At 54.4% G+C, this 284271-nt stretch overlaps 4 protein-coding genes across 7 annotated transcripts in view; 2 read left to right on the forward strand and 2 right to left on the reverse strand.

Annotated features, from left to right (window-relative positions):
- Nucleotides 1-108847: 108847 nt before the first annotated feature.
- Nucleotides 108848-158691, reverse strand: SETD3 (SET domain containing 3, actin N3(tau)-histidine methyltransferase). The gene is made up of 13 exons (XM_075532445.1): nt 158528-158691; nt 145967-146076; nt 143372-143464; nt 141513-141661; nt 140233-140305; nt 139672-139928; nt 120529-120587; nt 119759-119873; nt 114845-114919; nt 114330-114496; nt 113622-113707; nt 110773-110933; nt 108848-109896 (listed from the first exon to the last, which is right to left on the reverse strand). Exons 2-13 carry the CDS (start codon nt 146067-146069, stop codon nt 109459-109461), a joined length of 1776 nt encoding a protein of 591 aa, XP_075388560.1. The 5' UTR covers nt 146070-146076; nt 158528-158691; the 3' UTR covers nt 108848-109458.
- A 529-nt stretch (nt 158692-159220) lies between these two features.
- CCNK (cyclin K) lies at nt 159221-174674 on the forward strand. Its single transcript, XM_075531317.1, has 11 exons — nt 159221-159309; nt 165578-165826; nt 166213-166294; nt 167480-167611; nt 169236-169341; nt 169782-169839; nt 170285-170454; nt 170878-171125; nt 171283-171316; nt 172740-172811; nt 173558-174674. Exons 2-11 carry the CDS (start codon nt 165630-165632, stop codon nt 174172-174174), a joined length of 1716 nt encoding a protein of 571 aa, XP_075387432.1. The 5' UTR covers nt 159221-159309; nt 165578-165629; the 3' UTR covers nt 174175-174674.
- A 163-nt stretch (nt 174675-174837) lies between these two features.
- On the reverse strand, nt 174838-226871 carry CCDC85C (coiled-coil domain containing 85C). Of its 4 annotated transcripts, none has more exons than XM_075531285.1 (7): nt 225867-226871; nt 188197-188273; nt 187186-187258; nt 180257-180361; nt 178137-178226; nt 177516-177614; nt 174838-176931 (listed from the first exon to the last, which is right to left on the reverse strand). In XM_075531285.1, the coding sequence occupies exons 1-7, from the start codon at nt 226639-226641 to the stop codon at nt 176798-176800; spliced, it is 1353 nt and encodes a 450-aa protein (XP_075387400.1). In that variant the 5' UTR covers nt 226642-226871; the 3' UTR covers nt 174838-176797. The 4 variants fall into 4 exon arrangements, with proteins under 4 accessions (XP_075387400.1, XP_075387399.1, XP_075387402.1 ...); XM_075531284.1 differs by having other exon boundaries at nt 180257-180364; XM_075531287.1 differs by lacking the exon at nt 187186-187258 and having other exon boundaries at nt 225867-226870.
- A 34266-nt stretch (nt 226872-261137) lies between these two features.
- The window catches only part of HHIPL1 (HHIP like 1), a 25163-nt gene continuing 2029 nt past the window's right edge, over nt 261138-284271 (forward strand). The window contains exons 1-8 of the mRNA XM_075530842.1: nt 261138-261712; nt 266569-267215; nt 271573-271716; nt 272598-272923; nt 273291-273417; nt 275818-275963; nt 277899-277980; nt 283173-283255. Of these exons, the coding sequence (XP_075386957.1) occupies nt 261434-261712; nt 266569-267215; nt 271573-271716; nt 272598-272923; nt 273291-273417; nt 275818-275963; nt 277899-277980; nt 283173-283255 (1834 nt within the window). The 5' untranslated portion in view covers nt 261138-261433. The remainder of the gene's footprint in view (nt 261713-266568; nt 267216-271572; nt 271717-272597; nt 272924-273290; nt 273418-275817; nt 275964-277898; nt 277981-283172; nt 283256-284271) is intronic.

A 284271-nucleotide genomic window follows, 5' to 3' on the forward strand; every position in this document is an offset into this window, starting at 1 on the left:
GTCAGCTGGAGGGGCAGCGAGAAAGGGGAGGTCCTCAGGGAGCTGGATTGACACGGGGCTGCAATATTGGCGTCAGGTGCAGGGACAATTGTGAGGCTGGTGGAGGGCCGTGCAGTGTTTGCTGTGTTGTGCACGGAGTGGTGAGTCTGAATCAACTCGACAGCACTCAACAACCACCCGCAGGAATAGAGGCGGCTCTCCGCCATCGGTGAAAAGGGACCTGGAAAAACCACTTCACTTAATGATGGAAAACCCAAGGGTGATGTCCCCCAAAGGCTAGAAACCAGGTAAGAAAGCCAAAAACGGAATGAGTGCAAACCCACTCATCCGCTGTGAACAGAGGCATGCCAAACGACACGCTTCAAACCGTCCACGGCCACCAAAACCAAAAAGCAAGCCCACTGCCATCGAGTCAATCCTGACTCAGAGCGACCCAGCAGGACAGGGTGGAACTGCCCTGCGAGTTCCCAGCAGCTGGTGGTTTCAAACTGCTGGCCTTGCAGTTAGCAGTCCTATGTGTGACCCTCTGCACCACCAGGGCTTCGTGCTCAGACATAATATTCATTATAGTCCTAAATGAGACGAATGAAATGTGTGTGGCCAGTGGAATGAATGAATGAACTCTAGTGTGGCCAGACTCTTCAGTAACACTGTAGGTAAGTGAACCGTCGCTCACTCTCTGCAGTCCTCCGGGCAAATCCCACCAAGCCATTGCCACGAAACTCAAAAGCAGACAGAATGATTCAGCCCCGGCCCCGAGAAGTCAGGATCAAAGTAACGATTAAGAGACAGCAACCACTACATTCGTAGGCTGCGTGGTCACACACGGGGATTGCTTTGAATCAGCCCACTCATCACCTCACACCATTATGGTTAGTGATTTCTTTCTATGTAGATTATACTTCAATTTTAAAAATAACTTTTAAAAAAACTATGAATTTCAAAAATTTCTGTACTGTAGGCACAGTACAGAATCCTATAGATTTTTAAAATGAATTAACTATTCTATATGTCCTCTATGTACAAAGCTGAAGACCTCTTCCAATCACTTTAAGGGAAATATCTGCCAAATTCTAAGAGCATTATATCAGTATCTCTTAAAGTGACTTATTAACATTGCATTCGCGAGTACATGTGTATATTCCGTTTAGATAGATGAATGCAGGGACAAATGGATGGATGGATATTTAGATAGATGGATGATGGATAGATAGATGATAGATGCATAGAAAGAAGAGGGGGAGAGAAAGGATTGATAGTTAGATTTACAGTTTGGAAGGAAGTGCCAAGATATGTTGCTGCTGTTGCTAGGTGCCATCAAGTTGGTTCTGACTCATAGCAACCAAGATATAATAAATTTGAAACTCACAAATGAAAACTCCAACCAACATGAAAAATTCTCAAGAAAATGTCTCAGTTGATGATGGGTAGGCTGATGGGAGCAGTTTGTCTTGGGTCTAGGCAAAAGTGTGTATTTATACATATATACAATAGTTTGTAGATAATTTTAAAACAACAATGAAATCATAAATTTGACCAGCTGTTCATTAACATCAGGTGTCAGGAATTTTAAATAATGCCAGTGATAAAGTTCTCATTCTTCAGAGGGAAAAATACTTTATTGGTCTAAATTCTAACCGTTGCTGCAATTACTGTTGAGCTTTAATAATATGCCTGCAGGCTTTAAATTGTATTATAATGTATTAAATATTACATCCTACATAGATGTTAATTCAGAAACTCCCAGTTAAATGATTTGTCCCCAGCACACATGACCTCAATTACATGTACTCATTTGGTTTGGAATTGTTCAAGCTGACAAACTGAGATGCAATATTTTTGTTTGCTAAGTACACATTTTTGTTCATGTATTTTATTGAATGTTAATATCCTTAAAATTTAAGACTCTGAGAAATTGTTAGATGCTTCAGAATGAAAGAACAATCAAAAACATTGTTAGGGCCGATGCTGCCTAGCTATTCCTGAAATGACACCAACTCCCCACTTACCGACTATCTTGTTATCCAACACTGTGTCTTTCCTCTAGTAAGAAAATCCACTCTCTGGCTTTCTGTGCCTTGACAACGCATGTCTGGCCGTAGCAAATGCCAAGGTGTGAGGGGAGAGTAAGTCTGACTGACTGCAGTGAAGGTTAAATGTCAACTTGGAGAAGAGAAGTCATGAGATGACGTGATTTGGCAGTTACGGGACCATGCGATCCGGCAGCTAGTAATGATGCAACGCAGCCACAATGAAGTAGCCGCTCCTCATCTTGCGATCTGATGTGCTCACTCCCCATTTCCCGTAAGGCTAATTTTCACTTACCGGCCGGTCTTTGGAACCATGCGGATAAGTGAGAAATGGTGTCATTGTATGCCACTAGGGAAGGTAGGAGTTAAAAATGATCACCTTTGGGTGTTAAACATGCTAAGCGCCCTGCTGCCGACTTCACAAGGAGATTGTGAGGCCTGAACAGGTCCAGCCCTCGGTGTACAGTTGATGCGTGGTCGTTGTTTGTTGTGGTAACTTTTCACTTTTTTATTGTAGTGAAAATGTACACAAGAAAGCAGCTGACAAGTCAGTGATCTCTACATTCATAAAACTTCTGTTATTAATATTCATGACTTCCCACTCACCTTCTTCAATCACTTGTCCCCTCTATTTGCATGTGCAATGACCTTATCTTAAATGTGGGAAAACAGATCTATGTGCATATATTTATAGGTTTAGTATCAAGGCAGCAGATGGACATTGGGCCTCCACTCAAGCACTTACTCAATGCAAGACACATTGTTCTATTTAATTGGCATTCCAGGATGCACACCTTCCTGACACGATTGCTGAAAAAAAATGTGTGCATAAGCAAACATGGTAAAGACAGTTGACGGTGACCGGCTATCAAAAGATATAGTGTCTGGGGTCCCAAAGGCTTGAAGATAAGCAAGCGACCATCTATCTGAGAAGCATCAAAGCCCACATGGAAGAAGCACGCCAGCCTGTCTGACCACGAGGTGTAGAAGGGAAGAGTTATCAGACATCAAAGAACTAAAAATCATATCAGTGGGTGCCCACCTTCCTGATACAATCAATGAAGACAAATGTGTGCATAAGCAAATGTGGTGAAGAAAGCTGATGGTGCCCAGCTATCAAAAGATACAGCGTCTGGGGTCTTAAAGGCTAGAAGATAAACAAGTGGCCATCTAGCTGAGAAGCAACAAAGCCCACATGGAAGAAACACACCATCCTGTGTGACCATGAGCTGTTGAAGGGATCAGGTATCAAGCATCAAGGAACAAAAAAAATCATATCATTGTAAATGTGGGTGAGTGCAGAGTGGACACTCAAAGCCCATCAGTAGCCAACTGGACACCCCTTACTGAAGGGTTGTGGGGAGGAGATGAGCCAGTCAGGGTGCAGGGTAGCAACGATGAAACATATAACTTTCCTCTAGTTCTTAAATGCTTCCTCCCCCGCCACCTCACTATCATGATCCCAATTCTACCTTGCAAATCTGGCTAGACCAGAGGATGTACATTGGTACAGATAGGAATTAGAAACACAGGGAATCCTGTACAGATGACTCCTTCAGGACTAGTGGTGAGAGTGGCGATGCCTGGGAGGGTAGATGGAATGTGGGATAGAAAGGGGGAACTGATTACAAGAATCTACATAGAGCCTCCTCCCTGGGGGATGGACAGCAGAGAAGAAGGCAGGGGGAGATGTCGGACAGTGTAAAATATGACAAAATAATAATAATTTATGAATTATGAAGGGTTCATGAGGTAGGGGGGAGTGGGGAGGGAGGAGGAAAATGAGCAGTCGATATTAAGGGCTCAAGCAGAAGGCAAAGGTTTTGAGAATGATGATGGCAACAAATGTACATATGTGCTTGACACAATGGATCTATGTATGGATTGTGATAAGAATTGTATGAGCCCCTCAAAAAAATGATTTTTTTAAAAGATTCAAATTGAGATCCAAGTTCCAACGATGTGTCAAGCCCTGCGCTTCATCTTTTATAAGCATTATCAAATTAATCCATTTTCAAAATACCATGAGCATTTTTTCACCCTCACCTAGCTGACTATGAAGGAGCCCTGGTGGTGTAATGGGCTGAGTCTGACTGCTAACCCCAAGGTCAGCAGTTCAAACCCTCCAGCTGCTGTGCTGGAGAATGATGAGGCTTTCTGCTCTTTTAAAGGTTTGCAACCTTGAAAACCCAAGGAGCAGCTCTACCCTGTCCCCGAGGGTCTCTGTGAGTTTGCAGCCACTGTATCAATCTATCTCAGTGAGGGTCTTCCTCTGTTTTGGTGACCCTCCACTGGACCAAGCATGAGATCTTTTTTCCAGGGACTGGAACTGGTTTGGAAGTGATCATGAAGCTCCTGAAAACCCAGAAAGGCCTGGAAATTTGCTTCTAAAAGTCAGCCAAGGAAAATCCTGTGAACACACAATAATCCTATCTGCAACTCATCATGGAGACAGTGCAGGACCAGAAGGCACAGTGACCAGGAGACACGGTGACCAGGAGGCCTGGTGATCAGGCATGGTGACCAGGCATAGTGATCGGGCATGGTGACCAGGAGGCCTGGTGGCCAGGAGACCCAGTGGCCAGGAGGCATGGTGGCCAGGAGGTACAGTGACCAGAAGGCCCAGTGGCTAGGAGGCCTGGTGGCTAGGAGGCCTGGTGGCCAGGAGACCCAGTGGCCAGGAAGCCTGGTGGCCAGGCATGATGACTCCTCTCAAAGGCAGCTATCATCCAGAGCTGTGTCTGGTACTAAGGATCCTAAGACCTATGTTATTTCCATATACCCACCCTGCCACTTGTGTTCACTGTCACCACCCACCTCACCAGCACCGCCGTCATTGTCACCACCCAATGCTGGGAGTACTCACTCGACGTGCGCACGCAGATGCTTCCCGACTTCGGTGGATACAGTCAACGTGTGTCAGAGCCGTGGCCGCTGTGCTGCTGAGTCAGTACTGACTCGTGACACCCCTACGTCACATATACCAGAGTGAAACCCTGCTCAGCCCTGCGCCGTGCTTACAATGACTCTTCCACTTGAACCCACTGTTGCAGCCACTGGACCAATCCATCTCACTGGGGGTCTTCCTCCTATTTTGCTCGCCCTCCGCTGTACCAAGCATCATATCTTTTTCCAGGGACCGGTCTCTCCTGACAATATGCCCCAAGTGTGTGAGCTGAAATCTTGCTATCCCTGCTTCTAAGGAGCCTTCCGGCTGTACTTCTTCCGAGACAGGTGTGGTTGCTCCTCTGGCGGCCCACGGTGCTTTCAATGCTCGTCACCAGCACCAGAGTTCCAATGTATTGGTTCTTCTCCAATCTTCCTTATGCGGTGTCGAACATTCCCACGTGTGGCGGGTGATCAAATACTCTGGCTTGGGTCAAGAACACCTGAGTCTTTGTCCTTTAACGCTGCAACGAGGGCTTGTGCAGCAGACTTGCCAAACGCAATGTGGCCTCTGAGCTCATGCCTGCTGCTTCCATGAGCACCGATGGTGGAGCCAAGCAAGACGACTTCATTCTTTTCTCAGCCTGATGGCGTCACCCATGGGTTCAGTAGCAGGGCTCTTTGTTGCTTTACACTGAGGTGCCATCCGTGCCGAAAGCTGCTCTCCTTGGTCTTCGCCGGCTAGTGCTTCAAGCCCTCCTCCTCACCGTCAGCAACAAGGCTGCGTCGGCTGCACATCCCAGGTTGGTAATAAGCCTCCCTCCAGTCCCGAAGCCACATTCTTCTTCAGAGTCTAGATCCTCCAATCATTTGCCCGGCGTGCAGATTGACTAAGAATAATGAAAGGACACAAAGCTGACACCTACCTTTCCTGATTGTAAGCCATTAGTCCTTTGTTCTGTGAATAATACTGCCTCTTGGTCCATACACCAGTCTGTATGAGCACAATGAAGCTCTGTGGGATTCCCGCTCTTGTCCAGGCTGTCCGTAGTTTGTCGTGATCCACGCCATATCCAGTGTCTTTGCATATGTCAGCGAAACACAAGCAAACATCTTTCTGGTAGGCTCTGCTTTTGGCCCAAATCACCGTGATACCAGTAATGACGTCCCGTGTGTCATGTCTGACATGTGTCTGAATCTGCCTTGAATTTCTGACAGCTCCCTGTCAATGTACTGCTGCGTGGTCTTTAAATTATCTTCAGCAAAATTTCACTCGCGTGTGATGTTAATGATGCTCACTAATTTCCACACTCGCCCATATGTTTGCCGATTTATTTGCTTGCTCTCCATTCCCTTTCTGCACCTCCGATGTTCCATGTGGGATCATTTTCCATTTGTGTGAAGAATATTTTTAGGATTCCTTTGTTAGTGGCTGTCATGCTTGGTCCAGCTCCTGGCAACCCCATGTGCCAGAGAATGAAGCCTTGCCCACTCGCGTGCCATCCTCACCAGAGTTGGTGTAGGTATGCCCATTGCTGCAGCGCACCGTGTCCACCCATCGCGTCGAGGGTGTCGTTCATACTCTGACCCCCTGCTTTATCGAAGATGATGATGCCTTTTTCTGGAGACTGGTCCTTCCTGATGACAGGTCCACAGTAAACAAGACGGAGCCGCGCGCCCCTGGCTTCTAAGGAGCATTCTGGCCGGATTTCCTCCAGGAGGACGCTGCGTGGGCTCCACAGTCCAACTGCTCGGTGGAGTTGCAATGACTTAGAATCAGGAGTCGGAACAACACTGAGTTCTTACACTCCAATCGTTACCTTTTTTCTTTCTTTCTTGGAGTTCATTTTCAAATATATTTCATTTTCCCTCATTTTAAACTTCTTTTTTTATTTTGAAAACCTAATAAACATATTTTCCTTGGAATTCCTTGCCTAGAAATTCCAGCATCTGGAGTTTTCAAAAGCCTGGCTCCACCATCCCTGGCTGTGTTGTCCACCTCATCCCCGCCGCCTCTCGGCTGGGCCCCTCTTTCCTCGTGTGCAGGGTCACCTTGGAAGTACGAGTTACGCATCTCACAAGAAACGGTGACTTTGGAAGGCCCATGATGAGCGTGATCCCCTCCAGAGGCAATCTGTGTTTGCTTGTCAGGGACAGGGGTCGCCATCAAGAGGCGGACACCTCAAGCCAGCGGGTCTCAGCCTTTCTAATGCCCCGACCCTGTCACACAGGTCCTCGTGTGGTGGTGACCCCCAACCATAACATTGTTTTCCTTGCTACTTCATGACTGTCATTTTGCCACTGTTATGAATCAGGTGACCCCTATGAAAGGATCATTCAATTCCCAAAGGGGTCGCCACCCACAGGTTGAGGGCCACTGCCTTAAGCGAAAACCTCTGTTCTCTGAACTTTTGGCAATGTGGATCCCATCGACAAGGCCCTGGGATAAGCAGCCTCCACGAGGAATTCCCAAAGGTTTTCTTGTCCTGGCACCCAGCACCAACACTGGGGGGGTCGACTTTCCTCACGACCTTGGAGGAGGCAAAGAAGAACATTTGGGGGTTGAGAGAATGAGTCAGCGGCTGGACTAATGAAGCCTATCATTTTATCCTCTTTAAGATTGCTGTGACCTTTATCTAAGAGCAATGAGTTCTTGTGACATGACCCCGCCCCATCCCCGCCCTCGTGAAGAGATGACTGAAGATACGGAGGCTCTAGCAAAGTGTGATGAACAACCAGATGGTGCCTGGCTACTGGAAAGAATAGTGTCTTCGGTCTTACAGGTCTTGTGTTCAACCAAGCCGCCTCCTAAGTGAGGTGACTGCTAAGCCCACGAGGAAGAACCTGTGTGTTTCAAGGGTTGTAAATAGTAAAATCCCAGACCAAGGGGGATAGTATAAGCTTAGGTTTTTAAGCACCCAGTTTGCAGAAGACCAGGGATGACAGTGAGTGCCCCCGATCCGTGTGCGGATTCCCATTTGGATTAAGCCCCGTGACCGGGGGCCAGGCAGGTGAAGACCCTTCCTACCCGACAGCGAGCACTGGGAAGCGGACCCAGTGCAGATGCAACTAGGTGAAAATGTAACCCCTTATCGTCTGTGCTCCCTTTTGACCATCTTAAATTCGTCGCAGTTTTGAAAAAATCTCTTAAACTGAGTGTTTCTTTTCAACTGAGGTTTTTCTGTGGTTTATTTCGTTATTGATCTCGGGGCTTTGTTTTTGTGGGTTATTCGCTCTCTGAGATCCAGGATAGGCACGTCTCTAGAGACAGTACCTGGATTAATACTTTCTGGGGGTTGTGTCAGGAGGGGTTGGGTGGAGACGGAGAGCTAATAATATCAAGCACAGAAAGAATAAAATTAAATGTAGTGCTGCTTGCTCACCTCTTTTGAATACGCTTACACTATTGAACTGTAAGGTGTGAGTTATATGTCAACAAAACTATTAAATCATTAAAAAAGAGAAAGACATCCAGATTGTGCCTCTTGCTAGTTTAGTCTGGATTTGTTTGCAGCTGAGTGTTTGGATGGATCACTAAATAGTTTCCATAAAGATTTCTAGCAAGCATTCGGTGGTCCCTGAGTCATTAATGCTCTTGTTGGCTAATCCCCTCCCTGTCTGAGTCCTTGGCAGAGGCCCCCACACACCAGGTGCTATTCCTGGGACCCTGCGCCGCCTCCTTCCCAACAAGGCTCATGTCTTTCTCTGCCCTGCACATCTTTGAGGAAACCGACTGCACACCTTCACCGCAGAACAGCATGTCATCCAGGTTGACCTACCGGTCACAATGATGGACCGAGACTTGGACGTGGGGGGTCAGATGGTCACTGGGATGCTCCTCCAGAATCGCTCCTGGACGGAACTGGGGAAGGGTCTGAACCCAGCACTGCCCTTGACCGTAACCTCCAGCACAGTCTTCTCGCACACGGACAGAGATGCAAGATGAGATGAGAGGGTGAGAAATCCTGACCTTGTCCAAGCGTCTGTGTCTGGAGGAACCTGAGGTCACCCTGACCTTGTCCAAGCGTCTGTGTCTGGAGGAACCTGAGGTCACCTCGGCCCCTGCCCTGAGGATGTCTTTACCTCATGAGCCAGCAAATCAATACTCTTTCTCCTCTTCACTCAGGGGCTACCAGGAGCCTCGCTGCTCCAGAAAAGTCAGAATGGTGAGCGGGCTCCCTTAAAGACATTTGATCACCACTGACATCCAGGAGCCCTGGGGCACAGTGATTAAGAGCTTGGCCTCTAACCAAAAGGTTGGCAGTTCTAACCCACGTGGTGACTTCGCAGGAGGAGAGACCTGGTGACCTGCTTCCTTAAAGATGGGTTGTTATCCTTGCCCATTGCCAGCAAGTCTGTTCCGATCTGCAGTGATCTGGGGCACAGCAGACTGAACCACTGCCCAGTCTTGTGCCATTCCCACAGTTGCTCCTGTGTCCAATGTTGCAGCCACTGGATCAGTCCAAGCCCTGGAGGGTCTTCCTCTTTTTCGCTGACCCTCGACTTTACCAAGCATGATGTCCTCCTTCTGGCTCTGGCCCTTCCTGATGCCTTGACCCAGTGATGTGAGACACAGTCCCCCACCCTGGCTTCTAAGGAACATTCTGGCTGTACTTCTTCCAAGGCAGATGTGTGCATTCTTCGGGAGGCCCGTGGCATACATAACCTTCCTTGCCATTCCCGGAACGCTTCTTTCTCCCTTATTCACCGCCCAGCTTTCTCATCAAAAGAAGTGATTAAAAACATCATCGCTCAGGTCATGGGTTGGGCGCACCTTCCACTGTGAAGGGACATCTTTGCTTTTGGACACCTTTTAAAATTAATCAAAAAATAAGATCGTTTGCTGCAGATTTGCCTAATATGATGACGTCACTTGATTTCCCGACTGCTGTTGACCGGGGTGCCGATTGTGGATCCAATGGCTTCATCCACAAGATCCATCCACTCTCTGTTGTCTGGGGCTTGAGGACGTTTGGTCTTCTCTGCGGTGGCACCATCCACCCTGGACACTGTAGACTTGGATCTTCAGCAAGCCCTCTCCCCGTTCAGCAAGCAGGGTGTGTCATCTGCATGTTGCAGGTTGATAGTGAGTGTTCTTCCGAACCGGGGCCCCGTTCTTCTCCACGCAGTCCAGACCGCGGGTTCTCTGCTCGGTGCGCATTGAATAGGTTTGGTGAAAGGATGTAACCCTGACACCCACCTTTCCTGACACCCACTCTCCACCACCACCCTCCCCACCAATCCTGCTGAAAACTTTGCCCCTTGACCTGTTGACCGGTTCTGGGCGAGCACCGTGGGGTGTTCCAGAACCCCGGCTCTCCTCAATGTGGGCGTGCCTTGTTCTGAGACACACAACCCAACCGAGGGCACCGCCAAGAAAACACAGGGCGGCATCGGTCTGGGACTCTGCTTTCACCCAGGATCCGCCGGACGTCCGCAAGGACATCCCTCTTTCCCCCTCTTTTGGGGATCCGGCGGGATGTCGGCATGTGGCTGCCATCCTTCGGGACTTGTCTTCAGCAAACTTTCAGGAGAGATGAGGGCCTCTTCGCACACGCTCTGAGGCCACCCTCCGCTGCCACGCAGGTCTCTGGGGTGGAAAACGACGCCGGGCATCTGACGGCAACATGCATTTATTCCGTTCACCTTTGACTCGGTGTTACCCGAGCCCCACCAGCCTCCCCCAGACACCTTCTCCAGCTGCCTGGCTTCCAGCCAGTGCTCTGGCCACCACAGGGCAGAGCCTGGTGACGATGGCCCTGGATGCCCCTCCACCTACACAGTGCAGGGAGCTGGCCACACCGAGATGCACAACTCCCTCAAGGTGTGAGGCAGGAGCCACAATCCAGCAGGGGCTGCTGCTGCTTCTCCGCAGTGCACCCACCTTCTTCTCCCGGCCGGCCCAGGCCCCTCGCCTCCACCCTGTAGGTGACGATGCTGGCTGACGCCGAGGTTCACCCCGAACCACATTGCAACTGGGTGGCAGAGCTGTTAACCTGAGCCCGGGCTGCCCAGCTCACATCTGGAGTTATTGCTGCAGGAAACTGTCACCAGGGGACCTGGGTGACCATCTACTGGGTGACTGTAGGTCATTAGCCAGACTCTCAGCCCGATTGCTTGCCTTTTCATGGAAGGAAGCCAGTGTCTGGTATTTGCATGCAGCGAGGCTGGAAGGGGTGGGGGTGGCTTAGGGTGGCACTCTCACCCCCTCCCGGGTGGGGGGCCCAGGCTCAAGGTCCAGCTCCTGTGCAGCCACTGCTGGTCAGTCAACCAAGTTTTGTGCGCTGCTGGATGTGACACTGAATGGGCCATCAGGAACTTTCCAGACTAAGAAGCACCAGGAAGAAAGGCCTGGTGACCTTCTGGCACTCACAGGGTCCCTGAGAGGGGCGCATGGTGGCCCACACATCTGTCTTCTGAATACGTCGTGACAGCTGTGTTTCAATCTCATTCACTGCTATGGTAATGAAATTGATGTGTCAGGTACAAACAGCGTTAGGCTCAGAAGGGGCCCATCACCTCCCCCAGGGGTGCCTACTGCAGCACTGGGCCTGGAGGCCAAGCGGATCCCCAGTTTCCGGATGAGGACGAGGAGGCTCAGGAGCAAGGAGTCCCCTGAGGTCTTGGACACCCTGTGTCACTCCGATGGCAAGCCCCTCCTCTCCGTTGCCAAGGGCACCTCTGGGTGGGTGTTTACTCTGCCAGGTGGAGCGGTCCCAGGTCCACTCTGGGCCGCACGGTAGGTGGCCTGTGAGACAGAGAACAATGCCACATTGTAGCCAGCTCGGGATGAAAGAGAACCTTGGCCTCACTGCCCAGGTGAGACCGAGTGTCCTCTTAATATTAATGCCGCAGGGCGTGCCCCCGGCCCACACCCTCCCACCTTCTGGCGACGGCTGCAGAGGGGGAGCTGGGACCCGCTCCCTCTTAGGGGGTGGTCAAAGGCCAGTGTGGCGGGTACTTTTATTGTCAGATGCCTCAGTAATCTCCAACCTCCACTGGCCAAAGGCTGAAACCCAGAAAGACAAAATAAACATGGGCTGGGCGGGCAGAGGTGGGGCTCAAGTTCCCCGGGCCTGGGAGCCAGGCCCCACTGCCTGCCCTCTTCCCACATGCTCCAGCTGGTGAAGCTGGTCCAAACCCGGGGCAAAAGCTCATGCCTCACCCACCGGGGTGCCACCAGGGCTGAGACCAGGGGGCACAGGGAGCCAGCCAGGGGGCACAGGGAGCCAGCCAGGTTCCTTGGCTGTGGCTGCTCACTGCAAGTCCCACACCATCACCCACCTGAGACCGGGTACAGAGGCTGGACCCTCCAATGGCCACCAGGGAGAAAGGACTGGCAAGACAGTGCAATGGGCAGGTTAGGCACTGGGTAAGCCTGGGGCTGACCGTGCGCCACCTCCTGACCCCGTTGGAGCCTCAGTCCCCTCACCCATGACACGAGGACAGGAACACGGCCTACAGGGTCACTCACTGCCACTCACCGCGCATTTACTGCTGGGCAGCAGGTGCCCCTGGATGGACCCTCGCCACACCCCAACCGTGGGCTGCAAATGTGGAACCAGTGTGAGCTCAGCCCGGTGCCTTTGCCCACTGCAATGTCACCTGCCTGCCTGCCACCACTGCCCCGGGGAAGCCCATCAGCAGGGCTGCAGAAGGAGACTCAGAGGCTCGGGTCGCAGAGAGTGAGGGGCCTTCTGGGGGAGCCTCAACCGGTGAACCGGAATCCCTCAGAGTTCCCAGGGTGTGTGACTTCCTGCCCGTGCTGCACCAGGCCAAGATCGTAACCATGGCGTCAGCACCGACTCATAGCGACCCCCGCAGGACGGGGTAGTGTTCATGCTCACGTATTTACGTTCCACTGAAAAGGGGGGAAATGCTAATGAATTAATCGTTTAAAAAGAGATGGCTCGCAGCCTTAACGCCCTCCGTATTCTTTAGCCACAAGACCCAAACACTGGCCTGAGTGGCCATAAAAGGGGCAAAGTAACACTGAAGTGGGCTTCAGTGCTTCCGTGCCTCGCCAGCTCACACTCGCATGCCAGCTCACACTCGCATGCCCTCTGGTGCTGGACTCACGGGGCCCCCACAGGGCAGGACTCTTCACAGGAGTAGCAAGTCTGGTTTTCTCCTGAGGAAAGGCTGATGGTTTTGAACCGCAGGCCTTACTCTTGGCAGCTCAACGTGTAACCCCTACGCCACCCGGGCTCTCCCCTCCGCACGGGGCTGTGTTCATGAAACCACTGCTGTCAGCGCCCAGCAACACAGCCGGGGCCTGGGTCCATTCTAAGGTATGAAGAGGGACACCCACGTGCCCCAGAGCAGTCCCCAGGGCTGCAGGGGCATCTCTCAGCATAGACAGCCTTCCCTTTGGGGGTGAGCCACCCCGCCCCACCCCCATGGGCCAGCCACAGGACCCACTAGCAGGGCACAAGGAAGTGGAAAGTCTGAAGCTTTCCTCCATAAAGCTGAGTCTCTGCGGGTCCTCCCCTGTCCCTGGCCACCAGGCTGGGGCCCCAGCCAAGCCCTCACCAGCTCTGATAAAGGAGCCTTACGGGCAGAAGGTCAGGAAACACCAGCAGCAGTTCGATGGGGGTCAGGGCCGTGGGGCTCTGTGCCAGGTGGGGCGTGGGGAGGCACAGAGATAAGAGTGGACAATAAAAGTGAGGCTGAAAGAGGCCAGGAGAGGAGCTGGCATGAGGGACTGCACCCCCGTAAAGGCCCAAGGGCCACTGAGGGCCACACAGCCTTATCTCTGCCCTCCCTGTCAATGATCACCCACGCCACCGCTGCCCTGGACAACGGCAGCTGTGTGGGTCCTGAGGTGGGAACGGAGCCAGGGGCGGGCCGGGCATCCGGGACACCTGGGACCCCTGATGGCTCCTGGGTAGGGCAGCCTCCTTCTGGCAGGGGAAGGTTCAGGTGAGGTGGTCAGGCATGCTGGTGGAGCACTGCCAGCCTCGTGTCTGAGTAGAAGCCTTTCCCGGACACTGAGGGTGCCGGTGGCGCCCTGGTGGTGCAGTGGTTACACGCTGCACTGCTCAACCCGCATGGTCAGTAGTTCAAAGCCACTGGCAGATCCAAGGGAGAAAGACTGGGCTTTCTGCTCCCATCAACAGTTGCAGTCTTGATAAGCAATCACCAGAGAAAACAACGGGCCGATGGCTCTGGGGGTCATGGCAAAGGAGGAGAGGGGAGAAAGGCAGGAGGGAAGTCAACAAACCCAGGGACAAAGGATTTAGATCTGAAATCGATGGTGAGGTGGGCGATCAAGTGCAACGCAGCCAAGAGAAAGTGCCGAGCGTTGAATGAAGGTCGAACATGATAGTGCGACAGGAGGAAAGTAAAAAGAAATAGAGGAAAGAACGAGGATGCAAAAGACATTTACAGGGGTATAAACAAGGCATGCATATATGTGAATATATTAATATTTAATGATAGGGCTATACATCTATGTACATCTATTTAAATGTAAGATAAAGCATCTGGGCTCTTAAAGGCTTGGAGTTAAACCAGGGAAGCAGCAAAGCCCACATGGAAGAAGCACACCAGCTTGTGTGATCACGAGGTGTCAGTTGGATAAGGTATCAGGCATCAGAAGACCCAAAACAAACAATTATATGGAAGCTAATGAGGACGGGCGGAGTGGAGCCCCAAAGCCCATCTGTAGACAACTGGACATCCCCTCACAGAAGGGTCACAAGGAAGGGACGAGCCAGCCAGGGTGCAGTGTAGCACCGACGAAACACACAACGTTCCTCTAGTTCTTTAATGCTGCCTCCTCCCCTCCCCCCCCCCCCACTATCATGACCCTAGTTCTACCTTACAAATCTGGCCAGCTCAGAGCATGTGCACTGGTGCAGATAAGAGCTCTCAACACACGGAAGCCAGGACAGATAGACCCCTGAGGCACAGTAATGGGAGTAGTCATATCACGAGGGTAGGGCGAAGGTGGGGGGAGAAGGGGGAGATACAGGAACTACAGTGATCGACATATAACATATAACCCCCCCCACCGCCCTCCCCAAGGAAACAGACAACAGAAACGTGGTCAAAGGGAGGGGCAAAAAAACAAAAGAGTTACAGTCTGAGAAACCACAGAGGATCACTATGAGGCAGCAAGGGTCCTGAGACTGGTGAAGGTGCTTGTGACTCCAAGAGGGTGTGGCCCAGAGAAGCCTCTCCCCAGCAGGGGATGCTACTGTCCCGGAGCACCAGCGCCAGCCGGATACGCAAGGGCCTGGCTGCACCAGCTTAGTATCCGTCATGAACAGGGTCGCCTGGGTTTCCCCACACTGTGACAGAGTAGTAAGTAAGCACAGGGAGGCCCGTGTGTACCGAGCTCACTGGCGACCCACTCCTGCTCCCAGACCCTCTGGGCCTGTCTGAAACCCGTGAGTCTGTGTGGGTATGGGGTGATGAGAATGGTGTAAGGGCTGATGTAAGGTCAGAAGTCTTGGGGTGCAGATCTGGCACCTCGGCTGGCGCCTCTACGTTTTAAACATGTACGGAACACAACTGCAGTCCTAGCACTACAAGGCATTTCTGCATGCACCGTCATCGTGAGCTGCCCGCCAGGCGGCCCTGACCCCTGAGACCTCGCAACCACACAAAACATCACCTGGCCTTGTGCCGTCTCAGTGATCAGTGGCGTGCTGCAGTCCCTCGTGGGGTGACTGTCTGTCCATCAGTGAGGGGTTCCCTCGCTCCCACAGACTCTTTGCCAACGTCCTTTCTCTGCCCACGTTCGGCCTTCACTGCTGGGTTCTCTCATGGTGGCAATGACCACGCAGACTCACGGGCAACATTCGTGGTGACAGGGTTTGTTGTGTGGGTGGAAACTGACAGGTTACAGTGCAGGTGAGACCCACAGCTGCTCAGTCAGGACAAGTTACACAATGCTTTCTGGGCTGCGAATCCATGCCCAAAGGGGTGCCACAACCCGACTCCCAGCTTCAGCAGTGTGGGTCATGTGGTAGTCTGGGTAGATGAGAGAAATAAAGCCAGGGAGACTCATATGTGTATAAGAGAGAGTTTTATATAAAGGGTAAGTGTACTTACCAAGCATCCCAGCCCAGTCCAGTCCAAGCCCATAAGTCCAATATCAGCCCATATGTCTGATATCAATCTATAAAGTCCTCATCAGACTCACCAAACACATGCAATAATCCCGAATGCAGGAAGCTCCCAGGCCAGTGGGAGCAAAGTCAGTGGCAATCTCAGTGCTGGCAGGGTCTCCATGTGGCTCCTCCAGTTTCCAGGGCTCCTTCAGGGTAGGTCCATGTGGCTTCTCCAGCTCCCAGAGGACAGCACCATGTGTCTTTGTCAGCGGAGCATCTCCAAGGGGGTGAGTGGAGAAAAGGAAGGGTCTCCTGCCTCCAAGGTGAGAAAATGAGATTTCCCAAAATCCTCAGGAGAAGGCCATACCCACACAGAGGCCTCATTGGCTATGATCCGATTGACAGACTAGACCCCACCCCTTCACTCTTAATCCTCTCAAGTCCCAAATTGACTCCAGATTATGTTATTGTCACAACTTGCTCTGTGGGCTGGGAAGTCCACCACTCTGTCTCGTACTCTGGCTCCTGATTCTGCCGCTGTGGCTCCTCTGTCACCTGTCAGTTGTCAGAGCTTCCTTCTGCATCAAGAGGGTTCACTGTGATGGGATCTCAGAGTCCAGAGGAAGCACCCCACTCCTGGCTCTTGCTGGTAGTGAGATGCCTTCTCCTGCTTGAAGGAAGGTTCATCTTAGACCCAGCAGGTGGCAATCACGAGAGTCTTGTAACTACTCCAAGTTGGACCGTACAGTGTCTTCTCCCGCCTTCAGACCCAGACCCAGGCAGGAAGGGTGGTTTGGTGGGAGTTCCTAAGACTTTGGCTAGAGCAGTGGTTCTCAGCCTTCCTGATGCCACGGCCCTTTAAGACAATTCCTCATGTGGTGGTGAGCCCCCATCCATCAAATCATTTTCGGTGCTACTTCATCACTGTCATTTTTCACTGTTATGAATCAGGTGACCCTTATGAAAGGGTCGTTTGACCCCCAAAGGGGTGGCAACCCACAGGCTGAGAATCGCTGGGCTAGAGGAATCACGTTAAATAATTCTGCCCTGCACATGGCCTTGGGAAGAGCTTGGTTGCTCTGGATGGTGTGTTGAAAGGCAGCAGGATAACATCTCACCATTTTCGCTTGAAATGAGTTCTGGATGTGCTCCTATTTCTTCAGGCAGATTTGTTCATTCTTCCAGCAGGACCGTGGGGCCCCCAATAGTCTCTGCCAACACCGTACATCAAATGTGCCAATCCTGCTTCCATCTCCCTTTTGGGTCGTCCGATATTCACATGCATATGTAACTATTAAAAAGACCAGAGTTGGGTAACGGGTGCTGTGTTAGGCCAGGGAGACTGGAGAAACAAATCCAGGGACACTCATATATGTATAAGAGAGAGCTTTATATCAAAGAGAAAATGTATATTAAGAAAACACCCTAGACCGGTTCAGGTCAAGTCCGTAAGTCCAAATATTAGCCCTTAAGTCCGATTCTAGTCCAAAATTCCTTGTTCACACTCACACAGCCATATGCAATGATGCAAAATGCAGGAAGAGCAAAGGCTGGTGGGGGCAGTGTCTTGTAGATCCAATGGCAGTGGAAGCATTGGACAGTCTCCACATGGCTCCTCCAGCTCTTTGAGTGTGGCTCTTGCTCTTCAGCAGGAAGGTGGAGCAGACAGAGAGAGAGCTCTTGCAGGTCTCAGGGTGGTTTATCAATGGAAGACCAAGGCAGAGAGAGAGAGACAAAGTCCCCAGAATCCTCATGAGAAGGCCACGCCCACAAGGAGGCATCATCAGGCTGTGACCTGATTGACTCCACCCCTTCACTCTTAATGCCCTCAAGTTGACACAAAATTATGTAACTACCACAGGTACCTTAGTCCTCAAAATGACCCTGTGATAGTTTTTTTGGTATCAACTTGGCTCCCGTAGGAACATGTGGGCAGGGTTTAGCCTGTCAGTCAGGTCACAGCTTGACTGGAGCGCGACTGAGATAAATGGCTCTTCAAGGCCAGCCTCTTCCTCTTTCTCCCTGGTGATCGTAACAAGAGTGCTGCTACCTGAGTCAGCTGCTGCCCGAGTCAGCTGCTCTGCACTACCTGTGGGCCGAGCCAACCCGTGGATCCTGGTGGGTCGAGTTGTCATGCATCCATCCTACACTTTGAGGCTCCATCGCGACCTGCTTCACCAGGCTACTGTGCCACTGGCCTATCTGCCTCCTGAGGGCAGACTGCTCGTCTGGCCTGCGGGCAGATTCTGCACCTCCCGCCAGCCACTTCACTGCCCGCTTCCTTGACCTTGGACCTGCAGCCAGCATGAGTTGGAAGGACCTTCAGTATATGAACTCTCCCAGGAAAGTGAGTTGGACAGAGCCCTCTGTATTGCTGCGTGGACTGATTGGCTGCTGTATTCCTTTTCGCTATATAAACCCATCTATTTATATATGTGTAATCCTAAGTGTCCTGGCTTTGTTTCTCTAGAGAGCCCTGCCTAGCACAGACCCCTGTGCAGGTTGTCTCAGGACAACACACCATTCGATTTCTCCACTCCTGTTGCCATGCATGTCAGTAGTTCAGTAGTTGGTCCCAGTAGAATGAAATCGTTGGCTATCTATCACGTCCCCATTGATCACAATATTGTTATGGGCCCATGGTAAACTTCACACAGAGTTGTCATCCACACTGAAGCCTGTAATCCTTGCTCTCCATCTGGAAGGGCTTCAAGGTCTACTCGTGTTGGGCAGGCAAGGCTGTGTCATCGGCTTACCGCAGGTGGTTCATGAGTCTTCCCCCAGCCCTGCAGCCTGGAGTCTAGTCTCTCCGCTCAGGTGTTCAGCAGACGGAATGAACAGGTACTGCGAAAGGGTGCAACCTGATGTGCAGCATTTCCGATCCTGGAACGCACAGCGTCCCCCAGTCTGCAAGAGCAGGGCTGGGGAACCTCATTTCTGCCGAGGGGCATCGGATATCCAGACCATTGCTCTCAGGCCACACTGGCCAAATTAATCTAACCAACTCCCTTCTAACAGTGTGGACCTGTTTCAAGGAGAGCCCTGTCCGTCTGTGGAGAAGGACAGCATGCCTGGGAAAGTGGAGGGGCAGTGAAGAAGAGCAAGACTCTCAAGGGGATGGGCTGACACCATGGCCGCAACAAGAGGCTCAAACATAAGAACTCCTTTGAGGCCGGCACAGGACCGACCAGGCGGTGCTTCACCTTGTTGCCCGGGGTCTCTGCGGAGTAGCAGCCAACCGGACGGCTCCTAACAGCAGCAGCACACGGAGCCATGAAGTGACTGCCTTATGCAGGGAGGACCCGGAACCAGAGTTCAGCACCCAGAATGCCCCGGAAATGGGGCAGAGCCCCGCCTCCTCTGTCTAGGTGCCCCCAGCTCCACAGATGCAGCCTGGCCGAGGAAGGGCTGGCAGGTGCACGTTGGTGGGAAATGTGAATAAGGACATTCTCTCTCGTCTGTTCTTGACAGCTAATTCATGAGCCCCTGGTTTCTAATAAGAGACCCAAATGGCACGCAGGCCTCTTTCATCGGGAGAGTCTGAGGACAGGGTTCGCGTTGGGTCTGGGCTAATCAACCAGTCCCACCTATTTGGGTTCCTGGGGGTGCTGGGTTGGAGAGGGAGGGGATTAAGGGGAGCTGATATCAAAGAGTTCGAGAAGACAGGTAGTTTCTGAAAATGATGGTGGCAGCAATTGAACAACTATGCTTGATATAATGGAACTATGGATTATCATAATGTCTGTAAGAGCTCCTAATAAAATGATTTAAAAATCAAATAAAATACAGAGAAAGCACAGTGGCAGCACGGCCGGGGCAGAAGGGGCTGTAAGTTGCACTCCGGCCACACGGGGGCACTGCGCCAACTGCTAAACCACGTCCTGAGCCCTGTCCAAAGCCTGGATTCCTGAGAGGTCTGCGGGAGCTGGGCCATGGCCCAAGGTCAGGCCACCCTGTCGGACAGTGGCTGCTGGGGCCAGGACACCCAGGGAGGAGTGAAGGCCCCCGGAGGCTGCTGCTGAGGGGGCCCAGAAGGAACGGGAGCAGTCCCAGGAAGGAAGTGTGGGGGTGGACAGTAGCAGAGTGGCCCCCTCGATGGTCTTCAGAGGCAGGGGACTGCAAAGAGAGGTCTCAGGCGGAGGGGGTGGGTGAGGGTGTAGCACCTGACCTGACCAGCTGGCTCACACACACACACACACACACACACACACACACCCCACCCCCAGCACAAAGGAGACGTTGTAGTGGTGAGCGTGAGAAATACACCCAGAGCTCAGTGGGTTTACACTGCCACCGGACCCCACAGTCTTGCCTCTCTGTCCATGTCCTCCCTGACTGGCCTGCCCTCTGGGCCCTCGATGTCACTTTGTTGGTGTCTCTCGGAGGGGACCCAGTGCGGCGACAAGCTCCAGGTGGCCGGTGGGTGACTCTTGCTGGGGGCATAGAGCACCTCACCGGGCAGACCATCCGGCAGGGCTGTGACGTCCGACTCTGCCTGTCAGGACCCACAGCAGGACCGTCGTCCACGGTGAGGGCGCTGAGCCCTTAGAGGTCAACACCCTGAGTTTCGGCACCTTGAGTATGTCAGCGGAGATGCACCCACCCCTCTCTGAGCCAAACCACATCACTAACGACATCACTCAAAGGCACCAATTCTTCTCCGGCCTTCCTCTGTGGCAGTTACATCATCTCCTATCAACTCAAGATGATTAAGAGTGAAGGGGTGGAGTTTAGCCTGTCAATCAGGTCACAGCTTGATGACCTCATTTGGAGACGCCATGGAGATAAATAGCTCACTGGAAGCCACTCTCTCTGCTTCATCTCCCTGTGAGATATTCCTGCTGACAAGCCACGTGGAGCTACACCAATGGAGCCAGAGAACCTGGAGCTGGAGGAGCCATGTGGAGACCCACACCAGCGCTGAAATGCTTCCACCACCACTGGATCCACAAGGCTTTCCACCCCCTGGCCTGTGATCTCCCTGCATTCAGCGTCATTGCATGTGTTGCATGAGTCTGAAGAGGAATTTACAGACCAGCATTGGACCTATGAGCTGATATCAGACTTAAGGACTTGATCTGGACTAGGTGGGGATGTTTTCTCAATAAATGATTACTCTTTAAGATAAAGCTCTTTCCTATAAACATATGAGTCCCCCATGAAATTGTTTCTGGAGTCACCCGGACTGACTGACTGACACCTCCTGGTCCACCGTCCAGCTTTCGCCTGCGTAGGAGGCAACTGGAAACACCATGGCTGTGGTCAGGCGGACCCCCAAATGAGACCAGGGCTTTTTCTCACTCTCAGGAGGTCTCTTGTAGCCGATTTTCCAGAGACAGCATGGCATGTGACTTGCCCGCTGCTGCCTCCGCGGGCACTGGTTGTGCAATCAGGTCGGAGGCCATCAGGCAGGAAGACATCCTCGACCAGCACATGCTCCTGTCTGTCGTTGCGATGTTGCGGATCGGTCCAGTGGTGAGGGTTTCTGTTCCCGTACATTGTGTCCTTCAGCCTGGCAGTTGTGGTCTTTGAACTTTATCAGCAAATGCTCCAAGGCCTCCTCACTTCCAACACTGGCAGTTGAGTCTTTGGCATATAGCAGGCTGATCCCGAGCCTTCCTGCAGTCCCAATCCTGGGTTCTTCTTCATTGAGTCCTGCTTTTCGATCATTGGCTCAGCATACAGACCGAATACGCGTGATGCCAGGCTACAGCCCCGATGCACACCTTCCTGATTTTAAACCACCCAGCATCCTCTTGCTCTGTGCCGTCAACTGCTTCTTGGACCACGGACGGGCCCCGCATACACATTTTGCAATTTTATCCGTAACTTGTTAGGATTCGCACAGTTTGATGCGTTTGCACACTCACCAAAGCACGTCTTTACATCTCTCTGACACTCTTGCTTTCCGTCAAGATCCAGCTGACACCAGCAGGGCTATCCCTCAACCTGCATCCACTTCTAAAGGAGGGGTGACTGTCCAGCAGCCCCCGTCCCTGGCCTGCTGTGGCCATTGGGGGAAGCTCGCCAGCAAGATTTCACTTCCATGTGATATTAACGACGCGGTTCCATACTTTCCGCACTCTGCTGGAATGGGCACAAAGATGGATCTCCTCAAGTCAGTTGGCCAGGTTTGCCATCTTCAGAATTTCCTGGCTTAGACAAGGGAGTTCTTCCAGTGCTTCATCAGCCTGCTGGGAGCCCATCCATCCCTGGAGCCGGAGAGACAGCATTAAGAACTTCTGCGCCGCTAACTCACCCAAGGGGAGAGCATTGTTTGTGTCTCCACAAGGAAAGAGGGACCAGACTTCAACCCGGGGCTCCGGGATGTGAATGCAGCTGCTGGCATGGAGTTGGGAGCCAGTGGAGCTGGGAGTCCCACCTATGTGGACAGCTGCCCCTCCCCCCAGAAGAATTCACGTTAGAGGACAGCACTGAAGCTGCAGCTTGGGGAGAGGGACATGGCTGGTCAGAGCACACGGGAGAAAATGAAGGGGGAGGAAGAGAGAGTGGAGCACATCCTGGCCCACCAAGTCTGGAGGACGATATCCCCGTTCAGATCAGCCAGTGCACAGAGAGGACCATATGGCTGGCCCCACCATGAGACATGACATCCTTCACTGACCCATAGCCCTACAGGGGACAGCACTGGAGACTCAGTGTCAGGATTGGCCCTGTCTGGCCCCACCACACAGAGGCAAAACACGTAGGGCGTGCAGCAGAGCTGCAGGGGGAGCAGAGCAGGGAGCTACTGAGAGAGTGTCAAGGATAGACTTTGGGACCAGGGCGTAGCACCCCATCAGACTCGAGGGGAGGACACTCCTAGAGTCAATAAACAGACCTTCAACTATTTACAGGCTTTTCCTTTTTTAAAAATAATTAATTGGGGGGGGGTCATTGGTTTTTTGTTGTCATTTTGTTTTCTTTTGTCGCTTTGTTTTGCTCTGTCTTGTGTTTTTGTGCATATTATTATCTCTGCAGGTCTATCTAGATAAGATAGGCTGGATAAATAGTCTGGAGGAGAAAACAATGGGACTGATGGTTCCAGAGAGACAAGGGAGAGGGAGAGGTGGGGGAAAGGAGGTGGTGTTGACCAACAAAGGGACAAGGGAACAACAAGTGATCCAAAATCAGTGCCAAGGAGGGTGTAAGAGGCCTGATAGGGATTGATCAAGGGCAATGTAACCAAGAGGATTACTGAAGGCTGAGCATGATAGTGAGAGAAGAGGAAAGTAAAAGGAAATAGAGGAAAGAACTAGGAGGCAAAGGGCATTTATAGAGGTCTAAATCCAGGCATGAACATATATAAATATAGTTATATATGGTGATTCGGAAATATATCTACGTGCATATATTTATAGGTTTAGTATAAAGGTAGCAGATGGACATTGGGCCTCCACTCAAGTACTCCCTCAATGCAAGAACACTTTGTTCTATTAAATTGGCATTCCATGATGCTCACCTTCCTTACACAATCGCTGAAGACAAATGTGTGCCTAAGCAAATGTAGTGAAGAAAGCTGATGGTGTCCAGCTATCAAAAGATATAGATAGTGTCTTGGGTCTTAAAGACTTGAAGGTAAACAAGCGGCCATCTAGCTCAGAAGCAAGAAAGCCCACATGGAGGAAGCACACCAGCCTGTGTGATCACGAGGAGTCAAAGGAATCACATATCAGGCATCAAAGATTAAAAAAAAATCATCATTGTGAAAGCGGGGAAGTGCAGATTGAGGTCCTAAAGCCCATCTGTAGGCAGCTGGACATGCCCTTACAAAAGGGTTGTGGGGAGGAGACAAGCCAGTCAGGGTGCAGTGTAGCAACAATGAAACATACAACTTTCCTCTAGTTCTTAAATGCTTCCTCCCCCCACTATCATGATCCCAATTATACCTTACAAATCCAGCTAGACCAGAGGATGTACATTGGTACAGATGGGAACCAGAAACACAGGGAATCCAGGACAGATGATCCCTTCAGAACCAGTGCTGAGAGTGGCAATACCGGGAGGGTGAAGGGAGGGTGGGGTAGAAAGGGGAACTGATTACAAGTATCTACATATAACCTCCTCTGTGGGGGATGGACAACAGAAATGAGGATGACGGGAGACATCAGACAGTGTAAGATATGGCAAAATAATAAAGATTTATGAATTATCAAGGGTTCGTGAGGGAGGGCGAAGGGGGAGCGGGGAGGGAGGGGGAATGAGGAGCTGACACCAGGTGCTCAAGTGGAAAGCAAATGTTTTGGGAATAATAAGGGCAACAATGTACAAACATGCTAGACACATGGATGGATGGATGGTGATAAGAGCTGTACGAGCCCCCAGTAAAATGATTTTTAAAAAATAAAATCAAACAAACAAGCAAAAAAGAACAAGGTGCCACTTAGAGTCCTTCCCTCAGAAGGTCTGTCTCCTGAAAGGTGGGTGTCGACTTTGGGGGCATAGGGAAGATGCGTCCCCCCCATCTTCTTTTAACGCTGCCTGACTTATACTAAAGCAAAGCAACAAACACACCCACAGCTATCCAGTGAACGCTGACTCACTGAGACCTGGTGGTTTTGAACTGATGACCTTGAAATTAGCAGCCCATCGTGTAACCACTGGAACACACTTACGTAAAGCCTCCTCCTTCTGCCCCCTCCTGAACTAAGACCTGCCCCTGCTTGGGAAACACTGTGTGCCATCCCCACAGATCTTAGGCAGACAGGCTGTTTGCCCCGAAGTGCCCCAAGAGCCAGGTTATAGCAAGTGGTGGGTGTTTTTGCAGTCAGGTCTGGCCAGGCTGTCTGGCCAGCTCCATCCAGCATCTCCCCTGTCCCTCTTCAACCGCCCCCTCCCTCCCCCCGGTCCTTAGCTGGCCACGGGAAGGAGCTGCAGTTCTGGTAGCTACTATCAGAGAGGCTATTAGCTGGATGCAGGATCAGGCCCCCGGGAGCTGGCCTTTGGCATCTGCCCTGGCCCACAGGGAAGTAAAAATCAATTCTGTTTTAGTAAGTGCGCCCATGATTTCGGTGTAGACAGCCAGAGCTAGTGAAAAAGTCCAGAGGGGACTCGCAAATGGGGCTCCCCAAGGCTCTGCACACAGACCTCCCTGTGGTGGCACTGGTCACTTCCCCAGCTCTACGGTTACGCTCGTCCCGTCCCCTCACTTGCTTCAGATTTGGGGACATGGACTGTGCTATGGCTGTGTCTGGAAACCTTGGGGACGTCATCCTAAGCGCAGAATGTGACTGCTTTGTTGACAGTGCAGTTCAGCGAAGGCATCTTGGAGTGGGGGGTCTCCGCCCTTTCCCTGGCTGAATAGGATCACACAGAAGGCTTGAGGGACACAAACCGCGTCCCTCACAGGGTAGGAAAGGGCAGGACACGAGGGTTCCTCTTTGTGCCAAGAAACATCCGGAGCTGAGACTCTGGAAGAGACCTGGGTGGAAGGAGACTTCCTGGTCTCCCCCAGGGACCACCTACCCTTGCTGGGCAGCAGCTCTGGAGTGAGACTTGGGAGAACTGGTCTGCAGGTGAGGCCACTGTGTGACCTCATCACCCTCCTAGTCAAAGGGCTGGTGGTCAGTCCAGAGCTCGCTCTTCCACCCAGATTGGTGTGGTTTTCCATAAAGGCAGAGCAGATGATCTGGCTGGTGCCCAGCTTAGCGGGAGAAGGAGGCCCAGCTATGGCTCCATCTGCCCCAGAGTAAATAGTCATCCATTTGCCCAGCCAGCAGCGAGGGCTTGCTCGTTGGTGGGTGTCTAATTGGTTGTTGTTCTAACAGAGAAACCACACGTGTGTGACTCTAACAAGCAGACATTTATTCTCTCCTTGTTGTTGTCCTTAGATGCCATCAAGTCAGGGCTGCGACCCAGGCACACCTGTGTCAGCCTCACAGTGGCTCCTGGGCTTGAGCCCATTGTCGCAGACAGGTGTCACACACAGTCCTGCTCCTCGAGGGCCTTCCTCTTCTTCACTAAGCCTCCACTGAATCAAACACGATGTCCTTCTCCACGGACTGGTCTCTCCTGACAACAGGTCCAAAGTAGATAAGACGAGCTCTTGCCCCCCCACCCCTGCCCTTGCCTGTAAGGAGCACTGCAGTCTTATTTCTCCCAAGACAGATCAGTTTGTCCTCCGTATTGCCAATATTCTTCTCCAGCACCACAATCCAGATGCATCTGTTCTTCTTCAGTCCTCCGTATTCCATGCCCAACTTTCACATGCGTGTTAGAGCGTGGGTCGACTAGAGAAACAAATCCAGAGACACCCATATGTGTGTAAGATAGAACTTTATATCAGAGAGCAATTGACATCCCAGCCCAGTCCAGATCAAGTCCTTAAGTCCAGTATTAGCCCATATGTCTGACACTGTTCCATAAATTCCTCTTCAGACTCACACAGCCACGATGATGCTGAATGCAGGAAGATCGCAGGCTGGTGGGTGAAACTCTTGTGGATCCAATGGCAGTGGACACGTCACAGGGCTGTCTCCGCAGGTCTATGCCGCACGGCTCACTCCATCTCAGCGTAGCTCCACGTGGCTTGTCCACAGGAAGAGGAAGGCAGAGAGCGTGTGGCCTGACTCCAGGAAGAAAGAGAGGGAGTTCCCGGAATCCTCCTGAGACAGTCACGCCCACCAGGAGGCATCATCAGGCTGTGACCTGATTGACAGGCTACACTCCACCCCTTCACTCTATTTATCAAGTTGACATGAAATTATGTAACTGCCGCAACATGCATACGAGGTTGTTGACAATACCCTGGCTTGGGTCAGGAGCGCCTTAGTCTTCAAAGGAAAACACAAGTGAGCATCTTTCTGGTCTCCCTGCTTTGCGCCAAGACACCCTCTGACATCAGCAGTGATGTCCCTTGTTACATGTCCTTTTCTGAATCCAGCCTGTATCTCTGGCCGCTCCCTGTCAGTGGACTGCTACAACCGCTGTTGGGTGATCTTCTGATATGATCAGCGAATCGTTTGGGAGGGGATACTGCTTAGATGTAACACTCTTTAGGATCCCTGGTAATGCGGAGGGTTAAGCGGTCAACCCCAAGGTTAAACATCTTAACGCCTCACTTGGAAGGTGTTCTCTCTTTAGGAGGCCCAGAACCTCCCTCTGCATCCTGATAGGTCCCATATGAGACTGACACACAAAGACACAAACCAACACACCCACACACCTTCTCCCAGGTACCTATAATGTATGTGCATGTGCATACACACAAACACATCGGTGCATGCAAACGCATGCAACCACACACCAGCACACAGACACACCCATGTAACCACACACCACGTGCATGCAAACACACACACGCCCATGGAGGGGGGCAGGGTCTGGCCTTTCCCTGAGGGATGGTCCAGAGGGTCTTGGCCGGACTTCAAATGCAAATGGCAGAGATTCAGCAGGGTTAGAAGAGAATTCTAGAAGCCCAGGGGCCTTATCTAAGCCTCCAGACTAAGGAAAGCATCCCCTGGGAACCCCACACCATACAGCACCCCCTCCCCAAGGTTACAGCCGTGTGGGAGGCAGCTCTACTGGAGGGAGTCCCCAGCTGGCTCTTCCTCTCTTAGCTGTGTGGTGCTGGTCCACCGGCTTGCTGAGAGGACCATCTCTGGGCTTCCGTCTCATCTACAACCCAAGAGGATAAATAATAATCAGACAACTCAGAGGGCCCTGTCCATCCGTTGTGTGATGGGAAAAGTCCCTTACCCACTGCCATCGAGTCCAGTCCAACCGTCACAGCCTGGTGGGATAGTCAAACTGCCCTGTGGAATTTCCATGCTGGTGGGACTGTTGACATTGGGCTGCTGACTCCAAGGTCAGTAGGTCTGTCTCCCCCCCCCCCCTACCCCAGGCCATCCTCAGGAGAAAGGTACAGCTGTCTGCTGCCATAGGGATTTAGTCTCAGAAACGCTGTCTCGGGTCACTGTGATCAAGAATCAGGTGGGTGGCAAGAGGTTTGGTCTGGTGAGGTCTAATCTTAACAGCAGCGTCCTTCCTCCAGCCGATACGGGAAGTTGGATCTGAAGCACAGGACCCTTCGATTAGCTGTCGAACTAACCATTGCGAGGGCCCCTGGCGGTGGAAAATGTCACCTGTATATGTGAGGGATTCTCGGTGTAATTGCTCACAAACACGATGGAAAGAAGAACCTGAGCCACCTGGATGGATGCAGCCGAAGGCAACACTTTCATCTGCATTGACTGTGGGGCTGTTCGTTGGCACGACATTGGCTCTGACTCATGGCATCCCCTAGTAAAACCAAATGAAACGCTGCCTCGGCCACTGGCTTACGCCTGGGCCGGCATTGGTCTGCTTGAGTCCATCCGGTGGGCACTGTGTGAGGAGAAGGATGGGTGGTTCATTGGTGAGCCAGGCAGGTCAATGGAGGTGGCTTTCGAAGACCTTGAGGCTCTTTAGCTATACGTGGGAAGGAGTCAGAATTGGGTGGGGGGGGGGGATGCTGCATGCAGACCAGGAGGAAAGGCTAATTGACCCACAGGGCAAACTCTCCAAGAAAGGGGAGCGATGTGATTGAATGAGTAGGTGGAGCGATGGTTTCATGTCAAGGAGGGGACCGACCTCAAAGAGTCGCTGTGAATATTGAATAGTGAAAAACCTGCCACCTGCTTAGTCTTGTGGCCGACCTACCAGGAAAGCTAGTCAATATTAAATGATGTAATTTAGGGATGGAAAGAAATGTTTGTTTGGGTCAAAGCCTTGGGGGCCTCGATGGAGATAATCATGGAATGTGTTTCTATTTTGTAACCTGGGGGTGTCGTTTCTGACATCAGAAGGTTTTTATTAACATTAACCCATGCTCATGTGCTTGGGACAAAGTCTACCGACCTTCGATGAATGATTAACATGCTATTGAATTTGAGTCGCAGGTTGCCTAAGCACCAGAAGTGAGAAGGGTTGATCATTTTGTTTTGATGTTTGTTGTTCTAGAATTTAAGGAGTGAGATTCTTGTACATCTGAAAATTATCTGGGTAGTAGAGTTAAGCCTTTTTTATGCCTTTGGAAGAGTCCCACGACCTAAGAATGGCTGGTCCCTTAAATATTTGTCATAACCAACGTATAAAAATTACTGGACTATAACTTTCTCTCGCCAGTGTGCTCCATTAGTACTGAGGAGTTTCATATTTCTCCAGAATTTTGGCAATTTACATCATCCCAGATAATGAGCTTTCAAAGCATTGCCATAATTATTCACACTATAATTATTATCCATAATCATTCTTTGTAAACCACAGATCTAGAATAATATTCCCCTACACCACTCTTTTTTTTAACACTTTATTATGGTTTCAGTGAAACTTTACAGAGCAGATTACTACTGTTTCACCAATTGAGTCACATCTTGGTTTGTGACCTTAGTCGCAATCCTCTCCATGGAACGGGCACTCCTCCCACGTCCTCCCTGGGTGCCCCATTTCCGCTCACCCTTCCTGCCTTCCCCGCCTGCCTTCTGAAGGTTGCTTTAGAGAAATACTGCTCTGTGGATCTCAGCAGGCCGCGTGTTCCAAGCAGCCCCTTCCTGCCCTGCGTTACTGGTCACTTTGTAGGCCGGTCTGTTGTTGGGCTGAAAAGTGAGCCCCAGGGGTGGGTCTGGGTTTGAAGGGTGAGTGGAGGCCATACCCCAGAGGGTTCCACCAGCCTCTCTGCAGCCAGTAACACTCGTCTTTTTTTTTTTCACACGATTTTGAAGTTTGTATTTCGAGAACATAGGATCAAGATTAGAAGAGCTCATTAAAAACCTGTGACGCATACATTATACACCCTGCTTACAGAAAACAAAGAGGACCTGAAGCACTTACTAAGGAAGATCAACGACTCCAAGCTTCAACATGAATAAAGCACACATCCTAGAAAGTGGAAAAATGGGTGACATGGCGGTAAACAAAGAAATGCACTTGAATTGAGTCCACCAACCAGTGCTCATCGAAGCAGCTGTCGAGATATCAAGTGAAACACTGCACTGGGCAACTCTGCAGCAGAAGATCTCTTTCTAATAGCCAGGCACCATCAGCTTTCTTCACCACATTTGCTGATGCACCCATTTTTTCTTCACCGATCATGTTGGGAAGGTGAGCATCACAGAATGCCAGGTCATTAAAACCAAAGTGTTCTTGCATTGAGAGAGGACTTGAGTAGAGGCCCAATGTCCGTCTGCTACCTTAATACTTAACATATAAATATATGTACATAGACCTATATCCTTATCATTATATGTAAACATATTTCCATATGTATGTGCCCGTATTTGGACGTCTATAAATGACTTTGATATAGTTAGTGTCTTAAAGGCTTGAAAATAAACAAGTGGCCATCTAGCAGGGAAGCAACAAAGCCCACATGGAAGAAGCACACCAGCCTGTGTGATCGCAAGGTGTAGACAGGATCAGGTATCAGGCACCAAAAGACCCAAAATAAACAATCATATCAAAGCGAACAAGGAGGAGCATAGTGGAGACTTAAAGGCCATCTGTAGACAATTGGACAACCCTTCAGAAGGGTCACAAGGAAGGGACGAGACAGCTAGGGCCCAGTATAGGACCGATGAAACACACAATGTTCCTCTAGTTCTTTAATACTTCCTTCCAACCCCCCACCATCATGACTCCAATTCTACCTAATAAATCCAGCTAGACCAGAGCATGTACACTGGTACAGATCAGAGCTCTTGACACATGGAATCCAGGACAGATAAACCCTTCAGGAATAATAAGGGGAGTAGTGATACCACAGGGTGGGGGTAAGGTGGGGGGAGAAAGGGAGAACCAGTTGCAATGACTGTGTATTAACAGCCACCCCCCACAGGGTGACAAGAAAATAAGAATAATAATTTATACTTTACCGAGGGTTTATGGGGGGTGGGTGGAATTAGGAGCTGATACCAAGAGCTCAAATAGAAAGAAAATGTTTTGAAAAGGATGATGGCAACATATGTACTAATGTGCTTGACACAATGGATGTACGGATTGTTATAAGAGCTGGAAGAGCCCCCAATAAAATGATTTCTTTAGCTACCTTTTTTTTTTAAGTGTTGAAAAGAAGCGCTGCCACTGTGAGGATGAGGGTGAGTCTGACCCGAGCCAGGTTTGTCCATCACCTCCTATGCATGTGGGAGCTGGGCAGTGAATACGGAAGAGGAAAATGGACGCCTTTGAGCTATGGTATTTGCAGAGAATATTTAATATACCACACACTACCAAAACACACAAATCTCTCTTGGAAGAAGTATAGCAAGACTCTCGATCTCGTGTGCCTTGGGCATGCTATCAGGAGAGAGCAGTCCTTGGACAAGGACATCTTGCTTAGTAAAGTAGCGCATCAGGAGTTCAAAGGAAGACACACGATGAGATACCAATGGGCTTAAATGTAACGATGATTGTGAGGCTGGCACAGGACCAGGCGATGGGGGGCGGGGGCATACTGTGAATCGGAAGACTCAAGGGCCCTTAAAAACAGCAACATTGTAAATGGTGTGTTTTTCCAGATTTCTTTTTCAGAGTCTTTTTGTTGGTAGAAAGGACCTGAATTTGCATGTTGACCGTGTCCCTTGGCTGAATCTCTCTATCAGTTCCAGGAGCTTTCTAGCTGACTCTGAGGTTCTGTTTGTGTAGCACTGTCTCATTTGAAAGGAGGGGCGGTTTCAGTTCTCTCTCATCCACTGGGATGCCGTTTCTCTCCCTTTCTTGCCTTATTGCTCGGGCTAAGACTGCCAATGGAACGCTGAGTAAGAATGAGGATGAAGGGCACCCTTGTCTGGTTACCATTCTCAAGAATGCTTTCTCTTTCTGTCTAGAACAATGGTGACTGTTGGATTTGAGCATATGCCTTTAATTACCTTGAGGAATTTTCACTTTTCCTATTTTTCTGAGCGTGTTTTAATCAGGAATCAGTGTTGTGTTTTATCACGCACCTTTCTTGTATTAATTGACAAGATCATCAATGGCTCTTTTTATTTGTTTTTATGTGGTAGATTGTATAGATTTATTTTCTATGCTGAGCCATCCTTGCATACTTGATAGGAATCCCAATTGGTCATGGCGCATAATTTTTATATGTGCTATATTCTATTGGCTAGGATTTTGTTGAGAATTTTTGCATCTGTGTTCATAAGGGACATTGGTCTATAGTTTTCCTCATTAGTTGTGCCTTTCCTAGCGTGGCTGTCAGGGTTATGCTTGCCTCATGGAATGAATTCAGGAGGAGTCGATCCTTTTATATGTTCCGGAAGAGTTTGAGTGGAATGGGCATCAGCTCCTCTCGGAATCTTTACAAATTTCTCCAGGGAAGGCTTCTGGGTAAGGACTGTTTTGTTGTTGTTGAGCGGGGTTTTTGTTTGTTTGGTTTGGTCTTAATGACTCCCTTCATTTTTTATTATACATCCATTCAAATGTTCTACCTAATTCTGTATGAGTGCCTGTCGGGGTGTGTTTGCATAATTTCCTCTACATCTTCTAGGCTTTCAAATATTGGAGCACGCTTCCTCACGCTGTCATGGTGAGTGCCATCAACGACGATGCTTCATAGATCCTGTGGTTGTACTTTTGTTTTTGTTGATCCTGTTGTTGTGCTCCTATTTCTTTTATTTGTATTATTGGCATTTTCTCCTTGTCATTTGTTTATTTGGCCAGTGTTTTATAGATTTTATTGATCTTTTGAAAGAAACCGTTTCTAGACGTGTCGGTTATTTGCATTGTCTTCCTGTTCGATTTCCTTCCGCTCGACTCCTCCCTGTCGACTTTCTCCTGGTGGCTGTGGGCGATTCTTGGGATAAGGTGTTGATCTGGGGACACGTTGGATTATTGCTACAGCTTGCCTTCTGAGCACTGCTTCTGCTGTGGCTCATAGGTTTTGGAATGTTGTTTTCATTATTAGTTGATTCTAGGAATTTTGTTTGCATCTGTTCTAATTTCTTTTATGGAGGGTGATAGTAAGTTTCCATGTAACTGATTTTTTTTCCCTGTCCTTCCTGTTACTGATTTCTACTACTATCGTGTTGTGATCTGACAAGATGCTTTTGTTTCAATGTTTTTGTTGTTGTTTTATGTGTTTGTTTGTTTGTTTAGGCTTGCTCTATAACCTAACATGGTTGACTCTGGAGAATCTGTGCTGTGTTGTGGTTGGGTAGAAAGTGCTGTGTCTAGGGGATCAGGTTGGTTAATTGTTGTGTTGGCCTGGTTTAGTAGAGAGACAAATACAGAGACACTCAGACAAGTGAATGAAAGAGCTTTATATCAAGAAGTCATTATATTTCAAGCAAACATCCCAGCCCAGTCCAACTCGAGTCCATATGTCCAATGCTCGTCCACATGTCCAGTACTCTTCAGACTCACTGCCACATGCAATGATGCAGAATGCAGGAACATCACTGGCCAGTGGCTGCAAAGTCCGGTAAATTCGATGGCAGTGGCTCTGACAGCTCTCTGAGTAACTCCATAGCAGGAAGGTGAAGGCAGGTGGGGGAGGGGGAGATTCCCAGAAACCTCCTTATGAGGAGGAGGCCATGCCCACGAGGAGGCGCTATCAGGCTGTGACCTGACTGACAGGTGAGACTCCGCTCCTACACTTCAAATTGACCCTACACTTGACTCCTACACTTCAAATTGAGCTACAGCTGAAGCTGTGCTCAGAAATTGGAAATTATATAACTACCACAATTGGGTTGTTTACGTTTTCTGTAAGTTCTGCCCTTTCTTAAAAGTGGTGTGCTTAAAGCCTCCTACTGTTACGGTAGCGTTGTCGTCTGTTTCTCTGGTCAATTCTGCTCTGTTTTGGAGCTCGCTCTTTGTGTTTATTTATTTCCATTCTTTTAAAAATAGTTTTAGTGGCAAATAATTCACATATTAAAATAAATAGTTCAATCATAATTCAGAATTGTAAAATTATCATAACAATCACTTTTAGAAAATTTCCTTCCTTCTTGAACTCTCTGTTATTAGCTTCTGATTTCTCCCCCACCTCCCCTACCAGACCACAAGAAGCCATCAATCCAGTTAGCGTCTCTATAGATTTACCTCTCCTGGAGTTCATACACAGAAAACAGAACAAAACAAAAAACTAAACCTCAATCAAAGGGAAAGTAGAAAATATTAAAAACCAGAAGAAATTTAAAGTCAGTCAAATGAGAGATCAAATGATGGGTATTTAACGTTAACCCAACTGCACGGGCAGGAATCCACTTTCTAACTTTCTCTTGGATATTGTTGTTGGTAGATGCCAGCGAGTGCTGTCTGACCCATAGAAACCAGCCCTCTGCACAGCCTAACTGAACACTCCAGTCCTGCGTTCAGCCTCGACATTATTCCCAAGCCTGGGCCTATGGTTGCAGCCACTGTGCCAGTCCATCTCCTTGAGTACTGTCCTCTTTTTGACTGGCCCACGATTTCACCAAGCATGATGTCCTTCTCCAGGGATGGGTCCCTCCTGACAGCACGGGCTCGCCATCTTTGCTTCTAAAAAGCACTCTGACCATATGTCTTCCGAGACAGACTGGTCTGTCCTTCTGGCAGTCCGTGGTGCTCTAATATTCTTCACCTGCACCACAATTCAAATGCCATGCTTTTTCGTCAGTCTTCCTTACTCAATGTCCACTTTTCACATGGCTATCACGACATCTCTGACTGTGGCCGTCTCTGACTGTGGCCATCATCTCTGACTGTGGTCATCTCTGACTGTGGCCATCTCTGACTGTGGCGGTCTCTGACTGTGGTCGTTTCTGACTGTGGTCATCTCTGACTGTGGCCATCCCTGACTACAGCCATCCCTGACTACGGTCATCTCTAACAGTGGTCATCATCTCTGACTGTGTTTGTCTCTGACTGTGGCCGTCTCTGACTGTGGCCATCCCTGACTATGGTCATCATCTCTGACTATGGTCATCTCTGACTGTGACCGTCTCTGACTATGGCCATCTCTGACTGTGGTCATCTCTGACTATGACCATCCTTGACTACGGCCATCTCTGACAGTGGTCCTCATCTCTGATTATGGCCATCCCTGACTATGGTCATCATCTCTGACTGTGGCCGTCTCTGACTGTGGCCATCCCTGACTATGGTCATCATCTCTGACTATGGTCATCTCTGACTGTGACCGTCTCTGACTATGGCCATCTCTGACTGTGGTCATCTCTGACTATGACCATCCTTGACTACGGCCATCTCTGACAGTGGTCCTCATCTCTGATTATGGCCATCCCTGACTATGGTCATCATCTCTGACTGTGGTCGTCTCTGACTGTGGCCATCCCTGACTATGGTCATCATCTCTGACTGTGGTCATCTCTGACTGTGGCCGTCTCTGACTATGGCCGTCTCTGACTGTGGTCATCTCTGACTATGACCATCCCTGACTACGGCCATCCCTGACTGTGGTCAGAGAGGACTCATCAGAGGTTCTGTTGAAACTCTTTCATTGGAGCCGTATGTATGATGTCTACTATGTCCTCTTGCTGGATTGATCTGTCAATCATGATAGAATGGCCCTCCTTGCCTCTTAGCTGGTTTTGGCCTTAAGGTCTATTTACCAGAAATGAAGGTGGCCACTCTTGCTCTCTTTTCTGGCTGCTGTTTCTTGATATTTTTTTATAGCTTACTATCTTTTTGAGTCTAAGTTGTGTCTCTTGTAAGTGGCATAGTGATGGTTCTTGTTTTCTGATCCATTCTGCCACTCTCTGTCTCTCAACGGGTGCATTTAACCCATTTGCATTCAGTGTTATAAACAGGTATGAATGTACTGCTGTCATATTGCTGTGGGCTCTTTTATGTGTGGCAGATGATTTCTTGGCACCATATACTTTGCTGTGCTGAGTTTACTTGGTTTAAAAATGTTCTGATTTCTTCCATTGCTGGTGATGCTGTTGTTTACTGGATCTTAATGATTTTATTCTTTGGGTGAGTAGATTTCTTTATTTTCTTTGAGGTCACCTTGAAATTCATCTTCTCTTCCTGGATCCCAACAGTCTCCTCTGTCACATCCCCCTTGGTGCGCTGTTTGCGTTCCGTTCCGTGGCATTTAAGGAGAGTCGCAGGATGATGGAAGTTTCCTCACTTTCCAGACCAGCTTATATTGGTCCTTCTGTCTTCTACTGCATTCAAGTTTGGCTTTGTCTCTTTTCTTTCCTGGGGGTTACTTTTTCCTCCTTTTATGATTTAATGAATTGAGACCATAAGCCATTTACTCTTGTTTTTCTAGGTCCTAAAAAGTGTAAGTGATGCATTCTGGACGGACAATGCATCTGCCTTGGCACTGGTGACAGCGAGCGTCTACCCCAGCCCGTGGCTCTCTCCTGATCCAGAGTAACTCTGCTCCACGGCGCTCACAAGGGCTGCTTTCTTGGGAGTTGATCTTGATCCCTAGGCCTTCCTTCCCAGGTGCTAATGGGTCATCTCGAACCTCCAACCCTCTGGTTAGGAGAAGAGCGCGTTAGACATTTGCACGGGCATTCCACAGATCTGCCTCGGAGGAATAAATACAGAGCTAGAGAGAGTGAGCGCATTATAAACAACTGCTTTCTCATTGCTTGTCAATAATGTACCAGGTTCCCTTCCAATGAATTTCTCCCACTGTCCCCAAATAATGTGTCATTTCACCATCCAGTCTGAACTTGCATGCGGTACCCACACTGCAGATTACGTTTCGATATCAGTCACATATTCTTTTCTTGCCTGGATTTCTGCTTAATCTAGCCACACACCCCCCCAAAAAAAAAACAAACTCACTACCATCAAGTTGGCTCTGACTCAGAGCGACCCTATAGAACAGGACAGGACTGCACCTATGAGTTTTTGAGACCAGACTCTTTGTGGAAGTAGAAACCCCCATCTTTCTCCAGCACACCGATTGGTGGCTTCAAACTGCTGACGTTGCGGTTAGCAGTTTAATCTAGCTACTACTTTATTTGGTTAGATTTTGTTTTCCATTTGGACTGGCCTCACATAGATTTGCATGGATATGTTTGTATGTGTGTGCATACATATGTATGTATACACACCCATGCATCTACATATATACACATATACCACGTGATGTATCTTATACAAGAAACCCTTGGTCTGACTTCTTAATACTCCCAGAGTCACTGTCTTTATCAAAATCATTTCACCTGATTACAGCCTTATTTCTGTTTTCTTGGGCTTTAGACTTGGGGGGAAGGAATCTCATTTGGAGACGTGGTACCAATCTTTGCTTGTTGCTGACGTCAGTAGCCTTGAACTCATGACCATCACCTCCTCCCTCAGCCAGCAATGGTGCCCTTCCATCCACTCTCTCCTAGAGGTCTCTGCAAGCCGCTGCTTCTCTTGCTCCCTGGCTGTCCCTGAGCTAGTGGAGGTCACCTCCCACGTGGGCTACTCCTGTATCCCACGCCTGTATCCCACGCCTGTATCCCACGCCTGTATCCCACGCCTGTATCCCACGCCTCTCACACTCTCACCAGACACCTTGGGAGCCCGAGGCTGCCTGACGGGACTGTGGGGTCTCTAGGTCTTTGCATCTCCCATGAAGACTCCTCTACCCAGAAAGGTCTTCCCCTCTATGAGGACTGTCCGCCGTCATCTTCTCTCCAGAGCCTTAGTGTTCCCAAGAGGATCATTCTATCCACGTCAGCGTTATTTCTAAGCCCTGATCAAAGGCTATTTCCTGCAGAAAGCCTTCCTTTGAACCCCCAATATTTACCCCATCCTCTGAAATTCCTGCATCTTGGAGGATATATTTTTAAGTGTCTTATCTTGGGGTTAGATTTTAGGTAAACTTGATGGTACCTGTGTGGAGGCCCACCTGTCAATCAGGTGTACCCTAGTGGAGCCTTGATGAGGGTGTGATCTTCCATAGAGAGATGCAAGAAAGATAAAGGAGTCTTTATCTCTCTCTTGCCCTTCACCTTCCTCCTATCTTGGATTCTGCATCTCCTTTAGGGGTGGCCCCATGTGGGATCTGTCCCCGGTGTCCCCATGCTCTAACTGACCTTGGTTCTACTGGCCTCTGTACCCACCAGCCTGGGATCCCCCTGCTTCCCGCTTCACCTTTCTGCATCATCAGTCTGAAGCCACCTAGGTCGAAAAGGGGGTTTGGCTGGCATCGGGGTGGCATGCCTCCTTGCTGTAAGATTACTTCTTGTTATAAAGTTCTTATACATAGATGAGTGCTGCTGTTTTCTTTCTCTAGACCACCCAGCCCCACACACTTAGCAATGCCAAATGAACTTTCCACACGAGAATCGACCCTCTGGGATCTGGCCAGCCAGCTTGCTTTGGGAGGAAAACAAAAAACTGAAGGCTGGGCGAGCTTGGAACGTGTCTGGAGAGAGTGGGGCACGCAGCTGCTAGCTGGATCTCCCTTCCTGAGGAGAAAGCATAGCAGACCTGCAGCCATTCCCCCCAGGGACCGACGTACTCCCTGGGCAGGCAACGGCATTTCTTGAGCCTTGAGTTGACTATCTGTAAAATGAGGAGAAAGCCATCGTCGCTGGGAGTTTGGGGCAAGAATAAGAGATGTGAATGCGATTATAATGTATGAAAGGAGGACTTCAAAAATGACCCATGCTAATGGCCAGCACTAGATCATCAATTCCTTGAAAGTAGGTTCCATGGGTGTCTCTTCATGGTGCCCCCTTTACCCCTAGCCCCCCTCTTAGGAAGAGTACAGAAAAACCCCTCTATCTGACCTGTGAATTGCTGCCATGACCACGTCCCATGCCTGCCTCGTGTGGAAGACAGATGGGATTAACAGATTGCACCTATCGTCTCTTGTTCTTGGGCGAGGTGCATGAGCATCTCCGTGTCCCCTTCCAGAAAACAGGCTTGATAGCTGCCACCGGAGGGAACGTGTGAGGTCCACAAATACCTTCCGAGCTCCTCAGTTTCAAAAGCATGCCGAGTCGGGGTTGTGTTCCCCCACACGTGATTGAACACCCAAAATAACCAGAGGCAGCTCCCTCTCCCCCCAGGAACGCGAGGCTAGAGTTGGTGAAGCAGGAGCGGGCTGAAGGATTCAGGGGCTCTTTCTAGCCCACTGCTCCACCATCAATCACTATGGAGAGACCTCATCGCCCAACATGGCTGCTAGGGTTCCAGCCATCGCGTCCCTCTTCCAGACAGCAGAACAGAGGTGGGATCCAAGATGAGCAGCCCCCTCCTTTCAGATGACTTCCTGGAAGTCACACGGGACACTTCTGCTTGTATTTCACTGGCCTGACATTACGCTCATGAGGGCACTTAGCACCAAGGACAACTGCGACCTGCAGGCTGTGGGCTGAAGCACAATGTGCCTGCAAGGACTGGGATGGCCTCTTGTAAGGCAGCTTCACCGGGACGATCCCAGGGATTCCAAAATGGGGAAGCCCAGTAGGAATGCAAGACCCAGTTAGTTGGCCTGGGCCTAGCACCAGGACCTTGGGTGTCTTGGGAAGGGGTGGGGAGTGGGGGTGTCTCTGGTGGCGTCAATGGCTAGCACCCTCAGCTGCTAACCAAAAGGCTAGAGGTAGCTGACAAACTAACCCTTCCTCATGTCATTGTCAACTGTCCTTCAGAAGAAGAAGGTGACCTGAATGAACCAGCTTCAGAAAGAGGCACGGACTCAATTGAGCCCAAGGACTAGTTCAACGCCGCAGCTTCTTTTCTGGGGGGTGGTCTGGGTTTCGTGACCTTGTACTAAAGAGCGGAAAGCTCGTTCTAAAGGATGAGCCCCTTCTCATCTCAGAAACCACCTACAATCAGATTACTAAGCCTCAGACTGCGAGAGAGAAATGGACAGGTGCTTTTGGCACCTCCCTCTGCTGTGGGCAGAGGTGTGCATCTCTCTGTCGAAGTTTGTAGAAGAGAGGAATGGGTTTGAGACCAGCACAACTTGAAATCATTGATGAAGGGCCCAAGAGGATCCTAAGTGAACTGACTTATAAGCACCCCGGTCCAGGTCCACTAAGTGTGCTAAGCAAAATAAACTGTTTCCAGAAAAACAAGGCTGGAGGTCGGAAGGCAGTCTGAGGTGCCTCGGAAGAAGGGCCTGGTGAGCCACTTCCCAGATTCAGGCATCGAAAGAACCCCCTTTGAAGCAGACACACACTCAGACCCACATGGGGTCACCATGATGGGGATCAACTGGACGCAACTCATGGGGTGTCTACAGGGTGTTTTGCTAGAGCTGATTTGGCCACACTGGCCCTGTGGGCCCACCCTGAGGGGAAGTAGCTTCTCACAAGGATCTAAGAAAAGGTAGCTGTGGGGTTCTGGCATATCCTGTGGGGGGATCGTCCTCCTGCCGCATCGGTTAGGGGGCGTCTGAGTGGTGATGCAGGGGCCCTTGCTGGGAGTTCTTGGGCTGTGAGCCGAGAAGACGTTAGGGAGAGAGCGACATTTTCCACTCCGGAGGCTTTCAGTCTGATGAATTTGAACGTTCACAGGATCGTGTGTCGATGGTGTACCTACCCCCAAGGTGCTGAAAGAGGAAGTACCTGCTGGTGGTGGCAATGTGCAATGATCTGCGGATGTCCCTGGGATCTGAGCTTGCTGTTGTTAGATAATACTCAGGTATAAGAGCAGCAGGTGTGACGGGGCAAATCAGACACACGTGCACCTGTGAGCTCTTCCCCACTAACCTAACCCTTTCCTCCCAGATATGGGAAGAGCAGCTAACATCCTGTGTTGATGCTGGAAGACCCCTGAAGAGGTGCTCTCACCATACACACACACACTGTAGAGATGACACAAGACCAGGGAGGGATGGGACTTGGCCAAGGTGACACGGCCGGTGGAATCCATTCTTCAGAGCCCAAGAGAGAGCTACAAGGAGGAGTGAGTCTCAGAGACACCGGCCTGTTGCTGTTGAGCCGACCCTGGCTTGATCCAATCAGCGGTTGGCCACTCCCCACGCCTCGGGCACAGTCATTTCTAGGAGCCCAAGGCCTTGGATTCCAGAGGCTGCTTGAATTTCAATGCCTGCAGCACTCTCTGTCTTGCCGTCTGTCTCTATCTCGCTCCGTCTCTTTCTCTTGCTCTGTGGTAGTACTTGGGGGAGGTAGAAGAGGGTTTGCTTCTACTGCAGTATTGAGGAATTCATGCTGTGCTATTACAGTTAAGTTTTATTTGCCTCAAAGTGCCATAGGGATGAAGGATTATTCTCCGAGGAGGAATTGTTGTTGTTGTCGATGCTGGAAGATGCCACCGAGTCCGTTCTGACTCACATCGACATTCCCCCACCTCACCCCACCCCCGTGTGCAACAGAACAAAGCATTAACCTGCCCTGGCTCACCCTCACAATTGTGGTTCTGTTGGAGCCACTTGTCAAGGGCCAGCTTGTCTCTTTTGTTGCTGCCCTCGCTGTACCACACACGATGGCCTTCTCCAGGGACTGGTCTCTCCTGCCATGTCCAGAGGACGTGAGATGAAGTCTGTCCATGGCTGCGCCTAAGAGGGACTCTTCCGCGACAGACGGCTTTGTTCTTTGGCAGTCCGTGGCACGGCCAGTGGTCTTCGGACCAACGGGTTTGTTCTTTGGCAGTCCGTGGCACGGCCAGTGGTCTTCGGACAGACGGCTTTGCTCTTTGGCAGTCCGGGGCACGGCCAGTGGTCTTCAGCAGAACCATCGTTCAAATGCACTGGTTTTCCTAGGTCTTTCTTTTTTGGTGTCCTGCCTTCACGTGCCTGCGAGGCCTTTGGAAACACCATGGCTTGGGTCAGGCACGCCTTAGTCCTCAAAGCAAACGCCTTGCTTTTCGACACTTTAAAGAAGACTCGTGCAGCAGATTCACCCAATGCAGCCATCGTTTGATCTCCTGACTGCGGTCTCGATGAGCATCGACAGTGGATCCAAGCAAGACGAGATCCTTGACCACTTCAACCTTTGCTCCATGATCATGATGTGGCCCGTTGGTCCAGCTGTGAGGCTTTGGCTCTCCTCGACATTGAGTCGTCATCCACACTGAAGGCTGAAGGCCTTGATCTTCATCAACAGGTGCCTCAAGTCCTCCTCGCGTTCAGCGCGCAAGCTTATCGCAGGTGGCGAGCGAGCCTTCGTCCAGTGTTGATGCCATATTTTTGTCCACACAATCCAGCTTCCCTGATGATTTCCTCAGTAAAAGATGAATGAATGTGCTGAGAGGCTGTGGGCCTGACACCCGCCTTCCCTGATATCAAACCCTAAAGCACCCCTTGTCCTGTTCGCACCACTGCCTCCTGTTCCACGTGCAGGCTCCGCATGCGCACAAGGAAGTGTCCGGGATGCCCACTCTTCTCAATGAGGCATTGGCTTGCGTGTGCCCGTGTTGGCTTGCGTGTGTTACACACCATTCTGACCCGTTGCCTTCTGTGGATTCCAATTGGTGTAGGCCCTTGTGTGTCAGGGTGCAACTGAGCTCGAGGGCTCTCTCCACAGCTGATGTTCCAGAAGCTACCTGTCAAGCTTTTCCTGTAAGGCACCTTTGGGTGGACTCCGACTGGTACAACGATTGAGCATGATGATCCCTGGCACCATCTAAGGACTTAAAACTTTTGGGGAGACGGATGAGAAAGCATGACTCTTAGGCTTTGGGCCCATTTTCCCTCTTGCTCGATTTCAGCTGTGCACCTCTTCACCTGTGAGGACCACCCCCAGGGGCGGAATGGGAAACAAGACTTTGTAGGACAGTGTGGAATTCTGCTCGGGTGACACCACACACCAAGCGTTTGCCTGCTCACCACGAAGTCAGCAGTTGAACTAAGTGCATGGAAACAGGTGAGAACTCCGGAAACTCGGAGAAGAAATGCTTTGTTTTGAGTTTGTTTGCTTGTTTGTTTGTTTGTTTGTTTGTAGGTGGCGTGCCACTGAGTTGGTTGTCATAGCAACTCTACAAACCACAGAAGGACACATGGCCCGGTCCTGTGCCATCCTCACAATGGTCAGTACGTCTGAGCTCCTTGCTGAAGCTTCCGTGTCGGTCCATCTTGTCGAAGGTCTTCCCCTTTTTCACTCTACCAAGCAGGCGTCCTTCTTCCAGAGACCCGTCTCTCCTGATGGCAGGTCTTGAGTACATGACTCCACGTCCCACCTTCCTCATTCTAAGGAGCATCTGGGTGTACTTCAGCCAAGACGGGTTTGTGGGTCCTTCTGGTCGTCTGTGCTCCCTTCAGTACTCTTCCCCGGCCCCCAGAGAGGGTCGTGGTCCCTGGTCACTTGAGTTGGGAACTTCTGAGGCTGCGAGAACCCGTGGAGCGCACCATGGCATTGTGCCCAGGCAGCGACCACACAGCTGGCTGCCCTCGGCCTCCCAGAGAGCAGGCAGAAGTGGTATAGGGCTCCGACCCTGACTGGCGGGCAGGGAGGCCCCTCTGATAGGCTGCCCTCACCGGGTGGGCCATTCGCTCCCCTCCCCCACCCCCTCATCACTCGTGGTTCCCTGATGCTTCGAGGCTTCGTCCCTCCATCTCTGGGGAGTCACTTGCTGCACAGCTGCCACCCCACACTCACCACCGGGCCACTTCTCCAGGAACCCGAGATGACACTGGCATTGCTCGCCTGCCACGTGGGCGGTGTTCCCAAGGCTCCAACACCTCCGTAGTCGGAGGCACATGCTCAGGCCCTCTGCCACGCCACTTTCCCTGCCTCGTTTTCTCTTCCACGTCTCTCCTTCGCTTCCTTCTCTTGTCTCGTGGTATCCCCCTTTCTTCTGTTTCTTTTATTTTTCTTTTGTCTCGTTTGGTGGGAGGTGGCAACCACGTATCCACTAGGGGCCCCATGCACCACCCGCAGTTCCACATGCAAGGTGACCGCCACCACCTACTTCCGCACCACTACATCGCCGAGATGGCAGCCCATGCCCACCCGTCTCGGCTTCAGACGCTCAGCACTCAGTGACCAGAAACAGCCCAACTCACTCTCCCACCAGCTACCACCGCACCCGCCAGGAGATAGTCTCGGTGCTTCCAGAATGGTACAGCCACCCTGTCCTCATGGGTCTATCAGAGCAGAACTGAGCATCCTGATACAATCCACAAAGGAATACACTCAAATCACACAAAGAAACAGGGCAAGATGCCTCAAGTGAGTGACCAAAGTGAAGCGCCAGGGAACTTTCTGAGGGAGAAAGTGTAATCGAACCCCTGATGGGGAATTCAAAAGCTGTGCCGTAGGACTCTCCAGGAGATCAGGAAAAGCACAGACAAAACTCTAGAAGATTTCAGGAAAACACACAAGACCAACGTACAACATGCATAGACCATTGGAAGCCATAAGTAAAGGGCAAGTAGGAATCCAGAAGTCGTTGTTGTTGTTGTTGTTGTTGACCATCGAGTTGGACCCGACCCAATGCATAGCAACCCTACGCACGACAGAACAAAACCCGGCCCCATCCCGCCCCATCCTTGCAACTGTGCCCGTGGCTGAGCCACGGCGTCCATCCATCTCATCAAGGGCCTTCCTCTTCTTCACGGCCCCTCTATTTACCAAGTATGACGTCCTTCTCCAGGGACTGGCCTCTCCTGGCAACGTGCCCAACGTGTGAAAGATGACGTCTTGCCATCCTTGCCTCTACGGAGCCCTCTGACCATACTTCTTCCAAGACAGGCCGGTTTGTCTGATGCTGGTTCGTCTCCACTGCCTCGTGTGCATGCGAACGCCGGACGTTGACTAAGGAAGGGCAGGGAAGATGCAGTGCATGCGGACTGCGGTGCTGCAGGAGAAGGTGGACGGGACCGGGGACTTCTCAGAGGGATCCAGCAGAGTAACGCTCAAATGTCACTGTGGTCAACGACGAGGAAGACACCTGGGGGCATGCACACAAGCGCAAAAGGCGACAATGGTAAGCAATGCCAAACAGCTCTAACAAGAGCCTCTGCGTGGATGTGCACAAGCGAGCTGAACAGGTGGGGGGGGGCATGGGAGTGCGCCCACAAGAATAGACAAGGTTTGGCAGAGAAACTGTCTACCTTGGCACTTGGATGTGCTGGAAATCTATGAGAGGGCTTCCAAAAGTTCGTGGGAAAATGGACTGAAAATATCATAGAAACTTTCCGCTAACCTTTTGAAAGCCCGTTGTAGGGGGTTCGTGCCGAGGACAGCGTTACAAAATGTCTTCCCCCCGAAGAATCAAGCTCACTGCCATCAAGTCAGTGCCAACTCGGTGTTAGTCATAAGCAAAGGTCTTGAGTGGGGGGGACAACTAGGGCTTTGGTCATACCACAGTGCACAAAGACAGTGTCCTCTGTCCCACTCGGCTTGCAAGTGGCTGTCTAAAATGTGCCTACTGGCCTCTGCTCATCAGGAGCGAAGAAGACTGGAGAAAATCAGAGGACCTAGCAAGCAATCGGCCCAGCGGACCTACGGGCCACGCAGACCACGGCCTTGATTACGTGAAAGCAGAAGAAGTAGACGGTGCTCAGCAACCACAAGCAGCAGTTCTGGCTCAGACCATCACAGAAGGTCTTCGAGAGGGAGAGAAAAATGTAGAGCAAAATTCAAACCATAAATGAGGTCAGAGTTGCGGGGGGGACCCCAGAGACTCTGACCTTTAAACACCCTTCAAGCCTGGCTTCATCCCGGGGGAATCACCTTTCAGCCAAACAAGAGGCAGGCCCATGCAGTGACTATGAACATCGGTGAGGAACATCTCGGGACAACCAGCTGTCCGGAGACCAAAAGGGCGGCATTTGCCTAAAAATGCTGCTCAGAAGGCAGGATGGGGACACATGGCAACAGCACCTCAAGAGAAGGATTGCTGTTACCTTGAAGGGACTGCAAGCAATATCGTGACAAAAACCACACGGACCGGAAGACTAATCGGCTCAGTAAGCTTTCACCCAGTAGGGTAGCAGATGGACATTGGGCCTCCTCATGCATAATCCCCCAATACAATAGCACCTCGCCCTGCTAAACAGTCATTGCAGGATACCCATCTTCCAGACATGATCACTGAAGACAGACGTGTGTGTAAGCAAATGTGGTGAAGAAAGCTGATGGTGCCCGGCTATCAAAAAGATATAGCGTCTGGGGTCTTAAAGGCTTGAAGGCAAATAAGCGGCCATCTAGCTCAGAAGCAACAAAGCCCACAGAGAAGAGGCACACGGCCTAAGCGAATACAAGGTTTTGAATGGACCATGTAGCAGATACAAAGGAACAAAAACAATCATTGTGTGATCACCTTCCTCACATAATCGCTGAAGACGAAAGTGTGCATAAGCAAGTGTGGTGAAGAAGGCTGATGGTGCCCGGCTACTGAGAGATATAGCGTCTGGGGACTTAAAGGCTTGAAAGCAAACAAGCGGCCATCTAGCCCAGAAGCAACTGAGCCCACACGGAAGCAGCACACCAACATAGGTGACTGTGAAGGACAGAGGAGACCAGGTCTCCAACAACAAAGGTGGGGTGGTGGTGAGAATCACATCACCGTGAAAGAGGGGGAGTGCGTGATGGGGACCCAATGCCCATCTGTAGAGAGCTGGACACCCCTTCCAGAGGGGTAGTGAGGAGGAGATGGGCCACTCAGGGTTCAGTATAGCAACAATGAAACTCAAAAGCTTCCTCTAGTTCCTGAACGCTTCCTCCCCTCCCAATCATCATGACCCCAATTCTACCTTGCCTTGCGGACCTGGTTATACCAGAGGATGTACAGCGGTGCAGTGGGGACCTGGAGGCACAGGGAATCTAGGACAGACGAACCCCTCAACACCAGCGGTGGGAGTGGCGACACCAGGAGGGAAGGGGGTGTAGAAAGGGAGAACCGATCTCAGAGATCTATGTGTAACCTCCTCTCTGGGAGATGGGCAATGGGGAGGCGGGTGAGGGGAGTCGCCGGGGAGTGTAAGATAAGATATAATAATTATTTATAAACTATCAAGGGACCAGGGGTGGGATCGGGGAGGGAGGGGGGTGGGGGGGAAAAAGAGAAACCGAGCTGATTCCAGGAACCCAAGTGGAAGGTGAATTATGAGAATGATGAGTGCAACGAATGCATAAGGGTGCTTTGCTCAATTGATGTATGTACAGACTGTGATAAGAGCCTTATGAGCCCCAATAAAAATATTTTTTTTAAATGTGATACCTAAAATTGGGGGATAAAGGCATAACGTTACAAACTTTAAAATATTTTTGTTTTGCTCACTTATAAAACATTATGTTTAGATGTATGTATATGTATGGATTATGATAAAAGCTGTATGAGTCCCTAATAAAATGTAAAAAAAAAGAAAGAAAAAAAAAGCTTTCACCCAAACCACCACTGAAGACAAAGGAATCAGATCTACGAAGAGCATCTATGTGTGGGTGACCAGCTCCAGGGGGGCGTGAAGGAGAGGCTCTCCTTCCCGAGGTTCTAGCTGGCAACAGGATGTCTCAGTGGCAGAGACGTGAGGTTGGCCAGGAGTGGCTGGGCTAAAGGTAGTGAGTCATCTCATTGCCTCCCCGGGGAATTGGGGACCACAGATGGAAGCAGCATTTAGCAAATGTACTGTGATCTGCAGAGAAAAACCACATGAAAGGAAAAGATGGCTTATTATATCTCTGAAGCATCCGCTTCCTAATACTGTTCTTAATTGCTCTTCTCAGAGCCCTGCGGTGCAGAGGTAACGTGTGCTTGGCTGCTAACCAAAAGGTTCAAACCCACCTGGGCCTCCCAGGGAGCGAGAGGTGGCCGTCCGCTTTGCACAGAGCCCTGAAACTCAGTGGGGACCGTTCTAGTCTGTCCTGCCTTGTCACCATGAGTTGGCAAGGACTTGGCGACAATGGGTTTATCTTCCTTCTTTCCGTCCCACCCTCATCATGCGGCACAGACCAGTCCCTTCCCCACCTGCTAAGTTCGGCCCCAGGAGATGAGCTCTTAACCCAGAAGTCTACCGGTCAGGCTGGCTCGCCACACTGTGAGGGCTAGGTTTTGTGTCAACTTGACTGGGCCAGGATTCTCAGTGGGTGGGTAGGCAGGATCTAGTAATCCCTTCGTGATGATGGCTGTTGTTGTTGTGAGGTATCATGGAGCTGGTTCCAATTCCTAGCAGCCTTGGCACAACCGAACGAAACACTGCCCGGTCCGGCACCATCCTCACCGTTGCTGCTCTTTTTGAGTCCATTGTCGCAGCCACTGTGTCCGTCCATCTTGTTAAGTGCCTTGCTCTTCTTCGCTGCCAGAGACTGTGCCAACCACGATGTCCAATACGCGTCATAAAACCCCTAGGCCCTTGGATGTAATCCCTCTTGGGAGTAGCGCTTTCATTGCCATGTTAATGGACCATCTCAGTGTAGGGTATGTCTTAATTAAGTCAGTCCATCTTGAGACATAAAAAGTCACATAAATTAGACAGAGAAGCAAGTACAGACAGGAACGATGGATCCATCCCGCAGGAAGATGTCTGAGAAATGAGGGACGGAAGCTGAAAGAGAGGTTGGCCAGAGAGAGAGTGCACTTGTGCCTGGAGCTGGTGCCCGGAATTCAGACGTCCAGCCTTCAAAACTGTGAGAGAAAGAGGAAGAACCTCACCAAGGGGGACTGGCGCAGTGGCTTAAGCAGCAGGCTTGCATACAGCAATGGTTGTGTGGATGTCACAGGACTGAGCAGTGTTGTGTTCTGTTGTGCTTAAGATCGCCATGGGTTGCAACCGATTCAATGGCACCTAACAACAGGAAACAAGCAAACCAAAAAAATACAACCTAACAACAGTAAACAAGCAAACCCCCCCAAAAAAACCTTTGAGGAAATAAATTCCTGTTTCTTAAAGCCCAAACGCCAGCAGCCCCTTCAGGGTAATCGGGGTCCAGGAAATGGTTTCCTGTCTGTGAGCACTGAGTGGACATTTGCTTTCCCCCCATGTTCCACCTCACAGACCAGCTGAGTGGGCACACAGCCCACTCTCAGCAGGCGTCCATCAGCCTGGCTACAGCAGCTGAGACATAAGAAGAGAAGCACCCTCTAGCTATAGCGGGATCTTTGGTTAAAACTCAGAAATGTAAATCAATATCTCAGCTTTTTATTGTCTTGAGCAGACTATTTTCCTCCTCAAACATGGGGTTCCTAGTAGAGGTTCAGGTAGCTTGATCCATGGTCAGACACACACCCCTACTGGACTCTGGGGTGAGAGAATAGTAGTCTCAACACTATCCTGCCACCCAAGATTGGAGGTCGGAAAGACCAGGCTCCAATGGAGAAGGACAGCATGATTGGTAAATTGGAGGGGCAGCGAAGAAGAGGAAGATTCTCAATGAGATGGATTGATGCAGTGGCTGCAAAGATGGACTCGGCACAGGAGGCTGTGAGGCTGGCATGGAACCAGGCAGGGTGCCTTCTGTTGTGCATGAGGCCACAATGGGTTGGAACTGATTCAATGTCAGTAAGATGCCTAGCACATGAACTAATGCTACTGAGAATCCCACTGATACATCCATTTAACGAGTGAAGGTAGGCCCCATAGATTTGGGGAATTCACCTTTGGGGAGGTAGAACAGAGTCATGTGCACAAGAACACTCGGCTATGGGGAAGTCATGAAGTACCCCCCTTCCCTCTCTTCCTCCAGGTCCCTCCACCACACAGAGTCCCATCATGGAAGGGCCAGTGTCCTCCTCTGTTGAAATGTCTGAGCTAGCCATGCTGAATGCATGGCGGCTGTCTTTTTACCAGGATACTTAATCTTCAACAATCTGCCAGCAGTTCACATAACATAGCTCACAGAGGCAGTCACAGAGTGAGCGGGGCCTTCGACGTTCACAAGCAACCATCTAAAGTGCAACCTTTGGTCTCTCCCCATCCAGAGGGAAGAGGAGTGATGTTGATCAAAAGATACAGGGAAACCATTCACCCAGGAGACCAACCAACCATGTCAACATCAGTCTCCAAGACTCTGAGAGCAGAGGAACTGCCCACTGCCCTGAAAGGGATCACATTAAAAGGTCCTGCCTAGAATGGGAGAGAATGTGGAACAAAAATTCAAAATCATTTTTATGAAGACCAGACTTCCTGGTCAAACTGAAACTAGTGGAAGCCATACTATGGTTCTCTCACCCATCAGGTCTGGAGAAGGACTCAACACGACAGCTCGCTCTTCAGCCAAACAATAGACAAGTCTGCACGGCAACACTATTATATTATAAGGTACGCTCACCTTAGCATAATCATCCCCTGAGAAAGGGCAGCATTTTCCCAAAAGCAAAGTCCAGAGAGTTAGAAGAGGAGGAAGCACGGAGAGGGGAAACGCAGAGAGGAAGTAGAGTAAGTGATGTTACGTTATGGGAATTGCAATCAATGACGTGAAACAAAATGTGTATGAACTGATGAAGGGAAAACGGATCTGCTCCGTAAACCTTCATCCGAACCACAAGAGAATGTTTCAACATGCACACAGACAGGCTCCATTCCCCTACACAGCTGAATAATAGTGTGTTGCATTTCATTGTATGGAAATAACACATATTATTTAGCCATTCATGCACTGATGGACACTTGGGCTTAGGCTGTTGTATCATAAATAGTGTGGCATTGAAGATAAAAAGCAGGGAGCAATGGAAAATAAATCTTAGCGATCTCCACCCAGTCAATGAACAAGGAATCTGCACTTCTCCACGCTGGGAGCTTCATGCAGCTGAAGTAGACAGCTTTGAAATGTTCAGAGTTTGATCAGGTTGCAGATTCAGACATTGGGATCAATACTTCAGAAAAGTGTGCTCGTATAACGCAGGGCCGGCAAGCTTTTTCTGTGAACAGCCCGAGTATTGGGAGTCCCTGTGACCTCTGTCACAATCCCTCAGCTCTGGTATAAACGCAGCCTTGCGCTGTCTGTAAATGAGCTGAACTGTGTCCCAATAAAACTTTATTTACAGAATCAGGTGGTGGGCCGGATCGGGCTCCCAGGCTGTGGTTCCCTACAGGGTTATATGATGGCGTGAGGGTGGCTGTTGCTATGAACCAGGGGGGAGGGGGCGGGAACTATTTCTCTGCCAGGCCCATGTGAATATTTACCACTTCATAACATCGTTCGAGGGGCATGCTGGTGGAACATTTGTGAAACATCCCCCACCCCATAACGTGATCTCTAGAACGGCTTGCATGTGATGTTATCTAGTACTGACCATGTTGCGTGTGATGTTAGCTAGTACTGACCATGTTGCAGGCCTTTGACGGAGCCATCCCCACCTCTACTATAAATAAACTCACAGGCATTTATTTTCAATTGAAGTAGCACTGGAGACTGGAGCACTGGTGACACAAGGCTGCTCACCCAGGGTGTGGTGGTTCAAACCCACTCACAGGCTCCTGGGAAAAAGCCCTAGAGATCTGTTTCTGAAAAGATAGTCTGAGAGTTAGGTTTATTGTGCCAACTAGGCTCCCATAGGAATGTGTGGGTGGAGTTTAATCAGGTCACAGCTTGATTGGAGGGCGACAAGACAAATGGCTTTCCAAGGCCGCCCCCCTTCTTTCTTTATCCCTGGTGATCAGACCAGCATGCTGCTGCTTGAGCTAGTTCTTTGCCTAAACCATGTGCTGCACTACCTGTGGGCCGAGCCAACCTGTCTGTAGATCCTGTCGCTCGTGTGAGACCTGCTTCCCCAGGCTGCTGGTGGAGCGTGTAGACTAGAATCCATCGCTGGAGCCCGAGACCCCATGGGACCTGCTTCACTGTACTCCAGAGCTACTGACTGTTGCTGCCCCACCTGCTGTCTGCTGCGGTGGGTCAGCAAATGCTACCTGCCTTGCCTGAGGGCAGACGCCACCATCTGTTTCCTTGACCTTGGACCAGCAGTCTGCATGAGAAATGCTTGTGAGCTCAGTTCAACTCACTTTCATGGAACAGTTAATATACTGGGCAGACTCTGCCTGCATTGCCCGAGGGAAGACTCAGCTATGTGCTTTCTTGACCTTGAACCTGGCAGCCCTCCTAAGTCAAAGAGCTTCCAGTATATTAACTGTTTCAAGAAAAGTGAGTTGAACTGAGCCCTCTGTACTGTTATGTGGCATAATTAGCCATTATATTCCTTCTTGCTATATAAAGATATATATAGCAGAGCTGCGTGCAGAAAAGCCAAGCGCACAGAAAAGCCAGGGGCATCTTAGCTGGGAAGATGGATTCCCAACACGGTGGAGGACAGGAGCCAGAAGGGGGTACACACAGAGGCCTGGACACCCATTCATCAAGCATGCATGCAGATCAGCAAGGCCACATGTCACGATGCAGAGAATGCCAAGAACCCCATCAAATGCCCTGCAGACAGGACCCACCTGTGGAGGATAGGAGTGCCCAGGCACCTGGACACAAAATCCCAGGCTGGGAGGGGCTGAGGGAGTGTTAGGGACAGGAGCTACATCTGGAGCCCAGTTCTCCCAAGGTGAGCTCCTTGCACAGACTCTGCAGACCCCACCCTGAGTGTGTTGGCAACCCAGCCCCACTGTTCACTGCTTCCAGGCAGCCGGCCCACTTCCACTTGGCCCTCCTGCTGCCTCCAACCCAAAGGCAGGGACTGTGGCTCCCAGAGGAGGGAGGGGGCTGGGCTGCTTTGTCAGGCCAGCCCAGGCCCCCTACGGTGCCCCGCGGGATCCATTTCAGACACCAGTTTGGAGGGTAGAACTGGGAGTTAAGTGGTGTGCTGTTTCTACAGTGCTTCCAAGAGTGGGTGCCTAAGCCGTTAAAGCCCAGTTGGATTCCGAAGGAGAGCTGGTTGCCTAGTGGTTATGCACTGGGCTGTGATTCGAAAGACCTGCAGTTCAAAACCACCCGTCACTCCTCCAGAGAAAGACTGGGCTGCCACTCCCTTAAAGAGTTACAGTCTCGGAAACCTATGGGGCAGTTAGTTCTCCGCTGTCCCTCTGGGTCACTAATGACTCAGCATCGACCCGGGGGCAGGGAGTTTGGTTTGGGTTTCTTTGGATTCTACAACCGCCAGGATTTTTCCACTCGCTGGTCACACACCCCCCCCCCAGGGCAGGGGCCGAGTGACCAGAGGGCTGGCCTCAGGAAGAGCCCGAACAGGCTCCTTCTGCCCTGTGTGCACAGCCTCAGACGCTCCTGCTTGTGGGAGCCTGTGACACCCTGAGGGACAGAGGCACGCTAGCTGGGGTCCTCGTTTGCCCAAACTGCCCATCACAACCGCTCAGCCCGAGGGTGATGGGGAAGATGCTCTCGCGAAAGGTGTCTGCCAACCACAGCCCTCTGGTGCCACCCGACACGCACAGTGCCCATGGAGGACTATCCTTGGCCGTGGCCCAGGGAGTCTTCAAAGGAGGCCCTCGGCTCACCAGCAGAGTGGGGCAGGCACGGGGACCCCTTCCTCTACCCGACCCCAGCCTGAGGTTCAGTTATCACTATCAGTTGCCACTGATGTGACCCCCAAATCCTGCCACTGATGTGACCCCAAAATCCTGATTGTGAGAGGCTGAATGTGGAGGAATCGACCACTGGGTTTCTCTTCTGAGTGTGTCGGAGTGGGGCTAGCGGCTCAGTGTCTCAAATGTCGGTACCACTTAACGTCAGAGAAGAGCTGGGCCCCCGGGGCTCAGTGGTATGGGGCTGTGTTCCTGCCGGGCCCAGGGAGAGAGCCAGGAGGCTCTGTCAGAAGTCCACAGGGAAAGTGGGCTGGGTGGGGAAGTGACAGAAGGAGGGGGCTTTCTCCGCCACCCACCACATGCACCCCAATCCCGAGTGGCTGCGCCCAGGGAGAAAGCCAGGCCGGCTCCCAGCCAGCCGACCCGCAGCGTCCTCAGAGCAGTGACTCAGCAGCCATCTGTCCTTTAATGAGAAGATGACAAGCCAATTGGTGTGTGCCCGCCCCCCCTTAAATGGAGAGATAACTTCTCTGATCTGTGTTTCCACGGTGCTGCCGGGCCCCTCTGGGTGCTTCCGTCGAAGCAGTAAAGGAAGCAGCCAAGTGCCCAGGAGTGCCAGTTGGGCGGCTTTGCATTTTGTCCGGGGGTTGGGGGGCTGGGGGAGAGCTGGGGTATTGTTTGGGGCTTTTGGGGAGGTAGGGGCAGGCCTCCTTAGGCTTGCACCTGTCCTGATTCTGCCTCTGGTAGGGGAGGGCCAGCTCCAGCCCAGGTTGTGTTCCTTGGAAGCAAGGCCAGCCCCCTTCAGAGGGGCAGATGCTGGCCCTGCTGGCTGCAGAGCTGCTCACCCTGGGTAGGTCCTGTCTGCGGAAGGTGGTGGCCTGTCTTGGGACTGAAAGGGCCCCTAGCCTGGTTCAGGAACCCAGGCTCCAACTACCTTGACTCAGCCTCCCCTCCTGTGTGGCCTCAGCTGGGCTCACCTGTCATGCCCTTGTGGGGTCAGGTCTGGTCACTGGAAGAGGCAGGACCCACGGAGACTAAGGCCAAGCCAGGTTCCTGGGGAAGGAAGGGTCCCTGAAGGCCAGGTCAGGCCAGCCAGAAGATGCGCGGTCAAAGCATGGGCTGGACTGTAGGAGCCCTCTCCCCTCCCCCACAGGTCTCTGGTCTTAAGAACACAGATATGCAGGGGCCCCTAGCCCCCAAGCAGCCATGTGAGGCCATGGGTGACCCTGAGGCTGGGTTTGAAATGATAAGCTGTCCATCCACGGTGTGACCTGGACCATCTCCCCACCTTCCCTGATGGACCTGGTCCGCAGCATCCCCTCACCTCAGCACGGGCAGCTGACCGGGCTATGTGGCATGGTGCCCAGCCCCTCTCCAGGCCCAGCAAGGGGTACACTGTGACCACCAGGTCACAAGAAGGGGCTCTGGGCTCTCTCAGATACACCAGGCCCCCAGTCCCTCTGCTCCCCACACACCACCCCGCAGGGGGACCTGAAGTGGTGGGGGGTGGGGGTGGGGCCTGGGCTCTGTCCACGTGCTCTGCCTCCTTCCAAAAGGCCTGCTCACGTGACCATGACAGCGGACTGATGAAATTAAGCACAGATGGCTACTTTGTTGTCGTTCTTTGAACTGACAGCTGCTGGTATAAAAATAAATTAAATTAAATTTCACATAAGTCAGACTTTTTTTGTATTTTTTTTAAGTGATCTAAGTTTTGTTGGTTGTTTTGTTGGGTTTTTTAGCACGCTCCCCTCCCCCCTCTGCATGTGTGTTGTTGTCGTGAGGTTGTTTTCTTTCTTTCTAACACACGGAGGCAGCAACTGTGCCCAGGCAGCAGACTCCAGGACAGGGACACGGCTCACTCTGTGGCCCCAGGCCCGGGGCTCCATGCCCATGTGCCTCTCACACCCACCCACCCTGCTCTCTCCAAAGCTTGGGGCTCCAGGTTAGGGTCCTGACTCCCTGCCCCAAGGGCTCCCAGTGGGACACCACCTGGCTTCAGGTTTCAATCCATCAATTAACTGGATGACCTTGGATGGGCCCCCAGCTCTCAGGGCCCTGCCTCCTGACCTGCTCGCCAGAGCTCCTCGTGCTGGGCTCAGGCCTTCGAGGGTCCCTGCTCTCAGGGACAGGGATCCTGGGAAGATGATCTATTCCCGACGCAGGCTCTCAGAAACCGGCCGGCAGCTGGCCTCCCCAAGCAGCCCTGCCTGCCGAGGGTCAGCAGATGAGGAAATGGCCCATGTGCCATCTGCCCCCCAAGGCCTGCTCCTGGGGGTCGCAGGCTGGACACATTGGGCTGCTGACACCAAGGTTAGAGGTTCCTGTCCACCGAGAGGCCCTCACAAGAAAGGCTTGGTGATCTCCTTCCAAACATTAGCCCTTGAAGCCCACGGGGCCATGATGGGTCAGGGTGACTTGGTGGGACCTGGTTCTCCTCAGGGCTGCCCACCAAAGCCATGCCATCTGGGTGCAGAGCATGGTCCAGGGGATCCCTGAGGAGCCAACCAGCCTTGTTCTGAGGGGAACTGAGGGGCGGGTGTCCCTTGGGGTGAGGAGATGCCCTGTGGTCCTCTGAGCTCCCTGCGATCTTCCTTCCTGCCAGGTGGGGAGAGAAGCCATGCGCAGAGCCCAGAGCCAGGGGGAGACCGGGGTCTCAGTGCCCGCTGCCCACTTGCCTTGCACCCCTCTGCACCCTTCCACTAATCTCAGCTGAGCACTTCTCTCTGTGTGCCCCCACCCAAACGCCCACCTGTTCTTCCATGACCACCGAGTAGGCACCAGTGCTGGGCACAGCAGAAGGACCAAAGGAGGGGGAGGCCTGGGACTGGAGCAGGTGAGGGGGAGAGGGCCCCCGGGCTGAGGGGCAGGGTGAGCCGACGAGTGGCGTGGGACAGACAGACCCAGCAGTGGCAGGGGTGGTCTGGGCCAGCTTGGGTTGAGCAAGGGAAGCACAGGCTTCACTGTGTTTACTTACTCATCTAGCATGAGTAACTCCACATGGGGCTCACCTTGCCTTCCACATGCTGGGGGGCAGGTGAGACTGTGCCAGGTGGGTGGGAGAGGCACCACGGGGACCTGGGTATCCTTGGCTGATGGGGTCACTGGACCCTGCCTGGCAGGGGGAGTAGAATCATCAGGAAATACCCCTGCCACATTTGGCATGGAAGGTCCACAGCCCAAACTTCTTTGCCCCCTGTGCACCCCTTCACCTCCTGCCTCCAGACCCCCACATATCCTATTCCCCAGGGCTGTGACGTCAGACTTCTTCTGAAGACCGTTCTCCATGCAGCCACTGCAGCCCAAGGGGCGTGGGCACATGAGTAAGGTCCTGATCTCTGCCCAGGATGGGGCGCTGACTACTCTGCACACGCCCATCCCCTCCCCAGGGGAGAGCCTGGTCGCATGGGAACTTAGCAAGGATTCGCTGACTGCTGGAGGGGGCTGGAGCAGAGGAGGGGACAGTTCAGTGCTATTGAGATGGCAGCTAAGAAAGCAGGTGGGGAGGTTGGATTTGGAAGAAGAGGCAAGGGTGGTGGGGATGGGAAACAGAGCCGCTTAAGGACTGGCCCTGGGTGGATATGAGGGGCAGGAGGGGAAGGAGAAGTTCAGGATGAGCCCTGGGGCCTGGCAGGCAGACTTGGACAGCAGGTAACAGCTTGGCAGCTACTCTGTCAGCCCACCAGAACCCAATTCACCATGGCCCCGCCCACCCCAGCTTGCAGGAAGCCCTGCAGGACCGGCAGAAACCTGCCCCAGGGGCTCCTGAGGCTCAGTCTCCCCCCCCCTCAGGAGCAGCAGGGGGCATGTTGGATGGTCAGGTTAGCAGTCAAGCACGTAACCCATTGTGGCCCCAGGGCTCTTTATCAGCATACCACACCTCTTCAGAGGTATCTCAGACACCTGTGCTGTCAGTGGGGACCAGGGTAACCCAGTGGACCCTACGCATGAAGCCTGGAAAGGAGGGCAGTTCTGGGGAGAGAGCCGGGAAGCCTCAGAGGGGGACCCGGGGCATGGTGTTGATGGAGGAGATGGGAGCCATCGCTTTACGACCTGCGGAGATGTCTGCACCCCTGGTAGCTAGAGTCCTCACTAGTTCTCTATGCAACCGGACACTGAATTGGCACTGGATGAGGAAAGAGGGCATTCTGAGTAGGGTACCCCGGCAGGGTAGTCCTCCCTCGGGACGCCCCAGGTCCAGCGAGCTTCTTCTTGATTCTCTCAACACAGCACTCCAAATTCCACTTTGTGTTGGGGGGTGGGGTGGGGAGGGGGGTGCACAAGAAATCCGAAGAATGCCCCTTCTGCCCCGACTCTGCTGCCAATGAGCAGGGGTGTCGCCGCACATGGGTGCCACCAGTGCTGTCTGACTTGGTGCTCTCTGAAAGGCTGGGGCTCGCCTACATTCCACAGTCCAATATGGCAGCCACCAGCCGCAGGCGAAGCGACCGGGACTCCCTTTCTTCTCAAGGCGGTGCGCAGTGGCTTACGGTCCACGCAGTCGAGTACCTCTGCAGAATGGATAAACCACATGTAAATGCGTGCCTGGAGTTCCCCACTCTGAGCCAAGATGCAGCTGGCATCAGCAGCGCCATCCCGGTTCTGCTTGAATTCCTGGCGGTTCTTTGTCAGTGCACTGCCGCGATGATTGCCCAGCAACCTGCGGTAGAAATTAACTTACATGTGATTGTCATGATATTGTTTGATGATGTCCGAATTCGTCTGTGGAGTCACCTTTCTTTGCAATGGGTACAGACGTGGATCCCTTCCAGGCAGTTGGCCAAGTAGCTGTCTTCCAAATTTCTCGACATAGACTAACGAGTGCTTCCGGTGCTTCATCTGCTTGTTGGAACACTTTAGTTGGTGTTCCGTCCGTTCCTGGAGCTGTGTTTTTGACAAATGCCTTTCAGTGCAGCTTGGACTTCCTTCCACGCCATCGGTTCTTGAAATCGTTGAATGTCAATTAGTTCTTTTGACTATAGTGATTCTGTGCATTCCTTCCGTTTTCTTTTTGCACTTCCTGCCCCGTCCAGTATTTTGCCTGTAGAATCTTTCAGTAGTGAAACTCTAGGCTTGATTTGTTTTTTCTTTAGTACTTTCAGCTTGACATAAGCTGAATGTGTCCTTCCTTTTTGGTTTTCTCACCCCAGGTCTTTTCACATTTCATTCTTATATTTTGTCTCCTCAAGCTGCCCTTTCAAAGTTTCTGCTCAGCTCTTTTATTTCGCCGTTTCTTCCATTTGCTTTAGCTACTGGAAGCACTTATTGGTCCATGTCAAGAAAGTTGGAGGACAACTTTGGCTACTCTATGTTCAAGAGCAAGTGTCAGGGCTTCTTCGGACATACTTTTTGATCTTTCCTCTGCTCTTAATTGACCTTTTGCCTTCTTCATGTATGGTGTTCTTGATGTCATCTTCAGGTCTTCTGTCATTAGTGTTCATTGAGTCGAATCTATTCTTGAGATGTTTTCAAAATTCAGGTGGGATACACTCAAGGTGGGATTTTGGCTCTTGGAGACTTGTTTTCACTTCCTTCAACTTCAACTTACACATGCATCATGGATGATTTGTTTCACCGTCAGCCCCTGGTCTCGTTTTGAATGATGACATTGTTTCCATGTCTCTTCCTTGTCACAAGTATAATCAGTTTGATTTCTGTACAATCCATCTGGAGAAGGCCATGTGTATCATCATGTGTCTTTGTGTTGCTGATAAAAAGACAAGCATTTGCGATGAGGACGTCTGTCATGTTGGTGCCCTGCTATCAGAGAGAATAATGTCTGGGGTCTTAAAGGCGTCTTTTAAAATAAGCAGTCATCTAAGTGAGGCATCAGCTAAGTCCACACAGAAGAAGCAACCAGCCTGTGTGATCCAAGGGTTGTAAATAATACAATCCAAGACCGGAGGAGGGAACTGTATGAGAGCTTAAATTCTGAGCACTCCATTGGCAGAAGACTGTGGATGACATGGAGAAGGCTACGGAGTCCAGTCCCTGGAGAAGAGCATCATGGATCGTAAAGTAAAGGGACAACAACAAAAGAGGAAGACTCTCAACAAGATGGATTGACATAGTGGTTGCAACAATGGACTCAAACCGAAGAATATGAAAATGGTGCAGAACTGGGCAGTGTTTGGTTCTGATGGGCTAAGGTTATTGCGAGTCAGAACCAGCTCAAGGGCACAACAAGGAGCATGGCTGACAGTGAAGGCCCAATTTCCATTTTCAAGGGCCCCATGTGGATCCAACCTCTGGAGAATCTCCTCTGACCATTCATAAGGGATGCGACTGGCCTTACCATCAAGCACAGTGCACTGAAAAGTGTATTCATGCAGACGCAGATGCCGTATCACTTGTCCTCCTTTTGGACCCATTTTTAATTGATTATCATTTTTAGTATTTTCCACTTTCTTTGGGATTGAGGTTTGGGGTATTTTGTTTTGTCATTGCTGTTGGGGTGAGGGATTTAGGTATGTTCTTTCTATGAGATCCAGGATAGGTAAATCCATAGATACAGTAACTGGATTAATACTTTCTCATGATCATGGCAGAGGAGGCTTTGGAAAAGAGGGAGCTGATAATATCGAGTACAAGGTTTAAGAAGATGTTGTAAAATGGTTATGATGATGATGGTCCAACCCTTTTATTATGTTTAAACCATTTAACTGCATGGAGTGTGAATTACATGTCCATAAGATTGTTTTAACTTTTTAACTATTTGATCATTTAATTAATAATGAGAACTCCAGGTTTGTTCCTGTCACCAAGGCCAAGATTTTCCAACTATTGTTCCTTTTTATTTCCAACTTTCACATTCTATTTACCAATAATTATCAATGTATCTTGATTGCATGTTTGATCAGTTTCAGACTGAAGAATTCAGTATTGTTCTTCAATATCTTGGCTTTAGTGGTCAGTGCATAAATTTGAATAATAGTTGTTTTCACTGGATTTCCTTGATGCAGATCGATATTCTATGACAGACAGCATTGTACTTCAAGACAGACCTTGAAATGTCCTTTTCAGTGATAAATACAATATCATTCCCCTTGACTGTGTCACTTCCAGCATAGTAAGCCATCTGATGACCTGATTCAAATTGCCAGGGCTGTGCACGTATTGCCTAGGAAATGGATCTGTATGAGGTCCATTTCATTTTTGTGATTTCTAATTTCCTAGCTTCGTACTTTGTACTTTCCAAGTTCCCAGTATTAGGAGATGGTTACTGCTGTTTCTTCTGTTTTGAGCATGCCTCGTCAGCGGATGAAGGCCCAGAAAGTTTGGGTCCATTCTGCTCATTATGGTTGACATGACCATACTGGAGACTCTGGAGCAGCTCTGCCCTGTCTGACTGGGATCTAGGAATTAGAACTAACTAGACACATTTGTACATATGATGCCATCCTCATTTTTCAAAACATTCTCTTTCTACTTGAACCCTTGGTATCAGCTCATTTCTCCGTCTGCACTCCCCCTCCCTCATGAACCCTTGATAACTTATAAATTATTATTTTTTTCAAGCAGGTCTTACACCAACTGCTATCTCCTTTCATTCACTGTTCTGTTGTTTGTCCCCCTGGGAGGGGGTTATATGACAGTCATTGTGATCAGTTGTCATCGTCGTTTTGTGTTTTAATTTGCCTTATTTGGGGTTTTTGGTTTACTCTCTAATCAACGAAGGTAATGCAGTGGTTAAGTGTTCAGCTGCTAACCCAAAGGTGGGAAGTTTGAACCCACCGCCCTCTCCCATGAAGGAAGAGCAACCGTCTACTTCCATAAAGATATACATCACTAGACACCTATAGGGCACAGGTCCGCTCTGCTCCACGGGGCTGCTGTCAGGCACAACTGCCCAGCAGTGCATCCGCATTTAGCATTTTCTTTTTTTTTATGATATTGTTTATATTTATTAACATGTTAATGGTTTTTTTTTTATTTTAACAATTTATTGGGGCTGATACAATTCTTTTCACAGTTCATACATATACATACATCAATTGTATAAAGCACATCTGTACAGTCTTTGCCCTAATCATTTTTTTCTCTTTTCTTCTTTTACATTTTATTAGGGACTCAAACAACTCTTACCACAATCCATACATATACATACATCAATTGTATAAAGCACATCCATACATTCCCTGCCCCAATCATTCTCAAGGCATTTGCTCTCCACTTAAGCCCCTTGCATCAGGTCCTCTTCCCCCCCCCCCCCCGCATTTTCTAATCTATAAAATCTCACAGCAGCCCCGTGGGTTTCTGAAACTGAAGTTTTGCCAAAGTAGAAAGTCTCATCTTTCTCCCGTAGGGTGGCTGGTGGTTTTGAACTGCAGACCTTGTGGTTAGTCAACCACTACATAACCACTATGCCACCAGGTTTCTGGGCCCCTCAGCAGGCAGGACAGGCCCCTGTCCTCAGGCAGGCTCTGGAGACACAGTGATGCCAAGAAATGCCACCCTCCTGGAGGAGGACAGTCTGGCCAAGGAAGTGGCCCTGGTGGGAGCTTGTGGTCCTTGGTCATTTGCTTTGCAGCAGCCAGTATCCTACTTAGGCACCTGGGGCAGGCCCTTGGCTTACCACGGGCCATTAGCCCAACCCCAACGTTGCCTGATGTGGGCAAATGGGGCCTAAGTTCAGAGACCTCTGCTGCCCCACCTTTTGGTGCCCCTGCCAAAGAATCCACGTGGGCGCCTCCTTGATGCCGATCAATCACACACCAAAGCCACTGCCATCAAGTGGGTTCTGACTCACAAGACAGAGTGGCATTGTTCTCTGGAGTTTCTGAGGTTGTGATCTTTACAGAAGCAGACAGCCCATCTTTCTCCCATAGAGCGACTGGTGGGTTTGAACCACCAAACTTTTGGTTGGCCACCAAGGGCTTTACCCACTGTGTCAGCAACGCCCTCCCCAATCCAGATGACAATATCATATTGAGCAGGAAGGCCACCTGACAGTCTTTCTGTGGACATGACAAATGAGGACAGTCATTTCCAGATGCAGCAGCTCTACTCTACTCCTAGTGGAGGGGAGGGACAAAATGAGAGAGCTCAGGTCCCAGGCGCCATGGAGCCCCGCTGATGCTCTGCAGCACCAGCGCGAGGCCAACCTTTCCCGTCTCTAGGACTCCCCGTCTGTGGGGAGGAGCAGAGGGACAGTTGCCGTCTCTGATCTTTAAGAGCTATGACGTTCTCCAGCTCTGGAGAACGCTGGACAAAATCAAGGACAACAAGAAAGATGATGATGATTGTGGCAGTTACATAATCTGTCGACTTGAGAAGGGGTGGAGTCTAGCCTGTTAATCAGGTCACAGCCGAGGAAGCCTCTGTGTGGGCATGGCCTTCTCCCGAGGATTCTGGGAACTCCTTTGTGATAGGTAGGCTTGTTGTGCCAACATGGCCAATGACCATATGTGAGATTAATTGAAGGGCAGAGAGATAAATGGTTTGACTAGCCTCCCCTCTCTCTCTCTTGCTCTTTGATCATCGGACCAGTGTACGGCTGCCTTGCTTGTTCTGGGCCTCCTGTGGGACACCTAACCTGTGGACTGTGTCTCTGTAACTTGAGGTTCCCTCAAGACCTGCTTCGCCACGGTACTGGAATGTACATTTCTGAGCTGAGGACTGTTGGACCCTGTCATCTGGCTGACTGTTGGTGAGCTGCCTTGCTGTATCCTGCCTGTAGCTGGATAGCCTGAATTGCTCTACGGAGGACTACCCAGAGGCCCTCAAGACTTGAAGGAGTGCCAGTGTATTAGCTGTCTCATGGAAGTGAGTTGCACTGAGCCACTTGTACTGCTTTACAGATTAATTGTTTATTTCATATGTTATCTATCTATCTATTTAAATATATATATAATTATTAGTGTCCTGGCCCTGTTTCTCTAGGGAACCCTGTCTAACATATCCTGTCTTCCTCCCTAGAGGCAGGAGATACTCTCTCTGCTTTGTCTTCCTGTTGACAAGCCACATGGAGCTGTGCTAATAGAACCAGAGCCCTGGAGCTGGAGGAACCACGTGGAGACCCCTGCCAGTGCTGAGATGCTTCCACCGCCACTGGATCCATAAGACTTCCCACCCACTTCCTGCACTTTCCACTGATCTTCCTGCATTCGGCATCCTTGTATGTGTTCCCTGCGTCTGAAGATGAGTTTATAGACTAGTCTCAGACATGTGGGCTAATGTCGGACTTTTGAACTTGATTTAGACTGGTCTGGGATGTTTCTTCAATATCCAATAACTCTCTGATATAAAGTTCTCGCATGCACACAGGTGGTGTCTCTGGATTCACTTCTCCAGGCTACCCGGACTAACCCAGTGATGATGACGATGATGACGTGGGCTACAACAATGAGGACGAGGATGACGATGGTGAAGAAGATGACAATTAGTCGATGATGCCACAGGATGGAGACTACAATGATGGCTGTGATGATGAGGGCAACGGCGGTCAAGATGGGATGGCAACAACGATGGCGGTGTTGGTGAAGACGAGGATGTAACAACAATTCAGATGACACTGACCATGGCAACACCCATGACGCGGATAATGGCGCTACTGACAATAACCAGGATCATAAAGAGGAAGGCAGCAAGGATCAGGGCGCGGACGACAAGGACGAGGACGACAAAGACGATGACAAGGGCCATCACAACAATGACAATAACCATGGCGACTAGCAGCAGCAGCACCCACCAGCTTGGGTCTTGTTTCCAGGGGCCCTGGTAGCACTCTGTGTTCCATTTGGGCTGCTAGCCACAAGGTTGTCCGTTCAAACCCAGCAGCCACTCTGAGGGGAAAGATGACGCAGTCTGTTCCCATAAAGATTTACCGTCTCAGGAACTGAATGGAACATTTCTGCTCTATTTACTGGGCTGCTGTGTACTGGAATCAACTCCATGGCAGTGGGGTTTATTTGTTGCCTACAGAGCCTTGGTGGTACAGTGGGTAAGCATCCGGCTGATAAACGCAAGGTCAGTGGTTCAAGTCCACCAGATACTCCGAAAGAAAGATGAGGCTGTCTGCTCTGGTAAAGATCTACAGTCTTAGAAACCCTGTGAGCTAGTCTACAAGGTCACCAAGAGTCAGAATCAACGGATGACAGCAGGTTGGGTTGGGTTGGGTTGGGTTGAGTTGGGTTGGGTTGGGCTGGGCTGGGCTGGGCTGGATTTGGCTGGGCTTCTCTCTGGGTCTTGATTTTATTTGTGGCTATCCATTTGGGCTCTAGCTTCCCCCTGAGCCTTGATCCACACCGATGAGATGGGGATCACCGGCTTCCTCTCACAGGTGGTGGCTCAAAGGTAAGCAGAGTCGGCAAGAGCACGCCATGCCCCTCTGTGAGGTGAACTCCTAAGTCCAGGACCAGTCCGACTCCACCTATGGCATGACTGGGATCAAAAGTCCCCCCCCCTCCCTGCCTTGTGGGGCTGGCCAATCCTGGCAAGACTAGCAGGACCATAGGCCCTTCAGCCCACAGGTGGGACCAAGGCCGGGAGGAGAAAAGACACTACAAGAACTCGGGGCCAGTGAGAGATGTGACGCCAACCCCGGCCCTGCTCAGAGAGGGCATTAAGAGAGTCCTGTCTCTGGGGAAGGACACTTCATCACTGGCTGGGCCCCTGGTGTGGAAGGAACCCCTGGACAGAGAGCTGGTGTCAGGGAAATTCTAGCACTGCCTCTGGTGCCTAAACAACCTGGGACGAGTCTCCCCGGTTTTCTGAACATGCGCCCCATCTTAAATGAGGGTGATACTGCTCCCTCCACCAAGAAGACATGGCTCTGCTGTGTCTCCCAACAGTGACCGAGCAGCCTGTCCATCAGCCAGAGGGACACCACTGCCGCTTCTCTCAGCGTGCCCACGCCCAGCTGCTTTTGAGACTCAAACCTCAGGTCCGAGCCTCAGGAAGGACATGTAGCCGTGAACCCCAACCCCGCCACCCCTTCTCCCCACGGCTGGCCCTCAAGGTGAGTCCCTGACCACGTGACCAGAAGAAGCTGGCAGCTCTCCGTCCAGTAGCACCAAGAGAAGACGATTTCAAGTAAAACGAAAAACAAGCATGTGTGTTTCTCCTTTGCCCATCTGCGGCCGCTTCTCGAAGCACCAGCTCTTACGCGGGCAGAGCGAGGCGGGAGTAGAAGGGCTCTTGGAGAAGCTGGGGAAAATTGGCAATTAGAAAGGGAAATTGTAATGAGAAAATGAGCCTTAATAAGGCAAACACAGGACTGCTGCGGCTTTTTTCTTGCTCTCGCGCCGAAAACAAGCGGTGACTTCATGTCTGGGTTTCTGTGCTTTCCTGTCGCCGAGCCAACTGGGAAAGAGCTGGAGGAAAATGTCTTCCTTGTCCCCCCAGCACTGTCCCTGCCTCATGACAGGAGAAGGCCCACCTGGGATGAGCGGGCGAGTGCTACCAGCCACCTCTGTGACCCCCTTATCTGCTCCTGGTGACGCACCCCATGCACAGGGGCTTCGGTGGTCAGGATGGGCAAGGATCTGCAGCAGTAACAACCGCAGCCCTGTATGCCCTAACATGACGCACAATTGCTTCTCCCTCACACAGAGGCTGGCAGAGGTCCTGCCCACCACGGGCCCTCAGGGGCCGAGAGCAGGCAGCATCGATCCCGACACGTCCATCGTCCCTGTCCGCAAGGGAGGAACCACCTGGCTCTCCATGCCACAGGAGTTCGTTACACCTTATCTGCTGATCCCACAAACACCGGCCCGCATAGGTGCACCCAGAAAGAGCTCCAGAAATTGTGCGGGCAGCTTGCATACCTTCCAAAGGTGTGCTGGTCATGTCGTGGTCATCAGTGGCCATTGAGTTGGCCCCAGCGCATGGTGCCTCCATGCTTGATGGAACAAGACGTTGCCCCTGTCCTGTGTCATCGTCGAGATGGGTCATGGACAGACCAACCTGGTCCACAGGTTGGGTTGTCACTCGTGCTACCCCTCTCCCCGTTTCACTCTCCTAAAGACACCTCCTACCGCCCAAAGTCTACCATCTTCCCTTCTGAGGGGCACTCTAGCTGCACATCTTTCGAGAGAGGTTCACCAACATCATAAGGCAGACGCATCCGTTCTCCTCCCATCTCCCTTTGTCACTGTTCGGTCTTCTGGAATCTGCAAGTCCCCTGAAAGCACCGTGGCTTGAGTCAGGCCCACCGTCGTCCTCAGAGAGACGTGTTTGCTCCTCCGTGCCTGAAAGGGGTCTCATGCAGCACCTGGCCCAGAGCAGTATCTCTTTGGAGGAGTTCCCAGCCACGTCCGTGAGTGTTGACTGCAGATCCCACTGAAACATCGTCTTGAGGACCCCACCTTCTCCCTGTTCCTCGTGTGGCTCAGCGGTGGGGTGGTGAGGATTTGGGTTTTGGCTAGGTGGAGTTGCCGTCCATTCTGAAGGCAGCCATCTGTGACCTTCAGCGGTAAGTACTTGCTTAACACAAAGCCTCTTCCCCTCCGGTCAGCAAGGTTGGGAAGGAGGCTTCCTCTGATCCTGATGCCTGCTAGCCAGCCTCTCAGGTTGCTGGCAGATGAGGAAGGGGGTTGAGGGTGCAATGCTGCCAGAGGAATGGCAGCCCAGCAGGCCAGCCAGTGCGCCTCGCCATGCCTGCTTCCTCTGGCTCGTCCCTTCAAGCATCCGGCCAGCTAGCTGAGCACCAGCCCCCTCCCTGCTGCAGACGGAAGGCTGCTCTCTACCAAAGAGAGCAAGCCAGTCAGAAGCTGAATGCTCCCTGCTCTTCCGCGGCCAGAGTGAGGACCCCGGGGCCCATGTCGGTCTGTGGGATCTGCTGTTCTTCCAGGGTGGCCATCAGGAGGTGGCAGTGGTATGCCTCACCCACAGCCAGGGGGCACCTGCTCCCAGAGGGGAGAGAGTGGCTAAGCCCCTGGAGCTGCTGCCCTGGCCCTCCAGCTGCTGTCCGTGGGACACGTGCGAAGCTCCAGCTTCCTGGGCAGCAGGACCATGGTGATTGGGGGTGAGTGGAATAACTCTGAGGCCCCGCTGAGATGGGGTGTGTGAGTGGCCATGGGGCCCGAGGTTGAGCTGGGTGTTCATTTGCTTATTGTCTGACACCTCACACACACACCCCAATCTACGGGGACAGGGGCAGGGGTTGCGATCTATGTACTTGATGCTGTTTCCTCCGTGTCTCCCACTGGGCTGGCCCATCATGGGCGCTCCTGGAAGGTTGTGAATGGCTAGGGGAGATCCCAGGAGCTCAGCAGGAAGGAAGGATGGGGCGTGGTCGCGCTGGGTGTGAGCCTGACCCTAGTTGACTTGCCGTGGGGCTTTCAGTGGGAAACTGAATTCTCCCCTGGAGGCCCCCAAAAGGGGGTGCCACCAAGTTGAGAAGTGGGGCCAGCCAGGCGGCCAGTAGAGGCGTAGCAGGGGAGTCTCAAGGTCCAGCTCAGAAATCAACACACGGCTGTTGGGTCTCATTTCGGGTACCGGTAAGGAGCCCACCTGGGGTGCCTGGGCAGTGTCAGCTTTTCCCCGAGGAGGAGTACCACTGGCATCTAGTGGGCAGAGGCCAGGGATGCGGTCAGCGTCCTTCAGTGTACAGGACAACTCCTGTAACAAAGGAGGGTTGCTGTTTCTGTGACCACTAGGTGCTGTCAAGTGGGCTCCAACTCAGAGACACCCTCCCACCCCACCCCCGATGCAGCAGAGCAAAACGCTGCCTGGCCCTGCGCCCTCCTGGCAGCCGCTGCCTGTCAGAGGCCATGGTTGCAGGCACTGTGTCCATCGTCTCACGGAGGGCCGTCCTCTTTTTTGCTGACCTCCAAACCCTGGTCTTGACCAAGTACACCCAGCATCTTGCAGTCTCCCATCTCCCAGGTTACAAGACAGTGGCAGCCTGGAAGGACTTCCACTCCAGCCCAAGCCCCGGCCCTCTCTCCCGCTCCCACAGCACTGAGGACAGCTGGAGGAAGAGGGACCCAGGAGCAAGGGCCGGCTCCCTGGGCGCAGTGCTCGCCAGTTCCTGAGGGATGGAGCAGGAGAGCAAGCAGGGGACCACAGTGGGGGTGGGGGGTGGGGTGGAGACTTTGGGAGTCCCTGCTCCCATGTAAACCAGCATGGGAGGACAGGCCGAATGGGAACCCCAATGATGGCTAAGCCTGTGTCTCAATTCAAAGGAGGTCCCAGTAGTTCCTCTTTAATGGTACCTATCAGAGCAAGCACGACCCTGCTGTCACTCCCACCAGGCGCTTCACAAACCACCGTGTCCCGGATGGACATGGCCCCAGACGGCTTACATGGAGAGGCAGGAGAGCAAGACCCTCAGGCTTCCAGACTGGGGTGCGCTAGCATCTACAGCCACCAATCAGGTTGTAGAAGCACTGGCCCCAAGGGTCAGAAAATTCCATCGAAGGCTCCAGAACCCTGCGGATACTGAGCAGCACCCCATGGTGTTTATGAACTCCAGAACAGCACCCAAGGGTTCTAGAGGGCGAGGGTTGAGAACGGTGTGCTCCCTTGTTCTGCAGCTGTGGGCCCCGGTGGCTTGCACCAGGCTAAGGACCCCATTGGCATAGATCTCGCGGGTGGTGCGCCGTCCACACAGACCATCAGGGCTTTCCACCTGAGGCCTCTGGCATGTCTCTTATCACATGACAGGCACTCATCCTGAAGCCCAGATTCCCCTTCTGGAGGTGGGCACCCCACAGGAACTGAAAGAAGAGGGGCCAGCACCCCCACAGGTCCTGAAAGACCCCCATATGGGCCCAAGTCTCCTTGGTTCTCCTGTCCATGAGGATACAGCTGAGCTGACTCAGCCAGGCTTCTGGTTGGATAGAGCTGGTGCTCAATAATGCATTGCTCCAAAATGAGGATGTCCATCAGGTAGCAAAGGCAACCCAGCCCCTCCTGGTCGGGCAGCCCCACAGCCTGCCCAGCCCCAGGGAGCCTTTGATGACAGAGGGTTCATCCAGCGCCCCCCATCAGGATGACTTCCTCTGGTCACCAGCCTGAATATTCCCAGGCTTGAATAATGCAGGCTGCCCACCTGGCAACCAGCCCTCCGGGGCTGTTGGGAAATTGCAGAGAGAAAGGTGGAGAGGCCTAGCATTGTTTTCCCAGCAAGACAGCTTTGAACTACAGAAGGTCCCTCCAGGCCAAGGAGCGCTAGGAGGGCCCCCACCAGGCCTCTCCCCACCTCTGGGATGTTTGAACGATCTGGGGGACAGGAAGGACAGCAGGGAGGGAAATGGAGGCAAGCTCACCCAGGTTGGAATCCTGACTCCACAACTGACTAGCTGGGGGTACCAGAGGAGCTTAAGTGGCACAGTGGTTATAAGTTGGGCTGCTAACAGAAAGGTCCGCAGTTTGAAACCACCAGGCGCTCTGTGAGAGAAAAACAAGGCTCTCTTCTCCCGTGAAGAGCTACAGTCTTAGAAACCCATAGGGGAAGTTCTACCCTGTCTTAGAGGGTTGCTATGAGTTGTCATCAACTCAACGACAGTGAACTTGGTTTGGATTTTTTTTGGAGGGGGTGGGGGGGTGGCGTGTGGTAGGAGTCACTTAACCTGGCTTCCCACAGGGTCTAAACAGAAGATATTATGGATGCCAGGTGTTTCAGCTCAGTGACCCGTGAGGAGGGTGGGGGAGGACATGTTTTACAACCTGGAGTGGAAACACATTTGTTCTCCACCGACTCTTCTTCCACCCCCCGAGCTATCACACACACACCCCTCTTCACCCCTTCTGCAACCTCATCAGGGCACTCCTCACTGCCCAGGCCAGAAGAACAATGGGCCACCACTCTAGACTCTACCCATGGTCGGCCCAATTCCCCTCACTCACTGCTAAGGTGATTCGCCAACTCATCTGGGGGCTCCAACCTTTGACAAAGACAGTTGAAATATTTGACCCTGGAAGCAAAAAGAAAGAGATGAAGTTGAGTCCCCCAAGCCCTGCTGTCTCTGAAAAAACCCTTGGTTTTTCACAGGCACAAACACTACAGCTTGTGACTGTCACACACACAATAAAACCTCAAACTCACTGCCATCGAGTCACCCGCTGCCGACTCATTGTGACCCTAGAGGACCGAGTGGAACCGTCCCCGTGGGTTTCCCAGATGGTGAATCTCTAGAAAGCCTCATCTTTCTCCCTTGGGGCATCTGGTGGCCTCAAACTGATGACCTTGTGGGCAAAACCAATGTGTAACCCAGGGCTCTTTATCAAATAATAAAAGCATATCTGAAAACCCAAAGGCTTTTGCTGGTCAGAGAGAGGCTGATGGGGCCCCTGAGACAGTGGAGACGGGGAGCCCTTCAGGTCTGGAATTGAGCTCAATCCTGTGGGTCAATTATGCATCAAACAGCACACAGGCTGGCAAGGGACACAATAGTGTTAGTGCAGTCCACACGCCTGGAGACAGTCGGCCACCTGAGCTCCAAAGGGCAGCGCTGAGCCAAGGTAAGGAAAGATGGAGGAATGAAGACAGGGAAGAGAGATATGAGACAAGTGTGGCAGGTACATCGTCTCCTGTCAGTGAAGGGGTGGAGTCTGTCTGTCAACCAGGTTGCAGCTCGATGACCTCATTTGGAGGCGCTAGGGAGCTAAATAGCTCACTGGAGGTCAGACCAACTCTCTCACTGCTTTGTCTTCCAGCTGACAAGCTACATGGAGCTACTCTGATGGAGCCAGTGCCCTGGAGCTGGAGGAGCCACATGGAGACCCACGCCAGCACCAGCACTGAGATGCTTACACCGCCACTGAATCCACAAGACTTTCCACCCAGTGGCCTGTGATCTTCCTGCATTTGGCGTCATTGCATGTATCGCGTGGGTATGAACAGGAATTTATAGACTGGTATGGGACACATGGGGTAATGTTGGACTTGTGGACTTGATCTGGACTGGGCTGGAATGTTTTCTCAACATACAATTGCTGTTTGATAGAAAGCTCTCTCTTACACACATATGACTATCCCTGGATTTGTTTCTCTAGTCCACGAGGACTATCACACGTGACAGGCCATGGAGGAGATGGCAATGAACAAGACGGCAGAAGATATGTAGAAGGCTTGGATGTGAAACTCTTGATTCACTCTGGAAACCTGTACCCAGTCACAGTAAAAGGTTAAAAAACAAACACCTGAGAGCCTCTGCCGGTCCAATACCCCCGGAAAACCAACATGAACAATGTGAAGAGGGAGGTCTTACCTGTCATTTCCGGAAGCACATAAATGGATACACGAAATGTTTCTATTTCCATGTGACTCTGAAATTCCTTTTTCCCAATGAAAACATTTATTCTAAACACTTCCCTGGCTCAATATCTTGTTCCAAAGCATTCATTCTTTAACGGCTCTGTTGACCTATAAATCATATGCCAGGCACTTTGCCCATTTTAAGTATTCCATTAAAGCAGTTGTTAGTGTACTGACGGAAATGCCCAATCATCACCCTGGTCAATTTTAGAACACTTGCATCTGTTCTGAAGGAAGCCTCCGGGAGAAACACGGGGCTTTCTACTCCCGTTGATTTACCATCTCGGAAACCCACAGGGCCAGTTCTGCCGGCTTCCTCTAGGGTCGCTGTGAGTCCGAATCAGTTCAATGGCAGTGAGTGAATGAGTGAGTGAGGGAGTGAGGGAGTAAAAGATACCTCATACCCTTTAGCTATTTCCCTCTACCCCAACCCTTAAACAAACTCACTGCGATGGAGTTGATTCCAATTCATAACAACCTTACGTACAACAAAGGGAAATACCACCCAGTCCTGTACCATCTTCACCATCGTTGTTTAAACCCATTGCTGCGGCCATTGTGTCAATCCCTCTCGTCAAAGGTCTTCCTCCTTCTCACTGCCCCTCCACTTCAGCAAGCATGAAGTCCTCCAGGGACTGGCCTCTCCTGATAACATGGCCAAAGTACTTGAGACAAAGTCTCACCATCCATACTGGCCATGCTTCTCCAAGATACATCTGGTTGTCTTTGGGCAGTCCAGGGACTCTCCGTCTTCTTATCTGATCCACAGTTGAAATGCAAGAAATCTTCCTCTTTCGCCGGCAGAGACACTGGCGGTTTTGAACTACTGACCTTGGGGTTAGCAGCCCAATTGTAACCCACTCTGCCACCAGACTCCTCACACTTGGACACCATCGAATCTGCTCTGTGTCTCTGTAGATCACAGATTCACTGGCCCTGGACATTGCAGATAATGGAATCATGTAAACAATGGCCTGTTTGTGGCCAACTTCTTTCACTTAGCATAATGGGTCCACAGCTCATCCGTGTGATGGCTGGGTAACCCACTGCATGGCTGCATCATAGTTTATTGATCAACTCATCAGTTGATGGACACTTGGGTTGCTCCCGCCTTTTGGCTATTATGAATGATTCAACGGTAGATACTAGTGTACGAGTTTTTGTACGGACAAATGTTTCCACACTATTATATGCCTAGGAGAGAAATCACTGGGTCATTTGAGGTAACTCTGAGGTGAGAGCATTCCAGCACTGCCGCTGTTTTCTAAAGCCGTTGCACCATCCACCCTCCCTTCCACGGGCCATGAAGGTTCCAATTTCTCTCTATCCAACCCACGTTTCTTATTGCCTGGCTTTGTCATTCTACCCGTCCTGCTGGGTGTGACTTGACATCTCATTGGCTTTGATTTGCACTTCACGATGCCTGATGACACCTAGACTGTGCTATGTGCTTGTTGGCTATATAGGAAACCTCAAGCTAAATGCCGTTGAATGGATTCCGACTCATAGTGACCACATAGGACAGAGGAGAACTGCCCCTGAGAGTTTCTGAGACTGTCAATCGTTACAGGAGTAGAAAGCTTTATCAGAGGACCACATGGCCAGCCCCACTAGGAGACACTACATCCCTCACTGACCCATAGCCCTACAGGGGACAACACTGTAGACACAGTGTGGGAATTGTGCCTGCCCAGACCCCACCACACCGAGGCAAAACACTAAGGATGTGCAACAGAACAGCAAGGGGAGCAGAGCACGGAAGTCCCGAAGGAATACCAAAATAGACTTTGGGATCAGGGTGTGGCACCCCATCAGACTCGACTGGAAAACACTCCTAAGGGTCGACAAACAGACCTTAACGTATTTTCAGACTTTTCCTTTTTTTGTCCTTGGTTTGTAGTTTGTTTGTTTTGTTTCTGCTGCGGTGGTGGTTGCTTGGTTTTCTTCTGTTGCTTTGTTTTGCTGTATCTTGTATTTTGTGCATTTTGTCATCTCTGCGGGTCTATCTAGATAAGACAGGCGGGATAAACAATCTGGAGGAGAAAACAACGGGACTGACGGATGGGTGGGGAGACATGGGAGAGGAGGAGGCTGGGGAAAGGAAGTGGGTGTTAACAAACCCAGGGACAAGGGAATAAGTGATCCAAAACCAATGGCAAGGAGGGTGTAGGAGATCTGGTAGGGCTTTATCAAGGGCAATGTAACCGAGAGGAATTACTGAAACCCAAATGAAGGCTAAGCATGACAGTGGGACAAGATAAATTAAAAGGAAATAGAGGAAAGAACTAGGAGGCAAGGGTCAGTTATAGAGGTCTAAATATAGGCATGTACATATGCATATATATTTATATATAACAATGGGGAAATATATCTATGTGCATACATTTATAGGTTTAGTATTAAGATAGCAGATGGACATTGGGCCTCTACTCAATTATTCCCTCAATGCAAGAGCACTTTGTCCTATTAAACAGGCATTCCATGATGCTCACCTTCCCAACATGATCACTGAAGACAAAGTGAGTGCATAAGCAAATGTGGTGAAGAACGCTGATGGTGCACGGCTATCAAAAGATATAGCATCTGGGGTCTTAAAGGCTTGAGGGTAAACAAGTGGCCATCTCGCTGAGAAGCAACAAAGCCCACATGGAAGAAGCATACCAGCCTGTGTGATCACGAGATGTCTGTGGGATCAGGTATTAGGCATCAAAGAACCAAAAAAAATCATATCATTGTGAATGGGGGGGGGGTTTGGAGTGGAGACCCAAAGCCCATCTTGCAGGCAACTGGACATCCCCTTACAGAAGAGTCATGGGGAGGAGTCGAGCTAGTCAGGGTGCAGTGTAGCAACAATGAAATATACAACTTTCCTCTAGTTTTTTAATGCTTCCTTCTCCCCACTGTCATGATCCCAATTCTACCTTACAAATATGGCTAGACCAGAGATGTACACTGGTACATGTATAAACTGGAAACACAGGGAATCCAGGACAGATAAACCCCTCAGGACCAGTAATGAGAGTAGCAATCCCAGGAGAGTAAGGGGAATGTGGGGGAGAAAGGAGAACTGATCAGAAGGATCTACATATAGCCCCCTCCATAGGGGATGGACAACAGAAAAGCGGGTCACAGGAGGCATTGGACCATGGCAGACATCACAAAATAATAATTATTTATAAATTATCAAGGGTTCATGAGGGAGGGGGCAGGGAGGGAGGGGGGATGTGAGGACCTGATACCAAGGGCTCAAGTAGAAAGAAAATGTTTTGAGAATGATGATGGCAACAAATGTACAAATATGCTTGACACAATGGATGTATTATGTATGGATTGCAATAAGAGTTGTATGAGCCCCCAATAAAAAAAAATTTTTAAACATCATCATGAAGGAAGCACAATATTGTTTTAAAATATCAGAAAGAAAGTAGAGTAACTAAAGCAAATGGACGAAATTATGCAGTAGAAGAGCTGAACAGAACATTTCAGAAGACATCCAAGAAAATATAACAAAGTATTATAATGAAATTATAATTCAGACCTAGAAGCTTTTGCGGTGTAGTGGTTAAGCATTAGGCTGAGACTTGCATGGGCAGCAGTTCAAAACCACCAGTAGTACCTCAGGAGAAAGACTAGGCTTTCTACTCCCATAAAGAGCTACAGTCTCGGAAACTCACAGGGGGTCGCTATGAGTCTGCATGGACTTGATGGCAGTGAATTAGGTTTTGGGATAATGCAGACCTAGCATTAAAAAGGAAGCACATATTTAATATCTCTTTGGCTGAAAGAGCTGAAGAAAACATTGAAGCTTTGATAGCAATGTTGAAGGATTCTATGGGGAAAGTACTGCATGGTACAGAAAGTATCAGACGGTGGATGAATATACAAAGTCACTGTACCAATAGAACTGATTGCCATTCGAACATTTCGAGAGAAGCATATGATCAAGAACCAATAGTATTAAAGGAACAAGTCCAAGTTATACTGAAGAAGCTGGTGAAAAAACAAGACTCCCAAAACTGAGAGAAAAAAAAACACTTGAAATGATTCAACAGAGACAACACTGGAAGCACTCACCCATCTATGCCAAGAAACTTTGGAGAGACCTATTGGGCCAACTCGAATGAAGATCAGAGATTGCGATCTTCCTTATGGAAGGCAACTTAATGTCAAGAAAACAAACACCCCTACCACTGACCCAGAAGGTAACAAACATCACAACAAGTCGGGAAAAGATTGACGTCATCAAGGATTTGTCTTCCTTGGATCCGTAATCAATGCTCGTGCAAGCAGCAGTCAAGAGATCAAACAACATCATGCACTGGGTGAATCTGCTGCACAAGATCTCTTTCAGGCTTTGAAAAGCAAGGATGTTACTTTGAGGAGTAGGGTGTGCCTGACCCAAGCCACGGTATCTTCAATCACCTCAGATGCATGTGAAAGCTGAACTTGCATAAACAAGACCAAAGAAGAATCCATGCATTTGAATGCTGGTCCTAGAAAAGAGTATTGAGAGTCCTACAGACAGTTCAAAGAACAAACGAATCGGTCTTAGAAAAAGTACAGCCGGAACACTCCTTAGAAGCGAGGATAAGCAAGACTTCGTCTCACGTACTTCAAACGTATTGTCAGGAGGGACCAATCCCTGGAAAAGGATATTATGTTTGGTAAAGCAGGAAGGCAATGAAAAAGAAGAAGATCTGAGACAAGATGGATTCACACAGTGACGGTGCAGGACCAGACGTTTTGTTCTGCTATACATAGGGTTGGAACCAACTTGGTGGCACCTGTGTTAGACAGGGTTCTCCAGAGAGATAAAACTAGGTTGCTGATAATTTAGATAGATAGATAGATAGATAGATAGATAGATAGATAGATAGATAGATAGATAGATAGATAGAAATATAACACAAGAAATGAACAGTTAAGTTATAAAGAGATAGATATATAATACAAGAAATGAACAGTTAAATTATAAAGCAGTACAAATGGCTCAGTGCAACCCACTCCCGGGAGAGTTGTGAGACACTAGCAGTCCTTCAAGTCTTGAAGGCCGTCCGGTAGTCTTCTGTAGAGAGAGAGAGCTAAGCTATCCCAGCACAGGCAGCAAACAGCAAGGCAGGTCACCAACCGTCAGTCCTCAGCTCTGGAGATGTAAATTTTATTCGTGTGGTCTTCAAGGGACCTCAACTTACAGCTACACAGTCCACAGGCTAGGTGTCCCACAGGTAGTGTGCCCTTTAAATTGAGGCACAGAACAAGCAAGGCTGCTGTACACTGGTCTGATGATTAAAGAGCGAGAGACAAGAAAGGTGAGGCTCACCGAGCCATGTATCTCACCGCCCTTCAATTAATCCCACTTGTGTTTATCAGCCAGGCTGGCACAATAAACTAACTCAGCACCTAACAACAAGTTGTTGCCAACTGACTAGAAGAGATTCTTATTTTTGGCCATTCAAAAGTTTTAAAGGCAGGGGCGGGGGGCAATAGAATGGAGAAATCATTTAACAATATCATCATTATCACATGCAAAAAAAAAATGGTTGCAGCAATACATGGACAGGGAGCTGCCAGAAATTCAAGCCAGATTCTGAAGAGAGCATGGGATGAGGACTATCATTGCTGAAGGCAGATAGATGTTGCCTGAAAGCAGAGAAAACCAGAGAAATGTTTATTTGTGTTTTATTGACATTGCAAAGGCATTCAACTGGGTGGATGTGACGCCTAAAGTTTTCCCTCAACTTGACTGGGCCAATATTCTCTGTGTTTCAGCACTTAAAATCGCATAATCCACCATTATGTGACTTAATATAATCTTACTCAGATTGCAGTCTTTTTTTCAATCAATTGAAAGCAATTTTCCTCGGGGGACAGCCTGCTTCCAATATAAGTGGATGCTATGGAAAAGCTTGCTGACTTTTATTGGATATGGATCCTGCTCTGGACTTGAGCCATGTCTGCCATGTAGCCTGCTGATCCTGGGAGCTGTCAGTGGCCTGCCATCCGGCCTACTGATCTTAGATTCCATTGCCTCTAATAGCACAAACCTTCCACCTTCCTGCTGACCTTGGGTTCATCATCCCCAACTGCTACTCAAGTCAAGAGAAGCCTTCAGACTAACATCTAACCCACAAACTTAGAACTACTGGTCCTGACTTGGAACTTACCTGCTTCTACAACTGTGCGAGCCATCTTGCTTGATAGAAACGTCTTTCTAAATACGCATCTATACACTTCACTGGCCTTGCTTCTCTAGAGGACCCAGCCTGAAACAGCGGATCATAAAAAGCTATAGGTAATGTTGAGAAGATAGGAATTCCAGAACACCTAATAATGCTCACAGGCAACCTGTCCCTAGACCAAGAGGCACTCATCCGAATTGTTAACTCCTTTGAATAAAATAAGGAGATGGGTTAAACCACACAATTTCAATCAGGAAAGATGGACATCCGGGCTGCATCTTTTCATCATACTTATTCAATCTGTAGGGCCAACAAATCATCTGAGAAGCTGGATTATATGAAGAATGTGATGGACTCATTAATGTGGAGGACTCTAGAATGTGGACGAAGACTCATTAACAACCTGCCACCTGCAGATGAAGGAGCCCTGGTAGCAGAGAGGTTATAAGTTGGGCTGCTAACTGCAAGGTCCCCAGTTCGAAACCACCAGTAACTCCACAGGAGAAAGAAGAGGCTTCCTAGTCTCATAAAGAATTGTAGTCTTGGAAAGTTACAGGGAGATTTCTACCCTGTCCTGTAGGGTCACTGTGAGTCAGCATCAACTTGATGGCAGTGAGTTCAGTTTGGTTTTTTTTTTTTTTTTAGATGCAGATGACACGACTTTGCTTGCTGAAAGTGAAGAAGACTTCAAGCACTGCGGTCTTCAATATAGATTAAATGTCCTCTACTTTACCAAGCGTGATGTCCTTTCCAAGGACTGGTCTCTCCTGATGACACGCCCAGAGTACATGAGATGAAGTCTCGCCATCCTTGCTTCTAAGGAGCATAAGATGCTCAGATACAGAACCAGCAACATCAAGAAAGCCCTTCAGTGGGTGCATTGGTGCAGTGGCTGAAACAGAGGGCTGAAGCATAACAAGTGTGACGAAGGCGCAGCACCCGGCAGTGGCAGCTTCTATTGCATGTGTGGGTCATGAGTCAGAATGGACTCAGGGGCTCCTAACAATCATAGCATGTTTGGGGCTGTCAAGGCAACAGAGGAGAAGCCTGATTTCAGTCTAGAGTCTTCCTAGTACGTTAACTTGTTTACTCTGTCTGGAATTTCGAAAGCAAAGTTTTCCTGTAATTTAGGAATTCCTCCAGGATTGGTAGTTCTGAGGTGGAATATTTTCCTTCCATTCAGGAGATTTGGGTTTGATTTCCATCAAAATTACATCATGTGCAGCTACCACCTGTCAGTTGCTATGGTGCTGAGCAAGGTTTATGAGGCACAGTGGTCCACTTCAGCTCCCATCGTGGAGATGGCGCAGAACCAGGCAGCGCTTCATGTTTTGTTGTGAACGAGTTTGCATTGAGTCGGGGCCAATTTGACAGCAGCTAACAGCGATCCTGCAACTTTGTGTCCCTCTTTGTGATACCTGGGATTTGTGTCAACTTGGCTGGGCCAAAATTCTCAGTAGCATAATCAACTCCATAATGGGATTTAGTGTGAGCAGCCACGCAGTTGTAGGAAGACTGAGGCCATGGCCCTGATACAATTGGAAGGAAGTTTCCTTGGTATGTGGCTGACTTTCTATAAAACTTGCTGCCGTGGGAAAGCTAGCCCGCTTCTTGCTAGTGCGGATCCAGCATGAAGATCATCAATCTCCAGCTCTTTGGAGATGGATCAATGGCCCACCATATTGCTTGCCAGCCATGGGAGCCAACACAGCTTGCCATCTGACCTGCCAACCGTGGATCATTACACTCTGCAGCAACAAACTTGACCTGATGACCTTGAGCTCATCTACCTCTGCAGCCACCAGACTGTGGTCTTCCTCCGTCATCTATCTTACAACTTACTAGTAGGTCTTCTTGCTTCATCATCCTCTGCAGCTGCACAAGAAGCTTCCAGCTCAGTATCTGACCCACAGACTTGAACGGGACCAGACTTAAACCATTTCTACAAAAGAACAAGACCTTTTCTTAATATAAATGCATGTGTGTGTGTGTGTGTGTGTGTGTCAGAGTATGATAGAATCCTGCACCTTCTCATGATGCCATTCATATATGAAGGTCAAAAATTTTTTCCAATTTTCAGACAATAGCAATTCTAATTATCAGACAGGATGCATCAGTCTATGTTCTAAACAATTGCTGAGGCTAGTGCTGGGTTTTAATGGCACGCATGTCAGCTTCAAGCCAGCACATTGTGATTGTCTTGTGACTCTTGGAACACAATTCCAGTCTGATGCTTGTGGTGGGGTCGTGACTTGGAACTGACTCAATGACCACTTTTCCTAGTTTTTAATAAACCTTGATGTCTATGCAGAAGTAAATTCCACTGGCCCATGGAGCACTCCGATTCAGCTACACTTGGGCTGACGAACTGGTCTCTCCTGCCTGAGCCTCAGGCTTGCACTGCAGGCTCTCTGTGTCCAGGCCATGGCCTCCCGTCACACCGCCCTCCTTACCGCCCCTACACGGCTCACCGGCGCAGAAGAACCTCAGTATCACTCAGCTGGCTCACATAGCTGCACTCTCCCCACACCCGCTCGCCAGGCCGCCACCCTCTCCCCTTCCACACAGCATGGGGCATCCATGTGCCCCATTCTCAGCCATGTCTAGAGCACCCACCCACCCTGCAAGCCCAGCCAAGTGGGTCCTTCTCTGAGAAGCCTGGCCAGACACCCTCAGCCAATCAGCGGCTCCTTCTCAGGGTCCCCACACTGTGCTGTGCACTCGCCTGTGGTGGCTGAGGTTGAGACCTTCAGAGAGACAGGCGTGTCTTACTCAGTGCTCAGGTCACCTCTGCACCTGGCACACCATCTGTCGCTGTTGAGGACTTTGAACCTCAAGGAGAACCCCCTCTGCCCTGTAGGGAAGGCCCTAGTGGCCCTGGGTGACTCAACAGAAACAGGTAGTGGCCTTCGCTCAAGCACCAGTAGCACACTGGATGCCATGGCCCTCAGGGCCAGACCCAGCTTCCGTCCGTCCTCCGGGGAGTGAGGGTGGCCACAGTTTCCATGCTCCACCCATGATGGAACCATAGTCGCTGCCCACGGAGCCTGCTGCTCGGAATCCATATTCTGCTCCAATTTGATCCTGCGACACCCCCCACCCAATACATCTATAACTTCAACACAATCCCAATCAGACTCGGACGGGGATCTTAATGGGACCTGACAAGATGATTCTAATATTCCGATGGAGGAGTGCATGCTCAAGACTAGCCAAGACAGCTTGAAAAAGGGAAAAAACAAAGAGGGGGATTTTGCCCGACAAGATGTCAAAGCATATTATCAAGTAATTGTAATAAATATAATGTGATATTAGCACATGAATAGATAAATAGATCCCTGGAACAAAATAGAGGATCAAAAAAAAAAAGCAACCCAGAATCCTGCCTATAGTGGAATTTCGGATTTGAATAGGGGGGATTTCAAAAGGGCGGGGGAGGGGGAAGGAGAGGAGATTATTCAGTAAATGTTAGAAACATTGACTACATGAGGGGAAAAAGCGAATTAGATTCCCCTTCACACCATGAAAACTACATAAATTCCAGATGGAACAAATACCTAAGATCTAAATAGGAAATTAATAAATATCTAAATGTAAAAAGAAGAAGACAACATAAGGAAATAGATTTATGACCTCAAGGAAGAGACAGCCTATGAACCAATGTTTGGAGGACAGCAAAGTTAAAAAAGAAGTGACAGATAAGCAGGAAATATTTACCGCATATTGAATAAACTAAACATGGGTAGCCAAGATACACAAGGAATTCTTTCAAAGCAGGATGAAATCAGGAGAGGACATGAGAGAAAGAGAAATCCTGAAGAATGAAGGCATATTAAACGAAGCTCACCTCATTAGTGCAAAAGGGAAATGCAAATTAGTTTGACATATTTTTCCCCCCGTCAGATTGACAAGAATTGAGATGTGGCAACATCAAGTGTTAACGAGCTGTAGAGCAATGGGTTGGTTCTCTCGCGCAAAGCTGGTGAGATTCGAAATTGGTAAGTCACTTTGGAGAGGCGTTTGGCGGCGTGCATGAAAATCTACTATGCTGCCTGCCTGCCTCCTTTCTTTAGAATATTCCCGACTAGATGAGTCCAGGAAAGATGGGTGCCCAGCAGAGGGTAGGGAGATTGAATGAGGCAAGGAGGGGGATCCGAGTCGGATGGGGAGATTTTCCATGTGGAGGGATAATGATGTAGGGTACCAAAGAGCAAGGCGGGTGAGGGCACATGGACAGAGCCCAGCAGGGGATGTCAGAGCTGTGGCTGGGGGGGATGGGTGAGGAGGGTGCCCCATACAAAATGATGGTGGTGAGATGTTGGGACCTGAGCAGAGTGACAGGTGTCTACCTGCCCCGTCCCCCCCAAAAGATAGCAGTGGCCCTTGGGAGCCCAGAGAATCCATCACTGTCAGAGAAGAGAGTTATGACGACGGAAGGCAGACAAGGCGAATGGAACTATGTTGTTGGGAAGAGATTGGAGAATCTGGATTTATGGCTTTCGATTGACAGATGATCAAGCGATAGATATTATTGTTGTTCCAACTCATAGCTCCCTCTGTACAGCAGAACACGCCCTGCCCGGCTCTGTGCCGGCCTCCCCATCATGCTCGAGCCCACTGTTGGAGCTGCAATGTCACTGAGGGCCCTCCTTCGGTTCTGCTTGACCTCCTCCTCTCATAAGCAGGATGCGCTTCTCCAGGGTCTGGTCCCTTCTTATGACGATGTGCCCACGGCCCTCAACACCAAACTCACTGGACAGGCTAGAACTGCCCCCTGTGCGTTTCCAAGACTGTAACACTCCACCAGAATAGAGAGACCCGTCTTTCTCCCAAGCAGGGGCTGGTGGTTTCGAACGGCTGGCCTTCTGGTCAGCAGCCCGAGTAGCCACACCACCACCACCAGGGCTCCTTATGTCCAAGGTACGTGGATGAAATCTCACCGCTCTCACTTCTAAGTGGCATTCAGACTGTACTTCTTCCAAAGCAGATTTGTGTGCTCTTCCGGCGGTCCGTGGTGTAGTCGGCGTTCTTCACCAGCACGGATTCATGCAAAGGCATCGATTCTTCTTCGATCTTCCGCATTCATTGTCCAGTTTTCGCATGCCCATGAAGTGACCAAAGGACCAAGGGCCCGGCCTTCGTCCCAAAAACGGCGTTGTTGCTCGTCACCGCTTTAACGAGGTCTTGTGCAGCAGATTTGCCCAGTGCAGCATGTCCTTTGATTGCTTGACAGTGCTTCCATGAGGTTGGATGCTGGATCCAACACCGTGAGAACCTCGGCAGCTTCCGTCGGTTCCCCATTGGCTCTTGGTTCAGTCGAGAGGACCGCTGTTGTCTTCATGTCGTCTTCAATCTCCTTCAGAAACTGTTTCAACTCCGCCTTACGTTCAGCAAGCCAGCGTGTGCGATGGAGGCATTGCAAGGTTGTGGAAGAGTCATCCTCCGATCTCCATGCCACGTGCTTCCCCCTAGAGTCCAGCTTCTCGTGGCCTTTGCTCGTGATGAAAGGGTACAACCCTGATCCACACCCCACCGGATTGTACTTACTTTTTGACAGTTTTGTTGGCATGTCATTCACATAGCATACAGTTCAATATGTTAAACTCATTGAAAAGCGTCATGTGATGATCACTACAATCAATTTTAGAACCCTTTCCCCACTTTAACCACACAGTTTACTTGTACAAACAACTGCTTCTTGGTCTCCGGAGAGGTTCTGCACCAGCACAATGAAGTTTTCTGGAATTCCCATTTTTAGCAATGTGTTTCCATAATTTGCTATGATCCACACCATTGAATGCCTTTGCGTAGTCAATGAAACTCAGGGGAACATCTTTCTGATAGGCTTTGCTTTCAACCAAGATTCACCCGATATCAGGGGTGATAGTCTTCATTCAATATCTTCTTCTTTTTTCTTTTTAATCGTTTTATTAGTGGTTCATATAACTCTTATCACAATCCATACATACATCCATTGTGTAAAGCACATTTGTACATTCATTGCCCTCATCATTCTCAAAGCATTTGCTCTCCACCTAAGCCTCTGGGATCAGCTCCTCATTTTCTCCCCTCCCTACCCGCTGCCCCCTCCCTCATGAACCCTTGATAATTTATAAATTTTTATTTTGTCATATCGTGCCCTGTCCGACGTCTCCCTTCACCCATTTTTCTGTTGTCTGTCCCCCAGGGAGGAGGTCACATGTAGATCCTTGTAATCGGTTCCCCCTTTTCAACCCACCCTCCCTCCATCCTTCTAGTATCGTCACTCTCACCACTAGTCCTGAAGGGATCATCCGCCCTGGATTCCCTGTGCTTTCAGTTCCTATCTGTACCGGTGTACATCCTCTGGTCTAGCCAGATTTGTAAGGTAGAATTGGGATCATGATAGTGGGGGAGGAGGAAGCATTTAGGAACTAGAGGAGAGTTGTATATTTCGTCGTTGCTACACTGCACCCTGACTGGCTCATCTCCTCCCCAAGACCTTTTTGTAAGGGGATGTCCAGTGTCCTACAAACGGGCTTAGGGTCTCCACTCCACACTCCACCCCTCATTCACTATATGATTTTTTATTTCCGTATCTTCTTTTGAACCCAGTTTGAATTTCTGGATGGTTTGTATAGATGTCCTGTTGTAACTAGTTTTGCACATCTTCTGCAAAATGATATTTGGGGATTTTTTTTGCATGTGATATTAACCATATTATTCAACAATTTCCGGATTCTGTTGGATCAACTTTCTTTAGAATGGACACAAACCTGGACCTCTCCCTGGTGGCCAGGTAGTGTCCTCCCAGTCCCTTGGGACAGACCCAGGAACACCTTCCAGAATTGCACCGTTTGGTGAAGGATCCCCATTAGCATTTGGTCAGTTCCTGGAGCCTTGCTTTGGCCAGTGCCTTCCGTGCAATGCAGGCTTCTTCACTTAATACCATTGGTGCTTAATCATAGTCTACCTCCTGAGACCACTGAACACTGACCAGTTCCTTTGGGTACAATGACTCTGGGCATGCCGCCCATCTTCTTTTGATGCATCCCGTGTCAGTCAGGGCCAGGCAGCATGCCACCTTCACAGGCCATAATCACACAATCCAAGCTAACATCTCTGACTACGGGGCAGATTGAAATTGTAGCCCACCTGGTAGGATGCAGAAAGGACATGGCATCGATTGTGCAATCCACAGACATGTCAGGTTACGAGAGTCAAGGGATGGCCACGGAACTGCTCTTGGTTTCACGCTGAAGAGGCATGATAGCCACGAGCAAGGCATGTTCCTGAACTGGGGCCTCTTGCTCTAACAAACAGCATTGGGACAGAGGGGCTCCGAGGATCAGACAGACGGCAAAGAGTCTTGGTGGCACAATTGTGAAGCTCATGACAGGTAGCCCAAAGGCTGTCAGTTCCAGCCCACCCAGGAGCCCCAGTGCCGCCACAGGAGAAGCATGGCCATCTGCGTCAGTAAGGACTGCAGCCTAGGAAACCCTGCGGGGCAGTGTGGCTCTGTCCTGCCCGGTGGCTCTGGGTTGGAAGAGGCTTGATGGCAACCCAATTTTGATGCACTGGTGTTCAATTTCCTGCTTTGGCTGGTTGGCTGCCGATGGATTTGGGAAACCCTCCTGGGCCATGGGGAGCTGGCAAGGCATGGGCCCAGCACCCCACGTCATTAGTCCGGGGAAAGAGTGTTCTCTGTGCTCTTCGTTCACAGTCTGAACTCTTGGATGCCAGGCTGCTGTGAGCTGGAACTGGCTTGATGGCACCTAACAAAGACAACATCTTCTTCTGGTTCCTTTATTCATGTCTGGCTTTCACTTGCCTATGAGGTGACTGAAAACGCCATGGCTCGGGCCAGGCCCACCCTGGTCCTCAAAGTCGCAGCTTTGCTTCTCAGCCCTTTGAAGAGGTCTCGTGCAGATCCCCCAAATGTCCTGGGTTGTTTGCTCTCTTGACTGCTGCTGCTATGAGCCCTGAGGGTGGATCCACGTAAGACAGAAGCCTTGACACGTCGACCTTTTCTCGATTTCTCACGATGTTCCCTATCGATCCAGCTGTGTGGATTTTGATCTTCATGATACTGCAGGCTGCGATCCTTGATCTTCATCAGCAAGTGCTTCAAGTCTCCTCGCTCATGCAAGCAAGTTTGAGTCATTTGTACATCACGATCTTCTGCAAATTATTAGCAACCTGCATTGCAGGCTGTTAATACGCCTTCCTCCCGTCCTGATGCTACGTTCGTTCTCAGACAATCCATCTTCCCTGGTGATTTTCTCGGTATGCAGACTGAAAAGTTGGTGAGAGCACACGACCCCGATGCACACCTTCCTTTCTTTTCAACCATGCAGTGTTCCCTCGTTCTGTTCAAGAGGTGGCCTCTTGATCCACGCGCAGGTTCCGCGTGAGCACAATGAAGTGTCCTGGAAGTCCCCTTCTTCTCAAGGCTGTCCATGCCTTTGCGTGGTAAAGGCGAGGGTCTGATGACATGGACTGGCACCGTGGCGGCAACAATGGGCTCCGACATGGCGGTGATGGTGAGGAGAGTGCAGGACTGGTATTTGGTTCCGCCGGTAATGGACCCAACAGCATAGCACCACCCACAACAACCCTTGCAGACCCGCCCTCACTCTCAGTGCAGAGCAGAAGCTCTGATGACATCAGCGATGGCGGTCTGCCCCTAGGTGCCCGGAACTGTGCTAGGGCCAGGAATGAACTTGATATTTGGTCCCTGGCCTCACTGTCACAGTCAAGTTCAGCAATTTGACTTAAATCCTGGGAGCTGTCTATCTCCCCTTCCCCTCGCTGGGGTCCCCATGTCCCATGTCCCACTGGGAGGTAGGTAATTTATATATATATATATATCCTGCCCCCCCCCCGCTACTTCCGCCTGAGTGAAGGTGGGACCACGTCTTAGCCATCCTTGTTCCCTGGCATCTGGCTCCAGGTGGACATGCCAGGGGCTCTTGATAGGAAAGCATCCTGAGATGCAGGAAGGGTGTGGTCTAAGGGCCCAAGGGGGGCAGGGGCGGGGATGAGACCCTGCGACAGACTAGAGCCATGGTTCTCAATCTTCCTGATGCCGCGACCCTTTCATACAACTCATCCTGTGGTGACCCCCCCCAACCATAAAATTATTTTTGTTGCTACTTCATCACTGTAATTTTGCTACTGTTATGAATCGGGCAACCCCTGTGAAAGGCTCCTTTGGCCCCTAAAGGGGTCATGACCCACAGGTTGAGAACTACTGGACTAGAGCTTCTGCTTCACTCCCAATGGCTGCATAGACTCTCACACCCAATCTCATCACTGCGGTCTCCAGGCTTCCAGTGGAGCTGAGGTGGATGCAGGCTTCTGCCCGACGTCGCAGAGCTTCTGCCAAAAGCCGCCTGTTTGTTCCTCAAGGGCTCCGGGGAGGGACATGCTACTGGGGCCACCCCATCTCAGATCACCAAGCCAGCGATGCGATTCAGAAAATTCCTTTCTCAAGATGAGGTCTAAAATGCCCACCGTGTGCCGGCACCTCAATGTGTTTCTTCCCAGAGCCCTGGTGGCATTGCGGTTACACATTGGGCTGCTGACCTCAAGGTTGGCGGTTCGAAAAAACCCTCGGAGAGAAAGATGAGGCGGCTGCTCCCGTAAGGAGTGACAGTCTCAGAAACCCACGGGAGCAGCTCCACCCTGTCCCACAGGGTCACTGTGGGTTGGAATCGACTCGATGGAAGTGAGAGTTGAAGATTACAGTGTTTGAATTATGAGGCTGACAAAGTACCGATCCCAAGCAACTACCTGTAAGCCCCTCCCAGGGGATGGACAACAGAAAAGTGGGTGAAGGGAGGCATCAGTCAATGTAGACATGAAAAATAATAACAATTTATAAATCATCAAGGGTTCGTGAGGGAGGGAGGGGAAAATTGAGGAGCTGGTTGATACCAAGGGCTCAAGCAGAAAGAAAAGGTTTTGAGAATGATGATGGCAACAAATGCACAAATGTGCTTGACACAATTGGTGGCTGGATGGAGTGTGATACGAGCTGTCTGAGCCCCCAAGGAAATTAGTTAAAGAAAGTATCATGGACTGCCAGGAAAAATAAACAAAGCCGTATCTGTCTCAGAAGACGTCCAGGCAGAACGCTCCTTAGAAGCAAGGATGGCAAGACTTCGCCTCACCTGTTGCCTTGAAGACCAGTCCTTGGAAGAGGACCTCAGCCTTGGTAAAGTAGAGGGGCAGCGAAGAAGAGGAAGGGCCCTCGGCATGATGGGTGGACCCAGGGGCTGCAGCTCTGGGCTCCAACACAACATCCGCAGGGAGGGATGGCACAGGATGACATTGGGTCACCGCGGGTGGGTCGGAACCAGCCAGAAGGCCCCTCACACCCGCCACACTCCCGCCAAGAACGCTGCGCTCTCTGATTTCTCTGAAGGACTCCACTCTTCCTTTTCAATGTTGAGGGGTTTGGGTTGTTGTACTTTGTTGTTGGTTTTTTTAGTTTGGGGGAGCAAACGAAATCTGAGGGTGCTGGAAGACGAATGGGTTAGGGTTTCCCAAAGAAATCCCCCTAGGACAGCCCTTGGTAGGAAAAGGGGCGTGGCACGAGCAGATGTAACCCGCAGCTCACGTGACGAGTGATGGATCGTGGCCGTGACCGTACAACTCTTCTCGGTGTGATCGAACTGTTGCATTGTATGCTGTGTGGATTAAGAGCCAATAAAAGCGGGGTTTTGTTTGTTTGTTTTGGAAAGGTGCATAGTTGCAATGGAAAAAACTCCTCCACCCAGGTTCCCTGGCCTTTGGCTCACCAAGGCAGCTTTCAACATCCCTGAAACTTCTTCCTCAGAAGGCCCCTTGGTCACCCTGTGTCCTCTGAGGAAGTCCATCAGGACGGCCACCGGGGTATCCCAGAAGAGCTGTCACCATCACCTTCGGAGCCGCTGGCCTCTGCCCTGAACTGAGCTGCCCAGGAAGCTCTGCCTGTCAGTTGCTGCCTGACCACCTCAGAAACCCACAGGGGCGGTTCCACTGTGTCCTGCAGGCTCGCCCGCTGGGCCTGGGAAGGGGCTGGAGGGCAGAGAGCTGAGATCATGAGACTAAGACATGTGGCTACTGAGAGAACATGTCTGCAGCTGCTCCACTAATCACAGAGACACGCGGAAACACATCTGGACCGTGCCCCCCGCCCGGCTACCGGCTGGGGCCAGCATCCTGTCCACCACACTGGCTCCCAGCCACGCAGAGAGGCCCACACTCTGCTGATGGCCATGCATCTCCAAGCTGTCCACACAGACTGCATGCATCCCTGCCATGCTGATGGACCAGCCAGTGGGACCCCTGTCCAGGCGTGCTCATCCCTCACCCCCTCCCCACACACACACACACTCTTCTGGCTACTTCTCTGCTGGGCCCTGATAAGCCAGAAGAGTGGATGGGGGTACGATGTCTCCCCGCCTCCTCGAGACCCCTCCCCTGGCAGCCTGGCCATGTGCCCAGGATGTACATGGAGACAGATGGACACCATGGTCCTCACTCAGCTTCAGCCTTATCTGCTGCCTGCAACTCTGCCCACCTGGGCCCCCACCTGTCCACCTGGTGCACCCCACCCCTCTAAACTCTGAATGTACCCTATCACCTTCTCCATCCCACACTCACCAGGCAGAGAACACCCCACTTTTCCCTGCCCCTCTGCTCCATCCCTGGAACCACCTGGGGGTGTTTACTGGTTTAGTCTGGCTCTCCCAGGGGATAGGACACCCACAGAAGCACAGACTGCAGCTCCCCCTTCTCCCTGAGGTCCACCATGGGAGACAATATCCCAGGTCCCAGGCAGGAGTCCTGAGCCCAGCTCTTCCCTCTGAGCCGGGTCCCTTACCTGCGAAATGGACAGCACCCACACCCTCTACCCCAGGGCCTGGCAGTCTGTGTGGCCATCAGGGAAGTGTGGGCCCCTCTCTGTCCCCTGCCAGATGCTCAGGGTCAGGCAGAAGAGGCCCTGCTCACTGGGTTTGGGGTTTAAAGGCAAATGGACAGGGCTCGCAGGGGCCTGGGGCACTCTGGGCAGGCAGGAGCTGGGAGCGGAGATGGGGAGGAGAGAGGGATAGATCTGTGAGACCCCAGACCTGTGGGGTCAGGCTGGAGCCAGAGGTTAGGAATGTAGCCACAGAGGCTGGTGGGGTGTGGAGGCCAGGCTGGGCTGTGGCCATGGGCATGGCCTGAGAGGCAGCGGAGGACCTGAGGTGTCAAGTGCCTGAGAAGCTGAGTGGCAGAAGCAGGAGTGAGGGGGGGGTGGGCAGAACTAGGAAGGGCTGACCAGCAGACAAGAGGGTGCTGAACTCATCCTGTCAGGGGCCTCAGGGTGGATGTTGGGGGAGCTGTGTTCCCAGCAGGGTGCCTCCAGAAAGTCCCTCCGATGGGGCTCGAACTCTCAAAGGCAGCTTGCCAGAGTGACTGGGTAAAGCCAGGACGAGGCTCCCAGGTGCCAGCCAGGCCGGCCAGCCCAGCCCAGCTGCACTGAAACCACTCTGTCGTTTCTGGTAATGACCACCTCGGACTGACGAACAAGCTCTCCCGAAAGGTCACCTGTCCGAGCGGAGATGACGACGGCGCCTCTCGCTGGGGCATCGTGTTGGCTTTAATTAATATCAGGCGTGTCTGCTCCTGGCAGGGGCTTCCACGTGGGAGCGGACCTCCTGTGACATTTTAAATTAAAAGGATGGAAATCCACGGTGGCTGCTGCCAGGCTCAGAACGTTCATTAGCCAGGCTGGGGGGCAGCTGGACCACGCCCAAGGCCAGTGGGTGTGAGGCTGAGAGTCTCCGCTCTGTGCCGCTACCCCTGCCGGGCTAGCAACTTGGAACCTCTGTGGGCAGCCCGGTGTAGGGGGCCTGTCTGAGAAGACGTCTGTGGTCGCCCAGTTTGGCGGCGAGCTGTCTGAATCCAGGTGTGTGCAGGGCCAGTCTCCCTCCGACGTCTAAGGGGAGGCGGTCTCTTGCCTCTCCAGATTCCCATGGCCCTGAGCAGCCCTGGTTCAGAACCACACATAACCCTGTCGCCATAGGATACCTCTGTCCTCTGTCTCTTTGCCGCTTCACTCCTGTCAGACACGCCCCAGTGGAATTCGGGCCAGCCCACTCTGCCGCAGAGCGGGGAGGCACTGTGAGCTGCCTGAATAACACGGACCCCGGAGTGAGGGCAACGAGGTGGCCATGTCGTCAGGAGAGACCGGTCCCTGGAGAAGGACATCGTGTCTGGAGAAGGGGAAAGACAGTGGAAAAGAGGAAGGCGCTCAAAGAGATGGATGGACACAGCGGCTGCAACGATGGCGCTCGCTCCGTCTGACCTCGTCGCCACAGTTGTGTTCCTCTGTTAACAGGGTCGCTGCGAGTCAGAGGCCGTTCCACGGCACCTTCCCAGCACTCAGGCGTGCCCACATGGCAACTATCACACCTGCAAAGACCCGAGTTAGACCGGGTTGACCAGAAAAACCAATCTAGGGACACCTGTGTTATGTAAGAGAGAGCTTTATAGCCAAGAGCAATTGTCTACTGAGGAAACATCCCAACCCAGTCCAGATCAAGTCCAATATTAGCCCATCTGTTCGATAGTGGCCATGAATTCCTCTTCAGACTCACACAGCACGTGCAATGGTGCCGAGTGCAGGAAGATCACAGGCCGGTGGGTGGGAGGTCCTGTGGATCCAGTGGCAGTGGAAGCATCTCCAGGGCTCTGGCTGCCATCGACGTGGCTCCATGTGGTTTGTCAACAGGAAGGTGAAGCTGAGAGAGAGTGGATGCCACCTCCAGTGAGCACCTTTGTCTTCATCGCACCTTCACATGAGCTCATCAAGCTGCGACCGGATTGACAGGCTAACCGCCAATTCACCTTGATACCTGTGGTAACTACATAATCTGGTGTCAATTTGAGGATTCAGAGTGAAGGGGTGGAGTCTAACCTGTCAATCAGGTAGTAGCTTGATGACCTCATTTGGAGTTGCTAAGGAGATAAATAGCTCGCTGGAGGCGGGACACATGCTCACTCCCTGCGAGACATCCCTATGTAGAAGACACACGGAGAGAGGCTGATGGAGCCAGACCCCTGGAGCCGGAGAAGCCACACGGAGACCCCTGCCAGCACTGAGATGCCCACACACTACTGGATCCACAAGACTTCCTCCCCAATGGCCTGTGATCTCCCTGCATTCCACATCATTGCATGTGTTTTAGGAGTCTGAAGAGCACTTTAAAGATTGGTATCAGACATATGGACTAATATTAGACTTATGGACTTGATCTGGACTGGGCTGAGATATTTTATCAATATTCAACTGCTCTTGTATATAAAGCTCTTTCTTATACACATATGAGTTTGTCCACCAATTTGTTTCTCTAATCAACCCAAACTGACACAATACCCTCACAATACCCAGACTGTCCTAGCTACCCCTCAGGATTTTCCTTTTAGCTTGTGTTTTTTGTTTGGTTTTTTTACCTGTTTGCTTGTTGTTTTCTCTTTTGCTTGTTTTTTTTTTTAACTTACAGAAAGGTGTGTTTTTTCCTTAACTTCAGCAAGCTTAACACATGTCCCTCACAAATTAACCCAAATTAACGCATGTCCCTACTGCCGGCAAGTGGAGTCTGCCCCGAGCAGCGCTGCTCACGGACAGAGTATCCACGGCCGCCAGCTTCACAGACGTGGACGGCGCAGGCTGCATGCCAATGTCACGGGAGGCCTTGGCAGCCACGTGGGTTCTAACCGCTGGGCTTCCAATTAGCAGCGGGGCGCTTAACTCCTGCACGCCCAGGGCTCGCTATCCCTCCCCATGTTCCCCTGTTTCCTGCCAAGGGCCTTTGAACACCTTATGACATCATTCCAGGGTCACACAAAATCATTGACTTTACAATCGGCCTGCCGTATTTGGTCAAACTGTCACTGACCCATCCCTCACGTGGCGGCTGGAACGGCTCCTCTTGGGCGAGGAGGTGTGTGATGCCTGCTGGCACCGATGAGCGACTGCGGCCTTGCGGGAGCAGCATTGGGTAAACCTGAGAGGATGCTACTTTGAGGACTAAGGTGTGCTGGATCCAAGCCACGCGTCCTCAGTCCTGGCATCTGCATGTGAAAGTTGGGCACTGACTAAGGGAGGCTGAGGAAGAGTCGATGCATCTGAATCACAAGGCCGGCAAAGACTACTGGAAGTGCCACGGACTGCCAAACAGACAGACACATCTCTTTTGGAAGAAGTAGCCAGGAAGCTCCTTAGAGACAAAGATGGTGGTGCAAAATTTTCTCTTAGGGTACTGGGCTTCGATCCTCAAGGTCGGTGGTTCTAAACCACCAGCCTACCTCAGGAGGAAGCTGAGGTTTTTTCTAATCCCATCAAGAGTGACAGTCTTGGAACCCCACAGGGACAGAGCTACCCTGTTCTTATAGGGGCGTTGTGAGTGGCAATCGACTCTATGGCAGGGAGTTTAGGGTTTGGGGGTTGGGTTTGGTTTATTTGTTGTGGTTTCATGGTCAGACGCAGCCATCTGCTCCTTCCTCTGGGCTAGGAAGGATTGTGAGAAAGCCTTTGCCTGCAGCTGGACCTGAAAGGGCAGGTGAGGCCGAGGATTCTGCTGGGTGAGCTTACACCGCCCACCCCACCCCCTCTGTCTCACTGCTGGACAGGCTGGACGGAGGGGCTGGGGAGCTGGAGGGGCCAGTGTAGCACACTGCAGAGCTTCAAAGGGTCACCAAGGATACATGCTTGGGGAGGGGGCTCCCCAAGTATCTTAAACTTGGAGAGATTTGCCCAATCCCGCTGTGCCTAGGCGGGAGTGTGTGTCTATTCTTCAGTGAGGTGGGCCCACCACTAAATGTCCCCCTTCCGGCTGCGAGTCCGACAGGAGTGGGCTGCGGACAGGGAGGGGGGCCATGGTTGAGTGTCCGGGCAGATGGGAGGCTCAAGGTCTCTGTAAATGGAATCCCATCACTGTCACTATGGGTCCTTGGCAAAGCGACGGTGCCTGAAAGTTAGTAACCCCCGCCCCGTGGGGAGTACCTCTCCATGGAGGCCTCTGTCCACGCTTGTCACTTGGACCTAACACACTCAGGTCAAGCCACAATTCTTACCGTCTTCCAAATTCTGGTGATTTTTTTAAAAAGCGTTTTTGGTTCACATCATCCCAAGCCCTCTTGATGAACGAAATGGTTTGGCCTTTTATTTGGGGTGTTTTCTGGGCATCTACCATGAGCCAGAGCCTTAGTGGAGCGGTGGTTCCACGCCGGCCACTAAGGACGAGGCCAGCAGCTTGAAACCACCAGTTACCCGCAGAAGAGAGGCTCTCTGCTCCCATCAAGAGTTACGGTCCCGGAAACCCATGGACAGGTCTCTCTGTCCTGTAGGGTCGCTCTGAGGTGGAACAGGTTTGATGGCAGTGGGTTTGGGACCATGGACATGGAATGGCGGGGACCACCCACAGTGGATGAGATGCACCCTGGGCTGGGTCCTGACTGCGGCACAAACCTGGAGCTGAGTGGTCCCTGCCATGAGCAATGGGGGCTGGGCCTTGGTGGCAGGGCTGGGCTGGGGAGGCTCGGCATCAGGGGAGGCATCCAGGCCGAGAGGGCATGGACATGGGAGGTCAGGTGCTGGCTGTGTGCCCATGGTGGGTATATGCGGCGTACTGGGGTTTTTAACCCACCAAGCTGCTCCATGTTCAGCTGTCTACACTGAGAACCTCTGGTACAACCGCAGCCAAGCCACAAACTCCAACATCCTGTGTAAACAGAAAGCCGGGCTTTCTAGGGCTGGGGGCTCTGCCTGCCTGCCCTCTACTGTAGAGGGGGCGGGGGGAATGTGACCCGGCCCTGCTGGATACTCGCCCTCATGAAGGAAGATCCGGGGCTGTGGCAAAGTGTGGTGAAGAAACTAGAGGGTGCCCGGCTATGGGCTAGGCTAGCACCTGGTCTTCCAGGCTTGTTTCAAACACACGGCCATCTCAGTGAGGTGCTCAATAAGTCCACATGGAAGAAGCACCCCAACATCCGGCATCCGACGAGCACGAATTATATAATCCAAAGCCGAAGGAGGGAATAATAATATCAGAGCTTACATCGTGAGATTCTGGTGTGCAGAAGGCTGTGGGTGACCGTGGAAGCCCACAATGCACCTGCAGGAGCTGCACGGGGAATGAGCCTCCGGTGAGTCCCTCTGACCACAACCGAGGGGTGGGAGAAGCGGTGCTCAGACTGTCTTGCAGAGAGGCTGCAGTAAATGAAGTGACGACCCCGACTTGAGTGGTTAGAACTTTGTCACTTGATCTCCCCCCTGACGCCCCTTGTACTTGACCTGATTTTTAATAGTTTCTCTATGTGGTTCCCCCCCGCATATTGCATTTTGTTATTGTTGGCAACCTTCTTAACTCTCTGTCACATATTTGTCTATGTTTCCCAGTACGTGAGGCTCAGGATGGACGAATCTATAGAGACAGTAACTAGGATAAGGGCTCCTGGGGGTACGGCAGGGGAGGGGGGGCTGTGGGGGGGCTAAGAGGAAGCTGATCTCAAGAGGTACAAGAAGGAGGAAGATGTTCTGAAACTGAGTGTGGTAGCGATTATACAACAGTGCTTGATATGAGTGAGCTATAGTAGTTCTGTGTAGGGCCGAGATACACGGTCAGCGGTTCAAAACCACCAACAGCTCCTCAGGCGAAAGACTGGGCTTTCTATTCCCATAAAGCATTCCCGTGTCGGAAACTCACAGGGACTGCTGTGAGTTTTTAAGTTACATAATGGTGTGAGGTCTGGATTAGGTTGTCAGGTGGTGACTCCTGGTGCGTCTGAGGAGAATGGGGCTCCTGGGAGCTCTTAGTGGCTGGGTTTTAGGAAGCAGGCAGGCAGGCCTTTCTTCTGAGGCCCCTCTGGGTGGACAAGAACCTTCAGTCTTGGTTGGCAGACAAGCGTGGTAATCTCCTGGACGCCCCTGCAACCCCCACCCCAGGCACTCCTGGACACCTGCTGCCAAACCCACTGCCCTTGAGCCGGTTCCAACTCACCTGGCTCTGTGTACGGCTCCTGGGGCTGTGAAGGGAGCTCCATTGCCGTGTTGGATTACATGCTGGGCTGCCAACAGCAAGGCCAACAGTTCAAAGCCACCGGCCGCTCTGTAGGAGAAAGATGAGGCTCTCGGCTCCTGGAAAGAGTTACAGTCTCGGAATCCCATAAGGGACCTATAGGGTCGCCACGAGTCGGCACTGCCTGGACGGCAGTGGGGCTGTTGGTTTTGGGTTTTTGGTTTACTGGTTGGAGGTGGAGGACAGCAGAGAACTCCTGAAAGCCCCCCCTCAACCCTGCCTGCCCCCCAAGGAAGGCAGGAAGGGTTTCATTGCCTGCTAATCCCTGGGGCTTCATGTGGGGCACCACCTGGCGGGTGTCACCTTGCTTCTTAACCTCTGTCGCCCTGGGTTATGAGCTTGTGAAATTACTTCTTTTAAAATGTGCGGGTTTCGGGGCTGAAGGTTGAAACCCACATGATGGAAAGACGCGCATCCAAAGCTGGTTTTCGCAGCAAAGCCTCACCGAGTTGCCCTGCGCAGGGCGCCCCTGAGCCAGCCTTCCGTTTCCTATTTCCTCGCTGTAATCGACTTTCCCCCTATCAGACGCACAGCCGTCCCCGTCTTCCTGCAGTCGCTGGTTTATCATTGCCGCCCGACAGCAGCCAGGTCCCGTCTTCATTTAATAACTATTTATCATTCGCTATCTTCCCATCCGCAAAAAAAAAGGAATATGTTAAATGCTCCAGAAATTGGAGGGGAAAAAATTGAAATTTGACCTTTATTAACTGGGTTAATTGTCAAAATCTTGGCTTGTAAAAAAAATTAATGACCAAGAAGTGTAACTTTTCGAATTTCAAAGATTAGGTTAATGTCCAAGGAAGTGTAAACTTTGCCCCTTCTGACACGTGTCTCCCAGTAACATCCACCCTCATAAATTGCTACCTGAGAGCAATTATAAAGTCTCCCCTGGACCCAATCGTGCTGCTTAATTGCTGCTGGAAATCCGGCTTCCAGGGAGATGGCCGGACACCTATTTGTCTCAGGGACGTATATTAACTCACTGGGAATTCTGGGAAGTGGGAGGCTGGTTGACAGAGTCCCGGGCCTCTTTGGCCGCAGGCAGTTGAGGGGTCGTCACCAGAATCAAGGGGAAACAAGTCATGACTCTTGGCCGGGACGTGGCCCTCGCTGACCAGGAGGGTCCTCTCCTATTCTGCTTCGTCGTTCATTTCGCGACACAGAAGCAGCTGTGGCGAGCGGCATCCTGCCCATTACAGGGAGGCGGTCAGCAGCCCCAATGGGGTTGAGAATTGGTGGTGTGAGCGCCGTCCATCCCAGGGAAGGGCACCATGAGCTTTCACTCAACTGCTGGTGCCAGGTGCTATTGAGTTGCCTCTGACCCACAGCCACCCTGTGCACGGGAACACGTCCAGTCCTGCGGCCTCCTCCCACCTGCTCTGGGCCTGCGCCATTGTTGCAGCCACTGTGTCCACCCATCCTGTGGAGGGCCTTCCTGGTTGTCGCTGACCTCAAATGTACAGCGCACGATGTCCTTCGCCAGAGAAGGGGCTCTCCTGACATGTCCAAAGTACATAAGACGGAGTCTAGCCATCCTTGCCTGTCAGGAGCATCAGAGGCCCCAGACAGATTGGTTTGTATTTTTTAAAATCATTTTATTAGGGGTCTATACAACTCTTATCACAATCCATACATACATCAATTGTGCAAAGCACATTTGTACATTCATTGCCCTCATCATTCTCAAAACATGTGCTCTCCACCTAAGCCCCTGGGATCAGTTCCTTTTCCCCTCCCTCCCCGCTCCCCCCTCCCTCATGAACCCTTGATAATTTACAAATTATTATTTTGTCATATCCTGCCCTGTCCAATGTCTCCCTTCACCCACTTCTCTGCCGTCCGTCCCCCAGGGAGGAGGTCACATACAGATCCCCCTTTCCAACCCACTCTCTCCACCCTCCCAGTATCGCCGCTCACACCACTGGTCCTGAAGGGATCATCCGCCCTGGATTCCCTGTGTTTCCAGTTCCTATCTGTACCAGTGTACATCCTCTGGTCCAACCATATTTGTAAGGTAGAATTGGGATCATGGTAGTGGGGGCCAGGAAGAAGCATTTAGAAACTAGAGGAAAGTTGTATATTTCATCGTTGCTACATTGCACCCTGACTGGCTAGTCTCTTCCCTGAGACTCTTCTGTAAAGGAATGTCCAGTGGCCTACAAATGGGTTTGGGGTCTCCACCCTGCACTCCCACCCTCATTCACAATGATATGATTTTTTGTTCTGATGATGCCTGGTACCTGATTCTTTCGACGCCTCGTGATCGCGCAGGCTGCTGTGCTTCCTCCATGTGGGCTTTGCTGCTTCTGAGCTCGATGGCCGATGGGTTTGTCTTTTTAGCAGTTGTGGTACTTTGATTCTTCTCCAGCACCGTTACTCAAATGTATCAATTCGTCTCTGGTCTTCCTTATTCAATGTCCAACTTTCACCTGCATATGAGGCCACTGAAGATACCATGGCTTGGGCCAGGGGCACCTTAGTTCTCCAAGTAATCTCCTTGCTTTTCGACACTTTATAGAGGTCTATGAAGCAGATGGACCTAATGCAACCTGTCTGTTATCTCTTGACTGCTGCTTCCATGAGCATTGATTGTGGATCCAAGTAGTAAGACAGACAAAATCCTTGACAATTTCTACCTCAACTAAGTACTGCTTACCAGTTGGCTGCTAACTGCAAGGTCAGCAGTTCAAAACTACTGGCCGTTCCGTGGGAGAAAGATGAGGCTTTCTACTCCCATAAGTGTTACAATCTTGGAAACTCACAGGGGCGGTTTTACCCCATCCTCTAGGCCTGAGATGAGTTGGATTCGACTTGACGGCAGTGAATTTGGTTTGGGACCCACCTAGAGGTTGGCACGATGGGGATCCCCCTCTATGAAGATTAAACCCAAAACCAAACTCACTGCCATGGAGTCACCACAGATTCACAGCGACTCCCCATGGGCTTCCGAGACTGTAACGGTTGATGGGAGTAGAAAACCCAGTCTTTTTCCAGTGGTGGTGCTGGTGGCTTTGAACCGCTGACCATGCAGATCGCAGTCCAATGCTCAAACACAACACTATGCCACCAAGGCTCCTTGGCCCGTGAAGATCACAGATGGCAAAGCTGACTGGTGTGACTCAACATTATACACACAGGGCTGTTGTTGCTGGAATCGACATGACAGCTGTGTGTTTGGTTTGTGGTTTTGTCCTCAGGGGGTGGACAGGTATCGCCCAGTGCTCAGCCCCACACCAAGCCCACTGCCCATGCTCTGCTCAGTCGCTGGCAGCCTCCCTTTCAGCAAAGACAAGAGGGGCTTTGCTCCTGAGTCACCTCAAAGCTAGGAGACCCCTCTTACATTCCATCATGCATCTGAAAGGCTCCCAAACCCAAAGCCACTGCCCATCGAGTCCATTCTGACTCATAGTGACCCTCTCACAACCCTGTGGGACAGAGCAGAGATGTCACTTTGGTGGTCCACAGCCCTAGCTCTTTACTAGAACAGACAGCCTCCTCTTTCTCCCAGGCATCAGCCGGTGGAGTTGAACGGCTGACCTTGCAGCTGGCGCCCTGCCCCTAGTGACCCAGCACGGCAGCCCCCAGTGCATCAGAAAACCAGCAGCTGCAGCATCTAGCCCCACGGAGAGGCTGCAGCCTGCCAGAGGCATGTTTCCAAAGCCCTTGGGTGGAGATGTGGGAAAAGGAGCCAATGAAGGAAATTCTGTTGTTGGTAATAGAAGCGAGCCATTGCGGGGAAAGCTCGTGTCAGCTTCTGAGAGGGAACTTACGAGGGAACTCAAGCCCCGTGTATGACCAGAGGTGGCTGTGCGGAAGCTCCACACGGTCTCTTTCCTGGTACCCAAACCCCAGCCTCGACTGGTTGCCTCGGCTCATCAAGGCTGTGAATTCTGACAGGAACGGCCAGCCCCCTCTCCGTCCAGCCCCCTCTTCCTCCAGCACCTCTTCCTCCAGCACCTCTTCCTCTAGCCTCCTTCCTCCAGCCTCCTCTTCGCCAAGCCCCCTCTTCCTCCAAGTGCATTGGAACCACCCACAATTTAGTCAGCAAAGCAATGCTTACCACAGAGCACCACTGGGAGCCCTGGTGCTGCAGTGGGTTAAGCATTGGGCTGCTCACAACCAGGTCAGCTATTGGCACCCACCAGTTGCTTTGTGGGAGAAAGAGGAGGCTTTCGGTTCCCATAAAAGATTGTACAGCCTCAGGCACAGCTGCCTCTGGGGAAGGGTTGGGTGGCAGGTCTGCTGCCTGCAGGCTGCTTGGGGTCAGCCCCAGTCTTTCAACCCGGAATCCTCCGACTGTGTCTGACGGGAACTGGACCCTCTGTCTCAGCCACCTCTGGTCTGTCGGTAGAGACATGTATGTCCCTGCGATGCTGAACAGATTTCAACAGGGCTGCCAGACAGAGAGAGATGCGTAAGAAAGGCCTGCGGGTCTCCGTTGCCTGATCCACGGGCCACCTGGAGCTGGAGGCATCCACGGCTGTCAACAGAAACACCACCACAAGCCCCGTAGGGCCACTAATTCAAGTATGAAAGAACAGCTGGAGATGGGGCCCGATGGGCAGCTGTCTCCTGTTCCCCCAAAACAAAGCCCAACTCACTGCGACCCTATGGGACAGCATAGAACTGCCTCTGACGGTTTCCCAGACAGTACGTCTTGACGGGAGCAGAAAGCCTCATCTTTCTCCCTTGAAGCGGTTGGTGGTTTTGAACGGCTGACTTTGTGGCTAGCAGCTCATGTGTAACCCACTCTGCCACCAGGGCTCGCCCAGGCTGCAGGAGGTCTTGATTGTGTCCACTGTGAAGCAGGACTTTCACCACCCGCCACCCATGCGAGGAGAGGCAGCAGGCCGAACTCTTGGTGGCTTCTTGGGGTGAAGAAGCCATACTGGGGAAAGGGGGGCGGTCTTAAACAGCTAGCTGGAGCCCTGGTGGTGCAGTGGGCGACGTTCGCAAAGGGCAGCTGGCCACAGAGTCAGCAGTTCTACTCCACCAGCCGCTCCTCGGGAGCAAGGTGCCGCCATCGAAGCTCTGCCCCTCAGGGGCGCGCTGGGTCTGAACGCCTCGCCCGCAGTGGTTCCGGTGTCCAGTGCGCTGAGACTCAGAACAGCCATCTTGAAGGCCTCACAGGCACCATCGCAGTTGCTGAGAAATCGGTCCTTCCGGATGTCTTTTACCCTCACCCCCGTCCCCATCTCCACAGCCCGTGGGGACGGGGACAGTCTCTTCTGTCACCTCCAAGTGCACGCAGAAAGGCAGGTGCTCCTTGGCTCGGGCTGCTTTGAGGACCCGGGCTGGTACACTTTTGCAAATTCATCCAGGCGCCCCGAGCCCTTGCCTTTGGTTCATTCCGTTGGGCCATGAGTCACCACCGGGTCCCACGGCAACCCACCTTGTGGCAGAGTCGGCCTGCCCAGCGTCCCCTCAGAGCCCCAGCCTGGCAAAAATAACCCTGCTCAGGCTGGGGCGTCAGGCAGCAGGAGGCGCGGGCTCGCTGTCACAGTGTCTCTATTCTAAGCCCTGCTCTCTGGGAGGGGCGGGCTGGTGGGCGGGTGCTGTTCACTTGCCCTCCAGTTGATCCCGCCAGGGAGAAAATGTAAAACTCCACTCCCCTCTTATCCTGATATAGCTTTTCAAGAGCACCCCGTGGGTGCTTTTGCAAACGCCACGGGTCCTGGCGCTCTCTGAAAGGGCCTGCACCTAAATCACTGGCTACCGCGAGCCCCAGCGAGCTCTTTGCATGATTGCCAATGACCAGGATAAAACAGAACGTGTCCCTTTGCGCACGTGTGTGTGTGTGTGTGTGTGTGTGTGTGTGTGTGTGTGTGTGCTGGTGGGGGGAGCTGGTTCTCTAGCTGCAGTTCAGGGTTCGTGTGTGTGTGTGTGTGTGTGTGTTGGTGGGGGGAGCTGGTTCTCTAGCTGCAGTTTGGGGTTTGATTGCCAGCGCGTTCAGGAAGGACCCTGGCTACATGCCTCTTGCTTTTCCTTCTATTGCCCTTTGCATCTACACTGGGGGGTTGGGGGTGGAGTGGGGGTGTTGAGCTTTGGGGCTTTGTTTTGAGTGGTCGGCAAGGTTTACATGAGAATGGGAAGCCCAGAAATTCCGAGGCGCCCAACTACATTGTTCTAGGGTTACAAAATAAATGGAAAACAGATCTCCAGCCGGGAGGGCCACGAAGACCGGCCTGTGTGTGCACTGTGTGTGTTACACTGGGGGCCACACACTGAGAGGGCGGGGCTCACGGGGACAGGCCAGCCTTGCCCTCAGTCCCACTGTGAGTTTTGTTCTGGGGCTCCCTGTTGTCACTCCGTGATACAGGGAGCCCCTGAATCAGACAGGGAGGCCCCGCTGTCTGAGTGCCAGGCTGTGGGCTCAGGGGCTTGTGTACAGGCCGTCCCCGGGTTATGGACGTCAACTACTTACAACTCACAGTTACGGACCACATCCCAGACTAGATCGCAGATTCAGGGGACATACAGTGGTTCTTAGCGGAACCCTGGTGGCGCAGTGGCTGTAGGTCGAGCTGCTACACTGGAGGTCGGCAGTTCAAAATCACCAGCCACTGCGAGGGAGGAAGAGGAGGCTGTGTACTCCCATAAAGAGCGGCAGCCTCAGAAACCCAGAGGCAGTTCTACCCGTGCTGCTGGGTTGCTGTGAGTGAGGACAGATTGGGGTTTTGTCTACAGTGGTGCTTAACAGCTGACAGGAACTAGTCAGGGCACTACAACAAAGCACTGCCGTTACCACGGCAGCACCGAGGTTTTCCCGGAAGTGAGTCTTTCCTGTGTGGGAAGATGCACTGTGGAGGCTGATAAACCTGGGACAAGCCGGCGGGAGATACGAACTGTTCCCAACTGTTATGCGAGTAAACTTGACCTCAGGATGGACAGAGGAAAGGAGCTTACTCGTGATCTGGGGAATGCCTGCCTGTTGCTGCAGCTGGTCCTCCCAGCAGACAGGGAAACCGAGGCCTGCTCCCCAGGCCTTGTTGGATCACAGAGTATGCTAGGTTGGGGGTTATTCCTTGGCGGAGCAGATTCGCCTCGGGTGAAATGTGAATTCTGGGTGGGAGGAGGCCGAGTGTCAACAGCTCCTTTTCTGGAGGAGAGCCCTGTGTGGAAGCGAGGGTGGGACTGCTCAGGAGAGGCAGAATGGAAGGAAAGGCTGGCGGGTCGGAGCGCCCAGGAATCCTGCTGGCCTTCTCAGTGTGCTCGCTGGCTGTGTGTGGGGATGGTCAGCAGGTTCAGTGGTCCCCAAGCCCAGGGCTTAAAAAGTCTGCGGATGCCTCCTGGCCTGGCCGGCAGTGAAGTCAGGCCATCACACAAAGAGAGCATGCTGCGAGCGAAGAGGTTTCCATACCAAAAGAAACAGACTTTGATTATGGGGCGGGTTGGGGGGGGGGGGGGTGGAGGGGGTGGGGGTGGAAGGAGGAGGAAGCAAAGGGGGAAGTGGAATGAAAAGAGAAAGGAACTTCTCCTGGTAGGGCACTGGTCAGAAAGAAGCATTGCACTGCGATTTCAGTCCACCAAAACCATCAAACAATTGATGGATACTTTTGTGAAATCAGAGTTTACACATTGGGCTGCTAACCCCAAGGTTGGTGGTGCTAAATCACCAGGCACTCCTCGGGAAAACAACAGAGCATTCTACTCCCATAGAGAGTTATGGTGTCAGAAACCCACAGGGGCCGTCCTGTCCTGTCCTACAGACACTATGTGTTGGAATCTAACTCGACGCGACGGGGAGTTTGTTTTTGTGGAAACAGAACAAAAGACGCCAGCCAGCTACAGCCCGCTGAACTCCAAGTTAGGGCACCCCTATTTGTTACAGAATTGAACTGAGCTCCACGAGCTGTTCTGGCCCAGTGCTGATGACCTTTGGGCCAGTAGTGGGGTGCCGACCCTGTGCATGAGTCTTCCTGAAATATTAATGAGAACGTTAAGAACGCAGCACGCGCCTAGTCTGGAAAAGGCAGGCAAGGTGCCATCAGGGAGACCGGCCCAGTCCCTCACCTGAAGTCTGAGCCTCGCTTCAGACTGGGCACCAGTCAGTCCCTGGGCTGCATGAAAGAAACGTCCCTGCTCTCCGTGCCCTGGGAGTGGCACCCAGGTCTGCCCATGCTCAGCACGAGGGGGTTCCCACTTGCAGGTGGAGGGGGAAGGTTTTTGAAAATTTTGATTCCCTTGCCATACCAAGGTCCACTCATGTTTTGCAGGCCTTTCGTATGTGTTTTATCAGGTATATGTGGAGCCTAACTCAAAACCAGACCCAGCCACGGAGCCTATGCGGACTCCTGGCGGCCATGCAGGACAGGGTGGAACTGTTCCTGTGAGTTTTGGTATAAAAAGCCTCCTTTTTCTCCTGGGAAGTGGTTTCAAACCCTGGACCTTATGGTTAGCAGCCAGCGGGCAACCGCTCTGCCACTGGGTCCCTCACCACCAGGGGGGCGGCTGGAGAGATGGAAACACTTCTTTTCCGAAGTGTGCAGACCCAGATGGAGGCGACGTCGGGAAACACAGCTTCACATTTTGATACTTTTAATAAAGTGCTCCCTTATTTTTTTTTTGTAGCAATACTTTTTGACTCGCCCGCTTATACACATTCACATGTATGCCAATCCAAGTTTGGGATATGAAGCAGAGGAAGGGGAAGAGGGAAGAGCAGGGGGGAAAGAAGGAGGGGAAGAAGAAGGGGGAAGGAGAGGGGGGAGAGGCCGCTGAACTGTCTGCCTGAAGATGCGGATTTCTCCTGAGATGCAAAGCTAGCTCTCCTCCCACGTCCCAGGCTGTAGCTCAGCCTCCAGGAAGTGGTGAGGGGGGTGGGCGAGGAGGGTGCAGAGAGCACGCACAGGGACAGCAGGATCATCCCCCTGGAGGCCTGTACTGCTTGGGCCCTGGACACACTGACCCACCCCTCTTGGGCACATGCCCACCTCCATGTGCCCAAGGCCAGACCTCAGAGCCCAGCCAGTGGCCCTTCCTCCTGGGCTGCCTCCCTGGGGTCCAGAGCACCCAGGCCCCTCCTTTCTAGGAAGTGGTCCACCTGACAGGCTATGGATACCTGTCCCCATGCCCTTCTCCCACCTCAAGGGCAGGGAGGGCTTCCCACCAGAGCAAGGTGGCTGAGGCCAGTGCCTGACCTGTGACAGGTGCCGGCACTCTCACTGGGCAGGGACAAGGAGGGCACCCATTCCCCCCAGTGCAGCAACCCCTTGCCTCCCTGGAAGGGCTCAGGTTAAGAAAACAGTCGTCACAATTATTGGGGAAGGGCAGAGGTTCTGTGATAGAATTCTCCCTTCCATATGGGAGATCTGAGTTCAAATCCCAGCCAAGGCAGTTTGGGAAGCTTCTAGACCAAGAGGGACTAGGAAGCAAGGCCTGGCCACCTACTTAAGAAGATCAGCCAATGAAAGCCCCTGCCTACGGAGCACAGGCTCTGAGCCTCCCTGTCCACAGAGCACATGGGGACAGGTAGCCAGGGGCAGCTTCTCCTCTGGTCGTGCACACGGTCCCTGGGACCTGGGACCAACTCTACAACTCGCAGTGACACCCAAAGGCCACTGCAGAGAGCTGAGCTGACCGCAGACACCCACTGCTCCTCCCTGGGTCCTCTCAGGATTGGACAGAGCAAGAGACGTGGCTGCAGACACTCCCTGCGCCTTAAGGGGGCCTCCCAGGGCCTGGCCAGAGGCAAGGGACCCTCCTCATATACTCAGACCCGCAGATGCCGCATCAATTCTGACAACAGCGACAAGGTTGCAGACTGCCTCTGGCGTCTCCTGCTGCATGGCTGGTTCAATCGGCCGATGTCTCCGTTAACCGCTGAAAGATTTCATCGCTGAGCCACCTGAGCTCCTGCTCCACAGGGCATCACCAGCACATGGAGCGCCTGGCCAAGGTCCCTCACCAGGTGGACAGCTGACGGTGGTGGAGGCTCAGATGCGTGCCTCTCGCCCGCCACAACCACCTCCCTCCCGGCCCCCTCCCCGCCAGGCTCTGTCAGAAGAGGGGTCAGCTCAGAGGGAGCCAGCTGTCACCATGCCCTCACCTGCTCAGGGACCCTAGAGACCACTGGCCAGTCTGTGCTCACAGCTTCCAGTTCCCATCCCTCCAGCCATCCCGCCTGGACTGCCTCCGGTCCCCCACTGGCCCTGCTGCCTTCCTGGGACAGTTCTTCTCCCCAAAGGGGATCAGGTCCCTGCTGGGGCTGCCTGCTTCCCTCCCGACAATCTGGCCGGCCCAGCCTCTCCAATTCAGGGACCGGTTCTCTGGTGTGCTTACAATACCCTCCCAGCCCCTGCACGCTCGATTCGAGCTGTACAGCAGAGATTCAAGATGTGCCAGGGGAGCCCAGGGCTCGGGTGGTCAGTTTTCAGCCATCCCCTCCTGGGGCACCCACCCTGCCAGATCAGTGACGCCACGGGCACAGCTCCGCCCTCATGGGCAAAACTGCTTTCTGGCCCAGGCCGGACCCCGCGCCCCCTGCACCAACTGGCCGCATGGCTGGGTGCTGTTTCTGAAGCCACGGAGCTCTGGGGTCCAGTCACTGGCTCGTCATTCTATCCTCTCAGCATGTGCAGTTATCACCAAAACAGAGAGTAAATGGGTTTTTAAAAAATTGATTTCCCTCTATTTAAGTGAAGGTTTAATTTAGCACAACTCTGCAATTCTGTATTGGAAATGTGGGGTTATTTTTAATATCTTTATCCCCTCGCCCCCCCCCACCCCATACAATCAATCCATCATCCAAGGAATCTTTCTGGAAATGGCGGGGGGAGGGGGGCGGGGAAATCACCTATCACTTGCCAGCCTGCATGAAAAACTGGGTGCTTTTTGTTTTTTTCTTGAGACGGCTGCAATCTAATTGCTGTTTACACAAATAACACATAAATCGAACGAAACAGAAGCGGTAACTGGCGCATTTCCAACAACTAGCCTCGACAGCCTCTTATCCCAAGGCGGGAGGAAGAAAGTAAACTTCAAAATGACTTGAGGGAAAGGTCTGTTTTCATGACAGATGGCAGCAAGGGCTCTTCAATGCCAATTGAATCACTTTCCCTGGGTTTTCAGATGCTGCGTGGCTCCGGCACACAGCCTGCCGCACCGGAACGAGGCAGAGGATGAGGGTGACTTGGTGCTGCGGGCTCACCAGCGGGTAGGAATCGTCTCGGGGCACTTCTGCCCCAGCTAGCAAAGAAAAGGACTCTTTTGTCTCGCGTGTTGCGGGCAAGTTACCGTTCTGGAGAACGGTGTCGTGCGGGGTGATGTAGAAGGCCGGGGAGACACGGGGAGACCTTGCCGAGGTGGACTGGCACCGTGGTCTGGACAAGGGGCTCCAACATCGCAGTCATCAGGAAGATGCCACTGGACCGGGCAGCGTTCCATTCTGTTTCCTGTGCTGCTGAGGGACCCAGGACTTGTGTCTGACACAGCGACTCCCAGGTTCACAGGACATGGCCCGGGATGATGTGCGCAGCCACCGTGTCCATCTCCGTGACTCTATGGAGGGCCTTCCTGTTTTCTCTGCCCTGGTACTTTACCTAGCAGGATGTCCTTCTCCAGGGACCGGTTTCTCCTGATGACATGCCCCAAGTCTCGCCATCCCTGCTTCTAAAGAGCATTCTGACGGCAGCTCGTCCAGGACAGACCTGTTTGTTCTGACGGTCCACAGAGCTCTCTGTACTCTGTCCAGCGTCATCCCTCAAAGGCATCAGCCCTAGTCCCGTGATGCCCTCTTCACCGGATGGGTGGTGTTCTGACTCCATCTTCAATACCCGGTTTGAGAACTTTCAATCCGATCAGAAAACAAGAGGAGCTCATCATGAACGCCCTCGCCAAGGGGCCTTTCTGTCCCTCTGCCAGAGCCCACCCTCTGGGGCTCCTTCCCTTGGGGAGGTAATGGGGGAGCCTTCCTCTCTGATCTTGTGAGTAAAGCAGACCCGGTGTCACAGTGGGTTAAGTGCTGGGCTGGGAACTGCAAGTCTGGCAGTTTGAAGCCAGCAGCTGCTCCTCCGGGGAATGAGGCTTTCTCCTCTCACGGATTCATCGAGCCACAGAAACTCACAGGGGCGGTTTGACCCTGTCCGATAGGGTCCTTCAGAACTGGCACCAACCTGCTGGCTCCTCGCTGGCTCACAGGGACCCCAGCCTTTCCCCCTCGGCGGAGCTGCTGGTGGCTTTGAACTGCCAGCTGTGGCGATGGCAGCCACGTGTAGGGTTGCCCCGCCGTTGGCAGGGTTGGGGTTCTGGTGTTTTGTGGGTGAGGCACCTCAGGGAGGAGGCCAACAGGGGACATCTGGCCGAGGAACTCTAACCGTTTCAGTGCCGTGTGAGCAACACAGGCGGCCCTGCGCTGGTGACCTCAGCTCCTGTCGCACTCAGGACCACGACCTCGCTCTCCAGATCATCTTAAGCCCCTGCCCTGATGCCTGTGGCGCGGAGCAGAGCCGCCCCGCAGGGCTTCCAAGACCGTGGCTTTGACGGCCGCAGGCTGCTACGTCTTTCTCCAGGGGAACTGCTGGTGGGTTTGAACCACTGACCGTTTATTTGGCTAGCAGTCAAGTGCTTCGTAACTGTGCCCCAGAGGCCCTGGGCAGCGTCTTGTTGCTGGTCCTAAGCCCAAGGCAAGGTCAGGAGGGCCCCCAACAGAGCTAGGTCTTCTCCAAACAAGAAGCCCTGCTGTGCAGGAAACAGCGTGGCGCACCTAGAACACAAGAGCCCCAACCCTCTGGTGGAGCCGCTGCCCCACACCAGGGCACTGTCCCAAGCCTTTTCCTCTCCTAAACCCCTAGGCAGCAGCCCTCCTGGCGTAGTGGTTCTACGTTGGGCCGCTCACTGCCAGGTTAGCAGTTAAAAACCACTAGTTGCTCCGTGGAGGTAAGATGAGGCTTTCCACTGGCACAGCTCTGCCCTGCCTTACAGGGCGTCATCAATTGGCGGGGCCTCCAGTGAGGTTTTGGTTGGCGCCCCAGGAGCCTCTCTCCCTGTGCCTCCGGCCCTCTGACCCACAGGAGTAGCCCCCTTCGTGGGGGGTCAGCAAGCAGCCTGACCCCAAGGCCTCGCCGAGGGTAGGTCTCCCAGCAGGGATATCACTACCTTGAGGCCCACAGGCCCTTTGGGGAACCCAAGACGGCTGCTAGACGTCACCCCGCACGTGTATCCGTCATAAAACAGGCGCAGACCAAGGCATTAACCACGGCTTCCGTTTAATAAGGGTGTTAGTCAAAAGTGTGGCTTTGAAAATCTCTAGCTGGCTGTGAGAAGCGAGGGGCCGGGGACCCTCGGCTGCAGGCAGGAGCTGTGCTCGGCCCTCACTGCTGTGGTCCCACCGCAGTCCACCACCAACAGGAAGCCCACCTCTAGAAATCACTAGACGGATGCATGTGAGCGGATCGACTTCTTTATAGAATCAGGGTTAGCATCAACGTTTAAAACTATCAAAAATAAGGGTGCCACCTCACGGTCATCTTCTTTGGGTTGGGGGGAGGCTGCTATTTTCTAAGGGGACGAAAAAGGAAAGGCCAGGTTCCCCACAGTGCGAGCCCACCGGTGCAGAGGGGAGCCACCCACGGGGGTGGGGGCTGCAGGCTCCTGCACGACAGCCCTCCCCTTCGCTCTCAGAAGCAAGATGGCAACCTCATTCGAAAAGGGAAGCTAGATATTTTAAATAACTTAAAAAAATCATTTTTATATAAAGCAGCAAAAACATATTCCTCTCTCTCTCTCTCTCTCTCTTGGCAGAAAAACGTCCACAGGAGCACAGGGTGAGGGGAGTGGCCTGCCCACGAGAGCGGGCCCCCTCAGAGCTGGGCGCCCTCGCCCTCAGCGGCAGTGGAAGGGGCTTCTTTGGCATCTTGGCGCCCTCTTGGACTCTCCTCTGGGCTCGAGCGCCCGGCTTCCGCTCGGGCCCCGTGGGGGACAGAGTCCTGGCCGTTAACAAGCCCATTCTCAGCGGCCTTGGCCCGGCCTGCAGCCCCCTGTGCGCTGCCCTCCTCCTGCAGGCTCCGGAGCACGAGCGGCAGCCGGGCGTCGGCCACGCTGCCCTCCAGCAGCCCCAGGGCGCTCTCCTCATAGCGGGGCAGTGGCGCCTGCTCCTGCAGCTGCTGGCTGCACAGCGCCCGCTTCGCGGCCGCTCCCTGCAGCACCTTCTCCAGGAGCTCCTTCTCGCCCAGGCGCAGCTTGACGGCCATGGTGGCGCGGGCTGAGAGCTGGGCACCTTGCAGGAAGGACTTGTCTTCCTGGAAAACAAGGCGGGGCGGGGCTGTCAGCGGAACCAGGGGGTGGGTGGGTGACGGAGGGCGGACACACACACACACACACACACACACACACACACACACACACACGGCCACTGGGGGGTGATGGGACCTGGTGTGCCAACTAGGTCCATGCTCTCCATGTCTCCACGCCCACATCAGACTGGGCCATTAAAGCGGTGGGCTTTCGTGTACAAAGGACACCTCAAGGGGGCAGCGATAAGACAAGGCCAATGAGAAAAAGGCGCCCAAGGCCCCTGGGGCTCCAGCCTGTCTGGGCCGGCTCACCCATGCTCACCAGCACCTTCCTGGGCACTGAGGTAACAGGGCTGCCCTGGCAGGCCATCTGCCCGGCAGAAGGGCAGGTGGATACGTGGGTGGGTGGGTGGGTGGCTAAGAAGAAAGTATGTGAAGCCAGGGGCTCAATGGTCCCTTGGGAAGCAGCCATGTTTCTGACGTGGTGAACACAGGCTTGGTGCTGGGTAAGCGGACGCCCTGGTGACCCACCAGCCATGCTGCTGGCCCTGCTTCTGGAAGGGGCTGCAGCCTGGGCACCCGTGGCTGCTCTACTCCAGCCCACAGGGTTGCTCCCATGCAGGACTAACTGCAGGGCAGTGGGTTCCAAGGTTTTGACTTAAGAGAATAAAGAGAGCTTCACAAGGCTCACGACAATGTCCACATCTTTACATCCATTTCTCCACAGCCTTCTGCAGCCTCCCTCCCTCCTACGGCCACGCTGAATGACAAAGACCAAACGCCCCGATGATTTGGCCCAAGGCTCCCCGTGCGTTCTACTTAGGAAGGGCCCCATGCCAACCATCTTTCAGGGCAGCAGCGCCCCACCCCTCCCCGAGGTACCTCAATGGTGGTTTTGTAGGTTTTTAAAAGCAGCGAGGCCCTATCTTCCAGGAAGGCCCACAGCTTGAGCTCGTTGTCCCAGCTCACAGGGAATTCCGAGTTGCCCAAGGTGAAGATTCTGTCGATGGCACTGTCCCCCAGCAAGTGTTCCTTCAATTCCTCTACAAGAAACAAAGTGCGATCTATTAGTGGGAAGGAGACGCCTTTCCAGCAATGCCGTTTCCCAGGTCAAAGCTCTCCCGGCTCCATGAGCCCGGCGAGGCTTCTGGGGAGGTCAGGCAGCACCGCCTGTCTGGGATCCAGAACCCGGCTGGGCATAGCACCACTTTCTAGTTTACAGGGAACCCTAGTAGGCGTAGCGCTAGACTACTAACCGCAAGGTCAGCAGTGTGGAGCCAGCAGCTGCTCCTCAGGAGAGCGCTGAGGCTCTCTGCGCCTAGAGACATAGTTTCAGACACCCACGGGGACGTCTCTGCTGTCCTGTGGGAATCAACATGACGGCAGTAGGATTTGGGGGACGGGGGTGAGGAGCCTGTTTCCCCCAACCAGGGTGGCACACTCCTGTGACAACATGCTCACCAGCCACACCACCGGGTGTCCATGCCCACCACCTGACCAGGCGAGCGGCTGCTTTCTGACACGGAGATGGGCAGAAACTGATGACACAAATCTTACCCAGGCTCCATCTGCCTCTACTTGTCAGGGCCCTGGGGGCGTAACACAGTGCATAAGCACGGGCTGCTGACCTCAAGGCCAGCACCTCGAAACCACCAGCTGTTCTGAGGAAGAAAGACGGCTTTCCACTCCTGTGCAGAGTTAGTCTCAGAAACAAACCCACAGGGGCAGCTGTGAGTCAGCATGGACTCAATGGCAGGGAGTTTCTCAGGTGTCAGGGATGTACAGTGAAACTAAGGTAGCATCTCAATTACCTGCCAACAGGTTTCAGAAATGGGGCGCCTTCGGCAAGGGCCCCAACACGCAGTCCCACTCGGGGGCCTGGCCATCTGCAGTCCTTATGAAACCGAACTAAGGCCCACTGTCAATGAATCCCGCTCTAAGGGACAGCCCGCTGCTGCCCAAAACCCCAGCGTTCCTCTCGTCAGTGACGTCCTTTGAGGGCATGCTGCTCACTGTGCCTACAGAGAATCACCAGCCCTGAGGAGAGTCTGGGCCGGTCGCGGCTTTGTTTGAGAAAGCAAATATCAGCTGGTCTCACTGAGAGGAAAGAATGAAGGTGGGCTTGCTAGCAGAGGGCAGCTGGAGGAAGCAGCTGGCACGTGGGATCCTGACCCTCCGTTCCTGCACCGTGGCTGCTGGCGGCCTGTCTCTGGAGGAGCCCACCTTGGCTTCCCCCGCAGCCTTCTCTCCGTGACGGACAGCCAGGAGTCCGTCATCCTTCGTTGGATGGCACATGATTTGTTGACGCTGGTCCGGAGTGAACCCTCTCACACCTGGGAGAAGATGGGTGGCCCCAAGGCACTGGGGAAGGACACAGACCTCGAGTCGGCCTCCTTGCGGGCCCCTGTGTCCTCGAGTCCTTCCTCAGTGGCCTCGGCCCCCTGCTCCACATGTGTGTGTGACACCAGAGCAGCAGACCTGCTCCGTGCCCTCTGCTGGGCCTGCCCTTGTCCTCACAACGGGCCTCCTCAGCGCCACAGGGGCTCTGGGAGCAGGTCAGCTCCAAGCTCTGATCAGGGGGCTGCTCTGTGGATGGAGGGACGGCAACCCTGCAAGGTGGACTGCCAGGGTCCTCAGGCCTGGGTCCTCGGGCCTGGCCAGTGGCTGCCCTCTGAGATGGAGCTTCCCTGCAGGCCACGGGAACCCCAGTCTCACCGGCTGTGAGGGGTCAGAGGGACAATGGGACACATTCCCCATCGTGCCTGGCATGGAGAGCTATTGGCTCTGACTCCGAGTGACCGTCCATACAAAGACCGCCCTGTCCGGGGCCCTGCTCCCCACTGTGGCCATGCCGGAGCCCAGTGCTGAGGCCGCTGTGCCAGTCCAAGTCCTTGAGGTCCTTCCCCTTGTGGCTGACCGCCTACTAAGCAGATGTGCTTTATCAAAGAGTCCGTGAGCCAAACTCTCCCCAGCCTTGCTTCTTGGGAGCGTCCTGACATCCGTCTGTCTGTCCTTGTGGCCGTCCATCCAGGGGCATTGGCGAGCAAAGCTCCATGCAATCAGGGAGCATTCCAACATCATCTCACCTCGCAGTCAATCCCTCCAGGGCAAGAACACGAACATTTAAGGCTACCTGGCGTTTGAGCCTAAGTAGAAGACTAAGTACAGCCTGACTGGGCTGCTCCCAGGGGCACAGCCACCCTGTGTCCAGGGACAGTGCCCGGTCTCCTGCATCCAATTCCAGAGTGGGGGGCACAGGAAGACCGCTCTCAGGAGTCCCTGGTGCCGTCTGTCTGTCCCACCCATGGATCACACACTCGCTCTTTCCCACCCCGTTGGTTCTGTCAGGATTTAGCAGGTTTCGGGCAGTGCCCATGAGTGGAGCTCCAAGGGACCCCTCAGGATGTCAGGGTGACAGAGGAGCCAGCACCGGGGCAGCCCAGTCTCACCGCAGGACCCCTGGAACGTGCCCTTGGTGACTAGTTGCTGAGGGAGGCCGACTCCATGGTGGTGAGGTGGTGGTGCCCATACCCCATGCTGCGGACCCCAACAAGTTGCCTGGCATGAAGCCGCTGGACATTTCCAGTGGCCAATGAGGTCGGTCGTGTGGCCCAGGCACCCAGCACTGACCAAGGGGACAGCAGCAGCAGATGATCTGCCCTGCTCACTCTGTGCCATTTCCTCTCCTCCGGCCCGGCGGCCGCCTGACCTCCGCCCTGGATGTGGCTTACCTTCCGTCATGCAGAAGACACGGAGGAAGGCCAGGAGCTGGGCGGAGATGGGCGGCTCCGTGGAGTGCAGTGCAAAGACGCTGGAGCTGCAGGTGCAGTAAGTGAGACCAGTCACCCACATGCACCCCTCCTCTGCAGAGTGCCCATCCCATCACCCCTGCAGGCCCGGGACAGCAGAGCGCGGTTGGTGCAGCAGCAGCCCCCTCGGGAGGCCTTCCCTCTCACCTATGGGTGCTCATCTTGGGCTGCAGAGTCTAAATGCACCCATGGCTGAGCAGGCGGTAACAGCACCCCTCCCCCCTGTAATCTCAGATCAAATGCTAGTGAGCCTAATGTAAAGAGCTGGCTTACCCAGCTCCCTAGGAAGGGGCCCTCGAGCCCTGGGCCCAGAGATGCCTCCCGTGCAGCAGAGCTACACAGGGCGGGGCAGGGGCAGGTCTCTGGATCAATCACTGCAGAGCTCAGAGGTGCTAGAGAAACCCGCATGGCCAAGAAATGGCAGTGCCAGCCACTACCCTCCCAACGACGGCGGCCCCCGGCATACTCCCAGGAAGAGCGAGCATGCCCCTGGGGACACATCAGTGTCTGAGAAGGCTCTCACTACCAAGGCCTCCATGGCTTCCCCCCTCAGCTAAAAGGAGGAAGATCGGAACCCCCGCCCCCGCCCCACCGGTGGCAGCTAGTGGAAGCCCAGTGAGTGCTACATACGTTGGGATGCCTGCACGGGCCAGGACCTCAGCCTTCATGGCGTACAGCCTGTCGCCCTTGCTCACGCCAAGCTTGATTTTCACCCTGTCATGTGCGTTGTGGTCAAAGAAGAAGCCGCTGTGGATCACGAACTCAGCGTTGGATCGCGTGCCGTAGAAGATGTAGATCTGCTGGCGGAGGGGGGTGTCAGGCCAAGGGACGGCACAGACAACACCAGAGCAACTGCACCCATCTGCCCTCCTGTCACCCACAGGCAGGGGGACACACATCACACAGTGCCCGAGGCAGGCTGCAGAGGGCCCTGGGAAGGCCCTGGGTGAGGGATGAAGGCCATAGAAGTCACTTCTCAGGAAACCCCATCTGCAGGACAGCATGACATCACCCCCCGCCGGCCACCTTGGAACAAGCAGGCCAACCACACAAGAACCTTTGTAACCCTTCCCTTCTGTTTGGTGGACCCAGGGGTCCAAGACACAGCCCTGAGACACTCGCCCCGTGGGCCCTGGCCTCCAGACCTGCTCGCCGGCCCGGAAGTCCTGCAGCGCCACACACTCACAGCGGTCATCTTCCAGGTTGTAGCCGGTTGTGATCTGGGTGGGGAAAGAGTCCTCGTCACAATCACAGGCTAAGGAGGTCCGTTGCTTCACCAACGGGCCATAAGGCTCGAAGGCCTCTGCTCTGCTCTATGGGGTAGACGCAGCAGGAGCGAGAGCCTTCGAAGCGTGGGCCCTAGGAGCCTTCTGGGAAGGCTGCCCTGGGGCGGTGAGGCGTCCAGGGTCTATTTGTGGAATCAGGGAGTTGAGATAACACAGGGATGGGCAGCTGGTACCTGGCAGATGGGGGCCTTCGAGTCTAGGAATTGGCATTTAGAGGCTTATGGGTCACATCAGGCTTTTGTGTCTTTCACATCCTTCCGTGGCCAAAGCATTTCTAGAACTGGACCAGCAGTTAGTTAGCCAGAACTAACCCAGACAGGTATCAATGGGTTCTGGTTCAGATGGGCCCCACAGTGCTACTACCCAATGTCTGTCTGACATGCTTTCCTAACCTCCAACAGCACCCTTACCTTCAAGGTGGGGACAACATGAGCCCTCAGGCTGACAGGGCAAGGGCAGGATTCCCCCCATGACCTGAGGGGGCACGGGGAGTGTGACAGGAAGTGAGGGGCCCTCTGCTGTTTCCTGGGAGCCCCATCTATGTCCCCAAGCTTTGTGCACAACACAGACAGCAGGCAGGTCCAAGCCGGGGCCCTGAGATGGACAGACGGACGGATACACACAACCAGAGATGATGCTGTCCTCCTTCATGCTTCTCCTTGAGTAGGACCGTGACACAATCTGCCACCACTGGGATGCGGGCGGGCAGGAGACAAAACAATGCCCGTTCATCACACAAGGCAGGCAGGGGATACCCAGGAGGAATGGCCACAGTCCCATCCATGTTTTGGGTGAGTTTCCTGTTGAGTCCTTTCCCTAGGTGGGGTAATGCTTGCTGCAGCCAGATCTACTCACCACGCAGGTGCAATGCAGACGGCAGGCACTGGGAACTCAGCAGGGGGTGGACACAGACCTCAGAGGGAAGTGAGTCGGGGACGGAGGGCAGGTGAGATTAGGCATGTGGGGCAGTGTAGGCTTAAGTCACGATAGGCAAGCACGGGCTGACTGGCTTGTGTTCACTCTCTGCAGTGGTTTCATGTGAAGCTGTCCCCACAGGACAGGAAGCAAGCCCAGGTGGGCTGTGCTGCCCTTGACGGGTTGTCCACCCAGCAGGGCTCAGGGTAGCTCCCGAGCTGCAGCACATGCCTGCAGGGGTCGCAGACCCTTCTGTAAAGAAGGCAATGCTGCGTCCAGTGACTGGTGGGGACTCAGTCTGAGTGGGGCTCCATTCCTGCTCGCCTGGCCATGCAGGGTAAGCGGCTCACACACCCTCAGGGCTGCACCAACACTCCCCGAGGTGCCACCGCCTCCTTGTGGCTGCAGAGTTGCCCCAGGGCCCTCAGCTGCCCCTGCCAGCCTTCCAGTCACACCTGCTTCACCATCACAGCAGCCACAGCACGACACAGTCCAGCGGCTCCCCCACAAGCCACACCACCCAGCAGTCGTGCCCCTGACACTCGGCCCAGTCAGCGGGTAACAAGTTCAGCACGCTCCCTGGGAGAGCAGGCAGGTGGCTCTGTCCCATGTGCTGGGGCAGGAAGGAGGGGCAATCAGGCCTGTGCAGTCTGTGGTTCTGCAGAGAAGAGACCCTGCAGGACACGGACTGCCAAGTCTCTCTCCCAAGGAGAGGCTGAGGGGGGCAGCTGAGTGCTTCAGCTACCGAGCTACCCGGGGCCCAGACTTGCAGTTCCACCCATGCACGTGGGTGCCCACCTACGGAAGCCGCTCAAGCCTGTGTGGGATCTACTTCAACGGCAAAGATCATCCTGTTTCCTGAAACCTGGGTGCCGTGTGAAGCGTGTCTGGGGCCAGTACTCACCAGCTCTGAGGGGGCAGCGACCAAGAGTTCACAGACACACATAGGCAGGATTCACCTACGGGACACCCCCCTCCAGGAAGTCCTCTGAGCCCCTCCCTCTGCCCCTCTGGTGACGCGATGGGATGAGCTGGCTTGGGGAGTATGCCGGCAAGGTGCCCCCTTGTGTCTATGCAGCCGGGGCAGCCGCCTCACACACCCACTCTCCCTGCCAGTACGCAGTCGCATGGTCACAGGCAGCGCATCAAGCCCACCCGTCCTAATCCACCACGGAGGTGTCCACTCAGCCCACGGCCTAGTTCGTGCCCAGAAGTAGCTCAGCAGGCCTTCCCTCCAGCTGCCTCTGAGGGGTCTGAACTGCTGACTTCTCACCAGCCCCGACTCTGGACCTACAACCAAAACTGGCTACCCCCTGGCCTCGGTGTGAAGGGGCAAGCTGCCCTGGGGTCATTCCTTACAGCAGCAGACTGGCTCAAACAACTGACCTTCTGACCTCTCCCTTGGCAGCTAGCACCTAACCCCTGGGCCCCCAGGCACTGGCCCGGGCCTCTCTAGACACAGAGCCACTCAGCAAAGGAAGCCTGTACACACATGCTGGAGACCTCACGGACACGCAGACGGCCCGCTTCTCACAGCCTGCCGGGGCCCCTGAGCTGCCAGGCCCTCGCTGCTCCTGCTTTGGGCTCACTGTGACTGGCTGGATCCTTTGCCCTTCTCCCTCCAGACCCAAGTTTGGGGACATGGTGAGAGGCAGACAGTACTGCTGGGTTACAAATGTCTGCCGATGTGCTCAGTGACAGCCAGGTCGACACACAATCAGAGGATGCTCATCGGAGACACCCAGGCAGGAAGACAAGCGCTTGTCTGCGAAGCTGAGCCTGCGTCTGCAGCATTGCGCCTTTGTACAAAAGCGATGAACAGTGAATAGGACTAAGATACAACGTTCGAGTACGAGAGCAGAAAGCCTCCCAGCCCACCAGACATCATTTCCCATCATCGAGCGCCCTCATTGCAAAGGGGGAGGGCCGTCTGGGGGAAGCACCTTAGGGAGGGAAGATTGGTGCCCGGCTGGCCGGGGTCGGTCCCAGAGCCTGCAAGGGAGCTGGGAGGATGCTGCCATCAGTCCGCAGGGTCTAGTGAAATACACACTGATGTTTTGTATTTGAAAAGGGGAAAAGAAAACCATTCCATCTTCATTTACACGGAAGCAACACAAAACCAGTGGGGGGAGGCGCAGGGGGGTGGTGAGCAGCTCACAGGGGAAGGGTCAGAACATCTGCTCTGACTCCCCAGCGGTGGCTCAGGGAAGGCGGGCAGCGTGGTGGGAAAGGCCTGTCCCAGGCCCGCAGACGCGTTACTTTCTGTGTGCTTACGAGAAAGAGTCTTGTTCTTTTTAATGTTTTAAGTTCTAATGGGAACCAGTGACCTAAGTGAAAGTCAGAGTCTGCAGGCACGGTGAGAACAGAAAGCCCGGCGCAGGGGCCTCAGCGTGTGAGTGCGTCCAAGTACAAATACGTGGGTGCAGGCACCGGTGTTCCTCAACAGCACAGACCCTTAGATGTGGGCACACACACGCGCGCAGATGTGGGCTTCAAAAACCCCGTGGAAAATGGCATTTAAAAGTAAATAATTTTTCCACCAATTTTATGAAGCACTTATATACACACACATTGGGGGAGGGCCTTCAAAAATTTCATGGGAAAATTCCACAATCTTTCGATCCCATTTTCCACAAGCTCTGTGGAGCCCCCCGCCCCGTGTGTGTCTGTGGACGTATAAGGGGCTTCAAAGACTGTGGAAAATGAAACCAAAGGATCGGGAGTTTTCATAGGAATGTTTAAAGTCCCTGGTGTTAAGAGAAGAAATGGCAGACGGGCACATACAGAGAATGGCACCCATCAGGGTCCGTGCCTACTGAAAGCACTTCGGGGTGAACCCCCAGGGCCCAGAGAGACTCAGAAGCACCAAGAAAGACCAGGGGCAAAGAGGGCGGGTGAGCCAGGTGTGTGCAAGGGGCAGATGGGGAGTTGGCTGGGAGTGTAAGCTTTTCACCAAAAGTCAATTTAAAAAAATTTTTTTAAGGAAGAGAACAATCAGATATGAAAACTATTTGAAAGAAATTGTTAACTGTCCTCTTATGACTTATTTACATTATCTCTAAAAGAACAAAAGAGATGAATATAAATCTTACTCATTCAGGGAAACAACTCCCAACCATGTTCCTGGGTGCTGCCAACAATCGAAGCAGCTTGAAATGAAGCCATTCCTCCTTCTACCACTTACTTACAGCCGAGGGACCTGACCTGGGCTAGACGTGCCCCACCGTGCCGCCCACCTGCACTGCTCACGCATGTACTGGCCGGCGCTCCGTCGAATTCAGTGAGTAAGATGCAGTGAGAACGAAGCTCAGTGCAAAAATGGAGAGCCCATCCAGGGCCTGGAGCAGCAGTCTGACCCTCTGACATGCAGCCCTAAGTGCACTGGGTAAGCTCAGGGTTTCTCCAGGGCAGCTTAGGTCTGGAATCCCAAGAATTCTGAGCACCAGGACCCCCCACCCCCCAACTGCAGTGAACAGGAGAAGGGGCATCACCATCCCCATGCCCTAGGCTTCCCACACTTGCCTGCCCCTCCTCACCCCCTGGAGAAAAGCAAAGCCAGACACAGGGCAAGGTTTGTGGGCACACCAGAGGATGGCCAGAGAGCAGGACAGAAAGCCAGCCCCCCAGAGAAGGGAACCTCAAAAGAAGGATGTGCCCATCCATCAGTGGGGGCACAGCCGGTGAAGCCAGGTCGTGGCTCAGTGGCTGAAAGGGGTCTGGTCTTCAAGCTCTAGGTGCTGAGAGAGAAACACCATCTTCACCACCGGATGGAGGGGAGGGGAGGGGGCGCTCTCTCTTCAGAAACGACTGACACTGGCCTGATGGAGTGCCCAGCTCCCATCCCTCAGCCCCCCTTACCAGGCCGTTGGTGTGGTTGCACATGTCCCACAGCGGGATCAGCGCCAGCGTCACCCGCGAGCCGTCCTCCGTGGGGATCTGGTTTTGTCTTGTCATCACAGAGGACACAGCCCACCTATGAGAAGGGGAGGGGGTTGTAAACGTCAGAACATGTGAAGTCTCCCTGTGAGAAGTGGCCAGGCATGACCCAGACTACCAAACCCTCTTCCTTGGGGACCAGGGTCATGTGCGTGTCCTCGAGGTCATTTCAAACCAGTCAAAGGCTCGGGGGCCATTCATTGGTGGGGGCTAGGAGAAGGGGCGAGCCCTAAGAGCGCAGGGACTGGGGACCTCAAGTGATTCCGAGGGCCTGGTCCCCCAACCCGGAACTCCTGATGGGCCTTTCTTTCCCTGCAGACCAGATGGCACGCCCTGTCCTCCTGTGGCCATGCTGACTGTGGCCACAAAGGAAAGGGGTTCTCCCATCGAGCAGCAGTGAGCTCAAGCGTCCCTATGCGACACTGGCAGAGGCCACTTAGGAGGAAAAGCGAAAACCGTGGTGTCCACCTCACTCCCAGTCTGGCCCCACAGCCTCACTGGACCCCAAGGGACGGCCGGCCAGCCCAACCACCACTGGCTCTGACTTCAGAAAGACGGGCTATGTCCACACTCCCCACGGCCTCCCACTGCAGGCCACCCCTGCAGAGATCCCATCTTCACGAAGGAACCCCATCACGTGACCACCTGTGTGGCAGCCCTGCTCGGCCCGCACCTCGCGCCAGCATACCCACCTGTAGTCGTCATAAGTGAACGAGTCCTTCAAGGGCAACTTGCTGGCGTGAGGATGGGTCTGGGAATTCCACGTCGGAGAGAGCCAAGGTGGAAACAGAGAAGCGGGAAAACCAATCAGTCAGCAGAATTGCATTATTCCACTGCTAACAGATCCTAACAAGAGCCAAATGAAGCAGGAGGCGTCCGGGCCGCTCCGAGGGATCATCACGCGATTACGCTCTCATACATCACTGTCAGCTTAATTTGTGGTGCCCAGCAGCCGCCGCGAATCTGCTGCTTCGTATTCGGCACCAGAACCCACAGACACTGCAAAAACAAGCGGAAGGTGGGCTGACTTGACAACAGGAAGGCAGGCCCAGGCCTGTGGGTGTCTCCGGCCAGCAGGAACACGGGGCCTGGGTGCCCAGGGCCAGTCTGGTGGCGTCTCCGTCCCTTTGTGCCTGATGTTGTGGCAGAAAGGGCTCTGGGACCAGGGCGCGCATTCTCGAATCTGCCTGCCCTTCAACCATCTGGATGGGAGCCAGCTTGTTAGGTGCAAACGCATCCCACTCACACACCGGGCGGTGGCACCACACAGAACCCCAGGAAACACAGCAGCGTGAAACCACAGAAAATATTTCCAAGGAAATCAGAATCTGTTAATCGAGGATCACAATCTTTAAATCTTAATCCCCTCACACAGACGCACGCACACTAGACAAAAGCAGAGAACGCTGGATGAGAACACCCCAAACTGCACACTGAACAGACACGCTCCTCGTTTCTGCTCTCTTCACGACGCCCCCACCTTAGATCTTGGAAGCACTTAAAAAACTTTGTCTCAATTAAGAAATTAAAAGCTGCAACCGTGTCATTTTAATCTTCAGTTTCAATTACAGGCTGATAGACAGATTGCAGTAAGCGATCAAACGAACAAATTGCGTTCGTCGTCTGCAACGCGGAGGCCGGCTGGAGCTGTCCCCGCACCCCGCAGCCCGCCAGGCCGCTGATCTGTCATCCCTCCCGTAATGCACTCTCTGGCACCGCACGGGCAGTCAGGACAAGGTAAAAGTGGCATGAGCCGTAAATCAATTAGGGAACAAAAGCTTGTGCTGGAGCGTAATTTTCGGCAAATTACAGATGACAAACGGCTGCCAAGTGGGCCTCTGGGTGCCTGCCTCTCTCCCTAATCTGCAGCGGGGCTTCCCACTGGGGAAGGGAAGTGGGAGCCAGGAAGGGTGTGCTCGCCAAGATACAAAGGAAGGGAGAGCACTTCTCAGTGAGCACACTGAGACAATGCAGAAGAAGACTCTAAAATCCATCAGCACAATGGCCAAACCAGGGCCCAGGAGGGTCTCCTCCCTCAAGAGGGGATGGTGGGGCTTGGGGAACTAACGCCCCTTTCAAGTGTTAATGACTGACCTGGGGTCACAGGGCCACTCCTTAATAATTAAGCTCACCACAACCAGAGACCAACATTTCACCATAAGCAGCATGGGATTGAACAAGTAAGACCCATTTGTCCCCTCAAAACGGATTTTGTAATTCAAAGGCCCACAGAAAAACCCAAGGGATTTAAGGACAAGCGATGGTCCTGCTAAAATGTCCTGTCACAACGGCCACTGGAAAGGGCTTGGTGCAAACACCGGGAGGGAGGAAAGTCAGTTGGCTGGGCTCTGTGGTGTGCACGTCAACTGCAGGGCTCACTATGCAATTTGGGAAGCTGGTAAAACCAACATCAAATCCCCAAGGCACTGACAATTTAACACCCTAGCGCCTCCCCCACCATTTTTAAAATTAAATACAGGGAAAGTCGGTAACATTTAAAACTGGACTGCTAACCACCAAGATGACTTGGGAAAGAAACCTTCCGACACTCACTAGCTTTGACACGCTCTCACAAGTCGTGGCCTCCGCAAAACACAGTCACTCCCAGGCACCGGCCCTCGGGCTTCCCGAGAAGCACCTGTGGCCTGTGTTTTCGCTCGAGCTCACAGTCTGATGAAGTCAGACAAACTCCAGGACAACCTGGAGACGTGCTTTCAGGCTGTGTGGTTATGTAACCTTGCAGAGCCTGAGAACAGTCGTCCTCCGACACGTTAAGAAAAAACAGGGTGTGCGTGCTCTACTTAATACCGATATAAAAAGCCATTCTGCCACAGAAACATGCACTTAACAGTGACGCCGGAGCACAATTGGACATCAGGAGAAAGCAGGGAACTTCTGCGGCTACTGCTCTCGCCTGTGACACCACCGCCACCTACTGGTCTGTGGCGGAGTGGCTGACGACTTCTGCTGCACTGCCTCCGAAATGGTTGTCAGTCCTCCCTCTCAACATGACCGACCAAGTGATGGTGTCCCGGGACCCTGCAATGCCCAAATCTCATAAAAGAAAACACAGACTTGTGAACATAAATGTCCTCACAGCCTGGAAAAAACTAACAAGAACACAACTTTTTCCCTCTTTACACATCGTCCTGTTTCTTCCCTGCTGAGGACTGGGTTAAGGACAAAGCACACATCTTCCAACAACAGGGGCATTAATATGAAATATCCCGAAACCCCTGGAACGGGCTTGCCTGGCTGGCTGTCTTGGGGCTCTCAGGGGTGCAGAGCCAGAAGCAGGACTGACTGAGGCGCCTCCTTCCTTGGGGCCAAACCCTGGCCTGTCTACTCACCTCCGGAACCCTTCCCAAAGAAAGCACTTCCGACCTCTATTTAACCGAGAAGGCTCCTAATGCTGACCCTCCATTTTGCTTCCTGCACACGGGAACATATGGGGTTGAGAGTGCAGACAGGGGTCCTCATAGACCACCGTCAGCCAGACCACCGACATGGCCCCCCACAAAGCAGGCCCAGAGTGGCCGGGGGCTACCCAGCACTGAGAGCACTAGCCCAGCCACAGGCTGCCTTTTGTGTTAGTGGCCAGTCTCGGCTCACTTCCCTCAACAGAATTCCCATGGAAGTTGGAGAAGCAGGCCGCGGTCTCCAGTGGCAAGTCCTGCAGCCGGCTCGGCTGGAGACCCTCCACCTGCGCCTGGGACGAAACAGTCGCCACGTTTGCACAAGATTCCTATCTCAAATTGTTTGTTTGGCTTCAATAAAAAGGAGTAATATTGCTAAATACGTGAGCATGACATTTTGAAGAATTTACCATACTGCACGGGCCCGGTGGCGACGCTTAAGGAAATTAAAAAGCACTCCAGTCAGCAGACTTGATCCTTATTAAAGTTCTGCCTTGAACTATCACTCACGTAAAACAAAAATAAACCAAGAAGAAATTTAAATAAAACCTACGGATTACAAAGAGCTGGGAGCTAGGGTGGTGGGTTGGGGGAGGGAGGGAGGGAGGGAGGGAGGGAGGGAGGAGGGATGATGAGCAATCTTCCGGCTTAAAAAAAAAAATTGATTTCGCATGCAGCTTCTCTTCATAGTCCCCTGATAAAAATGAAATCTCCCTAACAAACGCTTAATAAAACCTGTCAATATCTCTGGAAAGAAAAATGACACAAATGCATTAAGTATTAAATACCCTTGGAAAAAGCCACATATTCCATGAATTTTTGATGCACTATCTTGACATTAATGTAAAACCTTGATATTTGTAATTGACAGAGATTTAATAAAGTATAGAGGAAGATGGCCGCCGCGCGGCATGCCAATGCTCCAGGTTGATGGGAAGCACCAGATACGGCGTGGGCTTACACTCCGTCAACAGTCCGTGTGTGTGGTCCACGAGTCAGCTGCAGACTTACTTTAAGCTCAGACAACAAACCTTTGTGGAGAACCAAAATGAGCAGAAGGCGCTCTTCTGTGCACTCCTGATTCAGGGGCATCTCCCTGCGCAACCGCTGGGAAGCACCGACAGCTCGGCACAGCAACAAAATGCATTCCGGTTCGTTGGATTTTGTTTTCTTGTGTGTGTGTGAGTGCGTGCGATTCTTTTGTTGATTTAAAAAAAAACAACAAAAAACATTTCATGATAAACGTTTTTAAAAATAAAAGGTACACACTTGGAAACTTAAAAGCCCCGAGTGCTTCCTGAGGTAATTCTCAAAGGGAACCTATCCCGCTAAGAGACTGGGGCTCTGCAGGAGGGAGCGTGTGAAAGTCAAGGACAGCCCCTCGCGCCTCCAACCACAACTTCCTGTTTCCAGAACACTCGCCTCTCTTAGACCAACTACATATACATATATAAAGAAAGGAGTTCAATTCCTGAAATAATCACCTTCAACCTGGCATTCAAATAGACAAAAAGTCCCTTGGCTTATAAAAATGACTATATTCTGGATTTTCAAGAATTTTTCTCAGGCTATATAATTCATCCTTGATGGTTAATTTTGCAAACTATCGAAGGTCGTTCCATGACTTATTGGTGGGACACAGGATTGGAAATAACAAAATACAAGGCAGTGCCACAAAGTCTGTGGGAGACTCCATGATCGTATTTCCCCCAGCTTGTTCAGAATAAAGACAGCCAACTCAGCCCTGTGCAATGCCAGTCATCAGACTAGACTACCGGACGGCGGATGCACACATGAGAACGACCCCAGGTGGTGTGCTCATCACACTGAACGGAAGGCGGACGCTCTACTCCTGCAAACAGGTACAGTGTGGGACACTCACAAGGGCACTCCTGGCCTATCCTACAGGGTCTCGAGGAGTGGGAGTCAACTCAATGGCTGTGAGGGTTTTGTTTGGGGGTTGGTTTGGGTTTTTGTTTTTTTTTTTAGTTTCTTAAGCACATATTGAATGAGAAGGCAGAGCTGAGGGTACTTATCTCGGACACGGACCCCTAGCTCCTCAACATCCTCGGTTCCTCGGTTCTGACTCCTAAGGGACTCCTCCCTCCAGGCAGGGCGGCTGGCGGCTTTGAACAGACAACTTTGCCGTCAGCACTGGGTGCTCAAGTACTACAAGGGCATCAAGTACTACAAGGGCATCGTCAGCAGCCAAACCCCAGATGGGACCTTTGTCAGGCGAGTGCCATTACCAGTTTCAGAAATGTCCCCACCGCAAAACAAGGTGGTCTCTGGTCCCTGCAAGCCTAGTGCCCGTGCCACTGGGACCCCAGTGCCCACCGCTCATGAGGGCTTGTTTCTTTGCTCCCTGGAGAGAGAAGAGCAGCAACAGGGGCCATTGCAGAGCAAAAGGAGGGGCACGTGGCGGGAAGAGGGGTTCCCCTGAAGGAGAAGGGGGAGGAGGGCAGGTGGGGATGTGGGGATGTGGGAGGCGGCAGGTTCCTCAAGGTCAGCCAGCTCTCAGCTCTGCTTAGGGTCATTCTGTGAGTGGCTAGCAGGAGCCCCAGGGGTGTGGTATCGTGGTTATGTGAGTTGGGCTGTGATCCACATGGTCGGCAGTTCAAAACCAGCAGCAGCTCCTCGGGAGAAAGAATGGGCTTTCTACTCCTGTCAACAGTTATGGACTCAGAAACCCACAGGGGCCGCGATGAGTCAGCATCGACTCGAGGGCAGTGAGTCTGGTTTGGGGCACAGATGCGGCTGGGGAAGAGCACCCAGGGGAGAGGCAGGCCCGAAGAGACAACACATCTGTCATGGAAGAAGTGAGGGCGGCGAGACACCGTCTCACGTTCTGTGGACGCGTGATCAAGAGACCAGACACTGGAGAAGGCCATCGTGCCTGGTCAAGTACGGGGGGACAGCAAAAAAGAGGACAGCCCTTCACCAGCTGGACGGACACCTTGGCTGTACGCAGGGCTCCCAGCCCAAGAACGACTGACGACAGTGCAGGTCCTTCTGTGGTGCACAGCGTCACGGTAGTTGGAGCCCACTGGCTGGTACCCACCAACAGCTAACCCAACAGCACCCTGCCCGGTCTGGACTACACCCACCCACATCAAAGCCTGCCTCGGGTCTACAGCCCTTGCCCGGCGGGTAGGGCATCAATTTCTAAGACTTTTCTCTTTGAACGCAGAGATTTCATCATTACGTGTTGTGACGCATTTGATATGGTCAAACAAAAAATCAAAGTACATCAAATATCCATTTCTGCCTACGCGTGTGTATATACGCTAATTTTTCTATAACAAATGTGTTATTGCCTTGTAATCGAAATTTTTAAATTAAGAAAATGAGATTGGTGGCGAAGCAGCAACAATATCCAATAAATACATAGAATTCCCTTCAGATGGAAGAACTGGGTCTTTTGTCGGGAGACACTGAAATCTATACCTAACTCTGGTTTAAATTCAACTGAGATTGTTTCCAACTCTACAACAGAACAGCCTCCCCAGGAACCTTTTCGGGGCCTCCGTTCCTACTCCCTAAGACAGACAATCAGCTGTGAGCCTGTCAGGCAGAATCCAGCCACAGGCAGGACCGCACCAGCCACAGGCACACCCGGCAGATACTCACTGGCTCAGGAGAAAACGTGGACGGCGTGCCAGCTCACACTGGACATTCAACTGTCCAGAAGGGTGTCCTAGCTACTGGATGACAGGGAGCTGGAGAAGCCTTTAACCCCTGGGGGCCTGAGCAAAGTCAGATGAGACTTAAAAAAGAGATGGCGCTGGACATTAATGAAAACATTTCAGCCCCCTCTTCCATGGACACCTTCTCTAACCACCACCCACAACTTTTCTTTCTCCCTTCTTCCTCATCACCTCTGAACCGCACATCTGACTAGCTGATTGACACTGCTTTCCCCCACGGCCCCCTGAACAGCTTGCCTCGCTCCCGGCCCAGGACAGCCGGAGGCAGCCGCACCCTGTCACAGGGCTCTCAGACTGTTGGAATTATCTGGATGGTCACAAGCCAATGAGAAAAATGGGGCGCTAGCCTGTGTAAGGACCACAAAGCCACCACTGCCCACTCGCTCCGAGCACACAGTGGGCCCTGCCCTGAAAGGTCAGCGGTGACTTCTAGATCATGCCCAAGGGAGGAGGAGGAGGGCTGAGCTCTTACAACCTGTCATGTTCTTGCTTCGAGCTGCCATGGGTTCAGACCTGATTCCTGGAGGCCCACGTGGACCGACCGCTGCCTGGGCCTGGACCCTCCCCACATGGTTGCTTGATTGGGCATCGGCTGTCATCACGTGCAAGGCTTCGTCGCAAGTTTCTGGGAGCGGATGGCCAGCTCTTTATCCCTAGTCCCTCTTCATCTCCAAGTCCTGCTGACACCATGGGGCACCACAGTAACACACTCTGCTAGCCCAACGGTGGCAGCTGGTGTGAGCTGCCCAGTCCCGCAAGTGACCACGGGAGCTCTGTTCTGAGGGCAAGAATTCTCCCACGGACTCTCCTTTCAAACCACGAATTCTTTCCACACTCCTATGCAAATCTCAACCTGCTGACTGACTTAGGGACACTCAGCCGTGAGCAGGGGCCAGCAGGTGATCAATGGGTAGTCACAAGGCACGGCTGCTTGCAGCTCTTCTATCTGCCATGAAAACGGCAATGGCAGTCACTGTTGTGTAACCACACCTGCACCTGAATAGCAGGTCACAACACCGAATGCCTAGGTCTGGACTCAGGGTACTGACCAGTACAGTCACCCATGGCCCTTTCGAAACTACCTTCTTTGGCTGGCTGGCTGACATTCAGAGCAGGTATGCAGGCCCGTCCAGTGGGAGGAGCTGGAGGCTCCGTGCACTGTGGGGGTGGGACAGAGGGGAAGGAGGGGAAGGAGGAGGAGGAGGAGGAGGGAGATACTGACAGGCACCATTTGCCAAGGGCTTGCTCTCTTTCAACAACCTGACCTGTATTTTAGACCATCATCATGGTAACTCCTACGACACAGGTCCTCTGCTCTTAGGAGCCCATGCAGCTGACAGGAACCAAGGGCAGAGCGACTATAGTGGTAAGTGGCTGCTGCTGCAGCTGGTAAGACCTGGGGGCGGCAGGGCCACTTTGTGTGCCTCCAGCCAGGGGTGGTCAGCAAACGTCCGGAGGCTTCACTTCTCAAGAATGGCGACCTAAGTTCTAATGTGCTAACCTCACGTTTATGGACGTGCTAAATATATTGTCCCTGGTGAAATTCTAGAGACATGCTGGACACATCTGAATGAAATCGCTCGCAAATGTCTCACATTCAAAATGCAGTCTGTTCCCCAAACCACCAGGCAGGCTGCCAGGTCCCGGTTTACAGACACATCACTGGCAACACTCACACCACCGCCTGGCTGGTGACGGGACGGAGACATGGGCCACATGCCTGCACTCTGGGCCTGAAGGGCCCTGTCCCATAAAGCATCTGAGTCACTATCCTGGTTCTTCTGCCCTGCCACTCTTTGAAAGTGGAGGCTACACATGGAATCCACTGTGGTCACGCTGGCTGAGAGCCCTGTCAACTCCTCCCACACTGCCTTCCCAGCACCTCAGTGTTCCCAACCTGGAACTCCCACTTCCCAGGTGCAGTGTCCAAGGTACGAACCAGAGAAAGCCCCACCCCTCCCCCAGGTGACTCTAGAGGTATCGAGATGACAGTGTTCAAAAGCCAGACCCTGGACCCAAACTCAGTCCCACTATGGCTCGACTTCAGCCAAACAGGAGACAGGGCTACAAGGCGGATGACGACACCAGGGGTGCTGAGTACGCGCCTCCAAACCACCTGCCGTACTCGGGGAGCAAGCTCAAAGGCGGGAAGGATGACGTCTTCCCGCAGAGCGAGAGAGGCTGGCTCTTTATGTGACAAGCTACAGTCTGCGTAACCTCGGCTGCACAGGAAGTGGCTCAAAGACTGCCCTGGGGCTTCACGATAAAACCAAGGTTTTACCATCACTGCCACCACGCCCTGTGAAAACTGCACGGACTGTGAGAGGGATCTCCTTCCTGACAGTCAAAATACGATGGTGCTAGTCAGTGGAATACGCAAACGTAATTTGAAATGTCCACGCCTTGAGGTGGAGTAACTCAGGGTTTTCTTTTTGAGGAAGCAAGATTATTTTATATCCATCTCCAGTGGATAGAGGGGGGAAACCCAAATCCCCTTGTTTTCATTAAGTCTAAAATAACACCCAGAACCCACTGAAGCCTTGTTCTAGAAGAAGACCCTAGAACAAATACAGTAGGCCCTGTGCACCTATTTAACATGCTTGACTCGCTCACTGATAGTGGGCAGTTCAAATCCACCCAGAGTACCTCAGCAAAAAGGTCTGGAAACTTGCTTCCAAAGAACCAGCCACTGGGAACCTGTTCCCACACCCATGAGCTCGTCAAGGGTGGGATGTTATCAGCGGCCCATTACCCACTGGCATCATTGAGACTCTCTAGGAGAAAGCAGGCCTGCCCTGGGGGTCTCCGCAACTCCAACTCTTTATAGGGCCAGGCAGCCTCCTCTTTCTCCCGTGGAGTAGCTGAGCGGTCTCAGCTGCTGACCTTGGGGTTAACTCCTACACCACCAGCTATTTCCACATCATCATGACCTGTACTGCATAGAATACCAAAAGCGGCAGCAGGGCAGACTCATCTGTCTGGGAAGGAGGATAGCCAGAACGCTCCTAAGAGGTACGGGCGGACATGCTGTCAGGAGAGACTAGAGAAGAGTCTCTCTGGAGAAGGGCGTCAGGTGGACATCAGTGGAGGGGCAGTGGAAAAGAGGAAGATGAACCGTGGGCTCAGATAGAAGAACAATGGTAAGGAGGTGCGGGAGCAGGTAGGGTCTCGTTCGGTTGTACACTGGGTCGCTATGGGTGGGAACTGACTCGAAGGCACCTCACAACCACAGGGAGAGCAGGAAGAAAAGTCATCAGGAACTCTGTGAAGGAGTGGTAAAGTTGGACTGACCCTTAAAACGGAAAACCCCAAAATAACCAAATTCAGTGCCCATTCACAGTGACCCTAGTAGGTTCATGAGGAAAGTAAGTCTTTACAAGAGTAGACAGCCTCATCTGTCTGCCACCGAGCAGCTGGTAGGTTTGAACTGCTCACCTTGTGGTAAGAGTAGCATACCACCAGTCCTAGATCCAGACAAGGCCAGGACCCTCAACCCCCTCTCTCCTCAAACTACAGCTAAAGGGACACCCAGGTGGCACACAGGGTAAAGCTGGGAGGAAGGGGGCTGCAGCCTCCCCCTACCCTGGGAGACTGGAGGGCCAAACCAAGTAGGGGCAAAAGGGCTGAGGCTGGTCTCCCTCCAGGGGTCTGTTACCTCTTTTCCATGTAAATGCGCCAATAGAAGGAACCTGGTATGTAGGTCACTTCCAGGCAGGCTGGCTGGCTAAGGGCGGTACCCCCACAGGCAGGACACAGCAAACAAGGCCTACTCTCTAGACAAAACAGAAGGGCGGGAGGGCAGCCCTTCACCCTGGAGGCCACCAATTGGTGCGGCTGTCTGGCCAAGGCCGGTGTGGGGTTCTCAGGAGACTCAAGCACTCGGGCAGCAGGGCCACAGCCACCCCTTCTCTGCTCGGCACACTAGCTCTGAGAGGGTGAGGGCGAGGGCTGCCTGCCTCCTAGCACCCAACAGCAGCAGTAATGTCGGCTACCCTGCAGACACCCTGCCTGGGCCTGGGGTGGACACTGGCCCCACTCCGAGGCACGCAACACAAGGCTTGGGCTTCCTGGGCTGTGGGAGATGGTGTCGGCAAGAACGTCTTCCTGAGCACTTAATGAACCTGCTGCAAAAAGAAAAAAATCTGTCTTCCCATCTGCACCTCCAGACACATATACCAAAGTGACATTTTCCAACATAGGTTTTTCCAGATCATTAACTCTGTCAATTAAGACACTCTGCTCAACAAAATGACCATTATTTTTTCCATTCATCCTGTAATTTCTCCAAAGAAAAGGTGCAAAATCTGGAAGTAATCTTAAATTATGTATCCCTAGGAGGAAAAAAAAACAACCTAGAAAAACAACTTGACATAGAATTTTCCCCGATTTCCAAAACTAATGCGTGAGATGCCTTTCCTGGATCGGAATCATTGATCCCTCTGCCACCCAAACGCAGAGCTACTGAGCCAAGTCCTGAGATACTCCCCACCGCCCACACACACAAAATGGTCTGCACCCTGCAGGGGGTCCCGGAACCCCCAAGCAGGAGCAGCGTCAGTCCTGGTGTTCACAGCAGCCATTCAGGACAGAGAGAGGAAAGAGAGGGCAGGTATGATTTCTACCCCGGGAGCTTCCTGCCTGGGAGGCAGGCATGAGACAGCAGCCTCACCAAGAAGCAGTGTAGCAGGGGCTGAAGCCAGGGGTAGGGGCAGAGAAGGGTTGCCCCTCCCTGAACCACCCCGACACCAGCAGGTGCTGACACACAGAGGTGAGCTCCAGGGTCACTGCTGAGTTCTCTTCCGGTCCCCGCCAGGAGAAAGTGAGCACGGTCAGTACTCAGGTCTCTTCCTCTAAATTAGTCCCTTGTGTTTTTTAAAAAAGGAATCCCAGGTGAAAGGATCACATTAGAAGGTGTTACATAAGATGGGAGGAAAATGTGGAGAACTCCCAATCACGAAAGAGACCTGGCTTACCATTCAGAAAGAGGCAGATGGGGCCCAAAGACTACCACCCTTGGTCACCGTCACCCTCAGGTTGGGAGCCAAACTCCCCCATTAGAATAATCAGCCACTGAAGAGGCAACATTTCCCAGGACAAAGGCCAGAGGTTAGGCTGCAGGCAGGATGAAGGGGAAGGGACTGGGGGGAGTGAAAGTACAATGCAGTGAATTATTCAATATAGCCTAATTACTTAATACAGCTCTTCTAGCTTTTGTTAGGAGTCCTGGTGATGCAGAGGTCAGAGCTGAGCTGCTAACTGCACCAGCTGCTCGTCAGGAGAAAGACGAGGCTTTCTACTCCCATAGAGTTACCCAGAACAGTTCCACCTTGTCTCCCACAGGGTGCTATCAACTCAACGACAGTGAGCTGTGGGCGTGTACCGGGTGGGTCTGGGTCAGCAGGCAGAGGGGACATGCTGACTGGGTCACAGGATTCAACTGTGAGTGACTGTTAACGAGGTTCCCTGGGGTTGCCATTGGGCTGGGTATGAAATGAGCCACCTCAAGCACAGTAGGGGTCTAGCCGCAAGAGAAAAGAGCTGGGAGCGGCCCCAAGGTCCCTGCACACCGAGCTCCTTGGGCTAGGACACAGCTGTGACATCAGAAGTGACAGGAGCAGGGGAAGCACGAGCCAGCAATGAGACCAAGAGGTGACTTCCCGCCCAGAGGAAGCTGAGCGGGGTGCTTCTGACCACCTACACCTGGGGAGCTGGGTGCCTTGGGGCTGAGGCGTACAGTAGAGTAGCATGCATTCTGGGCACCTACACCCGGGAGCTGGGTGCCTTGGAGATGAGGCGTACAGTAGAGTAGCATGCATTCTGGGCACCTACACCCGGGGAGCTAGCTGGGTGCCTTGGGGCTGAGGCGTACAGCAGAGTAGCATGCGTTCTGGGCACCTACACCCGGGAGCTGGGTGCCTTCGGGCTGAGGCGTACAGTAGAGTAGCATGCGTTCTGGGCATTTACCGGCAGCCCTTAAAGAGCTCTGGAACATGGCTGGCCAAGCGGCCGAGAGCCACAGAGGCACAGCAGAGAAGGAACTGTCCTAACTGAACAAATCCCCCAAGCATTTCTCCCGAGCTACAGCCTGCTGGCTTCCCTACAGGCCCCATAGCCACGGTCTGTGGGTTCTATGTGGGTACTGCAGTGGACTATTAAAGTCAGTCACAGAGGTGAGTGCCAGGGGAGGGATGGTCCCGATCAGAATAGGGTTAACAAGGTAGGGGAGAGGGGCCGCATGTCATTTCTTCCATCGGCATTAGATGTGGGGTGCATTGCATGGCTCTATTCTCACGGAAGCCGGTGGGGGGGGGGGGGTTGACCCATGAAGTCTGAGTCTAGTGCCTTTGGATGGGGCTTACAGTGGAGAGGCGTGCCCTTTGGGTATTTCTTGGCAGCCTTAAAAAGAGCTTTGCAATATTGCCCAAGCAGGGCAGAAGCTAGGCCACTCCAAGGCCGGAGAGGCCATCCTGAGGGCACAGCACAAAACAAATGGTGCTTCCTAGCTGAATCTTAGTTATTTCTCATCTGAGTTGTAGCCTGTGACCCTCCCTAGTAAACCTGTCACCATTAGTATCACCTGCATTCAGTGGCAGGTTGGCCCGGAGAAGCCGAGCAGCTGGGAGGGAGGATGGGGGCACGGTTGACCTCTACCTTAAGGCATTCAGTCTGGGGAGCTGGAAGAAGTCATATTTGGACCCCATGCCATTTGCTCAGGGAGTGCAGGGGTCAGGCTGGAGACAGCAGGCGTGGCAAGGGTCAAGGGTGATGACAGAGCCCCACTGCAAGAAGATAAAACCCACCAGAAGAAGGAATGATAATGAGAAGGCCCTGAGTCTGGGTGACGTGAAGCAGTTGAAGTTGCTCTTGATGGCTTGCAGGCAGTTCTGGAAGAAGCCATCACAGGGAAGATCTGGGAAGGACAGGAGTGTTTGCAGGACACCATGGCCTGAGCTCAGCCTCTTGTCCACAGGTCTTCCTGCCGGCACCAGCTGACCTTCTGGCACCAGCCACGGCCTCTACAGCTCTGCTGGCTTGGACCATCTATTGCAATGGCCACACTGACAGAGATGGGGCGCTAACAAGACCAGGACGCACATGGGCAAGCTCTGGAAGGCTCCCCTGACGCAGAGGCATGTCCCCCTGCCTGCTCTCTCGGTTTGGCCTCTGACTTACCTGCAGCTTTCCAGCTCGCTCTTCAGGGTGTCCACCTCCCTCATCTTCTCAGGACAACCTCTGGGGGAGTGGCCACTTAAACAGCACACTCCTGTCACCTTCAAAGCACAGCCCTCTGAGCAGGACCATAAAGCAGCCTGTCCCTGAGAGGGCAGGTCCCTCAGCTCAGTCCCAGTGGGGGTGGGGGTCTCACGTGCCACTGTTTGCAGAGCAGATGACCAACCCCTCCCTGCCTGGTGAGCAACACAGACTGAACAGAGCCCCGTCAGAGCACCACACCACGGAGTCACTCACAGGACACCCAGAGGACAGCAGAAAGACTCCCCCAATTCTCCTCCAAAGAGCGAGGGCAAAAGGAACCCTTCTGGGCCAGGGGGCCTCTCACACGCTTGGTCCCAGGAACCAAGAGCACCTCCATGAGGGCCTTTTCACTGCGGCTGTCACACGTGCTGCTGCTGCTCCAACTCCGCCTCCACTGCAGGGGGAGGACATGCAGGAAGGTAAGTACAGGCAGACCTGTGCTTGCTTCCTCTCTGAAATGAACAGCTTCTCAGGGGCTTACCACCTCAGAGACTGCTTCTGGGCTGGCCAGAGCCCTCCTCTCCCCAGCGACGCTGCAGCCCTTGCCTACAGACCCCAAAACTCTTCATGTTTCCTGTCCCTGACAGGCCCCAGGCCCGTCAGCAAGGCCAGGACAGGCTTACATGTGTTTACATACTAATCTGAGGTGAACAGTCCACAGGTAAGAACAGGCCTGCTTGTGCCTATTTCACTCATCTGTATGAACAGTTTCACATTTCTCACCCCATCACATTCCCCCACCCGCACCCTTCCCCTCCCCAGCGCCAGCACTGCTAACTGAGCTTCCTGAAGCCCTCCGCGGTGCCACTGTGAGCCTGATTACGGACAGCGTCTGATAAGCCTGTGACAAGGCTCTCAGAGGAAGAGCTGTCCCTGCTGGAAACAAGACGGACAACCACTGGGTCAAGGCGATGGGGTGCGTTCGCTCCCTGGACAAGGAGTGGCTTTCTCCCCCACAGCTCCTGACACTGAGCAATCATCGGAGCTGGGTCTGAGCCAGAGCAAGGTTAACCCGAGCGGATGTCCCCATCCTGGGGGCATCTCCGTCCCAGCAAGCGCCAGCTCTGTTCGCAGCTCTGAGCAGAGGCTCGGGCCTACTTCCATCTAGGAAGCAGGATCCTTGGTTTTTCTTTCATTCGGGCTGTCAGTCTAAGCCGGTGTCTCCCAAAGTGGCAACACCGCCCCCTGGGGGGCACCGCTGGAACGCCCCAGGAGCTGCAAAGCAAGCACCAGCCTGTAGGACCCATGAATCTTCACTGCCACAGAATGCCAAGTGATCCTTTCATGTTTTTCTGAACAGGGTCCAGTACATTAGAGAACCTAGTGGCTCCCCGGTCTTTACTGGCTGACTGTGCTACTGGACCAAGCCGCTGGCCCCCACACACACACGGATGAGCGTCCACAATCCGTCCCTGAGACCTCAGTGCACTGGCCTCATGGGGGCCGCCTCTCCAGCACTCATCATTCTGAGGAGGAATCCTGGCACTTTTCTCCAGACAGCACTAACACCACCAGCTTTGTATCACATAACCAACAGTCATGGGTTGCGAGCCAAGTCAGTAAGTAGCCTCAAGTCCGGTGGACACAAACAGCTGGAAAGCAGAATTCCATACACACGTGCTGGAGGAGGAAGTACAGGCCCCAGCTAGCAGGACACGGCAGCCACCACCACAGAAGAGCCCTGTGGACCACTCTACATGGAGACACGGGGGAGGAGAAATGTGGCGTTGCTGTGTGTGTGTGTCCCGCCCCTTGGGGCACTAATTAAGTACAAACGCAATAGGGGTCACTTTCAGTGGACACACTAACGCACTAACATCACATTGCACAAGGCCGTACACACCCCCAGCTCTGCAAGACTCCTGCCCATACCCCCCACTCGGGAGAAAACAGCAGCGAGCCCAAAGAGGGAAGCACCCAAGAGTGATTGGCCAGGGCTCTGTCAAAAGTGCTGTCTGCGTGGGTCACAAAGACGGAGCCTGGGGCAGAGCGGACCAGAAGTGGTTACAATGTTGTCTTCCTCAGACTGGGCTGAGGGAGGACAGTGACTTTCAATGAGTTGAGCAGAGTGTGGCTAGAACCCTCTGCACTATTTCTGCAACTTTGTTTAAAGTCTGAGGATTTCCAAATGAACCAGATCCTAGGGCTAGTTTCCCCAATCAGGAGCCCCTCGCCCTAGACAACAGTAACTTAGCAGCTCACTCAGCAGCAGCAGCCGAGGACTAACTGCCAGTCACAGAGCCCCAAGGTCAGAACCTGGTGCGCGAGAACGGAGATGAGGGAAAGGAGTCAGCAGATGGGGGCGGTGCAGTGTGGCCAAGTGGACCCCACTACCAGTGTGCGCCTCTACAGGCTCTTGGCGGGAGAACAGCTCACGCCGTCAGCTGCAACCACAAGCAGTTGGCTTTAGAGGTCCACGGGAAGGCAGGCATAGCCATCACCCGAGCAGTGTGCACTGACACCCACTGGGGCTCTGGCCCAGTGTGAGCTCGTGGCTGTCGGTGTTTACTCAAAGCTGGCACGTTCCTGGGAGTCCAAGCTGCCAGCTGCCTTCACGTGGACGGAGAGCTGCCCAGGGGCCAAACCTTTCCCCTGGCAGCTTGACTCCTGTGCTCTTCCTGTGTGGCTCGGTCAATAACCGAGACCTGAGTATGGCAGGAAACGGAGGAGCCACATTGCCCGGGATGCCCCGGGCCGGTGAGCCCTGCCTCCGACCTCAAGGCAGGTTATGCTAACAGCAGGTGGCAAGTATGTCTGCACAGGCCTTCCCCAAGACAGCCCTGCTGGCCAGGGGACGGTGGACCTACTCCGTGTGGAAGCAGCAGGGAAGGGGCCTAGAATGCACCTGAAACCATCCCTGCGCACAGTGAGCTCCCTGCCCCTTCCAAACTGGGTGGTCGCTGCTATGGGTGAAATCTATGACAGGCGAGATGACAAGTCGCTGACATGGTACGAGCCAGTCTGTTTTATCATCAGACTTCTCGCCTGTGACAGCTGCTCCTCCAACACTGCTGGGAAGTAAGCATGTCCCTGCTTCACCTGCAGACAAGCTGGCAGACCCCCCATCCCAGAGCTGCCCCACTAGACCGCTTCTCTCACAGCTCGACAGTAACTGTCTTCTCCATGACAGGGCTCCAGAGAAAACACCTGCACTACCATCCAATTGTGGTTACAAGTCCAGTCAGGGAAGGAGCCCTGCCTTCTCTCACACTCCAGCTGGCCCTCCACAGCCCAGTCAGCCAGGCACCAGTCAAAACTGCTTACGGGGTGGGGCAGCTGCTACCAAGCAGGCAGGGGTCTCAGCAATGGCCCCCAGGCTGTGAGGCGAGCTAGGGCTTCCAGCCAACAGAGGATGTGTGGGCTATGTGGGGACACGATGACACTTTCCACCGAGCATTGTGGGTCTGCATATCCATGGGGTCTAGGAGGCCATCTCCCTCGATTCCAGGGGACAACTGCTCCAAGATGGGTTGGCCTCACATCCTCCTATTCCACATTCTCAGTGTCAAACTAGCCATTTCCACAGGCAAAGCCTCTGGTCCGAGTTGGACTTTTTGGTGAATCCTGATGTTCTGGCCAGTTGACAATAGCCAGTTCCATGTTAAGCCAGTGTCCCTCTCTTGTCCTCAGGGCCTATCTTCCTTCAAGTGACCAGAACCACATGGGGCCCTCGGCCACCCCTCCTGTGAGCTGAGCCACACCGACACTCCACTGCCTACCTTTGGGTTGTGGGCCTCCCTACAATGGGTGCTGCCGCGTCACATCCCCGAGTGGGACTGTATTTTCATCAGCTCTCCATATCCTGTGAGCCCTCTGAAGGGTGCACACTGGAGAACGCCTTGACATGTCACTAACCAGAGGTGGTCCGGAGAGTCGCTGTTTCAAACATGCTACACACACACACACACACACACACACACACACACACACACACACACAGAGAGCGCCTTGACATGTCACTAAACAGAAGTGGTCCAGAGAGTCGCTGTTTCAAACATGCTACACACACACACACACACACACACACACACACACAAGAGCGCCTTGACATGTCACTAACCAGAGGTGGTCCGGAGAGTCGCTGTTTCAAACATGCTACACACACACACACACACAGAGAGAGATAGAGAGAGAGAGAGAGAGAGAGAGAGAGAGAGAGAGAGAGAGAGAGAGAGAGAGAGCGCTAATGGAACCAAGAGGCACCCCACTTCCGGCGCCTTTGATCCTGGAAACTGGCTTACTCCTCTCTGTGGGGGCCGACTTCCTCGGGGTGGCTACCCCACTGGCCAGCGAGCAGCAGCTCAGCTGCCAGGCCCTCGGACCCCGAGAGGGTTGCTCTCCAGTTTGCTGTCCACTGAGAGAAAATGGCAAGGGCCGAGTTAACCCGTGAGACACAGACAAAGAGCAAAGCCTTCAGGACACTGGGCCAAGGCAGAGGGAGGGGAACAGAGAGAGAACGGGACGTCCAAGTGTGATGTGGCTCCACCATAACTTTCTCACACCAACTAAAAAACCACATACATTTTTATAAATCTAGTTCCTAAGACTTCCTATAAAACCTATGCATCTCTATAATTCCTAAAGACTTGCTGAAGAGTGAGGTTGGAAAAATGAAGGGATTTACGTTCCAGGACAGGGGAAGTTCATCTCTCATTCAGTCTGCCCGCCCAGACCATTGAGTGGTACCCAGCAGTGCAGTGAAATCAGGAAGACAAAGCAGCCTGGCCTGGGGGCCTGAGTGAGATGAGATGATCCCTGCCACCAGACACAGCTGAGCTGGGCCCCACCATTTACCCAAGCTGCCTGCAGACAGGGCTCTCCCACCCGCAGTAGCCCAGGAACTAAGGCTTAAGGTGGGGGGAAGAGAACAGTGGGGGCATGGCAAGATGGCTTCTGAAGGGAGCCTGACACTGGCCTGGCCCCTGATGTCCAGCTGGGAATGAGCGGCACCAGGGGTACCTGATGGGCACTTTCAGACGGACTCTTCCACTGACAGCTACTGAAAACACTGCAGAGCCTGAGAAACGAATGGTATTTTACACTAGTGCACGCATACACATACACACACACACACACACCCGATATAAACAGAGTTCCAGAAACTTTTTAAAAAGCATTCCTTCGTTCTGAACATCTATTAAAGATGTGAAAATGGACACTCCTCCTGGGAATTCTACACACAAGAGCACCCTTCAGCACCCGGATCCATCTCACAGCTTTTAGAATTTGATGGGATGATCTTTGGGCTCCAGAGAATCCTAGCGACCCCATGTTAGCTGGAGAATCACGGCGGCTGGTGCCACCATCAGTCCAAGTGGTGGTCAGATCAGCATCACCGTGGGTGTTGCCATGACAATGGGCAGAAACAAACGTCTCAGAATTGAGTAAGATGTGCCACCCCTGCGCCCCCCTCTAGCCGGCTGGGATCTGCAGAGGGGGACAGGACCGTGGAACTCACCTGGATCACTTTGTAGAAGTAGGCGTACTGCCGGGCGGTGTTTTTATACTGGCTGAAGACGTCATGGATGGCTTGAGTGGACTGAAGGTACCGAACTTCCTCCTCCTCAAAGTAGAGAGGGGTATCATACTCGCTGGGCAGGGTCTGGATGTAGGGCTGCCAGAAAGAGTCAGGGTTGGTCCTCTCACACAGCAGATGGAAGGCCAGGGTGATATTCCCCATGGCTTGAAGAATTCGGTCTTGAGAATATAAGGGCCCTGAATCAACCCAGAAGTTAACATTGTTAAGCTCCGCACACTTCTTTACAAAGCAGGCATTCAAAACATCTATCACCGTTAGAGACACGGGAAAACGCTCTTGTAACATGTAAAGCAAACAAGAAACCACTTCTACTATGTCATTGGGAGCACAGGACGAGGGTGGGGGGTAGGGGAGGAGCAGCTCACCCGCACAGAGCAACACTCAAATTACCAGACTGAGCCCCACAAAATACAATGCCACGCTTGTTTTGTTCTGCCACTTGCACTTTGCCTTGAACGAACAGTCAGAAATTATCCTCACCCAACACTGAACTTTTAGCAGATTCAACAGTCATAAGTAATTTTCGTGGGACCCATAAAAATAATTCTTCTGCCTAGGGAAAAAGACAAGAAAACAGTGGTATCATCAAAGGCTATTAAACCTCAACCCCAGTATGTCTACAGTCAAACTCCAATCAGACAGCAAATGCAGCAAATGCAGAGCAGGCACTTCGGGGCAGTGAGTAGCAAAGCACTATCTTCTGTACTTAAGTTTCTAGAAACAAATAGAAAACCCTGCCCCCCCCCCCAACAAAAAGCTGAAACTCATGTGAATTCCTTCTCCGCCCTAGTTTTTCAAGGGAGGTGAAACGTCCTCCCAGCTTCCTTTAAAGCCCAAGACTCCCTGCCCTCCAACCGATTTGGGTCCCCATCAAGTCCACGTGGGGTTTCCAAGACTCAATCTTCACAGGGGTGGGCAACCTCATCTTCCTCCCTCAGAGGGAGCAGCTGGTGGGTTTGAACCACCAACCTTGTGGTAGGCAGGGCAACAGAGCACACGATAATGACCCACAAAAGCATAAGGTTTATGGATTCCACTTTTGGTCAAAACAACATCCCATTCTGGGGTGTTGATGGGAATGACCTTTGAACCTTTGATCTGCATGCGCCTCTATACTGCTCCCAACATGCACACAGGGAGCCGGGTCGACGTCCTGTGGAAGGATGGTCTGCTGCTCACTTGCTCAGTACTGTCTGGTTCATGAGGGCCAGCCACCTGAAGAGTGTGTGTGTGTGTGGGGCGGGGGGGGTGTCCCTCCCCAGTGGATGAGCAGCACAGAGGATGTGACTGACTGTCTGGGGTGTGATTGGTTTTGGATGTTTCATCGAATGAATATCAGGCAAAGGCATTTGATTACCGAGATGGGAGTCACAAACCAGTGTGTAGTTTATCAATGAGAGGTTCGTTACAACGTGACCAAAAACATCACTGAAGGTGGAGGTGGGGGGTTTTGCAGCTAAGTCCCACCCTCTCCCTCTACCCAAACTCTGAACTCAGACATGAGGCTACAGCAGATGGCCACCCAAAATATCACCTACCACCCCCAGAATTAGAAACACATCCCTCCAACCCAGTTATAGACAGAGCCAGGAGTCCTGCTTTCCCCAGAGGCTGGCCCTGGGAGGGCTATGGATTGTAAGGGTTAAGAGGGGAACCAGAGGTCAAGCTAGAGGCAGGGGGTTGCCCCGATCCAAGGTGAGCCAGTCCCCAGGAGGCCACCCTGTGCACAGGGTGCACACAGACTGCACCAGCCAGCTCACCTTGATGTCTCGCGTGGCTCTCAAACCAAAGCCCTCTTCCTCAAAGCGGGCCATCTCAAAGCCGTCAGCAGATGCACCGTTTTCAGAGGCCCATCTCATGAGCTCAGGGAAATAATCTTCTCGGCTTCCATCAAAGGTAACGGACAGACCTACACCCGTCAGGTTCAGGAAAATGACACTCTTTTCAGGACACAGGACACGCAGCCCGTACCCTTGCTCCCAACGAAACAAAAAGCAGTCTGTCCTGACTGCTTGGGTGAAAGCAGACATGTTGGTGCCAACTCAGAGAGACCCATATAGGGAGGGCTTCTCAGACGGTCAGTCCTTAGGAGAGCAGACAGCCTCACCTTCCTCAGAGTGGCTGGTGAACTTGAACCACCAGTGTTGTGGTGGGCAGCCCAAAGGCTAACCCACAGTGCCACCAGGGCTCCATAATATGTCCTGCAAAAGGGGCAATGAAGACACAAAGATGGCGCTCCACTGGGGAATTCTGCAGAGCAATGAAGGGACGCAGGTCTACACGCGTCGACACAGATCACACGCCAAGTGCACTGTGGTTTTTAAAGCATCAGGCACGATACCAACTATATGACTTTTAGAAATACAGACTTCTGCCAATATTTCCACAGGACCACCAAGGAAGTTAAAAAGACCCTCGAGGGAGAGGGCAGGGACAGAGCAGGGTCTGCGTGATATGGCCAGCTCTCCGTCCCTAAACACACATGCAGACGTGGATCAAGGGCAGAAGGTGGAGCTGAGGGCTGGTTCCGTAAGCCTCCTTGGCCACAGGGGGGGTCCGACTTCACAAAGGCCCTGGCAGGTGGGCATGGCAAAGTCTACAGAGACTGGATGCCGCAGATAGTGGACGCTGGGTGGGGCAGGCTGGCAGAAGCTGGGGAGCTGGGCCTGTGGTCAGCACCTGTGTTCTAACAGGGCCAGCCAGGCTAGAGGTCAGTCTTGTCACGGAGAAGGAAGGACTGGCCCAGCGGGATGCACAGGGTCAGCCTGTGGCTAGATGGCGATCCTGGGCCTGAGATCAGACCTAAGTCTACGTGTTTCAAGTCACGCATGGTGGCCTGAGAAAGGCTGGCCATCACAAGAACGAGTCCGCCTGGCACTCACTGTGGATCGGCTGTGGGAGGTGGACAGCCAGGCAGGCTGGTGAGCGCTGCGGCCTAGGAAGCAGCTGCTCCTCTCCCCAGTGCGACCTGCTCCCACGCTGGCTAGTCTGTGCCTTCAGAGCGAACAAAACAGGCACTGCCCTGAGGGTGGACCTCAGTCAGCCCTGTGGCCGGCCTGAGTATCAGCCACCCTCAGTGGAGCAAAACACAAGCTCCCAAACGAAAACAAGCTCGTCCTGAATCCTGGTGCCTGCCTTCCAGAGCAGAACTGTTCTGTCGGATTTCCCTAGGGTGGTGTGTCACCAGGCTTCTCTACCATGGCACCACTGGGTGGTCTCAAAACACTGCCTTTCAGTGCGTGGGTTCCACACCCACGGAGCACGCCCCCCCCCGGAAACACGGCCTCAGAAGGCTTGACTAGCACACTCTGAGACACACACGCGCACGTGCTACAACACACCAATCAGTGTGCTGACCACTTACAGGCTGGCCTCAAGCCCTAGAGGAGATGGTCTGGAACAGACTTCCACTGATCTATATTTCATAGAGTCAGAGCAAGCACTGAAAAGCTGCTTCATTTCAGTTCCAAGAGACAAGCGTCCTGCCTACCGTTTCTCCTCCTTAAGAGCAGATGCCGGCCCGCCTCTTGCCCCTCAGACGCCGAGGAGCCCCCAGCACTACCGCCACCCACTCCAGCAACATCTCAAGCTGAGGGCGAGCCGAGTCTAGAAAACGCACCTTTTTGCTTTTTGCGTATTTTCTCCACAAGAGCCCGGATCTGCACGTACTCCTCCCACTCCTTGCCCGGGCCGGGGCTCGAACTGCTGCATTCTGAAACAGAAAGGTCAGGCAGCTGAGCACTGCTTCCTCTCCGAGCCGAGCCCCCAGCTTATCCCAAGAGGCTCGTGTATCACCGCCCGACCAGACACGGAAGGGTCCCGTGTTCTCCAAGTCTGCTTCACGCGGTCACCACCTTCTCCTTGAACCTCTGACCAAACTGTCAACAGGGCCACCTGAGGAGCCGAGCTCGAAAGCAAACATGGCCCAGAACTGCTGCAGGTCACGCCAGAGAAGGCAATGCTAATGCCCTTACATCTTTTTGGTTCCCTCAGCCCTGTGGCAATGGCTCTCTGAGGGAACCAGTCACACTGGACAGAAGGCCAGTCAGTCAGCAGGTACTTGGTGTCCATTGGGAGACACTGTCGGGAGGCCTTGGGGAGTTACAGAGAGCTGGTGCCATTTTAGCAGAGCTCCCCGTGAGGTCCATGGGCACCCATGTGTCAGCAGCTCGTTCCTTAAACAACTCCTTCTATTTAGAGTCCCCTCCCCGAGCTCCTGGTGAACACGTGCTGTCACAGGGATAGGGTGCACGTGGCCAACAATTATGAGCCACCAGTTAGGCACGTTTGCAGCAGGTAATCAATTCAAGCCGGATTCCCAAGATGACATGGAACAAAGGCTGAGGGACCTTGGCTGAAAGAAGAGGGAAGCAGATAAGATGCTGCCCTGTGTTTCACTGACCATTCATCTGAGTGGATCCTAACCGACTCCAGACCCCATTGAGCAGAGAGGTAACTGCAGAACAGCCCATAATAGGCATGAATTTGACCAAGAGGCAGCTGCTCAGGCAGTGGTGGTTTAAACTCAGGAAGGGTGTGCGTCGGGTCAGAGCTGTACCTGTTCACCCTTGAGCCAATCCGTATGTGAGCAAATGAGTCTGAGAAGACAATGACAAATGTAGAAGAGGAAGAGGGGCCATCAGGATGGAGGAAGGCTCACTGCCAACCTGAAAAGGGCATGACACAACGTTGCTAAAAGTGAGGAAGACTTGAGGCACTTGCCGATGAAGACCGACGACTAGTCTTCAGAACAAAATCCTCACAACTGTACCGATAAGGAACATCATGATCAATGGAGAAAAGGTTGATGCTGTCAAGGATCTTATTTTTCTTAGACCCATGATCAACACTCACAGAAGCAAGAGATCAAAAGGCCCAGTGCATTGGGTGAATCTGCTGTACAAGACAACAATAAAGTGTTGAAAAGCAAGGAGATTACTTTGAGGACTAAGGTGAACTGACCCAAGTCATGGTATCTTCAATTGCCTCGTAGGCACGTAAAAGCTAGACAATGGAGAGAGGCAATCAGAAGAATCATGTGCGTTCCTTATGGTGGTGGCGAAGGATTTTGAAAGTGCCATGGACTGCCAGAAGAACCAACGAGCAAGAACGCTTCTGAGAAGCAAGGACGGTCCAACTCGTCTCCTCTATTTTGGACATGTGACCAGGAGGGAGCAGTCCCTGGAGATGGATACCATAGATGGACACAGAGGCTGCAACAATGGGCCCAAACAGGACGGTCTGGTTCTCCTGTACACAGGGTCACTGTGGGCTGATGCCACCTCACAAAAAACAGGAAGTGGTGTGACTCTTGCCTATTGGGGACAACCAGTCTTAGGTCTTCCTGCTTCAACAAACACTTAAAGTCCTGGAGCACAACCGGGGATGACGGAAGCCTGCCCTCAGGCTGCTTACAGGGGAGCTAAGGGTTCTTTGTGTCCAGGTGAGAGAGCTAAGTGGATTTTTGTGTCCAGGGGAGAGCGAGCGAAGTTCTATACTTGTGGTTTAGCCCACCACATAGGGGACAAGTACAGCTGATGGAGTAATAGGGGACAAGTACAGCTGATGGAGTGACCACAGCTAAATCTGAGATATACACATCCACCAAATCACCTCCACAACTAAGATGCCAACAACAGCCCTCACTTGGGAAAGCAACAGTCTGGCCCTTCACACATACTCATGTCCCTGATCTCCAACCTCAGCACGTAGACACAGGGAGCAACTCGGCACTTTGGGGAAGGCCGTCATTTCGGTGCAGTCCCATAGACTGCTGGCTTGCTGGGAGGCATGCCGCACAGGCCCCTCACTGCCCTGCGGCACTGCTGGCAGGCAGGTACTCTGCGGCCTCAGAGGAGGTCAGAAATGTGCCTCACGCCTGGCCACTGGCCTCCAGGAAGCCCGAATTCCAGGCGGTGACGCGTGGAATTTCTGGCTTCCTGCAGGCCGCCCGAAAATTCCACAGCGCCAGTAGTTAAGTTCCCTGCCTTCACCGTCACAGGTGGGGGACACGCTCCCTCCTGGTCCAGGCCACATAGCACATGCTGAAGTGGAAGGCAGCCGTGTGATTGCACACTTCACAAAGGAGAAGAAATACCACACTCCACCCCAGTGAGCCCCCCAAAAAAGGAACAGCGATTCCCCCTACATACACTCCCAAACCCACACCCACAAGTGAGTGCAGACACACCCGAGTGGAGGCCCAGTGACTTACTCTGCAGCAGCTCGCTGGTGAGGTTCAGGATCTCCTTCGGGGACACGGCTGCTGCAGCTCCAGTGCCTGATTTCTGAGTTTTCACACGACTCTTCTTACCCATTTTCTGACTGCAGAGAACAGAAAGAGAGAGAATGTCTGTAATAAAGGACAGGGTCTCATGGCACCCCTGCGGCGCAGCAGGGTCCAAAGACTGAGGAGCCAGTGCTCAAGGCCTGAAGCTCCTGTCTAGGGAAGAAAAGGGTGACCACCAACATTCGTTTGTGAAGTCTTCCAACAAAAACAAAACCTGCCCTGCAGGTCCTCACAGCCAACGAGCAGGTTCTGACCCACGGCCACCTGTGGGACAGGGCAGAACTGCCCTTGGGGATCCCCAAGACAGCAACTCTCTCCAACAGAGGCTGGTGGTTTTGAACTATGGTTAGTGGCCCAAGGCGTCCCCACTCCCATGAGCCAGCCAGGTCTCCCAGGCCCGTGGGAAGGAACCGCAGGCCCCTGCAAGGTCAGGACAGCGGGTGGAGCCCTGCACCAGAGGAAAGGGTCCTACGGATGAGTCCCAACCTGTGTCCTGAAGGAAGTCGGAGCGATTCTAAAGGAGGGAAAGGCAGGAGGGGCAGAAGAGGGCTATATGACTGGAGACTGAGAAGGGAGCAACAGAAATCCAACCACCCAGCCAAAGAGACCACCTTGGAGAGAGGTCGGTATGGCCGCCTGAAGGGTCTGGACAGACCAGGAGAACGTGTCCCGTCCAGTTGATCCACCTGAGAGAGCATGGAACACTGGCGCCCTGAGGGGAAGGGGCAGGCTAGGGACAGGCTAGGGGCAGGGACAGGCTAGGGACAGGGATAGGCTAGGGGCAGGGACAAGCTAGGACAGCACACCCTGTCCCCAAGACTCCATCTTCCCTGAGCCAGAGCCCTGCGGCCACTAGATCCAAGTAACCGTCACTGTGGACTGCACCTGGGTTGGCAGGAGTCTTCAGGTTTGAGGACTTTGATGCCAGTTCGAGGCAGCAGGTGGGGGTCGCTCAGAGACACACATGCAGACCCAGGTCAGACAGGCCTCCAAGCTGTATCATAGACTCCACTTCCACGCTGGGTCCCAGAATCTGTCGCAGTGACCACACAGAGCTCACCGAGGGCACTCACAGTGAAGGGTGCTTATGTGGGAAGCTAACAGGGAACATACAAATCAGCGTCAGGATGCAATCTTTGGTCCACGGCAGGACCATTCTTCAGCCAGCAGCCACAGCTCTTGGGTCCTGGGCCTCAGTCGAGTGGTCCCTTGGCCTCGGCGTCTGTGTGGGCCAGAAAGCCCGCCTGTCACTCTGCCTCTTGGTCCCAGAGCCTGGGCGCTGCTACTCTGGCTCTCCCATGGTCTCCGTGCCAGTCTCCATTGCCTGTGGTCTCGGCCACTTCAGAGCTCTGGATGTGCTCTTCCCATGGTCCTGGACCTGCTGTGTCCGGAAGGCTCTTAGACACTGAGGAACAGCTTTGAGGGAGGTGTGGTTTTTGTCTTTTAGCAGACCACAGTCCCAAGAAAAAGCCACACCCTCTCTACAGTAGTCTTAAATAAGAGACAGGCCCACCTTAATCCTGTATCGGGGAATGCCCTCCAGATGGGGTTACAGCACACAGGTAGACCAGACTCATAAGGAATTGGGGCTCCTCACCTCCCTGCCCTCCAGTCCATGCTGTCTCTGTTTATAAGAGTAAAAAGCCTCATCTTTCTCCCACAGAGCAGCTCATGGCTTCAAACTTCTGACCTTGTGATGAGCAGCCCACTGCATACCCACTCTGCCACCGGGGTACTTCTGGCTCCTGTTCTCCGCCTTTTCTGGAAGGCAGCCCACCCTTTTCCTTCACACATTTAAAGCTCAGGTTTTTGTCCCCCAGGCCCTGAGGGGAGATCCTCGACTCCGAGTAGCCCACACCACACTCCTACGAGACCCAGGTCTGTCACTGAAGGGCAGGGCTCCGGCTCTGGAGACCATGTCCCTCTCGCAGCAGGCATGGGCCCTTAGGGGGAACACCTGACAGCAGTAAGGCAGGGGACTCAGATGGCCACTTAGTCACTACACACCATCAGATCGGAGGGTGCCTGCCCCAGTATAGTGTACTTCTAAGTGGTTCCCCCAAAACAAGGCTTCCAGACACTCCCGAATTGCTGGGCTGCCTCTGCCTTGGGGCTCCTGCCACACAGAGCCGGAGTCCATAGGTGCTTCCTCCTTGCTCTGGGCAGGCTGCCTCTCCGTGCGGAGATCTGACGCCTGTTCTGCATGGGACGTGGTCACGTGACCCTAACTACAGGTGGTCTGCCAGCAGACCCTGCCCACCCGATCTCCACCCTGTCTGGACTCCCTGAGCCCTCAGAGACCCTATCTGACTCCTCTGCTGGAAGCCTACTATCAACCATCCTAGGAAGAATGAAGACCACTCTAAAAAGTAGCATATAGGTGTGTGTACCCACAGGTGTGTACAAAAAACAGAATGTGGATCTACCGTCAGGGACTGCCTGCTATTCCCAGTCTTCCAGGGTCTCCACCCTGGGACACGGTGCAACCTGGCCATTTTCCATCACTTGTTCTTGTGGGAAGACACCCAGTCTTCCGCCCTCCTCTCAAAAGGTTTGCGTAGGTTTGACTGTGTAAAGGTTCACATGAAGACGGGTTCTCTGAGGGAGCCACGACGGGTAACAGGCAGACGGTTTTCGGGATGTTAATTTAATACAACTCTCCAACAAGCATCCATCTGATTTCTGAAAAAGCTTTCTTTGGCCTGTCATGTGTTGTGCCGTGCTATTCCCCACTACAATGGCTACCCAGAACCCACAGACACTACTCCCGATGAGAGGCCTTCTCTCCAGGAAGGAAACGGGCCAGAGAGAAATGCTCGGGACACAGTTTTTCATCAGGACATGTTGGAGCTCTTTCAGGGCTAGTAAGTGACCATAACGCACACTTCCTGCTTGTAAGCAGGCCTCAACCCGAAGGCATTCAGTGCAAGCTCTGTGGGTCAGCAAACCCAGATCCCAGGGGTACCCCACTCCAGTGAGCTTCAGCTGAAGGCACTCAGCTCCATTCCTGGGGGTCAGCAAGCCCAGCTTCCCAATCAAGTGCCCAGAGGCACCCCACTCAGCAAGCTAATCTCCTGCACAAAACTCGCTCCATGGGTTGGGCAGTCCACCCCTCGGTCCCAGGCTCTGGGCTTCTGGTGCTGCGGCGGCCATCTGGACCCCAGAGATTTACTGTGCAGGGAGCTCAGGTCCAAAGGATTTGTTCAACTGCTTCTCAGAAGCCTCCTTTTATACATGGCAGGAAGGCACACGTCTGTTGGCAATTACGCACAGGTGAATCCCATCAGTGTTTTCCCCCGCCTTCTTACCAAACTCACATAGGGAAAGGTCTTCTGGTGGGAGGTACAGACTGGCTACAAGAGCCATACTGCATAACGCTCGACCCCTGCAGCTAACTCACAGCCACCTCCTGTGACCAAGCAGCATGGCCTCATGGTTTGCTACAGGAGCAGGCAACAGGCCCTTTCTCTCGTAGAGCTTCAGGCCAGTTAGAACTGCCCACCTCGCCAAGGTCAGCAGCCAAGGGCTTAGCTGTGGGTTCACCAGCTATCGACAAGCAGCAGAGTTGGAGTAGTCTGAAACCAGGCCAAGGGGCCACAGCCAAGCCCTGCTAGTGGTATTCTGGGGCTCACTGCTCTAGCTCACCCACAGTCTGGTGTCCATTGGAACTTGGCCGCAAGCCCACAGATGCTGAGCTGGGTGGTGGGCCTAGCCTTTGCTAGCACACCCGCCCACCCGACAGACTTCCCAGTGCCCACAGAAGACAGCCAAGCCGGAAAGCCCTACCTTGGCCAGAACAAGGCTGGGGAGCTGGGACGCATACCCTGGTAAGTCGCCTAGGTGTGAAGGCCAAGGGCAATGAACAGCTGACCACCTGTGAAGATGCCTCCTGAGACGGCCCCTGTTCCTCACCCCCCACCAGGCATGCAATCCCCATCTGCCTTCTGTGGCTTAGGAACAAAATCCAACTCCCCGGGTGGGGGGAACACCCAAGATTCCAGGACACCAAATCACTGCCCGCCCTCTCCATGAGACCTCAGCTGAATCCACGTTTCAACAAATGCAACAGGAAGGGGGCCATCCCCAACACTCTGACAGAAACGACCCCACAAAAAGACATCTCCAAATGCCTCCAGCCCCCTGCCCACCCCACCCCCAACCAAACAGAACAACGCAGACATTTGTAATTCAGGATTTACTTCAAATGTTTAAGTTGGAAAAACAGAAACGTGTTAAATTACAAAAACACTCAAAAGTTCAATCCAGAGATTAGCTAGGTTTATGTAGAAGACAAGACTTTCCTCCAAAGTTTGACAGAAGTCAAGCATCATTTGCAAATAGTTTACTGAGTTATTTTAGGAGAAATAATAGTGTCCCAAAAGGAAAGGGGAGCAATTTAAATAAGATTTACCAAAACCTCAAGTCAAACTCTCTACTATGGAGTCAATACCATCACAACCCTATAGGACAGGGTCGAACTGCCCCATAGTTTCGGAGACTGCAACTCTTTATGGGAGAAGGCCTGTCTCTCTTGCAGAGTGGTGGTGGTTTCAAACGCTGGACCTTGCAGATGACAGCCCTACACCTAACACGAGAGCAGACATGCAGAAAGGCAGTACAAGTACGACACAAAGACACTGAACCAACAAGCCCCACAACAACACTCAAAACGGAGCCGGTGAAAACAGTGAGCTACGAGTTCCGCACACACCTGTATCGCTTCCCCTCCAAAAGGTGCTTTTAAAACTGACACAAAGTCCTCAAAACCGTAACCTATGAACACGGTCTTCAGAGCCTGCAAGCGGTTGGTCATCTGAGACGCACTGTAACGCTGGCCCTGGCCAGAGCCGAGAAGAGCAAAGACAGTCAGAGAGAAGCAAGGGTACACCTGGTCCAGAGGCTGACTGAGCAGCACATCCCACAGGGTGCCCGGCACCCACCACTGCAACCAGGGGACCGCCACCAGTGTCCTCAAGACAGTGTGAAGCAGTCAGCTCCAACACAACCACACAAAACGTTCACCAAGTGTGGGCTCCCCTGTCCCTGTGAATATTTCTCAAGTTCCATAACAAGCCCCCCACACACACACACCTAACAGCCCAGACGGGTTTGGAAGGCACGCTCACCAGCCTGCCAGCCTGCTACATATGGGGAGATAGGGGGTAATTAAAAGCACGCAGACATGGGGTATGAGAGCAGGTTCAGTGGGTTGTATGTGAGCAGGTACCCACTGAGGAATATGTGGGAGAACACATACACACATGTGAGAACAGGTTCACAGTGAGTGTGCTGCGAGAAAAGGACACTAGGGGACACTAGAGGTGTGTGTGTGTGTGTGTGTGTGTGTGTGTACAGGTACCCACTGGGCAAGAGTGTGTGAGCACACAGTATGTGTGTCTGTGAGAGTGCACACTCGCGGAGACCCATTGGGCGCAAGTGTGTACACGTGTATGAGAGAGAGAGAACGCACGCAGGTACAGGCTGTGTTCTTCTGGGTGTCCCAGGAGCCTGCCTCCTCACCTGGGCCCTGTGGGCGCGTGTGCCCCATCTTCCCCTCACCCAGGCCCGCTCACCAGAGGTCCCCTAGGTAGTACAAGGCGTCTGGGTCAGGCTGTCTCCTTGCCTAGCTGTGGGGAGGTGCCTGCATTAGCATACCCACTCAGCGACTGGCTAGTACCCATCACCCCAGCTCCCACCACTGGTAGTACTGATCTGCCAGCCCTCAGAAGCACCAGCATGGCAAGCCCACCCCTGGGGCCTCCACCCACAGTTCTCACTGGCTCACTCACCACCTTCGTGTGGGTGCCAGCTCACAGTGAGCCTACGTGACAAGGCAGAACCGCCCCAGTGAATTTCCCAGACGGTAAACTCTTTATGGGAGTGGAACACCTCGACTTTCTCCCTCAGCGTGCTTGGTGGTTTCAAACTGCTGACCTTTGGGTAGCAAACTCTTCATCACCACAGCCCCAGGACTCCTCTTCCTTAGAAAGGAGGGGGCTTCAAACATTCCATGAGGAAGTAGACTGGAAAGTGAGCTTGTTCGGGAAAGCCCTTTGCATGGGAATGTACGGAGTCGATTCACAGAACCCCTGGGAGCGGTCTGGGAGAACCCACCTCAAGAGCACTGCAGAGGAGAGGCCTGCTCGTCGCTTTGATGTTAGAGGCCATTCTCCCACCAGTTACATAAGCACCTTCTAGAGATGCTCACCCCATTTCTGACTGACTTTTCCACACAATAGTTTTTTTAGTTTTCAACTGCTGTGGCGTTAGAATTGTAAATCACTTAAAATAACAAGGCTCAACTTAAAACAATAAAAAAGGCCTTTCATAAAGCAGCAGTCTCATTTGGTTTCATGAATAATCATGCCCTATTCTATCTTTGTAAAATCAAAGACAATGGAAAAGGTAAGAGAGCAGCCAGAGTCTGTCAGGAAGTTACCTCCAAGTCACCCGGTCCTAGCCCCAGCCTCGGGGCTCTAAATCCCCAGACCTGGGCACCACCAACCGGAAGGTGGGCCCTGTGGCTGCTCCCCTCAAGTCCACAGTTCAAACCCACTAGGGGCTCCACAGGAGAAAGGCAAGGCTGTCTGCTCCAGTCAACAGTGGCAATCTCGGAAACCCACAGGGGCAGCTCTATCAGGTCACAGTGAGTCGGGATGGCAGGGAATGTGGGAAGCCCAGAGAGCGGGGGCAGGGGGGGGGCTGGCAGGGTCTCTGGGTGGTCTAAGCCACAATGCTCCATGGAAGACAGATGTGACATCTGCTGCCTGGAGATTCACAACCTTGGAAACCCTCCAGGGCTCCAGGAACCAGAGTCCATGGGAAGGTGGGTGTGGTTTCCAGAGGGCGTGGCTCCTGCTTGCTGGCTCTGGGAGGACCAGCCTGGGAAGGAGGGAGGGGGGCAGGAAGGCAGGCTGCTGACAGAGCACAGTAGCCCTGAGCCTGGGCAGGGCTGAGGCCCCCTCTAATGGCCAGCCATCCTCTTTGACCTGTCCAAGTCCTGCCTCAGAATGAGAAGTCCTCATATCCTCCCCCAAAGTCTCCCTAGTTCCAGCTTAGCACATCCCTAGAAGGACCCCAAACATGGGGACTATGGGAGTCCAGTAAGCTTCCTGGTTTGAACAGCTTTTAAACAGTGAGAACATGTGCTGAGGGGGTGAGGCATGAGGGGCTACATGAGGAGCCACCCAGATCTCTGAGAGTCGAGGTAGCCTGTCTGCTCCGCAGAGCTCCATTTTGGGGTCCTCAGTCTGAGATGCCCTGAAGGTAAGTAGGTAACCTACCAAGGCCTCACTACATAAACTGATCTTAAGCTGCAAGAGGTGATGAGCTGCCACAGGGTCAGGATCCCAAGGGTCCGTGAGGGAACAAAGCTGATGCCTGACTGGAATGTTGTGGCTTCCAGGGTCATGACGGGGCTGATTTTTGCCAGGTTCTTCCTCGTCAGGCTCCGTCTGGACATGGCACTGAAAACCGTCCAGCATCTGAGCAACACTCAACCTCCACTGGCCGGTGATGCGTGCCCACCAGGTAGCAAATCCCAGACTCCTCTGGGGCTGAGAGGCCGAGTTCAACCACTGCATTGAGCACATTGACTCAGTGCACCTGCCCTGTGGCAGTTCTGGGGCATCATGTAACCACCTTCATCCTACCAGCACACCTAATGGGTGCGCGTACTGACCACACACCAGGAGGGAAGGAAGCAGGGGTCTCTCAGGCAACGGTGGGGCTCGGTGAGGTGAAATGGGTTATGGAGGACTAGGTGGGTGGGAAAGCCTTGCCAGTGCCCTGCGGTGACAAATGGCACCGACACACCAAAATGTTCCCCTCCAGTTCAGCTCAGAACTGCCCATGTCATAAGCCGCCTGCCACTGCCGTGGCCCTGGTGCTCAAGACGAGGATCCAGGACCAGAGCGCAACACGCAGCTGCAGCGTCTTATCTCTTCCGTCTCTTAATGTCAGAGAGCACGTTCACTGGCTGCAGTGGCCCCAGGAGTGGCCCCGGGCTAAATTTAAGACACGTCTTCCCTAAACCTCCAAATGAAGGACTGGCCATACCCCTACTCCCGCCTGCCTCCCCCCCACCCCCTCCAACACACACACAAAGGTCCAGGCAAAGCTGCCTGGCAGGTTTGAAAAACTGCCTGAGTCACTTTTAGGTGTGGGCGCCATGACTTTTAGCGCTGGACTGCTGGGACCTGCTGATGCCCAGCTCCACTGGGGACCAGGGCCACACTCTCACAAGGGCATCTTCTGGTTAACAGTCTCAGCTAATGTTTACCTTCTTTAACTGAGCTTCAGAAAACACAAATGCTACTAAAATGCCATGCCCACCTCCTGAGACAGAAACCTTGCAACCACGCAGTCATAAGAGCGGGTTCACACTGAGTTACCCACAAAACAAATGAAGAAGGATAAAAGTCTGCGTGCCAATAACCAACTTTTCTATTTGCCCTGCAAAGTCTGTGTGTCAAACTCACCAGTCACTGAGAGGGAGAGAAACATGAGGCGGCCTGGTCCCTGAGACCTACATACTCCAGCAAGTTTTAAGTCTTTATAAAAATAGGAACCACCATTTATTGGTCAGTTTGCCATGCTGTGGGGGCTTGTGTGTTGCAACAAGCTATGTCACTGGCATGTCAGCCATCAGCAGGGTCGTCCCATGGTGAGCGGGTTTCAGCTGAGCTTCCAGGCTAAAAGGGGCTATGAAGAAGCAGTGGGCTGTCCACTTCAGAGGGCTGACCCCTTGAAAACCTTCTAAACAGCAGCAGAAGTGGGGCTGATAAACGGCCCTAAGAGGAGTCCCGCTGGGGGAGAGGTACTCAGAGCACGCCTGGAGAAGAGCTGCCCCCTCAAAGCAGAGACAACCTGCACGACAGGATGGGGTTCAGCTCCGGCCCTTCATTTGCTGATGAGGCCGGACTCAAAATGGTAAGATACAGCTGCAAATGCCCATGACATGCGTGGTAAAGGAGGCGGTCAGCACAAAGGAGGAAGGCCTCTAAGGAGGTGGACTGCGGCACAGGCCGGGCAGCATTCCACTCTGTCCCTGTGAGTCAGAGTGGGCTTGGTGGCCCCTGACCACAGCCAGAAGACACACTTTCCCTCCCGCTCTGCTCCTCAGGCTGCCCAGTCCCCCCACTAGGGGGGCAGGAGGGGGGAGGAGGGTTAAAATGAGCTCCGTATCAATCACTAGGTATCAATCTTCAAAAGTTCTTGAGAAAAACAAAGTCTCAACTTGGGGGGTGTGAATGATAACCTCATTTTAGAGCCACTTTCCTTGATTCTTCGTTTCCATTGGAATGATGAGCACCTCCACTTGGACTTCTGCTTCGTGTATACTTGCAAACCCAAACAGTGAGGAAACCTACAACACCTACCCTGAGCTACCGGATGAATTTAACAAGCAGGGTTTCTAATCTGGCAGAGAGAGAGAGAGAGAGAGAGAGAGAGAGAGAGAGAGAGAGAGAGAGAGAGAGAGAGAGAGAGAGGGAGAGCGAGCGCAAAAGTCTCAACTTCTTCATAATGGAAACTGACATTGGAGGCAGGCACTGAGAGGCTGGCAGTGGCGTCATGTGCTACATGTTGGGCTACAAACCACAAAGCCTGCACTTTGAAACACCAGCTGGGCCACAGGAGAAAAATAAGGCTTTCTACTCCGTAAAAGTTAGTCTGGGAAACCCATAGGGGCAGTTCTATCCTATCCTATAGCGTCCCTTTGCTTTGAAAGTAAACAGGTCAATTACATTTGGGGAACAAAATGTTAAACATCTCCAACTGTAAGAGAATGATGAAATGAGGGCGGGAAGTCTGTGCAGTTTCAGAACCATGCTTGACAGTCCGCTCCTGCTCGTGCAAGCAGTCTCTGCGCACCTCCGTGGAAGATCTGTGAGCAGGGGTCCAGTCTGTCTCAGAGTCCTCACTGCTTCCCTCGGGCCCAAAATGGCCTGACCTCCCAGATCAATGCTTCTCTGACTGCAGCAAGACAGGAGAAAAAAGAACATCCTTCCGGTTTTTGAAAAAAAGAGGGCTCAACCAGAATGCTAGCTAACTGAGAAAACAAATGACAGGCCACAACCAAGCTCCTGAGTTGCATAAACGCACACTCACTGGTCTCTCAAAAATATTTAGCACCAGAAATCTGAAAAACCAATCCTGTTGCCATCAATTCTGACCCCTGGCAACCCCATGCCCGATGCCTGCCGGGCTTTCAAAAGCCAGGGCCTGGTGGGAGTGGGTCCTTAAGCCATTCTTTCCCCAGGGGCACAGAGTGCACGCCAACCACCACCTGCTAGTTGGCGGCCCAGAGCAAACCTGGGGAACAGCGCTGGCATTACCAGGACTTAGAGCCAAGGGCAGGAAGCCCAGGTCAAAGGAGACTGCCGTCAGGGAGCAGGCAAGCCATGGACTAGAGATGAAACTACTCCCAATGGGAGATTCTCAGCAAAGTCCGCACAAGACATAAGGCGCATCACCAAAGACTCCAAGTTAATAAGCAGAGACCGGAGTGTGTGCAAGCGGGGCATCCAGAGCTGTGGAAAGACTCCAACTGCACTGGGGTCTCTTGAAAAAAGAAGGCAGATCGTAGATTTGTTGTTGTTATTATTGTGTGTTGAGTTGGCTGCAACTCAAAGCAACCCTACCATGGAATAAAACTGCCCCAAGGGTTTCGAGCCAGCACCAGGCCTCTCCTCCCTCCACAGGCGTGGGGCCTGGTGCGCACACACTGCCAAGCATGGAGCAACTGCACTACAGGGGCGGCGCTATTTTCATACCCTCACCAGTGTGGCTCAACAAACCCGCTGACACACACGCTGAGCCTGCTTTCACGGAATGCTGTGGAGTCTAGCCCTCAGGCCTTGGCCACCCTCTTTGCAGGTGGAGAGCCTGCTCTAACCGAGGTTTCTAGACCCAGACCTTTCTCCATCGGTTCAATCGCAGGAAGGAAAAAGGCAGGTAGCCGGTGGCTTCTAAGGGCACGGTGTGATCATGGGTTGAGATGCCCAGCTTCTGCTGTACAGCAGGGTTGCACTGTCCCCAGAGGGGAAAGGGCTCCCCACCAGCTGGGTTCTCCCCACCCCCAACTCCTCCAGAGGTGCTTGGAGCCCTCAGCACAGGGTACTTTCCAGCTCAGACCAGCTTCATAACAGATAGTAACTGACATCCTAGAATACATATAGGGTGAAAGCAACGGCAGGGAGCTGCAAGCAGCCTGCCTGGGGTCCCAATAATCAGACCCCACAGGGTTCTCTGAGGAGCCCCGGTGGCACAGTGGGTTCCAAGTTGCACTGTAAGACACAATGTCAGCAGTTCAAAACTACCAGTGGCTGAGAGGGAGAAGAAAGATGAGGCTTTCTACTCCTTCCTGTCTAGAGTTATTACCGTCGCAGAAACCCACCAGGGCAGTTCTAGTCTGTCTTACAGGGCCACTAGATGAGTCAGAATAGATTCAATGGCTGTGAGGTTAGTTGGGGCTCTTTCAGGGAGCCCTGGGAAGCAATGGGCAGCACTCCATAAGCAGACAGCCTCAGGGTCGCTGTGAGCTCGTTGGGGTAGCTGAGAAAGTTTGCAAACTTTCTGGGGCCAGGGACTTTTACCAAAATACTAGCCATGGGGCATGCGTGCGTGTGCTGTAATAAAAAAAGGTCCCTTTATTTGGTTCTGTTCTTGGATTCAGCATATTCAGCTCCAATAAAGAGCTGCAGGAAATCGCTCCAAGGTTGCCCACCGGCTCGCAAACACCCGTGGGAAGAGGACTGGGGGCGTAGAAGGCATGATGGGCACAAGTTGCTACGGGCAGTGCCGAGGACTGGGGCCCCCCCACGTGCGGCCCGGCGCCCACCACCCGGCTGTGCACCGGGTGGGCCTCCACCCAAGGACGAGGGCGGTCGGGGCCCCGACGGCAAAGGCAGCCTGTGAACCTAGCTGAGAAGTCGCTCTGCTTTGGAGACCCGCCCTCCTGCATCTAGAACCTGGGGGCAGCCCGCTCCACACGGCTGGGCAGTCCACTGCGCGCAGTCGGGGAGCACGAGCCCAGAGGAAAGTGGGGGCAGGACGGGTGGCGGACGACCAGCGCCCCGGACCCCAGTCCTCCGCGCAGGTCGATGCGTGGGGGGAGCGGTGACCTACTTCCTCCGGCTGTTAAGATAACTGCAAAGTGAGGCGGAGGCGCGGGGCCGGGCCGCGGGGCCCCGGGCCGAAGGGGAGGAGCGGGCGGCGCCCAGAAGGAAGGAAACAAGCACCGCGCGGGAGGCGGCGAGGCCCGGCCCGCTGCGCGCCGGACGGGGGCGCCCGCTGCACCTGCCGCCAGTCGACAGGGGCCCGGGCCCGGGCCGGGGCCGCGCCCACGCCGGGCTGGCGGCGGGGCAGGCCGGAGCGGCCGGCGGACACGGGCCAAAGCCGCGAGGGGCGCGGGCGGGCAGGGTGCAGCGGCGCGAGTGTCAGGAGTCGGTGGGTCGCAAGCGCTGGGTCACCGCCGGCACTCACCTGCCTGCCTCCCCTTCGCGCAGCAGCGGCGCCACACTCCGGTCCGGACTCCACCGTCACCTCAACCAAGCCCCAGGCGGCGGTGGCGGCGGCCGGACGGGAGGGCGGGACGGCGGCCTGAGACGGCCCCGCCGCCGCGGCCCAACCCCGCTCCGCCCGCCCCCGGGACCCCGCCCCCCGGGCCGCCGCCGCCGCCTTTCATTGGCTCAAATTTCCGACGCATGGCGCGTCCCGCCTTAGGCCCCGCCCCCTACCAGCCGTCCTTCCGCCCCCTACTCAGCCGTCCTTCCGCCCGCGTTCCTCCTCAATCATTGGCTTGGCAGGCTCTCGGAGGCGAGAGCGGCCGCCTGAGCCCCCGCCAGCTTCCGCACCGCCATTGGCCGTGCTGCGCCCACGCTCGTGTTTTGATTAGACAACAGGCGCGCCGGGGCCCGCCTCTCGCTCCCGAGTTCCGTTAGCAGGTTCGGTTGCTTCCTAATACCTTTCACCCGGGGGCGGGGCCAGTAGGAAAACCCTTTTCCTGGCTCCTCCCCCTGCACGCAGCAGTTGGAGGGGCGGGGAGGACAGCGCGGTAGCTCCCCCTCCCCTTCCTCTTTTTTTTTTTTTTTGGAGAGCTCTACTTTCTTATGATTGGTTGACAGACTATACTCTCCCCGCCCCACGGGTTGCTGGTTTTCCGTTGCGAGACGCAGCGTGATGACGCAGGCACCTCGACATTCGGTGTTCAAGATGGCCGCAGTCGGGAAGGAGAGACGTCGCTAAGGGCTTACCTGAGGCAAAGGGTAAGTGAGGGACGTCGGGCAAAGCACGCCGCCTGCCTCCCCCGGATTCCGAGGTCGGAGTAGGGTCTGTCCACCCGTGTCCACTCTCTGGCCAAGTTTCATCCGAGATATCCTGCCTCCCGTCGCTACCGCCAGGGGTATAGGTTGAAGCTAGCGGGCGACCGGGGAGTTTGGAGCGGGCACCGAGAGGTGAGCTTCGCGCAGGCAATCTAGGCGGACTTAGGGGTAAGGCACCCCCACCAGCCAAGAGGGGCATCGGGGCTCGGGACCCTCTAGCCAGGGACAGGGAGCGGCAGGGGACTTGGGCGCGCGCTTTGGCCGCCCGGCGCCGACTGCCTTCATCCCGGTTTCCTTCGAAGGGGGGTCGCTCCCTGTTGGGCCCGAGACTCGGATTGCCTCGTTGTCTGGGGGCACTCTGGCTGTGGAGTCTCTCGGGTCGTGTAACAAAGGGGAGCTAGGTTGGAGCACCCCGTGTCCGTGGTTAGATGCCGTCCTTACCGCGCAGTTCCGCCGTTGGGGTGTTTGGGGAGGTTCGATTGGACTGGGCTTCGTTTGAGACGAGCGGAACCCTCCCTTGAAAGTCGGGGTGAAAGTCTAAGGTCGATCCGGGTGCGCTCGAACTGTTAGCTCCCCCAAAGCGGGGATGGAAACGGCGCTTCCTAAATTTGGATTGCCGTTAATGAGCTCTCGCCAAGCCGCCGTGCGTTCGGTTCGAAACGACTTCTTAGAGGGTGGCCTTTTGCGGTTTTCAGGCAAAGTTGGTCGTGTGTGTGCGTGCGCGCGCGCCCTTCTGGCCACATCGCTCTTTAGAGGAGCCTGTCTCAGAGCCTGCCCGTTGTAGGTACCCGTTAGAGGTTTGTGTGAAAGATATTGGAGTGAAGACTCTGTAAGGGGGAGGTACTTTTTCTTTATTTTGTCTCTTTTCAACACCCCCCCCCTGCACCTGAAACAATGCCGAATTTAGGTGGGTGGACGGTGGCAATAGTGGTGGTACTGATACACATTTTGCGTTAAAATGTTCGTGTATTGGGGATGCTTGCCTGTCCAATAACCAAATATTAATGTAATAATTGTCCCAGATTGTTTTCTTCTCTACTTTTAGTGTCTAATTTTAGGGTTTTGGCATTAGTTTGTTTTTACCTTTTTGCCTAGTTTGGGTTATATGGTGATGTGTAAGTGAAAGGGGCGGGAAAAAAAGGCTTTCCACCCCCCATAAAACAAGTCTTGGAAACCCACAGGGGCAGTTCTATGTCTGTTAGCATCTCTGTGAATTGATTCAGACATACTGCTTGATTCTTGCATTCACGATGTTTACTATCTGTTCCACTTTGAAAATGCAGCTTACACCAGTGAGTTAAAAATGAAAAGACATACATTTTCATGGGTGGTCAAATTTCTAAAACTCACTGGTGTGGGTCAGAGTTGAAGACCCAACTTGACAAAAAATGGCTCTGGGTCCTCTTAAGCAATGTACAGGGTGTCCAGATTGATGGGCTGTGTGGCTCACTTTTCATCTCTGCTCAGTGGTGAGTTCTGAGGATAAGAATGCTTAACTTTCAGGGACCCACAATGAGTGTTGCTGAGTGTTGGAGGTTTCTTCTCTTCCCTGGTACCAATCCTAACGCACTGCCACCAGGTTGATTTTGCCTCACATGACTCTCTAGAAAAGGATAGAATTGCCCCTGTGAGTTTGAGCCTAACTTTTTCCAGGAGTAGAAAGCCCTGTCTTTCTCTCATGGAACAAGCATCTGGTGGTTTCAAACTATTGACCTTGCAGCTAGCAGTCCAATGTGTAACCACTACACCATCAGGGCTCCTTGTTTCCATGTATGGAGAGGATCATACCAAGAGTACTGTTTCCATTTTGACTGCTGTTTAAGATGGGCCTGAAATACTAAAAATCATGTTTAAGAAAGGGGTGCTGTTTACCTTAGACTATAGGAGATACCATGAAAGAGAGTATAAAAGGTATCAGCTCTTATTTGTAGGGCAATCAGTAGGTAAGCAGTGTATTTTTGCAGCATCTAGACTCCCGAGAATTGCAGAGTTGTGAGAAGGTAGACTTCACTCATTGTTCAGTGTATGTACCAGCTCTGGGCCCCAAGCAGAGCACATGACAGCTGAACTGAACAAGTGCTAGCAGTATAATACTAATACGAGAATTCATATCAACACCCCTATTAATGCCTTAGGCTACTTTGTCGACTGATAATGCCCCACTAATGGAAGTAGAAAAGCCCTGCTACTCAGTGGTTCAGCATTGACAGCTAACCTAAAGGCCATGGGTTAGAGCCCACCAACTGGTCCACAGGAAAACGCTGTGACAGTCGGTTTAGGGATCCCAGCCTTAGTCCATCCCTACCCCCACTCCCTGTGGGACAGTTCTCCTCTGTCCTCTAGGGTCCCTGAGTTCTGGGTGATTAAGGAGAGTGAGTGCATGGCCTTGTTGTTGAGAAGGAGACTGGACACAGCTCCCTAAGAGGCCGCTCGTCTTTCCCACAGTGTGGCTTGGTCGTCTTAAATGCTGAAACCCGTTGACTCGTCTTCGTGTAAAATGCTGTATCTAAAACCTCTTTGTGAAAGGCCTCATTAGTATGCCTTGGTGTGCTGCTGGTTTGGAGAGGGCTTGTCGTCGTGCACAGCTCCAAGTCTCCGTCATCTCCACAGTCCTCACGAGCTGTTGGTGAGAAGCTGTGTCACTCGGGGTCTTGTGGAAAAAAATAAAGAAGTATGAGGGAACAGGATGGTAGAGCTGAGCTGAGAAATTTCTCAGAGAGTTAGTGAGGACTGTTTCTTTTTATGAATGTTCACTTATCTTTACTGCCTGCCATGTATGGTTCATTCTGCCCCCAAGGCTGAACACATTGGATTGGCCAGTGCCAGCCAGGTAAAGCAGGCATGACTTGGACTGTGCGGACTCTTCCTACTTCATTGCTTCTGAGCTGTTTCTAATCCTTTTCCCACTTGCAGCTGAGAAAGTGGAGGTGCTTGTTCTCGAGTTACTGTCGCTCTCTTAGGCTTCTGTCTGCTTGTCTTCCTTCAGCTTCTCCTTCCCAGGGCTCTGTCTCAGCCCCCCTCCCTCCCATGGTTAATCTTTTTGCCCGGCTGCCCCTCTAAACATGTGCTTCCATGTACTCGGGAGTGAGGTATTTATAATTTACATATTGTGCCAGCCACCTGCTTAAAGTGTGCTCTTCCTACAGGTGGTTCGTGGTCCTGTCCCCTACCCGTCCCTCCATCTGTGACTCAGATTCCGTTATCATCTCTGTGGTCAAGTCAGTTTCTACTTAGAGTGACTTAGGAAACACTGTCCAATCCTGCCCCGTTCTCAAATTTATTGCTGTTTGCCCACATCGTTGTAGCCACTATGTCATTCCATGTCGTTGAGAGTCTTTTGTACTGAGTCTCTACTTTTCCAGGCCTGATGTCCTTTTCCAGGGGCTGGTCCCTCCTGATGTGTCCAAGTGTCCTCGCCGTCACTTCTAAGGAGTATTTGAGCTATACTTCTTACAAGATGGGTTTGTTCCTCTGTTGGCAGTCCACGATCCTTTCCATAGTCTCCCAGATGCATACGTTTTCCTCCCTCTGCAGATTTTATGTTACCGGCCAGTGAATTCCTCTGCAAGTGTCTCCCCAGTCCTCCAAGCCTTCACCCAGTTCTTCTTGCCCTCACCCATGGAAACAGGCATTTTCTTGTCTTGCCCATCTTTCCTTTCAGTCTCTCGCTTTTCTGCCCTTCAAACGTGAAATCACCTTTCTCACTCCACCTCCCTGCCAGCTGTAACACCCCTTTCCCCACAACCATCGCCCTGGCCCTGGCCCTGTGTGGCCTGAGCAGTTGCTCCAGCTTTCTTCCTAGCTGTTCTTGCATCAGCAGAATGTCCTCTGCGGCCCTCTCTGCCCTGCCTGAGCTTCATGGTTGACCAGGCACTTGGGAGTTTCTGGCACTGTCTTTTACCGTAGGAAGGTGTGGGGACCTGGTGTGTCGCACGTACCCCCCCCAGCTATGTCCTTGAGGCCTGCCTCCTAGTGTATGCTCAATAAATATTTGTATAGGTAGTTTCGTGGAAAAGAGGTAGGTTGACACATCTTGGGCATTCCAACTGGTATACCATGAGTAAGTCACAGACGTGCTCGGCCGGCTGGCCTGTCGTCTGCTCTGCAGAAATGCACAGGAGTATGTATTGTTCTGATTAATCACCAAAGCCAGAAACCTCTCCAGTGCCCATCCACAGTGGGGGTGCGGTGGGGCGTTGCTGTTAGATGGTTCTGGTTCTGACTCGTGGTGACCCTTTGTGTATCACGATGGAACACTGGCCAGGCCTATGTCGGCCTCGCAGCTTGATGTCGGAGGCCACTGCTACAGCCACCGTGCCCATCCATCTCCTTGAGGACCTTCCTCTTTCGCTTTACCAAGCACGAGCTTTCTCCTGATAACACCTTCAAAGTACATGACCAAGTTCTTTGAGACCAAGTCTTACCCTCCTGGTTTTCAGGGTGCGCTCAGGCGCTACTGCTCCCGAGGCACGTCTGTTTGCTCTCCTGGCTATCTGTGAATAGACTGCTCTCCACCGAGGTGGGTCACCTTCCTCACTGCTGACATTTGATGTGGACAGTGCTTTGTTGTGGGGGCCTGTCTCTACACTGGGGAGCCCTAGCCGTGCCCTGGAGCCGTCGTCGTACCACAGGATCCGAATTGGGCTGCTAACCTCAAGGCCAGCTGTTAGAACCCACTCAGCTGCCCCTCAGAAGGAAGATGAGGCTTTGTGCTCCCATGAAGATTTGCCGTCTCAGAAACCCTGTACAGGTCTGGGAGCCACGTGGACTTGATGGCAGAGGGAGGGGCACACTGGTTAAGCACTCTCTCTGCAAAGGAGACTCAGTGCCATTGATAGCCATCTGATAGAGTGTTCCTCCTTTTGGCTAGCACCCCTGCGCATAGCCTTAAACCCGCTGCCGCACCACCCGTGCTCCTTTAGGACCTTAGAATCCATCCCTGCTACCTTGACCCCTGCTGATAGTGCCCCCCCCCCCTCCAGACATGAGCAGAAGCTGCATCTCCATACCCTGAATCAGAATCACAGTGTAACAGGATCGAGTGTGTTTCCAGAAGGATCACCTGGGGTGTGAGAGCTGTTGGTTCTGGTTCAGTGGGTCTCGGTGGAAGGATAAACCCTGTGCTTGGGACTAGGCTGGGGGCCATCCTGCTGTGACCTGGGGATTGTTCAGGAGCAGTTTAGCAGCTTTGGACCATGGCTGGACAGTTCCTGTACATTGTAGACTGTTTACCAGCATTCCTTACCCCTACCACTACATATAGTCACAGTTCAGACTACAAAACATGTCTCCATGCATTGCCAGATGTCATCTGGGTCACGTGATTGCCCCGTCCTCCCTCCTCCACCACCACCCATTGGAGGCTGCTGCTAGAAACCCCTCCCAGGGGGACGAACAACAGAAAAGTGGATGAAGGGAGACAGGCGGTGTAAGACGTGAAAAAAAAATTTTTATAAATTATCAAGGGTTCATGATGGGGGTGAGGGAGCGAGCAGATACCAAGGACTCAAGTAGAAAGAAAATGTTTTGAAAATGGTGATGGCAACATATGTACAAATGTACTTGACATGATGGATGGATGGATGGATGGATGGATGGTGTTATGAGCTGTGAGAGCCCCTAATAAAAATGATTTAATAAAAACATTTGGCACTATAATGTTTTACAACCTTTAAAAACAGGACAACAGATTGATGGCATTGGAGGTCACCCTGTGGTCAGGAGAGGCACAGGGAACGCTGGGGCAGGTGACAGGATTCCCTATCTCTCGGTGGTGGCCCACAGAGTGATTCCTCTGCAGGACAGTCCAGTCAGTCCTGGATCTCTCCCCAAAAGACAGAACCCTGGAAACGCCACAGGGTGACTTCCTCTCCTCTCTTCTCTCTGCACAGTGTGGGTCAAGGCAGAGAAAACTTTGAAAACCACGGCCCTCGCATGAGAGAAGTAGACACTCCTTGGCCATTAAGGAGCCCTCACCTAAATGTGCTCAGGAAATAGGTCATCCAATCTACCGCATGGCCAGAAGAAAACTAACAGTGTCCTGCTTCAAAGACCCTGGAAGGGACGGGGATGCCCTTGGCACAAGGTGCTAGGGTGTAGGGCTTGGGCAGTGATGTGAGGCGGGTGCTGCTGCCCTGGACAGCATTGGGCCAGAATTGGCTCCCAGCTGGCCACCTTGTTTTAGCTTGGTCTCTATTTTTCTCACTCTCAGGAGTCTCGCATTTGCAGAGCGCTGTTTGGAAAGGACACGTCTACCTCAACAAATGAAGGAGAATAAAGAAAATTCAAGTCCTTCAGTGACCTCAGCCAACCTGGACCACACCAAGCCATGCTGGTACTGGGATAAGAAAGACTTGGCTCACACGCCTTCACAGCTTGAAGGACTGGACCCAGCCACCGAGGCCCGGTACCGCCGGGAAGGCGCGCGGTTCATCTTTGATGTGGGCACACGCCTGGGACTGTATCCTCACTCTCATGGAATCTCTGCTGGCCGAGCAAATGTAGCCTCTCTAGGCAGTGCCCGCCCTCACACCAGAGTGCAGTGCCGTTTCCGCGTGGCTGGCCGCCTTGGGGGTTGCCCATTATCTGGTTACTGTCAGAACAGGGAGACTTGGCCATGAGGACATGGCCCACCCCAGAGGAGAACCAGCGCCCTCTTCCACCTGGGAGGGGGTTGGGGGACTGTGGAAGGCTGGGCAGCCTTTTCCCAATGTCTAGCACAGCAGCCTGCAGGTCCCGGGCCCCTGGCAGTTGGGTGGCTCTCATTGGTCTGTGATGGGCATCCATATTTGATTGAGAACATGGCCCACAAAGCATCTTGGCTGAAGTCCTTAACCAGCACCACAGGCACTATGATACCCTGGCCACTGGAATCATTTATTTCCACCGCTTCTACATGTTTCATTCCTTCAAGCAGTTCCCGAGATACGTGAGTGTTGCGCAGGCGCGATCATTCTCTTGCACTGTGTTTGCGTCCACACACTCTGTCCCAGGGGGTACGCTGCTGTGTCTGCAAATCTGGGGGGACAGCAGGGAGTCTCTGTCGATATCCCCTCCGGAGGGTGTTTTTATAGTGATGAGTAGCATATAGAAATAAGATCGAGTCCATGCTTCGTTTTTGGTTTTGGTTTTCATTTTGGCTGAGACAGACCAGGGCAGTAAAAAGGACTTCCTCGCGGCCTTTCCTAGGACAAACTTGGGCTCAGGCCCAAGGCGGGAGAAAGGAGAAGGCGGCAGGTTAGCAAGGCATGCCCCCAGCCGGGCACTGCAGTGATCTCGGGAGTGAGCACTGGCAGCCACCTGCTGTCCTGCCCTGTGGCAGGTCTTTCTTTGCTCCCAGAAGATCCAGGGGAGCCTTTCCTTGTGTCTGATGGGTATTGAACCCAGAGTCGAAAGGGAGGCCCTGGTAGCAGTGTGGTTGGAGGAGGGGGGCATTCCATGTCTCAGAGGAACCCAGGGAAGCTCTAGGAATGAGGGCCTCGGCCTTGAAAAGGGGGGTGGGAGGGCTGGCAGAGCTGCTATGGGGCTGGCAGGGTACCAGTTCGGCAGGGGGGCATGCTGGCCCCAGGTCAGAGCAGAGGGTGCACAGGGAGGTGTTGGATCAGGAAGAAACAGAATGAACTGAACAGGAAGGTGCTCCTCCTTTTCCTTTCCTGAGACTTTCGTTGCAGGGTGAGATGCTGACTTGCCAGCTCGTGAGGACCTCGGGGGGAGAGGGGGCACATCAGAAGTGGTCATGACACATCGTTGGGCAGAGGGCAGGGTGCACAGCTGTGCGGGGGCAGGAGTAGCATGAAAGCCCAGGGCCAAATGGACTGCACTGTGAGGAGCTGAGTGCCCGTGACCCCAGGCTTTAGTTTGGACTCTCCAGTGGCAGGGCCGTGACCTTTAGCACTAGCGAAGACTCTTGCTTTTCATGACTTAACACTTTTGTTTTCTGATATTTCCTTGAAAAAGTCAAATTTATTAAATGGGTGAGGGGTGGCATTTATGTGTCAGCTTTCCTTCGAGCTTCTAGAGCATTCCCTTCCTTGTTGGGAGTATGTGAGGATGGAGACCCCGACGCAAGGGAGTGTGCGGACTGAGGCCCGCTGACAGTGCTTCTCTCTTCTAGGTCACGGGGGCCTGCTGTCTCTTTCTGGCGGGGAAAGTCGAAGAAACTCCCAAAAAATGTAAAGATATCATCAAAACAGCTCGTAGCTTGTTAAATGATGTCCAGTTCGGCCAGTTTGGAGATGACCCAAAGGTAAGAAAGCACACCCTCAGCATCCAGCCGTGGGGCGGGCACTGCCGCTCAAGGACTGGTGGTGATGGTGGCTGCCAGCCTCTGTCTCCCATGTGGGGCTGCTAAGCACAAGGTCAGTGGTTCAGTGCCACCAGCTGCTCCAAGGGAGAAAAATGAGGCCTTCTGTTCCCATGAAGAGTTACAGCCTCAGGAACCCAAGGGAGCAGCACTGCTTTGTTCTGGAGGCGGAGAGGGGGGTCGTCTCTCTGAGTTGGAGTGGATATGATGGCTGGAGTGGGGCTGCAGTGCTGTGGCCGGGCAGAGATGGAGCAAGCAGGAGACATGACCGGCTGGGGGAAAGGCTGGAGCCCAGTTCAGACAGTGCTGGCAGAGGCAGGCAAGCTCAGCAGTGTTGAAGAGCACATTCCTCTGTCTGACTTGGGCTGCCGCCCCCAGGTTGCCCTTCTCTGCCCTGCCGCAGGCCATGAATATCTATGTTCACTAGGAGGCCTGAGCAGGGCCCTGGCGTGTCTGCATGTGAGTAGGTTGTATTCATGCTGACACTTCTGTGTTGTCCCTCTGAGCAAGCCCAGCCCTAGACTGGATCATAAGCCATGATGTCCCCGCCCCCTGCTTAGAAAACCCTCCTAGCAGTTCATACTAGGAAAGATCAGGTGCACAGCCTTCAGAGTGCTGCTGGTGGGTCTGCAGAGCAGCCTGGGAGGTCTCCTTGAAGAGCCCAGACCTGGGCGAAGCAGGGTGCTGACTCCTTGTACTTAGATGTCGTCAGCTCAGAGCCAGGACCACCCCACATCCTCTGCCTGTGCCCCTAGATCCTGGGGTGGGGGACCCTGGACTGGGTGCCATGGAGATGTCATAAAGCCATGCCTCTGACTGCAGAGGGAAGGACAGCGTCAGAGCTGCAAGTGTGGGGCCCAGGCCCGTTAGTCCCCCCACCCAGCCGGGGATGCTGTGGTGGTTATTTTCATTACCCCAGTGGTAGTCGGTCACACATGCATTTCAAGACACTTATTCCCACCATGGTGTTGGCACTTGGCCTGCTCTTGGCTGTCAGGATGCGGGGGCGGGGACAGGAAAAATGTTGAGACTGATTCCAAAGGGCTGAGTCCCTCGGTGTGCCCTCAGGTGCCCATGCCTTCCTTGTGCTTCCCCCTCTGTCCTCCCTCCTTTCCATACTCAGCTCTGCCCCTAGTCAGTGCTGCCCCCTCAGTAGCAATGGTTGATGCCCTCACAGGGGAGCGAGTTCTCCAAACCTGAAGGGTGCCAGGGCCCCCTGTTCTCGGGTTCCACCAGTCTAGCCAGTAGGTCTCATCAGATTGGATTTGTTTAATGGAGGCCCAAGCAGAGCTGCCATTTAGTTGACATGACCATTGATTCCGTTTAAGGGACAAATGCCCGGCACGTCCACACACAAGGGTTTGTGTCCGTATTTGACAGGACGGCTGGCTTTGCCAGCTTCATTCTCTTCTGTTCTGCTCAAGAGCAGGCTGGGCTCAAGAGAGGGAGGATCACCTGGAGGGAGCCCGGTAGGCAGAGCTGGCAGCTAGATGCAGAGAGCCTGGGCAGACAGGCTGCGTGAGGCCTGTGGCAGGCACTGGGGCCCACTCCATGGACTTGTTTGCAGGAGGAGGTCATGGTCCTGGAGAGGATCCTGCTGCAGACCATCAAGTTTGACCTGCAGGTGGAGCACCCCTACCAGTTCCTGCTCAAGTACGCCAAGCAGCTCAAAGGTGAGGCTCTAGGTGGTGACTTGCCCTGACCGTGGGGGGAGGGGGTGAGAGTCCTTGCAGGAGGGAAGCAGAGGCTTGGGCACAGCACTGCACATCCCCCGCCCTGCCTGCTGCTGCCTTTGTGCGCAGACAATCCCAGCCCTCTGCTGCTGGGGGACAAGAGGCGGGGCGGGGGGGATGAGTCAGGACTTTTAAATAGTCTAATAAAATTAGCCTGGGAGCCTGGTTTCCTGGGAGCTGTGGCTCAGTGGGATCAGCTGGAGAGGGAGGACCAAGGGAGGGTATGGGGGACCCCAGGCCTGTGGGCCACTGCCCCCCCCCACACACACAGCTGGATAGTGAACTGGTGACAGGGCACCTGGTGCCTCAGAATGAAAGCTCAGCTCCTCAGTTCCTCTCAGCTTGTGTCACTCCTAACTTACTTTTTTACCCATTTGTAGGTGACAAAAACAAAATTCAAAAGCTGGTTCAAATGGCGTGGACATTTGTGAATGACAGGTACACTTGCCAAAGTGTTTTCAGTGGGACCAAGGCTTTATTGGTTGCATGTGTGAACCCCTTAGCTTGCAGGCGAGGAGATGGGTGTTGGGGTGGCATGCTTCAACAGTGTCAACAGATGGGGGGGCGGACGCTGAGAGGCTGGTGTGGAATTGTCCTTGGAACATTCAGAGCCTGGTCAGCCTGGAACCTCACCTGCTTGTGTGGGCAGAGAGCTCAGGGGCCGGGAGTGGCTGGGAAGGATTCCTCCTGGCTCTCAGGACAGTATTGAATGACTGCAGGGCCGCCTCCTAGTCACTAGAAAGCAGGCCCGCCGTGCCAGCTACCGAGGCGCTCAGGATGCTGAGTTGGCACTTGCTCGGCTCTTGCTCAGAGACTAGGAAGCAGGTCCCGAGGGCAGGTGCCGGCTCCCTGCCCCTCAGTGACCTGTCTCTCTCCTGGGCAGCCTGTGCACCACCTTGTCGCTGCAGTGGGAGCCGGAGATCATCGCGGTGGCAGTGATGTACTTGGCAGGCCGCTTGTGCAAATTTGAGATACAGGAGTGGACCTCCAGACCCGTGTACAGGAGGTGGTGGGAACAGTTCGTTCACGATGTACCCGTGGACGTTTTGGAAGGTACGGTGGCACTGTGGGTTAGACGTCAGTCAGGTCGGCAGGTTAGTCTCCCTAGCCTCTGAGCACCAGCTCAGGCTGCTCCCTTCGCAAAGACCCCGTGGCTCACCAGGAGCTGAGTCAGCATGAAGGCAGAGGGTTTGGGGTTGGGCTAGCTGGGTCCTGCACACTTTGGGTGCAGAAGGGGTCCCCCAGGCGCTGTGCCCTAGTGCTTGCCATCTTGAACATGCCAGCATTGGTGCCTGTACTCACAGTTGGGGGGGGGGGTGTTTCCAGTTGTGCAGAAGGGGCTGTGCAGCTGGTACTCGGAGCCTCTGCCTACTGGTCCCTGGAATAGTGGCCTCAAATTCAGTGGGTGGTTTTCTGGGAGCTGTTTCATTTAGTGTCTGGCGGGAGTGATTGTCCTCTTCACTGCCCTCCCTGCAGACATCTGCCACCAGATCCTGGACCTGTACTCCCAAGGGAAGCAGCAGATGCCTCATCACACCCCCCACCAGCTGCAGCAGCCCCCCTCCCTACAGCCTGCCCCACAAGTGCCCCAAGTGCAGCCACCCCCGCCGCCTCAAGGCCCTGACCCACCCCAGCCCCCGCCAAAGGACTGCCAACCGGCCATCCAGCAGCCCAGGAAACCGTCTCCACAACCCAGCCCGCCCAGACAGGTCAAGCGCGCTGTGGTGAGTGGACAGGCTCCTGGGACCAGGGGCTTTGGCTGCTACATCATGTCTGAGTACTGGGCCCACGGGGCAAAGTGGTCCCTCAGAACCTGGGGGCTGACCACCGGAGCACTCCTTTGGAGTCTCGGTTAACAGCCCTCCTTTGTCTTTGTGACAGGTGGTCTCCCCCAAAGAAGAGAGCAAAGCAGCAGGTAAGTCCATGTCCCGGGGCAGTGTTTCCCTGACATCTGTCTGTGTGTCCCAAAGAGACTAGTGGCCCTGTGTGGTGGCTGCTCACCACAAGGTCAGAGGTTCAAGCCCACCAGCCGCTCTTCAGGAGAAAGATGAGGCCATCTGCTTCATAAGTTAGTCTCAGAAACCCACAGGGCAGTTCTACCCTGTCATCCACTCAAGGCTGTGAGTGTGGTGTTTGGTTTTTATGTATATCAAACCAGAGCCCTCCTTCTCCAAGTGAAAAATGTTTCTTTTGAGCAGCTGTAGCATTTAAATGTGGAATCCATCGGTTACTAACTTCTGGTCTAGCACAGAGACAAACTCACAGGGTTCCTCTCTTCCAGCTAGCGTGAATTACCTTCTTCTCCCCGCCCCCTCTACCCCCCAAGTGTGTGTGTGGGGTATCAACTCAGCAGGCATCAGGGACACAATGTGCTCTGAGGTAGTCAGCCAGAAAGTACTGTTGATGCTTCTGTTCTGATGGGGCCGTCCAAAAAAACAGGACTTCGAGGGGCCCTGCCGGGCTAGTGAAACCCAAGGCAGGGAGAGGTTAGCTCAGAAGCTTGTGGTGACTGTTGGGGGTGGGGGGGTGTCATCCTTCCTGCTGGGCTCTCAGAGGACACAGGGGGCCAGTGGGATCTTGTGTAAGGGCAGTAGGACGTGGGTGGCTGTGCTGCTCAGGCATGCAGAGCCATGAATGGTTTCCTGCCCCGCAAGCGAGCCCCAGCCTTCCTGTGAGGGTGTCATGGGGAAGACTCACCCAGGTTTGGGAGCAGGATGTGCCCCTCTGAGGGCGGAGAGCTGGGCAGCAGCTTACAGTGTGGGACTCAGTTCACTAACCCTACAGATCAGCCTGTGCTTGGGGCGAGGATGGTGAGAAGCCAGGAACTGACTGTGCCCTTTCTTGGCCACCTTGAACAGAAGGTTCTGGGCTTCACAGAGCCCACCCTGCTCACTGAGCACTGTTAATGTGCATGCTGGTTCCCCGAGAGAGCTGCTCAGCCTTCGGAGGGGGTGTTTCTTGGGACCATCTCCTTCATCCCAAGTTCGCCCCCGCTCTCTGAGCCTGCAGCCCATGTGGTGGGAGACGAGAGGCCATAGTGGCGCTGAGCCACAGGAGTGGGGATGAGGGCGAGGGCTGCACCTCTGGGACCCTGGGTGCTGGGCCCTCACCAGGATGCCATGGAAATGACACTTGGTGACCATGCTATTGTCCCTTCCAGAAGAGCTGGTCGGCAGCAGGTAGACGGGGGTCAGTGTTGCTGTCAGAAGCCCACCTGCAGCCCTCTGGGCCCACAACATGGGGCTGCTGAGAACGCCATCCTGAACTCCTCTGTCTCTCACACTGTCCTCCTTATAAGGAGGTCTGAGTGGTGTTTCATCATCTTTCTTTCTTCCTAGAACCACCACCACCCAAAATCCCCAAATTGGAGGCTGCCCACCCACCATTGCCTCCAGCCCATCCACCTCCAGGTGAGTGTCTGCCGAGCCAGACCCCAAGTGGGGGGAACCTGCCTCTGGGGTCCAAGGGCTGCCGGGCCCCTCTTAATGAGGAGACTGCGTCAACGTAGGTAGAACGGACTCTAGTGACTGAGAACACCTCTCAGAGTGGCTTCCATGTTACACACAGATGGATACCACGCCAGGTGGGCATGCCAGGTCCCACAACCATATACGCTTCCTGAGCCCTCCCCTTGCGGGCACTGAGCCAGCCCCGCTGCTGGCTAGCTTGCTGTCAGACTCCAGATGCCTGGGGTCAAGCAGCCACCGTGCCCGAGCTGGTGGAGACAAGTAACACACAGGACGGTCCCCTGGGAGTGTGGGTTCCAGGGTTAAGTTCCAGACCAGGCGTAGTGTTGGGGGCCAGGGGCAGTTAGTCACAAGCCTGCCCTCCCTGGGTAACAGCAGCCAGCCCTGTGTGGTGGGCCCAAGGCCCCTCTGGCTCTGCCTGTTCTGAGCTTGGTAGCCCGCTGGGCCAGCCCGGCTAGAGAAAGCTCCAGAAAAGGGTGGGGAATGCCCAGGCAGGGCTGGCAGCCTCCCCTCTGAAAGTACTGCCCAGATGCAGAGAAGGTGTTGGGGGCTGGGCAGTGCAGGGTGACAATCATGCTTGGAAGGAGAGAGCTCCATGATACATGGCCTCCTTGAGGCGTGGTGACCCTGGTGGCAGGGAGGAGTGTGGTCTGGGATGCTGACTGATGGATAAACTTTTTCCTCTGCAGACCGGAAGCCCCCCTTGGCCGCTGCCCTGGGGGAGGCCGAGCCACCTGGCCCCGTGGATACCAGCGAACTCCCCAAAGTCCAGCTCCCCCCACCGGCCCACCCAGCGCCTGTGCATCAGCCACCTCCGCTCCCACCCCGGCCCCCGCCGCCGCCCCCCTCCAGCTACATGACTGGCATGTCGACCACTAGCTCCTACATGTCCGGTGAGGGCTACCAGAGCCTGCAGTCCATCATGAAGACCGAGGGTCCAGCCTACGGCGCCCTACCTCCTGCATATGGCCCGCCTACTCACCTGCCCTACCACCATGTCTACCCCCCTAACCCACCCCCTCCCCCTGTTCCCCCACCGCCCACCTCCTTCCCCCCACCCACCATCCCACCGCCTACGCCGGGCTATCCCCCTCCACCACCCACTTACAACCCCAACTTCCCACCCCCCCGCCTGCCGCCCACCCACGCTGTCCCGCCTCACCCTCCACCAGGCCTGGGCCTTCCTCCTGCTAGCTACCCACCCCCAGCTGTGCCTCCAGGGGGACAGCCCCCTGTGCCCCCACCCATCCCCCCACCAGGCATGCCCCCCGTGGGGGGACTTGGACGGGCAGCCTGGATGAGATAGTCTAGAACCTTTCCTCCTTTCTTTGTTAAAACTAAGTTTTCTAAACAAACTAGTTGAAATGGGGAGAGCAGGGTACTCTGTTTGATGCTGGTCTGTGGGGTGCTGGCTGAGGCGCTGGAAGCCACCCTGGGGCTGAGTGTGAATGCTAGCCAGCCTCCTGACACGAGGAGCGGCCCAGCCCGGCCCCCTACTAGCAATCAGTGCCTAGATTCCCCAGAAGCCCCTGTCCCCGCTCCATGGTGTTCCCCCTGAGGCTGGCCTCACCTCTTAAGTCCTCACAACCTTTGTATGAAAGTTCTCGGGTGGGGTGGGTGCGCCCACCGTGTTGGCACAGCTTGCTTCCTCCTCGGGCAGAGGGCGGCCGTGGTGATCCGCCTCGTCCACAGAGCTCTATTTTTTCAGTGTGAATGTGACAGTGTCCTGTGAGTTCCACCTGTCGTTACAGCGGAGAAGCCTTCAGGCAGGTCTCCAAATAAATCCAGTTTTGAAACTGCCCCTGTGCCTGTGGTCTCGGCGTCTGAAAGTACGGGGCCGCCACCCTCTGCCTGCCCTGGTGGGGGGGAGGCGGGGGTTGGGTCGACAGCATGCATACCCACCTCACCCCATTGCCTGGCCACCCCCGAGTAACAAGTGCACACAGGAAGAGGCTTGCTAAGAGGCCTTTATTTATCTAGCTCAAATAGACACTATCACAACCATAGTTACTCCGTTTACTAAAATAGTTCAAATCAATGTCTGTACCACACTATCAAAAAGGGCCATTTCTTTCCCAATCAAAGTGGTTCAGTAGAAGGTGGGCGCAGACACTGGAGCCGGCAGGCGGGTAGCCAGACTCAGCCACTTCCAAAGAGTGGCCCAGACCCCCGAGGTACGAAAATAGACAGCCCTGCGCCTCATCTCTTACAAAACACAGAATCAGTAGTATTTGCTTCAAGAAACGGGAAAGGTCACTTCCTCTCTGAACACTGGTGCGTGGCTAAACCCGTCTGGAGCGGGGGCACCGCCGCAAGGGGGGCTGGCATCTCAGAGGGCAGCTTGAGGGTGCAAGACCAGAGAAGGTGAAGGGACAGGCCCTTACAGCGGGACACCAAGGCTGGCAACAGCCCACTGCTGTCACCCACCAGACACTGGCCCTTGGCCACCTCCCAGCCCCACCCATACCTCAGCAGTGGGCCCTGTGCACCTGGGCCGGGCAGACTCACTGCTGGCTCGGGAGCAGCTCTGTAAGACAGACACGTTAGTCGGTCCCAAGAGGCCCAAAGATGCGCTAACTTGGGTGGCAGCAACAGGACGGGCAGGCCTGCCCCTCCTCCCTCGCTGTACGGCAAGAGCAGGAGGGTCTCAAAAGCACTCGACATCTGGGTGCTGCCTCTTGGGTGCGGTGCGTCTATGGGGTGGCCAGTACCAGGAACCCTAACTTATTGCTTACTGTTGGTGGCAGCCGAGCCAAACAGGACCCAGGTGGACTGACTCCCCAGGCCTCGGGGGCCACTCTGGTTCTTTCCACTTCCCCCAGCAGCCCGTGTGGGCAGGAACCTTCTACAATATGACCAGAGCTTCCTGGTGCCTCCAGGCCCCTGGGTGCCCTCGCAGGGTCCCACTTAGCACCTGCCTGGACACAGGCTGAGGGCCCCCACCCCGGATGTGGAAGGGCCCCAGCCAGGTAACAGCCGAGGACATGCCTCCTGGACATAACATGGGGTACTGACCCGCCTCTTGGGCTCTTCCCACCTGAGACTGAGAGCGGGGGAAGAACAGAGACCACGTGGTGGAAGTGACGGGGAGTAGATCCCAATGGGGCTGAGGGGATGCCCTTCAGGGTCTGGTTTCCACAGGGCCCTGAGCCCCATCTTCCCTGGCCTCCCATGATCAAACATGACATCCAGCCCTTCACAGTTTGTGCACGGTCATGGACGTCGCACCCCCTGGGCTGAATCCTGCCAGGAGGGGCTCCAGCGTCCTTGGGTGCTAAGGACACGGAGGCAGAGGGGGGAGGGTGGCACCTGATGCTGGAGGCAGGGAACAAGCTAGCCTTGGCCCCCACCCCCACCCCCCAGTAAGGACTCAGGCATGCACAGCTGAACGGCCTCCAGGCCACGGCTGAGATCGGGCTACCGGGGAGGCTGGGGGTGAAGCCACCTGCAGAGGGTCACGCAGCTCCTCCTCAGGTTCCCTGTAGGCAGGGCCCCCTCTTGCCTGCTCACGCGGGTCATGAACGAGTGCTGGAGAGCGGACACCAGGCTGGCTAAAGCACCGTCCCTGGGGGTGGGGGGAGGACTTTCTGAGTCCGGCCCCTTGAATGAACTGCTGGGGGTGGAGATGGGGTCAGACACCCTGGGGCTGGACCATGACCAAGCAGGGGCAGGTAGGGTGAGGGTTGGCTAAGAGAAGATTGGGGAGGTGCTAAGGGCTGGAAGAAGGTTGGACATTTCTTTGACCACCAAGCCCCAGGGTTGCCACAGGTGGGCAGCCACTGTCCCACGGGGTGAGGTTGCTACCCCTCGGTAGCTGCCCATGGACACACATGAGCTGCCCATGTGTGTCCAGGCTGCTGGGCTGCAGCAGGCCTGGGCGTCCACTGTGGGGTGGGTGGAGAGGGCAGCAGGTGGCGCGGGCCAGCGTCCTATGTACAATTCCAGGGCCTGAGCACTTCCAAGGAGGAGCCGTCTACAAGGGGCCCTTGAACTGGTTTCCAGACAGGTGCTGCCGGATGGAGGGCTTGGTACTGGCTGCGTCCCCTAGTTTTCTCCAGACCACCTGTGGGGGTGGAAGGCGAGAGGGTCAGTTGTGGGGGGTGGCCCCAGCTCTGCAAAGCACCAGACCTGTGCTCCAGCGCTGGAGAGGAAACTGAGGCAGCAGCACATGACCACTGGGTGCAGCTCGGCCCATGGCTGCCAAAGGTACCCGAGGTCCCCAGAGGCCCTATCAACCCCAATCTTACACCCTACCCCCACCTAAGCCCAGGACCCCACTGGACAGCCTAGGGGACCCCAACCTGGGACCCTGCTATCAGGCTGCACCTGATTGCCAACAACCCAAGGGGCCAGGGTAGAACTGCCCGCACAGGGAGCAGACAGGCTGCCACGCCTCCCTCCCAGGGCTGTGAGCCTTAGCAGCCAAGCACTGACCACTACGCCATCTGTGGGGCCAGAGACAGAGGTGGGCCTCTATGGGTAGCACCAATCCTTGGGGAGGGGTCTGCTGAGCCCAGGGACCTGTCCCTCTGAGACCAGAGGCCAGGCCCAGGCTGGGAGAGGGCGGTTGGCCAGGTGTGCCCGCCCGCTGGAGGAGGCGTGTGTGTGTGCGTGTATGTGCGTGTGCACGCGCGTGCGTATTCTCACGTTGCACATCTCTCGGACGATGGCCTTCTCCTTCTCGCTCAGGTCCTCCTCGCAGCTGTCCTGGGGCTGGCGGCCCAGGTTCTCGTGCACCTCCAGCACCTGCAGGCACCGCGTGGGTCATCAGGGCCTCCCTCACCCCTGCTGACCCCCACACGGAGGGAGCCCCTGCCTCAACCCCTGGGACCACAGCTGCACACTGTGCCCCACTCAGACCCCTTTGGGGGAGAGGACAGGCATGCCACCCAGGCTCTGGGCCCTGGCCTTGTGCATGTGACAGTGGGAGTGCCCCAGGAGGAGGTGTAGTAGTATGTACACGTGTGGCCGGGGCTTCCAGGGGCAGTCTACCTGTCCAGCTGACAGAGGTACGGGCTGGGGGCTGCCCCTACCCTGCTGTACCTGTGAACCAGAGGCCCAGCCTGGAGACCTGAGCCTCTCTGCCCCTCTCCTGCCCCACCTAGGCCTCAGTTTCCCTAGCTGCAGGATCTTCTAATCCCACCCCCACATTGCTCCCCAGTCCCCTAGACAGAGATGACCCCACACCCCAGTCATTGGGGGCCAGTCAGGGTGGGCAGTCCCCCACCCCCCGGGGAGCTGGGCTGGGGGCCCCAGGCCTGGCCTCACCTTCATGGCCTGCATGACAGCCTCCGGCTTCTGTCCAGTGGAGCTGTAGTTGCCCAGCGGTGGGGAGGGCAGCTCGGGGCAGGTTGGGCCCTGGGGGATGAGGATGTGTGACCAGAGTGCACTCCCAAAGCACAGCCAGATCTAGGCAGGGAGGTAGGCCGGGGGGGGGGGGGCTTGGGGGAGGAGGGGGAGAGCCCCTAGGTCTGGCAGCCCCATCTCCCCCAAATAAAATGGCTCCTTGGCCCTCAGGCATCTCTGGCACTGCCCACAGAAGCGGCTACCCCAAGCCAGGGCAGGAGGCCTGCAGAGTCACACAGCAAGACCTGGGCGGCTGTGCTCAAATCCAAGGCCACAGTGCCGGAACCCCCACCCCCCACCCCTGGGAAACCAGTCTCTGGCTGACCCCCAGGCCTCAGCCCATATCAGGACTCAGGACAGGACCACACATAGTGAGGAGGGGGCCTGCCGTGTCTGCTTCCACCCCAGTCCTGGCCCCCACCTATAAGGGTACCAGGGAGGCCTGCACTAATGGGGGCCCAAGTCCAGGTCCAGGCCCACGTATCAGGAAATCAGGTGGGGATCTCTTTTTCAGAGGACTTGGTGATGCTAGCTGAGCAGTGATCTGAAAGGTCAGCAGTTCAAAACCACCGGCTGCTCCCCAGGAGAAAGGTGAGGCTTTCTACTCCCATGTATAGTCACAGTCTCATGGGGCTGTTCTGCTCTGTCCTACCAGGTACAAGCAGTCAAAATGGACTGGACAGCAGCAGGAGCCTGGAGATGGCTAGTGACCAGAGGTTGAAGGCCTGACTTCCCCTGCCATCCAGCAGGGGGTGCCAGCCACACATGACAGGAAGAGCCACCTTCCTCTGGAAGCTTCCACAGGGCCCACACCTTGTCCTGGAGGAAGCCCCACCCCACCCCCAAGAGAGCTGGGCCCTGATGCATCTGGCCTCAGTCTGGGGCTCAGAACAAGGGGCTGTGGGTCCTGGGGGAACCCAGTCCAGATCCTTCCCAGGCCCACAAAGTTGCACTAAATAAAGCCCCTGCAAGGAAGGAGTGCCCCAGGAAACCTTCCAGAACTTTCTGAAGTCTGCTAAGGCCTATCGGGCCCTAGCCTGGCGAACACTCTCAGGAGGCCCAAGTCCAGGTCCAGGCCCATGTAAAGATTGACAGCCTCGGAAACCCACAGGGGCACTTCTACCCTGGCCTGGAGGGTCACTGAGTGGGCATCGACTTGGCAGCGAGTTTTATTTATTTTTTTCAGGGAGTGGGGTGGGGGGGCAGTCCTGGTGCCCCCCCTGGGATTTGTCACTTTCATTAACATGCCATGGGCACATCGGGAGGAGCAGGAGAGCAGGGGACTCCTGGCAGGCAGAACACACCCGTAGCCTCGTCTGTGCCCTATGGGCTGTGGCAGCCTCATTCCTGAAGGGGGTGGAGCCTGGGCAGCCGCCAGCCACACCCCATCCTCCTCCACGGCACTGTAGACCCTCCCACTGTCCCCAGCAGTGTCCATGAGAGTCTGCGAGGCACCCACCAGGTGCTGGCCTCACAACCACTCAGAGGCAGCAGGGCCTCCTGACCCCCAAGACATGGGGACCTGTTTGCCCTGGGAGCCTGGGAGTCCCTGCCCTGGAGCTGAGTCTATGCCCTGCTCCCACTCCCCAGGGAAGGCCAGGCCCCGGGGGGTGGGGGGGGGGATATGGCGACCCCAGAATGACCTTGAGGCCCTGTGTGGATGTGACCTTAAGCGCATGTTCACAGACACTGGATCGCACGCACCCTCCCTTACAGTCTGGGCAACTCCCCACCAGATGCACTTAGCCCCCAGCTCCCACAAGCTCTAAGGCTCTCAGTCAGTTGGCCCCATTGACCCCCAGGAGAAGCACAGGCCACTCAGGGCCACAGGGATGCTGTTGGGGAAATCACCCTGACCTCGGCCTCAGCTTCACTGCCACGCTGGGCCTGTACCGTCCACACTAGGCTGTGAGGGTGAGGAGGGGTCTCTGAATTGGCAGCAGCATGGCCTAGGCCATGGGGGGGATGAGGAGGGCCGGGCCTGCCTCGGACCTGGCTGCTGGGGGGAGAGCTTCGTAGAAGGCGTCCCGGGCGGCACTCACATTCTCCAGAGTGTCCTGGTAGGCGGGCGGCAGGGCTGTGAGCTGGGACTCTGAGTGGTACAGGGAGAAGCCTTTCCTCAGCGTCCGGAACTCTCCGGGGCCCGCCTGCTGGGAAGGATGGGAGGGGAGACAGGTGAGGAGGGCGGGCTCAGGACAGAGGTCTGGCATCAGGGCCTGGGCACCAAGGGTCTACTCCCTGGCAGACACTTCCTCGGTGGCCTGCCTGGAACAGGTCTCCAAAGCCCCTGTGTCATCAGTGCTCATTGGCCTGCCACCACCTCCCCTGACTGTCCCTGGTGTCTGTCCCTGCAGGCCTGATGGCCTCCCTGCCTCCACGAAAGAGTACCTTCTGAACCCCAAACCCAAGTGCCAGTGCCCAAGGAGCCCAATGACGTACAGTGCCCCCCCCACACACACAAAACGCACAGTCCACTAGGGGAACGCCCCCCACACAGCCTGGCAGAGGGGGGCAGTGGAGGCTCAGCAGACCCAGACCCCAGACCTCCCTTCCCAGTGGGAGACCCGGATTCCATCCCAGTGACTGCACCTAACGCACAGCCCCTTCCCTCCCCGCCTCGCGTGCTGCTGGGATGCTGGCTGATGCGGTTTCAGAGGTTCTTCCAGATGGAGACAGAAAGGCCTGGTGATCTGCTGCTGAGAACCAGCCAATGAAAGCCCTGTGGGTCAGCACAGCATGACCTACGGCTGACCCTGAACACGGCACATGACAGACGGATGGGGCAACATTGTGCCCGGCTGGGCTTGGCAGCAACTCACAGCTCACACGGACAGGCTTCAGTGGGGAGTCTGGGTGGCTGATGGCTGCTGTCACCGGCCGGGCAGCTGGAGGGACATACTGTATTGGACACTGCGCTCCCCCCCACCAGCCCCGACCAAGGATGTCCCTTTGCTGACCCCACAGCACCCTGGTTCGGTTTGGGGCTGTGTGTCCCTTGTCCCTTTCACAGCATCTCTGGCCAGGGTCCAACGTACGTGCTGTCCTGTAAACACTGGCTGGGGGGGGGGGGGGGAGGAAGCGCATCACCTCCCCACCCCACCCCACCAGGTAACGCCCTGCAGGAAGGAGCGCATGTGGGGGCCTGGGAGGGTTTTTTAATTAGCTTTACGCACGCTTTCCCCAGCACATCTATAAATACTGCCACGCCGAGAAACTTTATGAGCACAGCGGGCGGGGAGCACGCCCCAGCTCTCATTAACTGGTGCCGTGGCTAATGACGCGTCAAAATGAGTCACCGCGTGTGCACTTAGAAACAAATTAAGAATCCTAGTGTCTGCCGTGGGTCTCCTGGCGGTATGAGATCCAGGATCTTATCTCTGGGGGGAAGCGGGAGCTGAACAGGCGGTGGGGGCCTAGGCAGTGGGGAGAGGTTGTGGACAAACCCACCGCCACGGAGTCAGTCGACTCACAGCAACCTTATTACAGAGTAGAACTGCCCCGGTGGGTGCCCGTGGCTGTGACTCTTTACAGCAGCAGAGTCTCGTCTTTCTCCAGCATAGCCGCTCTTGGTTTTGAACTGCTGACCTTGAGGTTAGCAGCCCAACTCGGAACCCGCTAAGTCACCAGGGCTCTTGTACGCCATGGAAGGTGCTGGAAACAAGGGCCATTAGGGGTTCACTGTCAGAAGACAACGCTGTCTGCAGCGCTCCCTCGCCCGGGTCCTCGGAACTACTTAAGGAGAGCCTAGCACACTGACAGGGCAGGCTCTGGGCACGGATGCTCCCTGAGCTTCCTGGCTGGTGGTACGCATGGACGCTGGCAGACGCTGGTCTCCTGAGGAAACCCTGGATTTGTAGCCAGCAGGTCAAAAGTGAGGGGAATGCCAGAGGTCCCCAAGTTTGCAGCTGACACCTTGAAGGGGCTGTGGGAAGTAGAGGGTATTGTGGAGAACCCCAAGTGTGTGGCTGGCATCTTGGGCAGACTTGGTGGTCTGGATGGCCATGCCTTTTACCCTGTGGCCTCCAGAGAGGCAAGATGTGGGCTATAGGCAGGGCTCACAGGCGACACCACAGCCCCAGAGGACACAGAAATGCTAACACGTGTAGCAGTGTACCGCTCTCTGCAGAGGGGACTGCACCAAGCAGAGGGCAGCCTCGACGACCAGGTTTCCTTATCAGGCCTCTGGGGAGCTGACGGCAAGATGCGCTTGGGGGAGCCTGTTTGCACAGGGCCTGGGTATCACTGCGACCATTATCAGTCACTGTGTGCAGGGAACAACCCGGCCCAGGACCAGAGACACACCCTGCACGTGCACTAGGTTCAGAGGCAGGTGACAGGAACTGGAGGGGGAAGACAAGACTGGTCCTCCTGACTGGTACAGGGAGACGGCTCAGGAAGAGCTGGAGGAGCGGGGGTGGGGGTGGGGGTGGAGCACAGCGAGACCTGGAAGACGTTCTCATGGACCACAGAGGGGGTGGCAGTGCAGCCACCAAGGGGCCAGCATAGGGCAGGCACCCAGGTCTGCAGGGCCCCGCTCCCCAGCATCTCGGGCTCCAAGGGGCCCTGGCCTAGTAGAATCCACTCCCACTCTAGGTCTGGCCAGCTCAGCAGCCTCAAGGACCTCACCCCAGAAGCTGTTCCCCCTGCCCCAGGCCTGGAGTCTAGTGGGCTCTAAGCCTCATCGCCACGGGGGCCCCTTTCCCACAACTGGCCCTGGGGACCCCACAAGGTGAGGGACTGGGCCAGCAGGGGCAGGGGTGGGGAAGGGAGCCACTTCCTATGTCCATTCTGCAGATTCTTACCAGATCAGGAAGAGCAGGGAAAGACAGGGAGGGTGGCTGAGGGGGCGGTGGGTAAGGTGCTTGCTGGGGAAGACTGACAGGTGCTGGGGGTGGGAGAGGACAGGAGAGAAGAGCTGAACACGGCACTCGGGAGCCCCTACCCACACGTGTGCACACACCCCAGCTCTGGAGGTGCCCGTCGGAGCGCTGGGACAGCTAGAACCAGAGAAGACGGATCCCAGTGACCCCAGACTTCAGCTGGACCAGGACCAGGCAGAGGGATCCCCAAGGCTAGCACCTCCAGATTCCAGCCTTAGCCCACGGTTCCCAAGGGACTGCAGGGAGTCGGGAGTGGACTTGGGTGTGATGGGCTCTCTCTGTCTGCCCACCCTGGGCACAGCCAGTAAGCACAGCCCATCCTGTTCCCTCCTTCCTCTCATTGGAAGGACTCATGTTTGCAAGCTGTTATGCATGGGGGGTGGGGGCGCTCAGCTAGGGGACCCCGAGGATTCATCTTAATGAGTGCTCAAACCCAGCAGCAGGGACAAAGGAGCCGTTAGTAAGGCCGATGACTGTGCCGTGCCCGGCTCCCCTGCTCCCCACGCAATCTCCATGCCGAAAATCACCTTCACCAAGCGTGCTCCTGACCGAGCAGCCACCTGTGGCCCCCAGGCCAGTGGCTGGCGGGCTGTGTACAAAGAGCTCACCACTGCCTGCCCGGGTCCCGCTACGGGTAGTAAGGCCAGGGGACCCCCTTGGCAGCAGGCATGGGGAGGGGGCTGAAGAATGGCTGACTCACCAAGTGCAGGAATGACCTGTACTGGGCTGACGCTCACACCTCAGTTTGCTGGCTTGTAAATGGGGGGTAGCACAGGGAACTCCCCCCCTACCCGCCCCCCCCACACACACAGGTCACTCTATCCCCGCAGCAGACACCTCTGCCCTCAGCTACAGGCACGGCGATCCAGAGCCCTGGAAACCCCATGTCTGCCCATCCACAGGGTTGCCAGCGGCTACTTCTCAGAAATAGACAGCCAGGCCTTTCTTCTGAGGTGCCTGATGGGCTCACACCTCTAAGCTTTGGGCTAAGCAGCATGCTCACCAACTGCATCAGCAGGGCCTCCCGGCTCCGCCAGGGTCCCACTTCACATGTGTGGACACCGAGGCACAGGGAGGCCGTGCACCTCACAGCAGCAGGTGGGCTGCTTGTCCCTCCCAGACACACTGCCACATGGCCCATGGCCCCTGCACTCAGGACCAAGAAGGGCAGGATCCTCACCGGGAATCCGCTCTGAGACTCTGCCAATTAAGCTGCCAGAGACCGGGATGGAGGGGCAGTCCCAGGTGCCACATGGTTCAGCTGGACTGTACAGACGGCCACTGGGATAGGGCCAGTGGTGGCCCTGTGGTGAGCCTGCAGCAGGGAGCAGGCGGGACGAGGCTCCCACCTCTGGCACACGGGACACGTGGTCATGGGACCACCTTGCCACCTGGAGGAGATAGGTGACTGCTCCCTCCCCTCCTCCCCTGGCCAAAGGGGCTCAGAGATCAGGCAAGGACAAACTGCAGGGGTCATGCAGGGACGGGCCAGCAGGGGCCACCAGCCCAGGGGCACGGTCAGCTGGCCTCACAAACGCCCTGGCAGAAGGCTGGCAGGAAGGGCAAGCCCGGCCAGGGGTGCTTCCAGGTGCTGCCTTTTGTGGGCATGTCACCAGTACCTGTCTTACAGGTGAGGCAGCGGAAAATCTGCTTGAAGCTCCCAGGTACCCAAGGCCCACCCACACCCACCCCTGCCCGGTTGCCTTGCTCACTGTACTCATCTGTGCCTGAGGCTACTCGAGGGTCACCTGAGGGTCTCAGGGTGGTGTGGTGGGTGGTGGGACATGGATGGGAAGTAAGGACGAGGGAGGGGGCCAGTCAGAGAAGACAGCTGAGGACTTCGGGGTGAGGGTGGAGGCCAGTGCGAGGTAAGGTGGGGAGCCAGCCAGGGGTAGGAAGTCTGCCAGCCACAAGTACACAGAGTGAGGAGAAGACTAGCTTGCCCCATGGGCGAGGGGGTGCTCCAGCCTGGCCCCCACACGCTCAGTCCAGCCTCCAGCCTCCCCCAGGAGATGTGGGCTTTGCTTCTCTGTGGGGCTGGCTGCTTCCTTGGTAGCGGGGAGGGAGAGGGACCCCTGGGCCAGGGTCAATTACTGTCCCCACCCCCCACCCCCCAGAGCCCAGATAATAGTGTCCTGGGAGATGGGGGGGAAGGGGGGCACTGAATCATCATGGAACTGCAGGGGTGCAGGGAAGAAGAAACTGCGGGGGGGGGGGGCAGACGGAGGACTTGGCCCTGCAGCCTCTTAGCCAAGCGTAGCCACCATGATCCCAAGGAGAGCTAGGGGTGGGGTCAGGAGGGGACCTTTCCCCCATCCACATGTAGCAATGCCCATTTAGGGTGGTCTGAAACTGAGAGTATTCCCCCTTCCCTCATAGTCTCTCTCTCTCGCTCTCTCTCTCTCTCTCTCTCTCTCTCTCTCTCTCTCTCTCTCTCTCTCTCTCTCTCTGTCTCTCTCTCTCTCTCTCACACACACACACACACACCGTGGAAATACTTGCCTTGATTACCCCTACATATGGTAGACTTACTACCTATTGAAGCAGAATCCCCTGTTGGCTTAGGAAACTGGGGGTGGGGGGCACGAAGTGGGGGAAAGGGGGCAGTCATAGCCTCCACATGATTGCCACCCAGTTCGCCTGCACTGAACTCTGCAGACCCATAGTGACACCCACCCCCAAAGGTGACCCCTCGTGATTGTAGGTCACCAAGAGGTAGCAGGCTTGGCTGCCCCATCTTCCTCATAACCATCCCAGAATCAGTTCAGACCTCAGCCAGGCCTGCCCCACCCCCACCCGCCTCCCCTCCATGGCCCACTGCTCTGTAATGGGCAGGGAGGGGTGGGCCCCTGCTGGTCACCCTGCCTCCCCCAGGGGCCACCGCAGGGCAGAAACCAATGGGTGGTGAGGGAGTGGGGGTGTGAGTGCCAGTTTTACAGCAAATGGAGGTCAGGGACAGGGGTGGCTTGAGAATCCCCAAAGCCGGGTGCTATCCGAGCCACCCCCACGGGCCCCCAGGTGGCATGATGTCAACAGACCCCCGGGCTCCCTGCGAGGGCCGAGAGCCAGGTTCTCCTCTCCCCCTCCCCCTACTTGTCCCCAACTCAGCTCAGACCCCAGACCCTCCCACCTGGCCCACATGTAGGCTCCTGGGGCCTCTGCCAGGAGGCTCCTGGCTGGCATCCCCTACAGCCAGTGACCACAGGCAGGTGGTGTCCAGTGTCCCAGCTCCCCGGTTCCTCTCCCCCTCCTCAGAGTGCTGGGTCCAGCCCTCTGCTAGTTCACTGGGGGGAGCCACATGTGAGCCCCTGCCTGGAAGAAACCTGGAGGGAGACCCAGTGCCCCCCCCCACAAGGTGCAAGCAGTCCCTCGGCCACAGGAGGAGGCTGGACTCGTCTGCCCAGGTGGTGCTGGCGGCCACAGCACGTCTAAGTTGTCTCTGTCCTTGCGCATAGGTGCCACCGAGTCGGATCACTTCTGGACATACAGCACAGAACGGGTCCTGGGCCGTGCCCACAATCATCTCGATGGTGGCGTCTACTGCTTCAGCCACTGGGCCAGTCCATCTGGTCGAGGGTCTTTCTTTTCTGCTGCCCTCTGCTTCCCCATGCACGGTGTCCTTCTCCTGAAAACACGTCCAAAGTACAGGAGGCAAAGACCTTGCTTCTAAGGAGCATCCTGCCTGTGCCAGATTTCTTCCTGGTTGCCTGTGTTCCTCACCAACAGTGCTCCTCAGTGGAGAGAGACTCCTCACCATCCAGCCCATTGTCCAGCGTGCCCTGTGGGCCCAGCCCGAGGCTCCCTGATGGGACTCTGTGCCCACACCCCTGGCCAGCCTGGACACCACCCAGGTGGGCAAGATGAGGGCGGCTGTACCCACCCCAGGGCCTTGGTCCTGTCCCATCAAGGGACTCGGGGACCGGCCACAGCCACTCCAGGAGGAAACAGGGCCCCAGCCCTGGAAAGAGGGTGCCTTGTGAGACCAGGGGTACTCACAGAATCGCAGGATATAGGGCAAATGATCCTGCAAGGTAAGCCTGGCTTGTGTGTGCCCCACATGAGTTAAGTAAGCACAGTTGGCCCTTGCTTACCTTGCTGACTGGGTGCTCTGTCCTGGCCAGGGGGTGTTGATGTGAAGGGCAGCTTTGACTCTGTAGGGAGGGGCTGTGGGGTTGTGAGAGAGGGGCTGCCAGCCCCGCCTGCAGCAGACACTCTGGGGTAGTGAGACCCCTCGTCGGTAGAGAAGCACAAGCCAGGCTGAGCGTGCCGCCTGAGAACCAGCACTGGGTGGCAGCCACACCCCCACTGGAGTGTGGGAATCACCGAATTAGAGACACTCCTGACTCCGCACTCTGCCATGTGGGGTGTGAGGAGGGGGCCGAGCCACAGCCCAAGGTGAGGTGTGCGCGGAAGGCTACACAGAAGGAGGTGGGAGGTGTGGATACTCGGGCCCCATGGGGGAGCAGGGAGAGGCCAATGGGAGGTGGGCACATGGAAGAGGGTTCCCTTCATGCCCGGTGGGGAGGAGGGAGCCTCCCAGAAGGCAGCAGACGCTTCAGTGCAAAAGCAGGAAGGATGGCCGGCCAGCCACAATGGGAGGGGCCTCAGAAGAAGCCAGGACCTACCCGGTATCAGGCTCCTTCATGGCCCTTCAACCTCACAGCCAGCCCTCCTCATCGCCCCCACCCCACAACATCACAGCCACACCCACAAGGCACAAACACTGTCCACTTAGCCTAGCTCCGCCCCCACAATGCCCCAATTAACCCCTCCTGGCCATCTCTTCTCTAACTTGCCAGGAGGATGGTCAGAGGGTGCTGGGCCAGGTCCCGAAACAACTCCAGCACCCAGCAGCAGGGGGGTTTCCATAAGTCCTTCTCCCCACTTGCCTATCAAGCACCCACCCAAACACAGGTCTCACCTGTCCGCTCAGCCAGGGCAGCTGGCATGGACAGACAGTGACATTTGGCAGCTCAGAGGCCATGCAGTAACAGCCCAGTCTGTGGCCTGGCAGGTCCCAGGGTGAAACACTCAGCCAGGCGGCAGCAGGACAGGTGGAGACAGGTGGGGCGTGGGGCGTGCGGAGCAGTGGCTGTGCCTACCTGTGCCACGAGTTTGGTGTCACCCTCCAGCAGCTTCGCCTTGCCCTCCAGCTGTCGGGTATAGGTGGCCGAGGGATCTGAAATGAGGGAGGGGTGAACAGATTAACCACCCGCAGAACCCATCCTCCACAGTCCCTCCCCTCATTAAAAGAGGGCCCATCCTGTCTGTCTCAGGGCCCCTCCTTCAGGGGCCTTGCCACCCCCAGCGGGGAAACTGAGGCTCCCTGTCCTGCTCCATCCAAAGGGCTGCAGGCCCTTCTATTCACCCTCGGGCTGCTGGTGACTCAAAAGCCCCTTACAAACAATTGGCCTGGTGGTCAACAGCACATGTCCTTCATGCTTACCAGTCACTGGGGGAGCCCCCAGAGCAGACAAGCCCACGGAAAGCCCTTCCCCAAGCCGACCGAGGGTGGAGGGAGCTTGCCTCAAGGCATGGGGCAGAGGTCCCCAGCCCTCCAGCTCCCTAACCCCAACACACCAGGGCAGAAGTGCAGCCGGCAGAGGAGACTGCAGGGCCCCTCTGCAGCGCCCACCCACCAGGGATCTCTGGTCTCAGTCTCCCCTGGTCTCAGTCCCCACCCTGGGTAGGGGCTGGGGTGGACTACTCACAGAGGACTGCCTTACTCACTAGCACCCCTCCCTCACCACAGGGGACCCAGGGACCTAGGGGAGCCAGACTGCTTGGTTCTTTATACCATCAGGGTGAGGACAATGGGCCAGGACAGCAAACCCCACCCTGCTCACCCCTGGCTCTGGACACCTGTTGATTACGGTGGGCACTGCTTCCCTGCACACACACGGGGACACCAATGCCCTTCTCACCCCTCTGTGGTCCCGCCTGCCACACACTTTGGGCATGTTACCAGGAGAAGGGCATCCTGCTCGATAAGATGTGACACAGTGACTGCTACAATGGGCTCAGACACAGCAACGACTGTGAGACCAGCGCAGTCCTGGGGTGTTTGGGTCTGTGCTACCTCGGGGCAATGTGCGCCGGGACTGACACGGTTCTATATCCTCCCGAGGGTGGCACTTCATTACGGCCGCCCCAGGAGAATGGTCCTGGTACGCCCTGTCCCCAGCACACCAAGGTGGGCTGGGTAAGATGCTGGCGCGGACAAGCCCTGGATGCTGAGCTCAACATGGGAACCTGCTGCTGCTGCTGCATTTTTAAAAAGCCAGGTCTCCACTCGCATCCTCAGAGCCCTGTTGGCACAGTGGGTTGCACATGGGGTTGCTAAGCACCAAGGTCAGAAGTTCCACTACACCAGCTGCTCCAAGGGAGGAAGATGAGGCTTTCTGCTTCTTGAAGTTACATCCTCCGAAACCCATGGGGGCAGCTGTCCTGCAGGGGCTCTGAGTTGGATTAGAGTCAATGGCAAGGAGTTTATTTTGGCTTTCCTGTGCATTCAGAAAAAACCAAACTCACTGCCACCAAGTCGATTCTGACTCATAGCGACCTTCTAAGACAGGGCAGAAGTGGCCCATGGGTTTCCCAGACTAGAATCCTGCACAGGAGTAGAGAGCCTCATCTGTATCCCAAGGAACAGCTAGCTAGCTGGTGGTTTCAAACTGCAGACCTTGTGGTTAGCAGCCCAGTATGTTTAGGAAGGACACATGTAAAAAGACCGACCTACTGTCCCCGCCACCCTACCCCCAGTGAAGGGCTGCTGACTCCGACGGCGTTTGTTCATTTTTAAATGCTCGCCTGATTCTAGAGCGAGGGGCAAGCTTGCTTTAAGGAGAATAGAGCCAGATGTACTGATGGCCCACCCCATCCCATGGCCACCCCCTGAAGTCATTGCTTTAAGCCAGAGGAAGGCAGAGGTCTCATCATGCCCTCTGCCCAGACCCAGCATGTGCCTGAAGAAGCCAGCAGAGCTCCTTGGGATTCAAGCCTGCCTCCAGTCCCGGGTGGGTCCACATGGGTGAACAGCCTGACCCGTGCCCCAGCCACGCAGCCTGCTCTTGGCACGGCTGACTGGGTTGGAGGGAGAAGACCCAGGGGCCTGGGTCCCTGAGCTAGCGGCTCCTCCCACAACCTCGGGCAAGCCTGGGACCGCCCAAGCCTCCGGAGACAGGCATGTAATTAAATTAATGCCGGGGTTTGGAATCATGAGGCAGAGCCATGAGGGACTGCAGAGGAAATGCCCAGCTTGGCTGCTTGTTGGCAAAAGGAGGGGATGACCCCTTAGTCCAATGCTGGGGATTCACAATGCCACTTTAGAGGGGGGCTCCTTTGGCCAAGACAGCTGTCTAATGCTGGCTCCTCTCCACCCCTCTTCCCATGGAGGGCCTGGCCATGGCTGACTGCTGGGCTTGGGCAAGAGGAGGAGCCTGTGCAATTGAAGGGGAGTGTCAGAACCCAGAGAGTCTCCCCAGCCCCCCATGGCTGTCCCCACCTGGACTGGATTAAGCCCCCGCTCCCTGGCCATCTCATCACCACCCTCTCAGCTCTCCCCCTTAGCCTCTGCCACCCGGCTTCTAGCTTCCCCGTGAGTCAAACATTAAGCGTGAGGGGCAGGGGCACTCACCCCACAGTACCCCAGCCCCACCCCAAGCCCAGCAGGAGGCAAAGAGTGGCCCAGGCGACACCTGGATACCTAGCATGGACTCTGGGGTGGGGGTGAGGAGGCGGCTTTCCCAGACTGCCTCACATGGTCTCCCCGGCCCTCAAGCCTGTCAAATCCTGGGCCATGACCCTCGTCCTAGGCCTAAGACAGTCCGCTTGTCCCCAGCGAGAGGCATTTGAGGAGGGCAGGTTGGGAGCTTAGGCTTCCATGCCCAAGTACTGAAGGGCACGGAACAGAGGGAGAGGGAGGAACCTGGGCCTGTTTCCCGGAGATGCAGTGGGCAGAGCACTGCAGAAGAGGCAGGCGGAGCAGGTAGGCCTTTGAGGCAGAGGCCCGTTTGGGCAGCTCTGTGCCAACTTCTGTTCCCTGGTACATCACAGAGCCAAGAGGCAGTGCCAGGAGGCAGGGTGGGGTGCGGCTGGGGCATGATTCGTGGATGCAGCCAGAAGGCTACATAGGAGCATGGTGTTTCAGGGGCTCCCATCTAAGGAAAGGGGCAGTCCTGCAGGGGCCTGGCCTGAATGATGACTGTGACCTCAGATGCTGGCCTGAGCCCGGACACCCACATGAGAGAGCACCTCCATCCCCTTCAGCCACACGCTGTGATTGAACACCTACTGCGTGCCCAATGTCCGCTGCCAAATGAGAACCTACTGCTTGCATGATGTCCACCACCGCCAACTGAGCACCTACTATGTGCCCAATGTCTACCACCAAATGAGCACCTACTGTGTGTATGATTTCTACCCCCAAGCAAGAGCCAGTATGTCCAATGTCCGCCACTAACCACCTGCTCTGTGCCCAATGTCCATCACCAAGTGAGAGCCTACTGTGTGCTCAACACCTACTACAAACAGAGCACCTACTGTGTGTCCAGGGCCTACTACTAACTGAGCCCTGCTGTGCCCAGCACTGTGGGGCTGGGATGCCTGGCAGACCATGGAGTCCAGGGGGTGGATGGGCAGGAGCAGTTGGGGCCAGTCCAGCGAGGGTGACTGGGACATAGTATGAGGTTCTTCTTGGGGTGATGAAAATTTTCCAGAATTCAATTGTAAAGATTCTACAGCTCCATGAGTATAACACCACTAACTGCAACGCACAGGTTAAAGGCAGGAACTTAATGGAATGTGGATTACATCTCAATAAAGCTGTTGTTTTTAAAAGGTAGAAGGTGGGAGAAGAGGCACTTTACACAAGCAAAAATGTCAAGAGTCAAGAGACTAGAGGAAGAAAGCACAAGGAGGTGCCCAGGCAGTGAGTGGGGACAGGTGCCATCTTGGAGAAACTCAATGCCAATCTCATCCTGGCACTGACAGCAGATCCTCGGGGTCACATTCAGAACCCCACAAACCCACAGGGCCATGGGTGACAATGGGCCGAGGCTACAGGAAGAGGTGAGTCACGAGAGTGAGACAACAGGGAGCAGGCTCCTGACCCAGGGCAGGACATTGGGGCTGGGAGATGCTGCTTCCAGGGCGGGGCGGACACACAGGAAAAGCAGACACCAGGAGACAGCACGAAGGAACAGGAAACGCTGACAACTCCGGCACCTGGTTGCTGATGGGGGAGGGGGCAAGATTCTATTGAGCAAGAGGCACATGCTGAGAACATCTACAAAGGTGTGCATGGACAGGTGTGCACGGGACAGGTGGACCACAAACAGATTGCAGGAAGCAGGTGTGCAAGGTCAGGTATACAAAGAAAGTGTGCAGGAACAGGTGTGCATGGGGCAGGTATGTACAGAGAAAGTGTGCAATGACATATATGCATGGGACAGCTGTGCAGTGATAAGTGTGCAAGGGCAGGGGTGCACAGAGCAAATATGCTGGGACAGGAGTGTATGAGACAGTTGTGCACATAAAATGCATACATGGACAGGTATGCACGAGACAGGTAAAGCGTTGTGCCGCCATTGGCACACACTGCCAAAGGACACACCCTGCAGGAAGTGGCAAAAACCTGAGCACCACCTTCTCTCTGGGGAAGGGCGGGATGGTGGGAAGTTCTCTGGGGACCTCGAATCTACTCAAAACGCTTTGTTTCTCCTTCAGAAAGTGCTGAAGCCAAAGGGCCACACGTTTGGCCACATGGGCAGTGAGGTCAAACTCACAGCCCTTGGCACATGGACTTGTGAAGGGCAGCCGTTCCGGACACAGACACAGACAGCCTCGGTGAGCTTCACCCACTGTGCCCCACCCCCGGGGCTCCTGCAGGGTTCCCTGCTATCGCCCATTTTCTGAGGCTTGCCTGGCACGAGGCAGGGGTCCGAAGGTGGTTGGAGGGTGCATGAAAAGAAAGGGGATTTCCCCAGGCACGATTTGGAGCCCCGCCTATTCCTCACGGAAGACGCAGCGTTTGTTCAGGAACAGGAAGCACATCCAGGAACATGACCGACTTGTCGGGCAGGAAACTGGAGTCTCTGGACCCCGACATGGCCCTCCTGGGGTCCAGACTCGGGGGTCCTACAGAAAACTCCCAGCATGCTGGGGCAAGGGGCTCCGAGGACGGCAGGCAGGAGGGGCCAGAGAGAGCGAGGCAGGACACCCCAGGGAAAGGAGGGTGGGATTCCAGGTGACCCAGCAGGCAAGAGAGGGATGCCGCTCTGAGAGTCCCCAGCACCAAGCAGCCCTCCAACCAGGCAGGGTGACGGGTGACCAAGCTGGAAGGACAGCAGGCTTGGCATGGGTGGCCCCAGGCTGCTCGCCCCACAAAACCAACCACAGACTTGATTCAGTCAGAGCTGCTGACCAGAGGGGGCACACAGGCCGCGTCGGGAGGTCGCGGGGAGGGCACCCGGCGCTGACGACATGAACACCACAGGCTGTGTGCACGTCAGCGTAGCAGCTTCCTCAGAAGAGGGGCAGCGGGGTGAAGAGGGGAGCCAGGCAGGCTCCCAGCACCCCCATGTCCCCATCAGGCCTCAGTTTCTCCCCTCTGACAACAGCAGGGGCTTGTTCCGGGGAACGCTCTCAACTTGGGCTTGGGGGCTGTGGTCGGTAGGGCAATGTCCCCAGTGGTGTCCCTGCCCAATGCCTGGAGTCAGTGATGGGGCCACCTGACAGAGGACGGGGTCTTTGTAGTTACAGTTAAGGAAATAGTGGGGAGTCTTCTTGATGACCTGTGTGGGCTCAGCCAAACCTCCCGAGTCCTTAAGCCCTGAGAGATTGCCCCAGTTGTGGTCAGCGGGGGCCTGCAGGCACAAGCAGTGTCATCCAGGGGCAGTGGCGCTGGCTTTGAGGATGGAGGAAGCACTGCCACCACAGAGCTGGGGGAGGAAGCAGCTGTCCCAGCCCAGCCCCTGTGAGAGAGCCAGGGACACATAGGGGTGGGCCCTAGTGAGGTGGGCACCCATTCCCTGTGGCTGGCAGGAGCAAGGTAGAAGAGGCTGCCACAGCAAATATGGACTGGGCCAGAGTGTCCCACCTGGTCTCAATGTCCCTGGCACAGAGGGGACCGGCCAGGCTCAGGGCTGCCCAAAGGGAGGGCCAGCACTCCCATGGTGCCATCTCAACCAGGAGCGGTGGACAAGTGTGCAGGTTGGTACTGACCAGGCTTGTGGCCTTTGGGGGAGCAGCAGAGCCTCCAGCCCAGCTCTGCCCCCAAGCCCCCCTGCCCGGCCACCTCAATGCAGCTGAAGCTGTCCTCTGACCCAAGGCCCCACCCACAACACTCAAGGGCACCTGCTGACCTTGCCAGAGCTTGGGACGTCCTCTCTTCCTAATGACTCTGGCACCATGACACCCATGAGGCCCTCAACAGGAGCAGCAGGCCAGACCAGATCACCCCAGGCTCCCAGGTCGGGGCAGCTGAGAGCCAGCGGGTTGGGCCGGCTCTGCCCAAGCTGCCCAGCAGGGTGAGCCCCGGAATCTCAGGGTGCAAACAGAGCGCTCTCCCCACACCACCAGCCTAGCAGCTGTATGACCCCCCCCCACCCCACCCTCGCCCAACTACTAGTGACCAGCTGCCTCGGAGCCTCCGTCTCCTCCCCTGTAACTAGAAACGATGATGTCCCACCCCACAGGCAGAGGTGAGGGTGTTGGGGCACCAGGCAGGCCCCCGGCAAAGAGGACAGAGTGGTGAGCAGCCTTCAGGGACCCTGTAGGGGTGGTGGGCACTCACAAAAGGGACAAGTTGGCTTGAGGCTGTAGCTGGCCACGCTGCCCACCACACAGCACCAGCCACGTAGCGGGCTTCTCTAAGAAGATGTGAAGGCTGGGCACAGCAGTCCCGGGATGAGGTCAGTGTTTGGTTGCCAACGAGAACAAACAGACCTCACTCTGACACGGGGTTGGCACCGCGCCACGGGGAAGTGGGGCAGGGCACTAAGGAGTCTCCCTGTTTCATCATGGGTACAGGTGACAGCCAGGCCACCAGGACCTGCCCCACCACAGGGGCCCTTGGACCTCAAGAGCCAAGGGCACCCTGCCCCGACCTCGCTTTCTACTTGTTGGTTAGTGGGCGCCCAAGGTGCCCACCAGCCTGCCCCAGGGAGCAGCACTGCTAGTGAAGAGTAGGTGCCCTGGGCTCTGCCCACAGCGACCCCACAAGGAAGCACATCTACACCTTGAAAGCCAAAGTCCTCTCTCCCCCAGGGCACACCCAGCCAGCATCTGTCCCCAGCAAGGGACAATGGCAACAACATTAGTGACATCTCAAAAAACCCACTGCCACTGAGTCACCTGACAGGACAGGGTGGAACGTCCATCCCCTGTGAGTTTCCAGAAGTAGAAAGTATTATCTTTCTCTCAATGAGGGGCTGGTGGTTTTGAACTGCCGACCATGCAGATCACAGCCCCACTCATAACCACAACACTATCAGGGCCCGGGGGCCATGGGAAGCCACAAAAGCATCAATACCAGCGGATGTCACAGGCCTCACCAAAGAGCAGCAGTGCGCCAGCCACCGTATCAGGGGTGAGTTCATGAAACCTCTGAACCTATAGTGCTCAGATGACATTATAAATATCCAAATGGCCCTTGGCAGAAAAACAAACAAACAACATTTCTCAGCCCAGGGTAGCTACACGCAAGGTCAGCACTTCAAACCCACCAGCTGCTCCTTGGAAGACAGGCGGCAGGGGCTGCTCCTCCCATAAAGAGCAGCAGCCATGGACGCTCCCACGGCAGTGCCACCACCCTGGCCTAAGAGGTTGCTGGTTTCCGAGTCCTGCCTTAGAATTCACGAACGGATCCACAAGGGCACATTTGCACTGAGACAGCCCTGAAGGCTGGAAGGGACAAGAGAGGACGGACATGGGGCTGGGTGGGGTCAGTGCAGTGACATGGTCTTCCCATAGCGTTCCGGCTCTCGCAGGTTTCCTGCTGGTCGTGTCCCAACAGGGAGGTGAGCCCCTCATCTGGGCTGCATGGGTTCCACACGAGGAGGGAAGAGGCCACATCATTTCCGGGCCATCCCTGCCCCAGCCCCAGAGACATCACACAAAGCCGCAATGATGAGCCATCTACCAGTCTGGCCTCTTCCAAAATGTCAACAGAATGTCAACACAGGAGTGGGCACTGTCCCAGGTGACCAGCCACCGCCAGGGAGAGGAGGCCCAGAGTGTGGTCTGGGCTCCCCCTAAAGCCCACGCTGGGACAGGTTGGGGTGGGGAGTCAACCGATGTGACATTTCCTGGTGTCCATCCGTGTGTTGCCTTGGGGTCCAGGAGCGGAATGCCTTGGCCTTAAGGACCCACGCTAAATTAACTAGGGTGACAGTCAGGAGAGCTCCGAGTTCTCTCAAGAACAAGACAAGAAAGCATGAGGAAGATAGTCGTCCTGTGGGGTCCAGGTGAGAGCTAAAGGGAGCAGGGGTGGGGAGGGGGGGCTTTGCATTATTCTCCCACATCAGAACCCGGTTCAAAGCTGAAAGTACACACACCGGTGCGCCCCCGCCCAAACCCACCAACCCCAGGAGGGCGATGAACTTCGTTGTTAGATGCCACCAAGGCAGCCCCAACTCATGGTGACCGGGTCCGGTCCTGCATCCACCATCCCGTCAATACACCAGGGCCCACTGTTGCAGCCACGGCATCCGTCCATCTCACCGAGAGCCTTCCTCTTTGTCCCTGCCCTGCACTTTACCAAGCCTGATGTTCTCCTGGGACTGGGCTCTCCTGACCACATGTACAAGTACACCAGACAGCATCTCACCCTCTTTGCCTCTGGGAAGCACACTGGCTGTATTCCCACGACGGACCGCGTGTTCTTCGGGTGGCCCATGTATATGTAATGTTCTTTGCCAGCACTGTCATTTACAACCCAAGTAGCTTATCAGTACTCATTCATCACTGTCAAAAACTACCGCAAGAGTCTACGAGGTGAGTCAGGGGAGACGTTGGACAGAGGAGATGGGTGCTCCTGGGTCCCCTCTGCGCTTTCTGTACAATTTCTCCAGAAATCCCAAACTAGCTCTTAAAAAATCATCTCATTTGCTGAAGACAAAATGGGTGCATAAGCAAATGTGGTGAAGAGATCTCATGGTGGCCAGCTATCAAAAGATATAGTGTCTGGATCTTAAAGGCTTGAAGTTAAACAAGCAGCCATCTATGAGGGAAGCAAATAAGCCCACATGGAAGAAGCACACCAACCTGTGTGATCATGAGACGGGATCAGGTATCAGGTTTCAAGAGATGCAAAACAAACAACCATATCAATGCGAACGAGGGGGTTTAGAGTGGAGACCCAAAGCCCATCTGTAGACAACTGGATATTCCCCCACAGAAGGGTTATAAGGAAGGGATGATTCAACCAAGCTGCAGTATATATATAACTCTGACAAAACACACATCATTCCTCTAGTTCTTGAATGCTTCTCCTCCCCCCCCCCCACCCCTCTCCATGACCCAGCTCTAACTTACAATTCTGGTAGACTGGAGAACACATATTGGTACAGATAAGAGCTCTCAACACATGGAATTCAGGACAGATAAACCCCTCAGGAACAGTAGTGGGAGTAGCGATATCATGAGGGTAGGGGGATGGTCAGAGAGGGGGAAGGGTGAGAAAGGGGGAACCCATGAATAACAAAAATGTGGGTGAGGGGAGACAATGGACAGTGCAAGATATGAAATAACAATAGCAATATATAATTGATCAGGGATGCACGAGGGTGGGAAGGTGTGGGAGGGAGGGGGAAAAGAGCTGATTCCAACGGCTTAAGTAGAAAATGTTTTGGAAATGATGATGGCAACATATGTACAAATATGCTTGATACAACCGACATATGGAATGTTATAAGAGCTGGAAGAGCCAAGCCCTCAATAAAATGATTTTTTAATTGTCTCGAGAATTTCCATCCCCCCAAAATAATAATTTTTAAAATCCAACTTCCATGTCCACTTGGGACATCTAGAATCCAGTTGTGGAACACTCTGGGTGAAGGGTGTGGCTTCGAAGGGTCCCCCTCACTCACGCACGCACACACTGTGAGCTTCCCAATGCTGCTGGAGGGTAGGTCTCGTGGCAGGGTGACGGCGCCACAACCCAGTGCCCGCACCTGCTTATCCCACAGCCGCATTACCCAGCACCGTGCCAACAGTCAGCCGACATCTCCTTCCTCACAGCTGAAGAGGTGAGACGTGATTCAGGGCGCCAGCTCTCCCGCCCTGAGGGAAGGTCCTTGTCTCCTCGGCTTCTTTGCCTCCTGATTGCCATGTGCAGGCACAGATCTCCGCCCTGATCTTTCCTCTCCTCTCCGCTGAGCCTGGTTTCTGTCACACCCAACACCACAGCATCTCGTGACCCTAAGGGAGGAAGCCCAAAGGGCCTGGAGCATGTCTCCCTCGGGGTACAGCCGAGTTCACGGTGCAGCTGAGAGCGGGGTGTGCAGTACAGCAATGCGCCCCACCCGCCCCACTTCTGTTGTGGGCCCTCCAAATTCATGCCCAACCCAGAAACTTCAGAGAGCGGGCTCATCTGAAATAGGGTCCCCTTGAGATGAGGATAGGGGAGCGCTGGGGGCGCATTGAGTTAAGAATTGGGCCGCTAACCACACAGCTGTTCCGGATCACCAGCCGCTCTGCAGGAGAAAGACCAGGCTTTCTACCATTGTCAAGAGTTAGTGTCTCAGAGACCCAGGGGCAATTCCACCCTGTCCAAGAGAGGTGGCCCTGTGAGTCACAGCATCTACTCGATGGCCGGGTTTAAAGGATTCTCAGGAGAGGGCCTCCAGGGGACAGAGGCAGAGACTGGAGTGTTGCAGGGACAAGCCTTCCAGCGACCGCACAGGACAGAGGAGACCTGCCCTAGGGGGTCCCCCAGGCTGGGAACCTGCACAGAAGTGGATGGTCAGCTCTTCTCTGGCAGGTCTGGAGCTCTGGCTTCTCCATCGGCCACTGAGCCCTCACCACTGCGCCACCGGGCTCCTGTATCCTGTTTGGATTGGGATCCTCGGCAGCCACCCGAGGGGAGGCTCGGACCAATGTCCCCAGAAGGACCCCTAGAAGAGCTGGCCCTGAAGACACTCTGCACCCCTGGCTCCCAGACCTGGGAGGAAATACAGTTCAGCAGTCACCCTCAGAAACAACGGTTCCCTCTCTGATGGATTCGCTAGCAGCGAGGAGGGGATGGGGGAGTTGCTTTGTATGGATCTGATCCATTAACCCATGGTGGCTCTGACAAAGAAAAAGCCTGCTTTTCGGGGGCTGTTTGTTTTGTTTGTTTCTCGTGGGATAACAAACTGCCATCGAGTGGGTTCTGACTGACAGTGACCCTACAGGACACACTAGCACTGCCCCTGTGGGCACTTCCCAGGCTGCAACTCAACACGGGAGTTAAAAGTCTCGTCTTGCCCCCACAGAGCAGCTGGTGGTTTCAAACGGCTGACCCTGCGGTTTGCAGTCCAATGTGTAGCCACCGGGCTCCCTTTCATGGCCCCGGGGACAGGAAAATGGTAAGCAGATTTCAGCCACCCTCCGCTCATCATCCTTGAGTCCCCAGCACACCTCCCCATCCACTTGGGGGGCTCGGAGCTCCTCCCTCCACACTGCTCCAAGCCTGTGGCGACAACTGAGCCAAAACACTGCCATGAACAAAAATCAAGAGAGGGACACGGCAGTCCAGTCCACGTGAGTTTCTGAGACTGCGTGTCTTCATAAGGGCAGGCAGCCTCCCCTTCCTCCTGAGGAGCGGTCAGCGGGTTTGAACCTGTGACCTACATCCGGGGTACTTCAGACGTGTTGTCCAGAGGGGTGGGTCCCAGGAAGAAGACATCATGGTTAGTCAAGACGAGGGGCAGAGAAAGAGCGGACCCTCAGCAGGATGAACTGGTTCAGGGGCTGCAATCGTGGGCCCAAACAGAACAGCAGTCAGGTGGGCATGGGACCGGGCGGTGATGCGTGCTGCTGTGTGTGGGGGTCGCTATGGGTCAGGTTGACAACACTGACATCAGACGGACGCTGGGAGGGAAAAGGGAAGTGTCGCAGCCACTGGCTAGGTGTACATGACCACTTCGGGGGGTGGGGGGGCGCAGGGGGAGCAGGTGACCCAGCACTCAGAACTACGTCAGCCAGGCCTCCAGCCGCGAGGAGCGCCCAACTCTCAGCAGAGTTTCCTTCTACCTTTCAACAGTTCCTCCTGATTTCTTGCTCATGAGCTTGAATTCTTTTGCAACATTACAGAAAGGTTAAAAAGCCAAACCCGGGGCCCGGCCTCGCTCAGCTTCACATGGTGGTGGGAGGCCAGAGGGACCCTGAACAGGCAGGTGTCTAAAGACCCCAGACCCAATGCACGCAATGGTGGCAGCCAGCCCGCAGAGAACGTGGGGAGGCAGTCCTGACCAAAAGGGGTGGATGGATGGGCAGAAGGGAGGATGGATGGGAAGAGGGGTGGGTGGACAGGCAGAGGGGTGAACAGGCAGAGGGGTAGGTGGGTGGGCAGCAGGGTACGTGGATGGGCAGAGGGGTGGGCATGCAGACGTGTGGGTGGGCAGCAAAAAGGTGGGTGAGAGGGCAGAAGGGTGGGTGGGCGTGGAGGTGAGGAGAAGGGTCTCCACCTGGCCTCCCTGTAACTGTGGCAAGTGAGCATCCAGGTGTCACTTCCCCCTGTGACAGAGCCTGCGGGCTGCAGTGGCGGGGGGGGGGGGGGGCGCGGTATGACTGCCCCCTCTACTGCGGCCACCACCAACCCTGGAGAAGGCCAGCTCCAGGCTCACAGCACTGTTCCGTCCAGGAGCACCTTTGGGGGAGGCCGCCTTGCACAGAACCCAAGACAATCTGAGGCACGAGGGAATGGCACCCTAGGACCCTCTCCAGCGCTGCCCTGTGGGCCCTGTCCTGCTCCCAGGCAGCAGCAGATGGACATGGTCACACTTCCCATCCCAGGCTCTGGGGCCTGTTCCACATTGGGGTCTCTGCTGCCCATGTCCATGGCCCAGAAGCCCCGCTGGAAACTCGGGCCCTAGAGGCAGTGTCAGAAAGGGACACAACACAGAGGGGGCCAGTAACCACAGCCAGCAATGAGGAGCCCCTCTGCCGGCCGTCTCCAGGACCGAGAAGCAGGGTGGGCATGAGTGCACCATGGCCCCTGGTCAGAACTGCGGCTGGAGCAAGCTCTATGATGCCAAAAGCCTGCCAGGGTGGGCCTGGCCTCCAGGAAGAACTGTGTGCCCAGAACAGGGTACTGCCTATCCGCGCACGTGCACACGCACTCAGGAACAGAGAAACTTCAGAAGCCACAGGCTCCTCCCTGGCACACCATCCATACACACATGCATACACATGCACCCACCTGTGTGAAACCCCCACTCACACATACACTCAGATACATGCACACATCACTCACACATACAAACATGTGTGTGCAACCCCCTTACACATGCACACATGTAGCACACATGCATGCATGAATTCACATGTGCATACCACCCATCATACACACTGATGCACATGCATGAATGTGCACAGCTCAACTCAGATATGCACATGCTCGCACATGCATGCACACATACCCCAGGCATGTCTGTAAATGCACGTGCACACGCACACACTTGCCCATGTGCACACGCAGACTTGCATGCACACAGAGATTCACACACGACACGGCTTTGCGCCGCCCCCACCCTCCCCCAGCCCCTGGGAGCTGGGCATGACGGCGAACAGTGTGCTAGGGCATCCAGTCATGGGTCATTCATTTTCATTATTAAACCAGCCGCCACTTAGTTGCCAAGCTTCTATAATGCTGTTTAATGACCTCGGATGACAACCTGCCTTGGCCATCGGTCAGCCGGAAGCAGGGCAGTGAAAGTGTACCCCAAGATCCCGGGGAGGCGGCTCCCACTGCCTGCCCCTCCAGGGAGCCACCACAGCAGGGAGCGGCTCCCACCAGCAATGAATGCTGGGTGGACACGGCCTCCCCCTGTCCTCCAGCCAGCCTCGGCCGGCCCTGCCCGCCTCATCCTTTGTGTGGAGGATAACAGCCTGGCCAGATGGCGGCCTGTGCACCCGCCTGGCAAGCCATCCCTCATCCTGCCAGGGCCCTGCCTTCTAGGTTGGGGACAGCAGCTTGGAAAATGGTCCATCCTGTCCCGGGCTGTCCTGGTCCTTGGCATATAGGCTTGGACTGCTCTGGGCACTGCTGGGCCCACAGGACCATACGGCCACAATCCAGGCAGGTGCATCCTCCTGAGGGAGGCTCAATGGTCACTCTGCAAGACACCCAGGGGACAGGAGGGCAGCAGGAAGAGGCGGGTGTATACCACCTCAGGTCTGGAGAAGGCAGTGACCAGCAGTGCCCTGCAGTACCACGCCCCCAGGCCAGGGACATGGCCCAGGGTATAGCAGGTGGGCTGGGAAATGAGTCCTTTCTCCTGAGGGCAGCTGGCAGCAGCAGTGTGTCCTGCATCTGAGTACATACCACTCTCCAGCAGGAACACCGCTGAGTACATACCACTTCCCAGCCTGGCTATCACCAGCATGGCTGCAGCAAACAACCTGGGCACCCTGGTCCACGCAGGAGCCATTTGTCAGGGTACAGGTATGCATGCATTCACATGCTTCAGAACCGCCCCCCAGGACGGCCAGCCTCAGCCAAGCATGGCAGGGTCTGCCTCCCTCACAGAGAGCTCCTGGCTTGTGCTGAAGCATCAGTCATTCATTCTGAATGAATGTCTGCCTCCCTGTTGGCCCTAGAGACCCCATCTCTGTCCCAAGTCATCCCAACACCCACCTGATGGCAAACAGGGCTGGAAGGGGGCTGGAGAACCCCAGCCAAGCCCAGGACAAGCCCACACCCAGGTCCACCCTTTGGCCAGGCTCAGCCAGCACTTGTCTGTGGCCCTATCTTCCAGGGAGCCTCTGGTATTGGCTGGCCAGCTGCATGCCCTCCGGGGCCCCCAGTAGTCTCACTGTGTGAGCTTACACTGCCTCTGAGCCCCCTGAAGGCAGGGACCGGTCTCTGCATGCCCCAGGGCTGGGGACCCTGAAGTGGCACATGGGCGGGGCAAGGGACTATTCCCCCAGGCCCGTCTCAGGGCCAGGCACAGTGACCACCCACATACAGTGCCCTTACAGAAGCCAGATGTCTCATTCAGCTGGAGCAGGGGACTGACCAGGTTAGGGGGAGACATGTGTCTGACCTTGTACTGCTCACAGAACAGACAGGAACCACAGGTGACAGCTGCCACCTTCAAAGGAGGGGACCCTCCGGGTAGCCACTGGCCCTGAGGATGCCACCAAGCATCTGTACCGGTTCATCATGGTCCCAGTCCCCCAGCTAATGGGCAGTGAGGACTGCACAGTACTGCCCACCCCCATCCTGCTTCAGCCCAGCCTGTATGGGACACAGAGTCCTCAAGGGGCTGCCCGCCGTCGGCTGAATGAGGCTGGGCAAGGCGTGGGCTCCCCGGTCATGCCAGCTCCCTAACCAAGTGGTGAGGGCAGCATGCAAAGGGCCTTTGGTGGGTGAGAGGGAGCCTGGTGGCAGCAGGCAACTAACAGACTAATTAAGGGAACTTGGGCCTGAGAAACAGTGGGCCACTGCCTTAGCCCTGACCCCCTGAGGTAGTTTATTGTGCCAACCTGGCCGATAAACGCACGTGGGGTTAATTGAAAGGTGGAGGGACAAATGGCTCTGTGAGCCTTGCCTTTCTAGTTCTCAGGCCCCTTGCTTTCTGATGGTCAGACCAGGGTGCAGCTGCCTTAGCCAGTTCCCTGCTTTAGCTGACAAGACTCACTTCCTGCAAGACATACCTAAGGAAAAGCCACATGGACTTACCCCATGCAGCCTTGGGTGCTGGAGCAGCCGTGTGGAGACCCCTGCCAGCGTCCGATGTTTACACATTCACTGACTCGGCTTTCTTCCTGCAGTCAGCATCATTGCGTGTGTTTTGTGAGATGGAGGAGGACTTTGTGGATTGGTGTTGGGCAGATGGGTTCATGGGCTAATGTTGGACTTGTGGGCTTGGGCAGCACTAGGTTGGGATGTTTTCTTGATGTGCACTTAACCTTTATATAAAACTCTCTTATACATGAGTTTCTGTGGATTTGTTTCTCTCAAGTACCCAGACAAGCACATACCCCCACCCCACCCCCCTCACACAACTCGACAGGGGTCTGGAGGGGCTGGCATACATGGTCTGTCCTCGGCAGCTCCCTGCACTAGAGAAGTGGACCCATAGGTATCATGAGGACCTAGTGGTGGAACCCCAGCCCTCGGCCCTGGCCACCGGTCAGGACTGGAAATGAACTCACCCCCAGGGTTCAATGTTCAGCAAACCAGACAGGTCTGTGTTAGCAGAGACAAGGCCCAAGGGCAGGTGCCTGCCTGAGAATCACCGTCATGAGGTCAGAGGGTTAGGATAGGAGGAGGTAGGGAAACAGGACTTGTGGGGGGGAAGGGTGGTGAAGGGTGGCCCACTGAGGGGCTGTCTAAAGTGCTGAGTGGAAACCGCTCTGCCCAGTAAGCCCTCCCCCAGTTCACAATGAAGAGCCACAAACACAGCGCCGGAGCCCCTCCCGCCCCGGGCAGCTGGAGGCCGACTTGTGGGCACAAAGTCCATTCCTGGGAGGAATGGTGGCCTCCCCAAACTGTCCACGCCCCAGCCCAGAGCCTGTGGGGTGCTACTGTGGATAAGGGGGCTGCGATGTGGAGGGGCATGCCCAAGTCAGAAGGGACAGATGTCTTAGTCAGAGAAGATGCAGCGCAGGTGCTGGGTGGAGGCAGACACCAGAGTGACTGCTGGGGCCACCAGGCTAGTATTAGGGTGAGGAAACACGTGGCTCTCTCCCCCAGTCTCAGGAGTGCAGACGGCACAGCCCTCCAGACTGAAGGTGTCTGAAGCTGCCCGGTTTGGGGTCCTTTGTTACGGCAGTTGCCCATCACCCGTTGCCACAGTCCCCCACCCTCCAACTAAGCCTCTCCCGTCTTTCAGAGGAGGAAGTTGAGGTCTGGTGAGCAAGGCCACGGGCAGCTCACGTCACTAGCTCGATGGAAGGGGGGTCCATGGGAGCCCGGCAGCTCCTCACACTGTGCAGAGACAGGGGTGGGGAGGGGCTTGGCTCCAGTACCCCTGCATGTGGGGGTGGGCCAGGACCAGGCCCAGTGGGTGGGCCAGGCCAACTCCCTGGAGGCAAGCCACCGTGGGAGGTTTGAAAGGTCGGGAAGAGCCGTGCCAGGCACCAGGGCCCCGGGAATTGGGGGAGCAGGCATGAGCAAGCCACACCCACACACACACCACCACCACCCCAGCTGTCCATTTGCCCTCACATAACGCTTCACCTCCTCACCGTCACCACGGCAGGACCTGGTCACTAAGCAGGATTTCCTGGGGTCTTGGCGAAGGTGGCAAGTGGTGGGGAACCCAATGGGAGGGACCCCAGCCTAGCTCAAGACATCCACACGTTGCTGAGTGGGTGACACCAGAAAGGGCCTCACTCCTGCCCCATGCCCCGTTAGTGGTCCGAAAACCCAGAACCCTCTAAGGGAGGTCACACAGACCTGAGCATCCAGCCGGAGACAAACTCAAACCCCACACTCCAAGAGTAAGCAGTCTCCCCTTGGGGCCTTTGGTGGTACAAAAAGCTAAGCGCTCACTGCTACCCAAGACTGGCCCACTGAACCCACCCGATTAGCATCGCAAGAAAGGCCTGGCAGCTGGCTCACACTGGCCATGGACAGCCCTCAGGAGACAGTTCTGTTCTGCGCCCATGGGAGGCCTGGAGGCCAGGTCGCTGCTATGGCCACTGGTTTGGGGGTTTGGATTCTGTTGACTTCAGACGTAGACTGGTTACGTGCCCTGCTGTGCATCAGCCCTGGGCCGCGAGTTGCAGCCGGCCTGCTGATGGAGCAGACACACCTGACACACAGTCCCTGTCCTCTCCTCCCCACTCCCTGTGGCAGGAGGGGGGCCGAGCCAAACACCAGCTCCCACTGTCATAGTCCGGTGTCTGGGGCTCCCTCTGGGAGAGGCCTCCATGGAGTGTCCCAGGTTGTCCCCCCAGGCATGGGGACAACCACAAGCACAAGCAGGTGTCCAGCAGGCTGGAGAAGAGGACCCAGTAAGAGGCGCAGAGAGGGCTGTGGTGCCAGCCGTGTCCCCTGAATCACTGTGTCTCTCTCCACCCCCAAGGTTTCCACACATAGAGACGCTCTGAAGCAGCCAATGCTGACAGCACAGGTACACCATGGGCTGCTAAACTCAAGGTCTGCAGTTCAAGTCCATCAGTCACTCCTTGAGAGGACAATGAGGCTGCCTACTCCCATACAGAATTAGTCCCAGATATAATCTGAGTCAGAATTAACTTGATGGCAGGGGGTGGAGGATTTGTCATTGTTTTTTGGGTGGTAGCCCAAAGGTTGAGCATTCACGTCCACCCAGGGGTGGCTCAAAAGAAAGGACTGGTGACTGGCTGGCTGTCAGACACCCTCAGGAGCCAGTCCCATCCTTCCCAAGGGAAGTCCGTTCAAGGGAGGAGAGCGAGAGGAAGGGGTGTGGGCTTGGCTCTCCTGCTACCCCTTTTAGACATGCACCAAGGGCCACATCCACATAAGCTAGTCTTTTCTAAGCACCTGCCACACCACTCTTGGCCCTCCCCTTGGGAAATCCATGCTCTTGGACTCCCAGGTGCCAGGCCAACCCCTGGCAGCAGCATCTCAGAACCACCAGCTGGGCAGTGCTGGAACCCATGTCCAGAGGGGGAAACTGAGGCCCTGCCAAACTACCTCCAGCTTCCTGGAGGTGCATTCCACCCCCTCTTCCCACCTGAGAAGGCCCTGGCCCCCTGCAGACACAGCCTCCTGGCTGGACTGCGTGCCGGCCTCCAGAGGCGTGAAGACACTGTCTAAGAGAGAAGGATGGTGGGGCCCTGTACTGATGCCACAGTCTCCGGGAGCTGTGTCCTCACAGGCCAGACCCAACTCTGAGGACGGAGCAGACCCAGTGTGCCCTCAGGCAGGCTGCCCACACAGGGAAGCCACTGTGTCACAGGAGTAGGAAAATGAGGCGACAGTCCCCCATGCTCATTCCATGGCCACCTCTCCTGGGGACAGGGCATTCCTGGACATGATGTTCTGGCCTCAGAGCTGCAGGGGGCTGCTGACAGATGAGGGCTGGCTAGAGACAGAGCAGACAGCAAGGCCTGGGGGGCACTCAGCATGCCCCCAGGGCCCAGCCCCTACACCGTCACCAGCTAAGTCACCACCACTGCCTGCTGGGTCCAAGCAGGAAGGTCCATGGCCTGCAGTCCCCAGGAGGCCCCGCCAGCAAGCAAGGGGGCTGAACATCAGCTGCCTTAAAGCACACAGTGTCTACCAACCAAAGGACCTCAGAGCAAGCCCCCAAGATGCTGCAGCTATTGCCTGCCCCTCCCAGTGGACCCCAGCTGCCTGGGGTCACCAGGCACATGCTGCCCAGCCACTGGGGCAAAGCTAACTAAGGCCACCCACCTGGAGAGGTTTCAGAAGGTCTAGGTCTGGCCACCCAGGCCTTAACATGTCTGACTCCAGCCCACGGGTCCGGCCCCGCCCCTCTTCTTCAGTGGCACCCTAACACAGCAGCGCATGACCCCACATGGACACAAGGGCCAGCTACTAATCACTGTACCTGCTGATGCTGGGGGCGCAAAGGCCCTGGGGCCACCTCACCCCAGCAGGCCTGCCCTGAGCAGCTCCCAAGGGGAACAGGGAGGACCTCACAAGCAGAACTTTCTCAGGCGGTTGGAGAGTTACCCTCCAGGACCAAAGGGCGCCCGCACCAGGCCAACTGTGGCCTGCCAGGTCAGGCCAGAGCAGTCTTCTCGACGGTTCTCCGGCCCTCTCAGCCACGGCCATGCAGCAGGGATTCCTAGCCTTCCCCTGCTTAATCAGTGAGGAGAGGGTGGTACAGAGAACCTGGCCCACCAGCCCAAGGTCACGCAGTACCAGTGGACTGACACAAACGCAGGCCCTCAGGAGAGGCAGGATGGGCCAGGGCCTGGCCTGTTGCTGCATGCAGTCCAATACTGGCCCCACTGGACAGTGGGGAGAGAGCAGCAGGTCCCCAGAACCAGTAAGGGTGAGAGGAGGGCCCAGGGCATCCAGCAGCTGGACCAGGCCAGAGAAAATGAAGGTGCAGTGCCTGCTGAAGCCAGAAGCCACAACACCCCAAGTTCTGTCCAGCAGGCCCAGGAACAAGGGTTCCTCCCCAAGCCTGGTGGGCACCTGAACCCTCTATTCTGTTGGCAGCCTTCTCAGCCAAGGACCAGAAAAGGAAACAACGGCTAATGGGTTGGGGGAGAGGGGCAAGGATCCAGGCTATGAGGCCCAATGGGGACAAACAGGCTAAACAGATGGAGGGGGGTAGCAGAGACCCAACTGGGGGGGCACTAGGACACTGTTTGGGTAGCATTTGGACCAGGTGGTCCCAAGAGATGAGAAAGATTCCCAGTCTCATCCTTGCCTCTGGGAAGTTCCCCCCACCAGCCCCCATGTCGCAGGCCCCATGTGGCCTCCACTCCTGGAGGCTTCCGCAGCACTTGGCAGGAGGCCAGCCCCCAGCAGGGTCCCCACCCCCACCTGCGTCTCTCAGCCTCTGCTGTCCCTGCTTCTGCCCAGGCTATCCATCTGCCAGGGGCATCCCTCCAGCCAAGCTGCCCCCAAGCTGGGCCATGTGTGGGGTGGGGGTGGTGAGGGGGAGAGGCTAAAACAAAGGAGGCGAGCCACAGGGCCAGCAGGCCTTCTGGCCACAGGGGCCAACCAAGGACAAGGACGCGGCCTCGGGAGGGCCAGCAGCTCATCTGTGCCGCTAAGTCCCTTCCCCAGGCTGCCAGTGCCACTGGGGCTGCCACAACCCAATGGAACACAGTAGGGCCTCCCATTGATGCTGGGTCCCGGGAATGCAAACGGTCAAGAGGCCGGCTGCTAACCAAAAGGCTGCTATCACCCTGTCTCAGAGCATCCAGTGGGTCTGAACCGCCAACACTGCAGTTAGCAGTCCAATGCTGACCCAGCTGCGCCAAGCCCATCCTTCTGGGTGAGAACCTGCTGGGCAGGTCCAGACGCTGGGCAGGGTGGATGAGAGCGGGGACACCTGGGAGGCTCACTCAGTCAGGGTGGCTGCAGTCAGGGAGGTGGTGGCTGGAGAGGTGGTGGTAGGGAAGTTGCCCAGTGGGGCTTTAGAAAAATCAAGGAGATACAGGCACCCCAAGCAGTGCAAAGGGTCCTGAGCTCAGCTGCTAGCTGAAAGGTCCACCCATAGGCGTCTCAGAAGAAAGGCCTGGTGATCCCCACAGAGCAGAGTTCAGCTGGGCAGGCAGGGGGCTTGGGGAGTGAGGACTGATTCCATGGCAGAGGGTCTGGGTTCAGTTCTGGCACTGGTTCTAATCCTGGTACTGCTTCTGGTACTGATACTTAGAGATGGGGGGGGGGGGCTGGCCAGCAGGTCCATTGGCCTTCTACTGCTAGGGGGACACCAGCAGGGGTCCACTCACCACTCTGCCAATCACACTGGGGGACCTCTGCCCATTCCTGTAGCTGCCTCCTCTGAGACCAGCTGAGCACACAAATGAGCTCACACATACTCAGACTCATGTCTGCACATACACACTCACATACCAGCTCACACACATACACCCACATGCTCACACACACTCATACATCCATGTTCATATGCACACATACCTGCTCACATACATGTGCATGTACACTCATACTTACTCACCTACATACACACACGTGCTCACACATGTGTTCACACTCACACATACGCCCCAGGCAGCGAGCACTTGGGGAGTCTGTCTGCTTCTGCTGGCTCCAAGGGCCACAGTGCTTCCGAGACACTGTTGACAGCCAGGCTCAGTGGCACCAAGCCACGCCCAGTCCCCGGCATGGACACTGGCCATCAGAGCTCAGCAGATCAGACAAAGGACAGGCACTTCCAGGACCAGGGCCCTGTCTGCGATGATCAGGGCGGTTCTACAGGGTGGCCTCCCAGAACTGCTGTCCAGGGAAAGACAGGCATCAGGAATCTGAGAGCACCCTTAGCACACCTGCAGACCCCACAAGCACACCTGCAGAGGGCAATCTGGATCAGCTGATGACCCCCGCCCCCACCTTCCTTTGCCCCAAGAGAGAAGTCACACTGTCTCCCACACAGGGGCCTGAGGGCAGATCCTGTGCGACCAGACCTCAGGAAGCCTCTCCTGCAGAGGAGCCCACCTCGCCCTCAGAGGCCTGGAGTTGGCAATGTCCATTCCTGCAGGGGTGCTGGGACAGAGGGAAAGAGCTCCTGCTCACCACAGCCCCAGGACCACGCAGCCTCGGGATAGAGCAGAACCCTGGGCCACTGACCCTCACAGCTGGGGACCTGGACGCCTACAGTGTGCCCAACAGAAGGGGGCCAGAGATGGGCCACCCTTTCACCACCTCACCTGCCTCATCTGAGGCCAAGGATGCCCTGGGAGTGTGTGCCTCAGTTTCCTCACCTGTAAAAAGGTTGTATAGGCAGGGCAGCGTGTGGGTAAGGCAGCAGGAGTATCCAGGGGTGTGAGTCTGTGACAGAGACTGCATGTTGTCACCAAAGGCATCCAGTGGGGATAGTCGCCATCCCCACGGACTCCAGGCACGGCTGGATCGGCCCCAGGAGGGCCGGGCCGGCACTCGTATCTGAAGAGGAGAGTCGTCCTCTCTGCCCAGACACACGTGATGCGACCCCCATTGCATCGGGCCTGCAGCGCGAGCTCTGACGAAAGGGCAGGAGCAAAAATAGCAGCTGTAGGGAGAGCCGCTGAGCCAGGCAGAGGGGCTGCCTGCACGGGTGTTTGGAGACGCACCATCACCCCCACACACACACCGAGGGGGTGCCTGCAGGCTGGGTACACAGGCATAGAGACCCACACAGTTTGCACACACACACACAGTCACACAGTGACCAAGGGGGCCCTATGGGATGAGTGTGCGGGTGTGTAGAATCACACAGGCACACACACATACACACAAAGTCACAGTGACCAAGGGGTGTGTGTATGGGCTGTGTGCACGGGCACAGAGACCCACACAGGCATACACACACACAGTCACACACTGACCGAGAGGGGTACGTGCAGGCTGTGTGCACAGGTGTCGAGACTCACACACTCATACACACACAGAGTCACATAGTGACTGAGGGGTGTGTGTTCACAAGCTGGGGGCATGGGCGTGAGAACTTACACACACACATTCACAAACACACATTCATACACTCACATCCACACAGTGACTGAGGGATACGTGGATGCATGGGTGGGCGTGGAAACACACACATACTCAAACACACAATCTCACATACTCACACTCACACATTGACACACACACACAGTGACCAAGGGAGCATGTGTGCATCAGCTGCATGGGCAAGCATAGACACGCACACACACACTCACACCACCTCACCCCTCCCCACAACTGTCCAGGGTCAAACTCCTCCGCTCCCCTCACAGACACAGCCCACTAAGGGGCCTGGAGAGCTACCCAGGGACCTGCTCTGGGGGCTCCTTTGGAATGGAGGGGACACTGACCCATGGGCACCTGCTGGTCCCCACCTCCCCATTGGCTGCCCTCACAGCTCATGGTGCCCCCACAGATGGCCCCCAGAGACAAGCACCAAGTCCCGTTCCCCCCAGAGGATGCAGGATGGGGCTGGGGACACCAACTCCCACTGCTGGTGGAAGAAATCCAAGTATACGGCACAAATAGACCTGCCTCGCCAGTCCGGCGGCCACTGGTCATTACCCAGGGACACCTGGACAACAGCCTTTTGTTTCCTGGTCCCCATTGCCATTGTCCACAGTTGTCATGCCCGCCTGAGCGCACCGTGAAGAAGATCCTGGTGGGGCTGGTCTCTGGCCTTTCCTGGCCTCCCTCGGCTGCCTGTGAGGTGCCTGGTGGGGCCAGATCCCCCAAAAGAAGCAGAGTTCAAGTTCACGGCGCCAAGCCCTAAGCCCACCTGAGGACCCCACTCACACTTAGTCTCCTAGCCAGGTAGTCCCCACTCAGGTCCAGGGAGGTGAGTCCAGGGCCAGCAGCGAGGCTGGGTGCTCAGAGCAAGCCGCCTCCCTCCATGGGGCGGGTGTCAGAAATGCCCCCAGTGCAGGGCCAGCCTGACCAGAGAAGCCCAAGGTGAGCACAGACCCCACCCACCAGCACAGACCCGTCCAGAAGGGCGGGGTCCAGGCCTGAGGCCCCTGGGTGAGAGCGGCTCAATGTGCTCCTTTAAACACCACCAAAGCCCGGTGTGCCGGGCAGTGCTGCACTGCACGTAGTTGGCCACAGCTGGTCGGCCCTGGACCCCGGCCCTTTCCTCCCAGACAACTCTGCATGGACCATCTGGCCCACCCAAGGACACAGGGTTAGAAACGGCAGATGAACCCACAGACAGGAAATACACAGTAAGAACAGTTAACGGTGGTGCCAAAGGGCAGGTGGGAGGGGACAGGGCCACTGGGCTTCCCTTGAGGGCCAAGAGAATATTTGGGGAACGTGAGGCTTGCAGGATAGGGTGCCTGTGATTAATGTCACTGGCTGTCACCCTTCTAACCAAAACCAAACTCACTGCCACCGAGCTGGTGCCAACTCCTGGCAACCCTCTAGGGCAGGCAGAACTGCCCCTGTGGGTTTCTGAGCTGGTCACTCTTCACAGGAGTAGAAAGCCTCGTCTTTCCCCCGAGGGGCAGCTGGTGGGTTTGAACTGCCAGCTTTGCGGACTGCAGCCCAACACGCAAACCTAGCCTCCAGGGCTCCTTGACTTTCACCCTTTGGAGTGGTTAAAATGGGAAAACATCTGTTATTGTTATACCACAGGAAAGCTCCTCCTAACGGAAATGGAATAAGACTTCCTGGCAAAAACTGTCTTTTCGAGAGGGTGCCTGGTCAGCTGGGGAGCACTGGTGGTCTCCCCCCACCCGTAGCTCCGAAGGGCAAAGCGATTGCAAGGTGCAGGGAAGCAACTAGGCCTGGGGAGGAATGCACCGTGGGGGCTTCCATCCACCGGAGACCAGAAGAACAGGATGGTGCCCAGCAAGTGCTGCTGACTGCCCTGTCATAGCAGAAAGCCCAGGATACGACTGGAGGGGAGGGAGGGGTATAAACTCAAAATCATAAAATAAAAAAAAAAATCAGACCAGGTATACTAGTCTGATCAGATCAGGGACACCTGAGACTATGGCCCATAGACATCCTTCAGGTTTAGCAGTGAACCCCCTGTGTCCCTGGGCTCAACTTTCAGCCCAACAGCAGACAGGCCTCTTCAAAGAGTAACAGCACCCCAGGGAGGCCCACCCACCTTAAGCCAAGCAACCACACGGGCTCCACAGGGCAGCGTGAGCCCCTCGGGAAAAACTCTGGAGTTGGGAGGGGATAGGAAACAGGACGAAAGGATAGCGGAGCCAGGTAGAGGGTGTCGATACAATGTGGGGCTCACCATCATGCTGCAAAATGTGGGTGAATTGCTGAGCGGAAAACACCATAAGCTTTGACTCAAGTCGTAAAGAACAAGGTAAAACAAACCATTAAGCAACAACAAAGTGCTTTCCGGACAGGGTTCTGACCGGAAAACAGACATTCTAAACAGAGCTGAGGAAGCGAACCAAAGCATGGACTTTGGGGGTCACGTTGCCTCAGAGTTAGGGCGTTCTTGGTGACAAACATCTCCACCCTTAGGAAAAATTCCTAAGAGGGAGGCTAGGTTGCACGGCTTTGGTCCCTCTGCTGCCCAAGGCCTCTTTAGAGGATGAAGAGCAAGGAGGTTACTTTGAGGACCGGTGTGTGCCTGGCCCAAGACAGGACACGTTTATTTGCCTCCTTCGCACGTGGAAGTTGGACACTGAATAAGGAAGACTGAAGAAGAAGCATATGGAAAGCAGCATGGACCGCTGAAAGGACAGAGAAGTCTGCCTTAGAAGAAGGACGGCCAGAGTGCTCCTGAGAGGCCAGGATGGCGAGACTTCGTCTGACATTCTTTGGCCATGTTGTCAGGAGGGACCAGTCCCTGGAGAAGCACATCATGTTGACAAAGTGGAGGGAGGCCCTCAAGGAGATGGGTGGACACTGGGCTGCAGCAGTGGGAGCATCGGAACCATGGTGAGGGCAGCCCAGGGCCGGGCAGTGCTTTGTTCTGCTGTGCATGGGGTCCCGATGGGTCGGAACCGACTCGATGGCACACATGTGCATGCATGGCACAAAGGGCCGGGCTATAAGTATGCTGATTTCTTCTGAACATCTGAAGTTCTGCTAAAAGATAACACTATTGATTTTTTAAAATCTATACAAGGTCACTTCCTAGAACATGGTACACACACAGAGACATACACACACAGATATACCACACAGAGATATACACACACCACATACATACCACATAGATACACACCCCACACATACCCAGGCACACCATACACACACATACACAGGCATACACACATACATACCACATATACACAGGCACACAGACACAGATACACACCACATACACGCACACACACGTAAAGACTGGTGAAATCCACTGCCAGGTCTGACGGCGATGAGCCAAAGCCACCGTCCTGCTTGTGACCATGGGTTATGTCACCATCAGTGGGGGCAGGTGGGTGCTGGGCACACAGGCGCCCTTTGTGCTATTTTTGCAACTTTGTGTGAGTCTGTAATTATTTCCACATGAAAAGTACAGACATACCTTCCGACTGGACTAAGCCTTTTCTCCAGAGTGACGTAGCAACGGCCATCCTCCCGGGGCTTGAGGGGCTGCAGGTTGCAGTGAGTCCCCGCCCCCAACCTCAGAGGGTGGCCTTATTTGGAAATGCCGCTTGCTGATGTTATTAACTCGCTCACATGAGGTCACTGGCTGGCCCCTAGCCCTGCTGGCCAGGGCCCTTAGAAGACAGAGGAAAGACACTGGACACACAGGGTCAGTGGCCCTCTGAAGATGCAGGCAGAGACTAGCAAGCACTGCCAGAGGTGGAGCTGGGATGGAGGTGGGTTATGTGTGGGTTTCTAAACCACAGTCAGAGGTTCAAAACCTCCAGCCTCCCCTCAGGGAAAAGGTGAGGCTTCCTACTCCTGCAGAGGGTGACCAGTTCAGAAACCCTCAAGGGCAAGTCTACCCTGTCCTCTATCAGCCAGAATCACCTCAAGGGCAGTGAATTTGGTGAGAATCCCACTCGGAGCCACCCTTGTGCAAACACCGGCCCGGCCCGGAGCCCCCATAACCTCCCCCTTCCAACACCCCTCTCCGCCCCCTCCCCCCCCCCCCCCCCCCCCCGGCATCAGCCCGGAACATCTGCCCGACTTGCCACCTTATTTGTTCTCAGAGTCTGCTTGCTAACCCTGCAAAAGCGGCAGTTACCTCTGTGGGGCCATGGATACATACCCTGGGCCCCATCCAAGGGGAAAAAAAATCCCGAGTGCAGGGCGGGGGCTGCTGGGAGTCTCCAGACTCGACCATGCGGACCAGTCACCTTCGAAGCAGCCGTCACATCTCCAAAGGGCTCCCAGAGGCTCTCTTCTGACCCCCAAACACAGTCGAGGACGAGGAAGCCCCTCTGCGGGGATGAAACCAGGGCCCACATCTGACTGGCTGCAACCCCCTACCAGCTCGGCGGGCAGGGGCAGGGTGGCAGTGAGCAGGCCACCCAGGTGTGCTGGGTAATGGCCTCATTCTCTCTGCCAGCGCCTCGCCTGCCTGAGCAGTTGGAGTGGGAGCCCCTCCCTCATTAACGCCAGGGCAGCGAAGGAGGTGGTGTAAAAAGTCAGGTATGGCCGAGGTCAGGAGGGCCCTGCTCGGCCAGTGCAGAAATGCCATCTCGCCATCCGCTCCCACCCAGGAGAGAATCGGGTGCCTGCTGGCCCCTGGCTGGTCCATCATCCCACCATCCACCCATCTCTTCAAAAACCACCATCTCTGTTTTCAGACTTGCTGGCTTCAAGGGCCAGGCAGCAGGAGCTGGACACCAGGGCGCTGGCCTCAGTCAGGGAGGTCCTGGGCCCCTCTGCCTGCCTGGGCTTGGCCTCTGCACACCCATACAAGTCCCCACCACTCAAGTCCCAGCACCTCCCACCTGCAGGCAGGCAAGGTCCACATGCAGGCCTGAGGGTCATAGGTCACACTTCCAAGGGCTGGCCTCCCCCTCAGAGTTGGATATGCAGGGTTCAGTTAAAGAGACTGTGGGCCTCCAGGGCAGGCAGCTTCCAGGGTGGACCTGGAGGCCAGGGAGGGCCGTGACCCAGGCTGCTGGGAGGTGGCGGGATCCTAGGCTTTCGTCAGTATAGATTCATTCTTCTGTGGACAAGGGAGAGTCTCCCTGCCTCCTGGGCCAGGGAGGAAGCGTCCAGCTGGTGGTTGTCCGAGAGCCTTCCACAAAGATGGGGAGGTTTGGTCCCCACTGGCCACGGGGCACCAGGGAGGTGGCTGCTGTGCTGAGAAGCTAAAATCTTTCACATGAATTAATTTCAAATTACTTCGCTTCAGACTCAGCCAGGGCAGGCGTCACATGGCCCCTGGCAGCCAGGAGGGCCCCATTCAGTGACCTGGTGACAGAGGAGCTTGGTGCACTGGACAGAAACGGCGCTGGTTGCTGGCGCTGTGGAATCGGCTCCGGCTTGCAATGTGTGCCTCTCTCCTCACCCATGAACGAAACCCCGCTAGTCCTGCGCCGTCCTCACAATCGTCCTGTGTCTGAGCCCCTGGTTGCAGCCACTTTGTCCGTGAGCCTCCTGGAGGCTCCTGCTCTTTGCTGCCCGCCCTCCGCCATTTTAGCGACATGGGAAATCAGGACCAGCAGAGGGGCCTGGGCTGTCAGCCCGGCCAGGGCAGGGGATGGACAGAGAGTGAGCGGCAAGTTGCTCTGAGGGACAGGGTGGCTCGGCCAGTACCCCAACCTATGCTAGCAGACAGGCCCAGGGTGGACATCAAGACAAGGAGGGCTGCCTTGTCGGAGAGCTCGTGGCCCAGGAGTGAGGTGGACACGGTCTAGAGCGTTCCTTAGAGAAACACAGGAGGGCGGGGGAGTGGGAGGTGGTAAGAATCTGAGAGGCAGTGAGGAGAAGGGGGTGGGGGGACACCTGAAAGAGGAGACAATTTGGGGGGGCGAGGGGGACACCTGAGAGAGGAGGCAATGGGGGGGCGAGGGGGCAGAGGCAGAACACGCCTTTCCCTTGCGATCCAGGGCCTGCATCAGAAACACAGAAACATAGAGAGGAGCCAGGCCAGGGAGGGCGGGTCCCATTGTCACACGGCTCCCGAGAGGCCGGCTGGCCGGGCACTGGCTGCTCCAGCGCCTTGGCCAGGGCAGCGAGGCCGGAACCTGCACAAAAGGCGGCTCCCAGACCGGCTCATTAGGGAGAGCGCCGTGTGCTGGGGACCAGGCAGTGCACAATGAGGCCTTGTGGCTGGGCGGGAGCAGGGGCTGTGGGCCCATAGGGGAAGGAGCGGGTGGCAGCAAGCCGGCTTTGGGGACAAAAGGACGCTCCCCGGACAGAGGCTGTCTATTTCTGGAAGTGGGTCGGCTGTCTCCTTGTGGCCGTCATCATTGCGGCCAGTCTGCATCTGTCCCCTGCCAACAGCAAGAGCCCCCAGCCCATCTGGGCGGTGGGAACAAGGGCCTCCTCAGAGGGTGGAAGGAGGTGGGGGTAGCCGGTGTACCCTGCACAATAGCCCCTGCTTCCCCCTGCCGCCTGGCAGCTCCCCACTCCCTGGCATCCCCATGACAGAGGTCAGCAACGGGGCAAACATGGTCTTTTCCCCCTCACTGCTAACAAGACCTGACACCCAGCCCTGCCTCCTGCCAGCTCTGTGATGTCCAATGGGCACCGTGGTCCGGCCTGGGGCTGGCCTGCTGACCCCTTTCTCCCTTGTGAGGGTCCCCTCTCTCTGAGCCACGCAGTAGGACTCCAGAGAACTCTGACACCACAGAGCCAGCCGGGACTGAAGAGCATCTACAGGGCAGTAGGTACCGGGCATCCAAAGTTCGCCAGGCGAACAGCCTGAGGGCCGACGCGGTGAGGGACAGACAGGCTTTAATGTGGCTTCAAGACTCAGGTGGCTCAGGAGGAAAGGGCTGGCTATCTTCACAAAATCGACAAAGAAACCCCCACAGTGGGGCCATGATGGTCACACTCAGGGCTGACACAGGACCTGGCAGCACGGCGGGCCACTGTACAGCTAAGGGTCACAAATGAGGGGGTGGAGGAGCATCAAGTCCTAGGCTCGGGGGAGGTGGGACTGGTCTGGAAGTAGCTGAAGCCACGTAACACCAAGCTATGGGGTGAAAATGGAGAGGTGAAGGGTCAACCCAGTTGGTTTAAAAAAAAAAGAAGGAACACCACCAGTTCTCATCCCGACATAGACTGAGAGCTCCTACTGGGTGCTGAAAGCTCCTACTGGGTGCTGGGGGGCCAGGGCCCCGGCCTCAGAGGAGTCGCAGGCAGTGGTGAGACAGGCCCTGGCACAGAGGCCCCAGATCAGCCTGTAGCCTTTTCCCAGCAATTCCACCCTAGGGAACCAGAGCCTAGCACCCCACCCTCCTCTCAAGCCAAGCCTGTCACCCTAACACGTCGCCAGAGTCCCGGCCATCAGATAGGGTGGCTGGTAATTCCACCAGGGCTGTAAGAGGAGAGACTGGCTGGGGAGGGGCATCTCGGCCGCAGCCAGTGTTCAGCGGGAACATCATTAAAGGGCTGCGGGTCCCTGGAAGCTGCCCATTTACCACCTTAGTAAGTCACCCCAAGTCATTGCATGCCCACTGCCCACCAGCTATCAGGCAGACAGGAGACAAGTCAAGGGCTGCCGGGGTGGTGGAGTAACCTGGTGGTGTAGTGGCTATGCGCTGGGCTGTGATCCACATGGTCAGTAGTTCAAAACCACCAGCAGCTCCAAGGGAGAAAGATGGGGCTTTCTACTCCTGTCAACAGTCGCAGTCTCCAACACCTACAGGGGTTGCTGTGAGTCGGCATGGGCTCAATGGCAGTGTGTTTGGTTGGTGCACAGGAATACAAAGCCAACTAGCAGGGCCGCAGAAGTAGTTGAGGACAGGTAGGAGGGGGAGGTGCCCCTTTCTCTGCTGCCCGGCCCATTACCAAACCCATGTTCCCAAACCCAAACTCATTGCCATAGCATTGATGCTGACTCATGGTGACCCTATAGGACAGGACAGAATTGCTCCTGTGGGTCTCTGAGACTTTACATCTTTGCGGGAGAAGACAGCCTCACCTTGCTCCTGTGGAGCAGCTGGTGGGTTTGAACCACTGACCTTTTAGTTAGCAGCTCAGTGCATACCTCATCATGACACCAGGGCTCAAACCCATCTCACAGGTGGGAAAAAGAAGGCCCAGAGAGAGTGGGAGGGATTTGCACCCGGTCCCATCTCTGGTGGGCTGAGGCTGGGGTTCTATGTGTACTGCTGGCTTCCACAAAGCCACCCAGGGTGAGGTCCAAATGTGCCCGAGATGAAGGGACCCCCCCAGCTGACGGGCCACTCTCAAACCCAGAGGAGATGTTACCACTAGTAGGGAGTAGGAAGAGGGAGGCTCCAGACCACGAGGTGGGGGTTCGAAATGGACCCCTCTCACACGTGCGAACTCTGGACCTACCTCCTCGAGAAAGTATATCAGAAAATGTCAGGGTGCAGCCTGACCACCATAACCCCAAGCCCCAAGCTATCGAGTGGATCCCAGCTCACAGGTCGGTGAAAAGTTCACCACGGGTTTCCAGGACCACACACCTGTTCCGGGAACAGAGAGCCTCATCCTCCTCCTGCCTGCTGGGTTTGAACTGCTGACCTTGTGGTTACTGATTGTACACCCAGGATCCTTGCCCTCAGCCTTCAGGAAAGCCCAACTCAGGAGGCTGACTCGGGAGAGGCAGGTGTGAAGGTTCAGACCCCCGACCTATACAGCCCCACCTGTACAGATGAATACCAAGAAGCTCTGCTCCAGAGGGTCTTCCTGTGGCTTCTCCACCTGCCCTTCCTGCCTCTGAGACCCCACCCACCTCGGGCCCTGCTCTGAGCTCCCACTGACCTGAGGAAACACTGCTGAGCACAAGGGACCACACACAGCCACAGAGGGGGCAGGGTGACTGGGCCTGGACAGGCCACACAGTCTGGTCTTCCAGGGCCTGTTCTCAGCCCAAGTGGAAACCCTGTGGTATCAGGGAACACAAGGAAATGGGAGACAGCAGCCCTGACAGGCCCACCCTGAATTTCACCCCGAAACAGGACCTAGCTTCTTATGCAGGCAGAGGGTGAAGATGGGCAGGATTGGCACCCTTCCTGTCCAGGCCTCCTGTGGACAATCTCGAGCCCCACGGGGGCCCCCATTCTCAGAAGCCCAGGGAGAGGGAACCCCACAAGAACACAGACACAGATCCTGACATACCCCTGGTTTAAGAGTCATCGCAGTGGGGAAGCAAAGCCCACCCTAAATGGAAGACTCCATCTAACAGCATAAGACCCGCCAGGAGTACTCCCGACATTGGGACCAGAAGGGACCCACCAGGTGGAGGACTTCTGCCTCGAGAACCCAAGGAATAAATGCCTGTCCTGTATGACACCCCCACCTGTGGAGTTTTCTGGGAAACTGGAACAAGCAAGCTCCTTGTCCCCAAGCCACTGGGGTCCTTTTGTGGCCACACACCCCAAATCCCATGGCCAACGAGTTAATTAACTCAAAATGACCCGATCACTCACTCACTGCCATCAAGTTGATGCACTGGGACCCTGTAGGCCAGGGCAGATTTCTGAGGCTGTAAATCTTTAAGAGAGCAGAAAGCCTCCTCTTTCTCCTGCAGAGCAGCTGGTGGTTTTGAACTGCTGACCTTGCTGGTTAGCAACCCAATGAGTCATCTACCTACCATCAAAAACCCAAACTCAGTGCCATGGAGTCAACCAAATCCTACTCACAGTGACGCCAGCGGACAGGGGAGACCTGCCCCTGGGGGTTTCCGACACTATGACTCTATAGGAGGAGAAAGCCTCATCTTTCTCCAGGGAACCAGCTGGGAGTTTCCAACTGCTGACCTGGCAGTTAGCAGCCTAACATGTAACCACGATACCACCGGGGCTGCCCTGCCTCCACCCTTCCCCTAGCCACCCCAATCAAAGACTCCAGAGTCCGGGTCTGTACCCTCAGCTCCAGCCCCAGCCCACCTCCATGGGCTCACCAGGTGTCAGACAATGTTTGCACCCCTTCTAACCCCAACTAGTCCTGAGGTCTGAATATGGGGGATATGGGAAACCCCCTCCCCAGGCTGACAGCTGACCCCTGGCTGAACAGTGGTTCCCAGCATACCTCCTACTTCCCCTGGGCTGACAGCCCTCCCCTCGTCTAGGCCACCTCTGGGACCACCATGCCAGTTCTCTTTCTGCTGGCTCCAGCAGGGGCTTTCCAGTAGCATTCCTAGCAGCCTCCTGGGAGCCTGTGAGGCTGTGGTGGGTGCTCTTGGTCCTAGTGCCCTAAGCATGGTGAAAAGGCCTTGCCTACCATCCTGGGCTCACAGTCAACACCCCTGGTCCAGCTTCTCCTCTGGCCCTTAGTCCCCTGCTGCCACCTGGAAGTGGCTGCCTCTCATTCAAATGAACAGCCCAGGGGAGGGCTTCATGTCCCTTCCCAGGGGGGTGGTGGTGGAGGGGTCACAGAGGACAGTCACCACCCAGCTCTAGGGCAGGGGGTCATCACCCTCAAGACACTGATGAGGAAACTGAGGCTCAGAGGCATTAAGCTACCATGGCCGGGGGAGGAGGTTGGCGGTGCTCCAGGCTCAGTCATGAGGGGGCTGCTTAGCAGGTCTGTGCCAGCTTGAGAGATGCACACAGTTTGTCACACATATCACAGTCCCGCCCCTTTTCCCACCCTGCAGATGAGAAGCTGGAGGCCTCTGGGGCCCAGCTGCTTCTGCTCTGTCCCGGAACCTCAAGGGGAGTGGCACCTAGTCTCCTGGTCACACTGAATGCCACCTGGTGAGGGGGTCTTCGGGGCACCTGGGGGAGGAGCCAGCCTGGCACGGAAGTGAGAGGTGGCCAAGGTGGACAGGAGAGAGCCCAAGTCAAGAGCTGCTGCCCCCAAGGCAGACAGGCAGGCTTCGCAGGGTAAGAGCCTGGGAGAGATGTCACACCTGGCCACACAAGGAGCTGGCACTACCTCACCACCTCCGTGTCCTCCACTTGGTCCAACTGCAGGACCTAGTGCTGGGGAACTGCCCCTGGCTGGGGACCCCACCCTGCTCTTCACCTGAAAGTCCTCTGGGTCAGAGAAGGGCGGCAACCATGGGGGGATAGGCTCCAACCTCTGACACTGGAGCCCCAAAACTAATCCCAAGCCCCTGGAATGTGTCCCTGCAGTACTCCAAGCCTCAGCTCCCCTATCTACAAAAGGAGTTGGCAAGGCCTCACTTGAAGAGCTGTCCAGAACCACAAAATAGAACTGGGTTGGGATGGGAGCACTCCCTGTGGTGAACTATTTACGCACTCTGTGAGGTGTGTAAATGATGGGGGTTGGACACCCTGTAAAGTGGGGGAACTGTGGGTGCTGAGCACTGTGAGATGGGTGAACTGTGGGTGCTGGGCACACTCAGGCTTCCAGGACTGCTCTTGGATCCGGCCCGTGGGGCACGGCTGTGGGGTCAGGGCGGAGAGCAGGGAAGGCTTATCTGGCCCGCCCTGTCATTCCCCCTGACCTTTGCTCAGGCTGAGTGGGTTTGGAATAGCAGCCCTGTTAGTGGGTCCCGCCTGAGGCCTGAGCACCTACTGCAGATAAAAGACCTATTCAGGGACTACCCCTGCTCTGCCCTCCCTTTTAAACCAACACGCATACTAGCAGGGGACAAGGCTGGATTAGAGAAGCTCAAAATCTTAATCTGGGCTGGCTGAGGGCAGGTCTCACGAGGACAGGCCACAGTGTATGTGTGTGTGTGGGGGGGGGGGGGACAGAGACGAGAGGAAGGTAGAAGAGGAAGGGACTAGGTGGCAGGTGGCGGGGGCGGGGGGTGGGGGAGGGACAGCTGAAAATTATTTGGCTTGGCCAAGGGGGTTAGAGTTGGTCATCCAACCCCCCAGCATAGCCGGGCAACTTGGTCATTTGCATATGCATGCACAGGCCCACCAGCCAGCCTTGTCTGCCTGGAATATTGATGGGGTCCTGCCCAGCCAGGTCACCTTCTGTTCCGGGGCACTGGCTGGCTGGAGCCCCATGATCCCCTCCAAGGAGGCCCTTAGGCCATTCCCCTCCCCAGCAGGCCCAGCCACACACTTGGGTGGAGGAGACCAGGTGAGCCATTTTCTAGGTGCCCGGAATGGCTCACTGGAAGTCGAGGGAAAGCTGCCATACAAGAGATCCTGACAGCGTGAGACAGGGCAGGGGTGATTCTCAAACTTGGCTCTGCGGTGGCCAGAACTTGGAACTTGAGGCCACCATGCTGGGAGCAACAGCTGGTCCATGGTTAGTGGGGCAGCCGAGATTCAAACTGACCCCTGTGGGTCCTGAGGTTATCAAACTATCTGCTACCTGGACTCAGATAAGGGAATGACACCCACAGGGACAGGAGCAGGGAGGGGGCAAAGCTGGGTCAGGCGTCACCAGCGCCTACTGCTGATGAAAGGCTACAACAAAATATCCACAGGCCCAGGCTGCAAGTCAATGTGGGGCCTGAGCCCCAGGATGACCCTGGCTGGAAGTGACCTCACCCAGGTCAGACATTTCCTTTCCTACTGGCATCCCAGGCACCTTTCTGAAGCACCCAGCACCTCCACCTACCTGCTTGTAAAATGGGGGGGGTTGGTACCTTGGGGGACAGGGGGGCTTCTAGGACGATGAGCTGAGACCACATCCATTAGGTACCAGTTCAGGGCCAACCTCTGTTCTGGCCAACACCCAGAGGGTGGCTGCCCAGCTTATCACAGGACAGGTCTTCAGGAAGCCTAAGTTACGGGTCCTGGAAAGGGAAAGCCCAGCTTCTCGGCAAAGGGCTTTTGACTTTTCACTTGTTAGCACAAAACCCCCAAGTCACACATGACCTTCCCAGACAAGACTTGAACACAGGCAAGCCCAGCTCAACACTTGGCGAGAGCTCTCTGCCTTTTCCTCTCGCCACCAAGGCGAGCACTGCTGCCAAAGCTCTCCGTAGACATGGGCCTGGGGGTGCCAGGGGTGTGTGCACGGATTCTTAGGGAAACTCTACACCTCCACCCCCATGGGCCAGCCTGCCCACCCTGTATCCCGCTTTCATTATTCATTGCTGCAACTAGAACCCAGAGCCAGACTCTCAAACTTGGGTGACACTGGCCCTGCAGGTGCGCCAGGACACACGGCACTTCCCTGCCCCTGCAGAGCATCGTCCTGGCCAAGTGTCAGCACTGCGGCAGCTCCAAGCTCCACACACAGCATTTCCTCACTTTGCCTCCAGGCCGGGGCAATCCCTGCCTTGGAATCTTGCACCTGGGTAAACTGAGGCCCAGGGTATGGAGCCTCCAGGAACCTCCCGGAGAGGAGGCTGGGGGCTGGGACAATAAGCAGTAAGGTGCAATCCCCCCATAGATGGAGAAACCATCCAACTTTGAGCACCTCCCCGCTGGCCTCAAGGAGCCAGTGGGGGGCGGGGGAAGGGCGGGTGTTACAGAGTTACAATGAGAAACCAGAGTTGTAGATTGGGAATCAGTAACAAAATATCCCTCTAAACCCAGTCCTGCCCTGAACTCGTTTGCCCAGGGTAGCAAATAAAGGAAAAACTACTATCCCCACCCACCCTACCCCCATGGGTCCAAACCTCAGCCCAACAGGCCTGCACAGATTGACCACCACAAAAGAGGAAGCACCTCTCTTGGGCCCAGGTTGTCACTCTGAGAAAGAAAAACAGGCCAGGCCCAGCTCCATTCCTTCTGGGCTGGGAACGCCTTGACAGAGAACCAGAAAGAGCTGCTTAATCTCCACCTTCCGGCAAATAGTTTAGGCACCACCAAGGGGCACCACCAGAGCTGGGAGCAGAGCCACAAAACGTGTGGACTGACAGGGCAGCCATGCACACTCACACTGGCAGGAGAGAGGGACAGGTGGACAGAGCCCAACTGCGCCACTGTCCAGACGTAAGCTAGCACGGGGCACCTGAGCAAGGGAGGGCAGCATCTGAGCATCCCACAGGCCACAGGTCCTTCCCACCCACACATGGGTAACATGATGGTGGCTCTTCCTGAATGCTGATCCCCCATCCCCACCCCCCTACCCCAGGTTTCCAAAGCCACTGTGAGCCCTGGAGCCCAGTAAGGCACTAGGAAGGAAGCAGCTCAAGTGGGGGACTGGGTGCAGATCCGTGCCAAGGGCACAGCACCCAGACCCTGGAACTTGGAACCTGAAAGTGCAGGGCTAGCTAGCAGTGGTCCAGGTAGGCGCTCAGAGTCGGTTCTGGGATGCTGCTGGGGTGCTTGGGTGTTTGGGAGTGCCTGGGCTGTGGGGTGTACCTCTACATCCAGCCATGAGAGGGAGTCCACTCACACCCAAGTGGAGAGGTGTGTCCCCGGCCTCCCTCCTAGGTCTAGCACTGCTGGACGGTAACCGAACTAAACTCACACCGGCACCAAACTTTTCTGGGGTCTGGAGGGCCCCGGCTTCGGATTCTGGGCCTGTTGGCGGACCACTCCCCTGGTCGCAACCCTCCAGCCCTGGCCTCCTTACCGTGTAGGCCGTTGGGTATGCTCCGGTGGTGCAGCGGCGGTGGCGCCGTCAGGTCGTCCAGGGACCGGTGCGTGGCCTGGCCGTCGGGGGCCTTGTGCGGCCCGGGGGGCAGCAGCGGCGGAGGTGGCGCGTGGTGGTGGTGGTCGGGACTGCCGCCGCTGCCCGCGCTCGACGTGCTGCTGCCGTCGCCCACATCGCGGGCCCCAGCGCCCGCCGCGCCGCCCGCCAGCGGCCCGCTCAGGCTGGCCTGGCTGTCGATGGAGCTGCGGGAGCCGGCGCCGCCGCCGCCCGCACTGGCCGCCAGCGCCGCGCGTTCCTCGTCCAGCAGCAGCAGCAGCTCCTTGAGCTCCAGGTTCTCGCGCAGCAGGGCCTCCTGGCGCGCCTCGAGCTCGCGCAGCTTCTGCTGCGAGCGGGCCACCTCGTGCCACACGGCGCCGGCCGCGTGGCGCCCGAAGCGCTGCCACTCGCGCGCCAGCTTGCGCCCCTTCTGCCGGTCGTCGTCCAGGAAGCAGCAGAGCGCACGCAGCTCCTGGTTGTCGTCCTGCAGCCGCTGGTTGACGTCCTTGAGGCCGCGGATCTCCAGCAGGTGCTGTTGCAGCCGCCGGTTCACGTCGCGCATCAGGCCGCCGTGCTCCAGCATAAGGCCCACCTTCTCGCCCTCGGCACGCCGCAGCCGCCGCGCCAGCTCCTCCTTGCTCCAGCGCAGCAGTTCCTCGTCCGACACCTGGCTCAGCTCCTCGGCCGCCGCCGCCACCGCCGCTGGGGGCTTGGCCATGGCGCGGCCGTCACCGCGGCATCGCCCGCCCGCCCGCGGCCGCGCCGGGGCTGCGCTGGGCCGGGCCGCGCGGACGGAGGGCGGAGGGCGGGCGAGGGGCGCGTGCGGTCCGCCCCGCGCCGCCTCGCGCCCTCACGCAGCGCCGCCCCGATTGCCGGAGCCCGTGCGCCTGCGGCGGGTGCTCGCCGAGCGCGATCTGGGGAGCGTCGGCCGCCGTGCACGGCGCTCTCCGGGATCGGACGAAGCGGCGGCGGCCCGCCCCCGGCCCACAGCCCTGAGCCCTAGTGCCCCGCCCATTCCGGGCGGGGAGGGGCGGGGCGCCGATGCCGGCTCCGCCCCCGAAGGGGGGGAGGGACAGTCAGGGGCGGGCCGAGAGCGGCCCCCGCTGTCCCCTACGCAGTGCTCCCGGCCGGCCGGCGCCCAGCCAGAGGCTCAAGTGCCCCCTGGTCCCGCCCTCCGGCACGTCCGATTGGGCCACTCTGGGGGGTGTGTGGGAGGGGCGGGGCACGCGCGGGGGAAGCCGCGGAGATGGTACGGTCCTTCCCCGGGCTTCCAACCCCACCCCCGGCGGTTCAAGTTTCTGCGCCCCGAGGACGCAACCGTGGCCAATCCCCGCGCTACAGGGCGCTTTTAAAATGCAGGTAGGGCTGCGGGGAGGGGGCGGTGGGCAAGGTGGGGCAGGGCTGTGTTTAAAGGGGACGCGTGGCCTGAGCCCAAGCCCCGTCTCCGCCGAGCCCCCGCCCTCCTGCTCCTGCTCCTGTAAACCGTCGCCGAGAGTCACGGCGACGCGTCCCCTGTCCCCTCCCCAGGGCTCGGAAGTTCAGTGTGGTCTACGTCTCCACAAACAATGGGCTCCCGTACGGGGTTGTCTTCCTGGGGCTGGGCAGCGCCTTGTCCCCTGCCCTGCTCTGCCCCGGGTTCACTGCATGGTGCCCTGCTCTGCTCCGGGTCCACTGCACTGGGTCCACTGCGGCGGTGTCCCTGGCGTGGTGGAGGAGCCTTGGAATGCGCCCCACATCCACACCAGTCACTCGTGCCCAAGACTGGGGTGGGGGTGGGGGACACTCGGAGACTAGATGAGGTTCGCTCCCGGGGAGCGTGAAACTGATTGCCGCAGCCTCTCCAGCCCAGGCAAGTGTCCCTCCCTGGGGACCCGGAACGAGATCCAAGCCGCACGCGCGGCCCACAGCTGTCTGAGGCCCACGCAGCCTCGGGACCCCACTCGCAGCTTAGCCGTTCATTCCATCACCGCGCACGCAGCGCGGGCGATCCAGCGGAGCACGAGACCCGGGAGCTTGAGTCTGGGGGAATGGGGGCTGCATTCTGCTGAGAGGAGGGAAGGCAGATAATGAAGGAGACTCCTGGGGCAGTCCTCTAAGACCTGTGGGGATGGGGGTCCTGGAAGGACAGCCAGGCCAGAGGCACAGCTACACAAGATAAGGCGGAGGTCGGGCATTCCACAGCCTGCCAGAGGGAGGGAGGCCAAAGGGAGGGAGGGTGGGCCTGCAAAGACTGGGAGACGTGGTCAGAGGCACCTAGCGGAAGATCTGGCCTGATGCGGAGGGCTCAGGCGGGCTTAAGCAGGGAGGGGCATACCCAGTAGGAGACCCAATGGTCAGTCTGGGACTTGAGCTGGGAGAGGCCTCGGGGTCCAGATTCACCACCCCTCCCCCAACCCAGTCTCTAATACTCTGCTTGGCGGGAAGAGGCTGGTGGGGCCAGGCAGAGCCTGCCAGCGTCAGGCCCCAGGGGTTCTGAGAGGTCACCACGCCCCGAAGAGGCACTCCAGGATGTGGGGGTCGTCTTCAGGGTGGGATCTGGACAGGAAGGGCGTGGTTTCAGCTCAGCCTTAGGATCCTGCAAGTCTGTCTTTACTCTGGGAAGCGCAAGACACCCAATCGCTCCCTGTGGGCGAGGACAGAGGGGACAGCCGGGCAACCCACAACTCCCCTGGCAGGGCGCACAAGCTGCCACGGGTCTACATTTGGCACTGGAGAACCACTGCCTCCCCCATGTTGCCCCAGTCGATTCTGGTGACCTGAATTCTGCCCTCCAGAGCTCTCTGCTTCCACCCACCTCCAACCAGAGGGGTTGGCCTGTATCTTCCTCAGACTGGGCACCCCAAGGCCCCGCATGGTCCTGCAGACCAGAATCAAAGGAAGGAGGGGAAGGCAAAATAAGAATAAATCTGGGGGGTGGTAGGATCAGATCACAAAAGCTTTTACTTTCCCCTCCCAGAGGGTCTCCAGCCCCCCAGACCACAGTGGAACTGAAACAGGGACCTTGCAGACTGGAGCCCCCACCCCCACAAAAGGTACCCCTAAGTCATTGATCCCAACATGGCTGTTCTCCACCCTACCTGACCAGTGTGTGGGTTCTCTTCAGAAGTCAAGTCACCCCCTCCCTTACCAATTTACCCTCTCCAACCCCACCCCGAATCTTTCAGAGTGGATGTCTCCACTGAGAGTCATGTGGGTACTTTCAGAGGCACCCATGGCATAGTGGGATAAGCGTTAAGCTGTTAACCAGTTCTGATGCACCGGGTGGAAGGGTGGACCTGGAAAGACCGGAGAGGTCATCAAAGGGGCCTAGTGGCCAATCTGCCTTGAGATCCCAGGAGAAAGGTGGTGTCAGTCTCAGAAACCCCGTGAAGCTTTTCTGTGTCCTAGAGAGTTGATAGGAGTCAGGAGCGACTCCAGGGCAGCTGGTTGGGTGGAGCCACCATGCTAACACACGGTACACAAAATAGTCCCAAAACAATGGGTAGGGGTGGTGAGAGTGTGCTGGTGGTGAACAGAAAGCCCACCCGATGGTCTGCCTCAGTGTCTCACAGTCTCAGCCCTGCTCCTCTGCTCTGTCTCTTTCTTGGTCTCCTTGCCTCAGCATCTGTCTGCTCTGACACAGCATGGCTTCTGCTGCCTCAGGCAGGGGAATTGAAACAATTGCTCTTCTTCCTGGATGGTTCCCAGAGTCTCTGCCCCTGCTTCTGAGATGGCTCTCTTACACACAGTGGAGGGGCCACTAAAGCTAACCAACCCCCTCTATTAGTATCTTACACACCCGATTTGCATGTTGTTATCAGGTGCCAACCGGTCAGTTCCAACCCATAGCAAACCCATGCAGAACAGAACAAAGCACAGCCTGCCCAGTCCTGCTCCATCCTCACAATCCTGCTGTGCTCGAGCCCCCTGGTTGCAGCCACTGTGTAAATCAGTCCCCTTGAGAGCCCTCTCTTGGGCCGCCCTCCACTTTACCAAGTATGGTGTCCTTCTCCAGGGACAGGTCTCTCCTGACAACATGTCCAAGTCTCTCCATCCTTGCCTCTGAGGAGCACTCTGGCTGAACTTCTTCCAAGACAGATCTGTGTGTCCTTTTGGCAGTCCATGGGACTTGCAATGTTCTTCCAATTTGCATGGTCCCAGCCAGTCATTTCATGGGCATTGCAGAGAAGTGGCTCTCTCTCTCTCTCTCTCTCTCTCTCTCTCTCTCTCTCTCTCTCTCTCTCTCTCTCTCTCGCTCGCTCTCGCTCTCGCTCTCGCTCTCGCTCTCCATCTCACTGCCATTGAGTCCATTCTGATTTCAGGGTGCCCCTGTGTAGAGCTGCCCCCGTGGGCCTCGTGACTAACTATTTGTAGGAGCAGAAAGCTTTGTCTTTCTCCCCGGGGATCAGCTGGTAGTTAAGAACTGCTGGCCTTCAGTTAGCAGCCCAATGCCTAACTACCTGCATAGCGACCTTGCCAGCGGGGCTCCAGAGACATGAAGAGAAAAGCTATATTATAAGAAAGTCCACTTCTACTCCCGTCAGCAGTTAGTCTCCAAAACCCACATGGGGGGGTCACTGTGAGTCAGCACTGACTCGATGGCAGTTTGGCTATGGGTGCCAACCACAGAGCAGGAGAACTGAGGATATGCAGGCAGGAGTCTTCCTGGCTACACGGGGTCCCTGGCCCTCCAACACTCATCAGCAGAGGTAAGGAGCTTTGTAAGCCTTGCCCCAGCAGAGCAGGACCAGGTCGCCCTGGAGCCCTGAGGGGCAGAGGACTAGAGAGACTTCCCTGCAGGCACAGCTCAGCAGCTGTCCTGACCAAATAACTGTATCCTGAGTTGTTCCTGATCATGAATTGTAGCCTGCTGCTTCTCTAGTGAATCCTCCATCTCTGAGTGTGGTCTGGGAGTTCTGAGTAGCCATTACAAGGAAGAATTGACCCCAGTGGAGTGGGAGCAAGTGTCCTGAGAGGGATCGCTGGTGTCAGAATTGGTTGCAGAGAAGATAATTCATTTTCCAACCTCTGCCTCATCGGTGTCCCCTCCCACCCTCACAAAAAGAAAACTGCCGTAGAGTTAGAGTCAATGTTAACTCATAGTGACCCCTGTGGGTTTCCAAGGCTATGACTATAGACAGGAGTAGAAAGCACAGTCTTTCTCCCACATTGCTGGCAGTGGTTTCAAACTGTCGACCATGCAGATTGCAGCCCAACTCATAACCGCTACACCACCAGGGCTCATAAGTATAACAAAGTGAAATTTCTTAATATGGCTCATCTACCCAAGTCCCTGTAACTCCTGCCAAACGATCGTGTGGGACCATGCAAATAGGGCGTGTGGAATGATCATAGAGGGGGTTGCTCAGTTTTGTTACTAGGCCCCTGTTTATAAGGGTATGCCTTTTTTTTTTTTTTTAAGAAAATCACTGCCATGGAGTCGATGCTGGCTCACAGCTACCCTCTAGGACAGGGTAGAACCGCCCCTGTGAGCTTCTGAGGCTGTAGAAGAAGGAAACCCTTGGACGAGCTCATTCAAGATGACTGCCTGAGGTGACAGAGGACGCCGAACCAGCTACATCAGCGCAGCAGCGCCCTCCTGAGAGCATGGGGGTCCCTTCTCCTCCTCTGACCCAAGGCCGTGGAAGTGTGGGCGGGATGATGGGGCTGGCTTCCTGGCACATGGAGGCAAAGGCCAAGAGACCAAGTAGTCAAGAGGTTAAAAATCAGAGACAGACTTGGCTGCTGGCTGAGGCGACCCATGACTGTGTCCTTACTGTGTGCTGATCCTGGCTTGTGGTCACTTCCCTAATAAACCCCCTTCACTGTGAGTATGGTCAGTGAGGTCTGTGTGGCCACTGCAACAAAGCATTGAACGCAGGCAGCAGAGATGTCGAGTGGCCTGGGAGCAACCGCTGGTGTCAGAAGAGGTGATGATGGATGGAGCCTGGAGGCCTATCTGACCCCTGCCCCGTGGCAATGGGGAAGCCAGAGGAGGTCAGCTTTGTGCCCACCCCCACCCCCCACCCCCGAAACACACACACACACACACACACACACCATTGCAATTGGAACCAGCTCTGGGCCTATAGTGATTCTCCCAAAGTTAGAGGAGGCCACGCCCTTTGCACACCAGGCCAAGCCACCTGCCCAGGTTCACACAGCCAGCAAATGGCTGAGTTAGGATTCAAAGTCAGGACTCTTTGGGCCCGAGTGAATTCTTAGCCCACAGGCTGGACCCTGCTGCTACCCTCCCCGCTGTGGCCTGCACTGTGTTCACACCCATCTGGCTCCTGCCTCATCTTACCCATGGCAGCCAAGCCAGAGAGACTCCGGGTCTCTGGAGGGTGGTAGCCCTAGGTCCCAGCTCTTCCAGCTGATTTCTCAGCGCCTGGGCCAGCTCTGCCTTCTAACTCCTCCAGCCCTGACTACTAGGTGACCGTGGACCCTTGCTGATCCCCCTCATTCAGCCCTTTCTCCCTGCCAGGCCCAGGCCCACCTGGCTTTACTCTTAGGGATCCCTGGGGGGATAACCCCCCTCTACTCCCCCATCCTCACCCCTCCCCATACAAAAGAAGCAAGCAAAAGTCAAAGGTCATTGCTAAGGCCCAGGATAGCAGTCCAGTCGTGACATGCTGGGAATATTTATCAGATGAGTGTTTTTTCACACACATAAGCAATGGGACCAGCTACGGGTTCCTCCCCAGAGAGTGACAGGGTTTATTCTCCAGGGCAACTTCCAGGCACAAAGTCTGGGAGCCCAGCTGTGTGTCTCTGCAGGAGCTCTGCTGGACTGTTAGGCTAAACATTGGCTGGGTTGCAACCCAAAAGGTTGACAGTTCAAACCCATCAGCTGCTCTTCGGGAGACAAGTGAGAGTCTGCTTCCTTGGGAACCTTCTGGATTCCAAGGCAGAATCCCCTTGAGAGCATTGGTGTATGGGTATACCACAAGCCCTGCCGTGATGGGGTCCCCTTTTTCCAAAAGATGGGCTTGGCTCTGCCTTCTGCCCCCAGTTGAGGGCAACTGGTCAGGGCCTAATCTAGCTGGTGACACCTGGCTAGCTGCAGTGGGTCCCAGGAGAGTGACCCCCTAGGGCCTTGGCACTGTCCTGGAGAGACATCTGCAGTCAGGAGAGCCCCACCCCCTGCAGAGATCTGAGACCGTCTCAGAACTGCTTGAATATTTCATGTTGGCAGGTGGAATGAAAGTTGGTAGCCTTAATTGTTAATGGAGCCACAAGCCCTCCCCAGCAGCACCCACAGTGACACCCCCTCCCCCCATGCACCCAGCACTGGTCGACAACAGCTTTGGGTAAATAGAGGGTGTGCACAATGCAGTGGTCCCCCATCCCTAGTCAAGCCAGCAAGGCAGACAGTTGTGACATAAGGGACATGAATGAGGGAGGATGTTGGGTAAGATGCATTGTCTTTCCAAAAGATACAGTTGGAGTCCTGGCCTCTGCCCCCTGGTGGTGTTGTGGTTACCCATTGGGTTGCTAGCTACAAGGTCGGCAGTTCAAAACCACCAGCTTCCCATCAGGAGAAAGACAGGGTTTTCTACTACCTTAAGGACTTGCAGGCTCTGAAACCCACAGGGATAACTCTACCCTGTTCTGCAGGGCGGCTCTGAATCAGCACTGACTCCATGACACTGAGTTTGGTTTGGGTTGGCCCCTGTTGGGAAATAGATGTGTTACTGTTGTTATGGTAACAAGGTCACCAAGAAGAAGTGAGTCCTAACCCTAATCCCTAACCAGGGGAAGTTTTTTGTTTTCTATTTTTAGCTCCTAGCCATCTCACTCCAAAGCCTCATCTTTCTCCCGAGGAGTGACGGGTGGGTTCGAAATGCTGACCTGGATGTTAGCAGCCCAACCCCAGAACCCAATCGGTCCCATAGCTGTGAGAGCCCCTCGTCACAGCCACTCTGGGCATCCTCAGCAGCAGCCCCAGAGGCTGGAGGGTCACAGGGCAAGGTCTTCCACAGTCCAGAGCATGTCAGCATTGTGCAATCAGACGGGAGTGAGGCATCGTCAGACGTGCCTGAATCTATGAAAAAACAGACTCATAAAAAATACCACTGCTCTCTAGTGAGCCCGCCAGTTGGTTCTGACTCACTGTGAGCCTAGAGGACAGGGGAGACCTGACCCCAGCGGGTTTCCAAGGCTGTGAATCTTTCTTTTCTTTATTTTTCAGCTTGTTGTTGCGATAGCTTGCCCTCCCCCTCTCCTTCCCCCCATCTCTTGGGGGGTATGATCTTCTCTTGCACCTCCTGTCTGCCCTCTGCCCCAGGAGCCCCGGTAGTGCTGTGGGTTAAGAGATGGGCTGCTAACCACAAGGCCAGCGGTTCAAAATTATCAGCCGCTCCGTAGGAGAAAGAGGAGGCTTTCTACTCCCATGAAGAGTTACAGCCTTGGGAACCCACAGGGGCAGTGTGCCCTGTCCGACAGGGCCACGATGAGTCCGTATTAGCTGGATGCCAGTGGGTCTGCGAGACTCTCGCCCCTGTTACTTCTTCTCCCTTTCTCTCCCGCCTCCAGTAATCAAAAGATTCTGTTTCTTTGGGAGTGAAAACGTGTCTTCTTTTTTTCCCCAAAACAACAAAACGATCAGACCGTGTTTTTCTTTTTGTGACTGATAACTTCACTCTGCACCACGTCTTCCAAATCCACTCCCACCCTGATGTGCTTCACAGTTTCATCATCGGTCTTTAGCAATACGTAGCATCCCATGGCAGGTATGTACCAACAAGGTGACACAGGAGTTACGAGTCGGACCGAGAAGCCACCAGCTGCCCCTCGGGAGGAGGAGGAGCCTTTTTATCCATAACCATCCTCCGTTCCCAATGTTCGCTGAAATGTAGTGCAGAGAATCAAGTACACCGGGACCTTTGCTCAGGGTGTGTCAATTGAAAACAGCTTCATTCTGTGCAGCTTGTACACACGCCATCGTGTAAAATTCTTCTGAGACAGCAGCACACTTTCCAGTTTTAGTTAGTTTTGTTTTGTTTTCAAAAGGGGGGTTTTGCTTTCCCTGCTTGGGAAGGAACATTAGAGTTATTAGATGTTGTAGTCCTAGCGATAAAGTGGACATTGGCTGTAAGATGTCGTATAGGAAACAAGTAGTGTATTTGATTTTGTTATTTTATACGCCGATCTGCTTTATCATGGAAAGATTAAAGGCTTCAGTCGGGACTTGTGAATACCTGTGGTGAAATACCTTAAGCTGTTAACGGTAAGATGTGGGCTAGGAGTCGCTCCGTGGATTGGTTGTGTGTTATGAGCTCCTTAAGCCTGCATTTGTTCCTGTGGGAAAAAGACGGGGCTTTGTACTCCGGGAGAAAGAGTTCTGCCCTGTCCTGTGGGATCGGAATGGACTCAGTGGCAGTGAGTTTGGTTCGAGGTTTCATAGAGACCACACTTTCTGTAGGCGTGCTTCCACCGGTGGGCAGGTAGGTCGTTTCCAATGCCCTGCTAGTGCGAACAGTGCAGTGACGAACGTAGAACAGCTCCCAGGCTCCCTGCCATCAAGTCGACCCCGAACTCACAGGACAGGGTAGACCTGCCCCCGTGCATTTCCAAGACTGAAGCCCTCTGCCCATGCTGTGTTCCTTGTTTCTTAAAGGCTGCCCATCTTCATGGAAACAGACTCCCTGGTCTTTCTCCCGAGGAGCAGCTAGCTGGTGGGTTCCAACTGCCGATTTTGCCATGCGCAGCCCCGCTGGTGGCTTTGAACCTCCGACCCCTTCTGTTAGCAGCCAAGTGACCAGCACCCCAGGGTGAGAAAGACATGGGCCAGACCCAGAAGGAGAGGTACCTGCTGGTGGCTGGCACCGTGAGCAAGGAACCGGCAACCATTTCCCATCTTTTATATCTTCGCATGATTTGATTTTTTAACCTAAGGAATGCATTGCTTTGTCTACACCAGGAACCTAACTTCTTTCAACGATAATAGCAAGGCAGTTCCAGGCCGAGGCAGGGGGAGCCGGGGGAGGAGCAGGAACGCTCCCTGGAGGACCTGACCTCCCTCTGCAGCCCCCCATGCTGCCCCTGCCCTTGGGTCCTGTCTCCCCCTCCCAGGCCTCCTCCGCTCATGACCAGCAGTGACCAGCCTGGCACGCTCCCGCCAGAGGAGAGGGGGTGGCCCAGAGCCAGAAGGCAGAGGTGCCCTGACGTCCACAGCCTCACTGAGGGGCAGAGCCCATAGTCCAGATACAGCCACCAAGGCTTCAGTAAACACATGGCTGGTGCTGACACTTCATCCTTTAGAAGCAACCAGGGCCAGACGTCGGCTCACCTCCCGTGGTTGGACATGAGTGCTGGGTAAAATGGAGGGTCAGTGACCCTGCACCAGATGGATCGGCTTCCAAGTAGCAGTCCTTGTCCGGCCGGCCAGGACCCGGCAGTGCTTCGCTTTGGGGTACACAGGGTCACCGTGAGGCAGAACTGGGCCGGTAGCTCCAAACTGCAGCGGGGTTTCCCGCTGACAGAATCTCCCAGGCCCCCTCCTGAGCATTCTGACTTCCCCCCCACCCTCTGGCGGCACCTAGGATCCAGCTATATAGCCAGTGTCTGGCCAGGGGTGGGAAGCGGGGAACAGCAACTATGATAGGGACCAGTCAGACCCCATCCCCCATCCTCCTCATGTTCAGTATTTCACCACGTGGGGTGCTTGGCTGCTGCTCACTGCCGCCCCAAGCTGATCTAGCCTTCCAAGTAGAAATGAAGCCAGGCCATGTTTGTCCCCACAGACCAGTGTTTCCCCAAGTCGGCGATACTGCCCTGTGTGCCCCCTGGGGGGAGCTGGAACCATGGGGTGGGGGGAGTGGCAGGAGGGGCCTGGAAAAGCTGAACTCTACACTTGATCCTGAGTTATGAGCTCTAACATAAATGGTTTCGGTTTCCAGGGGGGTGTGGAGTCATTTTTAATTTTTATTTTCTGGAAAGGGGAGTAGGGCAAACAAGTCTGGGAGCCAGGGTGGTCTGAGGCCTTCCTGTGCTTGGGCGTCCCCAGGAGGAGGAGTCCCACCACTGGTTCCCAGCAGGCACGGCATCCCCTCCTGGTGGCCACTGGCTGGCCCAGGATAGGGACCCGGCCTTTCTCAGCTTCCAGGAGTACTTCGGAAGGAAACGGGGGCCAGGCCCTTTCCGGACCAGAAGCAGCCTTCCCTAGGCTCCTGGGCAGGCTGGCCAATTGAGGCCAGAAAGGAGGCAGTGGGCAGCCAGTCAGTCCCTCCATCCAGTTAGACAGCAGAGGGCTGACCCATGGGGAGGAGGTGCCCATGGTGGTGAGGGAGTGGGGGGCATGCCCTTCACCGTCCCAGGGTACCCACACCTACCCCCCCTGGAAAATGGAGCCTCTCCCCCCCGTCAGGACAAGGTGCTGTCAGCTCCTCTTTCACCCAACAGTCAGGGCAGGGAGAGCTCCTCAGAGGCCTGTCTCCTGATGGAGCAGCCAGGGTGGGGGAGTCAGGGGCTCCTAAAGAGCAGGCGTCTCGGCACTGGAGGCTCCCTCCTTCCTGCAGGAGGAAGAGGTGGCTGGGAAACTCCAAGGCCCATTTAGAAAGCACCCCCGGGGGAGGGGGGGCTCTTCCCTGGCTGCCCACCCTCTGACAGGGCAGCAGGGGGTCAGACCTGTGTCCCAGGAAGCCTGGCAGCCGTGTGCCCTGGGTCCCTTCAAAGCCCTCCCTCCGGCTGCAAGTAGTGAGCTCTCTGTCCCGGGAGGTGAGCAAGCCAAGGCAAGGTACCCCCTTCTCAGAGATACAGAAGGAACACTTGCTATGAGTGGGGGCTCTGGGGCTGCACGCAGTGGAGGAAACTGAGGCATGGGCTCACATGTCCTGGAGCACTGGTGACAGCTGACTTGATCATGAGTGATGGCCTGGCCTCCTGTGTCCTGGGTCTTCCTTCCACAGTCAATCAGCCACGGGTCACTGTGGGCACAGAGGACAACCCCCCAGCCCATTCCCATAGGATACCCAGAGGCTATCTATCGTCCACTCCTCCAAACCCTCTCTGGTCAGGAGGCAGCAGATAACACAGGCCTGGCGCTCCAAAGGTCTGCCCCAGGTCAGGACTCAAAGATCCAGGACATCCATCCAAAGCCCTGTGACCACAGACGCTGATCTAGAACCTGCTGTGACCAGGCCTAGGGCCCAGAGGGTCCCCATCTCAGTCATGGGAAATGTACCTTTTTTCTTCCCCTTCTTTTTTTAACTTCAATAGTTTCCCATGAGCAAGGTGAAGTTTGCAGAGCCAGTGGGATCTCTGCGGAACAATCCATGCCCATGCTCTTCCATCACGTTGGTTGCATCTCACTTCCTCCCTCGATTGCCTGGTTCCATCCCTCCCTCCTCCCCACCCTCTGAACCTGGTCCCCAACAAATGCCGCCCTTCCTATCTCACATGATTCCAAGGTGGCCAAGCTTTGCTGGGGTTGCGGCTCTTCCCCTTTTTGATGTGGTCGTATCTGGCTGGAGTCCGAGTAGTTATGAATTGGGCTGCTCACTGTAAGGTCAGAGGTTCAAAACCACCAGTCGCTCAGCAGAAGAACAATGAGGCTTCCTGCTTCTGTAAAGATTCACAGCCTTGGAAAGCCACCTGGGGCAGTTCTACTCCATCCAGTAGGGTCGCTGTGAGTCAAGACCGACTCCATGGCTATCAGTTTGAGTAATTTTGTTGTTTGGCTAAAAAGTGTGCCTTGGGATGAGTTCAGTTCAGGTCTGAAGGGTCACAAAGGGCCAGAGTCTCGGCGGTCCCACCTGTCTCTCTCCAACCAGTAAGCCTGGTCTTTTTAATGACTTTGAGTTTTGCTCCACATTTTCCCCCACTCCATCTAGGATCGTCCAATGTGACCCCTTCCAGAGCGGTTGGTTGCAGTGGCCGGGCACTGGCTGGTTCTTAGGGTCTCACGTTGTGGAGGCTGAGGTGTGCATGGCCCAGTCGTCCATTGGACTAGCAGTTTCCACGCACCTTTACAGGGTTCGCCACCAATTTTGGGCTGCTAACCACAAGGGCAGAGGTTTGAAACCACCAGCTGCTCCGTGGCAGAAAGATGTGGAGGTTCAGAAACGCAAAGGGGGCAGTTCTACTCTGCCCAGTAGGACTGCTGTGAATTGGAATCGTTTGATGGCAGTGCGTTTAGGTTGTAGGGTTTCTGGTCCACAGGCATACTGGCTAGATCTCATCTCAGTTCAGACGCTAAGCAGGGGAAATTCTAGTTACTACATGGACGGGTGGCCCCCTTGTTCCCAGAGGGTTTGATCTTCAGAGTGCAGACTCTAGATCACTGTGTGCAGGGAGCTTGGCCTTCCCGGGACAACAGAGAACAGGACAAAGACCATGCTCCCCACACACACAGGTCAGTATCAGTCTCACCTCGGGGCTTCCACCCGTGTCCCCTGGTCTGAGACACCCATTCCCAATCCTCACCTGTGTGACTCCACGCAAGACCAGGTTCATGAAGCCTCCCCATGCCGCTCAGGTTTCTCCAGGCATGGCCAAGTGCCCAATCCTCCGTGCCTCAGTTTCCCTGTGTGCCAAGTGGGGACATGTGGACAGGTTTGGGTGAGGACCACAGACCGAGGTACGAAGTGCTGGTGGGGGCTCCAGGTGGAGTGAGTATGTGGTGTCACTGTCCTCAAGGAGGGGACAGCAGGGTGGGCAGGGCAGAGAGAAGTGCTGTCAATGAGACCCGGGTGCTTCTGAACCTCTGGACAGGCGGCGGGGAGGTGGGTGGCACTGAGAGGAAGGGAGCAATTTAGTAGGCAGCTAAGTTTTCTACAACCCTGCTGGCCCTGGCTTCTCCATTTTATTTCTTTTTTAATCTGTTCATTTTTGGTGGCCAATTCAACAGGGGGGGGGGTTTGATGTGGAGGGGCCCTCTTCACTGCAGTGTGAACCCACCCACCCCCAGCTGCTCTGGGGGAGAAACCTGGATCTGTCTGCTTCCACAAAGATTGACAGGCAGGGGAGTCCCCCACAGCAGTCCCCCAGGGAAGTTCTCTTCTGTCCCTCAAGTCGGATTAACCCTGCAGCAATGGCTTCCGGTTTCTGTGGAGTGAGTCTCAGTCAGCAGAGTTATGAGCTCAGCAGCTAATCGAAAGGTCAGAGGTTCAAACCCACTTGCTGTCTTTCCAGAGGAAGATGAGGCTGTGTGCTGCTGTAAAGATTTACAGCTCTGGGAACCCTGCATGTTTACATTCCTCCAGAGGCCTTATCTCTGGGCCGAGGCCAGGAGGCAGGGCAGCTTGCTCAGTTGGAATCTGCTCCACTGTAGTCGGTTTTAACAGGAAGTAGAAGCAGCCATGGGGGCGCAGCAGTGAAGTGCTCAGCATCTCACCGCCAGGTCGGCGGTTCGAATCCACGAGACGGAAGACGTGGCTATCAGCTCCTGTAGAGATTGGCAGTCTGGGAAGCCTCGCAGGGCCAGGCCGTTCTGCACTGTCCAGGTGGCTAGGAATCAGCCTGGACCAGACAGCAGGCAATGCCTTGGTCCCCGGGGGGCACTTCCCTTGCTGATTCTCCTCAGAAAGCCAGCTCTGGATCCACAAGTAAGTTCTGGCAGTCTGAGCCCTGGGAAACCCTCCTCCGCTGGCCAGAGACCAGCATGAGCTCAGCTCCGGAGAATGTGGGGGACTTCGGGGAAGTGATGTTCTGGAGAAGGCCCGGCCCGGTGGGGGAGGCGGCCCAGGCACCCACCTCCCTGCTGCTCCTCAGCTGAGCTGAGGGCACCCAGGCTCTTGCCAGCATCCCGGACTCAGCCCAGAGACAAGAGCCTCTGGAGGAATGTAAGCATGTTGTCTGGAGCACCGAGCACACTGCTTTCTCCGGAAGGAAAGGGGGGTGAAGTGCAATGGGATGGTGGGCCTGTGAGGTACAGAGGAGCCTGAAACAGTCCCCGAGAGGCCTGGGGATCCAGGAGGTGGCCTGGCCGAGGTGAGGGACCCCTCCCACACCTGCAAAGAGAGAATGAGGACTGGAGGGGCCAGGTGGATGTCCAGTGCTTGACGCGCCCCCCCCCACCCCCCCATGGCCCTGGGATGTTTCTCCTCTTTAAACCAGAGACAGCAGGGGGCAGGGCTAGGACCCAGGATTGAGTGCAGCTGGGCCTCCACTGCTATGTGATCAGAACTGCATGCAAGGGTGGGGTGGGGGTGGGGTGTTTCAAAAGTCCATGGGAAAAATGGAGCAGAGTTTTCCCACCAACTTGCCTTTTTCTTTCAATTCATATATTTCAACTATTCGTGCTTCTGAGTTTTTAATTAGTTATGGGTAAACCATTTTCTTTTTTGTTGGCATATAATTCGCAAATCCCACAATTCAATAGTTCGAGCATATTAAGAAGAGTCGTAGAGTCATCACCCCAATCCATTTTAGAGCATGTTCCCCCTCTGGTAGTCATTGTCCTTAGCTGTCCCTCACACCCCACCTCACCCCGACCTCCCCTGCCATCCCCCCAAGAAACCTTCATCCAGTTATGCCTCTCTAGATCAGCGCTTCTCAACTTGTGGGTCGAAGGACCCTTTCACAGGGGTTGCCTAAGACCATGGGAAAATACATATTTCCGATGGTCTTAGGAACCGAGACACCGCTCCTCTATCCGTCTCCAGGAGATACACCCATATATGCGGCTCTGGTGTGAAGACTGTTACCCATGCTACACCATGCTTCAAGACAAAATTTCATTTATTTGTAATTAGAAATAAATATTTCAAAAAGAAATAAACATTTCACACTATATAATTACATATTGTTTTGTGACTAATTACTATGCTTTAATTATGTTCAATTTGTAATCATGAAAATACATCCTGCATATCAGATATTTACATGACGATTCATAACAGTAGCAAAATGACAGTGATGAAGTAGCAACGAAAATAATTTTATGGGTAGGGCGTCACCACCACATGAGGACCTGTATGAAAAGGTCGTGGCATGAGGAAGGTGGAGAACCACTGCTCTAGATTGACCTATCCTGGACTTCATGTACAGAAAAACATTTTTTAAAACTGACAATGATAACAAAGTAAAACAGATAAAAACTTCTATTGAAAATAAAGCAGAAATTACTTAAAAAAACAAGAAGAAATTTAAAATGGTCAAAGGGAGATCAAATGATAAAGTGTTAATTTTTAGCTTAACTGTGTCTGCAATAATTCACTCTCCGTTGCATCCTGTGGGACAGTAAGGCTATTCCCATGCTGGGTCTGGGGCCAGAGAGGACTTACCAGAGGCTCAATCCACCTGCATTTCCCCATCACTGTTGTTTTTTTTAACGGAAGCCACTTTAAAATGGATCAAAGGGGAGATCATACGATGAGGTATTACATTGTAACCTAACGACATCTGCCGTAACTCACGTTACAATGTTCTCAGTCTGATCACAATCACAGTCTCTTCACATCCTCAACTATGGTCAGAGGGGATTCACCGGAGGCTTCATCCATGTGGAGACAGTGAAAATGGATTTTGGACTTCCACTGGTGTCCACAGCCTTCTGCAATTGAAGCTCTGATACCATTCCCTTCTTTGAATCTGGATTTTATTATTTGCAATCCTTGAATCACACAGGTCGGTCCCACCAACTTTCCCAAGCCCCTTCATATCAGTTCACCTCTATGGGTGCCCATTTCTCCTTATCTGAGGATGGGTATATAGTGGGGTTAGGTTCTGTCTCCCCCACCCCTAATACATGTCCACATCAGAACCTGATACCAATGGATGTGGCTTGATGCGGAAAGAGCTTCTTTATTGATGTGGCCAGGTTAAGACACTTGGGATGAGGCCACACAGGTTTGGGATGGGCTTCCTTCCAGTGGCTGGATCCGAGAGGAGAAGGATGAGTGGAAGCCCTGAGACATGAGAGATGAGTAGGGGATCATGTGGAACCAAGGCAGAGACTGGCCAGGGGGGCATATCCCAGAGCCCGGGGGATGACACACTTGCATCCCAGTCAGAGGCTGTCATTCCAATTCATGGGCGTCTCCGAGTGCCGCCCCCCTCCTCGGGAGCTCTAATTGTAGGTTCCCTGGGGAGCTGGTGTGGTCTCACTTGAAAAGCATGCCGTTCAGCTGCAGGTATGACTCTGTCCAGGGCTGCGCTGGCCAGGTCCCTGCTCTAGACAACCCTACCGCAGACCACTGAGCACCAGGAGAGAGGGCCAGGGGTCAGCCAAGGCCTGGTGGGTCTGACTCTCCTCTACCAGATCCCCCCACTGTACAGAGGAACAGCCAGTCTCTGAGAAGTTAAGTCAGGGACCTGTGGTCCCACAGCCAGGAGTTGGACCCCTGGGACCTGAAGCCCCCACGGGACACGAAGCTAAGTCCCTGATCACTGGGTGACCTGTCTAGCACAGTCACTATCATATAGATGGCAGCCACGGGCCACTTAGTGCCCACAACACCTCGGTTGAAGTGGACATCTGGTCAACAGCATGGCCTGAAGCTGTGGCCCGCCATGAGGGACAGAAGAGCTCCTTACCCACGTCTGTCTCTGCAGCGATTGTACCCTGCCACAGTTAGGTGTGGTTCACGTCTTTGTAACCCCAGTGAGTCACGTGGTCATCCGGTGTTCCAGGAGGCTTCAAAAGGTCCGTGGACAAATGGAATGAAAAGATAACTCAGTTTTTCCAAGACTTTCCTGACTCCTCCCCCACCCCTGGAATAGTACACCACATAGACAGTTCTACGTATCAGCAAACGTATTCTATGTATCAGGAAATGTTAGAGAGGCACTTCTGCATACACCAAGAGAGCGTTCACATACTGATACAGTCATCACAGTAATGATGATGGTTTAGGCGAGTTGTTACAAGCTATGGTGTGCATCTCGGATGTTTCATGTGATAGGCCATGCCGGGGTTGGGACCATGGACGTCTAGGCTGTTCGACCCTGCCCTGCACATTATGCGACCCATGACTGTAATGACTCTGATAATTAATTATTATTATCATCTAGGGCAGTGCCCAAGGCAGGCAGGTCTGGTGACTGTGTCATGGCAAACAGGTGTCTGACTGGTGCCCAGAACCAGACAGGGTCATGTCCTTGCACAGGTTTCTGTAGAGCTTCCAGATGAAGGCAGACTAGGAAGAAAGGCCTGGTGAGCCACAAACTCCCTATGGAGCAGAGAAGACCGCCAGCTGGTTTGCCAACGTGGGCCCAGCAGCAGCAGGGACCCATGGGAGGAGGAGTGACTGTGAGGGCTGGCCAGGGCGAGCCTCAGTGAGATGGGCCCGCCGGCGACCCGGGGGCAGGGGGGTGACACCACGTCACAGGGCCAGGCAGTGACTCCTTCCGTTGTGTGCCAGCCTCTGTCTGTCTCTCTCGGTAGGCCTGATGGTCCATCTGGTTCAGAAAACCCCCAGGGCTGGAGACTTGGCACCCCTGACCTCACCCTGTGTGACCTGGGAGGTGATATTTCATTTCTCCCTCTGTAGCAGACTCAAGGGTACGAGGAGGTGGGATTGACCCTGGCTGGACCTGGCTCCTGGCCTTGATGGTACCTGCCATCATTAGCCCTCGAGGTGGGGTGGGGTTGGGGGGAGAGCAGCCACAGAGCTGGACCCGAGCAAGCAGACTCAGAGATGGGCTGCCTGAGTGATTCTCACCCTGTGGGGTGGGGGGCAGGATGGGCCCAGTGGCCTCAGCAGACATCCGGACATCTGCTCTGGGCCAGGGTGTTGAAGGCCAGGGGCTTCCTGGTTCCCGGGAGGCCCTGCCGAGCCTGCCAAACAGGTTCCCTGCTCCGGCTCCAGTGTAGGGTTCCAGGAAGCTCTAGTTCCTGTCTGTCCTGCCAGCTGGGACCCACAGCGAGGGTGGAAGCTGCTCGGAACCCTTCCCAGCCTCCTTGGTGCCTGGGAGCTGATCCAGCTCTGGGCTGTGAGGCCCGGCAGTGGCTTTGGCACCAGAGATGGGCCCGCAGGCTCCTGGGGAGGGCGCCCGGTGGGCAGGTCGCCTGTGTCGTCTCTCAGGAGGGATGGCATGATAGGGAAGGGTGGAGTGAGCGTCCTGTTTTCCTTTGTTTAGTAAGTATTAAATTGGGTTTTGGGTGCAAGATTACAGAGCAAATTGGTTTTCAAGCTTCCTGCTTTGGAGGCAGGGTTCTGGCCATGGGTCCGGGAGGCTCGGCCAGGATTCCTTCCTCCTCGCCCTTTGCCTGCCATGTCTGGGAGCCTGGGGACACTGCACAGGAGCCTCCATATGGGAATGCCTCCTTGTCCAAGCTCCAGGACCCAGAGTGGTAGAGCTGAGCTTCAGACCCAGCAGAGCTGGCCTCCGCTCCCTGGGGACAGGGAGCTGCTCCCCTAACCCTCAGGGCACCCTGGAGAGCCTTCAGTAGAGCTGACCCCTAGGGGCGGGGGGGCCAGTGGGATGCTACCTGCTGGTCACCAGGTGGGTCAGGAGGTGGAGACCACTGAGGACTGAGCTGGCCACAGGTGGTCACCAGGGTTCAGGATTCTGGGTCTGTTGGAACCCACAGCTAGAGATCTCACTCACGATACCATAGGGCCTAACTTCATTTATTCACCTGTCCATCCACTCATCCACGTTCCCATCCACCCCTCTACCCACAGGCCCATGTTCCCATCCACCCACCTATCTCCCAATCTACCCACCCACTCATATTCCCATCCACCCCTTTATCCATCCATCCCTCCACCCACTCATATTCCTGTCCACCCCTTTACCCATCCATCCCTCTACCCACCCATCTATCTACCCACCTCTGTACCCCTCCAGCCATTCCCCATCCACCCACTCACCCATTCATCCTTTAACCCACTTGCCATTCAGACAGACAGCCTCCCTCTATCCATCATTCACACATCCATCCACCCACATATCAAATCTCCTATCCATCTGTCCACCCACCAACCCACCAAACTATCCAGTCATCTTATACCCACCTATCCATTCATCCATCATCCATCCATCCATTCATCCTCCCTTTCATCCATCCACCCACCCTCCCTCTCATCCATCCGTTTTTGTGGTTTGTGTCATCAGGTTGGTTCTGCCTCAGAATGACGGAACACATGACAGAACGAAACACTGCTCGGCTCTGCACACTCCCCAATCCTGGGCATGTTCCGGCCCGCTGTTGCAGTCAATATGTCAACCCATCGTGTCCAGGGGCTTCCTCTTTGTCACCGCCCCTCCACTTTCCTTCCTTCTCCAGGGACTGTTCTCCCCGACAACGTGTCCAAAGTATGTGAAGTGAAGTCCTTGCTTTCCATCCTTGCTTCCAAAGAGCATTCTGACCGTGCTCTTCCCAGACAGATCTGTTTGTTTTTCATAGTCTTCACCCGCACCCTGACACGAATACAGCAATTCTTGTTCCGTCTTCTGTATTCAACGTCCAACTTTCACCTGCTGCTCCATGGCTTGAGTCCGGCGCACGTTAGTCCTCAGAGAACCATTCTTGCTTTGCAACACTTGAAAGAGGCCTTGTGCAGCAGACTTGCCCAACGCAACGTGTCACTTGACCCCTTGCCTGCTGCTTCCAGGAGCTTTGCTTGTGGATCCAGGCAACATGGCATCCTGGACAACTTCAACCTTCTCTCCACTTAGCGTGATGTGACTTGTTGGCCAAGTTGTGTGGATCTTTGTTTTCTTAACATCCCACCTTCCCTCCATTAATCTACTCACCTATATAACCACCCGTCCTTCTAGCCATCTGGTCACCCACCCACCATCCACTTTTCCACCCACCCCGGCACTCATGCATCCATCAACCTACCCACCTGTTTATTGATCCAGACATACTGCCGATGATCACTGAGCCAGGAGCCCCATCCAGGCGCCACCGTTTCCAGCTAACTGAGTGATGGGAGGGCAGCCACTTCCTGTCTCAGCTTCCACTCCTGGGCTGGAAAACGCCTCCGATGCCCTCCTCTCAGGCCTGCAGTGTGAGTGAAGCCTGCACAGAGCGAGGGCTCCTTCCACACACGTCTGCCAAGCCCCAGGACGATAGCAGGTCCTGCCCAATCCCAGGGTGACCAGGCTCCAGGAGCGGGCTTCCAGACACGCACTGAGCAGGAGGAACATGTTGGGAGCTTCTGTTCAGCAGGGGGAGAGACAGAGGGTGCTGGGAAAGCGTGGCTCCACCTCCCTGGCCCCCAGCTGATGCTGCACCTCAAACACATGCCCCTGGTGGGAAAATGAGGCCGAAGGTCCCACAGGGGGAGTTGCCAGGTTGGGCTGCAGTCCGGGGCTGGGTGATGAGGGAGGGAAGGGCCTGGCAGGCCCAGGCTGTTTTTGTAGGACAGCCTTTTTCTCTTCTCTGAGGGAAAACATCAAACAGCTTCTTAAACATTTCTTTTTCGCCTTTTTTCAACAAAGGCAAGCTGTGTCCTCCACTTCCTGTTCCCAAACACCTTGGCTCCCCTCCCCCACCCTTCACGGTCCCTTTTCCCTCAAGCCCTGGGGGCAGAGTGGGCTATGTACTGGGCTGTTAACCACAAGGTCAGCTGTTTGAAGGACCAGACACTCTGCAGGAGAAAGACGAGGCTTTCTACTCCCGTAAGGAGTGACATGCTCAGAAACCCACAGGGACGGTTCTACCCTGTCCTGTAGGGTCACTGACTCAGCATCGACCTGGTGGCTGTGAGGTCTCCCCCCAAGACTGCACTGTCCCCCAGGCCCTGGACCACTACCTCCAATAACTGGCTCCCTCTCTTTGGCTGGGTCTCAGGTATGGCTACTTAAGCAGACAGTTGATTTGGGGGTTTGGCACAACGGTAGATTGACTTGTGGCCCCCGATACATGTTATTAAACCTGACCCCTACCCCTTTGGGGCTCATTTTCTTTGTGATGACCACACCTTCTCTGCTCACCAGCATAGGTGGTGGGAATGGGGAGGACAAGGAGGCGGCAGAGTGGAGGTACGGACAATGCTGAGACCAGTCCCAGGTGCCCCCCTCCCTCCTTCTGTTGCCCTGGTCACCACCAGGCCTCGCAGGGTCGCCAACAGGACTGGACAACACCAAGGGGCCCCCTGGTGGCCCAAAGAGCTGCTGCAGCTGGTCGGGTAGAGGCACCCTCCCCCTGACAGCAGACCTTTCCCGGGGACCCAAGTGGCACCCCAGGTGCTGCCCTTGGACGCCAAGGGACGAAGCATCTCTCGCAACAGCCCCAGGTGCTCACCCCATCAACAGATGCAGCGATCTGGGCAGAGTCTCCCCCAAACCACCCGGGCATGGACCGCAACTGGACTCCATGCCTCGGTGATGCTGTCAACAGCAGGACAGAGCTTAAAGAAAAGAGTGCAAATGGGAACAAGGGAATCAGTGCACACTCAGAGAAGCCAGCTCCTCAGAAGGAGAACGTGGCATCAGGATTGGTGGGAGCCTGACTAGCAGCCTGCCGTCTGCAGATGACTCAACCTTGCGTGCCGACAGTGAGGAACACTTGAAACCCTGGCTGATGAAGATCCAGGATCGCAGTCTTCAGTCTGAATGATGACTCAGTGTCAAGAAGACCTACATCCTGGACCAATAGGGGGCATCGTGGTAAATGGAGGGAAGGTTGAAGCTGTCCAGGATTTTGTCTTGCCTGGATCCATAAGCGATGCTCAAGGAGATCCAAAGATGAGCTGCAGGGGGCAAATCTGCTGCACAGACCTCTTTAGGGTTTAGCTTAGTAGCTGTGTCAGTCAAGGTAGACCAGAGAAACAAATTCATGGACACTCATATTTGATAGGAAACAGCTTTATATACAACAACAATTGAATATTGAGAAAACATCCCAGCCCAGTCCAGATCAAGTCTGATAGTAGCTCGTATGTACAATAGCAATCTATAAAGCCCTTTTCAGACTCACGAAACATACCAGGACACCGAATGCAGGAAGATCACAGGCCAGTGGATGGGAAGTCTTGTGGATCCAGTGGCGTTGTAAGGTTCTCAGTGCCGGCAGGGGTCCCCACGTGGCTGCTCCAGCTCAGGCCACTAGCATAGTTCCATGTGTCTTGTCAGCTACAATGTCTTCCAGGGAGTCAGCAGAGAGAGAATGCCTCCCACCTCCAAGGAGGAATTACAGGAGTTCCCAGAATCCTCAGGAGAAGGACATGTCCACACAGAAGCCTCACTGGCTATGACCCGATTGACAGACTAGACTCCACTCCTGCCTTCTTCATTCTCTCAAGTCCCAAATTGCCATGAGATTATGTAACCACCACAGTAACTGAGTGCACCCACCTTGGCAAGGTCCCTGTGCACACCGACCTCCAGGAGAAGGTTCCAGAAAGTGCCATGAGGCAAAAGAAGGGCAAGATGGTGAGGGAGCGAGTCCGACAGTGGCTATCATAGCTCCCTTTCCACCAGCCTCACTGTTCCGGGCCATTTAACAGATGAATAAATCAGAGAACAGAGAGATTGAGTGACCAAGTGCACAGCTGGAGGCCGGGCTTGTGAGGACCGGGCCAGGCTGCCTCTCGTGCTGACTCGCAGTACCAGACACTGTCACGGCTGGAAGATAAATTGCTGCACAAGACTTCGTTAGGGTATTGAAAACCAAGGAGGTTACTTTGAGGGGTAAGGCGCGCCTGACCCGGACCATGGCATTCTCTATGGCCTCAGAGGCATGTGAAAGTTGGACACTGAATAGGGAAGGCGCAAGCAGAATCGATGCATTTGAAGTGTGGTGCTGGAGGAGAATGTGGAAAGTACGATGGTTGGCTAAAAAGACGAACAAATAGATTTTCCAAGACCTCTGGCCAGAGTGCTCCCTGGAGGCCAGCATGACTCGACTTCATCTCACCTACTTTGGACATGTCGTCAGGAGACACCAGCCCCTAGAGAAGGACATCATCTTGGTGAATTGCTGTTGCTCCTTCTTACTGGAGCATGGTCGTGTTCACGGCAGACATTTTTACTGGTTAGGTTACACAATCGTTGGTTTTAAGAAGACTACGAGTGATTTTTGTTTGTTTGTTTACGGTGTAAAGATGATCTCAGGGCAAAAGTTTTGAGGAATTCATCCATCCAGCATGTTTCCAGAAAGTCTGGAGTCCACGATCATTTCCCCACTTTTGATCAAGAATTGCTTCAATTTCTTGCTTTCTTTCTCTATTCCTTTTTTATCCTTGCTTTAGGCTTACATTGTTCTTATTTCTCTACTTTCTAAGGTGGACAGGTAGATGATTGATTTTAGCTCTTTCTTCTCTACTAAATGTATGCATTTAATGTGATAAAATTCTCTTCTAAACACTGATTGCATTGTATCCCAAGGATACAATGTCATTTAGCTAAAAATGTTTTTGAATACCTCTTGATGGCTTTTTTTTGAACCCATTTGTTGTTTATAAGTACATTATTTAATCTTCAACTATTTGGGGACTTTCTAGCTATTCTTATTTATTGACTCCTAGTTTAATTCCACTGTAGCCTGGCAGCATGTGCCGTATGATTTCTAGTCATTAAATGTGCCGAGAGTATGTTTTATGGCCTGCAATGTGGCCTGGGTGGTGAATGTTCCAGGTGAGTGTGAGAGAACAGGAATTTTCTGCTCTTGTTGGGCAGACTGTTTTATAAATGTCAATTATATCAAGTTGACTGATAGGGCTATTCAGGTACACTATCATCTCCACTGATTTCCTGACAATGGGCACTGGAGTCTCTGGCTCTAACGATGGACATGTCTTCTTCTCCTCCCATCTCCGTCAGTTTTGCCTCATGCCTTAAGATGTTGGGGCATGTACCACGCTAGGGACCATTATGTCCCCGTCTTCATTGTGTAACTCCCCGCTTTACCCCTGATGAATTTGCTTGCTTTCAAATTCAATTCGCCCAACGTTAAAATAGCTACCCAGGCTTTCTGTTTGTTAGCATTAGCATAGTCTCTCTTCCCTTTTAAACTTTTGCTCTGATTCTTCCTGTTCACAGCAACTTTCTTTCTTTTGTGTGTGTGTATGTGTATAAGGAAGAGGTTTATATAAAAGAGCAATTGAACATTGAGAAAACATCCCAGCCCAGTCCAGATCAAGTCCATAAGTCCAATATTAGCCCATATGTCTGACAGCAATCTATAGACTCCTCTTCAGACTCACGAAACACATGCAATTATGCTGAATGTAGAGGATCACAGGCCAGTGAGTGGGAATTCTTGTAAATCCAGTGGCATTGTAAGCATCTCAGCGCAGACAGGGTTCTGGATGCATCAGAGTTGGTCCATGTAGCTTCTCCTCAGGGATGTCTCAAAGGGAGTGAGCAAAGAGAGAAAGTGACTCCCACCTCCGAGAAGGAAAATCAGGATTTCCCAGAATTCTCAGGAGTAGGCCAAACCCACACAGAAGCCTCATTGGCTGTGATCTGATTAACAGGCTAGACTCCATCCCTACACTCTTAATCCTTAAATTGACAATTATATAACTACCACAGACCACCCCTTGTCAATTTGACACTTTTACATAACTCGGTAACCACATGTAATTTTCAAACAAACAATAATGAAATCACATCTGTACCTAACAGGATAAAACTAAAATGCATACAATTCAACATGTGCCTCCCTCATATTTGAACATAACATTTTATAAGTGAACAAAACAAAAATATCCTATGCTGAACAAGTGCAGTTAATTAACACCTACACCTTGATCCTATAATCCTATGAATATATTCCTCACCTTTGAAAGTTTGTAAGCCAACCACTTCACGCCTTCATCCCCCCAATTTTGGGTATCCAATTTCTATACTGCCCACTTACATCAACTCAGTGCTCTGAGGAGACAATCATGTTTTTCAAAGTGAAGAGTCTTCATTCCAGTTGGAATATTGTGAAATCTGCATCCATAAGCAAAGTCAAATCAGGACAGGCCATCCATAAAATCTGCAGCAATATGCACCAGTTCACAGGCTCAAAAATCTCTTCATTTGGTCAGGTTCTGGTCAACTCAATGTGGGCTGCTTCTCTTAGCCCCACCAGGGTGTCCATTGGTCATATTGCCTTAGACCATGGCCCCATCACAAATTCTCAACCACCCTCGTCCCTTGTGTTAGGTTATGAACTTCAGACCAGTCAACCCGCTCTCATCTCCTCCTCTAGTTCCTATAAACCAGGTCCACAGGTGTCAGTGGCCAGACTCAACCCATCTCTCTATTGCTGCTTTTCTTCTACTTCCACTCAACACGTGGATCCAGGTGGTCACCTAGCAAGCATCTCAGCATGCCCGCTGGCTCCCTGTCACGTTCCAACCTGGAGAGGAGTTTTCTTCGTGGTTCCAGATTTTTTCCTGCTTCTCAACAGCAGCTTAGTTATAGACAGTACATCGCTGGCTCTTGCTGTTGTTTTGGGTTTCCTCCCCTCCCCCCAGCAATGGTCTCTGTACTTTAATGTATTTAGAGCATTCACATTTAATTCTATTTTCATGGGATAATTATTGGCATCTACCATGTTTGCTTTCTACACATTGTATTTGTCATTTTTTTCTGGTTTTTTATCCCGTCTCTGATTAAGTGAGTATGTTACATGATGCCATTTTCTTAGCATATTAATTATGCCTTTTTCGATTCACTACTTTTTTAGACATGTTGTCAGGAGGGACATTGGGCTTGGTAAAGTGGACGGGCAGTGACAAGAGAGGAAGAGGGGTTGACACTGGCTGCAACAATGGGCTCAATGACCGGAACATTTGTGAGGGCGGCGCAGGACCAGGCAGTGCTTCATTCTATTGCCCATACGGTCCCTGTGAGTGAGAGCCCACGTGCTGGCACCTAACAACACCGCAGTTCTTTCAGAAGGAGATTGCCAGGCCTTTCTTCCTAGTCCATCTTGGTCAAGAAGTTCTGCCGCCCCTTGTGTGGCATCACAGCAACACCCGAGCTCCTACTGACAGGTGGATGAGGGCTGCATTTGCGATGCAGTGGCCCGGCGTCAGCCTCAGTCTCCCATAAGAAAAGCCACCGCCCCTGCCTCCGGATACTTCTCAAACAAAACTAAACACAGTGGCTCGGTTGCCTGCTTTAGACTTACAGACAATTCGAATGTGGTTGAGAGGAAATATGCATTTTAAACTAATCTAAGTCCACCTTTGAGTGCCACGGGAGATGTAGTGCGGACGTCTTATGCCAGACTCCTCCCATCTCTCCCTCCCATCCACTGTGACACTGCTGTCATTCAGGCCACCGAGGCCATCACGTTGGTTCCAATTCATAGCAACCCGACCGAGAACAGAACGACATGCTGTCTGCTTTCACGCCACCTTCATGGTTTGCCTCGTAACAATCGTTGCTATGTTGGAGCCCCTTGTTGCCATCCCCGCGCGGCCGCAATGACCGTTGTTAGAAATGCACAAGTTGGAAGTGAACGAGAAAGAGCGGTATTTGGGAAATTTGGCCTTGGCGGTTGTGGAAATGCCACAGGGGCACAGTGTGCCCTCATCCAGTGTCACACGGGAGGGAGGATCACCAACTGGTTTCCCCGAGGGACAGCCGGACACACCTGCTCTCTCCCTGCATTTTACCAGCCTGGCGCCGGCCAGCCCATCTGCCTCAAGTGTACTCTTAAATGGCACTCCGCTTCCCTGCTGGGTCCCATAGTCCCGGGCAATGGCCACACAGAGGCACAGAGAATTCTCATTGATTATTTTCTAGCGACTTGACCCTGGACTGTCAGAAGAACAAACAAATGTGTCTTGGGAGAAATACAAGAATGCTCCTTAGAAGCCAAGGTGGCAGATGTCACCTCACATACTGTAGTCACCTGGTCAGGAGAAAGCAGTCCCTGGAGAAGGACTACGTCAGAGGAAACCAGCCTCCAACAACCAAAGGGTCTGTGGGCACAATTGTGCGGTGATCCTAAGTAAAGCTACTGTGAAGCCATAGAGGGTAAGGAGGACAGGAGAGAGAGTAAAATAAAGGAGCCAGACGCATTTACAGCAGCATGCTCACCTCACCATCTCTGGATGGTCCACGTGGGACTGGGAGAAGAGAGCGTCTTTACTCTCTTGGGACATTTATAGGTCACCTTAAGACATGCATATTTGGTAGTCACATGCGTCACACGGTGGGTGGTGTCTACATTAAGGTCCCTGAGCTCACAGGCGAGGAAACCTAATACCTGCATTGGGGGAAGGTATGAGGGGAGTTGGGTGTTTACTTCTATAGGGAGATAAAATCATCCACGTGCTCACTTTAAGGCAGCAAAGCTGCTGAAGGGAGAATCTGTGAGAATATTTAAAGCAGGATCATGTACGTGGACTTTATCTCTAACTTAACCAAAGTGGAGGCTTTCCTACTGTGGAATACCAGCTTTTCAGATTCCCTCTGTTATAAGTTAGGGAATGTAGTCCTCCTCATCTTTCCCCACAGGACACCATGCTTGGTAAAGTCGCGTTGAGCGAAAAGAAGACTCTCAACAAGACGGACTCGCCCAGTGGCTGCAAGCACAGCAATGTGCCGAAGACATGGGCCCAGGCAGGGTTTCCTTCATTCTGCTGTGCACGCGCTTGCTCTGGGTCAGAGCCCACTGGGTTCGAGATTCAGGATGCAGGTCAGGGACATGAGCCCGAGTCTCCAGTTTTTCACTCCGGGGTGGCTCTCTCAGCTCCTCTTGGCCCTGCGGGGTTCCTCTCAGCCCCCTGGACAAGCTCCTCTTGGCCTCCTAAGGACATTGACCCCACTCGGGTCTGGCCTTTAGCCTGCTCAGGCAAGTGTTAGGAAGCTCTTGTGCTCCGCTAATGAGTGCCCAGGGGCACCTCATTCTGCCAGCAAGCTTCCTGCGCAGGGGTGCTCAGCTATCTTGCCTCACAAGTTAGCACACCCACTGGAGCTGCTCTTCGCTGTGGTCTAGGAAGCTCCTGCCATGTCTCCTACAGGGCTGGTTTCTCTGTCGCAGTTTCAGACTTGCTGGTATCAAGCTCTCTCTCTGGCTCCTGGTCTCTGGCTCACAGCACAGGGGTCCCAGGCCCAAAGGATGTGCTCTCCTCCAGGTTCTTCTAATGCAGTGGTTCTCCACCTTCCTAATGCCGTGACCCTTTAATACAGTTCCTCACACGTATGTGGGCGTGTCTGCATGTGGGCAGAAGCCCGATAGAGGAGCGGTGTCTTGGTTCCTAAGACTATTGAAACTCCTGTGAAAGGGTTGCTCAACCCCCAAAATGGTCACATCCCCAAGTTGAGAAGTCCTGTTGTGGTGGAAGCCAGTGAGCTCTCCCTTGTGCTGTGGAATTGCCTGTCTTTTAAGCTTAGTGGGAGGACAAAACTGACCAATCCCCTGTTAGGGTTCCACATGCTTTATTTGCATAGCCACACCCACAGGAATAGCAAGCACTTTGTTTGCATACATAGCCACACCCACAGGGACTTCCATGCACCTTCTTTGCATTATTAAAAAGCTTTCCAATCCCCTTGGTGTGTGGCAATCATCCAATCATTGTATGGGAGTCAGAAGACCATGGTGAGAAAGGCCACAAAAAAGCAAACTCTTTGCACCACAGTATGAGAAATATGGCTGCATTTGGCAAGGCCAATAGCTTATTTATTTGCAATGCCCTTTTCCACAGCCAAAATGTCCACATTGTCCATGTGGACCTCAGTCGGAACAAGGCCAGGGGCTGGCTGCCGAGCGCACTATCAATTGCTCCTATGAACACTGAAGTTGAAACTGAAGAAAATTAAAGCAAGCTAAAGAGAGTCCAAGTTCTGTCCCACCTTGAGTATGTCCCACCTACGTTTAGAGACCGTCTCAAACCTAGATTCAGCACACTAAACAACAATGGCCAAAGACCAGAGGAATTGTGGATGACATCAAGGACATTGTACACGAAGAAAGCAAAAGATCATTAAAAAGACAGGAATGTCACTTATACACATATGCTATGGTCACTTCGCAGGCTCTTAACTATTGTCATTCGAGAACAGGAGTGGGGAGTGTCGGGTCCCCGGCTGAGTAAGACCTGAGAAATCATCAATACTGCCTCACATCACATGTCTCACTGAAGAGAAGCAATTCCAGCCTTCGCATTCCAAAAAGCACTGCCATCAAGCCCACTGTGACTCACAGCGACCCTACAGGACAGGGTAGAACTGTCTCTATGGGTTTCTGAGACTGTAACTCTTTACAGGAGTAGAAAGCCTCGTCTTTGTAACAGGCACCAGCTGATGGTTTCAAACTGCTGTCCCACGCATTAACCCACTACAGCACCAGGACTCCTCCCCATCACACTGCAGGTGAGCCTATTAAATGTTTGACCAAATGTATCAGGCTGACTTTTATTTAAATTGACAATTTTATATAGCCTCTAATTGATAATGTTAAAAATAACCAAATGGCCTTTGGCAGAAAAAAGATTCACCACCCCTGCTGTAGAAAATCCAGGGGTTTTTTTTAGATGAAATATTCAAATTTTAATTGATTTTATTTCACCATCATTTATTTCATCTCTAACTCTCCTTTTTAAATGCAGATCTGAATTTCTGACCTATATTATTTTCTTTCTCCCTAAAGAACATCTTTTAATGTTTCTCATAGGTCAAGTCTGCTGATGATAAACTTCAATGGTTTTTGCTTGTCAAAAAAGTCCCATTTCTCCTTCACTTTTGAAGGATGATTTTGCTGGATGTAGAAGACTAACTTGATGTTAGGTTTTTCTTTCAACACTTAAATATTTCACTCCACTCTCTTCCTGCTTACATTCTTTTTTTGTTGGTATGTTTTGTTTAAAATAAATCATTTTATTGGGGGCTCTTACAGCTCTGATAACAATCCATACATCCATTGTATCAAGCACATTTGTACATATATTGCCACCATTCTTTTCAAAACATTTTCTTTCTACTTGAGCCTTTGGTATCAGCTCTTCTTTTTTCCCCCTCCCCCTCCACCATCTTCTCACCCTCAAGAACCCTTCATATATTATAATTTATTATTTTCATCTTACACTGTCCACTGTCTCCCTTCACCCATGTTTATGTTGCTCATCACACTGTGGGTGACGGGATGTTACACTTCATTTATTGTGATCAGTTCCCCTTTCCTTTCTCCCCCCACCTTCCCCCTACCCTCATGATATCACTACCCCCATTATTGCTCCTGAGGGGTTTATCTGTCTTGGATAATGTGTGTCTAGAGCTCTTATCTGTACCAGTGTTCATGCTTTGGTCTTGCTGGATTTGTAAGGTAGAACTGGGATCATGATAGTGGGGGGTGGGGGGAAGTATTAAAGAACCAGAGGAATGTTGTCTATTTCCTGGGTGCTATACTACACACTTGCTGTCTCGTCTCTTCCTTGTGACCCTTCTCTGAAGGGATGTCCAATTGTCTACAGATGGGCTTTGAGTCTCCACTCCACACTCCCCCTCATTCACATTGATATGATTTTCTGTTTTGGGTCTTTGATGCCTGATAGTTGTTCATGGTCACACAGGCTGGTGTGCTTCTTCCATATGGGTTTTGTTGCTTCCCAGCTAAATGGCCGCTTGTTTATCTTCAAGTCTTTAAGACCCCAGATACTATATCTTTTGATAGCCAGGCACCATCAACTTTATTCACCACATTTGCTTATGCACCCATTTTGTCTTTGGCAATCTTGTTGGGAAGGTGAGCATCACAAAATACCAGGTTATTAGAACAAAGTGTTCTTGCATTGAGGGAATACTTGAGCAGAGGCCCAGTGTCCACCTGCTACCTTAACACTTAACATATAAATATATGTAATAGATCTATAACTCTATCGTTAAACATAACTATATTTACATATGCACCTGCCTGTATTTAGACCTCTATAAATGTCTTTTGCCTCCTAGTTCCTCCCTCTATTTCCTTTTACTTTCCCCTGTCCCACGATCATGTTTGACCTTCATTCGGCTTTCAGTAATTCCTCTCCGCTACACTGCCCTTGATTGAACTCCACCAGGCATTCTACATCCTCCTCCCCATAGATTTTAGATCATTTGTTGCTCCCTTGTCCCTGGGTTTGTTGGCACCTCCCGGCACCCCCCTCCTCCGGAACCACCAGTCCTGTTGTTTTCTCTTCAGGATTGTTTATTCTGCCTACCTTATATAGATAGACATTGTTTTCTGTAATGCTTATCCTTATTCCGCTAAATGTAACATTCTTTCCTTCTCTTCCTTTTAAGATGTTCTTGTCTGTGCTGTCCTGCAGTTGGAATGTTGCCTGCACTGGTGAAGATTTTTTTCTCTTCCCTCCCCTGAATTAATCCCTCTTGAAATTCCCTGAGAGTCCTAGATCTGTTTATCATAAAATTTATTAATTCAATTATTTCTTCTGTTCCTTTTTTGCTTTCTCCTTTTGGTGTTCCAATTAGGTACATGTCATAGATTTTCAAATTGTCCCACAGCCTTGTTCTTTTATCCCCCCCCCTCCTTTCACTATTTCTTCTCAGTGTATTCTAGTTTAAGAAGTTTATATTGCATGTGGTTTAGCTCACTGATTCTTTATTTACTGAAATGCAGTCGATTGACGAGTCAATGGGGAAGAAGACCAGGCTTTCTACACTTGTAAAGAGTTACAGTCTTACAAACCCACAGGGGCAGTTCTACCCTGTCCTGTAGGTCACTCTGAGTTGGCATTGACTTGATGGCAGTGTGTTTGAGTTTTTGAGTTTGGGCGAGCCTATCAAGGGCTATGTCACACTGGGCAAATTCTTGGCCCTCTCTAGACCTGTTTCTTCATCTATATAATGGAGAAGGGAGCCAGGAGACTGGAACGTGGACTAGCACACCTGACTTTAAAACTGTTTGGTTCCAGGGACTTTCTTGAGATGGAGAGGCTGAGAAGAGGTGCATAAAAGGATTCAGGAAAACTTAATCTTCAGGCCACATTGTGGACTGGGACTGGCGAGTCTTCAAATCCATGGACAAAGGTCAATCCAGTGGAGGAGGGGTGATGTAAGTACCATCCAAGAGGAGTGGGCTGGCACAAGTCAGGCATGAACAGGAATGCATGGGGTATATGGCATGCATATGCACCCACTCCTGGCTCCAACCACAGAAATGTGGCTGGACAGCACCCAACACCCAGATGATGAGCCCTGTGCTGCCAAGTCCTAGAAAGATGGGAGAGGTGGTAGGAGAGACTGGGGTGATGCGCCTGGGTGAAGCCACCAGGAAGATGAACTCTGGATGCCCCCACACCTCCCTTCCTGGGACCCCAGCAAGCAGGCCTTCTCTGAGATCAGAGCAGCCCAGCACACCTGGCACAGACCTGGAGACAACGAGCATTGAGCTTACTGTCTAGTAGCCCCTTAGTGAACATGGGGGCTCAGCAGGACACCAAGAGGCCTCTAGGTGACCAGCCGGGTGGGTGTAGGGTAAAAGCAGGTGACTTACCTGCCTATCGTCTTCGGAGACTCCTTTGGAGTGGGTACCGACGTCTATGTCTCACGTGCTCTGACGTCCCCAAACCTGACGTCTATGTCTCACGTGCTCTGTCATCCCCGTACACCATCTAGGTGCCCACACGGAAGCATTATCATTACCCTATTCTGACTGGCTGGGAAGATGGGTTGTTGCAGATGCCCCTCTTAGACCTGAGGACCCCTGGTGGCATAGTGGTTATGTGTCGGGTTGATAATTATGAGGTCATTAATTCCAACCCCCCCCCAGCCACCCCTTGGGGAGAAAGTTGAGGATTTCTACTCCTATAAAGATTTAAAGTCTCAGAAATCCACAGGGACAGTTTTACCCACCCTATAGGGCCACCATGAGTCAGAATCGACTCGATGGCGGTGAGTTTGAGGTTCTTTGTCCCTGGGCTGCCTGTCTATACACCCGGTACTAGCTCTGCCCTTGCCCTGGTCTGTGTGTCGGAAAGCTCCCTTCCACCTGCATGTCCCAGGCCACAGCCTCAGTCATGCCCTGTGAGGTCCACCTAATGAAAGGGATTGGTAGGAGATGGGGGAAGGAGAAGACCAGGGTATTTCTACCCACTTCTCCATCCAACAGAGTTTGAGCTTGAATGCTAATCAAAACAGTGGGCAATTCAAATCACCCTGTGGTGCCACGGAATTAAGTCCTGGTTGTTGCCTCCATGAGGATTGCAGTAAGAAGACTCTATGGAGCTCAGTTCTACTCTGTACCACCTGGGGTTGCCATGAGCCAGGCTCGATGGCCATGGCTTGACTTTACTTACCTTTTCCTGGCTTTTTCTCATGCAGAAACCCTGACCTTGGCTTGTTTGGTGCCTCACTTCAGCCTGGTGACTCAGAGCCTGGTTCTAACATCTGCTGTCCCTTGAGGCCAGGACTTGGGTAGCCTTCCCACTGTTACTGGCCTCAAGCTGGCCTCACCGTCCCTTGGCCATTGGCTCTCTGTACTCAAGTCCTTCTGCTGCTAAGTATGTTTTGGTCTCCCTGTGTGACCATACTAACTCATACACCCCACCTGTTCAGGTCATGCCCGCCCTGTAGAGGGAGCTCACAGCCTTGCAGAAGTGGAGCCACCTCCTAGCACAAAGACAGACGCCTAGCTCTGAGTGGGTGCTGTGGTCCACCTGGGACATGCCTGAGTACTTTCTTTGCTGTGAGATTCTGTGGGAGGAGGCATGTGATTGTATGTATGTAAGGTGTGAGCAGTGAGAGCTGATGTGAGCACCCTATAGGGCAGAGTAGAATTGCCCCTGTTGGTTTTGGAGACTATAACTCTTTACAGGAGTAGAAAGCCTCATTTTTCTCCCTAAGAGCGGCTGGTGGTTTCAAACTGCCAACCTTGTAGTTAGCAGCACAATGTATATAACCCAATATTCCATCAGGGATCTGAGGTGCCTCAAAAAGTAGCCTCCCTGCCCAATTGTTGGCTTCAGGCCATCAGAATCTCTGAGCCCCAGAGTTCTGGTTCCGTGGAGTGGGTGTTCTGCACAGGCCTGGCAGGGCCCAGGACTGTCCATCAGGGGAGGGGCCTGGTAGCATCATTAGACTTTCAGAAAAATGACAGTGGCCTGTGGACAGTGGGCAGACCGTACATCCAGGGCTCTGTGGAAGTGGGTCCCACACCCCCTTGTGGGTGATAAAGGGTAGGAGTTGGCGTGGGGATTCAAGGGTAGAGAGCCCGCTGCCCCCCAATCCCAGGAAGTAAACACAGCAAGGCTCCTTACTCTGGAGTGGGGCACATGCCCTGCCAGATGGATCTCAGCAGATGGGGGTGGGGGTGGGTCTCTGCTGGCCCAGAAGGGCTAAGGGAAATAACCTGGGTGAGCGCCAGGGATGAGCTCTGGAAGCCACCCCCCACTCCCTCCCCAGCTTGGGTTTCAATTCTCCTTCATTCATAGGGCCACACTAAGTCCCCAGACCATTTCTGCGTGGTCCAGGCTACAGGCATCCCTCCCCTGGCCCGGCCCAGGTCGGAGGTGGGCCGGGATCCCAGCAGTCCAGGCCTCTGGCCCTGGCCTCCTAGCCTCCCCCGCCAAACCGCGCTGGGGGAGGAGGCCCAGGAACCCCCGCCCGCCCACGGGCTGGGGCCGTCGCCGCGGTCTTGGAAACGCTCGGCGCCAGGAGGCTGGGGCAGCCCGGGCCCCGAGAACGGAGGCGGCGCCGCGGGCGTCCCCGACCCCAGGGGACCTCGGGACCCAGGCATGGCGGGCGCGCGGGCCGGGAGCGGGTCGCTGCTGGCGCTGCGGGTGCTGCTGGCCTGGCGCGCGCTGGGGACGGCCGCGCACCCGCAGTGCCTGGACTTCAGGCCGCCCTTCCGGCCGCCGCAGCCGCTGCGCTTCTGCGCGCAGTACTCGGCCTTCGGCTGCTGCGCGCCGGAGCGCGACGCCGAGCTGGCCCGCCGCTTCGGGGCCCTGGCGGCCCGCGTGGACGCCGCCAGCTGGAGCCAGTGCGCCGGCTACGCGCTCGACCTGCTGTGCCAGGTGAGCGGGCGCGCGGGGGGGGGGGTGCGGGGGGGCAGCGGACTCTGGACGGGGGCGGGAACAGACAGGGGCACCTGAGGCGGTTGTGGGCGGGGGAGGGGGCGGCAGAGGGTGTGGTACAGGACGGGACTGTTTGACTTTTCGGAACCAGGAGGCCCTTCAGAGGATGGGGGCGTCTGTGCCCTGGTCTGACATAGTGCAGGTACCAGGTGAGAATCACTACTCTGGTTCCCCCAAGCTGTGCCCCAGAAAGTGGGGGCCGGTCCCCGGCTCTGGCAAGGGTGTGGTCACAGCGCAGGGTGAGTGGAGAATTAGGCTGTACCCCATGGGGGTGGGGAATCCCTCCTTCCTGCCAGATGCTCACTTGGGTCCTTAGACCCTGAGTGAGCCCTCCTGAGCTTGCCGCCCTGGTGCCCGCACCTGGACTAGGCTCTCTGCCCTTCTGGACCACCTCCCCCCTCTGAGGACATCCCCCCACTTGCAGAAGCTGTTTCATTTCCTGCCAGGCTGGGATCTGGTTCCCCAGCGAATGACCAGAACACTGGCTGAGTGCAGAAACTGGACCCCAGAGTGGGAGCCCTTGAGGCTGGCCCTCACACAGCATCTGGGCTGTGAGAGGCCTGGGGCAGTGGGCTCCTGAGGGGCCAGTCCCAGGCTTCTAGTGGCCCTGGAAGGCATGGAAGGGGCCGGGGAATGGGTATGCTGGGGTTGGATACTGGCTTCACCATTTTCTTGCTGCGTGGCCCTGGACAGGTCACTGGCCCTGCTGCACTGCATGGTGAATTCAGAAAGACACTCGCCACTGCCATTGAGCCGATGTTGATTCACAGCGACCTGAGAGGACAGGGTAGAAATCCCCGCAGTGAGTTTCCAAGCCCGTCGCTCTATGGGAGGAGAAAGCCTTACCTCTCTCCCAAGGACTGGCTGGTAGTTTCGAACCACTACAACCCACCATGCCACTAGGGCTCAAAGCTATACAATGGAAACAAATTTAGGCAGTCCCCACTCCATCCCCCATGGACACGCAGATTAAGTGAGATTAAGTGACATATCTTTGCCTTAGGGCTTGGGCAGTGTTTTGGTCCAATGGCTTCAGCCACACCCACGTCCCTTCCCTTCCCTTCGGGTGAGGTTTGGAGAGGGGCAGGGTCTCACAGCCCAGAGGAGGCTGAGGAAGGGGGTTGGGTCACACTCACTGCAGGTGGGGGTGATCACCTGAGTGTGCCCTCCATACAGTGGAGCATTAGTCAGCTAAGCCCACTTGGGGAAGGCCCACAATGAGATGGATTGGTGGACTGAGCAGTGTTTCCTTCTGTTGTTCATAGCTAGGGTCGCTATGGGTCAGAGCCAACTCAATGGCACCTAACAACAATGGGTCACCCCGGTGGTGCTGCCACGCAAGCGCTAGACTGCTAACCGCAAGGCCATCAGTTCAAACCTACCCTCCACTCCTAGGGAGAAGGATGAAGCTGTCTGCTCCCGTCAAGATTCACAGCCTCAGGAATGCTGTGTAGGGGTGCTTGGGAGACAGCCCCCAGGCATGGCACCCTGAAAATGAGTGGACCCTGAAAATATGGAGTTAACAGAAGCCTGCGGGGCAGGACCCCCCTCACATGAAACATCAGTGTGAGAATCACAGGGGCCAGGGTTTGACAGTGGTCAGCAGGAGGGGGAGGGCTCTGTGGTTTCAGCAAGGCTGACGAGGCTGGTGGAAAATTCTGGAAGCCGTGGTGGCTGTTGCACAACGTGACAGTCATGATTAATGCACTGAATCATACATGTGCCCAGTGCCGGAACAGCTCATGTTTCATTCTATATCTTTTTTGGCCCAGGGTTAAAAGGGGAATCAGGAATGGCTGGGGAGGAGTCCTGGGGAGCTCTAGAGGCATGGAGAAGTAGAAGCTTATCTGCTGGTGGGCTTTGCTGTGTATCTGAGGGGCTGACCAAAGGGCCACCCTCTCTGATCCTCCAGGTCTGCTGGTCTCCCTGTCACAGTCCATTGTTTGACCCGGTGGCACTCCTGCTGTTTATCACACTGTTTCCTGTCTGGCTTTGCTGTTCTGACTGCAGTAAGGGGGCTGACTGGGGTGGAGGGAAAGGTCAGCTCTGAGGAGGCTCCCCATTCCCTGGGGAGGCTTCCAGGGACCTCTGGCCTTGAGCACCCAGCCAAGGACTCTTAGAGTGACCTCATGTCTGAGTGAGCTTGGGGCTGGCAGCCGAAACCTGGTGTCCCTGGCAGGGCTACTCAGGTGGGGGCAAGAGAAAGCTGGGGGAGGACTCCACCCTTGGCTGGAATCAAGGCCATGTCTAGTCCCAGCACCCTTGATTTCCTCTGGGGTGGTAGCTGGCTACTTCTTCACTGGCTTCCATCAATGACAGCATTCACCTCTGCCTCCAACCAGCAGGTTCCAGAGAAAGGAGACCAGAAACAGCTAGCCCCACCGGAGCCCTCCGCAGGACCCCCATATCTGACACCACTGCCCTCCTGCAGATGTCCAGGCTGGCTCTCAGCCCGAGGATGACTACCCCTTCTTGCCCCTTCAGCCATGTTCCTAGGCCTTTGCTTACAGCCAGCTGCTCCACCTGGAGGAGAAGGTGCTGGGACAGGGTATACCCAGGGCTCAGGGGGCTGGCGATGGAGGCTCCCCTCAGAGTATCTGACATCACTCCTGCGAAAAGCACCCTGTAGGCTACCCCAGGATTCTGGGGTCTCTGCCTTGTACTGAGAGCTGCCCAGCCTCAGAAACCCTGTGTTCAGTTCAGGAGACAGGCTCCCAGGGATGAGTGTGGGGTGTGCACCAAGCTCCTGGTGGCCAGGGAGTGCCTTCCGGGAAGCCAGGAAGGTTTACTGGAGGAGGTTGGCACAGGTATGTCCAGACAGCCCATATTGTCCAATCAGTCATCACAAGAGCTCCTGTCCTTGTCCTGCTGAGCACAGGGGCGGGTGTCAGACACAAATGTGAAGGGAAGGGCTGGCAGAGCCTGTGAGGAGTCACAAGAGCTAGCCATTCCTCCCAAGTTTGCGATGAGGTGTCCTGATGAGGGTGCAGGCACAGAGCGGCGAAGGGACTTGCCCCAGGCACAAAAGAAGAGGGGACATGGCCTCTAGTACTTGCTGACCCCTGAGTCCTTCATCACTTTGCCATACCGCTTCCCTGCTTGAAGGTCTGGAGGGTCCCACCTTGGGAGAATGAAGGGATAAAAGGATGCCTTTGAGTTGGGTGTTGAGGCATGAATAGGAGTTTGCTAGAGGCAGAGATGGGCAGGACAAGAGCTGGAAGGATGTTGTGCACCATGATACAGGTTTCCTAAAGAATGGTGGTGCAGTGAGCCTGTGGGTGTCTGTGACTCCAAAGGACCACCCTTGGGCAGATGGCTGGCAGGACTCTGGGATTCCACGGGTTCTCACCACTCCTCGCTGACCACTGCGAGGCCCCATTGCTGAAGGTCCTTTTTGCGGCCAGCAGTCACTGTGTCTGGTCACCTCTTGCATCTGGAAGGTCTGGTCCGGCATCAGAGTTTGAATTGTGTGTAGAGACCAGGGGTCCCGAGGCAAGGTGCTCATGTACCTCACGAGACGCCAGAGCGTCACGAGGCTCTGGAACCCTCTTCGCACCCTCTGGATTTGGGGTCGGGCTTTGGCTAGTGAGGGCTTCATGTGTGTCTGCTCTGCTCCCCCTGTGTCTCAAAGCTGAGCTTACTGGCTGGCCCCTGTCACACCCATGGACCAAAATGCTGCCGCTCCACTGGTCTGGCCACTGCTGGGTCGGTGCCTTCTCCAAGCCTGCATTCTCCTGGACAGAGAACCAGGGGCTTCAGAAAGTTCCGGAATCAGGGCGTGAGAAGAGAGTGGAATTTTCCCACCAACTTCTTAACACGCCCCTTGGGACACTCATCATTGCCTGACATCCCAAAGATCAGATGAGGGCCGTACACACTCACTCGGTTCCTCCCCGGACCACCCGCCGCTGCCCTGAGGACCATGGGCACAGAAGGCCTGAGAAGGCCATGGGCCGAGTGGAGGGCAAGAAGCTTGGCCTCCCTGTCTGGTTGAGGGTTGGATGATCCAGAGACCCCAAGCATGAAGCACACATAGTGCCCCTTGGCCGATCCTAAGACTCCGCTTCGAGGCAGCAGCGGAGAGGCCGGGAACTCAGACCGTGGGCTGACTCAAAGCCACAATTGTGTAACGAGAGTGAGTGAGTGAGTGAGTGACTGAGCAGCAGCTGGCCTGGAGCCCAAAACCACAGACCCGGCGGGCTGCCTAACACCCACTGGCAGCGAGCCTCCCTTTGGAGGGAGCCTCAGCTGTCAGGGCCTCCCCAGCTGACCCGGCCCTTGTCCTGCTGAGCACGGAGGCGGGTGTCAGACGCAAAGGGAAGGGCTGGCAGAGCCAGTTAGGAGTCCCTGGGGAGACCAGGGATGGGGAGCCATTAGTAGAAAGGTTGGCTGGAAGCGATGCAGATCCTCAGAAAGCAGGCAGGTTGGCAGGTGGGCGTGGATTGCATGAGAGAGTCGCCTCTGGAGAACTTGGTTTGGGGAAAGGTCCTGGGAAGAGGGCTTACGGTGATTAGGAGGCAGCCACTGGGGCCTGCCCACTTGAACCCCTAGTGACACCATGGTGAAGCACTCAGCTGGTAACAGAAAGAGCGGTGGTTCAAACCCACCCACCGCTGCATCTTAGAAGGACCAGGCAGCCTGATTAGATCACAACGTTTGGCCTGGGACGCCCAGTGGGTCAGCCCCTACTCTGTCTTGTAGTGTCCCCATGACTCAGGATGGACTCAATGACCCAGCGGTCACTCTGCTGGTGGGGGTCCACGGCGAGTGTCTCTGAGCACCCCCTGTCTCCGCAGGAATGCTCGCCGTATGCGGCCCACCTCTACGATGCCGAGGACCCATCCACGCCCCTGCGGACAGTGCCCGGACTCTGCGAAGACTACTGCCTGGACATGTGGCAGACCTGCCGTGGTCTGTTCCGCCACCTGTCCCCCGACCGCGAGCTCTGGGCGCTGGAGGGCAACCAGGCCAAGTTCTGCCGCTACCTGTCCCTGGACGACGTGGACTACTGCTTCCCGCGCCTGCTGGTCAATGAAATGCTCACCACCAACCTGGGTCGCGTGGTGGCAGATGCCAAGGGCTGCCTGCAGCTCTGCCTGGAGGAGGTGGCCAATGGGCTGCGCAACCCCGTGGCCATGGTGCACGCCCATGACGGCACCCACCGCTTCTTCGTGGCCGAACAGGTGGGGCTGGTGTGGACCTACCTGCCTGACCGCTCCCGACTGGAGCAGCCTTTCCTGAACATCAGCCGGGCGGTACTGACCTCACCCTGGGAAGGTGACGAGCGGGGCTTCCTGGGCCTGGCCTTCCACCCCCGCTTCCGGCACAACGGCAAACTCTACGTGTACTACTCTGTGGGGGTGGGCTTCGATGAGTGGATCCGCATCAGTGAGTTCCGGATCTCTGAGGACAACGGCAACACCGTGGACCACAGCTCCGAGAGGTGGGCTTCCTGGGGAGCCTGGCCAGGGTGGGGAGGGCTGGGATCCAGCATTCTGTAGTGACAAGCGGGGTCCCCTGGGAGCTCGGCAGGTATGGCGGTGCCAGGTGGGAGAAGTGGGAAGCCTGGCCAGGGTGGGACCCAGCACTATGCACAGGTATGGCAGGGCCAGGTAGAGAAGTGAGGTGCCCTGGGAGCCTGGCAGGTGTGGCAGAGCCAGGTGGAAAGGTGAGGGCCCCTGGAAGCCTGGCAGGTGTGGAAATGCCAGATGGAAAGGTGAGTTACCCTCAGAGCCTGGAAGGTATAGTAGTGCCAGGCGAGAGAGCTGGCATCCCTAGGGAACCAGACGGGTGGGGAGGGCTGTATTAGGGGCTGTGTAGCAGGTGCCTGTAGACTGTTGAGTTGTCACCCTGGGGGGGTCTGAACCCCGAGTTATAAGGTTAGAGGATGGTCACCCAGGGACCCCAGTCCAAATGCCTGGGTCAGGCCTTCCAGGACCACCAGTTCTCCACGAGTTAGAGGTCCCCCTCGGGATTCAGGGGTTCTGGAACTGAGGCTTCCCTTCTCCCAGACCCTCTGCCATCGAGTCGATTCCAACTCCCTGCGGCCCTGTCCAGGCTCCACGAATCCACTCACTCACCGTGTCTGGCTCTTCACAAAGTGAAGCTCTGTGGCCTCAAGGGACTCGGGCACCATTTCCCCAACAGCATGTGCTCACCCTGTGCCTGTGTCACTCTTTGTCACTCTCCCAGTATTTCTGATTTCATCCTGTCTCCGAGTTTAGGAGATTACACATCTACACACCCACACACCCACACACTCACGTCTGACCCCACTGCCACTGAGTCTTCTCACTCACAGCGACCGTAGGTAGGCTTCCAAGGCTGCACATCTTTAGCAGAGCGGGCAGCCTCGTCTTTCTCCTGAGGAGTGGCCGGTGGGTATGAATGTCTGAACTTTCAGTTAGCAGCCCCACGCCTCACCCGGAGTGCCACCACCCAACCCAAGTACCAAACTCCCTGCCATTGAGTCAGTGCTTACTCACATCGACACTCCCCCTCCCCCCGTGGGTTTCTAAGATTGTAGTTCTTTACGAGGGTAAAAAAAAACAAAACAGAAAACCCCAGTCTTATTCCAGAGGATGCTGGTGGGTTTGAACTGCCAACCATGTAGATCAAAGCCCAATGCATAGGCACCACACCACCAGAGCTCCCTGAAGTGCCACCAGGACTCATTCCATGAATAGCCTACTGTACAGGAGCTCCGGTGGTGCAGTGATTACACGCTGAGCTGCTCACCGCAAGGTCAGCAGTTCAAAACCACCAGCCACTTCTTCAAGGGAGAAAGACAATACAAGGCTTCCTACTCCCATAAAGAATTGCCGTCTCGGGCCCCCACAGGGGCAGTTCTGCCCTGTGCTATAGACTCATGATGAGTCAGAATGGAGGTGGTTTGTTTTGCTTTTGGTATAGTGTAAACATAACTCCCATAGTGCACTAGAACACCCGAAAATCGGTGCAAGTAGCTGTGTGGTAGGCTTGAGCGACAGAGACAGCCACGTCCGACTGACTTCTCTTAGCACGAGGGAGGGTGCTGTGGGCCGTGGCTCAGTGTTCCGCATTAAAGAGCTCCCAGAGGGCAAAGGTAGGCCACGCTCAGTTGATGACAGCATTGTGACCAAGGCTCAGAGGCTCTCGATGTCCCTGAGAGGATGATGCCATGGTTGTTGTCAGGCGCTGTTGAGTTGGTTCTTGCCACCCTCCTGGGTACCGCAACTGCCATGTGGATCCACCCACCCCTTGCAGGGGTTCACTGTGTAGGGGCGCTCTTTGTCCTCAATAGTTTCAGTGCTCGAGATGACCTTGTGGCATGTGGTCTTGTTGTTGGGTGCCATTGAGCTAATTCTGACTTATAGCGACTTCGTGTGACAGAGTGGAGCTGCCCATAGGGTTTCCTCTGAATCCCAAACAAACCCACTGCCATTGAGTCCATGCTGACTCCTCTTGACCCTATTGGGTGGGGCAGAAATGCCCCTGTGGGTGTCCGAGACTGTGACTCTCTATGGAAGAAGAAAGCTCCATCATTCTCATCTGGAGTAGCTGGTAGCTTTGAACTGTGGACCTTGTGGTGATAGCCCAACATGTAACCACTAGGCTACTGGGTGGTGATGTAGATGGAAAGGGGGTTCTGGTGGTGCATTCGTGAAGCGCTCTGTTGCTAATTGTCAGGTCAGTGGTTTGAACCCAGCAGTCCCTCCGTGAGAGAGGGACGGCAGTCGCTTCCCCTGTAATGGGATCTTAATCTTTAGGGGAGCAACTTCCCCAGGCCTTCTCTCCCGCAGAGCCACAGGGAGTCAGCTCCAGGTTCAAACCCCCAGCCGAGCCCTAACCATTGCCCCCTTGTTAATGCAGAAGGTAGAACTGAGCACTGGGAATTAGTTACTCAGGTGTCGAGCTGCCGCCGATGACCAGCAGCAGCGAAGCCATTCTGAGTTTAGCACCTGAAGCTGCCTCTCCTCCCAGGGCTGGAGAAGGATGGAGTATTAGAGCCCAAGAGCTCCCAGAGTTCCCTGGAGAAGCTGATTCCCCCCCCCCCAACAGGCCCTGGCAGGGGATTTGGAATGGGGTGCAGCTGCTGCCAAAGCTTGAAGCAAAGAGATGGGAGAAATGGCCCTGCTTCTCCCTTCAGCCCACCCTCCAGTCCCCTTACAGTGTTTCCCAGTAGTGGAAACTACATGGAGACCTGCTTGCCAAGGAGCATGGGGAATGTAGTTTGCAGGGGCTGGGCCTCTGAACTATAGAATAGTCAGGGGAAGGGCCAGGATACCAGGCAAATGACAGCACATCATGCATTTAACCAAACTCACTACCATTGACTCATAGCGACCCTACAGCACAGGGTAGAACTGCCCCTGTGGGTTTCCAAGACTGTCACTCCATATAGGAGTAGGAACCCTTGTTTTTCTCCCTCAGAGCAGCCAGTGGTTTCGAACTGCTGACCTTGTGGCTAGCAGCCCAATGTGTAACCTGAACTCCTCATGCATTCATGCATTTGACGTTGAGTCAATGCTGACTTCCAGTGACCCCGTAGGACAGGGCGGAACTGCCCCTATGAGTTTCTGAAACTGTCACTCTTTATGGGAGTAGAAAGACCCGTTTTTCTCCCTTGGAGCGGCTGGTGGTTTTGAACTGCTGACCTGTGATTAGCAGGGCAGCCCATATCCACTACACCACAGGGGCTCCTCTGCGTTTGACAGGACGGTGGAGTTTTAACACTGAACGCACACAAGGAGAAGGAGCCCGATACCCAGGCTATGAGGACCGGTGTGGACCTTGTCATGCAGCATTGATATTGACCATGAGCTTCCTGGCAGCCAGTGCAAAAAGAGATATCATTTCATCCTCATGGCCTTGTGTGGGGCGGCCCAGCCAGTCCTCTTGGGAGAGATGGAGAGGTCGTATGGACATCATGAAGCAGAGACAGAGGGATGGACCCCTGGGTGTGTTTCCAATGATGACTTTTCAAAACCTACCGACTGAGCATATTGCAGAGTGGGGGTTCAGCTAGGAACAGGAAACCGGGACGAGGGACGTGTCACACATCAGACATTGAGGAGGGAATGTAGAGAGCAGCCTGAAGCCACCAACCTCGGTCCCTGGAGGGGATGGCATTGGGCAGAGGAGGGTGTGCAGAAAGTTCCCAGTGAGGGACTGGCATGGGGGCTCTCTGACCACAGAGAAGAGAGCTTGTGTGACAGTGACGAGGCAGGCAGTTCGCACGCTCCTAACAGGGAGGGTGCTGGCCGTGGGGAGAGGCAGAGAAAGTCCCAACCTGAAGGAGGTGACTTGGGCTCAAGATGACTCCAGCTCTGCTCCCTCTGGACTGTGTGACTTTGGACCAGCTGCTCCCTCTCCCTGAGCCTCTGGCCTCTCAGAGGCACAGCCTGGAGTGAACTCTCCCTGGCTCAGCCCAGGTCCTGGTGAAAAAAACCACCTGCTGTGAAGGACATGAAAGGCTGTGACGTGGCTTCCAGAGAGGGGGACTTTACAGCTGTGCCCCAGCCTGGGTGGGAGGTTGGATTTTGGCTGGTTTGGGTGCAGTGGCAGAATTCTCTTCTTCCGGGTGTGGAGACTTGGATCCGATTCCAGGCAGCCAGCCAACGGAGGCCTGTTGCCGGAGAGGATGCTGTGTAGGAGGGTCAGCGGAGCATCCGGCTAGGCTGGACTAGGAAGAATGAACTCCGTAGAGACCACAGCTGTGTGGCCCACACCGATCCCCAGCATGGTGGCACAGAACCAGGCAGCGTTGCTCTCTGTTGTGCTTGGCGGCAGCAGCTGACGACCACGGCCTCTTCCCTCAGGATCATCCTGGAGATCGAAGAACCTGCCTCCAACCACAACGGAGGGCAGCTGCTCTTTGGAGATGACGGCTACCTGTACATCTTCACTGGCGATGGCGGGATGGCCGGCGATCCCTTTGGAAAGTTTGGAAATGCCCAAAACAAGTATGTTCTGCTTTCCAGTGCTCTTTGGTTGGTATTCCGAGCCTCTTTCTCAACAGAGCGGTGTAGCGCCGTGGGAAGGGCTGGGGCTGGGGTCATGGTTCCTGCTGGCAGTCTGTGCTGGAGGTTCTCTCATCGGTGAGAGCACCTGCTGGGAGACTTGTCATGAGTCCCTCAGGCTCTGAGTTCCATGCTCCCCGCACCCTGCGGCCAGAGGGACGGGAGTGATGTCCAGGACCTCATGGGCAGATCTGAGTCAGTTGGGGCAGGGTCATGTGAGCACGTGGTTTATCTGCACCTGTGGTCACTCCCCTCCTGCTCCCCCACACCAGTTATTGAAGAGTATTCTTGTTCTAAGTGAGCCTCTTCTTGCCTTGAACAGATGGGTAGGTGGATAGGTGAGTAAATAGATCGATAGATGGGTGTGTGAGTGGGTGGTGGGAAGATGTATGGATGGATGAGTGTGTGGGTGAATAGATGGGTGGATGAATAGGTAGATGGATGAATGGGTAAATGGATGGATGGGTAGATGGATGGATGGGTAGATGGATGGGTAGATGGATGGGGTGGATGATGGGTTGGATGGGTGGATAGATGGGTGAATGGATGGGTGGATGGATGGATGGGTGGATGGGTGTGTGAGTGGGTGGTGGGGGGACGGATGAGTGCGTGGGTGGAAAGAAGGATGGGTGAGGGAGTGAAGTTACCCAGCTTGTACACAAGCAAGGAGACTCCACCTCAGTCCCTCTGGCTTCCTGTCCCAGGTGCCACCTGCTCCCCCTCAGCTCTGCTCCCGCCCGCCCGACCCTTAGGGTAGGCCCGGCCCAGGGCGGCTCTGAGTCTGCACACTGACCCGCCCCCTCCCTCCCCCGCCCCCACCGCAGGTCTGCGCTGCTGGGCAAGGTGCTGCGCATCGATGTGGACCGCCGGGAGCGCCACCCTCCCTACAGCATCCCACCCGACAACCCGTTCGCCAGCGACCCCTCCGCGCGCCCCGAGGTCTACGCCCTGGGCGTGCGCAACATGTGGCGCTGCTCCTTCGACCGCGGGGACCCATTGACGGGCGCGGGCCGCGGGCGCCTCTTCTGCGGTGACGTGGGCCAGAACAAGTTTGAAGAGGTGGATCTGGTGGAGCGAGGCGGCAACTACGGCTGGCGTGCGCGGGAGGGCTTCGAGTGCTACGACCGCAAGCTGTGCGCCGCCTCCCTCGGTGACCGCGCCGCCCCTCCAGGGGACCCTCTCCCCCGGGGACCCCCAGCTGAGCTCCACCCCTGCCCCACAGGCTGTGCCCTTGTGCTTCCCACGGTGACCTTGCCCCTCCTGGTACCGCACTCAGGTCCACCTCCACCTCCCCGGGCTGTGGCCCAGCGCCTCCCTGGGCGTCCTCTGCATCCTGTGTTCCTTCCCTGGGCACCCCCCCCATTTGAGATCCACCCCAGGCACCTGCCTTCTGTACCAAAGGCTTGTGTGCCCCTGTCAGGCTGTTCTAGTGAGCTCACCTCTCCCTGCCCTGCCCTTGTCCTTGACCGTGGGGGCTGCAGGGACAGCGCTCCCCTCACCCTAACTTCTCCCTGCAGATGACACGCTGCCCATCTTCGCCTATCCCCACAAGATGGGCAAGTCAGTCACCGGGGGCTACGTGTACCGGGGCTGTGAGTACCCCAACCTGAACGGCTTGTACATCTTTGGGGACTTCATGAGCGGGTGAGTGGGGCTGGACTGCCCTCTAGAGTGGGCCCAGCAGGTGTGGAAGTCCCCTGGATCTCTTTCCCTGTCTCCGCTGGCCACCCATAGCACACCTGGGGGCGCAGGTCACTGTTTAGCCTCCCACCTGAGCACCCGGTTGGCTAGAGAGGGCAGAAGTGGGGAAAAAGCAAATTCCTCAGCAGGCCCTGGGTCACCTCTGTGACCTGTCCCTGAGCCAGCTGACCAGGGCCTAGAGCCCTGCCCTCTACCCCTTGCCATTGTTATCAGAACCACAAGGAGTCTGGGTCTAAGGCCTGGTGCCTGCTGAGGCCGGCAGGGAAGTGGCTACCCAGGGTGCCCTTCAGGGAGGTCACCTGTGAGGGACCTGTGGTCACTGGGGCCCCCTCTAGCATCCATGCTCCCCCACCATGGAGCGCCTGGGGAGAGTTGAGAGAATGGAAGTGAGGGGAGGGGGATGAGTAACACCCATGTGGATTTTAAGGAAGGTTAGAGAAGAGTCCCTAGGGGGCTGGCTAGACCTCTGAATGACCTTGGCTCCCCATTGTGCAGAGGGGGAAACTGAGTCCAGAAAGGTGGAGCCAGCTGGAAGCCTAGAAGTATGTTCATGTGTGCAGGCTCTGATGGCCTGGGTGTGAATCCTGGCACATAGAGATGAGTCTGGGCCAGTTACTGTGCCTCACCTTCCTCCTCGGAAAGATGGCGATGGTGATTGTGCCTGCCTCCACTGACCCATGGAGGGTCAGTGCACTGCCGCACTTGGCATCTGGCATGTTATTAGTACATGGTGGCCCTTGTTGCCCAGCCTTGCCTCTCTCAGGGAGGGCAGCCGGTAGATTTCCCAAGAGAGAAAGCAGCAAGACCAAGCCTTAGTTCCTGCAGGCTGCTGACCCCAGGTGGGCTTGTGGCCAATCCACCCAGCTCCACTTTGCTAAGGGGACTTAGCTTTCCCATTTATAAAATGGGTCAAGCCGAAGCCTCTAATTTTACACTGTGCAGCCTGATCTTCCCTATGAAATTCTCACACAGTTCTGGGGCCCAGTGTCCAAGCTCAAGGTGTCAGCAGGGCCCTGGATCTTTCAAAACTTCTGTGAGCCTTGCACTCAGCCGTTCAATGGGCAGACCTTGGAAACCCACGGGGCAGTTCTACTCAGTCCTATTGGGTCCTCATGAGTCTTAATCAACTTGGTGGCAGTGGATTTGGTTTCCATGGACATGGAAACTGTGCTATCGCTTACTCAGCCCCACACCCAGAAGGCTCTGCATTGGGTTGCATGCTCTGCTGTGGCTGTCACGAAATCCTCAACACGTTTTGAACAACTGAAGCATGTTCATTCTGCATTGTACTTTTTAATTGATGTATGGTCCTGGTTGCATGGATGGATGGATGGATGAGATGGATAGATGGATGAGTAGATGGGTAGCTGGTAGCTGAACATATAATAACTGATTAAATGGCTTCATAGATGAATGACACGGACAGATAGGTAGTTGAATATATAAGTGATTGGGTGAATGAAGGGATGATACTTGAATAGATAATGGATGGATGGATGGATGGATAACTAGATAGCTGAACATATAATAGCTAATTAAATGCATGAACAGATAGATAAATTGGATAGATAAGTGATTGTATGAATAGATAGAGGGATGATGCTTGGATGGATAGATGTATAATGAGATAGCTGAATAGATAATAGGCAATTGGATGGATGGATGGATGGATGGATGGATGGATGGATGGATAGATAGACGAGAGGGTGAATAGGTGGACAGTTGGGTGGGTATATGGATGAATGAGTAGGTAGGTAGATGAATTGATGATTGGGTGGATGGTAGGGGATAAATGGGTAGATAGATAGGAGGGAGAGAGGCTCGATAGGTAGAGAGATATGTGGATGGTGATATGGATGGATGGGGAGGGATGGGAGATGAGTGGATGGATGGGTGGGTGAATATAGGGATGGGTAGATGGATGAATAGGTGGTAAATGGATGAACACTAGGTGGATAATTGGAGGATAGGTGGATAGGAGGGTAGGTAGGTGGATGGATGGATGGATGGATGAGTAGGTAAATTGATTATTGGATGGATGGAATGGCAGTGGATGAATGGATGGATGAGAAGGAGGGAAGATAGACATGTAAATGGATGAGTGGGTGGATGGATGCACAGGTGGATGAGTAGCATAATAGGTGGATGAATGGGAGGATGGGTGGAGGGAGGGAGGGTAAATAGGTAGATGGGTAAATGGGTAGATGGATAGATGGATGAATAGGTGGATATATAAATGGGTAGATGGATGGATAAATAGGCAGATGGCTGGCAGGATGGAGGGATGGCCTGTCTGTTCCTAGACACCATGTCAGTCATGACCCCCCAGCTCCTTCTTTGCAGGCGTCTGATGTCCCTGCAGGAGAACCCAGGCACAGGCCAGTGGAGCTACAGTGAGCTCTGCATGGGACGTGGCCAGACCTGTGCATTCCCAGGGCTCATCAACAACTACCATCCACACATCATCTCCTTTGCAGAGGACGAGGCTGGTGAGCCCCCTTGAGACTCAGCGAGGGCAGCCTCCCTGGTCCATGCCGTGGGTCCTTGTGTCCTGTGACCGAGGGGGGAGGGCTGTGTCTCAGCCTGGCCTTCACCTCTGGGGAGTGAAATGGTCAGTAGGTCAGTTCCTGCTTGACTCCCTTGCCTGCGGAGCATCCAGGGGCAAGGCCTCACCTCTCTGAGCATCCCTTTCCTGGTCTGGACAGTGGGGTAGTGGTGCCCTGCACCCCTCCTTTACTCTTCCCCTCCCCCACGTCCTGGGAAGGGATGATCCAAGGCTTGGGATGCTACAGTGACCAGGTGCAGCCCAGGGGCTGTCATGATGGGGATGCTGGATGCTGGCACCCGTGGGAGCGGGCCTCTGGTCCTTCCCAGGGGACCTCTCTGCCCCACTTCTTTGGGCCCCACGAAATGAAACCACTGTCATTTATAACCAGGTCTCCTTGGCTGCTTGCTGGTCCCTGTTCCAGACACTTGTGTTTGCAATGCAAGGGGAGGGGAGGGGGTGCAGCAGAGAGGCCAGGGGCTGGATCCCTCTCCTGCTTCTGCCTTTGTCCTTGGCCTGGGGATTGTCCCCAGACAAAAGCTGAGGGGCCCCAGTGGGTCCTGGCAGATGCCTGACAGGGTTGCTAGGGAACAGCTCCTGGAGGGGGAGGGGGGCTATTCTAGGGGTGTCTCCCACTGGGCCCAGTGCCCAGGGCCCCCAGCCTGAGTCTGGGAAAGTTTTGTGGAGCTGACACCCATCAGAATCTGAATTCCAAAGGGTAACCTCAGCTCCTAAGGTGTCCCCAAGGCCACTGGGCTCCTGAAATCTCTTTCCTTTGGGCAGTAGGGGGTTCATGTATCTGGTAAAGAGATGGTGCCCTCTCTTGTACCCCAGCTGGGGCTGCATGGTGCAATTCCTGAGGGTCCTTTCCCAGTCCTCACAGTGGTACTGTCACCTGGCCCAGGACAGCATCTCCTGCCTGAGGGCCCTGTGCCCCCAACCAGCACTCCCCACTCCCTGCCCCCCCCGGCTCCCTACTTGAGTACCACCTTTCCCTGTTGCTGCTCTGACACTTACCATTGGCCAACAAGGATCTCAGGGCCCTCCGTCCTCCTGGGATAGGTACTTGCAGAGAAGCAGGGTAGTATGGCGGGGGAGGGGTAGTGGAGGGGGGGCGTCAGGCTCCAGCAGAGCAGGCTGGGGACAGACAGACTCTGAGGCAGCCTGGCCTACTGCTGTTCAGGAGGGCACCTCTCACCTTCAGTTTGGGTGGGGTCGCACTGACCCTGGCGGACCCAGAGGAGCCAGAGCAGAGACGGCAGTCAGACAGATGGGGTGAACAGAGAGGCTGTTGTCCCAGAGGGCTGGAACTTTGGGGGAACAGCTACCCTGCCAGAGAGGGGGCAGGCACACCCAAAGAGGTCCAGGGAGGCAAAGGCCAGCCTGGGGCCCCACAGGTGTCTGTGTACGCTCCAGAGGGACAGTCTTGCCAGGACTTGCCACTGCATCCCAGCACCCCTCCCCCAGCAGTGCACACAGACTAATGTGTCCTCTTAGTCCCCGGAGGCACTGTGTTTTATGGCCCAGGACGCCAGGCTCAGAGAGATACCTGGGCCAAGTACTCAGTCCTGGGGGAACCTGAGCTGAGGACACTCCCCTATGCCCAGGATGAAGGTGTGGGGTGTGGTCCTGAGACAGGCCACAGAAGCAGCAGGAGAAGGGGACAGGCCACCGGGAAGGAGGGAAGAGTGGGGAGTGGGCAGTCTGGGGCATGGGGAGGTGGACTGAGACCCTGGGGCATGTTAGGCAGGTTTCTTAGCCTTCATTTCTAGTTCTGGTCCTACTGAGGTTGCTGGTCATCTCAGTACTGGAGCAGGTGTGGGTGGGGGCTGTGCAGCAGGCAGGGTGCTGCCTCATGCCATGTGGTTCTTGTCCACAGGGGAGCTGTACTTCATGTCCACGGGCATGCCAAGTGCCACGGCCCCACGCGGGGTGGTCTATAAAGTGATCGACCCCTCTAGGTGAGTGTCCACCCCACCTTCTCCATCAAGGGGGCAGATCCAGGCTTGGAACTTGGCTACCTGCCTCACAGTCTCTCTGTTCCAGTGGAAGAGGCAGAGGAGACTGGGGGGTCCGTAGATGAGCTAGCAGACCTCATGACACCCCCAAATCCACGTTTACTCAGTCTCACCTGGCTACCCTCCTAGTGTCCTGCCCACTCAGGTCTGCTCCTCACCTTCCTTCCCTTCCCTGCATCCTCCTCCCTTACCTCCACACCCCTCCCCAGCCACTCTTCTTTGGTGGTCGGCCCTCCTAGTAAGAACCAGCTCCCCTCGCAGTATTCCAGCCCTGCCTCCCATCTACTTATGAGACTGTTCCCATCCCTTATGGTCTCTTCCCAGCACAGCGGAGTGAAGAGCCAGCCCAAGTCCTTGCTTGGTGCCAGGGGTGAGGTGGGGTGTGTTGTGAGCTTCCACCTTCTTCTTCCTAAGCAGCACCCCTTCCGGACAGCCTTCCCCCATGGGCTCTCCCTCCTCCCGGTGTTCATCACCAGACTTGCAATCTGGGGCCCACATGGCAGTCTGTCCTGTCACCCTGCCTGTGAGTCTGGCATGCGCAGCCTGTGTCTATCCACTTCTGCAGAGCCAGGCCAGTGCCAGGAGTGGCCAGGAGCAGAGACTTAGAAGTGCTGGCTGAATGAACGAATAAAGTGAGACCTGGTCCAAGTTAGCACAAGCCTTCCATCCACGTTTGGATGGCGCTGGGCCCCGGAGGTGATACGGGCCTATTGCTAGATCAGCTCCTTGGAATGGCATCAGCCCAGATAGCGGGGCTTCAGGAACGTGGAAACAGAACCACACAGGACGCATCCTCCTCAAACAGCCTCTGGGCGTGAAGTTCCCACTCCTGAAACCCAGCTTGGCACCGTTTCTGAGAAGAAGTCAGTGGCTGAGGCCAGACAGCCTCCCCTGAGGTGCTCACCAGGCTGCCCCGAAGGTGACTCCAGGCAGCCAGTGCCTTCAAGGTTCCAGAGGCCACCTAAGGATGACAGGCTGGGCGATCAGCCCCATTCCACAAGCCCTGCAATCTGGGTTCTCAGAGAAGCAAACGATTGGGATGAATGGACAGGCTTGTTTTCACTCCCTGGGGCCCTTGCAGTTTTGCTTCTCTGCTGCCTTCTCATCCCACCCAGCCGCAAGCCCACTGGTGTCGTGGGCTGGACCCCTGATGTCGGGGCTACCCCCGCAGCCCAGAGGCCAAGGTTAGACTCAGAGGCTCTTCCTGTGTGGTGGACCCCAGGAGAACCTTGACTTGGGCAGAACCGGAACAAAGAGACAAGCTAGAATTGAAAACACCTGTTACCCGTCTTAGTCACTCAGTGCTGTTGTCACGGAAATGCCATGAGCCGAGGGTGTCAAGGAGCATGAGGGTATGCTCTCACAGATAGCAAGTTCAGGGCATGGCTTCAGAGGAAGGCTTTCTTTCAGGGGCTCTCAGTTTAGAAGGAAGATCTCTGTCTCCATTCATCTCCATTCATCGGTGTGTACCTCGGAGATTTCCTTGTGTCTTGGCATCCATCTTCCACGGGCCTAGGAGGTTCCCTACACAGGGGCCCCGGTTCCAAAAGGCAGGCTCTGACCGAGGGTCTTCTTTCTTGGTGGAAGCGAGTTCTTCGAATCTACGATCATTCATCTCAAAAGATAATTGATTTACAATACAACTTAGTCAAATAGATCGGATCCTGCCTCATTAACATCGCAGAGGCTGGGATTTAGAATAGCCACATCAGATCACAAAGTGGGGAAGACATACGTCGTACTGAGAACTGTGGCCTAACCCAGTTGACATGTATTTGGGTGGGTGGGTGGCAGGGGAGACACACAACACAATTTAAACCGTGTTGTCAGGTGCCCCGGAGCTGGGTCCAACTCAGAGAGACCCTGTGTTCAGCAGAAAGAAACACTGCCCCCTCCTGCAGTGTCCTTACCTTGACCCATTTGAGCCATTGTGTCCATCCATCTCCTGGAGGATCTGCCTTCGCTTCACTGACCCATCCGTGGTTGTGCGCATTCCAAAGAAAAGTGACTCCATAGAACACTCACGTCGGAGAACAGTATCCCTGAGAGCACATGCACGTGGAATTTTGCTGAAGATCATTCCATAATGGTCGCAGAAGTAAACTGACCAGGAAGTGCCAGAGGTTCAGGCCGGATTCAGAAGAGGATGGTAGACCCAAGGATCGCATTGCTGATATCAGCTGGGTCTTGGCTGAAAGCAGAAAATGCCAGAAAGGTGTTTCCTTGTGTCTTAATGACTACGCCAAAGTATCTGGCTGTGTGGATCATAACTGTGGATAGCTTTAAGAATGGGAATTCCAGAACACTTCCCAGTGCTCAGGAGGAGCTTGTACATGGATCACGAGGCAGTTGTGCGAATAGAAACAGGGAGTCCTGCAGATTTAGAATCAGGAAAGGTGTGTGTCAAGGTTGTATTCTGCTCACCATTTTCTGTGAGTCGGAAGTGACTAGCACCAGCAGCAGGTGGCACAAACTACCAACCAAATGGCCCAGAGAAACCTCAGAAGAAAGGCCTGGTGATCGTGTGCCAAAGGCTCAGCCCAGGAAAGCCCCGCAGGGCACAGTGCTGCTCTGGCACACGTGGAGTTGGAATCAGCCTGAAGCCACCCTTTCCCCCTTGTCTTATTCAGTAGGCTCCACCCTTCTGTTGGGAAGGAATTCACGACTTCTCCCCTGACGTCCTTTTTGGTATCCGGGACACATGACGCTCAGTCTACTCAGCCGCCTCTGCTCTGTGACGGCTTTCTGAGACTGTTATTTTTAAAGCACAGATCTATCAAGCTACTGATGTGATTTCCCCCACAACAAACACGTGAAGCACTTCCACCATCGCCCTCGATTTCCTGAGACCAGGCCCTCTGGAGCTGCGCAGGGTCCTAATGAGCCCATCCCTCTCCGCCCGTTTATCCGCTCTGTGAGATCATCTCTCCATGGTAACACCACCCACAGAAGGATGGGTTTTTAATAGCGGCGTAATTTTCTGCTGAGTCATGGGCCCAAAGATGGCTCCCTGCTCCTTGGACATGCAGGTGGTTCCAGTTTTTACACAGCACGCTTCCCTCAAGAGACTGCACCAAAGCAGAGCCCCTGATCCCTTCCAGATGCCTTCTGAGAGCTGTCAGCAGATTGGGGCTCTGCTCTGTCTCTGTTGACTGACTCTCCTGGGGGTGGTCTGAGGAGCTCACCCCTTTCTGCCTTTGGAGTCTAGGGGTGTCTTTGCACCTACAACAGAGTACCCATTAGAAAGCATTTGGAACACAAAGAGATCAGGAGGGTTAGCCCGGTGGGCAGTGGGGGCTTGCGACTGTCTGAACACAACCCTGGCATTTTGTGGTGCCACCCTCTGCCCCCCTCCTGTAAGCAAACCATGCTCAACAGACAAAACAAGACTGAAGGTGTGGAAGATTTTGTCTTGCCTGGATCCACAACCAATGCACATGGCGGCCGCAACCAGGAGAGCACACAACGCACTGCATTGGGCACGCCCGCCACACAAGACTTCCTCGAAGTGTCGGCAAGCACCCCAGTCAGTTTTAAGGCTGAGGTGCGCCTGACAGCTTCAGGCACCTCCTGTGCATGTGGAAGTGGGATGGCAAATAAGGAAGACTGGATCATGGATGCATGGGAGTCCTGGCTGGGGGAAGAGTATCCAATATGCTGTGACGTAACGAAGAATGAAGAAAATCTCTTAGGAGAAGTGCAGCCTGAACACGCCTTAGAATGTAGGAGGGCAGACACTTCCTCTCATCTACTTTGGCCATGTTATCAGGAAGGACTGGTCCCTGGAGGAAGACATCATGCTGGGGAAAGTAGAGGGTCAAAGGAAAGGCAGCCCGTCAAAGGGGACAGACAGACCAGCGGCTGCAGCAGGCTCTGGCACAGGGGTGCCTGTGAGGATGGGGCAGGGCCCGGCAGCCAGCATTCCGTTCTGTTGTTTGTGGGATGAGATGGAATTAACTCGATTAACTCAAGTGCACCTAATCGAGTTAATCCATCATTTCCCATAGCAAGGGTATTTGCCAAAAATTCCTTAAGGCCCGTCACCCTGTGACTCTGTAAAGCGTGGGGACATTCTCATGAGAGACAGTCCCCCAAGCGTTTAGGACACCTCTCTCCCTCAGCATTTGAGAAGTGTGTTTCTGGAGCCTGTGAGGGGCCTGTCGACCTGGTCACTTTCGTCCATTCAGCTCCCTAGAGCCCACGTCTTGTCACATGCTGCCCCTCGCCGGCTCCCCGCCTCTCAGGGCCAACTGTGTGAGCCCACTCCCCTCCCCCCATGTACCTTGGAAGAAAGTCTGACTGCCTGCTTATGCAAAGTGCCAGCCCTGAAACCAATGGATCCCAGCTGTGCTCCACCAGGAGTCAGAACCAACTGACTAACTGGCTGGCAGCGGGTTTGGATTTCAGGGTTTTTGGGGTGGCCAGGGCCCAGTGGAGCCTCGGGCTTAGAATAGGATCATTCAGAAGATCACAGATTGACAGCCGAGAACTAATTAAAATGGGATTCCATTCATTTCTTGTACTCCTCTGAGATGCCCCAGGACACCCAGTCGGTAGTCCTGGCAACCTTCTGGAACTCTTTTCTCTGAAGCCCTCTGAGGACACCGCCCTTCACCCCCTCCCCAATCCCTCCCTTGGCTCTGGCCAGTCCCACCTCCCCACTTCATTCTTTAGTGTGGAGATTTAAAAATCTCCCAGGCTCCTCCAGGCAGGGACTGCTGATGGTCACACACATCCCAAGGAGGGAATCCCAGAACACAGGTGGTAGAGACAGGGCATTCTCCAAGGCCTGGGGGTTGGGGTGGAGGGGAACTGGTGTAGGAACCAGGGGGTGGAAAGTGCTGACATTCAATCACAGCCAGAGTGCAGAGCTCACTCTGAAGGAGACATGCTCAGCGAAGGCCCCTCCCTTGAGGACTTCAGCCCAAGCTCCCCCACTCCCTTGCAGTCTGTCTGTGGGGATCTGTCCCGTTGGGGTCCTCTCATGTCCTGAGAGCACAGAGCTGGCACGGGTGCTGCAGGTGGCTGCCCTGGTCCTGTGTCACCTGCTGTGCCACAGGGAGAGAGCAGCTATCCGGGGACACATTCGGGGTGGGCTCCTAGGGTGGGAACTCACGGCCTCTGTGTGTCTGCAGACGAGCACCCCCCGGCAAGTGTCAGATTCAGCCTGCACAGGTCAAGGTGAAGGGCCGCCTCATCCCGTTCGTGCCTAAAGAGAGTAAGTGCCCCTTGCCCACAGGATGCTTCAGCCCTGCCCTCTCCTCCAGCCTGTGGGCTCCTCCTGACTGGCTCTTCCTCCCTGCACCTGGCCCAGAGTACATGAGACCCGAGGTCAGCATGAGAGCAGCAGCCACATGCCTTCAGCCCCGTCCATGCCCATGATGCGTGCTGGTGGGGCTCAGGCAGTGTGGGGCTCAGGCAGAGTGTGGTCAGGGTCCCCCATCCAGGAACTTGGAAAAACAAGAGAGATGGTGGCTATGAAGGGGCATGGGCATGAGACAGGGCATAGCGTGGGTGTGGGAGCACCCTCCCTGTACCTGAGCCCCACCCCCCTTCAAAAACAGGGAAGGACTGGGTGTGTCACAGTGGACAAAGGGTCCTGCATCCTAAGTACTTGGGCCCCTTCCCTGAGGTGGGTCTGTTCTCACAAGCGGGGAGAGGGGTACAAACCTTCAAAGTCTGAGAGCCCCAAAGGCCACAGACGATTGCCCAGCAGGCCTGGTGACCAGAAGGAAGGGGCCTGAGGAGAGGGGTAGCTATTGGACCCAAGCTGGTATCACTGACTCACTGCCCCGGTCACAGTGGACTCTGGACAGAGTGGATGTGCTCCATGGAGATGCAGTGGCTGGGAATGTTTATGGAAGCAGACAGCCCATTGTTCTCCCTACTGACTGCTCAGTTAGCAGCCAAGTGCTTAACTCACAGCACTACCAGGGTACACAGCCCAGAGTACCAGGCCCACAGGTGTTGAGGAACATCTCTGTCTACCCCACCCCCACCCTCACCACCACCTTCCAGATGTGCCTTCCCAGCTGGCCTGTGCAAGCTCCCAGGCAGGAAATGTTGGCAGGTAGCTCAACAAATCAGGCACCTCCCTTCGGGCCAAAGGCAATGGGTGTGGTGATTGGTGGGAGGGGAGAGGTGTTTCGGGGCAGGGCCAAGGCCTGACAGATGCCCAGCTAGTGGACTGCATTGAGGAGGGGGGCTACTTAGCTCTCAGGAAGAGGCGCCCAG

This window comes from Tenrec ecaudatus, chromosome 14 (genome assembly GCF_050624435.1).
Source record: "Tenrec ecaudatus isolate mTenEca1 chromosome 14, mTenEca1.hap1, whole genome shotgun sequence".
NCBI lineage: Eukaryota > Metazoa > Chordata > Mammalia > Afrosoricida > Tenrecidae > Tenrec > Tenrec ecaudatus.

Bases quoted from the DNA above. Each gene is read 5' to 3' on its own strand.
- SETD3 (XM_075532445.1), bottom strand. From the start codon at position 146,069: ATGGGTAAGAAGAGTCGTGTGAAAACTCAGAAATCAGGCACTGGAGCT. The intron at 141,662-143,371 runs GTGCGTTTTCTA...TGACGGGTGTAG, and splicing joins AATACGCAAAAAGCAAAAAG to GTCTGTCCGTTACCTTTGAT. The intron at 110,934-113,621 runs GTAAGCCACATC...TGTTTCTTGTAG, and splicing joins TGTCTTCTGCATGACGGAAG to AGGAATTGAAGGAACACTTG.
- CCNK (XM_075531317.1), top strand. From the start codon at position 165,630: ATGAAGGAGAATAAAGAAAATTCAAGTCCTTCAGTGACCTCAGCCAAC. The intron at 170,455-170,877 runs GTACGGTGGCAC...CCCTCCCTGCAG, and splicing joins ACCCGTGGACGTTTTGGAAG to ACATCTGCCACCAGATCCTG. The intron at 172,812-173,557 runs GTGAGTGTCTGC...TTTCCTCTGCAG, and splicing joins TCCAGCCCATCCACCTCCAG to ACCGGAAGCCCCCCTTGGCC.
- CCDC85C (XM_075531284.1), bottom strand. From the start codon at position 226,641: ATGGCCAAGCCCCCAGCGGCGGTGGCGGCGGCGGCCGAGGAGCTGAGC. The intron at 187,259-188,196 runs GTAGGCACAGCC...ACAACCCCACAG, and splicing joins ACACCAAACTCGTGGCACAG to CCCCTCCCTACAGAGTCAAA. The intron at 177,615-178,136 runs GTGAGGCCAGGC...CGGTGCCTGCAG, and splicing joins CTGTCATGCAGGCCATGAAG to GTGCTGGAGGTGCACGAGAA.